Source organism: Thermobia domestica, chromosome 15, assembly GCF_964235325.1.
Source record: "Thermobia domestica chromosome 15, izTheDome1.hap1.1, whole genome shotgun sequence".
NCBI classification, from domain to species: Eukaryota; Metazoa; Arthropoda; class Insecta; order Zygentoma; family Lepismatidae; genus Thermobia; species Thermobia domestica.
In genome coordinates, this window is record NC_137468.1 from 119,909,368 (window position 1) to 120,197,725 (window position 288,358).

Here is a 288,358-nt window from a genome sequence, read left to right on the forward strand (position 1 = left end):
CAAATTCAAGAACTAGTCAGATAGGTAATAATAAATTTATTAAGTAAATATTGTGTGTGTGACAGAGTGAGTGCGTAAGTAAGAACGAGAGCGTCATTATCACATTCTGAATTATCGCACTTTCAGATCTCTGTGTCCTGTTGGGCTCATTTTATTGCCCCCAATATCAGTAACCTAATTAGCACTCTGGGTGACACGCACACACATTTTTACGCATATACTACTCCTAAGCACAGGAACTGGAAACACTGAATATCCAACTGTGAATTTCATAAAACACGTTTCAGCTAGCTTACATTGTTCTTACAATGTAATTTTAAAATTCCATTATCCCCTCTTCTTATAACTTCAAAACAGCCTCGCCCTGTTTTCACGATCAAGGTTGATTTTCATCCGAAATCACATAAGAACATAAAGAGGTGTAAGAACATCCTCAGTGCATTTAATGGAGACAGGTTAATAAAATAAAACTAAATCGTGTTTAACTTCATTTATTTACTTTTATGAATATTTTGTAAAATATTTACTATAATTATTCTAATATTATGTATATCTATACTGTATTATATGAATTTTTTACAACACGTACGGTTGCTCCTTCAATAAAGGCAATGAAAGCCAATTGATAATGAGTACGAGTATGTACTGAAAGCTAGCACTAGTGAACTTAAGGATAAAAAGTAACCACCCTATCAGACTGGAAGTACTGAATGGAAAACAAAGAGCCGCTAAATCACGTGATCAGTATATAGAAAGAAAATTAGCTTTGTAGCAGACAGAGTGAATCTCAACGTCTTAGGTCGCCAGGATGAAGCTGCTGTGAGACGATTCTTTGTTGCAATGTTACTGATTGACTGCACAATTCTCGTCAACTGCATTATAGTTACAGAAAACACAAATTTCGTTTCTTTTGTTCTCACTGCAGAAAATTCTTCAGTGCTGTATAAAAATGTAGGGGGAACAGACGTTGCCCAAGATTCTCTCATAACAAATTCACTTATCGTCAAAACTTCTCCCAATCTGAAAACAACACCTGCTTCATGCTAATTATTCCACCATGTGTTTACTGCACATTATCCTCATGTATCAACAGATGTCGACAAAAGAACTTTCTTTGGTATTTAAAGGACAAAACACTGCACTCTGTTACTTTTATAGTGTAAAAATATTGGTAAGCGACTCAAAGCAAAGTGCAATTTTATCTGCATTGCTTCTGGTACCAGTAACTGCAGCTGGTCAACAGAGAACTGGAGTGTATTGTACTCACCACCTTAGATTCCTTGATATTAGGATTGCTTGCTAAAATGCTAATCTTTCCCTCCGTCCTACATTAATCGTGTGATTAGCGGTTATATTTATTTTCCACTTAATTCTCCCTCACATTATTTTATCTTCTTGTCCTAACAGCCTACGAGTGGAACAACAAGTTCCACTTACACTTTCACACACACACACAATATTAAAAAAGCAACTTTAAATCATTCCTTCGCCAAGAAAGTTATTAAAGTGGATCCACAATTTTAAAATTAAGGATACAGCTTACAAACCACATTACTGGTAAAGATTTAATATGAGCCATGTTATATTTAAGTTCAGGTTCAGATTTTCCTTCTTGATATATAATAAAATGGGAGCATCTGGCAAGAGGACTATCTTTATTTGCATGATATGGTACAGTACGTTCAGAGACTGGGATGTTTTCAGCATCAGGTTCTCGTCTTAATACAATTCCATTTCCACTCCGAACTAACGACGTTAGTTGGTTCTTGTTCAAAGGTTGGCAAAAGTTTCCCCAGAAGAAAATGTGGCATCCACTGAAGAGACCAGGCAGCTAAGAAAAGAATGTTGAAATTAGTAAACTGATATAGTAGCACTAATGTAATAAAAATAATGTGTGAAATAAATATTTATTAAAAATATGATACGCCTGAACAAGGACATGCGGGGACTTTTCTGGTAATCATGTTCTGGAAGAGTAGTCACGATTAGTGACCCTTTAAAAATTACAGAGCAGAGCGTTTGGGCGCAGACATTTAGGCGCGGCCGTTTGGGCGGAAAACAGTCCACGATGAGCTGTTTCGGCGTGGTTGTTCGTTCTTGACTGGTCATCGAGAACTCTGTCACACATTCCATATTCTTATTGGAAATAATGCTGTTTTCCTTATGCCGCCCAATCGTATCGTTCCTTTACGTTAGATATATTATAAATGACAAAAATTTGGTTTGGGGTGTCTCAGGCTGCCTACAGTAAATTTTATTTGACCTATTCTTCCTATTTCAATGTATAGCTAGTGCCTATAACTGCTTATTTTTATGAAATCTAAAATAAATTTCCATTAATACAATACAGTATCAACTATCCGGCCTAATGGGCAGATCATATAACAAAAAAGCATTCAATATATACTTGCGTGTATTTCCTAAACCACTTATACATAGTATTAAAAACACCATTTTTATTCCAAAACTAGCTCTTATTCATTTTTTCTGACCTCTTCGTACAGGCCAGTACTTAATAAGCAATATGTTTTGTACCATACATTTTGATAATTTATTATAGAAAATGAAAGTATGTACAGTATTGGACACATTTTAAGATAAATTTAATGTCTGAATCAAAAAATTAAGTACATAGTGCAGTATGAATATATAGTCACATCTTTAAAATAACTAAATATTAACGAAAAACGTACGTCTTTTTACACAAATTACATGTCTTTATTACGTATGTCTTATTTTATTAAAAAAGAAATATTCTTTTAAAAATAAGCCGCATTGTACGGAGACCGGATAGTTAATAGTTTCCTGCAATTTCTTCTCATTTCTTTTCAACTGGTAGAGATAAGTTGTGCATGATGTGCAGAAACTTCGCTGTGTTCAAGATGTTATTTTTAGTTCTTGCAGAATTATTTATGGAAGTTTTTCGAAATTTCCAGTGCCTATTTTCATATTTTAGTGCCTAAACATCCGGAATGTAGTTATGAAATACATTATAACATATGTAGGTAGGTAAATCTATTAGGATAAAAGGTTTTGCGCCCAAACGGCCGCGCCCAAATGTCATGGACCCAAAAATTGACGGCGAAGTGATCCCCCAGAGCGCCTACCCGATTCCAAGTTCATAGCTACCGCTTATCAATAAAGATCAAGTTGAGCAGGAGTAGCATGACAGGCTATATATGACTGATAAATAAAATCATATGATTGCACAATAACTTTCTGTTTTTTGTTTCACTTTTAAATATTACTTGCTGTAGACTTAAGTTGAGAAATAGTAAGTAACGATAATTAAAGAAATATTGCAATCAAAGTACTCATACCCAAGGCTAGATAGAACTCTAATTATAAAGTAAAAGTTTAAGTAACATAAAACCTAAAGCATAACTTCATTCTACCTGTATCTAAATAATATGATTATACCTTATGACAAGAGAACTCTATCATGGCTACGTCACACACATACATTTTGCACACAAGATGATGTTTTGATTCTCCATGAGACTTTATGTACTTCGGATTCCACGTTAAACTCTAGGTTCACGTCTTACGTAGATTCAGTAATGAAAAGAACGTTCAACTTAAAATCAAATTTATTTCTTTATTGTAAAAGTAGTACCAGTATTATTAGTTTTATCATTAAATACAAACGTATTTATTAATTACAGCTAGGAATTCTTTTTCATCTACGTATACCTTCATCTTCGTATACTTTCTTAATTGTACTTTCCAAAAGTGTATTATCTCGCAATTTGAAATAGGTTATACTTCTTGAAATTAAATGAAATTTAACAACTTAAGGAGTTTGTTTCTTAAATACTACAACGATACCATCATAAAACTATATATGTAAGATTTGTATGCATCTCATATTTTACGACGCTGTCCTTTATTACGAGATTGTGTTCCTGCGTACCAACAGAATTCTTCATCATGAGCCTTTAAAACGCTGAAGAGAAAGCATGTTTCCACAGAAAAGCTCCTAAGGACTAAATACCTAGAGATTACAGATTTTCAGATTTAAAAACTGGAAGCATTGTATAAAAATTTACGCTAAAAGCAGGGACACAAGATGAAAATTGACAGTATAGTTATGCGTGTGCCTTTTGCTAAAATATCATAATTAATTAAATAATAGGTCAACACTCATCAAAATTAAATGACAGAGTATATTATTCTTATTAGTTGAGTGTCTATGACAACGAAAAGTAGTAATTCTCAATGAGAAAAAGCAAAAAGGCTACTACTCACCGAAAAAAAAATATGTAGCAGAATTTTCTTTTACATGCAACAGGTAGTGCTTTCGGAAAATGTTACTTCCTTCTTCGGCCTGTTAAAGACTCAAAAAGGATTTAAAAACATGAAGGAAGGGTAAAAAATTGGTTAAAAGGTTAAGATATGTAAAAAAACAAATCTTCTGTCAAGCATTAAATCACACGGGAATAGACACTCACTCACATTGTACACTACTGTTCAGGGTTTTCTGTTCTTGCCTTCCAAATGGTGGAAGTATGTAGTGAAAAGATTACTCCCAATGATTTATTTTCCCTCTATCCAGACCTCTCTGAGGATCTCATCAAGGAAATACAACATATATTACAAACTGGACAAGAAAATGGTTTCCAAAAATCTTTATTGTTAAAACGGTACAAACAGGTACAACCATCTTGGGCACCCACCATCAATCAACAATAGATGCCGCAACTGACAGATGGATTGGTATCCCTTTGGTTTCACATTTCTCAGCAAAAATTAAGAACATTCTGCAAGAACACATCAAAATTTCAGAAGTTCCTCCGAAATCTATAGATAAATACGTAACCAATTTTAAGGCACTTTTTACTGACCCTTTACAAAGCAGTGGTGTCTATCGAGTGAAATGTCAGTGTTATAAAGTACATATGGGTCAAACAAAAAGGAACATTTGTACTAGAATAACTGAACACGTTCGCACCTCGAAATCTCGGAACCCGCAACAGTTGTCCGGTTTAGCACTGCATCTTAGAGATTATAACCATCATATTGTGGAATCATGTTTAATTGAAAAAGTTAAAACAGCAACAGAACGAAAAAATCAAAGAATCACTATATTCATAAATAAAGGCCCATACTCAATCTGGATAGAGAAGAAATAAATATCATTTGAAGTAATCTTTTCACTACTTACTTTCACCACTTGGAAAACAAGAACAGAAAACAGTTAACAGCAGTGTACAATGTCAGTGAGTGTCTATTCCCGTGTGATTCAATGTTTGACAGAAGATTTGTTTTTTTTACATATCTTAATCTTTTAACCAGTTTTTTACTCTTCCTTCATGATTTTAAATCCTTTTTAAGTCTTTAACAGGCCGAAGAAGGAAGCACTATCTTTCCGAAAGCGCTACCTGTTGCATGTAGATGAAAATTCTTCTACATTTTCTTTTGCGGTGAGTAGTAGCCTTTTTGCTTTTTCTCATTTAATATTATCACTGCTCGAAATATTGTGACAGTATTCCCAAATTTTCTAACAATTATGTTAACTTATGGTTTGGAGGAAAAATCGAGATATTTGGAGATTTGATTTTTTTTGGGAGGGGGGAAGGGGGAGATTATGTAAATTCAGAACTGTCCCGGCTAAACTGGGACGTCTGGGAGGCCTATGAATATCATTTACACCGATAACGTTTCGGAGGTGATTCTCGGCACCAAGATAAGACGAAAAGTATAAACCAATCTGGCTCTCTTTCAGCGCCATGACTAGCCGAAAAATTTTCGGAAAAATGCAAACAACCATAACTGGAGAACAAAATGTTGGATTCAAGTCAGGAAAAAGGAATGTACATTATTTTTAATCGTAGATGCCATTAATGCACAATTGAAGATGATGCAAGACTAACCTCCCTAAAACTGGAGAATTTCTCGGGTACTTTATCAAACGTTGAATGAGGAGAATAAACAACAATCAAATACAATATTTCAACAAATAACATAGTACATAGTCCAAGTTAGAAGAATACTGTTAGAATTCGAGAGATACATATGACTGACTGATCTATTTTGCCTCAGTACACAACAAAATCTAGGAAGAAGAACTAATTGGATACATCCTTTTGAGTGTATGACTTATCATTTACGAAAACTATTGAAATGTGTATGATGCGTAGCTGAAGCTTTCGTAAGTATAATTAGGAATGTGTTATACTTTACGAACAATCTACCACTTCAAGTTTTTTTCTTCTGTTCAAATGAGAATCTAAACTTGGTGTACTAATAGTTCTGAATTAATGCACTAGAGAACTTCGTATTATACTAAATTTTTACCTTCACTATTACTTGATTGTCTTTCTCTCTCTTACTCCTGAAGTTTCCCTAGCTGAAGTTTCATAGCCATGTTTCTTTCGCGGCACTCTTCTACTTTTTCTGCGGTAATACCTCTGCGATGCGCTGAACTATGAGAAAGTTAAGAGTCATCACGTCAACGTCAGAGGAGGGATAGGAGGGCGAGTGCCGGCGACCGTTGACGACGAATGCCCCCAGACATGTATTTTAATGTAGGTCAAGTTATACGAAACTACGCGCTTTCGTATACAAAAATTTGTTGCCTCCCCCAATTTTATCCTTCTCCGCTTGCCCCCGTCCAAGAAATTATAGGTGGCATTCACTGTTGAGAATCCTTCACTGACTTCCTGAATCAATTCCTTCCGAAGTTAAAATGTTTTTCACTGAATGTCTTACAGGTTAAGAAATTGTTACTTAATTGATTACTGGGAATCAATGAAGCAGTTTATACAAGTTAGTTCACTATTGCTGACTACGTAGGTCCTGTAGAATTAATCTTAAAACATCTACCACATGCTGTATATCATAATGTGAAATATGCTAATATGAATGATCCCCAGTAAATATCCTCACATAGACTAGAGTTCAACGATATGAATTGAACTTACCTATACTACTTCTCGACGCAACTCACTGTCACTACATGTTTTTAACAATTGGGAATAGGCTTCTTCACATCGACATCGCGGAATTCTCTTTCCTTGTCTCTCCACTATTAGAAAACTGCCTGAATCACGTCGTTATCCACAATACGACTAATGATCCTTAAGACTCGAAAATCGAATCTACTTGATGTCTTTATACGCTATTCATTCAATTGCATTTTCTTACAATTAAGATGGAACAGTAAATTTCATCCTTTTAAATACTAATACTTCCTTTCTGCTAGTCCAATGAATCTCTTCTTCCTTACAAACAAAAAATGTATTAAAAACCACTTTAACGGCGACCCATGAACAATCTATACGCGACTCCTGGAGGGACGAGGTCCATAGTTCAGAATAAATGACCTAAGGAAAGTTTTTACCGTATTTGAACGAAGAAAACTTTATGAAATTCACACTTTGCGCATCAATACTTTTTCTACATTGATTTATCGCAGTGTTAACTTGACCGATACGTATATCAAAAACATAGTTCTTAAAACCAAAATGGAAGGGGGTGGGTTGGAGAAAGGTGGCTCAGTAATACAGATCTCATTTCTGGTGTGAGGGGTACCTCGTTCGAACTCATACCATGGAAGTTTGAGGTGGACACATCGTGTCTGAGTTTTATCAAGGATTTCCGTCTTCCTCTACACTCTCACTCCATAAATTATTTCCCAATAATTAGATTTCAATCATTATTCGTCTCTATTAGCCTAACAGACATAACCGTGGGCTGTTAAACGTATGTTCTGGACTGTTATTACCGTGCCGAATGCCTAATTATTTATGTATCGATTAATAATATGCGTACAAATGTGTACTTACGGCTATAAATACACTTCCTGACGTACGCCATGAAAACAGCTGTGCAGAAAACACAATACAAACTTACGCTAGGTAGCCATTAAAAGTAAGAATGCCATCTAACCGAATCAGTACAAGAACGTTCAACGTGCTTCCGCAGCGGGGATGCGTCAGCAACCGAGTATATGTGAATAAACAAAGATAGTGTAAAAACACTTGATATCGCATAAACTGAGATAGGTTAGAGCAGTTGTAATGGTTTCACACTAGTAACTTCATACTTGTAAACAAAAATTCAGTTTCCTACATCGTGCAGAAATATTCAGACGGTGGAAATTAGTGTTTTACGCAGTCGTATTCGACATGATCACACTAACTTTAACTCTAGTAGCATTACACTTATAAACATAAAATAAGGATTTCCTGCATTGTGCACACATGCTCTGTCCGTGGAAATTAATATCCTAGAGCCTAGAAAATCCTCTTCATATACACTCACTCATTTTAACCATAAAATTTCCATTTTTATCATGCACTATTCTGCCCAGTAAGGAATTACCGAAGATCAATACTACAATTCGCTTTAATTTTAGAATAACTTTATTAATATGTTTTGTTAGATTACCTTTAGTTTACCTACTGTCTTAGGCACACAATTATCTTCGTAGAATTTCACAGAATCCAATCATGGGCTATTCGTAAATGAATCAAATGATGGCCAGATACTGAAGCTCAAAGAACTGTTTACTTTGTCGTTTCCTACGAACTGAACTCGTTTTCATTCTCCATGGTCCAGGTAAGTTCCAAAGGAAAAAAATATCATATGGAGATTGTGTTTGACTAATACTTGATCGTGTTTCTTCCTTTCACTAAAGAGAATTTGTGCCCACAATCCCAGTCAACTAATGATAATGAGACTTAGAAGTAAAGGTTTATATAGTTCTCACGCAAATCCGATGTAAGCATACGACGTCTGATGAGCATGATAAGAAATAGAGACCATAAAAATTTAAGCTGCTGTGGACCATAGGGAGCGGAGTTAAAGAAAAGCAAACTGAATGTCACCTAAATGCGAGAAAAGACAGTAATGGCGGTGAACCTGAATATCTCGTAAAGAGTGAAAACAAACAAACCAAAAGTAACCTACCAACCGTAAAGACGAATCGTCAACTAGATGACGAAGAGTCGTATCTCAAAATATTACTTTGTCAGACATAAAGAAAGAAATATAATTCTACAGAGGAGGAAAAAGTTAAATATGTAATAATTTGATCACATATTCCACATTATTATTATCTGGAAGAGGTGACGAGTTATTACATATTCATCTACTTACCTGTCTACGTACTAATTATTTCTTTATGCCTGAAAAAGTGGGATCTTGAGATACGGCCCTTCGTCAAATACTTGACGGAATAATTTAATATAACCTGTATGCAACACAAATCTGTCTTAAACGGAAATGATGTATATGGAACGAGAACAATGGGATTTCATGGTAAAGGTTTCATTGTGTATAGTAAATAGATTGAGTTAAAAGTAGTAGCAACACTTTTGATATCAGAGACCTGTCTCAGCACTACAAGAGTTCCGTAGCTTATTAGGAAATTTGAGGGGATGAAGTATGGCGAGTGGTAAGGACTATAAGTTATTCAGTCAAAAGCAGCAGCGCCGTCAAGCAGAGGAAAATGGAAGCACCAGAAAATGTCTCGGAAAGACTAATAAGATTCGTGCATCAAGATTGAAGTGGTACGTGGGTGCAATCCAAAACAATGTTTTCAAGGATATCGTGATTACTTCTTCGCCAAAACAAAGGAATCACTTCATGGGAAGAACTACGATACATGAGAGGCCAACAGCTGTGCCATATAGCTGTTCCTGCGGGACATCAACAAAGATTGACGAGCTGATAGTGTACGATGCCTTCTACACGTGTGGAAGGCGGTGGTAGAAATAGGGGGGTGATTACATCGACGGAATGTAACAGGTGTCTTTTTGTGCATAAAGCAAGGAATGAATTATCCAGCCCTTTTATATATATGACTGGAAGGAAAGACCCGTATCGTGGAAATGTTAAACAACAGCAGTTGATGTGTGTGCTAGAAAATAAAGAGAGGTGTGGTGTAATGTGCCATGCTATGAAGCACAGAGTGTGTGCATGGATCACAGAGAGTGCAAGTAGGCGGGTCCTGCGCATGTACCAGCTGACGCACAAATAGTGGACACATGTAATTGTTAGAGTATGGCAAAAATATTTTGTGTTAAATTTAAATCAACACACAAACACCCTAGAAATACGAATAGTCACGGTCACGGAAAGCTATCGTTAGGCGTGGCGTGACAATTAAACTTATCTCAATCCTGCACTATGGGGACAAAAATGGCTGAATACGCACGTTTGTCTGTATTGTAGGGAACGAATTTTAGCTAAATTCATTTTACTTTTTTTTTTTTTTTTTTTTCTGCGAGGGCACTTAAAGGACAGACTCTAGCGGTTACACCCCAAATGTTTTGGAAATTCGAGCTCGAATAGTGCAGTTATGCAGTTATATGTTTTGTAGTGGTAAGAAACATGTGAAGAGATTATTCAGTTTAAAAGTGCCCACATTGAACACGTGATGTATTGAGACACTTCCAGTAACTACTAATGTAATCATTTTATTCCATTAGCAAAGAGAGCATCTAATATTTAAGTAAGTCAAATATTCGTGTATCCTGTAGAAAGTGAGCATAAAGTGTAGGATGCAAAGGCGCGAGACAACCAATGCTAGTAGTTTTGATGAAAACAAAACGAGTGCGAGAGAATATTTCTATGTGAGCATTCGACCACGAAGTTCAGGTAATGTCGATGGAAGGAGAGTGTGACAGTAATTTGGAGGCTGATAATGTACATGTGCTTTATATGTCTACAAAAAGTGAGAAGCTGTGATTGTCAAGTTAGTTGCGGATGTACCATGTCCATGTTTCTGACCCATACAATACAATACTCCACATGGGGCATTTTATGGATCTTTTTCTTAACCCTTTATTCAAGGTCCCACTATCAACATTCCTATCCTTGCTTTTATTTCACGTTCACATTTCATATCAAAACTACCCAGGTATCGAAAACTAGTCACCTGTTCTATTTCCCTCCTCCTACTTCTATATTTGACACCGACTCCTTCCTTCCAATCACCATGGCTTTTGTCTTTCTAACATTTATTTTTACTCCATATTCTTCAGAACTCTACTTCAAGTTTTCTAATATACTATTGATTTTCTCTTGAGATTCTGCAACAAGCACCGTATCATCTGCAAATCGTATGCATCTAATCAATCTACCTTATACTGAAATGCCGTCTTCATGCAGGCTCTTTTTCACTATTTATTTTAGATAGATATTAAATAATATTGGCGAAAGGCAGCATACCTATCGAACTCCCCTTCCAACTGCACTCTCCTCTGTCATTTCTTTCCCTATTCTAAAACTTATTTGTTGGTTCATATAGAAGTTTCTTATGAGTCTTCGATCTTTCCATTCCAAACCAAATTTCTTTAGAACCCCCTACAACAATTCCCAATTCACGCCATGAAAAGTCTTTTCTAGATCAATAAATACCACCTCTTTCTTTATTTCCATAAACCTTTCATCGATCACTCTTAAGAATCAAATTGCATCTCTTGTGCCCTTATCTTTCCTGAACCCGAACTGTTCTTCTTCAACTTCTTCATTTGTTCTTCCATATAACCTTCTGTTCAGACTTCGAAGCAGAATTTTCGCTACATGAGATATAAGACTAATAGTTCTATAATTCTCATATCTCTTGGGTTCGATTTCTTAGCCATTGGTATCATGATCGTCTTCAGGAAGTCTTTCGGCCACTCTCCTGCTTCATATATTTTATTGCAGAGTCAGAACAATTCTTTCTTGCCCTTGTCTCCCATATTCTTAATGAATTCGATTGCTTGTTGAATTCGATCGAACAGTAGGCAACTCAATTTTTATCGTTCTTATGATAATAATAATAATAATAATAATAATAATAATAATAATAATAATAATAATAATAATAATAATAATAATAAAGCGTTGGCATCTCATTTCGGAGATCTTGCGATCGAATCTGAGACCGGCCATCTTAGCTGGAGTTTTTCATTACATATCCTCAGCTACATCGTGTAAATACCGGGATAGTATCTTGAACATATACCCTAGTCGACTCCTTTTCCACATCACTTCTAATTTTCATGCACCGATCTGGGATATTCTAGCCCAATGAAATTTAAAATTGCTTTTACTAGGGCATTAAGTACTTCACTTTATGATGTAAATGAAGTTTTTATTCGAACATTAAAAAAGGAAGTATTTTTTTCTGTACAAGTTAATCGAATATGCCCAACGCACTGTTAGCTATTTTTGAGAACTACTAGTCTTTTAGCACTGATGTGAAATTTTTAAAAATTGAACATTTTACAACTGCTTATACCATAAAATCTCAAATTAGAGGTGATGAATTCATTTTTCTTTTTTTCTTACAAAATGAACAGTTAGACTTAGTATCGTGAACAAATTCTAATAGATGGAGCAGCTTATAGTCAGTGACCCTGTTTCTCTTTTAGCTTGAAGGATAGCCTTCTTCTTTTTCTTTGTTGAGATTACAAAAAAAAAAAAAAAAAAAAAAAAAAAAAAAAAAAAAATGCCCCCGCTGTAGACATCAGTGTTTGAATACCTGACCTGTAAGTGTGTCTTGGGGTAAAACAATTCTAGTGGAAAAAATACAAACTTTTACTGTGAAATAACTTGATTATACATATTATGTGTTTACTATTTTAATGTTCATATCTTTATTAATTAAATATATCTACTTGTGATAAAAGTACGAGTAATTTTCTCCAAGTAAATATAGCGAGGCACAAGGAATGTTCAGTAAGAGCGAGGACCTGAATTGTGTATGTATCCTCGCCAAGAGATATGAGCATTATTACCTAGCAATTACTTTTACTATTATTAAAATGTTTTCGCTTCATAATACTTTATGACTTGTAAAAAACATGCTACAAGACTAGTAGTGAGAAATAGGCACCACCACAGCTTCTATGCAGGCAAGTTTGATGTCATTTTTTCCTCGCAGAGTGGAGTGACTTGCTGTAACATTTGCATGGTGTCTTCCTTTCCCAATCAAAGAACGGACAAATTCCTGGAGTTTAAGTTTTCCAGTGTTGGTCCGTTTGTTTTAAAAAGCACTTGATGTGACACTATGTCCAAAGTTAGTGAGTTATGCTTGAAACTGTCAGCATATCGATCACAAAAATGAAAATTTGTTCGCGCTCCCCTGCCGATAAAATTAATGTATTTACCACAGCAAGCAATGGTTGTAAATCGCTTCACATTTCAACCCGAGATGTGCACCTGATATAAACACCTCTAAATCCTTGAATGCATTGTTGGATTGTTCTCTGTGATAGTTTAAAAAAAAACATTAAAATATCTAATTGAACTGCCACCGAAACATCTCTGGGTCATGAGGTCTTTTTCTGTTCTATACAACTCCCGATATTTTGAAGCACATCCGTGTATTTGTTATGATTTATGGTGTCTCCAGTAGTAGAACAATGCGAAACTTGTGTTGCATGAATTTCGCTAGATGTAAAGTAACGTTCTGAAAGTTATTTTAAAGCAATTTGAAAATATTTGCCTGGGTAGGAATCAGAACACATACATGCCAACACTACTTTTTTACTTTAAGAGATTATTGTCACATAAAAGTGTAGTATGACCTTTCTGAAGTTCTAGCGATATGTCTTCCAGTTCCGCCAATGCATAATATAAAGGACCCATACTTCACACGAAACCATTGTGCGTTACATCTTTCTAAATCACTGTAGGTACTCACCCACTCGCGAATATAACACTTTCTTCTACACAATGGTAAATGTAACTGTTGGTCACTGTTGGCAACTGAAAGAATCACAGGCAGCTATTTGTGCATGTAAATTCAAGATTCATTGAAAATGTTGATGTTTGACAATTTATGTGAATAGGCCATAATACTAACCAGTGAATGCTTTCGCACTGAAACCAAAACATCTCACCGCGGATAACTCAGATTTGTCTTTGGTATCTTTCGGTTTCCACCACTACGCACAGTTAATTACAACATATTTCGTTGCATTCTCTTAGGGACACGAACCAGGGAACTATTAATCTGTTACATACTTGGCTTTGGCCGCCTCAGTAACAAAATGTGTTGTAATAAGTCGCTTCTAAATCACAAAGGACAGCAACAGTTTACTTTGGGGGCTAAGTTTACTTCGGACGGTTTCTAAAAATTCCTTATAATTTTGTTCATATTCACAATAAATGTTTCAGCAATAACTGCAACACGTGCTTTAGTAAGGGATTGGAGCGACAAGTTTAGTGTGGTCACCCGCACTCTGTATTTTTTTTCTTTCTCCGTGACATTTAACAACCTCTCAAGAACCTCCAAAGTTCATTCTGCCCAAAATTAAATTATCTCACTTCTCAGATTTGCAGGATAAAATGTATGTATATTTCATTATATTCAATCACCCATACTAACCTGTTTCTGCATATTGATTCTAGCTTTCATCGCTGCATCAGTGTTTGGGAATCCTCTTGTTCCATTAATTTCATATTCCTCTTCATTAACTATTTCTTTTGAAATAATACACTGATGTACCCCTGGAAAGTGCAGTTATAAATAATTTCTACATAGAAAACAGATGTTTAAGCAAACTACATCTCCTTAAAATAGACTATCAATAATTTACGTGTTCAGATACATTTGCCCATTCAAGTCTCCCTTTAGCTGTTATGAATGTTGGAGCTGTTGCTAGTCGTAGAGAAGTAGAAAAGCAAAGGAAATATAACAACCTCCTTGATAAATTTATTTTTGCTCCAATTACCATCGAGACTAGTGGTGCTTGGGGATCTGCAAGCCTTGATTTTATTAGAGAAGTAGGCAGACGCATTTCTATCGTTATTGGAGATATTCGTTCAACATCTTTCCTAATTCAACGCATATCTATTGCTATCCAACGTGGCAACGTGTCGTCGGTTCTTGGCACCTTACCACATGGAAAAGAACTACATGAGGTATTTCTTCTCTAACACAAAGGACAACACTGAACATTTATACAACTGGACGACATACTATACAAATAAGGTGTAATATCATTGGATGGCGTAGAAAAGCAGACAGTAACACTACATATGATGCCGTTGATAGATGGTTTTCTACCCCTTCCTTTGGTTCGACTATTGAAATATATTTCCTGCTGACTTAATTATTTTTTCGCAATTGTTTCATAAATTTATTTAATGCAATTGTTACAATTTTATTCAAATTATTATATTTTTCTGTTATTCTGTTAGCAATTATTGTTCCATTCCTCATTTATGCCTTTTGTTATTTTATTTGAATGTCGAATAATTTTGAATTGTAATAAAATTCTAAGTTAATTAATAATATAAATAATATATGAAAATACTATCAATAATAATAATAATAATAAAAGAAAACTCTTTACAGACAAATATCTCAGATTATCATCCCTACTGACATCTAGAAGTCCTTTATAATCACGGACATGAAATTTAATATGCAATACAAAAGAATATTGCTTCTAGGTGAAACATCCCATAAAGGTGCATATTTGGAGGTGTTTCTCAAAACTGGGTTTCGGCACGTTGCACGTGTTTACTGGCACTTGAAATGCACGGAAGATGTTACAAATCTATCAAAGATGTTTGCTACCGACTGCCAAACGTTGGTTCATCGAAAAAAAATTAAGATTGTGTACTGCAGGAGGACAATGATCCTAAGCACCGCAGCAAACTCTCCAGCGACTGGAAAAAGGCGAAAGGTGTGCAGGTACTGGATTGCCCTCACAGTCTACTGACGCTAATCCAATTGACAATGTCTGATCATATTTCAAGCTGAAGCTTCAAGACGAACGGGTCTTCACTTTAACCTAGCTGTCAACGCAAATTCAATGCATTTGGAGGTCTCTTACACGTGAATGTGCGGTAAACTTGTGTTGAGGATCCGGTCTCTTGGTTCGATCCCCGGAGGATTCACAACAAAAGAAAACATTATTATTTTTTTTATTATTGATTTATGTAGTCTAAAGGCTCGAAGAGCATTTTGTATTACTTTTCTTTTCTGTGTTATTAAACCCAGCATGAAAGGCAAATGTCCTAAAAGTCCCTTACCTCTTCCTCTTCCGCTTATGCAGCCGATTAACAAACAGACGAGTCTCTAAATCTTGTTTTCCGCGTCTAGCTCCCGCAATCAGCATTAAGAAAAACGTTCTCCTGAGGTTTGTGTTTTCCGTATTTACACCTAGAGTCAAAAATTCCTGCCTTCCGCTTTGTCTTCAAGTTTTTGCCGGGTTCAATCCTAATAAGTCTGGGCTTGGAGAACATCCCCTCTGATGAGGTCGGCCTAAACAACGAACTTCGGAGTGACGTCAAAATGATGAAATTAACGTGGGTGGCGTAAAAAAAAAAAAAAAAAAAAAAAGCCTTAACCATATATGAAAACCGTATAACAGGAAGGAGGGACCCGGAAAACAAAACTGGAATAAAACCATTGGAGAGAGGAGTCTCGTGGCAAAAGTGATTAAATTGTTATCAAAGGAGCTTCTCCGAATTCTCTCGTCATAGCTAAATACAAAATCATAAATTGTTTACATCAAATTAAAATAAAGTACCTTTTTTGCCAAGCAGTATTCAAACACCAGGCTGTATAAGCTCGCCCCTAAAAATTCATCACCTTTGCTCTACCTTCCCTATAAGTTTGCCATGCTATTTTCTAAAAAAAAAAAAATAAGTTTCATTTCAAAACTTATCAATAAAAGCATATCAGTATAAAACTTGGCCTTATGCCATATTACCAGTGTATAGTTAAAAAATGCATTTATATTAAAACAAATATTTATCTTATTAGATTTCATTGGTTTACTCTTAATGTACCTTCCCAACATTCATTCAGTAACTAAAAAAGTCAAAATTCCAGTCACGTTTCACTTGGTTTCAAGCATGCCTCGAAGATTCCAAGACATTATGACGCTGCGGGTGACTGGACGCGTTATTAATTGTACGGGCATTTTTCTTTTGCGCATATGTGATGTATGTTTATGGTTTGATTTGCTATCAAATACATGTTTCTCCTAATTAACTCGACCACGCTCTTACTTAACAGACTGTAGATTAGGTTCGGGCCTGGCACAATTTTTGTCATTATACTTGACGGTACAACATTGAGGAGGGGGAGGGAAGAGATATATGTACAAAAAAGTAAAAATTAAAGTGACTGCCTTTGTGACTTCATCACTTTTGAACCACCCGAATGCATATACTATGCGAGTTATATGAATATACAGGGTGTCCAGAAAGTCCGTTTTCATCCCTGGAAATTGCAAACGGTGAGACAGATGCGAAAACAGGGAAACACGTGTTTGATCATTTTAAAAGTGCAATGTATAAAAGCAAAAAATGTTGTCCCAGGGCCACCCGTAGGGTTCCTGGCGGGGTCCAACTCAAAAATTGCAAATGGTAAGGGAGTTAAGTAGCATGTCATTGGAAACCTGTTAGGAAATGAAAGAATACGGAACAAGTCTCGACTCTCTAAAATCGGCCTGTGCAAAATGGTGGCCGGTAAAAATGGCAGCATAAACGTCAAGGTAAAGTCTATGACCACCCCATAAATCTGAAACGGCGAGACAGATGTCAAAACAGGAAAACACGTGTATCATCATTTCAAAAGTCGATTGACAGTGAAAATATTTGTCCCAGGGTCCTCCACAGGGTCCCAGACGAGGTCCTACTCAAAATTTTCAAATGGCAAGGGAGGCCAAGTAGCATATCGTTGGAAAGCTGTTGTTAAATACAAGAAGAAGGAATAAATCTCGACTCTCTAAAATTATCCTGTGCGAAATGCCGGTCAAAATGTACATCCTCATTTCGATTCTCCGAGCGTATTCGCTTTCCATGTTGTAATTGGCACTTATTGGCACTTGTCATTGTGAGACACTTGCACGTATTCGCTGTTCCTGGTGCAAGATTTTTTTTTAATCATTTTATACCATAAGTACCACAATTGTGCATTATATGTTAACAAGTCAAGATGTAAAAAAATATTTTTCTTCTCTTTATTTCTTAATTGGCATTTATTTTTATTATATTTATTTATTTAGACATTACTGGGACCAAAGAGCAGAATGTCACAGTAGGAGCATTTCCTTTTTTTCCGTTGAGTACAAGAATTAAAGTGAAAACAAGCTGAAACCCGACTGCAGAAAGAAGAACTAAAACGAAAGATGTTTGCAGTGTTATCGTATAGCGTCCGGACTTATTCCATCTACTTTAATTTAACAACAGCTTTCCAACGATATGCTGCTTGACCCCCCTTGCCATTTGAACATTTTGAGTAGGACCCCAACTGGGACCCTATGACAAATATTTTTACTTTCAATCATTGTACTTTTAAAATGATAACACACATATTTTCCTCTTTTGATATCTGTCTCACCGTTTCAGGTTTTTCTGGGGTGTGAACATAGACTACAATGGCGTTTTTGCTGACATTTTGACCGGCCGCCATTTTCCACAGGGTAATTTGAGAGAGTCGAGACTTGTTCCGTATTCTTTCATTTAACAACAACTTTCCAACGATTTGCTACTTGACTTTCCTTGCCAATTGAAAAGTTTGAGTTGGACTCCGCCCGGGACCCTACAGATGGCCCTGGAACAACAATTTTTTGCTTTGATACATTGCACTTTTAAAATGAACAAACACGTGTTACCCTGTTTTGGCATCTGTCTCACCGTTTGCAATTTCCAGGAGTGGAAACGGACTTTCTGGACACCCTGTATATTCATATAACTCGCACAGTATATGCATCCGGAAAATGTTTATAACAGTTTCGTAATAGGCATCATTAGTGTTTTCAATTGGTGTATAAACCATCTTCCACTTCGATATATAATCTCCCTTTCTTCCCTTGTTAGAGGAGGAGAGACATTTACAAAGGATCGAATATTAGTGTCGAATCTATAGTTTTCGGGGTAGCTGAGTTGAACTTTGACACTTCCGATCCTGTTTACTTATAAATTCAGCCCCCCAACTTGGAGAGGAGGGGGAGATACAGAAAAATTATGGAAATTATCAATATCAGTGTCGAATCCACAGTTTTTAGTGTCGCTGAGATGAACACTTAACATATCCTGCCCTGCAAAAACGGGTACGGGAGGATGTAGAAATATAAAAATCATCTAAAATGACCTATATTAATGCCAACTCCATAGTTTACGGGATCGGTATGATGAACAGTGACACTTCCGATGTCGTTTAAATCTAAATTCAGCCACGCAACATGGGAGGGGAGGGGAGATAAATATGAAAATAATCGATATAAGAGAGCGCTTTAGTAATAGTAAAAAGTGATTGACTGACCTAACATATTATTGTTTTGTCTTAATTTAACCCAGTGAAGCGGGTAATTGATGCTAGTATAATTTAATATGAATTTGAATTCCTGGTCTCCGGTCATTCCAGGTATAGAGCAATAGTTCTTTCTGAGTAATTTGAAAAGTTTTGGGTCAAGATTCGCCTGATGTTACGCTATTTTGGACAGATGACTAGAAGATACCCAGCGGTAGCGAGTCCGTCCTCTTTGCTGCCAAGTGCATATTTGGTCACTTGCGAATGATTTGACATGCCCTACTTCCTTTGTAAGCTAGACCCGTGTAACCTCTAGACGGAGTAGTGAAAGAATGGTTACATCTCGTCAATGGAGACACTGGCTCTGCAATTAACTCTAGACAGGGAGCATCTGTAGATTTGGTAGTTTTCCCTCTCAAAGTAGTTCGGAGACGTAATGAACTCCGCGTCAACTAGAGAAGAGCCATTTTGGTAGGATTCGAGTATTCCTAATTACCTCCATAGAAACTGCTTCTGGCAGACTAGCGACCAGTTTTCCTCTGCCATCTGATTGGAGGTATGACTGAGTCATTGCCTACTAGGTCATGTTTGGTGGATGCTTCCAATCGGCCAGTTCTACGGAACTGGTCTGAAAACTGTATACATACACACAACAACAACATAGAAAACATACGATAGAATGGCTTCATGTACAGTCATCGTATCAAGACTCAACGATTCATGTCCAAATATTCTAAATAACTCTTATAATGTAAAGCGTATTTTTCCGCGTATTTTACACTTTCTATAACTTTCTCTCAACTTTCGCAACTAGACTTGATTGTGTTGTGCTCTGAACGCCCAATCTAAACCTTTCAATATATATATATATTTTTTAAGTTGAAAAACAAATTGAGAAATAATTTTTAATTGAGAAACAAGAAATACAGTGCTTCGCATTTAAACGTTTTACAGATGGCTCTTAACGTAACTAAAAACGAATCTGTATAAACAATAATGCATTTCCAACATTTTTTCTTAGACATTTTTTTTTTTTTTTTTTTGAAATTGCTTCATTAAAAGAATGTTTTAATGTAATTTTTTCTGTATATATATATAACTTATAATCATTGCAGAACATAGTGATTATTATGTTTAAAATATAACAGGTGTTCACAGTACGTTGGTATTCTATATATGAATGTTAAATACAAATTAAGAAAATACCTGTTAAATTATATGATTTACAAAATGGCAAAACTTACGAAATAACATGAAAATTAATTCTATCACAGAAAGAGTTTTAGAGTACAGGTGAAAGACTTTTAGTACATTTAGATGGGAAATATAAAACCCCAATGCCACAATGATATTATGAAGATACAGAGCAAGAAATTACAGATATGAAAAAATATAAGCTATTTATGCATTATGATCTTATGAATCCGTTAAATAATGGATATTCTATACATCAAATATTTTTCAAGAATGAGCCGCTAAAATGAATTATTTTTGAAAATTTACTAGGGAAAATTTATGTTTAATTAAGATAAAAGATTTCTTCTAACTTGTGTGAAGGAAAGGAGCTTAAGATACTAATCGCATTGCCTCTTTGTATAGCTAGGCTAATGCGTTGTACTAAAAATTGTTGGCTTCTGGCGTCGCCTGATTTAGTAATCAAATTGGAACCCAGTTCTTTCAAAAATTTGTGAGCTTCTTTGCTGAAAACTCCCATAGTTTCAGTTGCAAAAGCAACGAAAAGATGCTCTTCTTAGTATATTTGGAGTGTTTTCTCTTGCAGGCCACTTCAGCTGCACTACCTGCTTCGTTTTGTGTTGATGGCAAATAAGATGGTGCAAAGGTATCCACGCATGTGACATCCCATATCAATCGTTGACCCCTTTTCCATGGAGTTAGGGTAATTCCATCTGGCCGCTTTCCATCTTCTCGAAACATTCCTGGTGGTTCCAAAATGCTTGGAAAATCAATGCTCGTCAGTGTTCGTTTTATTATGTTGTTCAATTCACCATGGGGTACTAATCTTCCTCCACTTTTAGTACAAGTTAGTGCGTGTAACCCCTTTTCATCCATTCTGCTTTGGCATGTACAAGTAAATGTATGGCAGATATTTACCCCCAGACGCAAAGCTACACATATTTGAAAAACTTTGTTATCTAAAAAGGTTCCAATTGTTTTAAATGGCGTGGCTTGCAACCAAGCACCGGTCTCTTTTTTCTGTAAAGCTTTCATACGCACAGTGTCAATTATACTTTCAGGAATTACATTATCTACTACTTCCTGTAATAATATTGCATCCCAACTTTTTTGTAATTCTTTTGTCTCAGGAATTTTACTGTTGTAGATCTCCTTCCCAATTTCCAAAGCCTCATCCATGTGATGTATATCCACGTTATCAACTGAACTATTTAAAATATTGGAGACAAGTGGACGCACCCCATGGCAAGAGGAAAGGAAGGCTGGTAGGCTCAAGTCCGATGCTTTCCGTATATTTAGACCTCCTAGGCGGACTGGAAGACTTGCTTGTGTCCATTGGGTTTCGTTTAGGGAATAGTTGATTATTAGCTGTAATGCCTTTTTCAAATAATTATCTATCTGTAAAATTTTAGACGGTCTTTTCCATGTTGGAACAGTTCTTAAAAAGTACGTTAGCTTTGGAATGCCGAAGCACTTTTGAGAAGAAAATAAGCTATGTGATTTGGTAAATTTTTTAGTCTCTCAGTTATTACTTTGAAACTATTCATATGTTTCTCGAAATGGAAATCATACCCTTCTTCGTGGAGCGGAGACCCTAATAACGATAATTCATCTGGTTGTAAAATACGTATACATGGCAACAGCTCTTTAAATTGGGTTTCTACGTCTGTCTATTTTACCCGATGTGTAATAGAGTTCACATTTCGATGGATTCACCTCTAGCCCAATTTTCTTAGATTCTGCAATTAAATGCTTCATGTCCTCTATGACCATATTCGGCGATCCTCCTAGGGCTCCATCATCCAGATAAAAGGCGTTCAATTCAGAATAAAGCACTTGGACTATCGGATGAATAGCCAAACTAAACAACATTGGACCTGCAGGATCTCCCTGTTGGCATCCTACTTGTGATAAGTTTTTTCTCCATAAAATAATATTGATAGATAAGCATAGCTTTGAAAAAAAAAAAAAATACAAATGTGGCATAAAAGAATTCACTTCTTTTAGCACTGAATCTCTTTCCACCGAATTAAAGGCATTTTTGTAATCAAATTTTAAGATTACTTTGTTTGCGTTTTCATTTCTCTTTATGTATGTCCGTGTGGCATGTATAATAGCTTCATTACCTTTTTTAGTTGCAAAGCCCAGTTGGTGTGGTTGTAAGTATTGAGAGCATTGGTTGTAAACGAGTGAAACAGCTATCTTGGATGCTAGTCGTCGAAAAACACATCCAACTGCTATAGGTCTGATTCCGCCATCCTTTTTCCGTAAAGCACACAAATTGGCCCCAAAAAGGTATTGCCACACATCTTGATTTACGTTTCCATTTAAACTGGTGTTAACCAATTTCGTGATTTCGCCTAGTAAAAGAGACGCTGATGCTCCTGTAGATTTAGAAATTAAGTCTTTCAGGTGTTGAGGGGATAAGCCATCGATTCCAGAAGCGGAGCCACTCTTAAAAATATGGATTGCTCTTGATACCATGTCTTCATTTACAAGGAGAGAAGATGTCAAGCACTCTGGTTGCTCCAGCATTTCTAAAACTCTGGAAGGAGACGGATGTTTGTTTTGTAGACTGGCAAAAGTTTCCTCACTCGAAGGAGCCAGAGAATCGTCAGATATCAGTAATCTTAAGGCACCTCTTGTATCAAAATCAGCGATTTTGGCTGTAATCAGTTTAGATAAGTCGGGTTTGATTTTCTTACTTGAAGTTGCCGGACAAATCGTACGAGTTCCGTATTTGGTTACTATGTTTGCAATACGTTGCATAGCACAAATGTCTCATAGAAACATTTATAAGTATACTATGTCCTACACTTGTGAATTATGAAAGAATTTTAAACAGAAAACCATTGTCCCCTACCGACTTGTTTCTCTCAAACATATGTTCACAGTATCGTGAAACAGTTGCAGTGTTATCTGAACAGTACGTTACCTTCAATTGAAAATTATATTCGTATTTTCCATTTCATGTGCATACTAATTCATATTACGGTATACTACAGTATTATGATGTAGGTATTAGCACAATGGCACTTTTCTTGTGCCCTGTCTTCCAGAGTACATATGCATCGATATGCTTTGTTGGAACTCCTACACGCGTCCGGCATATAGGGCGGTGGAAGAGAAAACAGCACAAAAGCACAACGAATCTGACAAAAATATTCTCAGAGAAAGCACGATACAAGGTGCAGATGAATCACGTAATGTGGACTTCGAAGAGTAGATCTTATATTAATTTGAGATGAATCCATCGACAAGTACATGTGCAGTAGGAAAGGAAACGGATATCGCATTCCATTGTGTGAAATGTTGTAAGGGAGCAACAGCTGCACCCAGATCATCCTATTGTGCATTAGCATTTAAATTCAAGTTCAGCCCTAGTGAGGGTAAGATCCCATAAGCACACTTAGAAGAAGTAGGAGGGGTGACATAAAAATTATTAAAAACGGCCGCAATTAAAGTCGAATCCATATTTTCGGGGTCGCTGAGATGAACAGTGACAATTTCGATGCCGTTTAAATTCAAATTCAGGCCACATTTGTACTCCTGTGGGAAAAGGAGGAGGGAGGGATGGTGATATGAAAACAAAACACAAATGACTTTTCGGGGTCTCTAAGTTGATTGGTAACACTCCCTATACCTTTTTTTTAAGTCTACGCTTAACTCTCATTAGTACCCCTAAGGTGGTGTGAAGCGTCTAACATGTAAAAATAATCGAAAACGACCGATATTAGTGTCGAATTTATAGTTCTCGACGTCACTGAGATTAATAATCACACTCTTGATAGCGTAGTCCAAGTTCAGCCTCATCGGGCTGAGAAGCGAAAAAAAAAAAAAAAATGACTCAAATTACTGAGATTAGTATCAAATTGATAGTTTGGGTTTGTCAAGCTACTAGGTGATAATCGCGATGTAATTTTAAGTTTAGTCACGAATGGGTATGTCAGCTGGGTTGGAAATTTACAGGGACAATATATATATATATATATATTTAGATGTATATGTATGAATGTATAATCCAGTGTAGCACCAGAACGTCAGGAGCAATTTTAAGCAAACTTGATAGACATATGATTCTCAATCTGAAAAATTACTGTGGGAGTAAGACATGGACGAGTGACATATAACAATATGCAAAACGACTGATATTATTGTTTAATACATGGTTTTCGGTGGCGCAGAAATGAATAGTGACACTCTCAATGCTGTTTGTCTAAGAAAATCCCCATCGGCAGAGGGTGGGTGGGTGAAAATGTCATAAATGACGAGATTTCGGTTAAATTCATAGACTTTGGGGTCGGAAAAACATCAGATATCCGTTTGAAATGACTGTTGCAAGATAGATTGTGCCACCTTCAAACTGTTTAATTTTTTTTTCTCTCTCTTCTTTTAATCATATAAATTTCATTAAAGTCTTATTCTGTGGAAGTAGGATGTTCTAATAATTATGCGAGAATATTTAATATTTATTTAAGTATATTTTTATTATTACACTTTCACTGACATAAATTTTTCAAGCGGTAACGGAATTTAAATACTTCCAATAAACCTATATTTCCCGTGCGAAGAATTGGCGTTTCAGGTAGTGTATACATACGATATCGTTTGGCACAGATTTAACACTTTTATACATGATTTACGTAATGCTTTTCAGCACTTTCCTGTTATTACACATTTTCAATTTTCAAGCGCTTTCTTTTACTACTTAGTGTTTTTTATTGTTACATATACAGTACATAAGTAAATAATAATTTCTTCCAACAGAATAAAAGCTTCAAATTATCATAGGCAACTAACGACATACTTTTCAGCGACACAAAAGTTCATTTTACATTATTACTAGCATCAATTACCTGCTTCGCTGGATTAAATTGAGAAAAAATAGTAACATGTTCCGTTAGTCAGTCACTTTTTACTATACTAAAGCGCACTCTGATATTGGTGATTTTCGATGATTTTTATATTTTATATATCCCTCCGCTCTATGTGTTGCGGGACAAGGCACCGGAAGTGTCATTGTTCAATCTCAGCAACCCCGAAAACTATGAATTCGACACTGATATTGGTCATTTTGATCATTTTTATATATATCCCCCCTCCCCCAAACTGCGAGGCTGAATTTGGATTTAAACGACATCAGAAGTGTTACTGTTTATCTAAGCGAACCCCAAAACTATAGATTTGAAACTAATATCGGTCATTTTCGATCATTTTTAAATGTCTTTCCCTTCCCCTCATACCACTGCCAAAGTGATATGAGGAAAAGCATTTCGGGTTCGAACTTCATCTAGGTTGAAAATTTGATCGAGATTGGTTGGGTGGTTCAAGAGTTAAGTTTTATTCATTTTTATATCTTCCCCCCCTCTACCCCTAATATCTATCGTCAAAGTGACATGGTAAAAATCTTTCGAGGTTTGAACCTCATCTATATTGAAAATTTGATTGAGATTGATCGAGTGGTTCGAGAGTTATTAATTCACAAATATAGTTACTTTTATTTTTATATATAGATTTTTGTATATCTCCCCTTTCCTCCCCTCACCCCTACGTTGCTCAGTCAAAGCGAAATGATAAAAAAAACATCCTAGACACGAACGTCATCTATGTTAAATATTTGATCGAGATTGGTCGTTTGGTTCAAGAGTTATTAAGATTTATTTATTATTTTATAATCCCCTACCCTAAGTTGTACCGTCAAAGTGAAATGATAAAAATACTGCCAGGTCCGAACCTCATGAATGTTGAAAATTTGATCGAGATCGGTCGGGTGGTTTAAGAGATTAAGTCACAAATAGTGGCGTCTCCTGACATGGATGTTAGGGCGTTGACAAGAAAGGAAAATATATTAATCCTCACAACTATAGGCGAAACTAGAGAGGACCCTTTCTTCTCAGGAGCAAAGATGGGATTTTGCTCCTGGGACCCAACCCACACTTTTCTTTTATTATTATTATTATTATTATTATTATTATTGATCGAAAATAATGTGATACATTTACCTCAATTTACGTATAACTATTTTAGTGGCATTTGCATTTGACATACGAGTATCTAACAGTGACTATACTTTGCCCACCCATCGATTTCTTGAATATAGTCTGTGCCTGGAAGTTCTTGAAATTTTCGGAAGTAAGGGACCATGGCCGTCCCTAATCATGTCCTAGTTACGCCAACCTATAAATAGCAATTTTCTTCTAACAATTTAGTCTGCAAATTATAAAGATGAATCAAGAAGGACGTTATTACGTAAAGAATACATTTAATTACAATAATTATATAAGTAAATATACCCTCAAAATATGAAACTGAAAATAAAAAAGAAGCAATTATTTACTTACAACTACTTGAATTCCAGCTCGAGTCGTCTTTCTTTGCATAGAAATCTCAGGATTACTGCTTCAGAAACAGTAATAGGGAGACGAAACCGTAAGTATTGAGAATGATTCACTAACGACAAAGTAAATAAAAATAGGGAAAGACAGGTCCGTAGCCAATGAGGGGCTAGAAAGAGCACTGCCCCCTAAATTATTTTTTTCCTCCTCAAAAAATACCACTGACGAGAATTTTCAAACTGACTCAAAACCAGTAAAACTCTTGCAATTATATTTGCCAAATTAAATTCAACTTTGCGAATTCTACTCATTTCTGTGTAAAATATGTTTCTTGCTAGAGGCACCAAACCATTTCCATTGCCTTTACCCATTTCATGAATTTCAAACCGTACCTTATTATTGCAACCATGACAAGCATCCAAGGATACCAGGTACACTTCCAAATAAGGTCCACAACGTTAATTGTGAATATTAATAAACTGTAGCGTCTCGCTTATTTTGGAAGGTAGAAAATTGAAAGCAAATTTGAATAAAACATATACTTCTATTTAGTATTGATATAATCTAAAATTGCTATAATATAAGTTTTTGTTTAAAAAATAAATACTTCAACTTTAATTATTAATATGAAACGAAGTACCTCGCAAAGGGTTTGTATTAAGCACACAAAAATGAAACAAAAATTTACGGTTTCGATAATTCAAAAATAAATACAGATTCTGTAAATAATAAATAAATGCACAATTTTATAGTGTTCTTCGATGTCTTTGTCATTGCCCGCTCGGTTTTTATTTCTGTCCCCCCTACCTAATAAATCAGGCTGGTTACGGGCCTGGGGAAAGAAAAAGGCAAAATAAAAAAACGTTCTATAGCTTAACGTCCAATTTTTTTCCTTTCTTTTCATCAACTGATCCTTCGAACACAACTTTATTGGATCGAGGAAAAAATTATGTTTCCTTTTTCCTTACATGTATTTTAGCAAGAAGTCGATTGTACCCTTAACTTATGAATTCAACGATATGTTTAACAATAAAAAAAGTGAGCAGACCAAACCCCCCCCCCCCCAAAAAAAAAAAAAAACATACTCCGTATTGCTATAAAATTTCTGTACATCCACAGATAAATCTACAGACTTGGCAACGCTTGAGACAAGCAGAAAACTCAAGACGCTGACTTTCTAAACAACGCCTTGGATCACAGAAGCACAAGGTGAGAAACACGAAGCGCATGCGCAATATGAATCTTCTAAAGCAGCCAAATCGTTGGCAACGACTTACTCGCAGAGGTGCCTCCTCAAAACATGACGGAGATCGCGAAGCACTTCTTTGTTTTTCTGGACTTCAACAGTTGATTCTGTCTCGCTGAAAATTATTATTAAAAAAAAAATCCCTAGTTCTGACGATCCGTTTAATTAAATTAAAATACTGTTTTCTTCATTTTTCGTTGGGCGTTAACACACGACTTGCACACCCAGAGAAGACGCTACTGGTCACAAACATAGTCACTTTCAATTTTATAATATAGATTGTTATTATTATTATTATTTTATTGAAAACTTTGTCTAAGACTTTACCCACAAGCATGTTTCTTTGTTTAACTCTATGTGTCCTACAACTAATATATGTCTTGAGTGCAGTCCACTAACGCACTTTTTTTTTTTTGCATTCTATAAATTTTGCTTTAGTAGACATAAATTCGATTTCTTGTCTAAATTATTTTCTTGTCTATGTCTTTCATACTTACTTTTTTTCTACTATAACCTCAATCCTTTAATCTCCAATCTCTTGTGCACTTTCATACCAAAATCCTCTTCCCACACCCTAAGTCTTTCCATAACTGTGGCTCTAACGAACACCAGCAAACTGTCACTAATGTCACTTCTCAATTTGTTCGTCTTTCCTCATTCCAACTTGAAAAATGTTTTCTAACCCTAATTTCATTCTAAATCCGTCTTTTTCCATCTTAACAAGTCTTTTACATTTGCTCGATGTGCACTTCACTCCCTTCTTGTTCACTCTTAAATCTTTCGGAGAAACCTTTTCTATTAAACACTTTCTCAGGAACTACATTTGCTGTCTCTTAGATATCTCCTTCCTCCTCCTGTCCTTCCATTTATTTATGCTTCTTTTCAGCATCGAAGCTACACCAAACGTAATATTTTTCAATTAGTGCTCTGGTTTTGTGATTGAAGGGGATTGGCTGAAGTAGCCTGTGGTAGCCAAATGTTTCGCTGTCTCCTGTACATATAATCTTTCATTATCTGCGTATTTATAGTGTCTGATGAAGCCAAGTTGAAGGTTGGCGAAACTGTCACACGTTAATAATTTTTACAGTAAACCTATTGTTTTGTTCAGCGAGTAGTTTAAATCGGATTTACGTTCTTTTGTTGTATAAAACGCAAATATGAAGAAATGCAAGGGAAATTTACTGTAATGCAATTAATGCATTTGCTTCAATAAGTTAAAGTGTTAAGAGCTGAACAGATATCCAATAACTTTCAGGAATCGTAGAAAACAATGAATAACTTTTTTCGATGAATTAAAGATATCCATGGGCTTCTTGATGAATTTCTTCCTTCCAAGGTAATTCTTTTCTTATTTCTTACATGGCTTTCTTCCCCCATTGTAAGGACATCTTTGGAAATCTGTTTTAAGGTATTTGTACGAGATGAGATAAATCTCATCTCATAAATATGACGATATACTCTTTCCAGAATTCGAGACGAGACGACTTATGAAATGCCTCTAAAAAACAGTCTGATTTTTAAAATTATTCAAAAGAAGTATTATCTCAGAAAGAGCTATCTGCTTTGGAAACAATACCAGCATGTATTCCTCTAAAACAGCAGAAAATGCACAAACTTCATAGTTAACATATCATAATTCAGCTTTATTAATTATTGTATAACAATAGCGACATGCGGGTACACTAGATAAGTTACATGCGTAATAATACACGTTTAAGTGTTATTATTATTTGAAATACTAGTATTATCGACATGAACTTTGGTATCTGAAAAAGCCTTTGGTTAAATTCTGTGTACGTCATGGTATACAGTCTAATATGTAAATAAGCTTAAAATTTTGTTTGCATGTTATTTTCACGCGGATTTATTTCAGTATTTATATATGTTTCTGGTCACTACCGGGAGGTATGGCCTTAAGACGGTCATGTATAAGGGATGATGTTCCTCGGAGAGCACACTATTCGGTGAAATGGGAAGGAAGGAAGTGGTCTGGGACATGTGTATTAGGCACCATCCCAGAATGTTTCTAGTGTGATTGAGAAAAGATCAGAAAAAACTGTTACACCTTTTCGACTGTGTCCCCACCGGGACCATTGGTTTGGACGTCCCTCTTTGTAACAATTCTAAAATAGATATAGGCCTACGGCTTAACGTAGGATCCAAAGCACACGAACCAACACCGGGAATCGAAGGCGAGTAGTGTGCTATCCACTCAATTACGAAGCCGGTCTGTGTTGATATCAAGTTATATATACCAATATACCAAGAGTAAAACATAAATCGCGGCATAAATTTACAAAAAGAGACAAGAAAATTTTCGAGATTAAAAGATAAAGCATGCTTCGGGATTAGAGACGTAATTAATTTCTACAAAATTTACGAAATGAGACGAGATCTTATTTTTCGTCTCGTCTCGTGGCAACACAAAAATTCTGCGTATGCAACTGATTGATAGTGTATCTACAGACCCTTTTCGGGTTCAGTTGTCTTATCTACCGTTTAAAGGGATCCTTGTTACAATATTCTTTACATGTATTTTCTCTTCCAACTTAAATATATGGCTTGTCACTATCACTGTATTGTACATTATTGTTTTGACTTACTGGAGAAAATTTATTTTCTTATACCTAATTTAACAATTTCTGAAAGTAAATATGAGTTGTGAAGTTCTTCCTTCTAATACGTATTTTTTGGCAAACGTACATAATAGTCCCTTTCGTTCATTTAATACCACCGCCCCCTGAAGTCACTTGCTCTGTGTCCAAAACTCGCAGAAATCCAAGAATTGAAGAGCTTTCTCAATATGTTGCTTTAGTTAGTTGGTTAAATGTTGATTTATCAGTCACTAACAATGTGACATGGCTTTAGCGGGATGGGGCTGGTAGATGAGTACAGATTATGAACACTCTCTTAGAAGAAAGCCATCTAGTGAAAGAAAACATTCACTGTGATATCGAAAATTTTTCAACGAAAAAAGCAACCATGAAGTTCGTTTTCAATAGTGCTTACTTTTAAGTTGGATTTTCACCCCACATTTACACTGATTTGATGTTCTTTTGTTGCTGGGTGTTTTTAATATGCTTCAGAACAAAGCCTTTGTAAAAACATAGTTATTTTTATTTTCAGACTAATTATTCATTATTATTATTATTATTATTATTATTATTATTATTATTATTATTAGGTATTCTGCCTTTCGGCAGGTCCTGGGACTAATGATTTTTTTTTTTTTCAATTTTAGATTTGGGCCTGGAAATCTTTCTTCCACTTTTGTCGATCTTCAGCTTTCTCTTTTAACTCCCAATATTTTTTCCTATCTTTCAAATCATCGATTATTTGTGTCCTTCTTCCTATGGCGATGTGAAGAAGACAATTTTTTCTTAAGATGTGTCCAATCCAATTGGCCTTTCTACGAAGAATGGTGGCTAGAAGTGTCCTCTTCTCTCCTATCCGTTTTAAAACATCTTCGTTTGTTGCTCTCTGTGTCCATTTTATCTTCTCCATCTTCCTACAACACCACATTTCGAAGCTCTCCAAATATTTCTTCTCTAGCTTCCGTAATGTCAAAGTCTCTGAACCATACAGTCCAATGCTCATATATAGCACTTGACCAACTTCTTCTTAAGTCCAATATTGAGCCTGCTAGTTAAGAGTGATCTTTTCCTGTTGAATTCTTCTTTAGCTATGGCAATTCTTGACCTGATCTCTTTGGTGCAGTAAGCGTCTCTCGTCAAAATACTTCCCAGATACTTGAAATTATCGACCTCTTCAAGCTCTCTTTATTCTACTCTGATCCGTAAGGGCGTGTTTCCACGGGATATTCTCATGACTTTCGAGTTTTCGATGTTAACTTCCATTCCATACAGTTTTACATTGTCAACTATTTTGTCAATCATCTCCTGTAGTCGTCCTTCGGTCTTAGCTATTATGACCGTATCATCTGCATACCTGATCTTGTTAATGATCTGTCCTCCAATCTTGTTCCCATTAATGCTTCCTTCATTAAACATTCACTGTAAATGTTGAATAATTGGGGCGACAAACTACATCCTTGTCTGACTCCTCGTCCACTCTCCACACTATTGGTTTCTCCTCTTCATTCAAGCGCATCTTCACTCGTTGTCCTATGTACAGGTTTTGAACGAGTCGTCGATCTCTCCAGTTGACTCCGATTTCTTTAAGTATTTTCAGAAGTTTCGTCCAATTGATTCGGTCGAAATCTTTCCGCCAGTCGATGAAGCACAAACACAACTCTTCCTTTACATCAAGAATTCTATCTGATATAATTATCATCAATCAAATAGCATCTCTGCTGCCTTTTCCTTTCCAGAATCCAAATTGATCTTCTTCTAAACTCTCATCTATCTTGTTTTCCAGCCGCCTGTTCAGTATGCGTGCAATGATCTTTCCGGTGTGGGGAATCAGGCTAGTGGTTCTGTGATCACTGGACTTCTTTGCTTGATTTTCCTTAGGCAATGTCTTAAATAAATTATCATATAGGAATCTGAGGGATGCAATAGATAAGTCTCTTCCGGATGGACGAATTTTGCTTAAACTGTTTTAGTTCAAGAACACATTTCTACTACATTCATTATTATCATCATCAGCATCATCATTACTAGTACTACTACTACTACTACTACTTCTAGTGGTAGCAGTAGTTGTTGTTAATAATAATAATAATAATAATAATAATAATAATAATAATAATAATAATAATAATAATAATAATAATAATAATAATAATAATACTGCATTTCTTTCGTTAACTACTACGTAGTAGCTGATAAATGATTTTATGCACTGAAACGTTAACTCAGGAGCGTTCAAGTTTACATTAGAAGGAGTGGTGTGTTGAAGTGGAAGCTTGCTTAATATCATTGATGATGCCTGAGGTTATCCGTTGAAACTTTATGGTTATTTATAAAATATCGACATTTACTAGATTTCTTTGATTATTATTCTCAATTAATAATTATTCTGAATTCAATTTAAACTTACATTTCATATTGACAATCCACTTTCCTTGTAAAATGCCATGAAGAACAAAGACAGAAGGAATACAAGAGTCTTCAAAGGTAGAAACAATAACGTGTGTGACGTCAGACCTGTAAAAAAGAGCAAATGAAACGAACATAAGAATTTTATTGTTCTCAGCAATAACTAAAATGAATGTACTCGATTTCTTCGGAGAAAGCTAAGATGCGGAAATTTCTCGTTGAAAGAACATAAAAAGCATTATTTATGAAGTAATTTGTGAAAAATAAAAAGAACTACATTTTAATCTCTTTTCATTAAAACAAATACAGAAAAAGAAAGGAAAAAGACGAGTAGTATGAGGAGCCCGTTTTTCATCGCACCCTTGTCCTTTCCAGTCTGAGACGTTCCTTAAGTAGAAGCGGTCACTGATGTTAAACTAAAATGATAGTCCGCCCAATTTCTCGTAAATCGAGTTTGCCTAGCATAAAGTTCATTTTGGCGCGAGCTAGGATTAAACCAGTCTCCCCAAGCTTCTGCTTATATGTATGTTCCAACTCACTTTCTAGGCTGGTGTTAATAAAAATAATGTAAGTGAATTATGCTGTCAGAACACGTTGAGTTTTATATGAATGTTTTAACAAGTTTCTTAATTTTAACCCACACACATAAAAGATATCGATTTATGTTGTGTGCGTTTCTTTACCGTCTTCCATTTGCTAGCACGAAAACTCTATTTAATATTTTGTTCATGGTGATGTTAAAATTGTTCCGTTATAGGTTCGTTTTTGATTCGTAAGACATAGGAGTAATTAAAAATAGTACTATATTTTGTTGCTTCAGTGAAGTCTACAACGATCTGTATAGATATTTGATCATTAATTGCCATTTGCTTTCGCCTGTTTGTGCTGATCTAATGCACAGTCGGTTGGCAAGGAATTCTGCTGGAAGGGTCATATTTGTATTTTCTTGTGTTACACGCTTAAATGCTGAGTACGCCGCATATACTTTTAATTAGCTATGCTAACTGAAAACTACATTAAAGTTCTCTCTACGAAGACTTCGTTTCGATCGACCTTGAGGTAAAGGTTCTTCATGATACAATGATCAAACTTGCTAACATTCTTTAACTGATCACTTTTGTCATGCCCCGTCTAGAATACAACAGTCACGCATCTCATTCTGTAAACTATTGCTATCGACAGCGGGACGCTCGTGAAAGCAAGGAAATTAAAACGTTCACTTTATTAGTTTTTCCCACCCAATTTTGGTGAAAAGAACATAAGTTAGCAACAGTGAAATCAGTCTTATCGTTATTGTCGACTCAGAGACGCCAAGGTTAACTTTGTCTTCATATGTGTGTGTGTCCAAAACAATGACTCTTTGTTCGAAAAGCTTTGTTCGAAAAGTTGCTGAGAGACTTTTTCTGCGTCGGTTCTCACGACAATAAGAAGTCGCAAGTCACCCCAGTTGCCCAAATGACATCTAAACTAATTCCCGATTGGTCAATTTTTGGTCATCAACCAATGGTGGACATTGTTACATTAAGTGATGCTATTGCAATAAAATTTACACACTTGTAGTCAGCATAAAAAGTTTTATAAGACTACCAAATTTCATCCAAATCTGAAACAGTCATATTTCGGTTCCTATTAATGCCAGGAATACGATTCTCTCTTTTATTCAGATTGTCTTGAAGTTGTTTACCATTAAAAATATGAAAACCTTCCTTAGAGCTGATAGAAAATTTATAAAGTCATTTGAAAGGTAACATTTTGGGAAAAAAAAGCTAGAACGCCATTTTGTAAACTTCAAACCTTTATTTCTCAAAATCCCCATCATGGATTTCAATGAATTTGTTTTTATTTTAAAGTTTATTATATCTAGTTTCACATATACAAAAATTGTGATGGGTCATCCTAGCACTGAGGAAATATCTTAGTCAGTGTTGCCAACTGATTGCGAAATAAACATTTTCCAATAACTTCCATACGATTTACCATATCCACCCCAAAATTGGTATAAGTACTCTTCGGTATCCTAGAAACACGTCTGTGAGGATTACCACTCCTCCCAAGCAACCCAGTTGTCAGGGTTGCCAACCAATTTCAGGGTTGCCTGTTATAGCGTTAGACGTATCTGTGCCCCATTTTGCAGAAACCTTATTACCTCTATTTTCACTATACAAAAATCGTGATGGGCCATCCAAGTACTGAGGAAATATCCCAGTCAGTGTTGCCAACTGATTGAAAAAATGAAATCTTTAACGTCCCATGGTTATGCCGGTTAGGCTAAAGGAGACGGTGATAACGAGAAAATAATGAAATGAAGAAAGTGGGAGGAAACGGGAGAACCCAAGAAAACCCACAAACACGGTGTTTGTCCACCACAAAATCTACACGGCGCGAGCTGGATCGAATCAGGGACCCCAAGCACCGGAGGTAGACGCTCTACCACTGAGCCACTGCGACCCCGCCAGCTGATTGAGAAATAAACTCCCATATGATTTAACATACTTCCTCCCCCCTAAAAATATTGGTATAAGTACTATTTGGTATCCTGGAAATATGCCTGTAAGCATTACCACTCCTCCCAAGCAACCCAGTTATCAGGGTTGACAATCAATTTTAGAGTTGCCTATCACAGCGTTAGATGTGTCTGCGCCCACACTTTGCATTATTACGTGCGACATTACAAATATACAAAATCGTGTGGACCAAATACCACTAATTACTGAACTACCAATTTCGTATATTCACTCTGCTCTCATTTCCAAACAATAGAGAAATTCGTCTTTTCCTTTCTTTCTTTGAAAATGTCCGTGACACTAGAAAAAATACTACATGGTTCAACGCTCTAAATCTTTCCGAAAGTCAGAATTAGTAAATTTATTTGGAGATCTTCCAAATATTGCTTATCCGCACAACGGAGGGCGTATCAGTTAGTATATCTATAACAAGTAAAGTCTTATGCTGCTGTTCTAATGTAGTATAGTTATTGTTAGAATTAAGGAAACTATTGTATCCCAATGTGAGTTCCCCAACTAAATATCACTATTGAACACAAAAGTTATGGCATTCTTTCAGATGATATGGAAACATGGCGTACCAACAATCTTTCAACACAGAAACTGGTAATGTCGGATTTAAAACAAAATTTTCCTCACGTAACCAAAATGGAATATTTCACTAATGGGTGTGGAGTAGGGATGGCCGGATCCGGATCTGATTGGGTCCGGATCTCGAATCTGGATCCGGATTTCGGATCTGGATCCGGATCTCGAATCTCGGATCTGAACCCGGATCTCGGATTTCGGATCTGGATCCGGATCTCGAATCTCGGATCTGAACCCGGATCTCGGATTTCGGATCTGGATCCGGATCTCGAATCTGGATTCGAATCTTGGGTCTGGGATCGAAATTCGGATCTGGATCCGAAATCCGGATCTCAGATCTTGATTCTTATCCAAACCCACATCCCACCCAAATTGTGATAAATAGAGATCGGATGTTTAGGCATTAAAAACCTGTAAAATAGGCAGGCAAATAGGCACGTAAAATTTAAAAAATAGGCACTTATAAATTTAAACAATGAAGATAAATACTCAATACAATAAAAAAAAAATTCAAGTCATAGATTACGTTCAAAGAATACAGTAACATACCTGTTTGTTAATATCTTCTTTTACTGTACACTTAAAAACTAAGCTTGACATGCATTCGTTGTATATTTGGTAAATATGTTCTATACAACACTTTATCACCACACATAACAATCCAAATTTTATACACTTTATCAGTACATATAGCTGTCCAAAGTTTCACAACACTTTATCAGTACTCATAGCAGTCCAAAGTTTATGGCATTTTATCAATTGAAACAGCAGTTCGTAATTTACATTTGGTTTGTACACACAGGAGTTCATATCACAACACGCAACAGTCAAAAGATGAATTATTGGCAGATTTTAAATAAAAAGATACATTGTTCCGCGTATTTTAATTCAATACATTCTTATAGTTTGTCGACATGAGGAATTATTCATTCCGATTGCACATGACAATCAGGTATTTTTTGAGAATTGCAGCTGATAAATTATGTCTTCGATCGGATGATAACGCATGTTTCAAAATTGAGAACGATCGCTCTACTTCCACGAATGTAACCGGGGCATATTTGAAGCAAGCAAGAACATGTGGATCAAATTCATTGGGCACATTTTCGCCTTTCAACACTTGTGCAATTGTTTTTATTTATTCAAGTCCTTATTGGCTGCAATAACTCTCTCACATTTCTCACGAACAAACTGGCCCTTGGCACCTGGCACACAGCAAACTTTGTCCACTACAGATTGAAAATGTTCCAGGGAGTTGATCAAGGTTTTATTTCTCTCTTCCAGAAACGTTATCGAGCCTGGCAAAATTGAATAGTGGGTAGCAATGAAAGCTAAATCGTTTCGCACATTATTGTTCAACAGCTGTTGTGTTATGCGAATTGATGAGGCATCTCTTCAGACAGACAGCTTACTACTTCTTCTACGGTATGAAAGTTGGTTGCGTAATATAGAGCTGCAGAAATCCAAGTACCCCATCTTATTATTACTGGTTTTGGAGGTAAAGCAACTTTGGGGGCGGTTTCTTTAAATAGCTGAATTCGAGATGGAACTTTGAGGAATATTTTCTTGGTATTGGGAATTAAAAGCATCTACTTCGGGTAATAAACCACGGATTTCCTCAGCGATTCGATGCAGAGCATGTGCAAGACATGTTATGTGAAGCATAGCTGGGAAAAGAACTTTAAGTGCCATTGCAGCTTTTTTCATGTATGGTGCTGCGTCCGTAATAAACAGAAGAATATATTGATGTTTTACACCATCCGGTCAAAGTAAATTCAGTGAGGAAGTGAACAACTGAGCAATTGCTGTACTATTTGTTTTTAGCAGTTCCTCACATGCTAGAAGAAATATTTTGTGCCGTTGATCATGTTCCATTGTACCAATTACAACATTAGCAAGGAACCGTCCCGTGGCATCGGTCGTTTCGTCAATCGAAACCCAATTTTTTTCCCCACTAACTTCTTTCCTAATTCTTTCAATAACACCCGAATAACAACCGTCTACGTAATTTTAGCGAAGTGTTGACTCACTCGGTACCTGTTTACTTGTGTACTTCGACAAGAAACGCTTCAAGGAGTCATTTTGTAATTTCCACAAAGGTATATCTGCTTCTAAGAAAGCCTTACACAAATCTGCAGAAAACTGAGACTGCCGACTAGTGGTAGCGTACGTAGTAATCAGTGAAGGTTTTGCTAATTTTTGTTTTGCATTTGAAGCAGATTTATGTTTGGCAGTTTCTAAATGTTGTGTAACGTGATATTTTTCGTACAATTCACTGTCTTTTCACACACTTTACAATAAAGGATGGTTCCGTCAGTTGAAAACACATCACAACCAAAAGTCTTCACAAAATTATTCAATTTACTCTTCAAAGATGTGGCTTCCTTAGGCATCTTAAGAATAACTTATTTTGCTGACAAGACCAACACACACACGATATCAGAAACGACACGGCCGGTCACAAGACGAACACTATGTTGAAATGAGAACTTAAAGAATGTTAATTCTTTTGTGCATCTGTGGAATGCAACGCTGTTGCAAACAGGAGGAAGTGGGAGGGGAAAGTATGGATCATACTGTGTCATTGATTTCATTGAAATAGGCAAAAATAAAATTGGCTTAAATTGGAACTATAACCCCCATATAAACTTTAAAACGTTATTTTTGTTCATATCTTTAATATTAAGGAATAGGCATTTTGCCTAACATCCGGTCTCTAGTGATAAACTTGAATATCAAAAATTCGCCGAAAGTAATTTCACGAAGTCCTGACAGTGAAGAAGAAAACAGAAAATTAAGACGAATATTGACAAGTCTATTTGTCTCCTTCATTCTACACTACAGATCAAATGCTTGGCTTACTAAAAAAAAAAAAAATCTGATTTGATCCGGATGAGATTTCGGATGTCGAATCTAGGTCCACCCGGTTGCAGGACGGAGATGAAATACACACATATTTATATTTGAAACCAGAATATAAAATGCGAATATTTACAATTCCTCAATACACCTATTTCATTGACAGTTAAGAAAACAAACAGTTAAGACAAGTATTGACTAGCTTTTACGTATATTTATCTTGCTCAGTCTGCTCAAAATATCAAATGTATACCTTACAATTAGATTTAATAATTATTTAGTAAATCACAATATGAGCACCGAGAATAAACTATGAATTTTGGTGCCCCTTATCTAGATTTGAAATTTCGGATTCATACATAGAATCAGGCTGAAAGATAAATATTTGAGATCTGGAAACCGAAACAAGTGCTAGTACCAAGATCGTAGCCGTTTGTACCTAGGTAATGCGAGCGTAAGGCACTTGCACTAATTCCGCATGTACTTAGGGGAACACGAGCAACTAAAAACAGATAAATATTCTTTTTCAGGGGCAAGTCGCGCTTTAACATGACTTTTCATGAGTGTTGTGTTCAAATACGAAAACTGTAATGGCGACTTGTTTTAAATAAATGCCTTTTCTTTTTAGCAATAAAGTTAGGTACTTTCACATTGAATAAAAATTAGCCAAGCACATTTCACTGATTAGAGTGCTGGTTCTTATGGAAGCTTTCACACTGAACCGAATATTTCCTCATGTGGGTATCGGATTGCTACAATTCACCTTGCTGAAAGACGTGGTTTATCAGGAGGTCGGCCAAGATTCTTTTGGACTTAGCCTGTAGACTGCTTCTGGTCTCAATTATTCCCATATAACAAGACTAACCTCGAAATGATTTAAAATATCACTATTTGACCTTAAGGGGATAATCGCGATTTAGATATTCGTAAATCAGAAGAGATGTACAAGTTAAGCGTTAAAATAAATCCGATAATTTCTAATGCAACCTAATGATAGCAATGAAACTCCTTATGTAACATTTTCAAAGCTAAGATTAACAGTTATGTTCTTGAAGAGGGTTTATGGCAACATATAATATTATAAATCCAATTATCATAAGTAGTACCTCTGACAGCCCCGCATTTCACATCACCATCGCCCTTCATCAAGACAAGTGGGCAATTCACTTACCCACAATGACTTTTCAGGCGTTCCAGTGACATCAATATCTCAGTTTGGGTTTGGGATCATGCTTCGGTGAACCTTGACTATCACCATCAGCAGCTATTAGAGAAACAGGACTTATTTCTGTATTAGATAATGTGGGTAACTATAGCTTTTCGTCTATAGAAGATGGAGAGCATTGCTTCGGTGCCCGTGGTCATGGGTTCAATTTACGGAGAGGCACTCAACAATTTCGATGTTGACCCAGCATCATGAGGACAAGTGGGGAGTTATCTTAACTAAGAGGTAGCGGACTCCAGTCTAGAAAGCCGGCATTAGGGACTTCGGGTGTCGATGCGTTGACTACACATCCCCACTTTCAACGTAAGCCCGCTGGTAGGAACCAAAGGACTGTCGTGCCAAGAATTTAGTTTGTTTTAATTATCATAAATGCCTTCTTTATTATTAAATTTTATCCAATATTTTCTTTTCAACTAGTTTGCGAAACTCAGAGCTAGCTACTTGTTTTCTTTTTAATTCATGTTCATACTTAGCACAACTAATCACTAAGGAAAAACAATCTTTTCAATAAAATTCGCCTCGCGTCTTTCGTAGCTCTAAGTTTAGTTATTTTATTTATTTTTTTTTTTTTTAATTTGAAGGGCGGTTTATCATTTTCCCCTCGCTTTCCCTATTTTTTTTCTAGTTTTACCTATGTTTCTTTGCACGGACATTGCGCCTATACGCACGTGCTTAGTGTGTTCGTTTACAAAAGGGAGCCATTTTCCTGCCCCTATAGAAAGTAAGAGTGCCCTTATCAGAGAAATATTAATTGACGTATGTAAGTGAATATATCTGTGACAAAGTCATAATTACTCAGTTTTTGCATCGTACATAGTTTGCTCATCCTCATTAATCTCTTCACCCCCGCTTCCTGAATTCCAGTTCTAGTATTCTTTCTTGATAGCGGACTGATGTCTCATGTAGACTTATTAACTATAACATCAGCAATAAATAAAGTACGGTTTAATTTGCACTAATTTTAAAACATTACATTAATTAAATAATGATAATAATACGGAGCGAGCTCAGGCTACTTGTTAGGATTCTTGCTTCGCAATTGGATAATACCGCGTTCGAACTCGGAGACCAGCCATCCTGACTGAGTATTTTCCAGGGTTGTTCCTCAGTTATACTGAGCAAATGGTAGGTTAGTACCTTGATCTAAGGCTCTGGAGACCTTCCTTCCATTCCTTTTCCAATGTTTTCATCTGTTGAATACTACAGTGTAAAGTGGCCTCTGAGGATGTATCTGGTAGCTTATAGTAAATAAACAATAACGACGTAATATATCTTCACGAAACGTGTGGGTTAATTTAACTACAGCCTTACAGTCCCAATAGATAGCTAAAGTTTTAATATCAATTTCCTGACTTTTAAATACTATTTTCATATTGTTTCAGCTTTCAGTTTTCTCATGTATGTTCCCACCGAGAATTGAACCTGAGATCACATGAACAAATGCGAATATGTTAAATATTTTTGAACACTTTAATATACAAAACACAAAACGCTTCAATGATACGATGCATGGATATATTTTGGTCACGTCCTGCAATGTATGATTAAAGAAACCTGGAGGGTGAAGAAAAAATAACAGAACTCTCTTTTATATTTACTCCTTCAACAAACTCCCGACCTCAGAAGGGCAAGCCATCAGTTAGAAATTAGGTAATAAAGTCATACAACGAACACAACCATGTCGCTTTCCTGAAATTCTCGTGTGTATGTTTAAAAATCTACTGTTGTTCCACGCCAACCAGTCTATATTTTTGTTGTATATACCTTCGAAGTGAAAGATATTCATTATTACATTTGTTGATGGTTGGACTCTAGTGAGTCTAGTACTTTCTGACTCACTAAAGAGTTTGTTTTGTCTAGTATTCCTGCGATTAGGAGGGCCTTATAAAAAATATATTTCATTTGTATATGAGAAAAGAAGAAAGTTTATTTTCTAAGAATAAAATAAATGTTTTCAATGTGAAGCTAACATTAAGTTTCGAAGAGGAGTTAAACAGAAGAATTTGTTACTATTTACATCAGTTTTCAGACAGTTTACTATATTCGGAGATGTGAAGAAATTAAACTTGGAAACATTTTACTCAAGAGACTTCGACAGAAAGTGCAACATGTAAATATTGCAAGGTTAAAATAAAATAAAGAACAAAGGTAGCATAAACGTGTTATGGAAACATTTAAAAGCACAGCAAGCTACTATATCAGTGAATCCGAAAAAAAATTTTGAAGAATTTTAGATATTCAATTTTATCATCACAATTTCAGATGTAGGTTTGGATACGAATCAAGATCTGAGGTCCGAATTTCGGATCCAGATCCGACATCCGGATCCAGGTCCGAGATCCGAATTTCGGATCCAGATCCGAGATCCGGACCCAGATCCGAGATCCGGATCTGAGGTTCGGATCCGAGATCCGCATCTCACTGGATCCAGGATATCCGGATCCGAAAATTTTGGGCCATTCCTAGTGTGGAGCCCAATATAAAAACTGCAAAACCTTCTTAATCTTTACTTCCACGAAAGTGATTTCCGTTGTATGGTGGCAAAATGGTCTTTTTTTTTTATACCAGTCTTTGAAAGTCCCCATGTGATGGAATTGGTGGAGCTTTTAACTGAGCTGTGTCAAAACAAGCTTTCAGAGACCATTGTCTGATCAAATGAATACATGTGCCCTTATGTTTCATTTCTGTGAAGAAAACATCATTAGCACCATGTTTTTCTTTGTGTACAAAGAAGAAATGGCTGTTGTTCGTGCCACACTTCAACAAAGATTTCTGAGAGCAAAAACTATTCCGGGAACACGTGCAATGCATTGTTTTGAAAAAACTGGTCCATTAAGATTGGATCGAAGGTACAGGTCTGGATGAAGATTTTAGTTAGTAAATAGTGATAAAGGTGATGCATTAGTAAATTTCCTACATCCCCATGGTCCATCTTCCTAATTTTATTGGGCTGAAAATAATTCCTGTTGTGTTCCGTTTACTCACATCATATGTAAAGGGCATATAACAACTGCTACTGACAGAACATACCAGTTATCTCCAAAGTCTCTGAAAGTAGTTACTTCAATGTGGGAAACGTTTACAAAAATACTTTATGTTAATATCTAACTACAGCAAAACCTAATATTTACTTTATGCGCCATAACATGTTGGCCTATAATACTATCAAGCTTTATTATATTTCCTTCTTTGCTAGTTATTCTGATTAACATTTAAAAATGCTTATGCTCATTTAGTGTTCAGATTATTGTATTTTTCTCCCTTACCTATAGTTTCGAAACTCCCTATTTCTCCTCTGTGCTTGGATGACTCATCACAATTTTTGTATAGTGAAAATAGATGTGTAATAAGGTTTCTGCAAAATGGGGCACAGATATGTTGAACGCTGTGACAGGCAACTCTGAAATTGGTTGGCAACCCTGACAACTGGGTTGCTTGGGAGGAGTGGTAATCCTCACAGACATGTTTCTAGGATACCGAAGAGTACTTACACCAATTTTGGGGTGAATATGTGAAATCGTATGGAAGTTATTGGAAAATGTTTATTTCACAATCTGTTCGCAACACTGACTGGGATATCTCCTCAGTGATTGGATGACCCATCACAATTTTTGTATATGTGAAACTAGATGTAATAAGCTTTCAAACAAAAACAAATTCATTGAAATCCATGATGGGAATTTTAAGAAATAAAGGTTTGAAGTTTACAAATTGGCGTTCTAGTTTTTCTCTCAAAAGATTACCTTTCAAATGACTTTATAAATTTTCTATCAGCTCTAAGGAAGGTTTTCATATTTGGTCTAGGAATTAATTCGTGCGGTTGGTACGCACACATTGAAGCTGTAGTACAAACACAAAATACATAAATACCTTAAGAAAAATAATGTCCATCGCTAGCCACCACTTTCGCCCATCTGTCAGGCAATGTACGGATTCCGTGGCGAAAGAAGTCCTCATCCTTGGAAGCGATCCAGTCAGAGACCCATGTTTCGATATCTTCTGAAGAAGTAAACCGCTGTCCAATCAAATCGTTGTTCATGCAATCGAACAAGTAGTAGTCCGAAGGAGCAACGTCTGGTGAATACGGCGGGTGGGGTAAAACTTCCCATCCGACATTTTCTAAATAGGTTTTGACCGGTTTTGCGACATGTGGGCGACCGTTATCATGTTGAACAATAAGTTTATCATGTCTGTTCTCCCATTCTGGTCGTGTTCTGGCCAGAGCTTGCTTCAAACGCATTAATTGTCGTCGATAACGTTCTCCATTCATAGTTTCACCCGGTTGCAGCAGCTCATAGTACACCACACCTTTCATATCCCACCATATGCACAGCATAACCTTTGCACAGTGAATATCTCGTTTTGGTTGTGATGAACCTGGTTCACCTGGTTTCACCCAGGCCTTTTTTCGTTTAGGGTTCTCGTAATGGATCCACTTCTCATCACCCGTAATAATTCGATACAGAAACCCCTTTCTGCTCTGTCGTTGAAGCAGCAATTCGCAAATGGTTTTTCGTCTTTCAACGTCTCTGTCTTTCAATTCATGTGGAACCCAATGTGACATCTTTTGAATCATTCCCATGGCTTTCAAGCGTTTGGAGACTGTTGTTTGATCAACGCCTAATGCTGCTGCAAGTTGTTCCTGCGTTTGACACGAATCCTGCTCGAGCAATGCTGTCAATTCTTCGTCTTGAAATTTTTTTGGCTGTCCAGCTCGCTCTTGGTCTGCCAAGCCGAAATCACCACTTCTAAACCGTGCAAACCACTTCTGACACGTTCGCTCAGCTAGAGCATGGTCACCATACACTTCCACCAAAATACGATGACTTTCAGTCGCACTTTTCTGCATGTTAAAGTAATGCAGCAGGACACCCCGCAAAAACACTTTATCAGGCACAAATTGCGCCATGTTCACTTAACTACAAACTGGTGTTGTTGAAGCTTTAATCCACTGCCCTATACTACGAACGATACGCGATGACAGGGGTTTGCAACACATGTGTGGATACACGGAACTGTGGGACGCTCCGTTCGTTGCGCCATCTCTTGTCCACCCGCACGAATTAATTCCTAGACCAAATATTTTTAATGGTAAACAACTTCAAGACAATCTGAATAAAAGAGAGAATCGTATTCCTGACATTAATAGGAACCGAAATATGATATTTTAATGTTCTTCCAAAACGGGGAAATAATATGTCACGACCATTAAACATGGATTTTCTTCTCATTTTTGAAGTGCAATAACTTCTGAACCGCTGATGCTATTTTAATAAAATTTACATTCTTGCAATTAGCATAAAAAGTTTTATAAGACTACCAAATTTCATCCAAATCTGAGATAGTGGGTTAAATTTCCCCAAAATGTTGGTTTAATTGACGTGGAATTGCTTAATGGAAGTTCATATGTCGTCTCCACCATCTCATTTTGCTTGTGTGGTTCCAGAGGAGTTCAACTTCATACGTCTCAGCGAGTTTTTTCCTACAGTAATAATAATAATAAATTATTTAGATTTGTCTTTGAAGTCTGGATGTATTGTTGACAAACAGCGTTCCAATCGGAAGGGGCGGAGAGCATCATTGCTAAGGACAGCACGACATACAACTGTGTTAGTTGAGTACCATCTTTTTCAATCTTTACTATATAATATTCTCTCTGAACTAAAAGCTGCCATTTTACTTCACATATACAATGACACAAATAAGAAATTACAAAATCAATAACAACATTCGCAACTTCACAGAATAACTTCCTCAGATCAGAACGCCGGCCTGAAAAATTAATAAAACGAACTGTGAATGATTGCTACTATGAAAGCTTGTGAACGGTTGCAATACTGCATATGTAGACAGTCTGCGTTATGTTTATTATTCAGAAGCACAATAGCGACATTGATGAAATAAGAAAGAAAGAGCCCGTTATCAATCGATTACTAATCAGCTTCAAACTAAGTAATGTAGGATTTTCGTAAATTAATTTTTACTAACAGAGCCGAAAATAAATACTAAATTCTGTTTTGTTTTCTTTCAACATTATCCGCAACTCTTCATTTTTCAAGCTGTTTTTTTAAGAATTACACTTTTTTTTTTTTTAATTTGTCGAAAGGGTGTTGGTGTTTGAAAGTACTAAAACAAACTAAAAGCGACATTTAAACCATTCATAACTGAATTACAAGAAGCCAAGAATGTATACTAAACTGCGATTTTCTTACTCTTATTGTAACACTAAACAGGTTTTGGTTCCTTGTTCGGTGCGCTAATTCTATAACGTGAAAGGTTTTGGGTTCTGGTTTGTTCCTGTTTGGGAAGCCATTTTTGTAATGTGATCAGGTTCGATCCTTGTATGTCCTTGTTCGGGAAGACATTTTTGTAACGGTACTGGGTTCCGTCTCTAGCTCGGGCAATATTTTTATAATAATAATTAGTATTTCGAAATAGGTCAATCAAAATGCTGGTTCGATATCAGTGATTCTGTTCCCGTTCCTAGTGAACGTAAATTCTATCATCCGTGTTCAATTCCAATTTCATCTCATAAACTGTTCGGAAGTTTATTCTATATTACCACATTGGGATTCGAACCAAGACCATGAATCATTCAGTGATCAGATTATTGAAGAGCGCGAACATGCTAAGAATCACCATGTGAATAACTGTACGAAATACCGGTATGATTTTCGTTTAGTTATTCACATTAAAGCACAAACATCAAAATCATCATGCATACAACTTATAACTAATCATTCAATAAGAGAGGAACACTTTCATTAAGCAAGTTTCATTTAGTTTAACATATATATTTCGGACTGTCCTATGACATTTGTTTTTCACTGCCCTTTTGTTATACAACGATACTTACATGAATTTCACATTTCGTAATATCATAGAATAGATATATTGATATAATATCTCACTTCAAACCTCTATTCTTATTAATAACAGTCCTTTAGCCCATATTTAATCACGAAACCGGCGGAACACATACGGATGATTATGGTCGCGGACGCGGAAGTGCGCACTATTAATTGTCAATTCATCACATATTTACCAAACTTTTACTGCCTACTATAACATTATAAACAAGTTCGATATTGACTCAAGTTCATTTGATGTTTTTCTGTTGTTTTAACGTAATTTGTGCACTAGGTTGAAATGTTCCTTCTTCCTGTTAGTGCACCATCAGTCAGAATGAATGCATAACTTGTCAAATTGGATTCTTCCGCCACTGCTAAATCGCTCCATCATACATCATGTATACGATATAACTAATTCACTAATTATATGTTTTGCCTAAAACTTGATAAATTAGTATCGATGAAATGAGTGGATAATTTTAATATTTTTATGATTACTATACGATGATTGAAAATTCACAAGGACTACTTTTTTACAATAGCATTCTAGTCCTCCGCAAATTCACTCACGGTTTCTTGACGCATACCATTACCATATTAAGAAGTGATTTTGCACCGGATGATCTACTCACACTAATACAAATATTCACACAAGTTCAACCACAGATTATACGAAACAGAATGTCTTGTAGTTCACCAGAAGATGTCCTCATTCCTTACCGGTTTGAGATTTAAAACTTTTTTTTTTTTTAATTAACAGGCTTGCACACTTACAGATGGAGGATGACAGAACGACGATTCTTCCCAAAGAATCATCAGAACCCTGGAAATTAATGAATTGTAATCTTCTTCAATGTTCTTGAATATTACATCTTGACGAAAATAACTGGAATCGTCGAAACGTGAAACACGAATTCGGAAAACGTGAAATGGGCTATTAGAATTATTATTTTTTTTACTAATATTATTAATTCTTTTCTTGAACACTGCTAAACATTACTTATGCAAATAGAAAGAAAACATACTAAAACATGAAGAACATCACATCAAAGAACTTTTCTTTTCTTTTTTCTTTCACATGCCATTTTGTTTGTGCTTAACTCAGGCAATTTTACTTAAAACTACACATTTGAACAGAAATACAAAATTAAAATATTTAAAATGTAATTGGCCCTAGGACCGTTTCTTGTGGCATTCACTTTGAAAGTTTCCAATTTTGGACAGTATATTTTATGTTGCCTAAATAGCTACATACCTCAAGCTTATATAGCAGAATTTTGTGTTATATTGTATATAGCCTATGTATAAACCTACTATATTACGTACTTAAAAATATGCGAAGTAAAAATAGAGATATAAAAAAGTGTATTTTTAACTATTGGAAAAATTACATTGCTTACAAAATCAAAATTACTCAATATGATATTTAAGAATAAACAAAATAAAAACTTTAAATATAAATTCACGACCAAACATTCAATTATAACAGATAAACATATTTTATTTTTCCTTTCCAAAGTTTCATTACTATATTAGACATTACTATACGACATACGAAATATTAATGACATAAGAAATACAGTTAAATATATGTATATATTTTCACATCATACTAGAATATTTTTTATGAACTGTAAATTCCACTTCATGGAATACATTCGTATTCAATAACATCAAAACATGATTCTTTTAATATACAATATACAACAAAACATATATTTCGTTTTGTCGAGATTTGATTTAAGAATTTTCGACGCATTCGAGTTTCACAGCTAAACTTTCACAAAGTAATAATTCAGTTGTGCTACTCTCTGACCACTCGACAGGGTATGCCTTGCTAAATTTTGAAGAAACCTACCCTCATTAAAAACATTTATTGCCCAACCCCGAGATGAGGGTGAATGACAGAACATAAGATTAAACATTTAAAATAATAAAGATGGAGGAATTAAGAAAATTGCTTATTTCGAGCGTTAAATGAACATAATATTACCCAAAAGTGGTCTGCAAACTCATCTCAATGTCTTAGCATACAGCTTGGCTGGTTTTACTTAGGAAAAGAATATCAACGGCCATCTGGATCTTGCATAGCTGGTCAAAGATGCCTGCTCAAATAACTTTTAAAACTTAAGTTACTTTTTTTTTTAACCATCATGTTATTTGGTCTGAACACGCTGATTCAACAAGATATAAGGGTTTTGTAGATTAATCAATACAAATTCCAACACAAATGAACATAAATTTTTACAATACAAGACATTCATATTTATTGATACCTAATAGCTTTATCACAACTTCAATTATCCATATCTATCATTAGAACGTGACTTTACGTTTTGGGACACAGGTATTGCGATTAATGCATTGCAAGTAACAGTTTCAACACTACTTTCTAAATCTGAATCTTTAAACTCGTTTGAGATTACATTGTGATACTTTTCTGAACTATGTTTAACTGCTAAATCAAGCCAAATTTTGGAGCCGTGGTGGCTCAGTGGTAGAGCGTTCACCTCTGGTGCTTGGGGCCTCGGGTTCAAACCCTGCTCCCGCCAAGTAAACTTTGTGGTGGACAAACACCGTGTGCGTGGGTTTTCTCGGGGTTCTCCCGTTTCCTCCCACTTTCTTCATTCCCCCATTTCATTCATCTCTCATCATCCCGTCTCCATTAGCCTAACCGGCATAACCGTGGGACGTAAAACTAAAAAATTTCATTTCATTTTTTCAAGACAAATTTTCTAGCTAATGAATCTAACAACTTAAATTTTTTCGAACCTTCATACGAAAAAAAAAAGAAATTTTAACTTTCTAATAATTTTCGAAAACACATTTCCTCGTAATTAACTGTGGTTTCTGGTACAAATATTTACTTTGATAAACACTAACTTTGCATCTGCATATAATTTTCCACCGTCAACAATGACAACACTATTTTGTATACTGAAACACCTTTTGACTTTCAACTTACCACACTGCTCCCCTATCTTGCGATTTCGACGTATTTTGTAATTTTGTTCACTATATTTCTTTAAAATTTCGCTGCACAAATTTTTCTGTTTGATTTTGAATGAAGCACTGCATTTGCTTTCCTGATCAGAATGCTTTTTTTATTTTCCCTGAATGATTAGGAGTTGGTAATGTAACAAGTGCTTGGACCATCTAGCACAAGTTCGCTTGATTAACCTTTGATTTTCCTGTCACATTTACTTTGAATCTTGGCAACGTTTTGCTACAACACGGTTTTCTCACCTAATTATTAAATCTTTTACGGGAACTCCGTGATTTTTAACAACTAATTTCATTGTTTGGTCTGCATCTGCATTGACTTTTTGAGCAACTTACGACGCTTAATAAATTTTGACTTTTTACTTTCTTTTTCGGTGACTTTTTCTGACTGTGGTTTCTCCACAACAGTTACATTTACCCTTTTATTAATACTGCTTGCTATCATGTGACTGCATTTGCGCTAACATTGGCTTTTCTTAAAATTCCTACGAACAAATTTCGTAATTTTTTCGAAAGAACTCAAAATTCGGTGCATCCTTCTTATTTTCCGTTTCAGCTTACGGAACTTTAATTTCCTACAGTGCCTGATTTTACTACGTCATGACCAATACTGATACTTCCTAACAAATTTATTCAGTGTGTATTCCAGCTTACCAAAACTATTTTGACAAATTTCAATTTGTTTACACCATGATGTTTCACCAACATTGGTGTGATTGAACCTACGTGCCTGTGAACTGATTTCATCATTCATTGCACTTAGTTGGGTACATACAAAACAATTAAAAGTTATGCGCTTGATTTACTACAAAAGTTATGCGCTACAAACTTACAACTGTTACCGCTGTTCTGCCTATTGTCTATCTGAACCATAACTACGTTCACGAAATACGAACAAATGTCATTACTTAGAATACATGCTAACCTATATGTTTGTAACGTGCTCGGGACACATCCTAGCTCCATCAAATTCAAAACTGACTAATAAGTAAAGATCGCAAGTTCCAGCCTCTATTACATAATATTACTACATTAGTACAATTGCACGCACAAAACCTATCAGTGCACCTTTTTCCATGACATGACAAATACTTCGTTTTCAACACATCTATCTGCTGTTTAAACTTCGAATGAACATTAGGCATAAATGACATAACAGTTTGATTAACAGAAGTTTTACGGTTGTCTAATATTGGCTGACTACCCTTTTCTTCTACAGTGCAAGCGCTGACGACAATTGAATCATGTACAACTTCTTGGCACCCTTGTTCTACATTTGCACGACTAAAATTTTCAATTGCCTCTTCAATCTTTACTTGAACTACCTCATATTCATTGACGGACATATTCTCAATCTACTCATACTTAAAATCAACATATTTAATTTCACTCTGTTTTACCTGAAGGGGTGGCGCGCGTGTGGTGATGGGTACATTGACTGTACATTGCTCTACACTCTGTTTTAGCTCTACCTTAACTGTCGCCTTTTCAAGTACTGGAGTTATAACCCTAAGTGGAAGCAAATACTCACATTTAACGTACTCTGAGGTCTGCAGAACGTAATTTATCTTTGACTCTACATTTTTGTTTACCCTTGTCCCCAATCCTTCTACATTTTTACTATTTAATGTGTCTACAAAACTGTTTTCCTGACCTACAGTTTTACTTTCGTTTACATTACATGGGCAACTATTTACTGTGTGACTAGTGCTTAAACTTTCATTACTACTCTTGGCGTGAATTCATAAATGCATTTGATAAATTAGCCGGGCTAATCGTTCCTTGCCTTCACGCCCAACTTCAGACTTTTCCAAATATACTTCTAATTTATCTTCAATGTAGCCTAATGAAACAGGTTCCTGTTTATAAATATATTTCTTTTCAATTTTTCGGAAATTTTCAGTCTTACTGATTTCAAACATTTTTGACCTAGTTTCATTTTCGATTTCCTTTCTGTATTCTACATTCTGGTTAAAAATACTTTCTCCAAGTGCTCGTATAGCTTTCCGATACGTACAAGTTTCATTACGAATACCTAACGAATTCAGGACATAATCTAATACAAAAGGATGCCTTTTCCATTTAAACACATTTTCTGCTATTAAAAATTTCGTTTCTTTCCAAATTTCTTGCATTTCTCGGAACGCCTTTCTGCGTTCACTTACTCTTTCCAAATTTAACGACATTTTGAACAAAATTATCAGATTTAAAAACTATCTCAAAATTTCAAAATTTTATACCCAAAATACTGTAATAGCAACAAGCCACTTTTATGTTTCACAATCGCTATCTCTACTATTTCACTTTCCAAAGATTCACGCAAAACTTGCATTTCTTTACTAGTTGACTTAATTGCGTCCAACAATAACTTAACATAGCTTTAATCCATTTTGTCACGCTTGTAATATAACTCTCTCTCTCTCTCTCTCTCTCTATATATATATATATATATATATATATATATATATATATATATATATATTCTATTATTACTAAAACAAAACAACACAAAACTTCTAAACTTATAATTATACATCCTAGAATTACTGAAAGAAACAGGTCCCGGGCCATCTTCTCTTTCCACAAGACGAAAAGTTTGTTGTTTATATTCAGTAAACGTACTATATCAATTACTACTACTACTATTCCATAACGAAAATTGAAATAAAATATAGTGAATATAGAAGAGGATACATTTATTTCTTCATGGAGTAAAAACAAAAGAAGAACAAAAAAGCGCCAGAAGTTGTCAAGACAAATTAATGGATAAACATATTAGAATATAAAAGAAAAAAATATAATCAATTGCGGAAGAACTCCTTCATCAACTTCATAAAACAGTAACATTCATGGAATGATATTAATATTGCTTTGACAAAACATTCTATCATTAAGTCCTTCAAGAGAGGACAAAAGAAAAAAAAAATACTTGTATTTCACTCACAGCTTCAAGAAAAAAAATAATTAATTGTTTAACCCTTAGATACACTTCCAGGGTCAAATTGACCATACGAGTAATTCAATTGATTTTTTCTGTGCCGTATATACCTTTTCTACAGTTGTCCTTTTATGAATTCTCATATCATTATTTGTGCTTATAATTGCTGTTATGAAATAATATTTTTGTGTACAAACGTTTCTCTGTTACGTGATATTTAACAAACACACCTTTTTTACATTTTGTGGGTAAGATTGACCCTTACACCTTTTTGAAGTCTTTCTCCTTAGTATGAGAAACGAAAAAGTCATTGATAAATGAAAATTGTTTATTATGGTTGCATTGAAGTGAAAATAAGTAATTGAATGTGTATAAAAGAAAAAGAAAACGAAGAAGAAGAAAAGAAGAAGCAAGAATAATAATAAGAAGAATATGATATTGCTTGTTACACTGTGCTTCCATATTTGTTTTAGATGTAGTTTCTTGTGGTTCACCGGTCGAATTTCATACATAAATCCATAATGAGTGCTTTGACAGAAGAAATATTGGATGAGCTGTTTGTAGAAGAAAGTGAAGATGACGAATCTGAACTTAAAATTGACAATGTCTCCTTCGGATTCTTTCGCGGCAGACTCGAGTGATGAATATCATAGTGGAAACGATACCGAAGAAGACATTCCCCTTGCCAATCGCCTTGTAAACCTATGTCATCTCAACCGGATAGACATTATATTTCTAAGGACGGTACTCTTTGGAGCACGTATCCCCCTAAATGTTCAAAGACTCGTGCCTATAATGTTGTAAGAAACAATCCCGGTCCTGCTAATCATGTTACTGTGACTACATAGAAAAGTGCACTTGACTATTCCCTTAGCCCTAACCTTCTGGAAGAAATTCGCCTTTGTACTAATTTGGAAGGTAAACTGGCTGCACAAGAAAAGCGCATTGCTTGGAAAGAAGTAGATGCCATCGAACTGGCCGCTTTTTTAGGTGTACTATTACTTCCTGGTGTTCAAAGGAATTGGGATGTACTACTATGAGCAAAATAAATGACGCGTCTCTTTATTTTGAAGTTTTTTGAAAATATCTCCGTTTTCTTTATATGTTCTAAATTTCGAAAGGTTTACCCAACAGGACAGGTTAATAACAAACCCGTTTTTAATATTTGTATTAGATATTAGGTTAAAATAAATAAATTAGAAGCAAAAAACATTAAATCGAAAGAAATCTCGAGAATTACCAACTCTGCTAAAGTGGGAAATTTTCAAGAACGCGAGGGAATTCTGCAGTTCAAAACGAAGCAGCGACATCTATGTCATTGAGAGAAACGTGGATTAAATCTACAGACGAAACTTTTAACGAAATATTTCTAATATGTCTTATTACGTGCATTATCTGCAAACTCCAAATATATAAATATATGCCAAGTATTAACGTAAAGATAGAGCAAAAAGTGGAAATTATCTATGGAAAAGGAAGAATTGGTAGCGCGACCGTAATGAAAAATCGTCTTTACCGGAACAGGCTCAGTTCACGTAAAGAAACAAATAGCTCAGTTAGTTAAAGCAACGAATCTGTATGCCGAAGATAGTGGGTTCGAATCTCCCTCGAAGTGCCGTTGTCATTTTTATAAGTATGGTTATTTGTTTTTATTTTTTATGTGGCAAAGAATCAAACTGTAACATATGTGTAAAGCTCATGACGATACAAAAAAAAAAAAAAAAAAAAAAAAAAATTCGTTGTCACACTTGCATTAGCGTCCCTAATTTTGTTTGCAAACAGTTTCGTAATTATTTCCCCTGTGCTCACTGCTCACTATACGTTATGCTCGCTGGCGCATAACGAATGTTTCCCAGTGATTGTTAATTCTAATTCGGAGAATTTTATAAAGTTTCATAATATTTCTCACTAGATAGTCTTCTATCTACTTGTTTGGATATTTTGATAACAGATTTGCCTATTAAATGTTTAATTTTCCCTAGATGTTTAATTATGGAAAAGTTTTACAATGTATTTGTATTAAATTGAAATTGTTTTGAATTTACCACATGAGATAAGTAGCTCGAAGGAGGAAAACTCAAGTAATTGATATTCTACGTAAAAGCAACCTATTTTAGAATGATGATACTTCTTACCTTCAGCACATAATCTTTACGTTAGAGAGTCAGACAGAAAAAAAAGTTGGTTTTTCCTCCCTATGACCACCCATCTTAAACCTCTACATTCCATTGTTCGTCTCACAAAATTTCGGTGCTTCAAAAACATTCATATAATAATAATAATAATAATAATAATAATAATAATAATAATAATAATAATAATAATAATAATAATAATAATAATAATAATAATATTCCTGAATATGCCATCCTTACATAATGTAAGGATATCTTAATTTCTTAGTTTAAATCTTAGATATCTTAGTTTAAAATGCTTTCTTTAGTAATTATTTGAGCAACCATGTAGGAGGGGGTACGACGTTTCATTTTGCCCCTCTCGTTTTAGTATCCTTCCAACAGAAAGTAATTTCTGATAAGCAGGGCAGACAAAATGAATAAGAAATATATTTACAGCATCCTCTCCCCTTTCATGATTGAATATCACGTAGCATTTTTTATTCTACCAAAGATGGCCCTGTGCGGTTAGGGGTAGATAACTAAAGAAATACCTAATATATAGTGCCCCTTGATTGTAATATTACCGCTTCTTTATTTGTACGAGGGAGCCCCTACAAGGGTGGCAAAAAGAATAGGAAAAGTGTCTATTTATTCCAGTGGCGGATCCAGCACAAACTTCCTGGGGGGGGGGGGAGTGAAAGATTCTTATGATGATGTAAAGCTGTCACAAATTACCACTTAACTAAATTAAACATAATAGTGGGGTGAACCGGAACCCAGTCAGTTTAAATTGATGTAAAAGTTTAATTTTTGGCTTCATATTAAAGTTTTGGTTTCAAATGAGAATTTCAGTCCGTGTGGACAATGATCAAATTTCGGAGGGCTCTTCGGTGTAGGGGTTTCGGTTTCTTTATGGAACAAGATTCTCGTAGTTGATATTGCAAAATTGTTTTGTATACATGAGTGGAAACTTGCACCATTTGGTTAATTTTACCTCTTATATTTTGCAGATTCAAATTCCAAGCAATAGTTACTTCTCAAAGCTAAAAGAAGGCACTTACTACATAGATTCATTAAAATGAAATGTCTTTTATGAGAGGTTGTCATGGAGCAGACGAACGAACAGGCACCCAAACTTTGGTTGAGTCGGACGGTTGAAACTCGTTAAGCTCACTTTAATTATTATTATTATTATTATTATTATTATTATTATTAATAATAATAATAATAATAATAACAGAACATTCATCTTTCGTGCATGGGGTCCGCGGCTCTCGATTCCCCTTCGCGCCAAGTGAAATTTGAGGTGGACAAATACCGTGTGCATGGGTATGGGTTTTCTTGGGATTTTCCATTTTCCTCCCACTTTCTTCATTTCACCATTTCATTCATCATCATTCTGCCTTAGCGTAGGTGCATAATCGTGCAACTAGATATTCCATTTAATTTTAATTTCAATAATAATAATAAACAATTAATTCAACTGAAAGGACTGTAATTTATGTTGACGGCAATTATCATAAATATGCAACCATTATAAAAACAATGCTTTGAGTAGAAAGATAATCCTTTCCAAGTGTTAACGAATGCGCACGAGATAAGATATCTCGAGGAAGAGACGAGACGCGCTTTGTGACATCCAAAATAAGACGTGACAAATGTTTTGGACACGAGATAGCTTTTAAAATGTCTCGTCTTGTCTGGAATGTCTCGAAAACAAAAGTCTAAGTTTTATAATTATTTTTCAAGATCTATTCTCTCAAAAGTAGCTCTCTGCCTTAAAATTAAGGAAATAAATTCAACTCCAACAATAAACTACTACTCATATATTTTTCAGGTCCACTGACTTATACCATGTTGCAAGGTTAAATATTTATTTATGAAGTGTGTACAAAATTTGCCAGTGTCTTTTCTGAGAAAATCGTCGAGAAAAAGTCACCAAGAATAAACTACCCCTCGTAATTTTTTCTAAGAGAAATATCTGATACTGCAATATAGGGTTGTTAATTAAATATTGATTAATGAAAAATAAATAAAATTGTTAAAATCATTTTGGAGAAAATAGCTTTTTTCGATTTTCGGCCGTTAGTAAACCACACTTATTTTAGGCGGTAGGAAAAAAATTGGAAAATCTCCTGTAGGAATACTGTGTAAACCGTAAGTTTAAAATTTGGTGGAGATACGTTGAACGGTATGGCCTCTAGGCGAGTGCACAGAAAAGTGTACCGAACGGACGGACCGGAAGGACGGGTATCGAAAAATCACATTTTCGGTATGTAGACGCTATGAAGTATGTAGATCTGTTGAAATCTGAATTTGATATACTATTTTCACAATCACCATATTTTCTCTCTCTTTTGTCGCTCGAAAAAGAAAAGCCTGAGTTTACCACAAAAAGCTAGGAAGTTTACCAAAAAAATATTGAATTACAGGGCCACCGCACTAAACGTTTTCAATTCAATTTCTTAACTGTGTTAGGCCGCAGTTGTTACTGAAGTGTGTATTTGGATAATACGAATAAAATTATCGTATTATTCAAATACATCGAATGTCAGATTATCGAATAAAAAACTTCGATTGAAGAGAATGCACACTACAAAACTAAGTCACACTTTGAGCATATTTTCATTAGACATATAATAGAACAATTAATGCAATAATTGTTTATGAAATATGAAAAAATCAAATTAGTCATTTTTGAGAAAGTCGTTCAAAAAGAATAAGTCAGGAGCAACCTACCTCTTGTGAATTGTTTCGAACAATGAGTTAAGATATACTTTTGGTTATTAATGAAATATTTATTTGCGAAATTTGAACAAAATCGCCTGTCGTTCAAGAAAATTGTCGGAAAAAACCTTGACCCCAAAATTAACTATCCGTCGTAATTGTTTTTCATAGAAATGACTTATACTAAAATATAGGGTTATTAATGAAATACTTATTTATGAATTATCAATAAAATTGTCCGAGTAATTTTTGACAATATCGTGGGGGAAAAATAACTCCCCGAATAAACCATCTCTTGAGGATTCTTTCAGGGTAAGCGAGTTGTTCCATATTATTAGGTTTTTAATGAAATATTTATTTCTGAGTACGAACAAAATTGCTTGACTCATTTTTGAGGAAACCGTGGAGGAAAAACACCCCCAAGAGTAAACTACCCCTCGCGTATTTTTTTCAGGACAAACGAGTTTACCATATTGTTAGATTATTAGCGAAATATGTATTTTTGAAATATGAATAAACTCTTTTGAGAAAATCGCCCAGACAACACACTCCACCAAGAATAAACTATCCCTCGCTTTTTTTTTTTTTTTTTTTTTTTTTTTTTTTGGACAAACGAGTTATGCCATATTGTTAAGTTAGTAATGAAATATTTATTTATGAAATATGATCGAAAACACTTGCGTCCATTTTGAGAAAATCACTGAGAAAAAAACTCACCCCTAAGTATAAACTACCCCTTGCAGATTTTTCTGAGATAAATGCCTCATATAACAAAATAGGGTTGCTAATTAAATATTGATTTATAAAAAAAGAAAGAAAACAAGATCGTTAGAGTCAGTTATGAAAAAATATCTTTTTTCTATTTTCATCGTGCAGGAAACTATCCTTGTTTCGGGAGTAGGAGGGAAATAAAAGAAACTATAGGTAATACTATAAAAATCTTAAACTAAAATTTGGTGCAGATAAGTTGAACGGTATGGCCTCTAGGCGAGTGCACAGAAAAGTGTAGCGAACGGACGGACGAAGCCCAGATGGACATGTATCGAAAAATAACTTTTTCGGTGTTAGGGGCTATAATACGTGTAAATTCGTTGAAATCTCAAATTTGATTTTTTTTCGAACACCATACTTTCTTCTCTCATTTGTCACTTCAAAGTAAAAGGAACCCAGAACTACGGATAAGAGACACCTACTTTTACACATAGACATTTATTGATTTAAAACTGTTTTAGTTTGTGTCATTTCACTTCCAATTGAAAGGTTTTACAATGACTAACGGCATACCAATGACTAGACGGAAGTTTTCAGGAAGTAAACGCATTCAGAAGTCTAGACTGCATTACACCTATCAGCCTGTTTTTACTTCTGCAATTGTTGACAGCTGTAATTTCGTCCAAACGCTACATGAAATAATTCTTGGTTGACGTCATTGTGTTACTATTTTAGTATTGTTCTCTTCAGACTTGGTTGAAGTTTTGTCTTAACGGTTATACATTTTTTTCTTTCTTATTTCATCGTTACACATAAGAATAAAATGTTGTGGTGAGTGGATAGATTCGAATCTACGAACATTGAGTTTTCATTCTTCCAACACTTTACCAATGGACCAAGCTTTGTCTTCACGTTAACGCACGGTTACAGGGTTTATTATGATTTAAATAAAATGGCTGGCTGTTAGAGTTTCCTGCTCATATATTTCGATAAAAAAATTTCATTGCTTCGTAGATACGTAGAGCAATGTTTACATACACATTTTAGGAGAGTGCATTTTGGTGTATATAATAATTTTATGCCAGATAAAAGCTAGATAAGTTTTGATAAAATGTTTCATATGTAGTTCTCAATAATAGACTTGCTGTTCGGGGTGAAGTTCCAAGGTTCAGCATTGACTAGCAGTTTTTGCTATTAATATCCCTTCTAACAATATTGGCAGTGGACAAAAGTTAGCGCGTGTTGAAGCTTTTTGCTCCTAATTTAATTATTTTACTTTATTATTTAACGAATATATTGAAAATTGTCAGGAGGCACGTATGCAGTAATTTATTTCGGGAGGGGTCCGACTTCAATATTAGGATAAATTATAATAAAATTTTAAAAAATAATCCCCAAAATTAGGCTAAATTTACAGAAAAGTTGGGATTTCAGAGGGGGGTCCGGACCCCCTGGACCCACCCCTAAATGCGTCCTTGTTTGACAGTAACGTTTCCTCATTTTGAAACCCTCAAAAACTTCGGATATATAAAGGAAAACAGTTATTTTCGATAAAATATCACTTCAAGGAGACGCGATAGTTTTATTGCACATTGTGGTATCCAACGTTCACAAAGGCAAGAATTCCTTCTCTTTGGTCTACCATTGTGCTCTATCGAAAGGTTACGTTTGTAAAATATTACTCCAACGAATAAGCATGATTGGCAGATAGGAATACTGAACAGAACTTCACAGAAATGCATGCTGAACTTACGCTTATAGCTACCCTTTGGTGATTTGCCCTCAAGGTCAATCGAGTGGTAATTCAGTTCCGTCTCTGTTCTTAAACCATGTTCGTATTACTTCGAACAGTTTTGAGAATGAAAAGCATGCTTCGTAATATAACAGACTTCTTTCGCGTAAGAAATCGAAACTCAGTTGGTCAGAGCAACTAGTCTGTAAGAATTAGGTTGGTAGTTCTAGCACAGTACGAGTAAGGGTTTTTACTACTATTGTTTTTATCTTTTTTATGAGAGGAAAAATCAAATTGTGACATCGCGATATCAAATGTATTTGGTTAGGTAACTTTGTCTTAGCTAAACTTTAAACATCAGTAACCGTCGAAATTATTTCACTAACCAATCAGTCACTGAACATTTCAAACACGTCAAACCAGTGGCATAACATGAAAGTTAACCTCTCCTCCGCAGTCCTTAGTTATGCGTGCGTACATTCATGGGCGTACCAAGGGTCGGGCAACTTTCCGGGGCGCCAGAGAAAGAGGGGCGCCAAAACGAGCCTCAAAAAGTAAATCTTATAGCGTGTTTTCTACTGACTTTTTTGGTTTATATTCTTGTAAAGTAGTGGCAATTACATAACCATGGAAGAGGAGAGTTTCATAGTACTAAGGGGGCTGTATCGAGAAATGGAGAGATGGCATGTAGAATAAAGAGTGGCGGGGGAGTAGGCATTGTTTGTTTGTTTGCTTGAGTTCAGCGTTCCACGGTTATGCCTTAATGGCTAAAGGAGAAAAAAATGAAATCTTTGAGTTTTACGTCCCACGGTTATGCCGGTTAGGCTAAAGGAGACAATGATGATGAGTAATGAATGAAATGGTGGAATGAAGAAAGTGGGAGGAAACGGGAGAACCCCGAGAAAACCCACGCACACGGTGTTAGGCCAAAGGAGATGTGGATACTAATTATAATGGAATCCGAACCACTTTTATCGTTCAACAGTAATCCATCGGGAATTGGACCCGGTACCACAGAAGGCAGGCCTGCTAGCCACAAGACAAAACGGGGGGGGGGAGTTCGTATTGTTTATAGCGGGCCATATCCTTTGTGAAGTTTTCGTAGGTAATGAATGTCTTTTTGAAAAATGGGTTTAAAATATTAAAAACACTATGGTAAAATGTAAAATATAGGCTAGTACCAGGGGGAGGGCGCCAAAAGTCACTTTGCCCTGGTGAAAATTTGGCCTGGTCCGCCCCTGCGTACTTTCTGTATATTTTTTGGCCTTGCAGCTTGTGCGGTCCCCACGCCACAGGGTTGCGGGGGCGGTATTTACGCCTATGCTTCGAACGTAATTCAATAACTGCTTAAGAAATTCTACCATCAGCGTGGAAACGGGAATATATATTCTTCTAATAGTCCCATAGAACTTTCACTCAGAACGCTAGATGAAATTAAGTAAAAGGAGGATCTGATGTTTCCTAAGTAAGTTAACGGCGATGTAAATAAACATACCGGATACTCATCGTTATTAGCCCGACACCAAACCATCCTGGACAAATCCCTCTAGAACAATGATCGGCAAAAGTTTATTCTGCCTAATTTTATAAGCGACTCAAGGGTGAAACACTTGTTAACGAAAGCAATGCTGTGTATACACTTCCTTGATTCTGACAAAATATAAAGTGCTTTGTAATCTTTAGAAACTTTTCCTATTCCTCTTGTCACCCTTCGTTGTGTAGGGCGGCCTCGAACAAATAAAGAAGAGGTAATATTACAGTCAAGGGGCACAATAAATATATTAGGTATTTCTTTTGTTACCTAACCATAACGGCCTAGTCGTCTTCGGTAGAATAAAAAAAACGCTAGGTAATATTCCATTCACGAAGGAGGAAAGGATACTCTAACAGGGTGTCTACTAAACTTCCAAAATGAAATTTCGTGACTTTTTCGTGACCTTTTCTTTACCAAATCACACAATTTCCTAACATTTTCAAGAGCGAATTTGGGTGCAAATTAGGCCAAATTTTCATCCATGCGATAGAAACGTACTTTGCTAGCGATTTGGTAGCGTCTAAAGCCGATCACAGACCTTTTTGGTGGTGAATTTTGACGTTTTATGAAACAAAATTTTTCAATCTGTACTTACATTTGTAGTTTTTAAAAAAATCGTGACCCAAAAACTAAATTTCGTGACTTTTTCGTGACTTTCGTGACCGTTTTCTGATTTCGTGACTTTTTTGTGACATTCGTGACCGATAGACACTCTGTCTAAATATATTTCTTATTCATTTTGTCTGCCCTGCTTGTCAGAAATTATATACTTTCTGTTGGGACGATGCCGAAAAGAGAGGGGGGAAATAAAACGTCGTGCCTCCTCATACATCTTAAATTTTGTTATGTGGTTGCTCAAATTATTACTAAAGAAAGCACTTTAAACTAAGATGTCTAAAGTTACTACATTATGTAAAGGTGGCATATTCGGGAATAATAATAATAATAATAATTAATATGAATGTCTTTCGAGAGCCGAAATTATGTGACACGAATCATTACATGTAGAGCTTTAAGATGAGTGGTCAAAGGAGAGGAAAAAAAAAAAAGGATTTTTCTCTGTATGACTCTCTAACGTAAAGATTATGTGCTGAAGGTAAGAAGCATAATCATTCTACAACAGGTTGCTTTTACGTAGAATATCAGTTACTTCAGTTCTCCTCCTTCGGGCTACTTACCTCATGTACTAAACTCAAAACAATTTCAATTTAAGACAAATACATTGTAAAACTTTTCCGTAATTAAATATATATAGGGAAATCTGTTATCAAAGTGTCCAAAAAAGTACATAGAAGACTATCAAGTGAGAAACATTGTGAAACTTTATAAAATTCTCCAAGTTAGAATTAACATTTACTGGAAAACATTCGTTACGCACCAGTGAGCAGTGAGCACAGGGGAAATAATTACGAAACTGTTTGCAAACAAAATTAGGGACGCTAATGCAAGTGCGACAACGATTTTTTTTTTTTTTTTTTTGTATCGTCATGAGTTTTACACATATGTTACAATTTGATTCTTTCCCACATAAAAAATAAAAATAAATAACCATACTAATAAAAATGACGGCACTTCGAGGGAGATTCGAACCCACTACCTTCGGCATACAGACTCGTTGCTTTAACTCACTGAGCTATTTGTTTTCTTACGTGAACTGAGCCTGTTCCGGTAAATGAGATTTTTCATTACGGTCGCGCTACCAATTCGTCTTTTCCATAGATAATTTCCACTTTTTGCTCTATCTTTACGGTAATACTTAGCATATATTCATATATTTGGAGTTTGCAGATAATGCACGTAATAAGACTATTAGAAATATTCGTTAAAAGTTTCGTTTGTAGATCTAATCCACGTTTCTCTCAATGGCATAGATGTCGCTGCTTCGTTTTGAACTGCAGAATTTCCTCGCGTTCTTGAAAATTTCCCACTTTAGCAGAGTTGGTAATTCTCGAGATTTCTTTCGATTTAATGTTTTTTGCTTCTAATTTATTTATTTTAAGCTAATATCTAATACAAAAAAATTAAAAACGGGTTTGTTATTAACCTGTCCTGTTGGGTAAACCTTTCGAAATTTAGAACATATAAAGAAAACGGAGATATTTTCAAAAAACTTCAAAATAAAGAGACGCGTCATTTATTTTGCTCATAGTAGTACCTGTGAAAGAACTATTTTTAGATTCTCGATCAAATCCCAGTTTTAGAGCCACTATGAGTATAAACTGTTTCCTGAACATTCTCCGAATGATTCATCTTGATGACAAACGTACAAGGGCTGTGAGAAGTAAGATTGATCGCCATGCACCTATTAGTTATGTATGGAATATATTTGTACAGAACTGTACAAGGGTTATGGTGCCGAGTTTATTTCTTACCGTCGATGAACAGTTAGTACTTTACAAAGGTAGGTGCGGTTTTATTCATTATATGCCGCAAAAACCAAAGAAATATGGGATAACAGTATTTTGGATTTGTGACTCGAAATCTGGTTATGCGTACAAGGGCATAGTGTATACTGGTAAGGAACCTGGGGGGCCTACATACACTAATCTGTCCGCAAGTATTGTCATGGAATTAAGTGCTATTTTGAATGGACATCCTGGTCGAAATATAACCACCGATAATTATTTTACAAGCTTACCTCTCGCTAAACAATTGTTGGATAAAAATATTACACTAGTTGGAACGATACGTAAACAAAGAAGGGAAGTTCCCCCCACTATGATTTCTGACAAGTCTCGTGTTAAACATTCATCTACATTTGTGTTTCTCCCTGAAGTGACAATGATGAGCTTTGTTCCAAAGAAGAATAAAAGTGTTCTTCTTCTTTCTTCAATGCACCACGACGCAATAAGAGAAAAGACAGAAAAGCAATAAGAGAAAACCTGAAATAATTACATTTTATAATGATACAAAAAGGTGGTGTTAACATACTGGACGAGCTAGTGAGAACGTACACAGCCAAAAGACAAACAAAACGTTGGCCATTGGCAGTATTTTCAATATGTTGGATGTAGCCGCTGTAAATGCTTACATATTATACACATCTACATGTCCAGATTTGAAACCGAATCTCACGGATCGTCGAAGGCTGTTTCTCAAGGAACTTGCAGAGGAAATGATGAAACCTCTTATGGAAAGGCGAGCTTGTATTCCGAATTTGAGAAGAACTGTAGCAGATGCTTTGGTAAAGTGTGGAATCAACATGTGTCAAAAACAACAACGAACAACTGTTGGAGAGCCAAAGAGAAAAAGATGTTCCGTTTGCCCATATTCTAAGGACAGAAAAACTTCAACATGTTGCTATCGTTGCCACAAGTATATTTGCTCATCACATACCATTTCCTTGTGCGAAGACTGTGTGTAACGTTGTATCAAAGAAAGTACAAGGAACATAGTACAAGTGTATTCAAAGAAAGAACAAATTTAGTACATATTTCTAGTTGAGATTTGGACAGCATTAGCCAGCACAATTCTTATAAAAAATATGTTTAAATTCAAAGCAATAAAACTCTGACTTTAGTAAAATATATAAACACATTGTTATTTTTCTCAGAAAGGTAAAGTAAACGTTGTTTGTATTATATTTCATGCAATATTTCCTCCATTAGCTTTGTACAATTTCATGTAATTATTTATAAGACATCTAGCTTCACATGCAAATCGAACCACTTTGTCCGATTGAAACAAACTTTAAATCCCTGATTGCGTGAGAGCTACCTTAAACCAACCTAACCATTGCGACTGATTAGTGGCATGCATAAACACTAATCAATCGCAAAAATACTGCACTGCACAGCACTACTACTACCAAAAAAAAAAAAAAAAAAACGTAAAAAAATAGATGCTTCCAGTCTGTTTCCTTGTTAAATATATGTGGGTCAAAATGACCCTGGAAGTGTAATAATGGTGATTTTTTCAGAAGTGTATCTACGGGTTAAAGCTTTAAGCTTACTTATCCAAAGGAGTATGATTATATATCATGAAACTTTCAATAATAAAACAAGCCTATCTACATATATATTATATATGTGGAATCAAATAATATTCTCGAGGCCAATGTAATCTCACATTTCAGGAGGGCAAAGAAAAGATCCATTAAAAAAAATAAAAGAAGGTAACTTTTCAAATGTCTTTAAACGATATAAAATTAAATCGCTTTGTAATTTCCAAGTTCTCGATTAATAAGTTGTAGACTTATAATGGGTAAAGTGTTTTTTTTTTTTTTTTTTTTGTTTTTTTTTAACTAAGTTTCCCTTTTCCTAACACGGAAAAAGTAAAAAAAAAAATCACAGATGGACCATAGGTATATGTTACACTACGTGGATAATCATCGTTTATTATAGCCGTCTTTAATATCAGGTAACGAATGAGAAGAAATACTGACCAATACGTCGTTTCTCCGATAACGTCACTTCACTATAGCTTTCCCATGCAATTATGTCTGGTAGTTCATAATTCCTCATTTCTCATTCCTTGCTGGTTTGAGATTTAAAACTTTTTTTTTTTTTTTTTTTGTGTGTGTATATAACAGGCTTGCACACATATATTATTTAATTTATAAGTATTATAAATGTTGTAACGGGGAAGCGTTAAATTAAATATGTACAAATGCAAAATAACTATTGAGTAAGAACTATAGTTTCATGAAGACCAAATTTGGTAATAATATTAATAATAATATACTACAATAGTATACAGAAGGCTTGCTGCAGATATAAACTCGTTAGAATGTATTATTATTATTATTATTATTATTATTATTATTATTATTATTATTGAAGATATTGAAAATTCAAAGCCATATCTGAAGTCCGAGAAGAGTTCAGCCAAAAACCACATATGACCAATGAGCAGAAAAGATGAGGGATACGGGATGTGAAGTATGCAAAGTTTATAAAGGGGGCGCCAGATTAAGAAGATTGGTAACACTGATTTAGACGTAAACAAGAAATATAATTCTGAATCATAAAGGATGAAAGAACTTATTAACTTTGTCCACATTTGCTGAATTTGGGAATTTACAACAAATTTTCTAAAAAATGTATGAGAACACAATATTATATTTTTTAACTATCTAAAAATTGAGCAAAAATACTTCAATATAAAAACAAATATGAAAGTTGTATCTTTCTCTCGATGTGAAAGAAAGAAACAACAAGCTTCAATATCCATATTTTCCATAAGCTAACATCAAGTAGAACAACAGCACAAAAATGTTTACTTCCGAATACACTAAAGTAGCTGCGTGAAGAAACTTACGTGAAATCTTGTACAACTTTTGCTTTAATTATTTTTGATAGTTTCTGCAGCATCTGCTTCTCATTTGATTTCAAATCACACCCAAGCAAAACCAGACGTAATGGAGTGGCTTGGCTCATCGACCACTTAATATCTGTTGGATTTGATTTCACGGTTACTTTTGTATTCAAAACTTCCAGCATTTCCTCCGTCTTCGCCATATCCCTTAAAATCAGATTAAGAATAATGTACTATTAAATATATTATATATATTACAGTGTACTAAAATAAACTAAATAGGCTGTAGATTTTAAATTCTTAAAGTATAGTTTTGGGTGCCGAAAACAGACATTGAGATGATAAAAATATTCAAAGGAAATGCAAACTTTAGATTTCAAAGAAATAAAAAAAAAATTCGTATGTAGCTTAAATATATGGCTTAACGTAATTCCTCACTTTAAAATAAACAAACTATATTATATCTCTATAGCGTGTCATTTAGTCCTCACATTACCATTATACGTTTATAAATAAACGATAAGCAAACCTGGATTTTTTGTTTTCCGAATTTGGAAAAGTAAATTAAATCGACAATATCCGAATTTGAAAAAGTTCCCGATTGTACTTTAAAATTGAAATCAAATCGTAGTAAAGAACGATTGCTTCAGTTGTTGAGATTTTCCTTCGCTAGAGACACTGTCTAACACGTTAATTTCTAGCGGGATGAAAATGTCAGTCAAAAATTTGATTGAAAGAACGACTAAAAGAAGAGATATTTTACTTTCAATTGAACTCGTGTACCATAAATATTGTTGGCCAATGTATAACAACAAATAATACAATATAAGCACACTTTGGTATCTATAGACGTATTTCATATTTAAAGATCAAGAGTCCGATGAAATTTGTCCGGCTATCCACTGAGTATTGACCAAACACATACGAAAATGTGGAACTTTATTCTTGGCTGTTTACGTAAGATCATAAGAACTTCCGAAATTAACCTCCTTGCAAATTAAAATACATTAGAATGAAGACACGAAGCTCGAATACGATTAACTGATCCAAAACCCTTTCATTATATGCTACCTTCAGTGCAGGACAGGAAACTCCGATAAACTTTAAACCAGGCAAGCATAAAAAAGAAAGAAAAAAATCTGAGTAATGCGTGTATCGCAAATGAATTTCTCACTGGATCATTGATCTAACTGCATTTTTTTGGATGACTCATCTATACGATATTCTACTGCACATGCGAAAGCAAAAGATGAGCACACTTACATAACATAAGTTTGTTACACATCGTTAGTGGAAAACACAGATAAGTTTCTAAGTTTAAAGCTGCCAAATAAAAAACAAGTACTCAACCAAATATGAAATCTTAAAATTTCATTTCAAGGTTTCTAAAATTCAATTCTTAAGACATCGAACTTCCCTGACTGTTAGCAGAATTTCGTGACTATTCCCAGTCTTCTCAAATTCCTTGACTTTACTTGGTTTATCAGGAATGTAACCATTCTGGTAATACCAGAACTCTTTAAAATTTAGATATAAAATTTAACTCTGCAAGAAATCTATGTAATATAATTTAAGAAAGACCAAAATCCTGTTTCTCCTATCATTACGTGTTAAATTTCCAGTGCAAAGCTATGGTCCATAATTACGAATTTTTTTTCAATTATCTTATTCCCAACAGCAAATTAACATCAAAGGTTGTGGCCTATACATTACCAACCATGTTTGATCGATCACCTTGCTCTTAACAGCCGATAACACCCAAGATTTAAAACAGGTACTCCTTCAACCTGTCACACGTTTAAGAATTTCCCATCACTCAGTATCAATATTTTACATACCTTAAAACACCAATAATGTTGATTCTTGGATCGACCTTTTAGTTTTCCCTTACGCAGTGCTTTGCATTCCACCGCGTTCTGAGAAAGTAAGTAATCTCACCACTTGGATGAAGCTAAGAGTCAGAAACTGGAGGGAACATCAGCGTGAAGTATTAACAAAGCAGCATCGAGGGACCAACGAACCTCGCAAACCACAAAAATCCGGTTCAATCAATACCAAAAGCATCGAACAAAAATTAGCAGATGGTGATATACGTGGCGCTATCAGACTACTGATATCCGATGACACTGTGGCTACGCCAGATACGTCAGTACTACATGCTCTCAGAGAAAAACATCCAGCCCACGTTCACTCATTCATCAATCCCGAACCACCTGAGGACTCGATTACAGTAACTAAAGTCTCTTCCATCGAATTATTAAAGGCTATAAAATCGTTCCCCTCTGGTTCGGCAGGCGGAACGGATAATCTCCGTCCCTCAATCTTAAAAGATCTACTTATAAATCAAGACTTTGACTCAAGGGAACGGTTAACCACATCCATTTGTGAATTTATGCACTTAATTATATCTGGGAAAGTGCCGACCATTTTACGACCAATTTTTTTGGTGCTTCACTTATAGCACTGAAGAAGAAAAGCGGTGGAATTCGCCCAATAGCTGTTGGCAATGTTTGGAGACGCTTATCAGCAAAAATTATCTGCTTCCGGATACGAGATTCATTAATTAATATACTATCACCACACCAACTAGGGGTCTGTATACCATTCGGAGCAGAATCAGCCGTACATGCTGCCAGAATGTACTACTCATCTTCCCATACTGAAGTGAAAGCATTTTTGAAAATTGACTTCCGCAACGCTTTCAATGAACTCAACCGCGACTCAATGTTACAATCTGTTAAAACTAACTTTCCAACTTACTATCCATACATCTACCAATGCTACTCCGAACCAAGCAATCTTTTTATAAGGGATAACATAATTCACTCACAACGTGGAGTACAGCAAGGCGACCCACTTGTACCAGCACTGTTCGCCCTAACAATCCATCACATTATTAAGGATATTAACAGAGATTTAAATATCTGGTACTTAGATGACGGTACCATAGCTGGAAATATCGACGTAGTACTACGCGCTTTTAATAAAATTCGTCTAGAAGCTTCATCTATTGGATTGTTTCTTAACTCTGCCAAATGTGAAGTGAGTTTTCTGAGCGCCAGAGCTGATGAAGTCCATGACCTTTATGGAAAGTTTAACGAAGTAGCACCTGGTATCAAACTCTTATCACCTACCAATGCGGAACTTTTAGGGGCTGCCATCTCTACCGAATCAAGGAGCAAAATTTTATTGGAGAAGATATCAAAATTAGAATTCTTCTTTTCTCAATTATCAAAACTTTCTGCACACTCCGCTTATTATTTACTACGAGCTTCACTCTCACTTCCAAGATTACTGTATTTCCTCCGTTGCTCCCCTTCTTGGCAGGATGATAAATTACTTGACAAATTCGACCACACTCTTAGAACAGGACTGGAATCCATTCTAAACTGTTCTTTGAAAGACAGTTCATGGTTACAAGCTTCCTTACCAGTTGAGAATGGAGGCCTTGGGATTCGTCGAGCCATGGATATCGCCATACCTTCTTTCCTCGCATCATTCTATGGCTCACGAGAACTAACTGGATCTCTTCTTCAACAAGAGGTTGACTTAGACTCGATTCGAGATGTACAAGAATGCACCGATAAATGGACTAGTCTGGTTGGAATGGATCCCCCACCTATCGACAAAAGACATGTTCAGTCTGTTTGGGATGAACCTATAGCCAAGCTTCGTTTATCTTCACTCCTATCATCAACTAATAACCCAGATGACAAAGCCAGGCTGTTAGCTGTCTCTTCCTCCAAAAACGGAGCATGGCTTCAAGCCCTACCTTCTCACACACTCGGCCTACACCTTTCTAATGAAAGCTTTCGTATTGCTACAGCTCTGCGCTTAGGTGCTAATATTTGTGAGCCTCACTTTTGTCCTGCTTGCAACGCATATGTTGATAATAAAGGATTACATGGCCTTTCATGCAAAAAAAGTGCGGGAAGACAATCTCGACATCATATTGTAAACGACATTATTTGTAGAGCCCTCGTTTCAGCGGGAGTTCCTTCAATAAAAGAACCAAATGGTTGTTGCCGCTCTGATGGTAAAAGGCCTGATGGCATGACCTTGGTACCATGGAAAAATGGAAAAGCACTAGTCTGGGATTTCACATGTTCCGATACGTTTGCTCCTTCCAACTTACCCTATTCTTCAATTCAGGCAGGTCTCGTCGCCACTCACAGAGAATCAGACAAAAGACTAAAATACTCAAACCTATTGGACAAATATTGGTTTGTAACAGTAGCAATAGAAACCAGTGGGTCTTGGGGTCACGAAGGATCTAATTTTATTAATGAAGTTGGTCATCGAATAGCAATCAAAACTGGTGACCCCCGAGCGACTGCATTCCTTTTCCAACGTATCAGCATCGCCATCCAGCGCGGGAATGTGTCATCGATCTTAGGCACAATACCTCCTGGTAAAGAACTGGACGAGATTTTTCTTCTATAACACACAATAAGACGGAAGGAGACATATCCGAGGAGGCTGACAACCACTTTGACTATGTTCATGAAGAATGTTTTGAATCCAGTTTGGATAAATATACATTGTTGGAAGTCATGGCTAATACCGGTAAATTTGGGAGTGGTAGCAACATTATCTACAGATTTTACTTTGTTACTCAAAATCGTTAAAGACCCGAATGATATTGTTTATTTGTCCGGTGTTTATTTTGGAACAAATATGATAAAATAACAAAAACACCTTTTATAATTTTATGAACTAGTGTACATAAATTAGAATTAAAAAAAATTCATATCAAGTAAAAATCCTTAAAACAAGAAATTCGCGTTTACAAGTATCCGTGCTTTTATTTTATATATTTTATTTCCCGCCATCTTAATCCTATGAGCCAATCAGAGCAATTTCCTTGTACACCGGCTCGTCCTACTAACATGCAAGTAGGATCGCAATACAGGTCAAAAGAAAATAGTCGAGTGCTCTATATTGGTGTGCTTTTACTTATATCCAGAATTAAATTCCTTCGATTTTAGTTATTGTTAAGAACAATTGTCTAAGACCGTTAACACGCTTCTGCTGTCTTATCATTAGCTCTCTTCTGCTACAATTACGTAGTCTGAGGCAAAGATGAAAATTCACAGAAAGTTTTCTGCTTCAAATCAGCAGTAAGCATATTCACCTTTCATCTCGATCTCTGAGTTTGATACTGATGAAAAGTTTTGCTACATAATCCAACAGAATTAAGACGTGAGAATACAACTGAAGCAAACAATCAAACATTTAAGCACTTTTAAGTATTTTCTAATACATGCATATTTTCCGCTAAGTACTATGTAGCGTAAGATTTAAAAACTTTTACAGACGATACCTTGGCGTGAGTCCTTTAACATTTCTTGCACTAGCGTCGGCTCCATATGATACTAACAATTTAGCAATTGCTACTCTGTTATTTTCCACAGCATCATGAAGCGGAGTTTCATTTCCATCTCCAGGGATATCGACTGCTGCTCCATTCTTTAAAAGTACCTCAGCAATTTCAACAAATCCATGGTTTGCAGCTTCATGCTGTAAATTACAATAGAATAGAAGTTAATATTGATTTTAATTTGCTTTTACATGTTGTACTTGTTGCACCTGTACTACACTGCTTACTCAAAAGACCTTGCGCATTTAGTCCGTCGACCGCCTACATAGCTGTTCTGATTATCACCAAATTTTCTTTCGTTTATAAACGTGGAAGTTCAGTGAACTAAACTGCTTTTCTATAAAGTCTCTGTATAAGCTATCATATGATAGTGTTGTTTTTTTTCTATAGTTCTGCCATCTGGTGACGAAAGTTAACAGTTAGAAGAAAAGGAAGAAGAAAACGTTCCTTAAACATAGTGTATGTATGTATGTGTGTTAAAAGCAGGGTTGATATGTTTAAAACATGTTTTAAACGAGGGCTGTTGTTTTATTCAGTTTGTTTTAAACGTTTTTTTTTTTTTTTTTGTTTTTTTTTTCGATGGTGGTTGGACATGTTTAAAACAACTAAAATATCAGATTCAAGAAGCTAATTTAATTTTCTAACAAACAACCCATTCTCCGCAGGACTTGTACATGAAGTAAATTACAAGCAGAGTTATATTCTTATTATAACAGCAATTACTGAACGAAACTCTGTACATCAATCTGCGTATAACTAAACCAACAGAAATTCAAGTGAAGTATTTGAACATTTCTTAATTTTCCAAGAATAACCAAGAATATTCTAAGATCCAAATTCACAAATTCAAAACTTGAGTATTTTTTGGTCACTATCATTTCCATAATAATGAACAGTTCTCACATCATAAGCTAGAAGAAATACTCTGACAAATACAACTCACAGAAAAGAGCAGTGACTAGCCTACAAGGAGCAAATGACATCTTTTAAGTAAACAGTTTTCAAGATACATCTCAATCTGCAACATGGAGAGCTAATAATGATTAGTGTCTACGGCATATAAACACAATTAACCTTTAGACGCCCGCCAAGGATTTTAAGAAAATGGTAGACTCCCACGTTCGGAGCTCTGGTGACCCTCCTAATTATCACAGAGTCATGATTTATACACAGTTGGAAAGCTTATAGACCACAGATTCCAACAAGGTAACATTCGTGAAATTCCCGCCGTATTTGTAGAAACGAACAGACATAAAAATCATTAAAAAAATATGAAGACATTGAATTTGCGGGGCCCCGGCAACTTTTGCAGTCACCTGCGCTGACAAAATGATGCTAATGTGTAGGCCACATACTTGTGACAATAATATAAGAAATAGTAACCATTGCTTCCATTGCGTAATGAATTCGTTTTATGTAGGAAGTATTAAAAAATGCACAGAAAAACATTCATTGAATTAGACATTTTCTTCCCTCCCCTACGATAGTACCACGTACCTATGCAAATCATTTTTGCTGCACACATCATGTATACGAACAAGAATTATGCTTCTAGACCACTTCAGTAAAATATATCTTGCCTTCTGGAACCGTTCTGAAACTAAATGTAAATTAGCCAAATTTGACCCCCTCTTCCTCTATAAACACAAGTACATATACAGGTTACTATCATGTAGGGGACTACTTCATTGCTTCACATACTAATTTTTGTGGATGTGCCACAAAGGGGGAGGAATGGCCTCCAAAATCTGATGAAAAAATTGATGAACAATTTAAAACACGAACTTCATCCTCCCTCTCTCGGCCGTACATAAATACCCCTACATACATAAAATGTAGGATGGGCACGAGCGAGTTCGAGCGGGTTTTCATTGAGACTCGACTCGAAACCGACAATATTGAGCTCGACTCGAGAACTCGGCTCGAAAAATTACCTCCAACTCGACTCGAGTTTCGAATCGAGTCGAGCCAAATTGAGCCAAATGCTGTGTATAGTTTTAAGTACTTTCTTCAAGTATCCTTCATAGACAATATAATTATTATCAATGATACTATTATTACAACTTCTTTTTCTTCTTCTTAATAATAATACTAATACTACTACTATTATTATTATTATTACTATTGAGCTGAGCGAAGCGAAGCTCTTATACTCGGGTTAGCCGTTTGGTTGTCCGCGAACTCCTCCTAGACCGTTTGGCCGATCTCAATCAAACTTAGCACGCTGATAGAGTATGTCGTGCTGAGTGACAACATAGGTCGAAATCAAAAATCCGATGTACCATCGAGGAATAATCACCGAAAAACGCTTCCTCCTAGACCGTTTGGCCGATCTCAACCAAACTTAGCACGCTGATAGAGTATGTCGTGCTGAGTGACAACATAGGTCGAAATCAAAAATCCGATGTACCATCGAGGAATAATCACCGAAAAACGCTTCCTCGAGTATAAGCCAAAAATAACAAAATTTGTAAACATGTCTTAAATAGTGAAATACATTCCTATTTTACCAGTAAAAACATATACAAAACCATCTGAAAGTCAATTAAAGTCTACGGATGTCAAGAACGTCGCTCAATAATTTGCCAACAATTAACCAAAATTTGCCAACAATTTCTTTGGTGAAAAAGTATTCACTATATCATCACATGGACGCACCGACATTCCAAAGATTCAACAAAAAAAGAAGCTAATAAAACAAAGAGTTCTCGAGACTAAAACTATTCCTGAAACGCCAGTGACTGAATTTGCACCATTTCAATTGCCGCAAACGATCAAAGACAAATGTTTGAAAAAGTCAGAATAAACTGATTACGTACTTTAAGCTCGCTCAGCTCATTTCATTGCAATCGGGTATATCCATTGCATTCCTAGTTATTATTATTATTATCATTATTATTATTATAACAACACCAGCGTGTATAAACATGAATGATAGGTGGTTTGTATCTGAATACTAAAAACTAGTTGACTGTTGACCTCGGAAAAGGTGAGGTCAAGGAGGCAAGGACATCGTTCACGAGGTTCTGGGTTTCAGTACCGGAGGAGCAAGTATCCAGGCTCGAACCAAAAATCGTTAAAAGTTAGACTGCGTCGGCCAAACATGTTCAAAACTGCTCGGCTCGGGTTCTCAACGGCTCTAGCGGCTTGGTTCACAGCTCATTCACTATCGAACCGAGCCAACAGCTCACCCAACCGAGCCGGCTCGAGCCGATGGCTCACCTGAGCCGAGTCGGTGCTTCATCTCAACCGAGCCAGTTGAACTGAGCTGCTCCTCAGTTGAACCGAACTGAGCCAGTTAACATCACTGCCTGGGTTGGACTTCTGCTTCGGCTCAAAAGTTAGATCGTGCAGGTCTCAGCCTTGGTGGTAAGGACTACAGTATATACCGGTGTTTATATTGGTGCTCACATTTGAGGCTGTCTCGTTATAAAAATCCATAGTCGTCTTGTTAATTGAGACGAGACGAGATGCGAGCAGTGTCCTATCTTCTGAGCAACATTAAAAATGTTCCATATAACTGCTTACATTTCTTATGACTTTCGCTTTCCAGTCTAATCAGGCCATGATTTCAAAACGAGTTAAAACGAGCTAAACGAGCGAGCCGTTTATCAAACTCGACCTCAAAACAGTAACTTGGCTCGAAACTCCACTTGAGAAAATTACCTTTGACTCGACTTGAAACTCGACTCGAATTTGCTTCGAGTTTCGAGTGGAGTCGAGTTTTAGCTCGACTCGTGCCCATCCCTAATAAAATGCATATTAGCGGAAGGCTTCATTCCTCAGGAATACTTTGGTACCAAATCATCTTTCTAGCTTAATTAGAGGCTGAGCTATTGATATTTGTTGTAAAAATAAATGTAATTTACGTCAACAAACTGAAACTCCAAAAATTGACTAACTTTGCCCCCTCCCTGCTCCTCCATATAAGCAAGAAGTACAAATACACGATATTACCATGTAGTGGCCTACTTCATTGCTTCACGTAACAATTTTTATGAATCTATCCCCCAAGAGGGTGAATGGCTCCCAAAAAAACGTTTAAAAAGAAACAAAAAAAAAAAACACGATATTTACCCTCCTCCCACCGCCATGTGGTATCCCACATAGATAAAATGCACACCAGCGGAAAGCTGGATCCTTCAGGAATAAAGTGGTGCAAAAACCATCTTCCAGCCTTAAGACCGTGTCTAACGTTTAGAGCTGAGATCATCAGTCCCTATATAATAACATGGTGAACTTCTTTCCAAAATATTATGAAAACTATTTGTCTTATGCAGTTCAAACTGTTTCCACATGTTAACCTACCCCAATACTACATGTTCACTTTTTTATTTTTAAACTACGTTTTATAGTTTATAATTATTACTTTTTACAAATAAATATGACAGCGTTGTAAGCAGGCTTTCTTTTCCTGTTCGTGGAGGTGCAGATACCTGATCCATTCACACCATTGTTCCTCACTGATCTTCAAAAAGTTGGTAGGGGAGGGAAACAAGTTACGAAGTGAGATAAGATCGTTTATCTAAAAATGCGGAGAAAGCATATCTTCGAAGTTATGTTAGTTGACAACCTGATCATATAGTCGCAAGAACAAAAGCATGCGGGAGGCAAGACTGGCTGCTGTCAGAAATGAGACCACCTTATCTATTCACACATCTTTTTACTTGTATTTTGTAACAAGTCTTCTTGTCAAACAGGGTGCGCTTTTCCTATTTTCCTATTTCAACCATTTTTGATCCTAAATATTGATTCTTACGCGGTGAAAAAAGGAGACACGTCAGAGGAAACGCAAAACAAAAAGCACTATCATCAATATTTTGCTTTCCAAAATAAGGAATGTAACTTTAAAAGAAATACCTGGGAAAATGAAAGAACAAATCATGGCATATCATGAGTGTGTATAACAGTAATAGGCCTATACAAAATAAATAAATAAATATTACAATATTTCTGAGGGTCTACATTATTTGGATTCGATATTGGTATTCCAAGGATAAGCAAGAAATATTTTTCACTTGATTTTGACTGAAAACCTGATTTACAGAATTATATATATATATAAGTGTGTGTGTGTGTCCTGTGTTATATAGTACATTTTGACTCAGTTTCCTGATCAACGTTACGTTACATCTTAGGAATCTACAATTACGTCACTTTTGAACAAAGAGGTGTTTATCCTGGTTTCCCCTATATAGTTCATAATACTTCATAATTTTATTGAAAAATATTTGGCAACGTGTATCACTTCTACTCTCCTGATTCATTTAAAGAACCAATTACCGGTTGGTCGCAAACTGGAATCATTATTTTCGGCTGAGGAATATTATCAAATTCTCAATCAAATTTGGCTGATACATGAACCTTGTCGCAAATTGGAATGATCACAAATCGCATTGAATGAATAAAAATATATACACAGAAAGCTATATTAGTCCATTTATCCACATTCGTGCATAGGACTACTTCTATTTTGTAGTTGACCATCCATCACAACAGAGTTAATTAATATTTGATTTAATGATGATTTGCGGGTGAAACATCTCAACCAAAATCTCGCCTGGAGGAAACCTGGATAGCGTGTAACTTATGTAACTGACAAGTAAACCTTACGTTTGGGTGAATCGAGTTGCTGACTGAGACACATATGAGAAAGTAGTACTAAATGTGGTCAATATTTCAGTGAAGTTGAACATCAGTACAGAACATCACATGGCAGTACAGAACAGTCGTCATACATTTGGAGGTAAAAGCTCTGTAAGACCTCTTGTAACGATAAAAGTTGAATAACAAATATATGGGTACATATTAGGACTAGGGGGAAGTCATATAGTAAGAGTATACCTGACGGCGGCCATCTTGAAATCCGCCATTTTCAATTAAGGTTAAGTTTCTAAAATAGGAATAGGGTCATGTGATACATCATTTAAGGCGCAAATTTAATCAGAAGAACAACGGTGACGTTAATTTTGATTTACGCGCAATTGTTAAAAAGTTACAGGGAAATTAAATATTGTTGCAGCATACGAGGGCTGTCTAAAAAGTATCCGACCTTTGGCCAGAAAAATAGTTGCGAATACCTGACAGATTTGGGACCCTAATCCCCTTCAAAGTAGGCCCCTTGTGCTTCCACACACTTAGCCCACCGATCCTTCCACTGCTGGAAACACCGCTGGAAGTCTTCTTTTGGAATGTTGTTCAGCTCCGTCGTCGTGTTCCGCATTATGTCTTCTCTACTCTCAAAACGGGATCCCTTCAGAGGCGTCTTCAATTTTGGAAACAACCAGAAGTCACAAGGAGCCAGGTCTGGAGAGTAGGGAGGTTGGCGAACGGTTGTAATTCCATGTTTGGCTAAGAACGTGTGAATCAATTGGAATGAATGTGCTGGGGCGTTGTCATGATGGACGTGCCAGTTCTTCGCTGTCCACATGTCTGGTCTTTTGCGCCGGACTGCGTCACGGAGTCGCCTGAGAACATCTTGATAGTACTCCTTTGTCACTGTTTGTCCTTCCGGTGCGTACTCGTGATGCACAATTCCACGGGCATCGAAGAAAACAGTCAGCAACACCTTGATTTTGCTTCGCACCTGCCGCGCTTTCTTCGGCCTTGGAGAATCGGGATGCTTCCATTGAGACGATTGTTGTTTTGTTTCTGGGTCGTACCCGTACCCTCATGACTCATCTCCAGTTATCACGGAATTCAGATACCCAGGATCAGTGTTGGTGGTGTCCAGAAGGTCCTGTGCAACGTCAAAACGGGTGTCTTTTTGTTCCTGAGACAACAACTTGAGTACAAATTTAGCAGCCACTCGTTTCATGTTCAAATCGTCACGCAAAATTGCATGTGCAGAATCTTTACTCACTCCAACATCTTCTGCAATCTCCCGCACTGTCAAACGGCGATCTGCCATCACCAAATTTCGCACCCGCTCAACAACAGCTGCATGCCGAGCAGTTTGGGACCTGCCGCTGCGCTGCTCACTCTCGACTGATGTGCGGCCATCTTTGAATCGGTTGAACCATTGTTTAATTTGTGTTACACCCATCGCATCTTCTCCAAACACCTGCTGAATCTTACGAATTGTTTGGCTTTGAGAATCACCCAGCCTTTGACAGAATTTGATGCAGTATCTTTGCTCAATTCGTTCAGTCATCTTGCGAGAAACACTAAATCCGACGAACACTACCAACAGCATCTCACTTCGCGACCACCAGCTCACGACTGGCACACGCGAACGCAGTGAAAAAATTCAAGCATGCGCATTAAGGTTCCTCCTTCCACCGTGCACGGTGGCGCCGCCTGAGAATCACTACTTTGCGTGGAAAAAATTAAGGTCGGATACTTTTTAGACAGGCCTCGTATGTATTAGTCCTTTACCTCACCTTGTAAATTTTGTGTTAATGATAATAATTAAATAAAAAGCACGTGGACAAATATTAGGTCTATGGTAAGAGTTGCCTTGATGTCGGCCATGTTCAAATCCGCCATTTTGAATCAGACAAAAGTTTTAAACAAAACTCATAACATATTACCTTATTAATAGCAAATTTTACCATAAATCCAACGGTATAACCATTTTTGCTTTATCATTAACCAGCATTTGTTATCACATAAACAAGTTGCTAATTTAAGGAAAAATGACCAAAGTGGAATTGAGTCATAATTGAACTTGGGTCTTTCTTCCAGAAAAGTCCTCAATTAGTGCAATCAATATGTAGTTCACAAAAGAGTGCATGACTTGCACAAATGCTCTGCTCACAGTGAGCACACCTGGCAAAGGCAGTCGAGTTACACTTGACACCTTTGTCGTTAACAATTCCGTCAAAGCAGTAGTCGTAAGGAGCGATCCATTTAATTTTGTGCTGGTTAATGATAAAGCAAAAATGGTTATACCGTTGGAGTTATGGTAGAATTTGCTATTAATAAGGTGTCAATGTTATGCGTTTTGTTTAAAACTTTTGTCTGATTCAAAATGGCGGATTTGAACATGGCCGACATCAAGGCAACTCTTACCATAGACCTAATATTTATCCACGTGCTTTTTATTTAATTATTATCATTAACACAAAATTTACAAGGTTGGGTAAAGGACTAATACATATGCTGCAACAATATTTAATTTCCCTGTAACTTTTTACCAATTGCGCGTAAATCAAAATTAACGTCACCATTGTTCTTCTGATTAAATTTGCGCCTTAAATCATGTATCACATGACCCTATTCCTATTTTAAAAGCTTAACCTTAATTGAAAATGGCGGATTTTTTTTTCAAGATGGCCGCCGTCAGGTATACCCTTACTATATGACTTCCCCCTAGTCCTAATATGTACCCATATATTTGTTATTCACCTTTTGTCGCTACAAGAGGTCTTACAGAGCTTTTACCTCCAACTGTATGAAGACTATTCTGTACTGCCATATGATGTTGTGGTAGCTGTATCTCCTAAGCCCCTGGAGCTTCGCACCTACAACTTCACTGAAATACTGACCACATTTAGTACTACTTTCTCATATGTGTCTCAGTCAGCAACTCGATTCACCCAAACGTAAGGTTTACTTGTGAGATACAGCACTGAAGAGTTTGCTCCATCACCATGATATTATTCTGTTAACAATGCAACGAACATAAATATTTACTAATATTATGAAGGGTACATTCATGCAGTAATAATTATAACAAATATGTTTTGGTTAGTGGCGCATATAGGAGGCTATCAAGCTCAAGCTCTCCCCGAAATAATTTCATTATTATTTCTTCACTGATTTATTAATATTTCTAATTTATTAATAAAGAAATTAAAGAAACACAAATCTCCGGGTATAGATGAAATTCCGGCTGAGTTGATTTGAGCTGGAGGCGAAAAACTGTGGAACAAGGTAAACAAAGGCATTCTCCTTATCTGCAACAAGAAAGAATTACCACAAGAGAGGAAAGAATCAATCATTGTTCCAATTCGCAAGAAAGGCGACAAAACTGACTGTAATAATTATCGAGGCATTTCTCTTCTGTCAACATCCTATAAAATCCTTTCAAATATTCTATTAGCAAGATTGACCCCATACGCAGATGAAATTATTGGAGATTATCAGTCCGGATTTAGACGAAATCGATCAACTATCGACCAAATATTTAGCATTCGCCAAATACTCGAAAAAAAAAGTGGGAATACAATACCCCGGTACATCAACTATTTATTGATTTTAGAAAAGCGTACGACTCGGTTAGTAGAAAAACATTATACAACGTTCTTACAGAACTTGGAATACCGAGAAAGCTAATTAGATTAAATAAGATATGTTTAAATGAATTCCAAAGTAAAGTCCGGGTAGGAAAATTTTTGTCCACGAACTTTCACGTCGAAAATGCCCTGAAACAAGGAGATGCGTTGTCACCATTATTATTTAACTTTGTTCTGGAATACGCTATAAGGAAAATCAAAGATAGCAACCAGGGCCTACAGTTGAATGGTATTCACCAGGTTACGGCATATGCTGATGATGTAAATTTAATAGGGGATGACAGGAGAACAATAGAAAGAAATGCAGAGATTTTATTAAACGCTTGCAGGGACATGGGTTTAGAAGTAAATGCAGAGGAAACTAAATACATGGAAGTGCGTCGGGGCCGTAATACAGCAAATTATGGATGCGTTAAAATATTAAATAATACTTTTGGTAAAGTGGATAGTTTCAAATATCTAGGATCAGTATTAACAGAGGAAAATCATATTCATGAAGAAATTAAATGTCGACTAAAAGCAGGGAATTCGTGTTACTATTCGGTTCAAAATCTCTTTTCGTCGCGAATTCTGTCGAAGAATCTGAAGCTTAAAATATACAAAAAGATAATCATGCCTGTTGTTCTGTATGGTTGCGAAACATGGTCGCTTACTCTGAGGGAAGAACATAGACTAAAAGTATTTGAGAACAAGACCCTGAGACGAATATTCGGACCCAAGAGGAACGGAAATGGGGAATCGCGGAAACTTCATAACAAGGAACTACATAATTTATACGGTTTACCCAACATTGTTAGGGTCGTCAAGTCTAGGAGGCTTAGGTGGGCGTGTCATGTAGCTAGAATGGAAGAAAGTAGAAACGCTTTCAAAGTCTTGACTGGAAGACTAATCGGGAAAGACCATTAGGAAGACCTAGGCGCAGATGGGAGGACAATATTAAGATGGATCTCGGGCAGAGATTGGAATACAAAGTAGAAACTGGATGCAGTTAGCTAAGGATAGAAGTCAGTGGAGAGCTTTTGTGAACACGGCATTGAACCTCCGGGTTCCATAGGCCATACAGTTAGTTAGTTAGTTAGTTTAGCTTTTTATTATTTTTTTAACATTATACGTACAACACAAATGCTTCTTACTGATTCTCAAGCCTCCCCCTCCGAAACAAGATCCTAAATACGCCACTGGTTATGATAATTGTTGAATCAATATTATAAGTACACTCATGTCCAAAATTATTATAAGTACACTATAAGTACACTCATACATGTCGCATGTCTATAAATATGTTGTTGTAGGAATATAATTTGATAATGAATTCGCACGATATTTCTTATAATGTTGTTATGTGGACAATCGGCAAAGACATGTATGTAGCAAATTTCATGTCAAAGAGCAGTAAATAAGAACAATAAAACGAAAATAAAACTGTATAGTCTATTTAGCAACATTTTGTTTTACTCATTCTAATTTTCGTATTTATAATTCTTTTCTTATGAAATTTACCACACATATACATTTCCCGGTTATACACATAGCATCAGTATTAAAAGTACCCTGCAAAATCACTATCAAATTATATTCTTAAAGAAGACAGTTATAGATATGCGACAATCATTTTGGACATGCGTATACATCTCTACAAGCACTTTGGCAGTTTATACTGGAAAATATTTCACTATGGCGTAAGAGAAACAAAAACTGGATATTGGTCGATATTCGTGTTGTATTTAAATTTTAGCAATTCGAAACTTATGTATTTTTTATTTCTATTCACATAATGATTGGATAAACTTTGTTTATTCGCATACCCACCGTTGCTAACGCACCTGCTCCCTACAGACGCACCCCCGCGCAAGTCCTATTCTGAACGCAGTGTTGTCCACGAGACCACAAATTTCTCGTCTTTATTATAATCTCGAAAACCACACGAGAAGTACCTTTTCAAATTCGAGACGAGGCAAGAAATACAACAATTATCGTCTCGTTTTCGAGACGAGAAATTTCTCGAGTCTCGTGAGCAACACTAATTCATCCAAGTTTTGATTTCAAACACTGTTTTAGTGTTACATGATTGATATGTAATAAAAAGTACAAATTGATAAAATGATGGTACGAAAGCAATGAAGAACATTTATCTAGTTTTAAAATATGCAAGTCGTTACACAATTTAGTCCAATCATAAGTATGGTTAAAATGTTGTTATATCACATTATTCGTGGACCAATCGTGACGCGGAATGGTTGTGATGAAATTAAGGAAAAAATAGGGCATATGTTTTAAAAAAACATAAATTGCCAAAAAAAGGACAATAAAATTTCGAGACAAGAGCGAAAGAAGTCTGAGGAATTTAGGAGACGAGACGAGAAAACCTTATTTCTCGTGTCGTCTAGTCTCATGGGGAACACTATTTGAACGAAACGGATAGATTCTTGCTTGAAGTGACTACCTGGCAGATATTGGTGCAATTTTTTTGGCATGAATAATCGATTTTATGGCATATCAATCTGCAAGCATCTCATCAATCTGTACGCTATTATTGGGCCATTAGCCAAGAACACAACACTGTAGAATGCATTAGGTTATTACTTACAAATGAAATGAAATCTTTGTGTTTTACGTCTCACGGTTATGTCGGCTAAGCTAAAGTAGACGTTGATGATGGGAATGAATGAAATGTTGGGTGAAGAAAGTGGGAGAAAATGAGAAAACCTCAAGAAAACTCACGAACATGATGTTCATCCAACACAAAGCCCACTTGGTGCGATCTGGGATCGAACCGGAGAGCACACACACACCAGAGGTGAGCACTCTACCACTGAGCCATCACGGTAACCGTTATTCTTTAGGGCATAACAATTTATGTAAAAGAATCCTTGAAATTCCCATATTCTTAATCTGCACGAAAATAGATTTGATTAATACTATTTCTTCTACCTGGATTTATTAAACTTCCAAACTATTCTATGCATAAGTATCGGAAGTCTAATAGAACGGCTATGTCCGTCTGTCTGTTAACAGGTATCACACCAAAAGCAGCAAGAGATATGGAGAAGGGTTTTCTGGAATCGATTTAGTGTCCTAAGAATAGGTTCCATTTCCTCCGTCAATCTTCTTTATAAATCGTAAGTGATAGAGATCGACCACTTACGGGCCATAAATCAATAACTATATTAGCTAGCGTCAAGCGGTTTTAGGAAATTGATTCAACGTCTCTAGAAAATATATCCTCTCCATTCCTATCTCTCTACTGAAAACCGGAACTGGTAGAAATTTACTACTATTTCCGGTTTCAATATTGATTTTCATAGAGCATAAACGACACGATATATCGAAAAGCAGTTCTCGGTCATTTTCTTCCTACACATATATTAACTATTTTGCAGTTCGCTATACATCACAACAGAATAAATCCTCTTCGATCTCTATGCCAAAGTTTCTCAGTTGATGCGACAAATAAGCTAGTTTACTCTACAATATACAGGTCAAAACTACTTTTATAAGATGAACATTTCCCTCACTTGAAAGCAACAAAGACAGATTTTCTAAAACGTTCATACGTCGTTAACTCCAATATGCGTCTACAGGTAGCTATTCGCGCGGATGTTTACGTAGAATCAATGAAATCTTTAAGGTCTATGAAGAGAGAGAAAACAGACTTTGCTCTTTTCTGCTGTCAATCTGCATTCCATCGGTTTCTTTATCTGCGGGGACAACCCAAGTGACCTGGCAGGGGGCAAAGAATGAAAGAAACCTACCTGATTAGCCTCCTATCTGCTCTTCTGCGTTGTTGCAAAATGTACTGCCATATATTAAACAACTTTTAAATGTAAGAAAATTAATTTTTAATTAGCGCCCTCTAATATTACCCTAGCAAGAAAAAGTAAAAGTGAACATGCAATATTGATACTAACAAACATTTCGACGAATTTTGAAATGTATAAAATAAATAGTTTTCATATAATTTTGGAAAGAAATATGTCATGTTATTATATAGGGAAATCCCAACGCATTCCAAGTATTGGACACAGCCTTAATTAGGGACTGAGCCATTGAGGATTAAAGCCCTGATACAGCAGTTGCGTCAATGGGTGTTTAAAGATTAAGAATGCAGACGACCAGTAGAACGTAACATAAAGAAACTACATATTCAGTGAACAGAAATCGGGAAAATTCTTTCTTTCTTTCTCCGGAATTGAACATTTGGACGGATCGAGATTAGGGAAGTTCCCGAAATTTGATCTAACGGTTGAATATAGATGGCAAGCAATACCTGTGACCGTATAAAAATGGAATATATATATGCCTATTTAGATTATTGTTTTAAACAAAATAAACATTTTAAACGTGTTTTCTTTTGTTTAAAACAAAGTACTTTGTTTTAAACGTTAAAAAAGTTTTAAACAAAGAAAAACATGTTTTAAACATAAAAACGTTATTTTTGTTTCTTTTTTTTTAAAAAAAAAACGTTTTTTCAACCCTGGTTAAACTTGAATTTTGCAATATCATATTACAGTGAATAACTAGTTCTTATTTTTTTTTTTTTTTTTATTGGATGATGTAATCAACTAAAATAACACTTTTCCAGAACTTAACGACAAGTGAGTATGCATCAAGAATTTTCTAGTGGCAGTGGACAAATAGGCATGACTGAAGTGAGACACGTATGTAAAATTCTCCTGGAGACGACAGCCTTACTTCCACATAGGAAAAACATCATTGAAGACTTGTCTGAAACTTCACCACCAAGTAACAGACACTTTGAAATACATAGATGATCAACAAAAACATTAATTCGTATTGTTTCTCGTTAAACGTTCGCGTCGTCTACGGAATAGACGTGAGTGGGGCTTATCATCGAGTCTGAACAAATATAGTAAGATTAAACTTTTATTAGTGTTATTAGGGTTTTTTGGAATTTTCCCCATCCCAAAATTCTCCAGTATTTGGGGGGGGGGGTAAAACTCATAAAAAAACCTACAATAAAGCCCATCTCAAAAAAAATGTATACTTTAAAACTTAAGATTAAAATAATAATCTTAATATGATTATAATTTCTTTCTTTAATCGTACTTCTTAGTATATGCCTAGTTTTAAAATTGGCTTAAAATATAAATTTACCACCAGAACAGAACACCATTGAAAAAAGAAAAAACTTTTGGGAATCATTCATAATGAATTTTGTTTGCGCTAGTTCAAATTCGCTGTAAAAGTGTTGAACTGTGAACTACTGTATAACAATGAAAAGAGTCTTGCTTGTGCGCGCAACACAGGGAAACGGTTAAACCGTTTGGAATAAATTTTTGGATTGAGTTATCACGTATCTCGAACTAGGTTTTCAATGAGGTTACTTCGATTAAATGCGTGTTCAATGGGGGGAGGGGGGAGCGGAGGGTCAAAATCTATGCGAAAATCTTAGTATATCACGATTCTGTCAAGTTAGGAAGATTACATTTTTTATGTAAACTTCCAATTAAAAGTAAGTGGACCCGTGTTCCAGTGTTTTTGAGAGTTTCCATTTTAAGTGGGGAAGGAGAGCACTTTCTATAATTTGAAAGCGATGTTGTCTGTTCGCATCACAGAGAAACGGTTAAGCAGTTCGAAATGAATTTTTGAATATACAATAGTTAGTACTTATCCTGAGCTGGAATTTTTATATTACTTTGAGCCAAGGGCGCATTCTAGGAGAAGGAATAGAGAGAGTTCAAAATTCATGGTGCTCACCCGTACATGCAATGTTCTTTCCGCTGAACTAAACAACGATGCACATGCTAACTGTAATGTTTTACATCTGTAAACAACAATTCATAATGTTTGTACAGGCACGTCATGTTGATTTTCACAGGCAATGTACATACGTTTTCTCGTGTTTCATTTTCAGGCACATGTACATGTGCTCTATAGTTTTCTGGGTTTTTAGTATAGGTTAGCGCAATGTCAATGGGTCGTGAACGATGCAATATGGACCGGTTATGTCTGGAAACACGTGATATGGTCGCATTAATCGTAGTTCACCTTACTTCAATCCACGGGTCGTATTTATGTGGGGCAGACGTCCAAAGAAGTGTATGATCTATAATGTCACCGGCCAACCGTGAAACGAGGTGACAGCTCTTATTAGTGTGGGCCTCAATATCCAAGTTTCCAGCAAGCCCTGTACTGACGTTTTGACCACGTAACTGTGCGTGATTATTTCCCATTATAGGGAACCACGTGTATCCTTTGCTTCAGATGTTTCCGACCAATGACGCCATATTCCAGGATGATACACCCATTCACACAGTTGGAACTGTTGTGACGTAATTTGAGGAACATCAAAAGAAATTGAACACCTTGTTGGGTCTACCTAATCTCCGCATCTGAACAGAATGGAACATATGTGGTCCGTTTTCGATGCACAAAACCGTCGCAGATTTCCGTCTTCAACCTCTCTTACGGAATTACGTGATGCAATGCACGCGAAGTGGGATAATATTCCACCTGCTACCATTAAAGAGCTCTATACTACTTCATTCCACGCCGCATCACTAACACAAAACCACCAAAAGCCCGGAGGAGCGATCGCAACTTGACTGCTGTCAACCAGTTATGTGACATGTTTCCAACACCAGGTGTTTCCAATAAATTGATAAGTATCTACATAAGGTTTCAGGAAATATCAATGAAAGACGAAAATACAGCAATTAGGTCAATATCCTTAGCTATACACGGATAGATAGATTAAGGTTTTAATATTCGTTCTACATAAAATGTGAACATTGTTGTGATCAGAGCTAACAGTAAAGTCTACAGAAATTTTGTTGTGAGTAATCGCAGATTTAAAGACATAAATCTAATTGCTATCCACATTCTACTTAAGAAATAGATTCATCCTTCGTAAGTAAACGTTGCATGAATATATATGAGTGAAGAACAATGAAATTATATGTTCGAAGCAATTGAAAACTTAGAAGAATAGACTTCAAAAATTGCGGTCCCGATGTTTACATATTTTAAGTATATAAAGGACAAATATCTCAAATTATTTCTAATGTTCCTTCACATACAGCAAAATCTTGAAAAGCCAAAATTACGCGTAATATTTCGAATTGGCACATTTGGTCTAGATTTTGATTCTTGAATTGGAATATTCCCTGCCAAACTACACTTGGAATGTTGGTATGAAGTAAATAAATAATAGAGGAGTGTTTTTCAAACTTTTAATAACTACGTTTTAAAGTTTGAGTGTAACATTATTAAATGGATTTCATGAATTAATAGACATAGTCAAAAAACTTGATAACCACCTTTGTACTTTTTTAATAACAAAGAGGATGCTCTTTGCGTTCTTTTAATAATCAAACGCAGATTACTTAAAATAATTTAATCACTGTAATAAATATTAACCATTTAAAAAGGTAAATTCTAGTGTGTGTGGTTAGGAAATACAACTTTGCACATTAATTTATAACTTCAAACGCCTTTACCCAGCATTTTGAAACTTGTAACAATTCTATCGACTACAACCCTCAATTGTAAAGTGAATCGAGCAAAGACATTTATTTTCGTACTATTATAGGTGATGACAACGGTATTGTTTATATATACATATAAAGAAAAAGACTGAATTGAATATGTCTCCGACTTAACCCAGTACTCATCTAACCATTATACTATCAATTCCGACACTTGTCCAGCCATATATATTCAATCTAGAGATTGGTGTTTAGTAATTAAGGCCATGGATTGTATGAACTCCTGTTACGTTTGTACAACATGATGTTCGCATTTCCACTTCGTTTCAATCGTATTGGACTATTTAAGAATATACACACTGCACAACCTAACCACAACACAAGATATTGTATAGACCACGTTTGAATTGCTGAGTGCGGACTTCAAAAATGAAATTGTGTCGCTAGTCAGTGAATGGATTAGGTAACATGATTCTGCCACCGTAAGGCAAAGTTCAAGGTCTATTTTTGGTCCAAACACACATTTTACGCTTTGAATTTCACGGAAATTATGGAATATGACAATTCTGAAAGAAAAACGGTTGTCATAAGAAGCTTAAAACTTTCAAATCCGAACACTATTTCACCTTACAACTACTTATCCTTTAATGAGCTGTTGCTATAGTTCTAAAACATGTTTTATTTCTTAAATCCGTATACCACTTTGAAGAAAAACTTATCTTTTGTCAATAGTTTAGAAGTCGACTGAAAAAAATAAATAACACGATGGAAAATTTTTGTAGTTCTTTCAAAACAAGAGTAGCTTATACAGAAATACATATAATAGACAGGGAAATCAATATATCAAAACAAGTTCCATTGTACCATAGTTCGTTTCTCTTTAATAACACATCATTTATGTATCAATATTTTATTAATCTTTAGATAAATAATATTTATTATTTATACGCACCAGAGGCGTCCATCCTGCATTATCCTTGACGTTAGGATTAGCTCCTGCCTGCAATAACAATTCCACCTGAATACGATCTCCCTGAGAAGAAATATACAAATAAAAGTTTGTAAGAGCATATTTACTTCGTGACGACAAAATTTAACGATAAATTCTAATATAATTTCGGCCTCCTTCTAAGCTTTAGACACACAAAATCTGGAAATATATATAATTTTGAGTAATATATGTAATTTTGAGTCTTAATATATATATATATATATATATATATATATATATATGTATTAAGACTCAAAATTACAATGATATTTAAGAGTTAAATCAATTATTAGGCTCTGCTCTTAGGCTAAACAAAATAAATCTACTTTTTTGTACATACAAATAAAAAAAAAAACATAATCTTCTTGCCTTAAGCGTTGAAATTTGGCCAATTTAAGAGAAGAACTGCACATAAGTGGGCTTTGGAAAGATGCATTAGGTATAGTTCAAGCTGCCCCTAAGGCTGAATCTACAGAAGACGAGAATATATGTATTTTACATAGCCAAAAACGTGAAATGTTGCTCCGTGTAGTGCGGGTTGCATACATTTTTCATAAAACCTCGATGCGGCACATGAAGGCGTTGACTAAAAATTCTGAAAAAAATCTGGCACACTTTGCCCACTAAAAGACACCCTATAACCGCTTCGCCGAACAGATTTTCGAAAAAAAGTTGAAATTCGGCCCACCCTAATATATATATATATATATATATATGTATGTATGTATATTTCACTTTTATTTGTACTGCAATGACAATGAGCAATGAAGTAACATTTTCAGTGTGTTGTCTATATCGATCTGCAAATAATACACTTATAAACGTAATTTTTTCTTCGAAAGTAAAGCGAAGTACTTCATCAACTAAATTTTGTAAAACATCAGTTTAATTTCAAGTGTTCTACAGACATGATCCAATTTTTGTTACTAGGTTCCTACATTATGGCATAAATGGAAGATAGGTATAAACTCAAAAAATACCCTTCCTTCCGACTAGCGACCACCTACTTTTAAGATACTATTATTTTATCCCCTTTAAGACGACTACTTTACTACAAGTATGTGTTGTCAAGTGAGATATGTACCTAGGTCAGGGCTCATAGTGGTTTGGTCTCTTGTAAATAGTTGAAAAGTGACCAAAAGCACACGAAAAAGTGACCGAAAAGTGACCAAAATCCCATAATGCATTGTGATCTAGCAAGTAGAACAAATGCTTAAAAATAATTCTCTAGGTGTCTTTCTTTCTGATGAATCGATTATTTTACAGTAGTTTGAAACACTTAAATTTAAGAAACTGTATGCTGCATTCACGTTGTTTTGCATACTGTTACGAAACAAATTTTGAGGCTCTATGCATTCAGGATGCGACCCTGTTTAGACCTCATACGAAAAGGAATCAAACACACAAACCTCAGACGAGTGAAGTTGAGAGGGGTAAAAGCGATAAACATTAACATATGATGTTGACAGAAATTTTAGTCGAGTTTAGCACCTAAGTGCTGAGAGATAAGAAATTCACTTTTATTATTAAGCTTAAACAGTGCCTTTAGAACAAGAAAAGAAAAACAATTTAAAATGAATGAAAAAAAAGCACATTAATGAGTTGATAATGACAGACTTTACATCCTAACAGTGTCTAGCGACAACACGAAAGAAAACAACATTTTCTGCTATATTGAAATCGGAATAAGAGTGTCTGGGTTTGACTTCCAGTCAAGTCCGGTACACACCGGAAAAGTAAGAAATGCTATGAAAACGCTCATTACATGGAGAATATTGGTCTCCACAAAATTTGCTTTGCTGCATCCAGTCAATTAAAAAAAAAAAAAAAATCGCATTATTGTTTTCTCACATAAAACTGTGTTGGTGGGAAACTAGGATTTTGTAAAAAGATGCAATTTCTGGCAACAAGACAATACAGAAGCATTTTCTCTGTCTCTCGTTGTTTCTCGCCCTCGTACTTCAAAGGAGCGTGATCAAGGATAAATGAAGCTCACCTCCCTCCGTATCGACGCGGGCTCAAGGTGAAATCTACCTTCTTTCGGAGTATAAGCAAGGGTTCGTTCGCCCCGCCGGAGACGTGCTGTGTGCAATATTACCGGTGTTGAGGAGAAGTCTTAACGCTCGAGATTATAGCTGGTGAGTATGATATCCAGCACTATGTAACGCGTTTGGTTCTTGAGTGGCAAATAGAAGGGCAGTAAGGCAGTCAACATATAGTCATGGCTACCAATCTGGGAACAAAACCCGAACAATGTAATCTCCTCCATCATCAAAAAAGGAGCACTTTTAGGGCAAAATACGAATCTCTACAATATAAATGTTTTAGAGAGTACTTAATTTTTGGTCGTCCATGGCAGACTAAGGGGCGCCCCCGGCCGCGTTTGCCAACTGAGTTACAAAGCATAATACATTGGCTTAAACTAAACACAGCCGATCTGGGTACGTTGTACAAACTCTCCCTAAGTTTGGTAATCTCCCGCATGTTAGTTAAAATTGGTGTTACTGAATTCGATGGTGGGTAGGCCATAACACAAAAAGCCAGCTAACTTACAGGTGTTAACCTCAACTCAGTGTGATATATTATTGGATTTCTTGGAAACCTAAGCAGTTAATAATTTTAACAGTTTTTGTAAATTTTTAGAGAGAGTCTCGGAACGAGCTAAGACATACTCGACTCCTCTTGGAAACCTAGCCGAGGAGCGTGTAACCTTTCCCGTTTTTGCAAGTATATTCGATCAATTGGAAGATTTCATTTTTTCCAGTTTTTATAGAAATTTCGATCTGGCACGGCTAATCAGCCCCCCAAAAAGAATTACACTGAATTGTAATCTACTGATCTCAATTCACGGTAATTCTCAACACAGTAGATTCTCTGGAACTTTGAACGTCCCACGATAATTTTTAAAATTTTGGAAAATTTTCAATGTCTTGAAAACCTTGCCCCAGTTTCAATGTGAAATACTAAACAGCTGGTTCTTTGATTATTCATCATTTTTCCTGGGAACTCATGACCAGTATGAAACTTATTTGAAAAAGACGAGGTGTAATTAAACTGAGAATTTGAAATTAAAAATGTCATTCTCGGCCGTAGCCGAGTAGTATATTGTTAATCAATTTTTGTATTTCTTCCAGAGACGCTCTTAAGAAATGACAGGTAGAAAAGGAGGTAAATTTCTTTCCTAGTTGGAAAACTGTATGAAGGTGCCATCCTCAAATACCAATGTATCGGTCGCCACCTCTCGTAAATGCTCTACTATTTCTGGGTCTCGACGGTACATGATGGACGCCGGCTCCAGTAAAGAATCCCATGCACTTTGGGTTCTCTCGAAGTGAGATTCGACCGCTTGAGTTTAATCAAGCTTTCGGTTGAAATCGATATACCAGGAGTATCTCGACCCAGGAATAATTCAAGCTACGCCATTTTTGAATACTTATACCTTCTCCGTTGCCCAAGTGGAGGAATACCCAAATCAACACATCACCACTACAAAACATTAATTTTTATCTTATTTGTTGCGGGGGAAGAAGACCCCGTAACAATACATCCATGTGCAATTGAATTAAGAGATACTGGTTAGTAGCTTGTAGCAACTCCATCTCCCATTATGAAGGCGCCGATGCGGTGTGGCATGGGCTCCACAAGCTCCCATCCACGAGATTGGTCGGAGCAAGGTCCAGAACGTGCACATCCTTCTCGACAGCATCACAAACGTGCTGAATCGGACTAACATGGGGACTCCTCGGGGCCAAGCAAGTATTTGCACATTCGTGGAGTGTTCATTGAACCGATCAGTTTCAATACGGAAGCGAGCAAAGGATATCTGCCAGCAAGTTCTTGTAGCTAGGGTTGGTTGGCAAAAACTTAAAAAAAAAAATGTTTCATTTGGGGGGAGAGGGTTAAACTATTTTTTTTTAAATAATTTGCTCTATGTATTTATAGTGCATATGGACAGAAATAAGTTTGATTCGCCTTTGTGTTATTATGCAACAACGAGGTTATGCTGGAAGTGATCACATAAGCTTAAAGCGGAATCCAAACCGCTTCTCGGTTTACATCGAGAGAAATTGTCTCCATTTGGACTCGAAACCGGAACTAATTGGCCACAAATACGATGAATCTGCCGACTAACTCACGAAGCACTCCTAACACAAAAAAAAAAAAAAAAAAAAAAAAAAAACGTTGTACTGATGTTTACATACTTGTTAATATAATCGTCAAGAGTCATTTCAGAAGGACAAAAAGATAAACAGAAGTGAAATCATTATACAGAATTATATATAAATCGGGAAACTCCCGTTATTGCTTGGCATATAAAATTTTAAGGTCAACGTATCATAATCAGTACGCTAAAACCGAGGTATGTAGATATCATTCAATTAAATTAAAACTGAGAGTCCAATCCAAACTAACTATGGAAGCTACGTACCCAGTCGATAAACTTTGCCAATTTCTATCAATATACTTAAGCAACCTTGGCTTCTTTATAAAACAACAGGTATTCAGGCAAGCAGAAATATACAATTTGGTTTCGTTTCGTATGTTTAGGCTTAACCTTACGTAATACCGAGGTTATCAAGGAAAAGATTTTCGCTTAAAGTGACATTCGAACCGCTACTTGGTTTAGACTTGAAAGAAGGGTTATGGTACGACTGAGAATTAACATGGGACGCCTTGATTAAAAGGTAAAAAGGAGATAAAATTAATGCAGACGGTTTGATATGTGGAAACGTCACTATGAAGTTCACAGTTTTTTTATTTTTTTTGTTTTTGTTTGTTTGTTTGTTTGTTTGTTTAAACCAGCCAACCCTGCCTGTAATGTTCTCTAATATCCTTCCATGTGAACAATACCTATACGAAAAATACTACCACCACTCGATTAGCAATATTTTCGACTGGTGCCTGTCCGTCTTGGCTACGCCTGGTGCAATGAAAAGGTGCTTTGTTCTATTGGCTACGACGAACTGAAGGGATTTCATTTCTCATCAATGTCTACCAACACACAGAAAGAGGCTTTTTTTCCTCTAAGCATACAAAATATATTAAAATAATTTTTCTGTAAATTGCCTTGTATAGTCGAGAAGAAAATAATATATGGAACCAGCAAGCGGTTACACCTGACTTTTCATGATAACGAATAATCTGCTTAGTTGAATACTGTCATCTGACCTAAAACATTTTTAACTTTTCAAAAGCAAAATTCCAAAAACTGTTATCTTGTTTTCAAAATTTAGTATAACTGGCAACTTTGTTCAGTAATATCGGTTGATATTGGCAAGTTTTTATTGAAAACTTTTTAACTGTTTTCCATTAACATTTAAAGTAACACACTAATCACAAAAAAATGACTATAAGTATCTTCGCTTTAGAACTTCAGATGGAATGTGGTCACTGATAATTTTCATTGAAGATAGTAAACATACAGATAAATGTGGAAATTAAACATTTGATTTTCACTGTAAGTAAGAGGCGTGTTTTTTAAGTAAGGTCCGTTTGAACATAAGTACACAACGAAAGATTATTTCAAAAAAGTAAATGTATTTTCAGAAAGTACATACTTTACTCTATTTTTCGACATAGTTGCCAAGTTTGTTCAAACACTTATCATACCTCTCAACCAATTTCAAAATACCCTCTTCATAAAAACTTGCCGCCTGCTCCGATAACCAAGAGTTCACCATCGTTTTCACCACCGTTTTCAAGAGTTTTCACATCGTTTCGGGACCCAACGGGAGCATAGTTTCCTAAACTTTAGGTGTTCAGAAACAATTTTGTAAAGCACTGATCTCGACACGTCAGAAAATTCGTTTGAGAGACCTGTTATTGTGAAGCGCCTGTTCTCACGAACCCTCGCTTCAACTGAAGCCACCAAATCGTCTGTAATCGAAGAAGGGTGACGGGAGCGGTCCTCATCATGGACGTTGTCACGGCCATTTTTGAATTCTCGTACCCACTTACGCACTTTGCTTGCACTCATAACAGTATCACCGTACACTTCACAAATCTGTCGATGAATTTCTGCAGCAGACAGGTTTCTTGCTGACAAAAACCGTATCACTGAGCGAACCTCACACGCGGCGGGCGACTTGATAGTCTTAAACATTGTGAAAGCACAGAACACAACCGTACAGGTCAGCTACAGTGCACGACGCACACGCTCCTTGCGGTATGCGCGCGAACTACTAGTGTCTACAACAAAACGGACCTTACTTAAAAAACACGCCTTGTATAAAAGATTATGGGTGTTCTCTTCTTCAGAAAATCTGTTCCCTTGGCGAAAGTTCCATACTAGTAAAATGATTACAGTATTCTCTTCAAATGAGCGAAAGAGGATATATGTGTGGAATAATTGCACTATGTAGTAATTTTCTTTTTCTTTTTCTTTTTTTTTTTCCACAAACACTAAGAAACTTTTATATTCATTTCACTGTTAGATTTTATTCAGTATAAAACATCATTAAGAATACTTTTAAAAAAGCATTTAATTCACACATCCTTACACTTAGTATTCGTATTTTGAACAACACTAAATATGATTTGAACATTACTTGTTGATATTATATATATATATATATGAGAGAGAGAGAGAGAAAGAGAGAGGGAGAGTGTGTGAAAGTTTTTCATGAATGTCTTTCAAATTAACTAAACTGAAACATATATTGCTTTATATTGATTTTTTCTTTCCAAAAGTTAGTGTGTACATAATTCGATCACTATATTTTATTTACTTTATTTACTGAACTTTTATCTCAAAATATTTTCATTCAATAAATGATTAGATAGAAAACAATAAAAATCTACAAGAAAAGCTAAATAACTGAAATATTAAAACGATTCTAATATTGGAAATATTTAAATATTATTAATGTATACTACTGCACAATTGGTTCATAAAATCACCTTAGTGGATGAGCATACAAACTAATTTTGGAAAAATGTTTTATGTAAACTTTCACTAGCAAATCTGCTCAAAAAAAAAAAAAAAAATCCAAAATCTTGGATAACCGGAAATTATCAATTATTTTTAAATCATTACTGTTTTCTCAATTAAATGACTGGCGAATGCCTTACAGTTAAACTGTTGCATGTGCTGAATTATTCATATGTAAATGTTGTTTCACTTGTATATAATCTCTTATTAACGAATTTTCATTATACAGGAATGCGCGGAAATTAAAAAAATGCAATCGAAATAAAATATAAGTCAATAGTAAACGAACAACTTGATAAAATATCCATAACCCAATTATTCTGAAAGAAAACATTAATTAGTCATTTACCATAGAATAATCGATAAAATATTTATAGATAACGAAGTACAAAATACCCGTCTCCATTTCGAAAAAATTCTTTACTACAACATATCAGTGGATCTTTTATCGAGTATCACAATATTCATTTCTATAGAATATATTATTCCATATTCGTAATTCCAATGTATGCCTACGAGAAAATGCTTTAATATTGCTTCTATATTCCTATTTTTCATAAAATACAAATTGATAATAACTTCAAGCCTTGAAAGGAAATAGTATAAAATTTCACAAGTAAAGTATCTCTCTTAATTTCGAATATTTCCGTTCACTTGCAATTATGACGTCATTGCTGCAATAAAAATGTGTAACTTGTTCTTTGAGAAAGTTATGTAACTACGACTACACATTAGTGATAACTACAAATGCTGACGAATGTCTTGTCGACTCTTGGATTTTGTTATTGACTGAAATAAAATTATTATAATCTTAAGTGAGAAGTTTTATTGGAGGAATAACTAATTTCTGCTCAGTTTCCCGTACAATTTTTCATATACCCAGTAAATTGTCAACGAAATTGAGCAGGATTATATCCAAACACGAAATAAATAAATAAATAAAAATCAACAAACCTCCAGCATAACTCAGAGCGCTTCTACGTTCAGCGAAAGATAACTTAGGACTGAACACCAGGAGTTTCCCGCATTCCATGTAACTATGGTAAAGCTTACATTGGACAAACTTTACGAATTATTGAAGTTCGTTGCAAGAAACGCACAAACAATATAAAACTCCTCCAAGCAAGCAAATCGGGACTAGCAGAATACAGTATAAAGGAAGGATATGCCATTTCATTTTCGAAAACCACTATACTTTCCAGAAGTTCAGGATACTGACACAGGAAAATAAAAGAAGTCATAGCAATTTTGAAAGAAGATAGTAATCTCAACAGAGACGTTGGCTATCAACTTAGTAACACCTGGATTTCCTAATCAGAAAGCATCAGGCAGCGACGAGTCATAGCCAGTCATCAGACCAACAACTGATTGAACAATCCACCAACCAACAACATAAATGCATTTGATTGAGGTTTTATGTATTACTGATCAAATAAAATGGATCAAAATACTAATGGATAAGTACAGTAGTAGTTGTCATTGGAAATGAAGTTTTGTCCCACATTAATGAATATATGAATGTTTGAGATCCCTGTTTAATAATTATTAAAGTGGACCATTAATAAAAGTCGACTGGGCAGCTATTTTGTCATTATGATGAGAGCTGATAAAACTATAAACTGGTTAATTATTAGAGTCGATTGAGCATAAATATAAGCAATTAAATAAAATACAGAAATACGAGGACTGGATATAGAACCCAATACTCAAACTACATACATATATACTCAAACTACAAATAAAAAAGTCCAGATGCACATATGGCGAAAACCACATTGTTTCAAAGTTATACGATGCCGAAAACCAGGAAAGTGTAACTTTGAGGCTGCCTAGCTCGAAAACTATGACATGTTAAGGGCGGTTAAAGAAATATCAGATGAACTAGTACACTATCTATCTAAATATCCATGTTTCCAAGTTAGGTCGTATCGGCGCAACGAATTTTATAGAGGGAGCTGGGGTATCAGAACCCTGATTTAAGCACGTATAGAGAAAAAGTAGGTATGTTTTGATAGAAAATTATCGGTTTATTAAGCTGTTATGTCGTGTACATGAGTATTATTATTTGTAAATTTCACATTATCATTAATTTTAATATCTGCAATTATGCAACCACACATAGTACAGGTTTCGATAACAATTGCAAATCAAGTTCTAACAGTTAACATCATTTCATAACGGTGATCTAAGTAAGATAAGTGTCATACAAATAAAAAAATGATAAATAAATAATTGCAGAGATACAGAAATCAGAAATACTGTGAAAACGAACATCAGGACAAAGGATTTAGCGAAGAGCGGGTGTACCATGGCACATTCACTGATATCTGAGTTTTTCTATCCAATGATAGATACGGTAGTTATTGCGAGTACATGATGATGAAAGAAATTATAGAATGAAAAGTTGGTGGAAACGGGAGATCTCGAGGAAACCCATTAACACGATGTTGTCCACCACGAATTTAGGTACTAAAAAGTATTAAAAGATTGTACATATTTGTTCTGAACTACTACGCTGAAGAAGAATCCAGATAACAATAATAAGAGATGCTCGATGTGTCATCCGTCACTTCAATACAATACTCTGCACGAGTTGACAGTGATTCACGTACACTATTGGAACGCATAGGTGTATTACGTATCTTTGCAAATCTATCACGAATTCTTTGCTCCAATTCATGTTTGTTTATTTGTGTTTTGTACAGTATACTTTTGAGGTGTTCCACAAATAGAAATCCAAAGGATTTAGGTCAGGAGTGAGAGGAGGCCACTGTATGGGTCTTCCTCGCCCTATCCATCCGTCTTAGAGGCACTGATCAAGAAATACACGAACATCTCGCAGAAAATGTGGAGCACCATCGTGTATAAACGGGTCAGTCCATTTCAAATCATCCAGCTAAAATATCAAATGAAACCCATAGTCTCAGAATGGCATGAGGATTTTTTTGTTTACTCTACTTGCCATTCTTATTGATCACACCAAATTTTAATTTGATATCTTTTATACTTTTTTAGTTAAATTTTTTTTAGTTTGGTAAAATATACGTTTTTGTTATTGCCGAGGGTTAAAGAGATTACGACATTGATATACTAAAAAGATCATAACTTTGTTAATTCTCATCATATCACAATGATTTTTTCACTAAAATGATCACAATAAGATACAGAATAAGGTAAAAATACATTCAGCTATTTGTACTTGAATTGTTGTTGTACATATTACCTCAAACCTGAATATTACGAATTTTTTAAAGAAAAAACATAAAATTTTAAAATACAGTAAAAACTTAAAGGCACTACATAAACCAAAGTATTTTATATGTATTTATAAGCCTAAAGGCATGAGCTAATGTGTTCTGAAAGAAAAACTGTGGGTTTTTAACTGCAAATATTTTTAAACCATTTATCTTTAGAGTACGGCCAGGTATTTCAAGAAAATCGTAGACTTTCACGTTGGCAGCCCTGGCGTTGTCCCTAATTGTCACAGGGACATGAACCATATCTCGTTACAAAGTTTATGGACCACTGATTCCAACAAGGTAACTTCTGTGCCCCCTTGTTTCCAACCCACAGAAGAAGAAGAAGAAGAAAAATGGCTTTTTTCAAAAAAAAAATTTTGTCGGACTCTGGCAACACTGTTCATTGTCATACGCAGGAAAAAAATTCTCGCATACACACCAGGCATTGGGTGGAATCATATAAAAAATAAAGTGCCTAGGTGCAATAGCTTGCGAGATAAAAATTCGAAATCTCGTATATACTATGGTCAACCTGTATATATTTTACGACGGAACTGTGGTCTACCCTCAGGTTGGCAACCCTGGCGACTTCCCTAATTGTCACAGAGACGCGAATGATACCTCGTTGTAAAGCTTGCGGAACACTGGTTCCAATGAGGTAACTTTTGTGCCCCCCCTTCCTGGTTCCCAACCCACAAAAGAAGAAGAAAATAGCTATTCACTACGAGTTTAATGAATTATACATATTCATCACATACGACAGATTGAATATAATCAGTGAACGAAACAAGAATTAACCAAATCATCTTAAAGTCCTGAAGTGGTTCATTTACTATTTACACCATAGAGGACCTGAAGTGGAGTTACAGAAAATGTTTAAATAAAACACTAACATTATTTTATTTCTGGGCTTGCATTGGTTTCAACATCTTGTTGCACTGAAGATTGATTGAACCTATTTCCTTTTCGGAAAAATAATACATTCTTCCGGGTGCTTTTGTGACTGGGAGGGGGGGGGGGTTACACATGAAATTATGTTACTCATAGGAATCCAGCAAACATCTTTTGGGGGCCAGTGAAAAGATGGAGCAGGCCCATGGGGATGCATAAATTTAATTTTAACGTCTACTTCATCTTCATGTTTTGACAAAACTAATCCAAAATACCATCGGTCATCATAAAGGCATGCAATGTAATTGTGCACACCCACAACAGGCATTTTCACCGAATGTTTTTCTCCAGAAAAGTTGAATATTGTGCAAAAGTTGTCATCTAAACTTACTCGTTTTGTTCCAGTGGAGTCTTCAGATTTGGGCTCAAAGTGATGAAGACTACGTGTTCCAGGTACTGTCCTGGCTTGAGTGAAACGCCCTTCTAAGTTTTTTCGTGCCTCTATCAAGGTTTCTTTTCTAATCATTGTGAACTTTATATTTTCTATATTTCTTTGAAAAAAAAAAAAATCGGAATTATCAATAGCATTACCACGACTACGTTGGAGACTTGCTTTTGTCACGATGCGCTTGACAGTGCCACCTATACCGTCACAAGGAGACTTCCCATGGCAAGTGGCAAAAAAACACAATGTAGCTTTTAATCCAAAGTCTTTTTCATGAACTCATGTGGTTCGGATTCCACGTTAATCAGTAGGTCCACGTCTCATATAGCCTCGCTGCTGGAAGGGACGCTAAACTGAAATCAACTCAACTCAACTCTTTTTCATGAACCTGAGGGCTGTTGGATTCGCACTCCTCAAGATACCGAACGAAATTGCTACCTAAACTGATATAAGATTCCAACGAACTGTTTTGGTTTGTGCAGTACTTTGTGAAACAATCTTACTTTCTAAATACAATAAATGTATTTTTAATTAAAAACTAAGACAGTTATCGAAAGCGCTTATGAGTAGAAATAATAAAATTATATTTTGGTTATTTGATTTTAAAGTTTACTGCAAAAGCTTATGCGCAGTTGTATTAGTTCTAGAACATTGATAAATTTACTGCAGCTTAAATAATTTAACATCTTCAGCTTGATTAAAATGTCATAATTTCATTACGCCTTACATGTAAATCATTCAATGAGTTTTTCAGAAAGTAAAATGTGCACTAGTTTAACCCTTAGAAGATGCCTGGCTCATCCCTTTCTCTTAGCGCCAGTACTTCAAACATCTGTTGCTCGGCTCCTAATGAACATGCCGAATCCGTAGGAGAAAGTGATTTTTCTTTTATGACAAAGAACAGTGTTGCCAAAGTCCCACAAAAGTCAAAGATGATTTTCATCTTTCATGGGTTGGGAACTGGGGGGGGGGGGGGCACAAAAGTTACCTCATTGGAACCAGTGTTCCGTAAGCTTTGCAACGAGGTATCATTCGCGTCTCTGTGACAATTAGGGAAGTCGCCAGGGTTGCCAACCTGAGGGTAGACCACAGTTACGTCGTAAAATATATACAGGTTGACCATAGTATATACGAGATTTCGAATTTTTATCTCGCAAGCTATTGCACCTAGGCACTTTATTTTTTATATGATTCCACCCAATGCCTGGTGTGTATGCGAGAATTTTTTTCCTGCGTATGACAATGAACAGTGTTGCCAGAGTCCGACAAAATTTTTTTTTTGAAAAAAGCCATTTTTCTTCTTCTTCTTCTTCTGTGGGTTGGAAACAAGGGGGCACAGAAGTTACCTTGTTGGAATCAGTGGTCCATAAACTTTGTAACGAGATATGGTTCATGTCCCTGTGACAATTAGGGACAACGCCAGGGCTGCCAACGTGAAAGTCTACGATTTTCTTGAAATACCTGGCCGTACTCTAAAGATAAATGGTTTAAAAATATTTGCAGTTAAAAACCCACAGTTTTTCTTTCAGAACACATTAGCTCATGCCTTTAGGCTTATAAATACATATAAAATACTTTGGTTTATGTAGTGCCTTTAAGTTTTTACTGTATTTTAAAATTTTATGTTTTTTCTTTAAAAAATTCGTAATATTCAGGTTTGAGGTAATATGTACAACAACAATTCAAGTACAAATAGCTGAATGTATTTTTACCTTATTCTGTATCTTATTGTGATCATTTTAGTGAAAAAATCATTGTGATATGATGAGAATTAACAAAGTTATGATCTTTTTAGTATATCAATGTCGTAATCTCTTTAACCCTCGGCAATAACAAAAACGTATATTTTACCAAACTAAAAAAAAAATTTAACTAAAAAAGTATAAAAGATATCAAATTAAAATTTGGTGTGATCAATAAGAATGGCAAGTAGAGTAAACAAAAAAATCCTCATGCCATTCTGAGACTATGGGTTTCATGACCTGGATGAATTGATATGGACTGACCCAAACCAAAGTTGAGGTTTCTCGAGAAAGGAACATTTTCTAACTATTCCGGAAGATTTCGTTGAAGAAATTGCAGGTATGCTGCACCTGTGAGACGTTCTGATAAAATGTATGGCCCTAGAAGTGCGTTCCCCAATATATATGCCCAGACATTAATCGAGAATCGATGTTGGTGTCGGGTAGGTAAATTTACGTTAGGGTTTTCTTCTGCCAATTGGTGTTCGTTGTGGATGTTGACAACGCCATCTCGCGTGAAATCCTCATGAATAAATATGATTAATGAAGGAAATAGAGAGTTTTCTACACATCGATTAAGATACCACTCGCAAAGGTCTCTTCGCGGACAATAGTCTCTTTCTTCTATTCCTTGCTCATGTTGCAAGTGGAAGGGATAGAGTTGTTGTTCACGAAACACTTTCCACACAGTTCCGTGTGAAACACCTAGCGTTGCTAGCCTTTTTTGTACTGGTTTTGATTTCTTTAAATATCTGAAGAATTTTCTCTTCTCGATCAGGAGTCAAAACTGTCTGAGGGGCCCAACTGAACCATATGTAGCATGCACATGCCGTATCGATAGCAGCAAAAGTACTACGGTTGGGAAGAATATGATTTGCAAAATATTCATGATATAGTAGTTGTTCTTCATGTGGGTTCCCATAGGTACGACTATACATAAGATACATATCTGCCATTTCATTAAATGTGTATTGATGATGGATGACACATCGAGCATCTCCTATAATTATTATTGTTATCTGGATTGTTGTTCATCTTAGTGCGCAGAACAAATATGTATACTCTTTTAATACGTTATAATACGTAAAGTCATGGTGGATTTACTCGAGATCTCCCGTTCTATCATTTCTTTCATCATTTACTCGCAATATCTACCATATCTACTACAGCGTGTCCAATATCCAATGCAACCTGGAGTTTGAACTTTTGAATCTGAAGTGATACACAAATAATGGTTTTACCAAAACGAAGCCTTGTTCATGCATATATTTTTAAACTAGGAAGCAACGATTGAAGTACACTAGGAACCACACAGTGTTGCCAGATGTAACCGAAGGTATAAATCAATATTTTTGCAAAACATGTAAATTGACTCATAACTCATGCGTATGGATGTTCTGTCGTTCATTTTCAGTTTTTTTAGTTGGGAGTATCTGAGAAACTATTGAGCAGAAAAAGTAATTTTTCATTTCCACCCATAACTAATCGGATGAAGTCTCTGTAAGGGGGAACTACGGAAATCGTAGTTTTCATAAATTAACGCTCTGAATTGGCAACCCTGCTGATGTTTCAGTGCATCAAAAGGTGTGTTAAGGATCTGTCTACATTATGCAATTCCTGAAAACAATGAAAAACGAACTTTGAAATTATCATGATAAAATTTTTACTTACATTCACCCGGCAATACTGCTATTCATTTCTATGGGGCTATTTAAAGCAAGAGGTATACAAGAACAATTCTCGAACTATTCAAGACCTGGAAACGAACATACGCAGTGCTATTGAGAAGATTAACACGTCTAATCTTCGTAAAGTTGCTGCCAACCTGGTGAAACGTGCGAACCAGTGTTTGAATCAAAACAGGGGACACTCCCAGCATCCGCTGTAGAGCTGGTAACTCACTTCTGATAGGGGGGCCGCGGTGGCTCAGTGGTAGAGCGTTCACCTCTGGTGCTAGGGGTCCCGGGTTCGATCCCAGCCCCCGCCAAGTGAACTTTGTGGTGGACAAACACCGTGTGCGTGGGTTTTCTCGGGGTTCTCCCGTTTCCTCCCACTTTCTTCATTCCACCATTTCCTTCATTACTCATCATCACCGTCTCCTTTAGCCTAACCGGCATAACCGTGGGACGTAAAACTCAAAGATTTCATTTTCACTTCTGATAGTAGCAGTGTTGCCGGGTGCATGTAAGTTAACGTTTTATCATGATAATTTCAAAGTTTGTTTTTCATTGTTTTCAGAAATTGCATAATGCAGACAGATTCTTAACACACCTTTTGATGCAATGAAACATCAGCAAAGTTGCCAATTCAGAGTGTTAATTTATGAAAACTATGATTTCCCTAGTTCCCTCTTACAGAGGCCTCATCCGATTAGTTATGGGTGGAAATGAAAAAAATCTTTTTTTCTGCTCCATAGTTTTCAAACTACTCCAATTAAACAAACTGAAAATTAACGACAGAACATCCATACGTATGAGTTATGAGTCAATTTACATGTTTTGCAAAAAGCTGATTTACACCTTCGGTTACACCTGGCAACATTGTGTGGTTCCTAGTGTACTTCAATCGTTGCTTCCTAGTTTAAAAATATATGCATGAACAAGACTTCATTTTGGTAAAACCATTATTTGTGTATCACTTCAGGTTCAAAAGTTCTACTAGCCCAAACTCCGGGTTGCGTTGTATATTGGACACCCTGTATTAGATAGAAAAAGTAAGATGCCAGTGAATGTACCATGCTACACCCGTTCTTCGATAAATAGTATTTTTCGAATCCTTTCTCCTGATGTTCGTTTTTACATTTCGAATTCCTGTATCTCTGCAATTTTGTTTATCATTTTTGTTCGTATGACACTTACCCTGCTTAGATCACCGTTGTCAAATGATATTAACTGTTAGAACTTGGTTTGCAAGTGTTACCAAAAAATCTTCTTTGATGTTAAACTGTGCTATGTGTTGTTGCATAATTGCAGATATTAAAGTTATTGATAATGTAAAATCACTGAAGACTGACACATTGGATGGTTTGCTGACAATTTGCTTAAGAACTTTGATCCGAAAACTGCAATGGACAACTGGTACTTCAGTGCAGAGAGAGAGCGTTACCCAAACATAAAGTCTTAAGGTAAGACATTTTTTAACATATATGAATTGTCCAATTCAAAACTGATTATCCTAAACCTAATTGTCTGGTTTTAAAATTTTATGCCCTTTCTTTGTCAAACCAAAGGCCGTAAGGGGGACCTCTCATAATTTGTACGTGAGAGCCACTGGCGACCATCGTGTTTGGATTGGCGAGTGCGTCTCTTCGAAATTTTGCGCCCTGACACACATACACACACACACACACACACACACACATATATATATATATATATATATATATATATATATATATATATATATATATATATATATAGGATGTTTCAAAACAACACTGGCAACGTTTGGGAGATGATTCCTAACAGACGAAAAGTATAGACCATCCTGGGTGCACAAATGCTTCCTTTCGGAATTATAGGCTGCCGAAAACATGAAGAAAATGAACTTTAAAGATCCATAGCTCCAAAACTATGGGACCTACCGTACTCGGGTCAAGACTTCATCTAGGAACTATTATGTACCCTATTCAAAAATACATGTTTCAGAATCTTAAAGTACTCATGAGGCAATTATTAAAGAGGGAGTTCGGCTACGGTCATATAATTTGAAGTACTCTCCAACTGCCTCTATAAAAATTGTTGCGGAATTACCGCAGAATTCTGAAACGTGTATTTTTGGATAAAGCACATACTAGTTCCTGAGAGAAGTCTTGACGCAACTATGGTAGGTCGCATAGTTTTGGAGCTATCGACCTCTAAAGTTCACTTTTTCATGTTTTCGGCAGCCTATAACTCCGAAAGGAAACGTTTGTGCACCCAGGATAGTCTATACTTTATGGCTTATCTTGGTGTCAAGAATCGCCTCCCAAATGTTGTCGGTGTTGTTTTTTAAACACCCTATATATATATATATATATATATATATATATATATATATATATATATATGTGTGTGTGTGTGTGTGTGTGTGTATATATGATATCTAAGTCGAAATATAATTTCTAATTATTACTGAAATGGACAGACAAGAAACGAAATCATAATGTTGATTAATTGGAATATAATCGTAACACAAAATTCTAAACTGTGAAAATAATAGAGAAATAATGTTTATATAATTTAATATGGTCGAGAACGTCTTCCCTCACTACTATTCAATGCAAAAATGAACTGTCTATGAAACCATTAATTCATATGCAAGTATCGTTTTATGTTTTTGTTCTTATTGATGAAATACACTATCTGAAATTAATGAAGCGATGCACGTAGTTAGTAAGATTATTATTTGTATTTAGAAGCGATTTCTTATTTAATAACTAAGCTGAGATTACTTGACAAAACGGTTAAGAAAGTTTTCTTCCCTCGTGCTGAAATGAAATTAATAAAATAGAGGTTTCGTGGTTCACTGCAAGTTCCTGGATTGTGTATAAGATAATTAGATGAAACAGTCATACACCGTTGAACAGATATTTTTCTTCCTAATACAGTATAGTATAAATTGGCGACTTAGAATATTATCAAAAATGTATAAATTTAAAAATGTATTTACTCATGTTAAAATATTAAATTAAATTTTTACAAATCATAGGATTTATTTAATTTAATTAAATATATCACCAACATTTTTTTTTTATTGGCAACCCCTTTAGCCAGGCTTTGTTGTTACTCCAATCATTATTTTTATTTTTAAAAAATTAGTGTATTACTTGAACACAAATAATAGTGCTTACATGTGATGCTGTACCTCCCTTAGTTTTCGTCACTGCATGACAAATGCGGTATTGTATATTCTTTTTTTACATGTAGGTTTGAAATATGTATAACTTGATGTAGTGACATTTGAAAAAAAATGAACTTTATGTTGAGCTGGTAACACTGTTAATCTTGTGGTGTCACAGAGTACGTCAAAAATGTCCCTCAGCCGATATTCACATGGTACAAAGTTTCAACGTTTTTTGTCAGTTAGTTTAAAGGTTACTAATACGTATCAACAAAAATCGAACACCCGCTGTATTATATATATATATATATATATATATATTAAGAGTGAGTGAAAAATTTGTAACGGGGTTGGCAAAAAACATGTTTTTTATTGAAAAACACCAAAAAAAGCGTTTTTTTTATTTCAACCCGGTTTTTTGGTTTAAACCAGGTTTTTTTTTTGGCTTAAATAATTTGCTCTATGTATTTATATCATATGTAGACAGACATAAGTTTGTTTCGCCTTGGTGTTACTATGTAACAACCGGGTTATGCTGGAAGGAATCACATAAGCTTAAAGCGGAATCCAAACCGCTTCTCGGCTTACATCCGAGAGAAATTGTCCTCCATTTGGACTCGAAACCGGGACTAATTGGCTACAAATGCGATACGTCTGCCGACTCATTCACGAAGGACTCCTGATAAAAATACGTTGTACTGATCTTTACATATTTGTTAATATAACTGTCAAGAGTAATTTCAGAAGGACAAAAAGATAAACAATCGCACAAGTGAAACTATTATACATAATTACATATAGACAATTTCAAAATACTGCAGAGTACAGAAGAACTAATTTAGTCAAGGTTTATTCACTACGACTTTTATTAGTCCAAGTTAAAGGAATACGACTTAATTTGCAGATCAGTACGAAAAATGAATAAAGATACGAATTATTTGAGTTCATTTTGGCTCTGACCCATTTATACATAGATACGAAAGATACTTTTGATTTCAATAAATGCATCTCGTGGTTTATATGACCCCCCCCCCCTCCAAAAGTACGGCATTTCGATGTATTTTATCAAAAGTAAACATTATTAAAACGAAACAATATTTAGAATTTTTCTTTGATTTCAATTGCATAGCAATAATAACAAACTATTAAAAAAATCACAAAAGAAACATTCATAAACTTACAAAAACAAAAACAAAAGTTGCTGTTGTAGTATAATCTCTGAGTAATGAATGGGGAATTCAGGTCTGAATATAACACGAATAATATACGGGAGTGAAACGTGATTTTTTTTTTTTTTTTTTTTTTTTTTTTTTTTTTTAACCAAGGTTTAAAACCACCTTGGTTTAAACCAGCCAACCCTGATTTGTAATAATGCAAATTTTGGCCTCCTATCCTATCACCTCTTGAATAGTACCATTGTTCCAAGACTCTCTCATAGTCTCACTTTTATAGCGAAATTCTTAAAATAAATATTTAAAAAATCGTAACAGCATCTTATGGCGACAATTAATCTTATTTGATTGCTACTCTCACTTGAAAATTCTTTGTAAATCATTCAAACTTCTATACGATAACCTCTAGATAACTGTAGTCAAAAATTATGTATGGCAGCCTTACACTTTCATTGCATAAACGTAGTATGAACGTAAATGCACTTCATGTATGTACAGGTTGACTAGTAATTCGACCTATTGCTTAAAAGAGGTTATTTGACAACTATTTTGGAACAAATTTGTCCCTATTTACTGGAAGTCGGAAATCAGTAGTTTCGAAGTAATTTGCAGATTTGTGATCTTTTTGAAAATTGCCAACTTAAAACTAAAAACTGCAAATTGTGAACAAATACTTCACTCTGGCCACTAAATTGACATTTTCCTAATAGCTAACAAATGAAGTACTACTCTAAAAGAAAGAGAGAAGTCAGACATGAACCGCTCATAAGAGCTCCCTCGTGGATATGATGATAATGTACGTGCGACGGTGCGCGAGACCCGGGTTCCATTCCCAGCGGGAGCTCGTGGTTTAGATCACAGGTCAACCTGTAGATCCATTCTCATATAGCCTCGCTGCTGAACGTGAAGCTAAAGCCTATCACATCACATGAATGGGTCATAAATCGCAAATCGTGGTATTATTTTTTAAAAACTCATTTATATCAAAGCAAATAACCAAGGACATTAAAACAATTTGCGCAAAAATTGCTAAACTGGCTATATCATTTCGTAAGTTTTCCACAAATGTACAAATGTTGTCAACTGTCGAAACAGAGGAGAAAACAACGCAATGCGCTGCAACTTGAACGTGACGAAGTTGTCAGCGTAGAAAAATAAATTTACAAATTATAAATCTTGGTCGAATTGCCTCCCTTAACCGCGTATGCAAGCATGGAGCCACGACGAACTTCATTCTTTGTCACTCGCATTGAAAGCATGTCTTTAATGTTCTGAGCTGCTGGCACCTTCCTAATAGGTGACGAATGAAGCACTATTGTGCGTGTAACTGGTTTTAGTAGAATCGAACGTACATGGAGGGGCCCGATACCATGGCCGGCGCGAAGCCCGGATCTGACGCCATGTACGTTAGTTCTACCTTTAGGGTCACGAAGGATATGGTATACTGCACACCTTCAGCAGCTGTAGCAGAGTGGAGTAGTTTGTTCACCATTTGCAGTTTTTAGTTATAAGTCGGATTTTTTTTTTTTTTAATCAAACTTTGTACATTACTCCGAAACCACTGATTCACGCGGACTAATTTGTTCCACATTAGTTGTAGAATAACCCCTCTCACTGAATAGGTTGAATTCGAAACAAACAATATATATAGACGAAATAAACAAATTAAGAAAGAAACGAGATACTGTTGAGGACCATATTTTTTAATGTTTTCTAAAATCATTGTAACAAAAAAGAAAACATTTCAGTTACATTTCTTCCCATATAAAGCACAACAAAAATGACTAGACAGTTTCATCCGATTTCACAGTACTTAGGCTTCGGAATTTGCGCAACAACTTTAAAAACTAGTAAACTTAATGATTACGCAATTTGCGAAATTATTAAGATTTCGGAGACATGTTTAGAGAATAATTCTTTTACCTTGAAAACATGGAGTATAAGCAGTAGAAATAAATTATGAGTAGCCTACTTTCTCCATTATTAGCTACCATGGTAATGGAAAATTTCGCGGACGTTCAACAGATTCAATAGCAAATTTACTGCTGAGGACAGAAAACAAATCACGTATAATTTTTATATGCACAGCAATTCCGCTCATTCTTACAAGTTTAAGTCTAATTTGCAGTTGGATTTTTATTTAAGAGTATATAGATCGATTGAGGAAGGTATAAATAATCAACTAGAGACTATATCTGAATTGGATAAGAGTGGATCTTTATCAATACTTTGAAAAATTAAGAAAAAAGGCTTCAGACTTGTATCATGCCTTAACTAATAAAATCACACTTAAGTCCAAGAACAAGCAGATCTCTTTTCCATTCCTTACTCCTAAATTGTCATTCGAAGTCAACGAAGGTGTGAAGAAATTTGAATTTCAGGTTAACTGTAAATTACCCATGAATATTAAGATTTTTATTAATACTATATGCTGGAGTTTATCAGAATATTTGTCTGTGCAATAGCTCATACATTGGGATGATAAAGAGGAATATAGGAACAATAAAAAAAAAATATACAGTGAAGCATTTTATCTTAGCCACGTGCAAGTCATGGTCTCATTCTTATAGAATCAGCATTTTCCTGTAAGAATTGTAGTACTCATTATCCCGTAAGTTAGCCATCTGTCCAACTGTAACTTGGAACCTGATCGCATTACAGAAACGTTATTTCTCTGCTGTTAACGTTAAATTCACCTCTGGGATGTAACATATACATCATCATCAATTCTTAGAAACCCTTGTATGTTTCGAGAGGCCAATAAACTCAAAAAGAAAGGAAAACTTGCTCACTGAAAGTAACTTTTCAAAAATATTGCAGGTGGTTGTATTGCATATTATTTTATGTCTATTGCTGGCAAGTGTACGAAACAATCAGTGGCACTAAGACTTCCTATTTATACCCTACACTGCAGGATAGTTAATTCCAGACGAATTGATTGAGTTACTGATGTCCTTGGCTTTTGTCACGTTTTCGAATATTTCTAATTCTAGGGTGCTTGGAGGAATTTGACAACAAATGAAGATTACACTCATGTTGCAAAATTAAAAAAGAAAGAAAAATACAATAACAGGACAAAATGATCTTAATTTCTTCAATTCTGCTACTCGCTGGTCTACACAAATTAACAGAACGAATAGATCTGTTTCCAAATACAGGAAAAGGTTAATTTCGGTGTTTAGCTACTAAAACTACACTAAACTCTTGACCTAAAAGTCTGTAGGCTGCCAGGTCTACTAGCCAGCTTGTGGCACTCATACCTTTGGAGAGGTTTGAGGTCAGTACATCGGCTCCCACCCCCTTAATGCTGGTTTGTTAAGACCGAAATTTGATACATTTTTTTAAAGTACCTCCCAAATTGTCCTTCTCACAACGCTAGGTGGACGCCGCAATGTCAACACCATCTGACAAATATAAATAATGGCCTATCTTTTCTCTGACCAGGCCCGGCACTGCTGACTGCCGGCACTAATCTCACAAGAACAGGTATTCCGGTACGGCTAGGTTTCGCTACTAAGAGGAATGAAATAGTATGGACGTTTCAAATATTTTCTGTAACTGACGATCTTTGTCTGAATCTATCGTCATAGATGGAAGGGAAAAAAGAATAAAGAATATATACTAGTATTTTGTAGATAATTAGCTTGCATTTAAATTACATTTTAAGTACTGTGTGCGAATATCGAATTAAGACTGATATTTATTACATACGAACTCTTTCATATAGATATTTTTACTATATGTTATTTATAATATAAATTAATACGTAAAATCATTTATATTACAGCCTATAATAATATTTGCTTCAAAATACATTTACTTTCTGTAAGTTAGCCATCATTAAGTCGATCACTTTTCAACACACAAATAGGTTTCACTGTGTAAGAGATGCCAACCATCAAAACTCTTTGATTTGTGGCTTACCTAACACCTAGGTATTTCTAACAAAACTTAAAGGCACAATTATCAAGAAAAAGTTATCACAAAGAGAAAGAAATGAGTTCCAGTCATATTATTAGGACTAAGTCGACTAACATGTACAAATCTTTCGAAGCAAATGTTCTCCAATACAATGACTGGCCGAGGATAGCAGCAGAACAGGTTGCTGAAATAATACAGTAAAGTAATCACTACTAAAAGAATAACACGGCACAAACATTCTTAACCACACAATAGATTTCATTTTAACTCTATAATACTATACAGTTAGATACTTTACCTTTATACAAGCTACATGAAGAGGGGTTTCACCTTTCATATTCTTTTTCATAATTAGAGGTGTGTCACGTCTCGCAGTTTTCTTTGTAGATGAACGAGGAGTTTCACATTTTATTTGATTTCCATTATCTACTTGAGTTGGAATCACTGAGTTTTGAACACTTCGATTAGCAGAAGTATGGAAACTGTCAATTATATTTCGTACAAGATCTCCTTTAACGTTTGCATCCGGATTGGAGCAACTACTATTTGACATTTTCTCTGGACTACAGTGAGCATTCTCCAGAGCATTTGTACATACTGTTCTTTCTTCTATCTTGTATCTGAATTGCCCATCATTGTTAGTATCTTTCATTTCTACTAATTGACATGTTAGTACATCTTGCCCTGTTTCAAATGTACGAACTGTTTGTCTGTTTTTTGTATATCTTTCAAAATTATTACTTTGATCACCCTCGCTCTCCTTGTTTATACAAAATTTTGTAGAATTATTGTGAAGATTGGATTCTTTCACTTGAACTGACTCGAGAGTTTCGTTTACAACACTCGCTCTAGAAGAAAAAGAAAGAAAAAAAAGACTTTAATATATATGTGTCTTATTAGTTTTTAACTATAGAAACATATATGGAAAATTAATGCAGTACATTAATTCCATTAATATAGGAAAAACAATGTCACTTTCTAAGACAAAAATCAGTTACCTCATCGTAAAATTTACCTAATGCCAAGTAATAATGCCTGTGACCTAGATAACTGCCTGGATTCTGCTTGAAAGTAACTCCACGAGGTGATGCAGCTGTGTCAAATCGATGTGAATTCACTCGATTATCAATAAATCTCGTAGTTCTAGCACGGATGCCTATTTCTGAATCTAATCCAATGCTCCAGAATCTAGGGCCTTGGCAAACCAGGTCAAGTGTGACACGATGTTTGGATGTTTCTCAAAGCATTAACAACTTCAATACGGCAGTTGTCATCTTAAAAGATGGAAGTGTTCCTGGATATTCATCATGGAGACGGAGAAATGGCGAAAGCTAGTCAGTAAAGATGTCCCAATACGCACGTTGACTCATATTCACATTCATTGGTATCATTGGGCTTAAAACATGGTACGAAAAACATCCTTGTATCATCACAGAGTCCCCTGGATGTTTAACCATACTCTCCACGCCCTTAGGGCGAAATGTTTCGTTGTTCTATTTCACTCGCTGCCTCGTAATATTGAAATAAAGACAAAATGGACTAATCGGACCACTATAGGTTTCAGTCCCCTAAGTTCAATATCTGTGTTCAGAGTACCTGAAAACATAAGAAGTGGCACATTTCGTAGCACTTGATTCAAAATGCCCACTGTATAAAGTTTAATTCGCAATGTTCTTTCGGAAATTGCTGAGGGTGGATCTGCATACACGAAATCTGCATGCAAGAATTATTGTCGAATTTGAAAATAAGCTTCCTTGACCATAAGTGAAACTCGTACGCGGTCCCTCTAAGTTAGGATCTGAAGCAATTTCGCGTTTACACGAGTGTTACAGAATTCTTTGTGCATCCGCTTTGATACACCAACAAACCAGACAATTTAATTTATTTTGTGTCTACGTTCACACTCAAACAGAATAGCCCTTATTCTGGCATATCTATACTTCGACCAATTTTGACAAATTGTTCCCACACAACGAACTCGCGAAATTACTGTGGTCATGCGTCGGTGGTGATGGATCTCCAAGCACGTGTTACCAATGATACGATATCCATAATGACAGACACGAATAAGAAATATTCTTAGGTATTTAAAAGCTGGGATATTTCAGGTCGAAGTAGTCTCCGCAAATAACGGTTTAGTGTGAGAAAGCTACGAGAATTAGAGGATTTGTGAAAAAGTGAAATATTCGATGATTAAGAGGAGTAATGGTGAGAATATATTAGCTTGAGGGCTAACTGTTGCACGGGTATTGCGAGTATATCCCACGAGCCAAATAAAGAGTTAGAGGAAGTTGCTAGTCTGTTCTTGTTGCCAGTTACATTAATCTTCATCTCTATTGCATTTCGAACGCTATATCCTCATTCACGCGTATAAAGTCACAGTAACATAAATCTGATACATGCACCGACACTGAAAGTCTAAAATATATTCATTATAAATTTGTATCTCCTTTTTGTATCACACTATTCGAAACATACGTACTAAATGTTCACAGAAATTAGTTTAGAAATGAACTGCCAACAGAATCATATTCCTTCATTGTACCATTGTTATCAATTTATACCCATGTCTTAATTGTTAATTACAGAAATTAACTCAAAGAAAGTAAACAACTCTTTTTTTCTCTCTCTCTCTTTTTTTTAATAGTCTAAATCAGTAAACGCTAAAGCATGAATACATTTAAAAGCCATGACTCAAAAGACGCATCATTCCAGACTTTTTCAATTGTTACAGTCTTCATACTAACATCACAGTTATATACATTTTTCACACATCTACATACAACACATTGCGCTCTTCTGCAATTCACTATGTCCTTCATCAAGACCGTCTTCACCTATGTTTTAATTTTCTTCATCCTAGTTTCATCCTGTTCTTTTATTTAATTGAATTTCTTTACCTCTTCGTCTTTTTTTCATTACTTTTGTTTTTGGTATCAAAGAATAGCCTCCAAATCTCATGAAACTCTGATGTAACTTGGATCCGAAAGACATGGATCAACATACTCCTAATCACGGACTACCGTCACTTCTAGAGAAAATACCTAATTATTTGTCCAGTGTGCTCAGTTTACTGAAGCCAGTTTGTCATAGCAGAACTTTTCATCTTAAATGACTATTGTAAGATTAATCTTTTGCGTCCTAAAAGCACCATTATGAATAGTAATACTATAGAACTTCATTGGTTGTAAAGAAATTAGAGTTTATTGTAACAATATTTCAATTTAGAATATTCCGAAGTAAGATGAAGTGACGAAATACTAGCAGATTTAATTAAATAGAAAGATGAGTACAAAAAATAAATTTAAAACAAATTATCTTAGAATGAGAGATGATCTATTTATCCATATTTGTTTCCTTGGCTGATGCCCTACAGTGACGAACAAAAGACGTATCTGTCACAAGTTTTATTCTTTCTGATGACATGAATATGTATTTATTCCATCAATTATATACTCTACAGCCTTGATGGTGTAAACGTGGTATAAACATAAGACACAAAATGCAAATAAATTAAAATGATGGTATATCTGAAATTAGTTTAAACTTTGACTCACTTGTTTATTGGAGACTACTAACTTCATGCCAGTCACACATCCACTGCTTACATTTCAGAATTGCCCAGAAATAGCAGCGCTTGTACTCGTTAGTGTTGTAACTAGCTCTTAATTCATGATCACTCTGTACAATTACGAACGCAAATATTACGAAAGAAAAAAAAAATCATTCTCTATACCGAACTTGCCTACAAAACGCGCTAGATCTGATAAGCGGGAGGGTCACACTTTTCGAAACTGATCAATCTTAGTGTACGATTGAAAATAAAGTAACCTTAACATTACTGAAAGATTTCACGTTAAAATACAAGAAATATACGACAATATTTTAGGGAGTGTTCTTTGACTGAGTCATTGTACCCTCTTTCCAATTAACGATTATGACTGTGTATATGGGATGAGTCTGTAAATTCGTCCAGTATTTATAAATCAGAAACGACTGAAGACAAAAGGACTAAACAAAAACTGAGATAGGAAAATGCCAAGATGTTAATTGAGGGAGTGTTTTGCTTGCCTCTCAGGACCCTTTAACAGGAGATCTTAGGACTTATTCGAAAACTTTATTACATTAATATTGATTATGTAGTATCCACTTATTTTCCTCCACAACGACTCACATTGAGCGAAATACTGGAATATTAGGTGGTTATTATGTTGTTATATACACAAATGAAATCAATGTTGTTTGTTACCTTATTATGGAAAACATGCTAACCGTTTGAAATGCATTTCTCAACATACTTAGCACTTGTCTCAAGCCGGGTATTTATCATGTTACTTTCAAAAGGGAAGAGGAGCAGGATTCTATATTTATACCGAAATTCGAGTTCCTCACGAGCACATTATATTACGGAGTTCAAACTCAGTATATGAATTCCTTACTGAACGTAAGTGGATATGCCTAGCGTCTTCGACACTTGCTCTTCTAACGGGGAAAAGCGGAAGAGCGAGCAATTTCTATAACATATTTCTGAAAATATAAAAATGATATCGACTCTCTTTCAATATTACGAGAACACGTTGAATTGTTTGAACTGTTGAACGCGAAGTTTACAACATAGCGCTTTCCATGAGTTGGAAATTTATAGTTTCATTTTCTTTTCAAGAAAGGGGATCAAATATATTTTCAAATATCCTCCGTAAACATATTCTTGTAGTGCGTTGAATAGAAATTTCAGCTAGACTATCTGTGTTGCTCTTTGTATAAGTATATATTATAGACAAATAGAGTTGTAATTTTTAAATATAGTTTATGTGCTCTATTTTACTATGCAGCAAATCCCTAATATATATTCTAAATTTCTTGCAAGCGTACAAGTATATTGCTTCTTAATTAAACGCTATATGTACTTGGATGTGTCTTCTGATTTTCTTATAAGCGTACAAGCATATATGTATATGGAGGTCTATACTTATGTTCAGTGCAAAATCTCTGAAAATGAAGGTTATGCAGACGCAGAATAAAGACTGAAATATAAATCTTGATACACAACGTCGTAATTAAAAATGTGTTGAAATGTCTGTAAATATTACTCTATTCCCGTTACGATAATATTTGTTTCTACAAATGCTAGTCGGTCGACTTTATGGACATCTGTCAGCTGCTCTTTACGGACGGTTGGACAGGCCTGAAGACCGGCACCTTTAAGCAGTACGAAATGAAACAGAGAAAAGAGATGCCAACACTAACTATGGGGAAGTCATGAAAGGGTCTTGACAGCTGACAAAGCCTGATCTTGATCCTGGGTTGAAACTCTTTAAGGCCAGGCACTGGCTTTTCGAGCCACGTTACCTGCTCGAGCACGGGAAACAACTAAGTTTTTCTCAACTTCAGTTAGATGCATATTAGCGTATTCAACCATAGTGGTGAATTGCTCGCGAATCGTTTGACAACGATGTTCCATGCTTTATGGATGTCTGGCTAGTAAACTTTGTAAAGAGGTTATTTTCTTACTAACTAGGTATTCGACGTGAATCCTCTGTTAACAATTTTTCCCTCAGGCAATCGAACTTGATTTTTTCGAGACGATTGGGACTAAATGTCTTAAGGCTTTGGTTAAAAACTTTTATTTGATTGCTACCTTACCATCATATATTCAAGAAACTACAAAGCAGATCTTTACAATTATTGTGTTATAACCTATTTTTTGAAATCATAATCGTTATTTATTGATTGGTATTTTCTCAGTAGGTCCCGTTTGCGCTGGAGGGACAATTAAACTCCAAACTCATCGATCGATATGTTCACGTTTAAAAACAGTTTCAGTGATGGTTTATTATTATTATTATTATTATTATTATTATTATTATTATTATTATTATTATTATTATTATTATTATTATTATTAAAGTACTAACATCCAGAAGCTTTAAGAACGTAACATGAAAAGTATACGGTCAAGCTCGAAGTATTACAGGAATGCAAAACTGAGGCAGAAGATAAAATAGAAATCAGAATGGTTGTCCTCCAGTAAATATAATACCTCTCGTTATTGAGGCGAAGTTTAACAGTTCATTTAAATCAAATTCTCCAAGGGGTAGTTTAAAATAACGACTTGTCTACTATTGTGACTATGTATGTATTCGACTTCACTTATTTTGTTTCGATGGTTGGAGTTTAGTATACCTTTTCAATACCAATACTATATGAGATGCAGATCTACACTTTGAGGTAGACCCCGAACCACCGTAATGGGTCAAAATTTCAGAACTTTCCTGCGGGAACTGAATCCGGAACCTTGTACACAAAAGGCGTGCCCAAGTCACTATAGCAATGGGAAGCAGATATGGATTGTGTCAAGTGCATTTACAAGTTGCGTAGCCACAAAGTCATGAAGGAAGAGGTCCTCTCTCTTTCTCTCTTATACACACAGACATACATATTATATATATATATATATATATATATATATATATATATATATATATATATATATATATATATATATATATATATATGTAACTTAGGGCCGTGGTGCCTCAGTGGTAAAGCGACTACCTTTGGTGCAGGGGTTCCAGTTCGTGAAGTGGGCTTTGTGGTGGACAAATATCGCGCTCGAGACTTTTCTCGGGGCTCATCCGTTTCCTCCCACTCGCTTCATTCCAACATTGCATTAATCATCATCATCACCGTCTCCTTTAAATCATTGGGCATAAGGGCATGTCGTAAAACAGAGATGTCATTATAAATACGACTTAAGCGATTTTGTTGATACTCTTCTTCAAGTCTTACAAGGTACACTCATGTCCAAAATGATTGTCGCATATCTATAACTGCCTTCTTGTAAGAATATAATTTGATAATGATTTTGCAGGGTACTTTTAATACTGATACTATGTGTATAATTGGGAAATGTATATTTGTGGTAAGTTTCATAGGAAAAGAATTATAAATATGAAAATCAGAATGAGTAAAACAAAATGTTGCTAAATGGACGAGAAAATTCCTTTTCCCGTTATATTGACCTTATTTACCGCTCTTTTGACATGAAATTTGCCACATACATGTCTTTGCCGACCATACTCATACTAATATTATAAGAAATACCGGACGAATTCGTTATCTAATTATATTCCTACAACAACATATTTATAAACACGCGACAATAATTTTGGACATGAGTGTACATTCGTGAAGTGTCCCCTCGGGATTCGTGTAAAATTGATTCAAATGCAAAGTTCTCCGCGGTTCAATGTGTATTGTACTAATTTTAGCGTCCCATACCGATAATTTACATATTTATGGGCCTTCTTATATCCGAAATTCAATCATACACTACTATAACACTCGGACACAAAATTGCTTTTAGTTTCTTTAAATGCAACTGGACATGTGCAAAATAAATTGAATCAAGTACTGCTTCTCTGATACGTGTCACCCATCCCGGCCGCCATCTTGGATCGCCATATTCAATTCAACTTTCGGTTTTTCAAATAGGAATAGGTGTAAGTGATACATCATATTCATGTACAATTTTCTCGGAAATTCATTGTTGTAGTAAGTTTTACCGTAGCTTATACTGTTTGCAAGTTATTGCATGTTAAATGTAAGGCACTTCACAATTGAACCAAATAGAAAGTTGTGCAGGCCGCCGTGTGTATATGTAATCTTTTACGTGATTTATCGTTGATGGAATATTCTCTGAACGTACATACAGACACACAGACGTCAATACGGAAGTGGTAGGTCTTCACCCAAATCTGGTCGTATCTCGATTTACATTAGACATTTTGACCGTAATACAATATTTCCTTGTTGTGGTATAACATGGAAGTAATAATAATCACTCACAGAAATGTAATAAGGTTATGACACCAATGTTGTAAGGAGTTTGTTTATACCTACAGTATTTTTTTCAGTTAGAAATTGTTTTGATTTGCCAACATCAAAAACGTAAGTGTATGCAGAAGAAAGCGCAATCTTTAACCACGTTTGTCAATTCTTTTTGGAAGTCTGGACTCAGTCCAAATGTAAATAGGTATCCAAGTTTATCCCTTGCGCATCTTGAACTTCTTCGCAATTTCGCTGTCGGGAAGCATCACTTCAAAACGATCACTACAAATGCCAAATCTTCTAGCAGAAGAATGGTTCATAACTTGATTAGTAGCCCGCAATATTTCTGCAGTAATAACTTCATCTTTGTTGATAAAATTGTTAAGAGTACTTGTAGGCATAACACAAGTATTGAATGTTGTGGCCCTGTTATCAATAACATAAGTATGTTCGTTATTAACAACTGAAGATCGCACTTTATGAAGTTCAGCTTTCAGTGAAACAGTTTCTAGTTGATGGAGCAGTATTTACAGGAACAAGAGTCTAGTTGCTTTCTTGGTAGGTACCATGTGAAACAGATTTTTGCTCGAAATTGAAGAATTTACTCTTTCAATATGCTTTTTGCCTTTGGCATGAGATCAAACTGAAGACACTTCTATGTTACTAATATCAAAACTGATCATACGCAAACAACAATGCCCTTTATACTTATCATTTTCCAATCTCTGAAGCCAATTTCAATCTGAACTTATTGTCCTGTCCAACCACTTATCTTTGAAAGAGTCTTTCCTCTACAGAGGTTGTTCAGCCTACGTTTGGCCGATTTCGTTCCTTTCCCCTCCCGGGCAGAATAGACTTACCCGACCTGGATCGTGGCGTCCTGCAGTGTTGTGCAGTGGCTTCCTGGGAACGGAGTTGGCACATTCATACCAAGCATTAAAACTGGCCCTCAGTTTCCCATCATTGAGCATAATTTTACTGACTTTACTGACCAGCTTGCAGTCCTGTATACTGTACTCGAAGCACTGCATATAATATAATGCATCCATTGTTATTATACGTGAGGTATTGAAGAAGAAGAAAAAAACGGAACGGAACGGCAACTGAACACAGTATTAGTAGAAACAGGTAAGTTTATGACTATCTGCAATTCTAAGAGATGGCGTCACGTCTTAACGCCGAATCATTGGGGAAAATCACAATTTATTATTTCAGTAACTATACTCTATTACATAAGTGTTGTTGTTCTATAAAGTCACTGAAACTAAATTTTACTACTTTCATGATCCTTTGAACGATAACCCCACTCCATGACTTTCATGGCCCGTAAACACCCGGCTCGGAGGCCTGATACAGTGAGCCAAGAACATTATTTGTATTATTTAAATGTATTATTAAGTTATATAAGTTATACAAATCGTATAAATAATTGTATATTGTTCTATTCTAGTTATAATGCAAGAATGTTATTACCCTGTACTTCTGGAGTTCAAAAATCCAGCAGAGATTATAAAGAATTATAATATTTGCACATTTCATAATTTTTCAATATGTGTATCAGAATTCCAGTATTTCCAGTATCAAAATTAAATTCCAGTATAATTCAAGTATTTCCAGTATTTCTAGTATCAGTAGACACCCATATATGACCACATTCATGTACAGTTACATCTGAAGAAACTAAAAGTAATTTTGTGTCCGAGCGTTATAGTAGTTTATAATTGAATTCCGGATATATGAAGGCCCATAAATATGGAAGTTAAAAGTATGGGCCGCTGAGAACTTTGCATTTGAGTCAATTTTACACGAATCCCGAGGGATGTACCTTGTTAGGCTATATGGGAAAGGAGGACAAACTCGACACAATTTACCAAGAAATGCTAATGCGTGTGTCCTCGGTAAACGAGATATTGGGTTCAGTATACTGCGGTTCGTTGGCTGGGTTTGAGTACAACATTCTTTTCAAAACAGAGGCTATATGAAATCTGGATCTAGAGCTTAATGTAGGATCCGAACCAAACGAGCTTCCGCCGGGAATCGAATTTGTCTCCCGCGCCATTAGTTAACAATATAGCCACGAGGAAACGTAATTCTCACAGGAGAAAAACTCACTACACAGTTTCGGACCCCATTTTAAGTATTATCCTATTAGCCTCACCGCTGAAAGAGGACTTGATGGAACTAAACCAATCACTCAGCAAATCTGAAGGATGAATAAGAGCCGAGTATTGTAAATCGCTTATCCCAAGCATCGAAAACTTTGAATAAAAAAAGGAGTTATGTACTTCAGATAACGAGTGGAAGTAAATTAAGACTAAAGGATATGATGTGGACTACCAGTGATTTGTCACTATTATTATTATTATTATTATTATTATTATTATTATTATTATTATTATTTACTAATAAAATTTTAGACACAACTGAAGGAGGCTATTTAATAGAAACGCGATATCTTCCAAAGGAACATCATTTGTTAGTTTCACGGTGAATTTCATTGTCTACTGTAGTATTCCGCAACCTTTTTCTAGTCGTGGCACAGCATAAAGCATAAATTATCCATCATTCAACACAACACATGAAATCCTTATCCTCCTTTAATACGTATTATATGATTATACGACACTGTATTGTAATCAACCTGTTGTACACTGTATTGTAATACGTTGGCATCTTCCAATGAAGAAACATTTCACTGCCTGGTGAACAAGCACCCGGCTCCATCTAGAGCCCTTGAAATGCCGGACCCCCCATCTAATCAAGATTCATCTGTATACGTAAATGAAGAAATGGTTCAGAAAGCCATAAATAATTTTGCGTCCGGCTCAGCGTCTGGGATAGATGGGATTTCCCCTCAACATCTTAAAGACTTAATCTCGAGATCTGCAGGTGAAGCAGGATCTTTTCTTTTGAGTCAGATCACGAAATTGATGAATCTCATCCTTAATGGAAGAGTAAATCAAGAGGTGTGTCCATACTTGTTTGGAGCTAACCTCTGCGCCCTAAAGAAGAAGGACGGGGGAATCAGACCTATTGCCATTGGCAGTGTTTTCAGACGTTTGGCATCAAAGTTAGTAGTGTCCTCAGTCTACAATCAATGTTCTCAGTATCTACAGCCTCATCAACTGGGATTTGCAACACCAAAGGGCAGTGAAGCTATCATTCACGCCACTCGAACATTTATACATGCAAATAAAAATTCGAACAAGGTCATTCTAAAAATTGATTACAAAAATGCCTTTAACTCAGTTGAACGAGACATCATTTTAAAGGAAGTTAAACAAATCATTCCTCAATATTATTCATATTTTTGGCAAAGCTATGCAAATCCATCCACGCTATTTTACAAAGAAAGGAAAATATCCTCATGTGTAGGAGTTCAGCAAGGCGATCCAGCAGGCCCGATGTTATTTAGTCTAGCAATACATCCAATTGCCCTTTCTCTTTCTTCAGAGCTAAATGTCTTCTACCTTGATGACGGAACTCTTGGAGGATCACCACAAACCGTGTTGGAAGATATAAAGAAGTTGATTACAAATTCAGAGAAAATAGGTCTACAAATAAACCCACAAAAATGTGAACTTTTCTTCAATTCTGAAAAAAGCGACCCTAAAATTGTATCTGAATTTTCAAACATATTACCCGGAATACGAATAGTGAAAAATAATGAGATCTCATTGCTGGGTTCACCACTACACGAAGAAGGAATCGAATACCATTTCGAGAAACACCTGAATGACCTCAAAAGAATATCATTCCGATTAGAAAGTTTACCAGCCCACATTGCTTTCTTTTTGCTCAAAAATTGCTTCGGCATTCCTAAACAAACCTACTTTCTCCGAACAGTTCCAACATGGGTCAATCCCTCCAGACTTTTACAAATGGATCACATACTGAAGAAAGCGTTACAATCAACAATAAACTTCAATATCAACGAAACGCAATGGACTCAAGCAAGCCTTCCCATCAGAGTTGGTGGTTTAGGCATAAGAAAGGCTTCAGACCTATGCCTTCCTGCCTTCATTTCCTCTTGCCACGGAGCGTTGCCACTCGTTTCCAAAATTTTAAATTATCCAGTTGACGAAGTGGGAATAAGCCATTTGGCAGAGGCTTTGGAAATTTGGAAAGGCATTTACGATGGAAAAACCCCGGTTTTAAAAGAGTCACAGAAACAATGGGATCAAATTATTCTAAACGAGGTAATCGAACACGAAATAGTCGCTGAAAACGACATTGAAAGTGCACGCATCAAAGCTTTAAGAGAGAAGGAATCAGGAGCATGGCTACAGTCAACACCATCTATAAACATAGGGACATTCTTGAATGACAACTTTTTCAAAATCTGCATAGGATTGCGCTTAGGCCTGAATATTTGTCATGAATTTATTTGCACCTGCAACAACAAGATGGACAAGAAAGGTCTTCATGCTTTGAGCTGCAACAAAAGTGGAGGGAGATTTGCACGTCATAGCGAATTAAACAACATACTCAAAAGAACTCTTGCAAGCATCGACTTTCCGAGTATATTAGAACCTCCAGGAATGTTCAGGAATGATGGTAAACGGCCAGACGGAATAACATTAATTCCGTGGAAAAAGGGTCTAAGATTAGTCTGGGATGTCACATGTGTGGATACGTTTGCTCCATCTTATCTACAATCCACAAGTATAAAAGCAGGGAGCGCAGCGGAAGCGGCTTGTTCACGCAAACACTCAAAGTACTCTAAACTTAAAGAAGACCATCATTTTATAGCCTTTGCTACCGAAACAACAGGTGTCTTCAGCAAAGAAGCAATGGATTTTTTGAAAGAACTAGGAGCAAGTCTGACAGCAAAAACAGGAGACCCTAGAAGCTATCAATTTTTACTGCAACGCGTAAGCATAGCCATACAAAAAGGCAATGCTGTCAGTATTTTGAGTTCCTTCCCTTCTTCCCATAAGCTTGAAGAAATCTTTTACCTTAGATAGAACACTTTAAACTGGCATAAGGAGAACTTGAAGACAACCTGAAGAAAGTAGAATCTTTTCATTTTTAATTATAGGCTATAGATTTCATTAACAAATATTTAATAAGATGGAAGCAGAAGATTTGAATATAAATAAGTTTTGAACTTGTGTTTAATAATAATTTTTATTTTTGGAAGTGAATTTCATTGTCATAATTATTGTCAGTCTATTTTCAACTATTTGTTTAATTCCTATAATTCTTTTGTGACTTTATTTTGTTAATTAATATTCAAACAATGCTGTTTAAATATTAGAAAATAAATGACGATCAACCTGTTGTTGTTGTTATTATTATTATTATTATTATTATTATTATTATTATTATTATTATTATTATTATTATTATTATTATTATTAAACAAATTGAATCATGCATATTAATAATTTATGAACATAAATTAAAATTTAATATGGTAGATAACTGCAATGAATTTGTTAGAAATTTTTGTAGACTAGAAATTTTCAAGACAATACAAGAAGAAAGTTCTAAAGAATCGAGACGGGAAGAGAAACAACCCTTTGAGAATCGAGACAAGATAATACTTCTAAAAACTTACGAGACGAGACAAGGAAGCGTTGTCTCGACCCAGCTCGTAGGCAATACTCATTACAATTATTGATTAATATTTTATCCCGAGATCCCGTCCCTAAGAACCTTACCGCTGAAAAACGAAGGTAAACTTAACTGATTAATAAATAGGTTTACATCTGATTCAATTTCCGTGGATATTTTTAAAAGTATGAACATGTGGAAGCTTTAAGCATGTAAAATAAGAAGAATATATCGATGCGAAATAGAATCAAGGTCTAAATGTTGTAGGTATCACCTTATGCTTTGCCTTGTCAAATTGAGACAGAAGATGGAAAAATAGAAGTCACCGTGGCCGGCCATAGGATTCAAACATAATATTTCTCGTTAACGAGGTAAAGTTTAAGAGTTCACTCAAATCCATTTTTCCAAGATCTAGTTTAAAATAATGAACTGTCTTTTGTTGTGAACCGATGTAAGTATTCGGCTTGCCTTATTTTGGTTGGTTGGTTGCATTAAAGTTTAGTGTTCGTTTCCAGTAAATTTCAAAGCTGTCATGCCAGGAATCAAATCCAGAATCTTGTGCAACAAAAATGCACGCCCAAGCAACTATACAAGTACTACGATTATTTAATAACGCCTCACGATTATATTCCGAGAACAAGTAAGCCTTCTATATAGTATTTAGACTTTTTATAAAATATAAATTTCTATATTATTGATTAAATATTATCTACATGCATAATCAGTACAACAAAAATATTGAAATCGAAATGAAATCCTCTGAAAGATGAGAAAAAATACAATAAAAGAACACTTGCATTCGTAGAAGAACGAAACTAATAGAAAGATAGAAATCAAATGACATATTCGTTCATGCTTCATTCAGACTATATTCCCTTTAACATGCTGACCTTTAATATAAGATATTTGGAAACAAATTGTAAATAGAAAATTACTTTTCAGAAAGGGGGGGGGGATAAGGACGTCATATAAACCAACCAACAGGAAATTACATTTAGCACCAGCATCTACAAAACCTTTTCCTGTCATCTCAAATATATTTAAAATCTTTACAATATCAAGCAATTAGATTCTGATTACATTCTTCTACAAAGACAATTCTTCTCAGAGTATAAACACCTCATCCAGTTCCTTGCCAGGTGGTAAAGTGCCAAGGACCGACGAGACGTTACCACGTTGGATAGAAACGGATATGCGCTGTATTAGATAGGATGTGGAGCGAACTTCGCCGGAAACACAAGAAATGCGTCTTCCTACCTCCCTAATGAATTCTAGACTTCTTGCACCCCAAGCACCACTTGTTTCAATAGCGATTGGAGTGAAAACAAACTTTTCGAGAAGGTTGTTGTATTTTCTTTGCTTTTCAGCTTCTCTGCGATTTGTAACAGCTCCAGCGTTCATTACTGACAGAGGGAGACTTGAATAAGCGTATGTATCAGCGCATGTGAAGTCCCACAATAAACATTTACCTCTCATCCATGGAATCAGTGTCATCCCATCCGGTCGCTTTCCATCCGAACGACAGCAACCAGAAGGTTCCCGTATTGAAGGAAATCCAGCTGTGTTGAGGGCTCGTAGTATTATATCATTTACCGAGGAATGTCGGGCGAATCTACCAGCGCTCTTCATGCATGAAAGGCCATGCAGTCCACGTTGGTTAACCTCATCCCCACAAGCTGGACAGCGATGAGGCTCACAAACTGCTAAGCCTAAACGTAAGGCTGCAGCAATTCGAAAGCTTTCATTTGACAAATGAAGGCCTAAAGGCGGAGAAGGTATCGCCATCAACCATGCACCCGCTTCGGGAGACGAGGCAGCAAGAAGCCTGGCTTTATCTTCTGGAACAAGAACAGATTGTAACAAATGATTATGTAATTGACATGCAATTGGTGTATACCAAGATGACTGATAACACTTTTTGTTAATCTCCGGAAGGCTTGTATCTGCTAAGTTTGCCCACTTATTAGAACCTTCTTGAACTGAACCATCTGGGTCCAAACAATAACCCTGTGGAAGGAGAGCTTCGATTAAACGCAGAGATCCGTGGTATGACGCTAAGAATGTGGGAATCGCCATATCCACAGCTCGTCGAATACCAAGACCGCCCAAACCAACAGGTAAACATGCTTGTATCCAAGAGTTGTCATTTAAGGAGCAGTTCAGAATTGATTCAAGGCCAGTTTTCAGGACAGTATCATATTTTTGCAGCAAAGAACTCTCATGCCAAGATGGAAAGCATCGTAAAAAAATAGGTTAGGCGAGGGATTGATAAAGATGCTCGTAAAAGGAAAAAGGCTGAATGGGCTGAAATTGAGGGAAGTCGAGACAAGAACAATTCTAAAGTAGATATTTTATTCAATAGCACGTTAGTGAGTGCTTCCGACGTGAGAGCAGCACCTAGAAGACATGCATTCTGGATTGTTAGAGGGCGTATGCCTGGTGCAGCCTCATTAAATCTTCTAAAGATTTCGTCGAATGCGGTTTCATCTGTTCCAAGACAACCCACCTCGCATTTAGAAAAGTTAAGACGCAAGCCAAGAAGTGATGCCTTCTTATTTATTTCTATTAAAGATGAAAGAACTATCTCGGGGTCACCACCAATTGTTCCATCGTCTAAGTACCAAATGTTTAATTCGGTATTCAGTGATTTAACTAAAGAGTGAATGGTTATAGCGAAAAGTGCTGGGCCCAGGGGATCACCTTGTTGTACACCTCTCTGAGAAGAAATAGTGTTTCCGTTGAAAAACAGATCACTTGGTTGAGCATAACATTGATAAACATATGGATAAATTGAAGGAAAATTATTCATCACTGCGGCAAGCATAGTATCCCGGCGAAGCTCATTAAATGCGTTACGAAAATCCAATTTTACAATCGCCTTAGTAGCACTGTGAGTAGAAGAGAAATAAACTCGGGCTGCGTGAACAGCTGCCTCGGCACCATTAGGAACACAAACACCAAGCTGATGGGGGGATAAAAAGTTCTTAACTGGCTCACGTATTCTAAAGCATACAATTTTTGCCGATATTCTGCGCCAAACATTCCCAACCGCTATGGGCCGAATACCACCATCCTTTTTTCTTAGCGCTGTAAGTTTGGCGCCGAAGAACAGTGGGCGAACTTCCGTTGGTACTTTTCCAGAAATGATTAAATTAAATAGATCACATAAGGATTTTAGCAGTTTTTCCTTCGATTCCAGTATTTCACAAGAAAGAAGGTCTTTAAGAATTGAAGGACGAAGCCCATCTAGACCTCCCGCGCTGCCTGACAGAAAGGAGTTAATTGCTTTTTGAACCTCCATAATCGAAACTCCTTGAAAAGTGTGTTGACCATCAGGAAGATCCGGCGCAATGAAATTGCCAGGGTGGGCAGGATGTTTTTCCAATAGGGTCTCCAGTGCAGAGGTATCCGGAGTCGCAACCGTATCATCAGAAATTAAAAGACGTGCTGCTCCACGGATGTCACCATCGGCAAGTTTATTCTCTACAACCTTCAAATTAGAAAATTTGTGGTTTAATCGAGGTTTGTTCATCTTAGTTGAAGGCCAGGTTAAGGCGTCATGGCCAATATTACACCAGAGGCGAACTCGCTGCTTCACCCAAGTAGTTAGATTCTTAACTTTATCTGATTGTTTGGGAGCACTTAAAGCAACAAATGGAAACAGGCAAAGGTTGATCCAGTCTTTTGCATCATTTGAAGTTGTTATATGGTTTAACAGCTCTGCGAGTGCGTCAGCCACCGTTGCACGAGCACCTCTTGGGACACGTCTTAATATGTGTGTCGAGCACCTTAGTGATAGTAATATCTTGCCCAGGTTAGAAATCGTCAAATCTTTCGTGTTAATACTGCTGTTAGTGTCGGCAGCATTTGCAGTTTTACTCTGAAGGCAGGCATTAAAAGTGACATCAGAGCAAACATCATCATCACGCACAACCCGATGTTTCTTACCAATATGTATAGATAAACCTCTGGCACTCACATAATGCTTTCCGCAATGAGGACAAGGCAATACATTAGCACTTTTAGAAGCATCAAAGGAACAGCTACCATTGTTAGCACTTGACACTGAATCACTGATTGTAAAAGCTGGTGTCTTTCCAGCTTGTGAAGCACATCCGTCACTTGATGATTCCATTAATTTAATTTATTACATAAATTTGTTTCAATTATATAAATTTTAATTAACTTATAATGGCAATGTTTTAAAAATTCAACCGTTAATTTTGTATTCATTGTTGGACGATGCATAAGTTTGCTTCTGTTCTTAAAACCAAATCAGTTTTTGGTAATTTTAGCACTATTTCCGAACCGATTTGAAAACGGATTTTACCGCTTTCTTCTCCCAAGCTTCATGTTCACATTGCACACAGATATCTTTCACTATCACAAGTTTATCTATTGCTCCACACCGTAAAACCCTCAGAGCTCGTCAACGGCTTAATGAACGATTTCAACAATAAATTGTATGACAAACAATAAAATATTTTTAATAAATACAACTTCTAAGGAACAGCAAGAATGATAGAAAATATCAAAGTGGCATAATAACTGTTCCCAACACGCTGTTTGTAGTATGGACACAATATGAAAACACAATAACCTGTTTATGAAGAGGTCTAACTTAATCGAGTTCCCGATCAAAATTAATTATAAAATTTACAAATATGAACCTTCGATAACAATCGCCAGAAAACAAATGAAAGTATTTAGACTATATATAGAGAGAATATATTTATATAGAGAGAAAATACTATCGTTCTGTTGATAGTACAAGTAGATAGACTGTGAGTAAAGCTTGTAGTTCGTCAAAATCGGGTCTACAGACAATGTATGTAATTGCTTCATGAGAGAAAGAGAATGTTTAAGAACGCATGAAAGAAGGTTAAAATGTTGTTCCGATTATTATCTGTGAGCACAATGTTGGAAATTATTAACACAAAATTCACACAGGTGAATGGATTGCATTAAGTGCAATATAAAAATATTCTTAAAACAGTTAAGTGCAAATAAATCCCCTGAGGGAGTTGCACTTGAGAAGTCACAGAGAACGGACGCACTTGACGAGTGCTCTGCGAGTGAGAAGTGTAGCCATATTCATCGGTGTTTTAACAGCTCAGTGGAGAGCAAGAGTAGGGGCTTTTCACCGAACCAAATATAAGCACCCAGTGAAACCACAATGAGCTTACTGATAAAAAAAGGATGGGCAGGAAGGACAGTGTATTTAACGGTACTATTAGTGTTACTATGGATAGGAAATGTCGAACAGCATCTATGTCCAGGCAACAAAGATGACATAGACCGAAAGATAGAAGACATCCTCAAAACAATTACTAACATGCAACCGGTAATGCAAAAGGTAGGGAACAAAGACTGCAAAATTCACAGGATAGAAACGAAGATAAATCAGCTAACATCCGAAGAACCTACAAAACAAGATTGCTAAGCTCAAAGAGGAAAACGATTTCTACGGGAAGACTGACAAAAATGGAGTCAAAACAAGACAATCTGAAAAATGAAAGTAGAGGAACAATCTGATGTTTCGGAATGTGGAAGTGCGGAGTGAGGGTCGAGGATCGTAGAAAGGCTGAGGACGCGGTGAAGAAGTTAAGGGCACGAGTTTTTCGCACTAAGAATCTGAAAATTTCGCGTTTCCTTTTTCATATTTCGCGTTTTGTCGCATTTTTCATATAAAGTTTCACATTTTGTACATCTTGTGGAAAAGATATTCCTTGCCAGTTTTACAATTGTCCTTTCATAGATCACTACAGAAATAAACCATTCATTACCTAAAAACCAGGGTTGGCTCGTTTAAACCTTGGTTAAAACCAGCTGTTTTTTTTTTCTTCAAAAACCACTGGTTTAAATCAAAAAACAAAAAATGTTTGTAAAAGTGTAAGTGTTCGTAAAATCTTGATCAACAATTTGTTAGTTATCACGTTTCACTCCCGTATATTATTCATATTATATTCAGACCTAAATTTCCCATTCATTACTCAGAGATTATACTACAAAAGCAACTTTTGTTTTTGTTTTTTGTAAGTTTATGAATGTTTTTGTGATTTTTTTTAATAGTTTGTTATTATTGTTATGCAATTGCAATCAAAGAAAATAATGTTTACTCTTGATAAAATACATCGAAATGCCGTACTTTTTGGAGGGGGGGGGGGCGTCATATAAACCACGAGAGGCATTTATTGAAATCAAAAGTATCTTTGGTATCTATTTATGTATAAATGGGTCAGAGCCAAAATGAACTCAAATAATTCGTATCTTTATTCATTTTTCTTACTGATATGCAAATGAAGTCGTATTCCTTTAACTTGGACTAATAAAAGTCGTAGTGAATAAACCTTGACTAAATTAGTTCTTCTGTACTCTGCAGTATTTTGAAATTGTCTATATGTAATTATATATAATAGTTTCACTTGTGCAACTGTTTATCTTTTTGTCCTTCTGAAATTACTCTTGACAATTATATTAACAAACATGTAAAGATCAGTACAATGTATTTTTATCAGGAGTCCTTCGTGAATGAGTCGGCAGACGTATCGCATTTGTGGCCAATTAGTCCCGGTTTTGAGTCCAAATGCAGGACAATTTCTCTCGGATGTAAGCTGAGAAGTGGTTTGGATTCCGCTTTAAGCTTATGTGATTCCTTCCAGCATAACTCGGTTGTTGCATAATAACACCAAGGCGAAACAAACTTATTTCTGTCCATATATAATATACATACATAGAGTAAATTATTTAAGCCAAAAAAACCTGGTTTAAACAAAAATAAACAAAAAACAAAAAAAAACGGATTTAAACCAAAAAAATGGGTTTTTTGGTTTTTTCAATAGGAACCATGGTTTTTGCCAACTCTGCTGAAAAACAAAATACACTCAATATTCCATTCTAAAAAATTACGTTTTTAAAAAAAGCAAACTAAAGGAAAATTAGCAACTAAATTTACCATGAGCAGGAAAGTTTCGCTGTCTTCTGGAAACACATAGGCACAAGTAATATTTAAGCATTAAACATAAGCATGTTACATGTTTCCACATTTTTCTCCTTTATTGTTGTACGTTTGTCAGTTATCACCAATCCTTGCCATTGGCTAGCTAATTAAAACGGCTCCTCCCCATCCAGCTGCGATGGTGATAGCTAACACGCAACACGTTCTCTATAGCTGTGTCGGAATCACCCAAAATACACTGTTCATCCCATGTTCTACCGTTCCGTTATTGGAAAATTGGCATTTTTAAATTAATGAAAACATATTTTTAAAATTTCGCATTATTTCGCATATTGTTAGAAATATCGAGCAAAACTGCCGATTTCGCGTTTTATCGCGCAATGGTAATCAATGAAAATATACATAGAGTATCATAAAACGTCAAGAAACTGAAAGTTACTTAATTCTGACTAGTGTTGTGAAGGCCTGGAAAAAAAACCGGAAATTTTGGATAAAAAAAAACATTTTTTACCGTTTTTTCCCGAGCTTGAAAAAAAAAACGGAAAAATTGGGAAAAATTGAAATTTTCGAATATTTTACTCCATATTGCTTCTAAATGAAAACTATTTTATATTTACTAGTTTACAGTTAAGATCATTGATTAGTTATGTTTCTTGTATTAGAATAGGGAAATTTTGTGGCAACAAATATATTTGTACCACTCCTTTAAAGTTAGCACCGTGATAGAATGGAGTTATGGCTACAAAAGATACTAAAATATAATCCTAGTTAGATTAATTAATATAGACGCATTTAAATTATCTTAAGTAATCTTATAAAGTTATCGTTTTATGGCAGGGAAGTGTTAAAATAACAGGGCCAGAATCATTTTAGTTAATACTAGTATGTTAAAATTAAATTTAGAATCTTTTTGCTGTAACATGTTTGCAACATATACAACTTATTTCGGTAGCAGGAAAAAGTACTTAAAGCAACAGCTTTTAATTTTACTTTTCAGTTTTCTGATTTCTGATAAAAATCCCTCTTTATTATTTGTATATATATATTTTTCGAACAACTCAGAAAAAGAGAGGATCTTATTTACATATACACCGTACAAGTGCTTAAATTCGAGCAGCGACAAATATATTGAACATTTTAACATGTGAAACGTCCGTTTGTTATTATTAAAGACTAGCAGAATGCCCGTTCATCGCACGGGGAGAATACGTTTTATTTCGGGTATAAAGGGTACCAAAATTGTCACCAATGAACTTAGGGAGCCCAAAAATTATGAATTCGACACTAGTATCAGTCATTTTCAATTACTTTTACTTATCACCCTCCCCCTTTAGGAGTATTATTTTGGCTCAATTTGGATTTAAACGGCATCGGAAGCGTCTCTGTTTATTTCAGCCACCCCGAGAACTATGGATACGACACTAATATCGGCCATTTTCGATCATTTTTATAAATCCATCCTTTCTCTCCCCCTCCCTCTTCCCAAGTTGCGGCGATGAATTTCGATTTAAACAGCATCGGAAGTTTTAATGTTCATCTCAGGACCCCCAAAAGACATGGATTCGACACTAATATCGGTCGAAGTTGCACGGATGAATTTGGATTTAAACGGCATCGAAAATATTTCTGCTCATCTCAGCGACCCCGAAAACTATGGATTTGACACTAATGTCTTCCATTTTCAGTGTTACTGTTTATCTCAGCAACTCCGAAGACTATGGATTTGACATTAATATCGGTCTTTTCGATCATTTTATATATATCTCCCCTCCCCTTTCCCCAAGTTGCAATGCTGAATTTGAATTTTTCATCGGAAATGTCACTGTTCATCTCAGCAACCCCGAAAACTATGGGTTCGACACTAAGATTGGCAATTTTCAATATATATCCGCACTTCCTTCCTCCAAGTTGCACCTTCAAAGTGAAATGGTAAAATCCATCCCAGGCCCGAACCTCATCTATGTTAAAAAATTTTATCGAGGTCAGTCTGGTGGTTCAAGATTTGTTAAGTTACAAATATAGTCACTTTCATTTTTATATATATAGATAATTTGTCGCACTAGAAAACAAGTATTTGTTTACATACAAAATTTTGTACATGAAGTTTACATTAAAGTCTGTATTTGAATATCAAATAATAGTAATTATATGTCTTAGTGCATGAGCATTACTGAAATTTGCCTACTGCTCTTTCTTTTTAAGAAGTAATTTGATTAAAATTAACAAAATTTCACCATATCAAAGAACACATTAAGAACTCAGTTTCATTCAAGAGCCCTATTTGTTGCAACAAAAACGCTTCATGATTGTAGATATGTACGCAACTGTAAAAGTTCTGTAATTAATGCACAACCGCGAATAAACTAATAAAAGGGACATAAAGGAAATGAGTGCAAAGTATTAATTTTCAAGAATAATTACAAGTTCTATTTTCGAATGCTTCTTTTCTAAATATTCGCAATATTGAAATTTTTCAACTTACATTTTTCACGCTCTCGAAAAAAAAAAAAAAAAAAAACGGTTCCATTACTAGTAAAACTAACCTAACACAAACATTTTTGTTATTTTCCCAATTTTTTCGGAAACCGAAAAAAACGGTTTTTTACCAGCAAGAATTTTACAACACTAATTCTGACGCATTTCGTTTTATCGTGCACTGCGAAAAACTCATGCCTCTAGGGAAAGTGGATCAATTAGGTGTTCCTATAACGGATGACGACATCGGGCGGGCACACTTTACTCCGTCAGGTCGTAAAACATCTGACATTGTGGTGAAATTTTTGAGATACACGAAGAAGAAGATGTTAGATGCCAAGTTGAAGCACAGCAAGATAATAATTTACAAACAGTTTTTGCAAAAGATATCACAAGAACGGAAACTATTAACGGACAAAATGTTAGCAGCGCGAAAAGAAGGAAAATTTGCCTCACTGTTTAAAAAACTAAAAATAAACGGTGACACATTTGAAACAGATTTAACAAAAACTAGTTTTTCGTAGTGGTGTTCCTAGAAGAAGTGAAAATAAAAATTTCAGTGGAATTGGCAACGCTGATGAGGTCAGCAACAGTGGTGACAAAGAACACAAATATTAGATAGATGGTTACGCCCCCTGGGACCAAAAATCACTGGAGCAGCCCCATAGTTTCAGTAGAAAAGGCAATGTACACTCATGTCCAAAATTATTGTCGCATGTCTATACATATGTTGTTGTAGGAATATAATTTGATAACGAATTCACCCAGTATTTCTTATAATGTTAGTATGTGTATAATGGACAAAGACATGAACATGGAAAATTTCATGTCAAAAGAGCAATAAATAAGAATAAAACGAAAATAAAACTTTCTTGTCAATTTAGCAACATTTTGTTTTACTCATTCTAATTTTCGTATTTATATTTTTTTTTCTATGAAATTTATTACAAATATACGAGTCTCGATTATACACATACACCCTCCATTCCAAAAGAAACCGAACTTTTGAAAACAAATAGTACCACTAGTGCCATCTGTTGTAATATTTTACCGGTAGATGGCGTAGTCCCTCATTGACAACTGGTATAAATGTCATGACATTTGGATGCACGGCAACAAACTTATTGCGTTTCAACTGTCAGTGTGTTGTGTACATCGGTCGGAAAATGAGTTTCAAACAACGAGCTGCAATTGAGTTTTGTGTTAAACTGGGTAAAACTTTTAGTGAAACGCACCAAATGCTACAAAATGCATATGGGGATGAGTGTCTATCCCGTACGCAAGTTTACGAGTGGTTCAGGCGATTCAAATCGGGTAGAGAGACGCTGGATGATGACGAAAGATCAGGCCGTCTCAGAACCGGATTAACACCGAAAACATCGAAAAAGTGCGTGAATTCATCAAACATAACAAAAAATCGTCGGTGAAAGTTATTGAAATGGAATTAGGCATTCCTCAAACAACCGCATACCGCATTTTGACCGATGTTTTGGGCCTTAAGAAGGTTAATTCGCGGTTTGTACCACACAAACTCACCGAAGACCAAAAAGTTGATCGAATTGCGCATTGCAAAGACATCGTTAAAAGTGCTCGGCAGGATCGAAACTTCTTGAAATCGATTGTAACTGGTGACGAGACGTGGTGTTTTGAATATGAGCCCGAAACAAAGCGGCAAAGTGCTGAATGGAGAGCGCCGGATGAAGGAACACCCAAAAAAGTCGCTTGGTGAAGTCAAAAGTTAAGGTGATGCTGATTTGTTTTCACGATTCAAAAGGAATTATCCACAAAGAATTTGTTCAGCCCGGCCAGACAGTCACTGGAGAGTTTTACTTGGGCGTCATGAAGCGTTTGCTGGCAAGAATTCGTCGTATTCGGCCCGAATATCGCGAAATCGGCAGTTGGACTCTTTTGGACGATAATGCACCATCACATCGTTCCCGACTTGTAACTGAATTTTTGGTCAAAAATCACATTATTCGGTTGCATCATCCGCCCTATTCACCAGATCTCGCTCCGTGCGATTTCTATCTGTTCCCGAAACTGCATTTGGCGATGAAAGGAAAGTGGCACGCATCGATTGATGCCATTGAGAAGGCGACGACCGTCGTCCTAAAGGCCATTCCAATAAAGGACATGGAGAAGTCGTTTGACAACTTGTTGGAGCGTGCAAATATGTGTATCGATGCAGAAGGGGAATACATTGATTAATAAAAATGATTTGTTCCAAAATGTACATTGTTTTTTTGTTTTTTTAAAACGTTCGGTTTCTTTTGGAATGGAGGGTGTAGTATCTGTATTAAAAGTACCCTGCTAACTAATTATCAAATTATATTCTTACAAAAAGACAATTATAGATATGCGACAATCATTTTGGACATGAGTGTACATATAATCTTCTATTTATTTATTTATTTATTTATTTTAGTACTTCGTGTTTTCGCTTACAGCCTGTCTTAGCAGCATTTTCTGTCTCTGTATGTTGAAGGTAAAATTGAGAAGATGCAAATGTGTCTACTCATGTGACATCACATACAGTTGACTCCATGGTCATTTCCCATCATCGCAGGACATTCCAGGTGGTTCTAAACTACTTGGGATATCAATACTGGCAAGAGCTCGTTTAATTATGTTACTTAGCTCCTCATGACGAGAAATTCGACCTCTACTTCCAGAGCAACTTAGTGCATGTAAATCTTTTTCATCAATCTGTTCTTGACATGTGCATTTGAAACTGTGATAAATATTTAAACCGACAGATATCGCAACACAAATTCGAAACGCATTGCTGTCCAACGAAGTTCCAATACTTTTCGACGGTGTAGCCTCTAACCATCCACCAGATACTTTTCTTTGTAGGGATTTGAAGCGGGCAATACAGCGGGAGTCCCATTATTGTATATACCATTCCACATCTCCAATCCTTCAGTCAGATGATGAATTTCCACTTTGTCAACTGTACTGTTTAACATGTTGGAGACAAGTGGCTTGTTTCCAAAACATTACAACAGGAAAACTGTAAGGCTTAAATCTGAAACTTTTCTTATGCTTAAGCCTCCTAAGCGAATTGTTCAGTTTGCTTGAATCCATTGATTTCAATTCGGAGAATACTCGATGATTGACTGTAGTGCATATTTCAAACAATTAACACAAGCTAAAATATTTTGGAAGGCGTGGACGATGTGGGAGTGATGCGTAAAAATAGATGAGTTTCGGTATTCCCAGGCTGTTCTTGAGAAGAAAAAAAGCAATATGCACTAGTAGCCTTCAGGTGCTGTTATTATTTTTAATCTATTTAAATGCTCATCAAAATTTTTCTCATATCCATCCTCAAGGAGGGGTGATCCCACGAGAGAGAATTAATTTCAAAGTACTGTCCGTATCCCAGGTAACAATTCTTGAAACTGTGATTCAACATTTTTATTTGGGTTTCCAGACGAAGAAAAGTTTGGACGGGTTAACTTAAAGACTAAAGTTTTTATTTATTTATTTATTTATTTATTTATTTATTCTTCTATTAGTTTTCATGTTTTGGAAAACTGACTCTGGGGAACCACTTAAGCTATTATCATTTAAGTAGAAGATATTTAGTTCAGACAAAAAAGTGCGAAGTGTTGGGTGGATGGTCAAACTAAAAAGCACTGAACCAGCTGGCTTGTTGACAGCCAACTTATGATGGAACCTTCCTTTCACCAAAAAATAAGATAGACAGTAGAGCATAACTTTCCCAAAAAATTAATATAATAGAAGCAGATCTTGTTTCACTTGCTCTAACATAATATCCCTTTTTACAGAATTGAAAGCATTTTTGTAATCGATCTTGAGAATTACGTTATTAGAATTTGTATGTGCTTGTATGGTATGTGTAATAGCTTCGTTTCTTTTTTTCGTCGAATCCGAGTTGGTGAGATTTAAATAAGAGGTGCATTTTCTATACACAGAAAACTACTGCTTTGGATACTAAACGTCTAAATGTACATCCAACAGCTACGGGTCTAAGTCCTCCATCCTTTTTTCGAAGTGCATATAAATTTGCACCAAAAAAATATTTGCACATTTCAAGATTCACATTTCCGCTCAGTATGAGGTTTACTAAGTTCATGCAGATATGATGCCAAGTCACCTGCCGATTTGGAAATAATGTCCCTTAAACGCTGACGTGATATATCATCTATCTCTGTTGTAGAAACTAGGGAAACTATAAATAGCTTTTGACGCCATTCCATTATCCACTATGATTTTAGGATCAAGTTCGTTGGGAGGATCGGGTAAATTAAGATCCCTGGAAGAGCTAGGTATTTGTTTTTGAGATTGAGAAGTGTTTCCTCATTTATTGGAGCCAAAATATTATCGGAGCTTAACAATCTTAGGCTCCCTCTAGTATCAATGTCAGTAATTTTAGCTTCAATTCTTTTCGCTAAATTCGGTGTGTGTTTTTTCCTAAACGAGATGAATATTCTGTTGACGCAGTTTCCTTTAAATTTTGTTTAATAATGTGCGTAATATATTTCATACTCCGATCCTTAGGACTGCTTAGATGAACAAATGAAAATGTTAATTCTTTTCATATGGTTGACTTTAATTTTTCAAGTTCTTTAGCAAACTCTTGCGTAGTAATTTGAAATTCTGATACCACATGTTTTCTCGTCTTGTGTATATTCAAAGCTTTCCCGGTTGAAAACCTTTTTAGACACTGAAGGCAAGAAATTTTATCATTTTCCATTGAAATTAAGATATCTGTTAATGAATTTAATTGTCTAATACCTTGTATTGTTTTCCATCTATAAAAATTATGAAATATTTCCGCTGCACTAGATTTCATTGTTAGATTTCGGAACCGTAACGTTCAGTATTTTTCTTTCTTTCCATTAAGCAAACCACAAAACCAATTATAAAAGGAATTTCACCACTTTCATCTGAGACACATCATGCACCCACCTACATATAGCTTAGACACGTCCAATCACATGTACTCCCTCTCTTGCAGACAAAAACCTCACAGCGAACATTTTTGAATTGTGTACCGATCTTAACAATACAACAATCAATTAAGATAGATGTAAAAGCATACTTATATCTATCACATGGATATCTGTCGAGGAAAATACATTAAGCAAAATCAGGAACACGTCAGTACGAACTTTTTTCGAAATTTTAAATCAAAAGATTCAAGCAGAACCAAACACAGAAAAACTTTACAAAATAATTATTTATTTTTTTCCGAATAATTATTTCTAAGCTAAACTGTAGCGGACCGGAAGGTGGCACGTTTTTGTCTACAGCAGCTGCACTGGAATTTCTTAGTTCATCTCTGGTTATACAACCAGTGCTGGACGTTATTTTCTCTCCACGTACGTTGAAGAGAAGCCTCATGACTTTATATCCAGTGTTCAAAAACCCGAAATCTTTCGATGTCGAATTTTTTCTCCGAAATCCAGAAAGTAAAACTTTTCTACTTTCTGGATTTTTGACCATCCCTAGTGTATATGTATATATGCATGAGCTGGATTTTAAATTTGATCTTTCTACTTGTAGGTTTGATCTATGCAAGAGTGTTGTCGCGTAGTGAATCTATCTATCTTTTTCATGTATGTATTTACAAGTTACTGGAGAGGGATATTTTTTACCATGTAACACAAGTGCCTATTGTGTACGCGGTTCCAGTTCTATTCTCTGCAAGGCCAATGAATTTTCTTGTTTATACAGTATTGTAAGCTAACCATGAAGCTGCGCGAATTAAGAGATACGAACTTAAGGAACAATGCGTTAGAAACATACGCACTGGCCGGTTACCCAAATGAACTTGGGCCATCTGACTGGCCACAGAACTTCATGAGCTACATCACTAAAGAGTTTTATACCCTTTCCTGCTTAGTATTGTTAGATTTAATCACATCAACATATTCTTCACCTTCTTCCAATGAGATTTCATAATTCTAGTATATTCTGTATATATATATATATATATATATAAAGATTTATGTAGTACTTTTCTTGAATATTTCTTCTCTCCCATTTGTGCTTACCTGATATTTAATAATTTAGATATAGAGCGCCATTTTTCAATAGTAGTATTAATAAGCCTGTCTGAGGTAATTTCCGAGGCCCTTGATGGGACATCACACACAACACAAGTTGTAGGGCACAAATCAATGCAACTCTCACAGAAGAAGTGACCACACATGGTATACTCTTGAGGATCTTTTGCAATACAGCCACTGAAATCAAAATATATACATGTATATTATGCATTATTTAAATATACACATTTGAAAAGCACACTCATTAAGCTATACTTCTACATACACGACATCTCGGATCAATTTATTTCTTGTAAACGTGGATAAAATAAATAAATAAATAAATAAATAATAGACATCTGGGACAGTAAGGGGGCCTTATCCTTTGCGGGGCCTAGGGCATAGAAGTTCCGCGGGACACACACCAGAAGTAAAAATGTCGAAAACAGATAATCACCTGTTCAAACATCGACAATCAAATGTAGAATTATTCTCTATTTCAGCGGTGTCTTCTTTTAGAAATCCCAATATTACAGAGAGTTCCTCAACACAAGTAATATCTCAATCAAAAATAATAGAATAGTACGGTACTTATTTTTTAATAACTTTAGTTAAATTTTTGTCATAAGTTTTATGAATTCATTTTGAATATTTTTTTTTTCTGGGATAGTGATCATTGGCTAAAATTCATCAAACCTATTTTATTTTTTTTATTTTTTAAGTTAGTTTCTTTTCAAAGTATGAAACTACGGTAGACTTTCAAACTATGCAAATTAAATACTCGAACTTGAAGTAGAGGAATAGCATCGAAGATAGAACGTGTTACTCGGACGCTGAACCTACATCAAAAAGCCATTAGCCCTACTCGCTTCCCCTTCCTGCTTCTGTTCCATGGTGATAAATCTTGAAACCGGAAATCGCTAATCTGAACAATTTCTGGTTTGAATAGAGGGCTAAGAGAGGAGACAGAACCTATTCTTGATATGCTGAATCGATTGCAAAAGAACCTCTTCTCGATATATCATACGCTTTTTGCTCTACGGAAACCAGATTTGAAACTGAAGTTCTAGTAAATTTCAACCACACCCGGTTTTGATATATGTACCGGTTGCAGAAAACAGTTTGTCGCTATATATTACCATTTCTGTTATATGGCGATAAACATTGAAATCGAAAATAGTTAATATGAACCACTTCTGATCCAATAGAAGGTTAAGGAAGGAGATGGAACTAATTTTTGGACCGCCAAAACGATTGAAGAAAGAAAAAAAACTGCAACTCGATACCTCTGTCTGTTTTAGCTTTATGGAAATCACTATTGAAACCGTAAGTAGTAGTAAATTTCAATTACTTTCTGTTCCGGGAGAGTGCTGTGCGTTGTGATGATATGTTCTCTTGAGACCCTGGGTGGACTGCAGAAAACAGCTTTGTCACAATACCTGTTGATAGATATGTAACGTATATAGGAACCACCATTTAAAAATGTAACGATTATTATTAACTTATTAATTTTTCCACGTTACATTTAGCCCACAGTTCGTATAATTAGTCAACACGATCAAATTACTTTAAATCAGACACGTCACTTATATCTTTATTAAGTTTTATTACTCTTTCACAACTTCATTAATAATAATCTTCTTCTTCGGTCGTCATAGCAACCTTTAAACAACTATTTGCTATTACGGTAACTAAAAGTACAATTTTATACTTTAAAACCAACATAGATTTTCCAGCTACTACGATTAACTCTTATTTCTTTATATTTAGAATCAACAACGTATTATCTATTTTTTTTCTTCTTCGTCTACTCAACAGATTGTGTACTTTTACGCACCGTTGCACAAAATCAAGATACGAAAATGGAAGAAATTTATTGCATAGATATATAATATCGTTGTAGATAGACAAAACAGTTCTAGAAGACTTCCGACACTTATGCATAACATAATTTGGAAGTTTAAAACCCGCTAAACTCAGGGTTCAAATTTTTGCTATGGCCCTGAATCCTTAGTCTTGTGAAGCTAGAAACTGAGAAATGGCTACTATTTAAAATATAAAGCTATTCTAGTTACCTCAACTACGCAGAATCCAGTTTAAGAAAACTGAGAAGGAAATGCACAAAGATTACCCAAGAAACACATGAAGACTTATTGTATAAATTCTTTGCTTAGCATAGAGCTGCAATCATTTTAACATCCCCTTAAATGGCAACACATAAAAGAGTGCCACATTCTTTTGGCAGCTGAATGCTCTAGTTAGACCTCAAAAATTGGTCATAGTTAAAGAACGAGTAAGCTGATCACAGAGGACTTTGCTAACGGGTACTGATCTTCATGACTACTTTGAGGAAACTTCAAACTTTTTCGATTATGATTACATCTTTGTCAGGCAAGTCAGATAGTGGACCTGTTTTGGTTAGAGTTCACCTTACATAATACATCCACTGCATGAATCCATGGAACATCTGGTTTCTTAGGATATATAAAGGATGGAAGTAGACCAGTTATTACAGGAACGTCATTTTCGTTTTATCTTTCCCCAAAACATGCCAGCCACCACTTACTATAGATTGCAATATGTATCCATTTATGCCTACCACTGCCAGCTTGTCAGATTTGGAGAAGTCTGTTCCAATGAACTCTGGCAATGTGAAAATACCTAAGGAAAATTTAGGAGTATCTGAAGTTGCAGGAATGAACGCGTGAAATTACTGTTTTTCAGGAATTGTTTGTGTTTTGTTGAAGCAATCTTATAGGGATGTTGTTAACTCAGTGAGCTCCTCTTGACTAAGAAAGTTAAAATGCATTCCAGTTTGCCGTAGCTCAGTTAAAAATTTGCCAAAGTGTAAGAACTGCCTTACCATATGGATGCTGTAGATCTGTTCGGGCTGCCAACCTCTTAGGTGAGCCACCAACCCCATCACAAACCCCCATTCCAGGAGCTGTTGCAGCAAAATGCCATTCAGCCTCTATCTCAAAACAAGCATTGTGTAAACGTAAGTTAGAAAATTCTTTAATTCTTTTTGTTCTTATACTGAATACTAGATCCATCAAAAAAAAAAAAAAAAAAAGTAGTATATCTTTTCCGGTCTCAACTGTTTTTCAAGAACACAATAAGCTTCTGTACGAGACACTTCGAAATTACAACTTAGCTAACATCCTTTCTTTCTGTTCCAACTTAGAAAAATGAAATGAAATGAAATCTTTAAGTTTCACGTCCCACGATTATGCCGGTTAGACTAAAGGAGACGGTGATAATGAGAAATGAGTGAGATGGTAGAATGAAGAAAGTGAGAGGAAACGGGAGAACCCGAGAAAACCCACGAGCACGGTGTTTGTCCACCACAAAGTCCACACGGCGCGAGCTGGGATCGAACCGGGGACCCCAAGCACCGGAGGTGAACGCTCTACCATTGAGCCACCGCGACCCCCAGTTTCAACTTACGAGGAAACGGTCTCGTGTAAGCAACCGATTTGACTAGGGTCCGTATATGTATTACGAGAGACCAAATAAGGATACACGTATTTTGGCGTTTGGGCCCATATGCAGACATTTCCGAAATACGGGGCCTGAAAGTGACCCTATATGCTATAACTAGGAAGCGAATGAAATTACATGTACACAAGTGATTTGGCTGGGGTCCGAATATGTGTTACGGGAGACCAAAATAGGAGACATGTATATTGTCGTTTGGGCCCATACGCAGAAATTTCCGAAATACCGGGCCCCAAAGTGAACCCACATGCTATAACTAGGAAGCGAATGACGTTACTTGTACACAACCGATTTGGCTGGGGTACGGATATATGTTACGGCAGATCAAAATAGGAGACACGTATTTTGGCGTTTGGACCCATACGAAGAAATTTCCGAAATACGGGGCCCCACAGTGACCCTATATGCTATAACTAGGAAGCGAATGAAGTTACTTGTACACAAGCGATTTGGCTGGGGTCCGGATATGTGTTACGGAAGACCAAAGTAGGAGACTCGTATTTTGGCGTTTTGGCCTATACGCAGAAATTTCCGAAATACGGGCCCCCAAAATGTCCCTACACGCTATAACTAGGAAGCGAATGACGTTACTTGTTCACAACCGATTTGGCTGAGGTCCGGATATTTGTTACGGGAGACCAAAGTAGGAGATATGAATTTTGGCGTTTGGACCCATACGCAGAAATTTCCTAAATACGGGGCTTCAAAGTGCCCCTACATGCTATAACTAGGAAGCGAATGACGTTACTTGTACACAAGCGATTTGGCTGGGGTCCTGATATCTGTTACGGGAGACCAAAATAGGAGATACGTATTGTGGCATTTGGGCCCATACGCAAAAATTTCCTAAATACGGGGCCACAAAGTGCCCCCACATGCTATAACTAGGAAGCGAATGACGTTACTTGTACCCAATCCATTTGGCTGTGGTCCGGACATGTGCTACTGGAGACCAAATTAGGAGACACGTATTTTGGCGTTTGAGGCCATACGCAGAAATTTCGTTAATACGGGGCCTCAAAGTGCCCCTACATGCTTTACCAAGAAAGGGAATGACGTTACTTGTACACAACCGATTTGCCTGGAATCCGGATATGTGTTACGGGAGACCAAAATAGGAGACACGTATTTTGTCGTTTGGGCCCATACGCAGAAATTTCCGAAATACGGGGCCCCAAAGTGCCCCTACATGCTATAACTAGGAAGCGAATGACGTTACTTGTACACAACCGATTTGACTGGGGTCCGGATATCTGTTACGGGAGATAAAAGTAGGAAACACGTATTTTGTCGTTTGGGCCCATACGCAGAAATTTCCGAAATACGGGGCCCCAAAGTGCCCCTACATGCTATAACTAGGAAGCGATTGACTTTACTTGTACACAACCGATTTGACTGTGGTCCGGATATGTGTTACGGGAGACGAAAGTAGGAGATACGTGTTTTGGCTTTCTTGTCCATACGCAGAAATTTCCGAAATACGGGGCCCCAAAGTTGACCTTCATGCTATAACTAGGAAGCGAATGACGTTACTTGTACACAACCGATTTCGCTGGGGTCCGGATATGTGTTACGGGATACTTGGGCTTATAATAGCCATATTCAGACCCCAGCCAAATCGGTTGTATACTAGTAAGGTCATTCGCTTCCTAGTTATTGCATGTAGCGGCACTTTGAGGGCCCGTATTAACGAAATTTCTGCATATGGGCCGAAACGCCAAAATACGTGTCTCCTACTTTGGTCTCCACTAACACATATCCGGACTTTAGCCAAATCGGTTGTGTACAAGTAACGTCATTCGCTTCCTAGTTATATCATGTGGGGGCACTTTGGGGACCCGTATTTCCGAAATGTCTGCGTATGGGCTTAAACGCCAAAATACGGGTCTCGTAATTTGGTCTCCCGTAACACATATCCGGACCCCAGCAAATTCGCTTGTGTACAAGTAACGTCATTCGCTTTCTCGTTATAGTATGTAGGAGCAGTTTGGAGCTCCGTATTTCGGAAATATCTGCGTATGGGCCCAAACGACAAAATACTTGTCTCCTACTTTGGTCTCCACTAATACATATCCGGACCCTAGCCAAATCGCTTGTGTACAAGTAACGTCATTCGCTTCCTAGTTATAGCATGTAGGGGCACTTTGAAGCCCCGTATTTAGGAAATTTCTGCGTATGGGCCTAAATGCCAAAATACGTGTCTCCTATTTTGGTCTCCCGTAACACATATCCGGATCCCACCCAAATCGGTTCTGTACAAGTAACGTCATTCGCTTCCTAGTTATAGCATGTAGGAGCACTTTGGGGTCCCGTATTCCGGAAATGTCTGCGTATGGGCCCAAACGCCAAAATACGTGTCTCCTAATTTGGTCTCCTCTAACACAAATCCGTACCCCAGCCAAATCGGTTGTGTACAAGTAACGTCATTCGCTTCCTACTTATAGCATGTAGGGGCACTTTGGGGCCCCTATTTCGGAAATTTCTGCGTGTGGGCCCAAACAACAAAATATGTGTCTCCTACTTTGGTCTTCCGCAACACACATCCGGACCTCAGCCAAATCGCTTATGTACAAGTAACGTCATTCGCTTCCTAGTTATAGCATGTAGGGCCATTTTTGGGACCCGTATTTCGGAAATTTCTGCGTATGGGCCAAAACGCCAAAATACGTGTCTTCTAATTTGGTCTCCCGTAACACATATCCGGACCCTAGCCAAATCGGTGGTGTACAAGTAACGTCATTCGCTTTCTTGTTAAAGCATGTAGGGGCACTTTGGGACCCCGTATTTGGAAATTTCTGCGTATGGGCCCAAACGCCAGAATACGTGTCTCCTACTTTGGTCTCCCGTAACACATATCCGGACCGCAGCCAAATCGGTTGTTTACACTTGAGACCGTTTCCTCGTTAGAGTACACTACAAATGGATTAGCAGTGGTTTACTCACTAGTTCAGTGATAATTTTGCACCTCATTGCGTGCTATAAGTGTGTCTCTTACCGAAAAATCACAGTAAACAAGTTCGGGTTCTCTTAAGTTTTATCTAATGGTGTTCACTAACACACTTCATTGTTTCGCAATGAAGTTCTGACGTACCTACACAAACAGCTTATCATAAAAAAGGAGTATGAGTTCAGGTGTATTTCTATAATGTTCCTAGTTTTATTTGAAAAAAAATTAAATGAAATTTTTAAGTTTTACGTCTCACAGTTATGCCGGCTAGGCTAAAGGAGACGGTGATGATGAGCAATGAATGAAATGGTGGAATGAAGAAAGTGGGAGGAAACGGGAGAACCCCGAGGAAACTCACGCACACGATGTTTGTCCACCACAAAGTTCACTTGGCGGGAACAGGGTTTGAACCCGGGACCCCATGCACCAGAGGTGAACGCTCTACCACTGAGCCACCGCGGCCCCCCTAGTTTTATTTGTCCACAGAAAACAACTATCGGAATGTTACATTTCCTACTACATTTTTGTCAAACGTCTGATGATGCTGATTCCCTAATTCTCCAGGCATAATATACAGTCCTCTATTGATACTGAATTGCTAAGTGTCTTATCAAGATAGTATTTACACGTTCTTAGTTTCTTAGAAGCGAACCTTAGATTTTCAATCATAAGTTTCAGGTTTGGTGAATGGTACTATGTATACAGTGTCACCTGTCAGGATACAATTTTTAAGCTTCACTTCTGAAAATTTTGAGAAACCAATAAAAGTATTGGCTAGTTTTCTCTAAACAGTCTGTTTGTCTCTTAAATTGCAAAGAATAAGTCTGTTGGAAACCTCTAATCTTCTGTCCATTACTATCCATCATAGGTACACAGTCTTTAATTCCAGACATGACTCTGCTGGAAGAGAGAGAGAGAGAGCAGTGAATAACATGGATTGAATTAAACCAATCAGAAATGATAATAATCTAGTGTGGAAAATTTTGTGTCCAAGTTATGAACGTCATTGTAGTTTTTCATTATTATATGTGCGTAGCAAATATATAGAGGACCCTGCATACCTCATCACAAAAAGATAAAGCTACGTATGACGCTATAGTATGTGATGTTGGCTCTATCTAGTCATCTTAACATGTTTGTCAGCATCTCGAAATTCATTGAATACGCGTCGTGCTCGCATATGTAACATAGAGGCTTACCTATTATGAACAAATGCAAGCAAATATAAATTACAAATAGAAGTAATACGTAAAATCCATAATGTTAGTATTTGTGATTCTTTTTTTTTTTAAAAAAATGTTCTAGATTCAGTAATTACAATAAAGAAAAGATTTTGGGAAAATCTTACAGAAAAAATAAAATAGTTTTTCATTTTTTAAACACATCTTAGTCTTATTTTTTTTTCTGCACGGGAATATTTTAATTTTGTGTATGTAGAAAATATTATTTGCACGTACACGTTAGTATGAGATCTTGTTGTGTGGAGTTATAGGCATCCAAAGTAAGAAGTGATTTACATATGTGCGTACAGCTCGATGCTCTGTTGGAGTGCTGGTAGGATTATTTTTTAGTCATTCTAAAGTAATTACCCGAACTTTGGCCACCAAACGTAGAAATCCTGGTTTTAATATATTCGTAAATTTGTGATTTGGGCTAATGAAGACATAGATGAGAAGCGAACCCAGAACCCAGGTCTAAATAATTGTAAAAGTGGGGCTAACCACTTAAGGATCACATAAGACTACTTGTAGTACTCACTGAATCATTCTATGCTCGTCCCGTTCTAAACACAAATTATGCGTTCTAGAGCTAGGTTCGGAATCGAAGCACGGATTCGAACTCCGTTACCCTCATAAATGGCCTGCAATTCCCAGAGACGTATGGGATTGAATCCATAATCATTCCCACTCTGCACTGACAGATTGCTTTTCAAAGATTATTGTACTCTCTTGCTCTTCTCTGAAGACATTCCTTATATGAAAACATTCTCCTTTTTACGCGATATTTATTCAAATCCTTAAGACAATTGCTAAGATCCTGTAAAGCGTGCAGGAGTTTCTCCATTCCTCTTTTATATTGTTGCCGTAAATACTAGTTTTTCACAGACCTACAATTCCAAAGGTACACGCGGTGCAAGTTTTTCAAAGCCTTGTACTAATCACAACACAAAGCTTCCAGTATTAACTCGTACGTAAAACATCAATATAATGGCAGACATCCAGTTTCTTCAGCCTCTGTTAGATAACGGACTCCATTATCTCAGTGGCAACTGGTCAAAGGACGCCTGAAAGTGCCTCCGCGTGCATCTGCATGAACCTCCGAGTTAATTTCAGGTCCCACATAAACACGGGCGTCAGTCCCACCGGGTACATCGGCGATGTGTCCCCTCTAATATTTGTAAAATGGTTTTCGCCCCCCTCCCCCGCACAAATTGAAGTAACTTAGTTCAATTATGACCCAAAAGAGGTTCAACCATGTAGCAGTTTGCTACGTTCACTAAACAATATTAGACAAAGTGAATATGAAAAAAGTACTTCAGAAGTTTGTTTCCAATTGTGAATAAAGGAGGTCAGTTTTTGGCCCTATGAAGCTGAAGGTGAAGTAAACTGTAAAGTAACAAACTGTTTTTGTTTAGATAGTGAGCAGCAAAGAGAGTTTAGTTTAGCTAAAAACACAATTTTTAACTATACATTGTTGAGCCTCATTTAGATTAGTTGTAGGTTTGTAGGTGTAAAACCTGTTTTCAAAACATTATTGTTTCCGAGTAATCATTTCAAACTACCTTTTATCATTATTCTGTTTTTGACATACACTTGGTATCATTTAAATTTAATATTGTAACCCAACGTTGAATCTTCCTGTTTGAGTAAGTGAACAAACTGTAAAATATGTACTTTTTAGTATCACATTAAAAATTAAACAAAAAAAACCTAGACTATCAAAGGTAAAAATAGAACACAAAATTTTTTAATTTTTGTCTGCTTTTTAAGTCAAAAATGCTTTAAAATGCAATGTACGAAGACTATTTTTTACTTCTAAATTTTTCGGGGGAGGACCCATGGACCACCCGCATTCCTGGGTTATTCCATATACCAGTCCCTCTGGCAATCTGTCCTTCCCGAAGTTTAAGTGCCTTGACGCCAATACACATACGAAACATGTGTAACGACTCATAGTGAGGTAATTCACTATGTTTATTGAGCACTTGCACACTTGTTGCAATTTCTGGAAGCGTAGAAAAAAAAAATTATTTCCATCCATTTTACGACAATACTCTAAATTATCGCGATTTTGAGTTCCACGTGAGGCAGTAGAAACCCTTGTAATAATTGATTCCATGCTGATTCCAAACTTAAATTAATAACAGTCCGAATATCTTTCATATTTTTTTTAAAACATGGCTTTGAAAAATCAAATTCAAAATTTTGATCTTTAGAAAAAACATTAAAACAATTATGTAATGTTATATACCACCTGAAAGCTCTTCTCTCAAACTATAAAGACACCTTTATTAACGTTCTAGATGCTTTAAGTCAGCCGCAAATGTTTATCAAACAAATATCACTCAGGGCTCATTCCACGTCAAATCACCCAGAAAAAATCCGAAATGTCACCCACCGATTCAGATTTTAATAAACTTCGTGTACTTGTTAACACTACTATGGTATGAAGACCTGTAAAATTTTTCTTACGAAATCCTAATAGTTCGTGAGAAATACAACACCAAAGTTTCAGAATTTTAGGCATCCCGGTCGTTCTCGAGGCCATCTAATATTTCGTAGAGCTTAATACAAAAATTCATATCTTAGTATCTAAGCAATGTATCACTTGGAATTTTCTACCCGAAGTTTAAATAAGTCTGTAGAGCTAATTAAAAAAAAATCAAGATTGCTGTACATTAAGGGTGAAAAATGCACCCTTGCACTTCAAAATAGTTAATTTCTTGAGTACATTTCTAATTTTACGTAATGCGCATTATCACTGTGAAGCGGACCAATTACCTTGCCGCTCTTTTTTAAAAATTGAACCTTAAGGTATGTTCTAAGAGACTGCAAAATAAAAGTAGTGGTTTTTTGAATGCTTCGGTTAGTAATTCTCGTTTAACTCTTCAAGGCCAACGCGCCAGCTTTTCGTGTCATCTGTAAAGTGCTATTGCCATTGATGCAAGCAAGGTATTGGCACATCATTGCTCGATTCACTCACACAGGTCTCAAGTAATTACTAAGTATACGTGTTGTTTGTGTTGAAGTGTGTGGGGGTTCAGAGAAGCGGGATAACCAGGCTAGAAACATTCACTTTCGAAATTTTATATATATTTAAAAAAAAAAAAAAAAAAAAAACTGTTTGCCGAACTATTAATATAATCAAAGTGAATTTAATGTTAAAATTGAATTAATTTTTCAAAACTGCAGTCCATTATCTTTCAAATAACGTAGAAATGAAGGCTATATGACAGTCCGGGGGGAAGGGGAGAGAGCAGTGCCGGATTATTTTTCGATTGGGAAGACGTACTTTCATAAACGTAATTTACAAATAGGAACAACAGGACCAATACAAAGTACAGATCAAAACTCAATTTTGTACTTCTTTTTATCAACATTTACGACAGTTACATTTTAGTCTTCAAAACGAAATAAAAATAATGATTGAACTTTTCCACTACATTAAATTAAAAATTTGTAACCAAAGAAATATGCGAAACTCCTTGTGCATGAAATCAATTTCTTACCTCAGCATATACCAATCACTATTTGAGACTGAAGGAACTTGCTACTTCGTTTAAGCAAAACGCAGCCTGTATTGTTCCTCCACAAACTGAACCTACTTATCTGAGAAATTATATACTCTTCCAGTACCTTTAGTAGAGGGTGCGCACACAGAACAAATAATATTGAATATCGGAACATGGCACACGTCGTCTTTTCCTGCAGAAGGCCAGGAAAAGAATGGGGCCGTTCCAAAAGGGTGCATAAACTTGACTTCAACATCATTTTCCTCTTCATCTTTACCTAACGATAACCCCCAAAAAAAACAATGGTTATCGTAAACACATGCAAGATACGAATTAGTGATGATGTCCGCGATGTTCATTCGAGAAGACGCCTTTTCTTCAGTAAAATGAAAAATGGAACTGAAATCTGGATCAGCACTGATTCGCTTTGTCCCGATCGAGGTTTGGCTTAGAGGAGAGAACTGATGATATGATCGTGTTCCAGGAATTGTTTTTGCACCAGAAAAACGATTTTGTAGTTTTTTGCGTGTATCTATGAGTTTCTTTTTTCAGCAAGCTGAAATTTGTATGTTCAATGCGAGATCTACAGAAGGTAAAAACTTTTTCTGGCGTATTTAAGAAATCAGAACATCTTTGAAGGCTTTCTTTAGTAAGCAGACGTTTAATTGTCCTACCAATACCATCACATGGGGATTTACCATGGCTTGTAGCAAACAATGACCATTGATGCACTTCAGGAGAAATCATCATAATAGTAACAGAAGTTCATGAAGTTTTTACAATTCTTGTACTGCGCAGCGCATCCATCACTAAAGTAATTTACATTTTTGACATATGCAAATTGCTCTTTCAGAAAAAAGTTATTTGTTTCTGAGTCTCATAAACAAATGCGACATCGTGTTCCAAGTCATCTGATATCACACACAAACTAGAAACAGTCAGGTCTGCAGATCCAGAAGACGTGTATATAGTACTGCTGGGTGTAGGGTACAGGAATCAGTAGACCAGTGATACCCTTGAACTTCGTCTTGAATTATGTAAGAATAGTTTTCACTGAAGTCCATCAGAACGACGCACAGTGGGGCGAAAACGCAAGAAGCTGACCAAAAGTAAAAAAACGAAAGTTATTAATACAGGAATTTTTTTTATGTAGTTGGCTAGAGTGGTGTTAGAAGGGCCCAAATCCATAAATAGAATAGGGTTTTTACTTTATTCCGACTTCCTGAGCCACTCTTAGATAGACCCTTCAGCAGGTCAAATGCGTAGAGAACAATAGAAGAATTGTGACGCGTCCGTTGAAAGGGTTGTAACTTTCGAACGCGTTCATACTTTTTAAATCTGTAAAGTTTTCCTATATCGTACTGGTAAGTAGAATAAGTGCATGAAGTGAAAAATTAATAATAATGATGTAATAATTTATAATTTGAATCGCTAGTCAGGCAAAATTTTCACATTGTTTATATATTTTATTAACTTATAGCGTTGAAAACATTATGTGCACCCTCGTGCACCGCGTTCATATTTTGTAGAATGGTAGTCTGAATATTAATTAATGCTGTCTGTAAAAACGTAGCTGCCAAAACGTGCGAATTACGAAAGTGTTGATGTTAATTATTGTTCATTTAATGTTACAGTGTGTGATAGGCACATTAGTATTTATTATAGATATAATTTGCATACCAAATTTTTGCTTTGCATACATGAATAATTAGCGATTTAATTAGTTTTATTTTTATTTGATTTAATGTAATATATATATAATTATACAGAAGCTGAATTAATTAGTTTATGTTCGTATGTAAATATTGTTTTGTGGTTTATTAATTGTGTATGGTGACATCAATTCATCGTTTTCATATAAAGAATGACTGCATAGATTAATTGAAAGCCAGAAGATATTGGATTATGGGGAGTTGAAGGAACAGAAAAGACGTTAAAATTTGAGTTGCGCAGAGACAGCGGAACAGAAAAAAAAAAAAAAAAAAAAAAAAAACAAGAAAGCGAACTTCGACGCTCTGCCTTTGTGTGAGCAAGCTTGTATGCTTTTAGCAGCGCACTGTTACCATCTCGTTTTCAGATATAGGAACAGAGATGAACTCAAGTATAGAATGAAAGAGATAGGGTAACATTTGTAGTGCTTTGTATTTGAGTAGGACACTCTGCGTACAGTAGACGCAAAGTCGGGAAAAGACATTGTCTCCCAAACTCAAGAAATTTTCACCTGTCCATATGAAACGTCGGATACAATAGAGTGTGGCTTTTTCTAACTCCTCCCCTTTCTAGCGCCCTACATCGCTTGAACTTGGCTTCCCTCAACGAATTTCAGGTTGGCGTAGTGAGCCTCTGAAATTCAAAATTTTAGCAGCCACCCTGGCAGTCGATGAATTCTGCAGGATACTCACGATAGATGTCACCCTTGTATTCGTTGTCATCAGCTTCTGCTATAATCCAATGTTTATATTATGTACAGTAAACTCTCTGGATGTTTCGATATATATTTTAATATTAGAGCGTTGATAAGTTGTAATAAAGTAGTAATGACTTGTATTAATGTAGGTCCAGAGAATGGTGACGGTTCTGTTAATTAACATGTCTGCAGAACACATACTAAAGTATTTTTTTTTAATCCCCACAGACACGAACCTAAGGAGCGAGAAGGATGCTCGCCAGGTTATTTATCCTTTTATAAGGTTTTTAAGATATGACAGCCCCTGAGAGGCTACATACAAAATATTCAACATATGTAGTTTCTTTATTTCAATCCGAGTAAACTGATAAACAGTTAAAAAACACTAAACTTTTGCGAAATAGCTGTGTTTACTGCAACAACTCCTTAATCATACAGATAGAAGTTAGTGAACCTGCCGCCAGATGGGAGTAAAAGACAGGAACTATCATGCAAGTGTAGGTGGACGAATAATTGCAATAATTTTTGTGTTTGCATTACGATTTCGGACATGAATCTATTGTGTGTTATAAAGTGACATATATCAATTTAAAGCTCTGTTAATGCTCTCAGCGACGGGCACAAACACTTACACTAATCAGAAACGAGTGAGCAGACACATTCTAAAAAGTAAGTGATATTGCAAATATAGGCAGAATGTGTCACCAAGCAACGTGCTCGAGAGGGTGAAAACCTTACACGCCTATTTTTCAAGTGCGTGGAAAATGGTTGCGACGAGTGCGAGTCTCTGAGAGACAATGAACTTGTGTTTGTTTTAAAAACAACGCGGGTGAGAGATTCGAGGTCAGTCATCTTATAGTGGTAGTCAAGCTTACATCGAGCTTGTGCTAGTTCGACGCCCGAACTGTTTGAGCGGTCAGTGATTCTATAGTCGTGGATAAGCTCACATCGATCATGTTTTAATTAGACGCTCGAATTATTTTAACAAGCGGAAAAGTTCGCGAAACTTAGTTCGCGAGTGTCATTACTTGCTTTTAGTGAAAGTGAACCTTATTTTGTAAATACGTCATGAAGTTGTTCGTGTGACGAACTTTGATGACCGTTTCTTTTACATTTCGTCGTGTACAAAGAACTGAGCCAAATAGCTTTGTACGATCTATGCTAGGCGAAGGACGGCATCGTCACCACTTGTAAATAGTAGTATAACATGAATATATAATCACCATTCAGTGCTCTATGGCTATTTAATTTGCGTGTTTAATTCAGAGCGAGACTTTTTCGTGCAACCAATGAATCGCCGTAAGACGCCCCAATCAAAGTGTGGCTGTAACATGAGCAGGCATCAACACCCAGAGTGGTAACAACCGAACCCTGTAGTTCCAGATAGAGAAAGAGAGAACAGAGGACCAGATGGAGAGAATCGCCTATCGCCAGTGATCCAGATATCCAGGAGGAGAGGGAAATCGGATCTACTCCTAATTCCCGGAGACAACACAGAGATTGGTCGAAGAACCGCAGAAATGGCAGAGATTCAACAATGAAGAAGATGCGAGTGAAGATTTAAAGTAACGCGTGCAAGAACGGTGAACTTAACATAAAATAAGCCAGATCTGAGCTCATGAGAATATATCAGTGTTGAAATTTAAATTTATATATATATATATATATATATATATATATATATATATATATATATATATATATATATATATATATATTATATATATATATATATATTCTCTCTTGCGAGTGATGTGTACAGTGTGTTATACAATATTGCGATCCATGATTCACATTAAAAGGATTCAGCTTACTTGGAGAGTGTCCTTTCTCATCCACCTCAGAGCAGCGAAAGGTATGTGTAAGCATTTTGATGTAACATGTTTCTTTTCAGGCCGGATGCTATGATTTGGAAAAATCCCATGAATCTGCTGGGCATATTTTATTTGTTTTGTGAGTAATTTTCTATCTCAGGTCTTGCGTTAAAACTGCGTAGGACCCTGAAAATAAGAATCTCGTCGTTAAAGTAATTTTTCTAAATTTTTCATTTAAGTAAATTTAGCTCTACCGACTGATTTTAAATTCTTTGGCCTTTACCTTGTGAGTGTATGCAGGGTTTAATTAGTTTAATCTCATTTGCATACATGTGTGTGATGTAGCCTTCAGCATTATCATTCCAACATTTTATTTTCATACGTATCCGCTCATCACATACACACCCTCTATTCACAAGTGACAAGCCATTGCAGTTATCATAACCGAATCAAATACCAATAATTTGTGTCATTTAAGTAATAATACATTTCTAGTAAATAAGAACGTAAGTAACACGTAATTGTTCATCAAAATATTTGAAAAAAGTGAATGTTGTTAAAGATACATTGTGAAAATTACGAAGTATGTTGACATTCTTTTAATTCCGCCATTTTGGATTCGCCATTTTCTTTTCAACTTTAGTTGCAGAATCGTAATCAGCAACCTCAATAACACCTTTATCGCCACTTTTGAGAACATTTCTACGACTTTTTCGACTTTTGCAAATTTTATTCCGCCATTTTGTTTTTTGCAACTTTAGTTGCAGAATCGTAATCAGCAACCTCAATAACCCCTTAATACTAAATTTCATTCAATTTGAATATAGTTATAATATTTTGGCCAGCTTTTTGCGTTTTCGCCCCACTGTGCGACGCCTGTCTCTGGCTCAAGGTTTTTCTTTCTGTCCTTTAAGAAATGTGACTGTGCTTTGGAAATAAATGAATGTGCCACAAGCTTTTCAAGCTTTCGTATCAAAATTGTCACATACTCGTCCAGTGTGACAGTACTTTTCACCAATTCTGTTCTGTCCGTTGATACCCACTGGTAATATGTTACTTCCTCCCCAGGATCAAAATCCTCGAATTTTGCATCAGAAGCTGCCTCAAATTTTCACTGGAGGGACACTCGGAATAATGCCTCAGCATACAATCCCGACTGTACACAGAACAAAGCAGATGACGGATCAAGTCTTGATATGTCTCTTCTTCTATATGACATGCATGCAGTAGGAGAATAACGTTTTGATATGTCGTACACACTCACACGGAATGTATCCCAGCAGAACCTGCTGATACACATCACTTAGGACGTAGCATGCAAAATTTAGAAAATCCAATTTCAATGTTGGGATGTTGATGTTTAAATGAGGAGTATAATTCTTTTAAATTTCCAAGTAATAATCGCTTCTCCATGTGTACATTTTTTGAAATACTCACTGTTTTTCCAGGTAGAATTCTGGAATATTTATCATCAACGTAGAAATTCTTTACTATTTGAATTGTATCTTTACTCAACTGTTTTCTCTTTCTCAATTCAGGAATAGCTAAAATTCCTTTATTCTTCAGAACTTCACTTGCTTGCCGGACGGCATATTCACTCACATTAAATTCATCGACAATCTGTTTCCTGCTCCAAGATGAGGGCATTAAAGTTAACAGTTGTACTTTTTCTCTTCTAGTGATTTTACCTTGGAGTTTGGCCTTTATTAAATCAAGAAGTTCATATTATGAGCCTTTTGTTTCACATCTTTTGATATTTTACAAGAATCTTGTCTAGAGACAAGCTCTTTCCCCACAACTTTGCTTATTTTACTTTTCAGAGCAGAACTTGCTGAGTCCAGCTTTCTTTTAGCATATGCAGGCTTGCTGTGTGACGGAATGGCATGGAATTTTAGAGGTGACTCCCCTAATGCTGTAAGTAAAACATTAAGATGCTCTATAGTTTCGTTTTTTGCGACAGATTCTTCTAAAACAGATACATCGTGTTCACTAAAACAGCCCACGTCTTTGCATTCAAAGGAAATCCCAAGTTTGTTTCTGCAATTACCGCATATCTTTTGTCCAGGAATAGCCTTTACAGAGTCAATGTTTTTATTAATTTCATTAGCAAAATCAACACTTGCTTTTCGCAAAGCTTTAGTAATTGGTTTTTTGTGGCAATTAAATGGATCAAAACAACTTGTCTGATAATGTTCATACTTCTTCAAGTAATATGTTTTATGATGTTCACAAACACTAGTTAACAAATCAGAACTAATTCCACTCCTTTGGGATAACAATTCTTTCTCGGATGCACTGATAATACAATGCAATTTGACCTCCCGTGTATAGCTATTTTTGTGGCATTCACTTTTAGTTTACTTTCCTACACTGCACTGTTCTAATTCACCTCGCGACATCGTTGTAGGCCAAATTATCACTTGACAGGATGAACAACACTGTGTTGCAGCAACCCCAATTAGTATTCAGTCTTAAGCACTCAACACAACAAAAACATCTGCACAGAAACACAGCTGAAACCGGAATGAACAAGTTACTGTACAGCCACAATGCAGAATCAGGCAAGATTAGACATGTTCCTACTCGCATTGCTCAGACAAGATTTTTCACGTCAGCTGGGTAGTTCAAGACACAACTTGCATGTTCGCGTTAACTAAACGATTTTCAATCCGTAACTAGTCCTGCATTAGATTTGATAGTTGATTATGCATCGTGTACATTCACAGCTGAAGATGAAGAAATAAAATTTACTCCCCTCCCACAGTTGCAAATTCGGTCAATCTCACTTCTTCTCAAATACTGAAAGCTAAACAATAACTCTAAAAATAACAGTGCGTTTAAAATTTCAGATGGATAAAGTATTTTATTCGGGTGCTCACGAAACGAACATTTCTCCTTGTGTACATGATGTCCTAAAAGTCCCCTGACATAGGGTAACTCGGTTATTATCAGAGTTACAACAAAATGTACGAGGGACAATCGTCTCCAAATATGATGTTTTCAATCTAAAGTGAAGGAATTTTTTAAATCGAACTTACCTGGACCAACAACATAAGTGAATGACGTTACTGTCTTTTACGCTACCGTGTCGATGGCCAGTCCCCATTCAAAATATGACCCCTATTCACCATACTTTTACAAAATTGATCCAGCTCCCCCAGCCCCTCTATTAATGGCAACTTTGCATTTTCGTTTAACATTGGGCGCATAAAGAGTGCACAGCCCAAACGGCTAGTCCGATTTAAAAAATCTCATACAGATGTACTTTACAGATGACATGAAAAGTTGGCGCGTTGGCCTTGAATTACTAACCGAAACATTCAAAAAACCACTACTTTTATTTTACAGTCTCTTAGAACATACCTTAAGGTTCAATTTTTAAAAAAGAGCGGCAAGGTAATTGGTCCGCCTCACAGCGATAGTGGTATTATGTAAAATTAGAAATTTCTATTTTAAAGTGCAAGGGTGCATTTTTCACCCTTAATGTACAGCAATCCTGATTTTTTTTTTTTTTTTTTTTTTTTTAATTAGCTCTACAGACACATAAATCTCGGGTAGAAATTTCCAAGTGATAAATTGCTTAGATACTGAGATATGAATTTTTGTATTAAGCTCTACGAAATAGATGGCCTCGAGAACGACCAGATGCCTGAAATTCTGAAACTTTGGTCTTGTATTTCTCACAAACTATTAGGATTTCGGAAGAAAAAATTTACAGGTCTTCATACCTTAGTAGTGTTAACAAGTACACGAAGTTTCATTAAAATCTGAATTGGTGGGTGACATGTCCTAGGTGATTTGACGTGGAATGAGCCTCAGGCGATTGAGAAATTTGAGGGCTTGTACTTTCGAAATGAGTTCACCCAGTTTACATATCTACCTGAAATATCTGGGTTTGTCACTTTCCAGTGGAAAAAAGAACTGTACTAAATTTCACCGAAATCTGGCAAGGAAAGATAGAACTTGTTTGAAAATTGTGTTCATTTTATATGGAATGGCTAGTAAATGAGTTGTTCTTTCAATGACAGGCGTATAGCGGAAAGACTTTTATTTTTTTATTTTATTTTTTTTTTATTTTTATTTTTTATTTTTAATAACACTTGATGGGTAAACCTTAGTAGCAGTTTGAAACATGAAAATCCTTCTATATTGAATTCAGTTCAAAAGATTCTGAAAAAGAAAGAAAAAAAATCTTGTAATTCTTCGTAGGAATATATTTTTTCTCATTGTATCCTAGCGGTACTCACATGCTCAAAAAAAAAAAAAAAAAAAAAAATGCGCGTATACTGTAACTCACGAATTTTCGCATTTATTCCATTTTCCTTATGTTTATGGGTAAAATTCTGTTATTAGGAAGTGGAGATAATAAAAAGCAATCCATGCAAGGAGGTATTTCCAAAAAATATAATAAAATAATAAAAATATAAGCAAGAAACCAAATTATGCTCGGTTTTGTGTATACTGGCAATTATGCTTTCAAGCGATTTTTGAAGTAGCATAACAAGATTGCGAAGGGAATTCCAAATTTGCAGTCGGGGAGTTGAATCAAGGAACTGGAAAGTGGAGTAACATATTGCAATTATTAGTTTAAACCTAGGGTCTAGATTGTCTGCCAAATATAAATTAGCTTCTGTAACCAAGATGATGTACGAAAATATAGAAACAAACAGGAAAACTTGTCTTAAGGTTGGAAGTGATACATACTATGGCTATGAGCATTTATTTGTTAAGAAAAACAAAGGAAAGGAAACGAAGTCCCCGTGATTAGGTGGGTAGCGTAGCGGACTAGTAGTTCTTATACTGTTTTAACACCAAATCGAATCCCATCCCATGCCCCATGTTTTATTATTATTATTTGTTTTAAAAAAATATTATAGGAAGCGTATAATTGTCATGTTAATAAGGACCGAAACAATATAATAAGGAAATAACTTTAATCGACGTATTTATTCAGGGTTAGAGTACTATTGGTAGCAGCGATTGTTTTCAGTTTATGTATGCTTACTCTTCCCCTCCTCGTGTTTGCACAGCAGACGAAGTTCAACTCACTTCGTGTGTGTGTGTCAGGAACAGAAAAAAACACGCGACCTGCAGCCTTACAGTTCCAGCGAATGAACTAGAATAGCTTGTTGTCATGAAAAAAAAAAAAAAAAAAAAAAAAGCTGATGTTAAATTATTGTTCTAGTGTTTGTGCGTGTGTGTTTCCTTTAGATTATTCACTTTCTCTTTTCTTCATATCCACAAGTGAAAGAAATGTAATCATAAATTTGTGTAAGGAATAAAGAATGCTTTCTTTGAACAAAACTAAATCATACAGATCTATGTGTGCCGAACACGAATGCTTCCAAAAGATAGTATGGATATGAACGATAATTATACCATTCTTCTAAATTATACAGTAGCGTGAAAAACTGACATTAAAATGATATCAGGCATAAGCTTCTTTTCCTAGCATAACAATACATTAAACGTAACTCATTAAACTTTTGGGATTACAAATTATCACCTTAATTGTCGGTATAGGCCTATTCGTTTTCACATTCGAGCGACGAAAGAAGAAATTGTGGTGATAGTGGTAAAAATCGAATTCGAGATTTCAATGAATTCTAGTTTCATAGCCCCTACATATCGAAGAAATGATTTTTAGATGCCTGTTCATCTGTTCGTCTGTAGGTTCGTCACGCTTTCACATCCACTCAAATAGAGGCCATACTGTTCAACGTATTTGGACCGAATTCTACAAATGAGATTTTTATAACATTCTATTGTTTCGAATTCTATACCCTCCGACACCTAAAAATGCGGGTAGTTTACTGAAGGATAGGAATTTAAAGTAAATAAATTTTCTCAAAAACAGCTGTAACGATTTTGTTTATTTTTACACATATATATTTTATTGCTCCACCGCAGTATGAATCACTGCTCTGAAAAAATACATAAACTGTAATATACTGTATGGGATGAGTTTTTTGGACCAATTTTCTCAACCACATTTCATAAATAAACGTGTCATTAATAGCGTAACAATATGACATAAATCATTCGTCATGTAAACATTCGGAAGCGGTAGTTTACTCTTAGAGTGAGCTTTTCCCCGACGATTTTCCCATTAACGCCTCTGGCAATTTTGTTCTTATTTCGTAAAGAAATCTTTCAGTAATAACCTAGTATACTGCATAACTCGTTTGCCCTGAAAACATCCAGGAGTGGTTTTCTCAAGGAGTAATTTGTTTTTGACAATTTTCTTAGTAATAACTACATACCGAATGTTTAGGCATTAAAAACCTGGAAAATAGGCACTTAAAATTTAAAAAATAGGCACTAAAATGTAACTCGAAGTAATGAAGATAAATTAAATACTGAATACAATTAAGAAAAAAATTCGTCATAGATAATGTTCCAAGAATATAGAAACATGCCTGTTTGTTAATGTCTTCTTTTACTGTATATATAAAAGCGAATTGACATGTATTCCATGTGTATTTGGTAAATACATTTCATACATCACTTTATCCCTACACATAACATTCCAAAGTTTTATAGCACTTTATCAGTACACATAGCAGTTCAAAGTTTTAAGGCATCTTATCACTACAAACAACACTTACATTTCTCGAAAGAGGCAAAATTATTTCTTGACATACTAAATTATCTATTTTCCCAATAAAGTTTTATTTTGAAGAAAATGCATAGAATAGGCACTAAAGCAATTATTCAGTCCAGGACCCATAGTATACCCCCGTAAAAAAAAATCGAGGTCCAGAGAATTTCATTTTTGATTTGTGTTCTCGGATCGTTATTGAGTTAATTTAGCTTGGGTAGACATTTCTAATCCGGGCCAATTAGCTTCTGAACGTCATTTTAAACCTTTCAATACGGTGTGCTTTTTGATGTTTTCGTCGACGAAGTTATGCAGGTGCTGCAGTTCCCTAATTATCCTATTGAAACTTTCTACGGTGCGTTGTGTCGGCCAAAGACAAGGTTTTCAGATGCTAGTATATTTGTTTCAATCTAGCTAATAAGAGAGAAATTATAGAGGAAAAGTGGGATTTTTTCAAAATTTTGACCTAAATTCGGGAATTAAAATTTTTCATCATTGGAAACACTGCCACTAGATAGATGCAACTCATCTTAAAATAAACTTTGGTACACCGTGAATATATCCTAGAGATATCATGTCGATATCTAACAAACTAAGCATGTAATTTTAAAAAAACATATCTTTCTATCTTTAAAAAATCACCATTTTCTGGACATCATTTTTAAGAATGGCGATTATATTTTAATGATGACTTAATATTTCGTAAATCATGAGACCTACATTCAACATTCTTGTGTCAAACATAGGTTATGAATGTCTTTGATATCTCTGGCCAAGAGAAGGTGTAGCCATCTACGGCCTACCCACTCATCAACGGATGGGAATAAAAGCTCAATTTAGAAAATATGGTTAAGTATTCTTATTTGAATTTGAAAATGAATCTTATTTATTGCAAAAATAAAATATATTTTTAAAACATATTTCAATAACATTTTCACTTAATTTCTAAAGAAATTTAAGTCTAATCTCGCAATTCTAAAAAAAAAGTGATTTTTATTGTATAATCTCTTTGTTACATGCAGTTGTTAGAAGGTTTCAATTGAAATATATTCGCTTTTGTTAATAGTATTATTAGTAACAACATTGTCTTGATAAAAAGAAATAATTTCCAGTTTGTTGTATCAACCCTCGAGTTCTTCCCCCACCCCTTGTTTCTTTTTGTTACCTTTAACATGATCGGTCAACTTCTGGAATTATTGCTAAACTGATTGGTTGACTATTTTGTTTCTTTCTTTCAAAGGTTTTTTCAAAGTTGTGAATTCAGATACCTTGGTATTTAAGAGGCAAAAATCTCACTAGTGCGTGTTAAGTCGCCATAATAAACTATTTATACAGGGGGTCTACGAAAGTCAATTTTTTAATAAGTGTGTCTGTTTAGTAATACTCACACCTATAAAACTGAGTACTGTATAACAACCTTGCTTTTAGAAGATTTTCTTGAAGACTGCCGCTTACAGAAATAGCATGGTGTGCTTTTTTTTATATTGTTTTGATAGGTATTTTCTTCATATTGGCAGACGAATATTGGTGAAAATTTCTCTTCATACCTTTAAACAGTAAGCAGTGACTGCAATTACAGTAGCAGGTAATATCTAGTTTCGGTGTTGTTACATTTTGTGTGTTGCAGGTATTCTATTGACTTGGTGACATAAACATGAGTGATGAAGATGATAGCAGCTGATTGAGATCTCCTGATAAACTTTTGTTAGCTATAGACACTCTGAACCCATTCCAGAAAGACAAATGTGTTATATGCCAAAGTGATACAAAAGAAAGACTGACATATACCAAGGCTGGACAGAAGCGAATTCGAGACGCAGCCGAAATAAGACAAGATGAAGTCCACAAAAGATTGAAATTGATTGGTGAACAGGAGCCAATATTTTATCACTGCAACAACAACAAGTCTTACACAATGAGGAAAAGCCTGGAAAGAATTCATCAACAACTAGCAAAATACAGTGTACCATAACAAGATTCTGAGTGTTCCGAGAAGGCAGCTTCGGCCAAATCCAGTGTCAATCAACTTAGGAGATCTATGGCAACCCCTCGCTCACCTCCAACATTTCATTACAAACCAGAGAACTTTCCGTGTATTATCTGTGGTTTAGCCAGAATAAGGGCGAAAGGGAATGATGGAGGAAAATACAGGATGTGTGAGTTTTAAAGAGCAAACGCGTTTCTATTTGCAGCTAGTTTCTTCCAAGATGAAGTTTTCAGTCGTGTTGCTGATCTTAACAGCGAGGTTCACGTGTTTGCAGCTGATTTGTATGTCCACGGGAAATGTATGCGTGCATATATTCGGAGATACGAACGTGCCGTGAGCTCCCAGCAATAGAAGTTTCGCTTCCGGGCGTCTGATATGTTCGCGCTTTTTGAGAAAGCAAATGAGGTTTCAGAACCACTCTTGAGTACTGAATACGGATTCACACTCAGTAATATCAGGGAATTAATGACCAACATGGATGAAACAGTAAGTGTTTGTAACAATGAGATTAAAATGTTTCTAGTGAGAATGTACGGTAACAAAATTCGTTTCTGTCCGTCTGACAAAAAATAAATAAATAAACAAATAAATAAAAATAAATAAATAAACCGCTTATGGTATTCTCAGCAGATCTGACTCCTAAAGATCTTGCAGTCAAAATAAGATCGCAGGATGCAGTGAAATCAGCAGGAAGAATTTTAAGAGAAGTCCTGAAAGACATAGCTTCTGGATTATAGACAAATTTTGTGATGCCACAGAGCTCCGCAAATCATGGAAGTCAACAAGAATGCCTGACGTTTTCTTGACATTTTTTCCGTCTTTTCAATATTAGTACAGGAAAACTATTACAAGCAAATTTCCTTGACTTAGGATCAGATGTTAACAACCACCTTGATGGTGGGTTTGAAGATATAAGCGAAGAAGAGCAGAACGATCCCATGAATTGACTGGCTGTACAAATGTACTGTATTTATCAAATTATGTTTTATGACCTACATCACGGAAGAAAGAAAACTCCACTACACATGATGACCGCTCACGCGATCTATGACAAGTGCCAAAGTAAAGAGCTTATCACTTCAATGAATAGGATAGGTGTATCAACAAATTATAACGACATAATACGAGGCAGGGACTTGTTAGCAGCTTACGCTGTGAAATCATGTGAAACTAACAGCACATCACTCCCCAGTCACTTTACTAACAAAGCATTTACAATTGCAGCCTTTGATAATGTTGATTTTGAAGACAGCTCTTCATTGTCCGGCACATATTTCACACATGATACGGCAATGGTGCTTTTTCAAGACCGTGCCAATGAGTTAAATGCAGGGAAGCAATCAATGACAGCATTAAATATACAGAAACGAAGTTGTAAACTTATAACACAGCTGCCTCCTCAGTGTGTGCAAAACTACTACTAGCCAAAAATACGTCCCGGTTTCCCAGAAGCTTTCAAAGTGGCTGAGGATATGCATCATGTAGTGCCCGATACTGCAGTCTGTAAAACAAAGGAAACTGAATTTGTTATTACTCTTATTCGGAGTGACTGAAAGATCAGCACAAGCCAGTTCCTCCATGGGCTGGAATTCATGCTCTAATCTCCCAGAGTACCGTCTTATTGAAAAAGGTTGGCTTTTTACCAGTAATACCATCTCCTGTCACAAACTACGCAACAGCTATAAAAAATTTTCAAAATGTGCGTGCTCAGTTTGAAGATCAATCAATCCTCCCAATATTCTGTGACAAAGGTGTCTTCCGTATTGTCGCTAAGATCTGTATGAGCAATCCAGAAGAATTTAGTGATCTTTATCCAATGATGGGCATTTTTCAGATGACAAAAGTTGCCCTGCGGTGTGTAGGATGTTATCTAAGTGGATGTGGCATAGAAGATGCACTCATTGAGACTGAAATCTTTGGAGCCAAAACTGTGCAATCTGTATTGAGCGCAACTTATTATGTTCGATCGTTACTGGGTATGCTCGCCATCTCTTGAGGCTATAGAAACATTGCGTTGGATGGCCTTCTGGACGAAGAATAACAAAATTCGATTTCGCAGATGTTATGGACGAAGTGTGCAAGGCACACAATGCAAAGCCTGGCAAGATTCACTCACTTCGTTCAATAACACAAACCTTAAGAGCCAAGTTTGAAGAGTTTATCAAAGAGTGCGAGGATAAGTCAGAGCTTTGCAAGACTGGGGAAATGTAATTTTAATCGGTCTAGTGAAGAACCTAGTACATGCTGATAGAAAAGGTGACTGGGAGCTGCAGAAAAAACTGTGGAGTCACTCATTCCTGTGTTTCGTGAATTCCATTGTATAAACTATGTGAGATATGGGTCTTGATATTTGGAAAGAATAAAAAACTAGAAGTAGAAAACAAGTACCTTCACAACAAATTTGTTCAAGGACACTTCGTGATCAAAGACAGAGAAGGACGATTCAATGCTGTAGCTCCTGACATGAAATTAGAACAAACCATTCAGAGATCACAGAAAAGTTTCAAGGGAATTGTCGATCAAACACGTAAAAGTGACTATGTTGCTCAATGGCAACTAGTTTACCACGAAGTACTTTCTATTAGTAACGTTTTCAGAGAGGTGACTTATTCTAAATTAATGGACCACCGTGAAACTGTTCCTCACCATGAGCTAATGGGAAAGAGAGGAGAACGTTTCAATAGAAATGTTGAGAGCCTTGTTCACTTTATGCAGCAATGAAGAAATCCGTTTGAAATGATTGAACCTGTGCGGCTGCATAATTTGTCACAAAACAACATGTGAATAATGATGCAAAGGCACGTCTATTAGATATCGTTTCACATGGATCAGAATTATATACACAGCTGAAGCGGGAGAAGTTTGTATTGAAAGTGAAATCGTTTTTTCACCTAATCAATAAAGCTAACCTTCCACGCTTTAATTGGAACAGAGTAACAGAACCAGCAACCAGAAAAGGTCCACTGGTGATCTAAAATAAAATTATTCCCCAAGCCCACACAGAGACAGATGTGGCAAAAGAAAGGGGGGAATCTATCAAGAACATTATGTCTCACGACCTTCTTCCAACAAACGCGTTATTTGATGGAGATGCTGCGACAAAATCAGTAAAACACACAGTCGTTAAAGGATTAGAAAAATTTATTTCACCTGACGATTTTTATTTCGAAAATACTCCCTGTACTAAACAATGCTGTTATTATGGATTATATGTCCTAATTGCGAACGGTCAAGCTATCATCCATAAAAAAATTTCAAGAGGTTGTTCAGAGAGTTCTACAAATATCAAAATCAGTATGCACTCTGCAAGAACTGCATATTATATTTGACAGTTATCTTGAACTTTCGCTCAAAGAATGTGAGAAAATCAGGCGAATGTCTACAACCGGATGTATCAAACCTGCATATATAACAAATTCTACACCTCTGCCTTTGCAACATGATAAATTATGGTCATCCACATCAAACAAGCTTAATCTGGAGATGCTAATGCGGCGAAATATTGCTGATGCTTCAGCAAACTCAGAATTTTCAATTATGGCTAGTGGAATGATTGTTAATTAGGAACTGATGCCGGCACAAATATATTCAAACGGTGCAGGTCATATTGTGGAAGAACTGAACTACAAATTGGAGGAAGCTGACCTTCATGTCATTCCACATGTAGAGCGGGCAGTTCGAAAAGGTATGAAGTGAATAATTGTTCTATCGAATAACACAGATGTAATTATTCTGTTACTTCGATTTGTTGCACTTCTTATAAGTCAAGGATTGGAAGAATTATGGATACGTTATGGAACAGGTGTAAGAAGACGCTTCATCCCTATTTTCTACCATAGACTCAACTCAGAGATTTACAATGCTCTCATCAAGGCCCATATTCTGACAGGTGATGGCATTATAAGCAAAATAGGAACTAAGCGTGGAGCTTTAGCCGCTGAACCAGTGAAGTTTCTAAAAGAATTTGCTAAGATTTACGTCGAATGTGACTTCAAAGACGTCGATAAGTATCTTGAGCGAGTGTAGAAAACAAAGTGTGATGTTGACACTTTTGATGAACATTGCTACAATGAGTTCATGAGATCAGTCCCACTAAGTGACCTTCCGCCAACGTCATCGTCCGTGCATGGACACATTAAAAGAACATTTTATTTACTCAGAAGATGTGTAAATGTTTTGAATCGTTCTTATGCTCCAAAAGACCTCTGTGAGTTTCGATGAGAAAACTTTGATGGTGTTCTTAAACCTATTAAATTTTTAAAGCCTCTACTCAGTGAACTTACACGAACATGTAACTGCAAAACCTGCGCTACGAAAAGATGCACCTGCCGATACGCTCTTCTGAAATGTTCATGTTGGAAATGTAATGCAAGTGACTGTAAAAAGGCGTAATTGCAAATGGACATAATTAAATCCAGCTTCACGATATACGCCTGTAAAAATAAATCGTGTTTCACAAAATTTCATTTTTGATTTGCTTTTTTGCATCATTATTGAATTAATATAACTAAAGAAAAATGTCACGTATTTCATACAAATGTAAATCAAACAATTTATATACACGTATTCATTACTTATAATGAGTATTCTTTATAATTTGAATTTGTATACTTGTGTACTCATAGGCAAACTTATGTATTTTACCTACTTGTATTAATTACTTCTATTCATGATCTTAGACATTCTTTGCCGATCACAATAAAAGTATTGAAACCTATTTATATTTAGTTTATTTCAATACATGTCTATTCGTTATTTATTATAGCCTCCTTCCGTTAGACCTACAGTTAATCTAGTTGCTAGCACGCATGCCTTGAATGTATAGTCCCGGGTTCGATTCCCGGTGGGGGTGCAGTTGAACTAAAAATGTGGTTTGGATTCGTCTATAATCAATAGGTCCACGTCTACTTTAACCACTATGGCATAACTCAAATAAACCAAAAAAATAACATTCTTTATTATAGTTTCCTATATAATATTCGCTATTTTGTAAAATCACAAAAAGATTGCTCTGATAGGTTATTTTCTATGTTTATTAGGATATTTGACTTTCATAATGTACGTTTTGACACAAGAATGTTGAATGTCTCATGATTCACGAAATATTAAATCATCATTAAAATATATTCGCCATTCTTAAAAATGACGTCCAGAAAATGGTGATTTTTTAAAGATAGAAAGATATGTTTTTTTAAATTACATGCTTAGTTTGTTAGATATCGATATGATATTTTTCGGAGATATTAGTGGTGTACCAAAGTTTATTTTAAGATGAGTTGCATCTATCTAGTGGCAGTGTTTCCAATGATGAGAAATTTTAATTCCCGAATTTAGGTCAAAATTTTGAAAAAATCCCATTTTTCCCTCTATAATTTCTCTCTTATTAGCTAGATTGAAACAAATATACCAGCATCTGAAAACCTTGTCTTTGGCCGACACAACGCACCATAGAAAGTTTCAATAGGATAATTAGGGAAGCTGCAGCACCTGCATAACTTCGTCGACGAAAACATCAAAAAGCACACCGTATTGAAAGGGTTAAAATGACGTTCAGAAGCTAATTGGCCCGGATTAGAAATGTCTACCCAAGCTAAATTAACTCAATAACGATCCGAGAACACAAATCTAAAATGAAATTCTCTGGACCTCGATTTTTTTACGGGGGTATACTATGGTGTCATGACTATATTTAGGCAGAAAAGGGCGAAATAGGCAAAATAAAACTAGCTTAAATTGAAACTATACCCCCCCTGATATAAACTTTAAAACGTTATTTTTGATCATATCTTTAAGATTAAAGAATAGGCATTTTGCCTAATATCCGGTCTCTAATAATAACTGAGACGAATTTGTTCTAATTTCAGTAATAAATATTTCAGTAGTAACCTTACAAAATGGTATAGCTTGCTTGTCCCGAAAAGAAAAATCCAAACGAGGTTTAATTTGACGGTGAATTTTTCCCAACTATTTGCTTAAAAAGGCTCGAGGTACTTGGTACAGATTTCATAAATAATTTATAATATACATAAATCATTTATTCTCAAAATTACATATAGAATAGTTTACCTTTGGGGGTAAGTTTTTCCCGATGACCTTTGCAGAAACAACTCAGATGTTTGTTGTTCATATTTCATAAATAAATGTTACATAAATAACATAATGATATAATTCCATCATCCTGAAAATCTAGAAGTGGTATATCACTTTTGGGGATAAGTTTTACTTTGCGATTTTCTCAAGAACGACACATGCGATTTTATTCATATTTCATAAATAAATGTTTCATGAAAACAGTAACAACATAGCACAACTCGTTTGTTCTGAAAAGATCCACAAGTGATAGTTTATTCTTGGGGGTGACTTTTTCGATGACTGTCTCAGAAATTATTCAGACGGTTTTGCTCACAGTTCACATACAATTATTTCCTTAATAATTCTAATATATGGCGTAAGTTATTTGTAACGGAAATATGACTAATAGATACTTTACTTTTGGGCCTAAAATTTCTTCGAACAAATTTTTCCAAAACCCATTATTTTATTCGCATTTTCCAAATAAATGTTTCAGTAATAGCTGCAGCCTAACACTAGTCAGTTGAAGAAATTCGGGCGAGAAAGTTTAGTGTGTATGTTTCGTACCCTTTCTTAAATATATTTTTAAATGTTTCACCTTATCACAGTCTTCCTAACAAAATTGAAACTTCTTTTTAAATGTGCCTTGTTATGGCCAAATGATTCAAGTGCATTGGTTCTGGATTTGATTCCCGGTGAGAGCTAGTGTATTTTCATCCAACGTTAAGGTATAGACGACACGTTGGTGCAAAGAAAAAAGTGTTTAAGTAAGCCTAACCAAGCTAATCAATAATACAAAGAAATAATACAATGTTACAAAATTATCGAAGAAACGTTGCTAGTATTAGGTAGGTGCGACTGAAATGTCTAACCGATGATTGTCAGTTCCAAAGGTAAAAAAAAAAAGGAAAAGTACATTATCAGATTAATCAGTGGTCTCTACGTAAAGTTATCCTACTAAGAAGGGATTGATACCAAAAAAATGTTGTAATCGCTGGGAGACATGTTAGGAAAATACAGTGGGTGAGAGAGAGGCTCCCCACCCTTCGATTTAGAAATACGGTTCGCGAGAATTTTATTTAAAAAATAATAATACTGCAAATCATGGATAGTCTCCACCTTCGTTTGAGGATGAGAATTGAAGATCGTATATAGGTTTGCATTGAAATGAATATTAGAACACAATATCTATTGAACATTGCTGAGGGCTTGCGGACAGGCTTCCACTGCAGTTCATGGTGTTCGATATTGTAACGATCCTAGCGAACTCCTGAGCCTTCAGCACTGCGCACCACAAGTTAAATTCGTGCTTAATTAAAACTCTATTTGTATAAATTTAAAACTGTTGACAGTTATCACCTGTGGACCACGGGCAACACTCGACAGCAATTCTTTGTTTTAGCCCCATAAATGTCTTTGTTCAAAATTTCTTTGTGTATTGTTTTGCATATACGTGGCATGAACATTAAATTTTGACTTCTACGCCATATGAATCTAATTACATACACACCTATAGAATGAACACCACAAACTTGGAATATATTGTTTGTGTATGAAAAATTACACACGCAACGCTACACGGGAGAGCCGTATGTATGGAATTCCATACACATGGCAGCAGGACGGTAGCCAGCCCAAAAATGTAGGGGGGCGGCGATCCAACCATTTTATAGTTCATCACCATATTATAGTTCATTTGCAACCCTACCGTGAAAATTTTAGGCCCCCCCCCCCCCGCCTGGATATAGGCCAGTATGGCAGTCAACGTGTTAAGAAATGTATAATAAATAATAAACAAGAAACGAAACGATCATTTACATAATTTATAAACATAAGTTAACATTCATTAACGCATGTAAATGCAATGAACTTAAGTTATTTCTCTCCCTATCTCTCTGAACGCAACAGCTCTTATTGTGCCAAGGCGTAGAAGAGAACTTGTGGCACTCACGACTTTGGGGTGGTGTGCGGTCAGCACGGTTGTAGGTATATCCTCAATACCACACTGCACCCACATCTGTAAAAATCATACTTTGAACAAAATGTGCACACGAAGCTATTTGCATGCTCAGCAACGATATGCACTTCAATGTAACTCCTCAAACGATGATATATATACGTGTACTATCTATGATTTGAAGTATAAAACCCTTTCCTACTTACAATATTATCCTAATCTCTCATCATCGATTACTGCCTTTTCTGGTTTTTCAGTAACTTCTTGGCAGGGTAACTTTAGCCAGAGACTGCTGACTAAACTTTTTTTATTATTATTTTTTTTTACACCTTTAGAAGTGACACATTTAAGATGGACATTTCAGTCGCTCCAACCTCTTTTAAATAATATATCCTCGATATCTTCCTAATATGCTTTGTTTGAGTAATTGATTTATTTGGTTCAGGTTATTTAACACTCCTTTTATGCGCCTATTTGTTATCTATACTTTAACGTGAGAATCGAATTTCGGGCTATGCACTAAAGCCGCTTCGCTACAAGAGGCACATGGGAGTTTTTATTTCGATTTCCTTAGGAAAATTGCGAATGGTATGACTTTCAAACTATGTTTAAAAAAGAATACACATTGACACATAAGATCATAATCTGAAACCTAGGAAATATATTGAATTGTTTTTAGTTTGTTCTCACGCTACCAAAACAGTACTTATGCTCTTTTATTCCAGCCTTTTAATATAAGCATTTCACACTATTGTCTGTTCTAGGATGATACAATTCTAGTTCATGTATATGCTATCTTTTGAGATACAGTAGAGTTTCGCTTATCCGACATAAACAGGCAGGCAGAACGCCGGATAATATGGATGTGTTAAGAAAACTATGTATTAAAAGTAAAAATATGATATAGACTAATTTTACATATTACGCATCTAATAATCATGTTTTTTAACATATATATGCACTGCACTGAATCAGGAACGTATCCAGCGTTAGGTCCTGGGGGATGTCACCCTCCCAAACTCAAGCACTTTTTAATAAACTTGCTTTTACCATTTTGAGGTTGTTTTATATCAATTTACTTTATCAGTGTCCAAACTTTGGGCAATGTGATGTTGTCTTGTTATAATTCTAAGAACATACCGTAATGCCATTGATTCCAGGTGGAATTAAAGAATACTTTTGAATAGGATTAACATCTTGTTTCCGTTTTGTTTATAACTTTAATGTATCAGAACGATACACTCATTGCCTTCTTGCTATTTTTGTTATGTGATATATATGTAGCAGACAGTTTTCCTTAGTTATAGTATGTCTCTCAAACATATGTTTGATTTTGTTTGTGCTATAATGCAGTTTGTTCAAAGTAAGCCGGTTTATAAATGAAAAGTTTAAGAAAAATACATAAGAACAAGAACAGCAGCAGCAGCAGTAGTAGTAGTAGTAGTAGTAGTAGTAGTAAAAGTAGTAGTAGTAGTAGTAGTAGTAGTAGTAGTAGTAGTAGTAGTAGTAGTAGTAGAAGAAGAAGAAGAAGAAGAAGATATTTTTAAAACATTAGAATTACGTGCTTATGAGGATTGGTATTGGAACCCCCTCCGAAAAGAAAATCTGGATACGTGTCTGCTCTGAATGATAGACATACAAGTCATGGGGTAGACGGGCGCGCTAGGCGAAAGATTCCAGAGCATCAAAAAATAGATTAAGACATAACTTGCAGATTGATGCTATTTTTTATCTGCAATGATATGTCGGATAATACGGTACGTGGAATAAACGAAGGTCGGATAACCACGCTACCCACCCAACAACCGAAACTGCTTTTTGCTTTTTTTTTATCTTTCTTTCTTTCCTTAACAAATAAATGCTAATAGCCATGGCGCATGTCACTTCCAACCTCAACACAAGAGATTTCCTGTTTGTTTCTGTATTTCCATACATCTTGGTTACAGAAGCTAATTTATATTTGGCAGACAATCTACACACTAAGTTTAAACCGATAAATGCAATATTTTACTCCATTTCCCAGCTCCCTGATTCAACTCCCCGACTGCAAATTTGAAATTCCCTTCGCAATCGTGCTGTGCTATTGCAAAAATCGCTCGAAAGCATGATTGCCAGTATACACAAAATCCAGCATAATTTTGTTTTTTGTTTATATTTTTATTATTTTAATATATTATTTGGAAATATCTCCTTAGATTAATTGCTTTCTATTATCTCCACTTACTAATAGCAGAATTTTATGCATAAATGTAAGGAAAATGGAATAAACGCGAAAATTTGTGAGTTACATTATACGCGCATATTTCTTCTTCTTTTTTTTATTTATTTATTGAGCATTAGGGTATGTAACATTAATAGAATAGCACTTATTCTGAAGATGGTATATATAGCATGTGCTTGTTATTATTGTATGGTATAATTGTCGTCAGGTCAAACTTTACCTATTCAAAAGGGGCATTTTTTATTATTATTTTGATTATAATGTAAATTTATCACATTAAGTAAACACTTATTAAATGTTTTTAGAAATTAAACAGAGGGAGCATTCTTACATGGCTGGTACATTATGGTACTGCTAGGCTCTTTCAATACTCAAGTTTGTTGGTTTCTCTTACAAACTTTTTTTTTTTTTTTTTTTTTTATCTTTTTCACCTTGTCAAGAGCTGCAGAATAAAAATCTCGGAACAAATGATATTCATGAATTTACAATAAATAATTTTTATATTTCCAACTTATGTCATTAGCTAGAAAGTTGTACAATGCATAGTGACACTAGATGGCTTTATCGCTGTGATTATATGAGAAATTTTAAATCGAAAATATTATAATTAGACTGTTATAACTGCTTTGAAATATTATTATAATCTTTTAATTTTGTAACTGGAAAAGGATTTTTAAACTTGTAGTTAGGTTTTATACTTTAATTCAAATTGTTTCCAACCACAATCTTTCATTCATATGACAAAATCAGTTATCCTAAATTCTTTTATTTTGGAGTTCACCATTATGCATGCAATATTTTACTTTATGCGGCTTGTCAACAGAAAAAGATTATTCTAATGTGCAAAACTAGTCCTAGTGTACATCAATTAATTTTCAAAAGAATTCGTACTGCTTTATCTCCAGAAATGTCGTGTACTTGTGAAAGATCCTGGAGATCATTCTGGCATCTCAAAATTTAATTAAAGTAGTCTCCGTTGATATAAAATTTTATTGTCTTGGCCAGCTGATGGATAACGCACGAACCCACTTTGAATGTGTGGAGGCCTTCAAGAAGACCACAGCAAAAGCTTCAGAACATCCCAGCAGAATTCTTCTAGTAGTACATTGAAATGTGGCAGACACGGACGAAGTTTTATACTGAAAATGGATTACTTTGAAGCGAGCACCACGTAGTTTGTAGTTTGGCATATAAACCAATCATCAGTATCACCAGCCCAGTTATTTTTTAGACAGATCTCGTATAACTACTGATAACACTAATCGCTTACCAATCCTGTAATAAAAGGAATTCTGAAATTAAACATGCCTGGCTACGCTGTCCATCAAGCGCACGAAATATATTTCACTACTCTCAGTTCTGACATCTAGCATACTACCAAACATAGATGTACTTACCAAACATTGCATTTGAGTAATTTCTCTAACTCTTCAACAGCACTTCTTGTTTTTCTCCAAGAAAACAGAGAAGCCAGGGATATATCTTCATCCTCGTTCCTATAAAGGAATTCAGTTTATAGTAAGTAAATACATTCTATTTAATACAACTGTCCTATGAAACGAACAAACTTTGCCAAACGTCATTCAACAAAAATAATTGGTGAGTACGAATTTTTGTTCGCTAATGTGTCACTATACCTCGTCTACATGACAAATAAATCCCCCAAACGCATTTTATGTACTATTATGAAGTGTTAAAGACACAACTTCATAGCACTCTTGCAGGGTATGTTATGCAATTAAACTCAGAAGCCCTGTAGGTTACCTTAATTTTTATTCTACACTTCTCGTGTTTTCTTCTTCAGTTTGACCTGGATTCTATTGGCGTGAATATAAAATAACATGATGGTGCACATTAACAAATAGAAAACAGAAGACGATTAGATAGGGCAGATTGTTATTCTGAAATGCCAATTTCCATACAGCAAGCAGTCTACGTGAACTACTGAAACTCTCTAAGGATTTTAAGTTATTACACAAAGGTGCTAAAAAAATACAATTCGTGCTACAGACTTGTACGTCAGAGATAACTGTAATGCAATATTGTAAGTATTATCTGTCAGGAAAGTAAATGTACACCTGTTTTTTGAGTCTGGCGTTCCAGGGAGAGTATGAGAATTAAATCAATAAAATGTTTACTGAGGGACAAGAAGAAAACTCTAATCTGAATAAGACATTGCAGAGGGGCACAAGCTGTGAATACGAATAGTGCATAGTGTAAATAAAGAGCGACACCGAAAGAGAAAGCCAGAAACAGATGCTAAACGGAGAAAAAAAGAGTAAAAATTGTCGAAGTGGGAACATAAAATACAAATATGCCAACAACTAAGCGTTTACCAAGCAACGATCTTGGTGTAGTGGTGGTGGAGTGGTGGTAAAAAAACCAACTGGTTTAAACCAAAAAACGAAAAATGTTCGTAAAAGTGTAAGTGTTTGTAAAATCTTAATGAACACACATTTGTGGGTTATCACGTTTCACTCCCGTATATTATTCGTATTATATTCAGACCTTAGTTCCCCATTCATTACTCAAAAAGATTATACTACAAAAGTAACTTTTTTTAATATATAAGTTTATAAATGTTTGTTTTGTGATTTTTTTGTAGTTATTATTGTTGTATAATTGCAATCAAAGAAAAATTCTAAAAATTGTTTCGTTTCAATGTTTACTATTGATAAAATACATCGAAATGCCGTACTTGTGTGTGTGTATGGGTGGGGGGACTCATACAGACCCCACGAGAGGCATTTAGTGAAATGAGAAGTATCTTTGGTATATATTTATGTATAAATGAGTCTGAGCCAAAGTGGACTCAAATAATTCGTATCTTTATACACTTTTCTTACTGATATGCAAATTAAGTCGTTGTATTTCTTTAATTTGGACCGATAAAAGTCGTTGTTAACTAACTTGAACTAAATTAGTTCTTCTGTGCTCCGTAGTACTTTGAAATTGTCCATATGTAATTCTGTATAATGGTTTCACTTGTGCAACTGTTTATCTTATTGTCCTTCTGAAATGACTCTTGACAGTTATATTAAGAAACATGTAAAGATCAGAACAACATATTTTTATCAGGATTCCTTCGTGAGTGAGTCGGCAGACGTATCGCATTTGTGGCCAATTAGTTCTGGTTCCGAGTTCAAATGGAGGACAATTTCTCTCGGATGTAACTCGAGAAGCAGTTTTTATTCCGCTTTAAGCTTATGTGACCCCTTCCAGCATAACCCGGCTGTTGCATAATAACATCAAGGCGAAACAAACTTATTTCTGTCCATATATGATATGAATATATAGAGCAAATTATTGAAACCAAATAAACCTGGTTTAAACCAAAAAAACAGGTTTTTTTGTTTTTTTTAATAAAAACCATGGTTTTTGCCAACCCTGCCCGGAACTGAGAGTGTGGTGCTTCCATTCAAATCAACGAGATGACAAATAGACGCTTACATAATAAGAATGCCGAATACAAACAGCCATAAAACAGCAAAGTAATAATTGCAAGCGTTATCACCTAAGGTTCCAAGATCCGAACAACATATCACTAATATCCCGAATGCCAAATTTTTGTGACTTACACAACTCCCCCTCTCCCCAAATGTGTCCTGTGAAAAAAATCACAAGTTTTGGGATGAGAGACCATATTGGGACTACAATATTAAACTATATAAGTAGACTTTTAGCAGATTCGTATTGAGTTATTTTTTTCCACAACCAGTTTTATTGATATTCAAGACAGCAAAAGCACTATATTTGTTAACGACAAAGCGAAGTTATTGCAACACTGTGTTACATAGTGAATCATGCATATTACACTCGTGAGTTTTGCTATGCAGAGGCTAGCCACTGAGGCACGCTGAATAACGCCTGAAGGAAGCAGCAAGGACAGATAGCGATACAGTGAACGGAACAAGCTTTGCTTTACAGATATTTCAAGAGAAAAAAAAGAAAGATCCCTCTTTCCACACTTCATGCTGTAGTTCTAACTTCCATTTCCCCATCAAAGTTACATGTCTAGACTATTATACAATTCCATTACACTTAATCCAGAGCCTTCAAACAACTTTGTTCTACGAAGGGAAAAGTAGAACATTACACTTATAGATATACCATACACAGACAGTTACGTAGTAATAGATGAATGCAATTAACTCCACATAATATCGATTGTCTAAATATACACTGGTTTCAAACAATTAGACACATAACAAACATTCACAATACCATTATAACCTATCATATGTTAATTCCACTTCATACGTGGTAGAATGAAAACCGTAGACTGACCGTGGAATGAAAACCGTAGAAAACAGAATGATTGTTTTAAAAATTACAATTATGAACACAAGTTAGTGAAGGAAACAATGACGGTCAATGAAAAGATGATAATCCGAGGTCGGATTTCGAGAAATAACTTGATAATGAGATGAAAACAGAATTTTATAAAGGAATGGTTATGATGCGCTAGACACAACATGGTTGCCTGTTTCGTCTCGTCATTTGAAAATGTCTCGTTTTAGGGAGGCGAGAAAAAGCCTGTGTTTCGTCTTGTGCAGTGGCGGATCTAGCTCGGGGGCGGGGGGCCTATCCCCCCACACTTTCAGATTGACGAAAATAGTTTGAGCTATTATTTGTATAGTTTTGAAAATTTATAGTAAGGTAATGATATACTTATCATAGTCTAAATTTAGGCAGCCCCCCCAGTTTTTACCTTTTAGATCCGCCACTGGTTTCATGGCTATCCCGGTGTCATCTTGTGTTTCCGAAACGAGACAAATTGTTATCTAGTCTCCTTTCGTCTAATTTTCTTTCGTAAACCTCATAATAATAGAAGTAAAATTGGAAGCCATGCGGCTTCGAAATGTAACGAAGTTTACAAGTTAGAATTGATAATCGGACAAGAGAGGGCTATGGAATGCTTTCAACACATTTAAAACGCGATGAGTCCAGACAAGGACCTGTCACGTCTCGTCTAGGGAAACGAGACGAGACAGACACTTTGTCTCGTCTCGGATTTAACAAAGCCTATATTGTCTCGCCCATGCTGAATTGGAAGCCTCTCACCAGAGATGAAGTAGATCGTGGGCCGTGGGTCAACAGGACATGATCCACTGCAACCCACCATAAACCAGCGACCCACCATAACCTACATACCCACTACGACCCACCGACACACTCTGCTTAGTGCATTGTATATAGTATCCTCTGAAGAGTGGTGAATTTGTCTACATTTTACTTTTTGGATCTCCATTTTCTTCTCGGATCTCCATTTTCTTCTCCTTCTTTTTCTTTTGCATTTGTTTCTATTACCTGAGATAAGTATATCTAACAAGGACAAGGCAGACTTTGTTAAATGAACTTAGGGGCCATCTTTCGAGAGGTAGTAGTGCACATTTAAACTGGCAGAGCGCAATAGCCAGAAATAGCCTAGAAAAAGCGTCTTAAAGTTTCGACTCGCCGTATATATGGTACGACGCCTAAAATTATCAAGTGGCGGTGTGGCAGAGTGTGGAGCATTCACGACTCCCTTGTAAAGGGTCCAGCGTTCGATTCCCGCTCGAGTCAACTTGTGTTTGCTTTTTACCAATAAAGTAGTCATTTATAACTACAAGTAAAATATTAATTCACTATATGTTCATATATCCTAAACGATAGGAATTTTCAAATCAGTTGTAAAACTTTTCAATGTTTTATGTGAACTAGATACAAAATATAACCTATTTCATAAATATATTGATATCACTAGCTGTATTACGGTTACCACAGTTATTGTGTCCGAGTCCGCTAGGGAATACTGGATGAATGCTATAGCCAAAGGGGATTTTCAAATTATCTTCCTTGCAATTCGCACTCTGTCAACAGATATAGACACGAATCGTCAAGAACATTTTTCATTTAACGACTTTACGAAACAGGTTACATTTGTATCTAGTTCACATGAAACATTGAAAAGTTTTACAACTGATTTTAAAATTTCTATTGTTTCATGCATTATAAACATATGGTGAATTAATATTTTACTTGTAGTTTAAAAATGACTACTTTATTAGTAAAAGCAAAAACAAGTTGACTCGAGCGGGAATCGAACTCGCGATCCTTTTCGCGTGAATCGTGAATGCTCCACACTCTGCCACACTGTCACTAAGACGCATTTTCTAGGCTATTTCTGGTTATTGCGCTCTCCCGGTTTGTAATATTAACACTTTAAGTATGCACTACTACCTCGCGACAGCTCATTTAACAAAGTCTGCTTTTTCCTTGTAAGATACAGTCATCTCAGGTAAGTAAATAGAAACAAATGCCAAAAAAGAAAAAAGAAAATAGAGACCCTAAAAGTAAAATGTAGACAAATTCACCACTGTTCAGAGAAGGGTTGGTATGTTTAAAACAAGGGCTGTTGTTTTATTCAGTTTGTTTTAAACGTTTTAAACAAATTGTTTTAGACGTGTTTTTTTTTTTTCGATGCTGGTTGGACATGTTTAAAACAACTAAAATATCAGATTGAATAAGCTAATTTAATTTTCTAACAAACAACCTATCCTTCGCAGGATTTGTGCATGGAGTAAATTACAAGCAGAGTTATATTCTTATTATAACAGCAATTACTGAACGAAATTCTGCACATCAGTGTGCGTATAACTAAACCAACAGAAATTCAAGTGAAGTATTTCAACATTTCTTAATTTCCAAGAATAACGGGGGTTAAACACACTATACACTATTCTAAGATCCAAATTCACAAATTCAAAACTTGAGTATTTTTTTGATCACTATCATTTCCATAATAATGACAGTTCTCACGTCATAAGCTAGAAGAAATGCTCTGACAAATACAACTCATAGAAAAGAGCAGTGACTAGCCTACAGGGAGCAAATGACATTTTAACTAAACAGTTTTCAAGATACATCTCTATCTGCAACATGGGTAGCTAATAATGATTAGTGTCTACGGCAAAACAACACAATTAACTCTAGACACCTGCCAAGGATTTTAACAAAATGGTAGACTCTCACGTTCGGGGCTCTGGTGACCCCCTTAATTATCACAGAGTCATGCGTTATACACCATTGGAAAGCTTATAGACCACAAATTCCAACGAGGTAACATTCGTGAAATTCCCGCCGTATTCGTAGAAAAAGAACAGACATAAAAAATCATTTTAAAAAAATGAAAATATTGACTTTGCGGGGCCCTGGCAACCCTTCCAGCTACCCTACGCTGACGAAATGATGCTAATGTGTAGGCCACATACTAACTAACTAACTAACTCTATGGCCTATGGAACCCAGAGGTTCAATGCCGCGTTCACAAAAGCTCTCCACTGACTTCTATCCTTAGCTAACTGCATCCAGTTTCTACTTTGTATTCCAATCTCTGCGAGATCCATCTTAATATTGTCCTCCCATCTGCGCCTAGGTCTTCCTAATGGTCGTTTTCCGATCGGTCTTCCAGTCAAGACTTTGAAAGCGTATCTACTTTCTTCCATTCTAGCTACATGACCCGCCCACCTAAGCCTCCTAGACTTCACGACCCTAACAATGTTGGGTGAACCATATAAATTATGTAGTTCCTCGTTATGAAGTTTCTGCCATTCCCCATTCCCGTTCCTCTTGGGTCCGAATATTCGTCTCAGGATCTTGTTCTCAAATACTTTCAGTCTATGTTCTTCCCTCAGAGTAAGTGACCATGTTTCGCAGCCATACAAAACAAAGCATTATTACCGTTTTGTATATTTTAAGCTTCAAATTTCTCGACAGAATTCGCGACGACAAAAGATTTTGAACCGAATAGTAACACGAATTCCCTGCTTTTAGTCGACATTTAATTTCTTCGTGAATATGATTTTCCTCTGTTAATATTGATCCTAGATATTTGAAACTATCCACTTTATCAAAAGTATTATTTAATATTTTAACGCATCCATAATTTGCTGTATTACGGTCCCGACGCACTTCCATGTATTTAGTTTTCTCTGCATTTACTTCTAAACCCATGTCCTTGCAAGCGTTTAATAAGATCTCTGCATTTCTTTCTATTGTTCTCCTATCATCACCTATTAAATTTACATCATCAGCATGTGCAATAACCTGGTGAATACCGTTCAACTGTAGGCCCTGGTTGCTATCTTTGATTTTCCTTATAGCGTATTCCAGAACGTAGTTAAATAACAATGGCGACAACGCATCTCCTTGTTTCAGGCCATTTTCGACGTGAAAGCTCGTGGACAAAAATTTTCCTACCCGGACTTTACTTTGGGATTCATTTAAACGTATCTTAATTAATCTAATTAGCTTTCTCGGTATTCCAAGTTCTGTAAGAACGTTGTATAATGTTTCTCTCCTAACCGAGTCGTACGCCTTTCTAAAATCAATAAATAGTTGATGTACCGGGGTATTGTATTCCCACTTTTTTTCGAGTATTTGGCGAATGGTAAATATTTGGTCGATAGTTGATCGATTCCGTCTAAATCCGCATTGATAATCTCCAATAATTTCATCTGCGTATGGGGTCAGTCTTGCTAATAGAATATTTGAAAGGATTTTATAGGATGTTGACAGAAGAGAAATGCCTCGATAATTATTACAGTCGGTTTTGTCGCCTTTCTTGTGAATTGGAACAATGATTGATTCTTTCCACTCTTGTGGTAATTCTTCCTTGTTCCAGATAAGGAGAATGAGTTTGTGTATCTTGTTCCACAATTTTTCGCCTCCAGCTAGAATTAACTCAGCCGGAATTTCATCTACACCCGGAGATTTGTGTTTCTTTAATTTCTTTATAGCAGTTTCTACTTCTATTCGGTTGGGTTCTGGAATATACGGTTCTGCGGTGTGTATCTCCTTTTCTCCACGTACACTAGTTTTCGGTTGCGTGTTAAGCAAATCGTCAAAGAAATTTTTCCATCTATTTAAGATGCTATCCGTGTCAGTGAGAACTGTACCGTCAGATTTCTTTAACATATAAGTACGAGGTTGATAGCCTTTCTTAAATTCGTTGATTCCCTTATACATGTCCCGGATGTTTTTATTTTTACTATTATCTTCAAGTTCCTTAATTTTAGCTTTCAGAAAATCGCGTTTCTTTGTTCTAAAAGTTTTGGAAGTTTCCCGCCTGATATCTGCGAAATTTTGTGTAGTTATTTCATTCAGAGTTTGTAGCCAGCGTAATTTTGCCTGTTTTCTCTTCTCTGCTAGTTTTATGCATTCCTGGTCGAACCATGGTTTGTTCCTACGTATTTCCGCATGTCCCAATTTTTCTTTTGCTGAAATTTTAATGCTATCTCTAATTTCAATCCAGGTATCCTCAACACTAGTGCACTCCGAATCTTCTAAAGCCGAGAATCTATTCGAAACTTCAATCTGGTATTTCTCTCTTACCTGGCTCTCTTCTAATTTCTTTAAATTGAATCTCTCCGTTTTCGGACAATGAATATTACCTTTATTCAACGATAACCTCTCTCGTATTATCGCTGCTACCAGGTAGTGGTCAGTGTCACAATCAGCCCCTCTAAACGACCGGACATCAATTATGCTAGATTGCCTCCTTCTATCTACTAAAACGTGATCAATTTGATTATGTGTTTTCCCGTCTGGTGATGTCCAAGTGTCGCGATGTGGGAATGAAATATTTGAGTTTTACGTCCCACGGTTATGCCGATTAGGCTAAAGGAGACGGTGATGATGAGAGATGAGTGAAATGGTGGAATGAAGAAAGTGGGAGGAAACGGGAGAACCCCGAGAAAACCCACGAGCACGGTGTTTGTCCACCACAAAGTTCACTTGGCGGAGGCTGGGATCGAACCCTGGACCCCAAGCACCAGAGGTGAACGCTCTACCACTGAGCCACCACGCCCCCCACGATGTGGGAATTTTGTACTCTTCACGATTAGGTTTTTGGATGTTGCAAAATTCACGAGTCTAACACCGTTGTCATTACTTTCCTTATGCAGACTTTCGTTTCCTATAATCGGTTTGAAAATATCCTCTCGTCCTACCTTAGCATTAAAATCCCCTAATAGAATTTTCATATGGTATCGCGGGAGTTGGTCGAATATCCGTTCCACTTCTTCGTAAAAATTGTCTTTTATATCGTCATCCTTATCTTCAGTGGAGGCATGTACATTTAAAACAATAATATCACACCACCGTCCCTTAAGAGTAATAAAAGAAAGTCTGTCAGTGATAAATTCAACCCGTTTAATTGCTGATAATATACGTTTATGAACGAGAAACCCTGTTCCTAACTGGTGATTTTTATTTCCTTCCCCGTAAATGAACGTAAAATTTCCGGAATTCTCAGATCCATTTCCTTCCCACCTAACTTCCTGAACTCCTACTATGTCCATCCTGTATTTCTCTAACTCACTCGTTACGGATTTTAACGCGCCTGCCCTATAAAGACTCTAATATTCCATGTTCCAAATCTCATGTCCCTTTTCCTTTGCTGGGGTCGTGCCAAGTTATAAGTCCCTGTCTGAGGCTTTTGTGAATATTTCTGAACAAGTGCTTTTTTTTACAGGATGAGGTTGTTAGCCCTACCCAAACCCCCAAGGTGGAGGACCACTCCTAGTCGGCTGTCCGCGACTACTTATTCAATATATTCGCAGCTAACCTCTATATCTAGAGACCTTCTCCTCGATCCGCAACCTGAGGACGCGCCATGCCGTGGTGACAGGAACCCTGTGACAATAAGAAATGGTAGCCATTGTTGCCATTGCGTATGAATTCGTTTTATGTATTTTTTAATATTAAAAAAATAGGAAATATTTTTTTAAAAAAATATGCGCAGAAAAACATTCATTGAGTTAAACATTCTCTCCCCTCCTCCACTATAGTACCATGTCCATATGCAAATCATTTTTGCTGTACACATCATGTATACGAACAAGAATTATGCTTCTAGACCACTTCAGTGAAATATATCTTGTGTTATATGGGTCCGTCCCGAAAATAAATGTAAATTAACCAAATTTGACCCCCTCTTCCTCTATAAACAAATACACATACAAGTTACTATCATGTAGGGGACTACTTCATTCCTTCACATACCAATTTTTATGGATGTACCACAAAGGGGGGGAGGAATACCCGCCAAAACCTAATGAAATAAAAACATCATCCTCCCTCTCTCGGCTGTACATACGTACCCCCTATATACATAAAATGCAACTGACGGAAAGCTTTATCCCTCAAAAATACTTTGGCACCAAATCATCTTTCTGGCTTAATTAAGGACTGAGTTATTGATGTTTGTTGTAAAAAAATAAATGTAATTTACGTCAAAAAACTTGAACTACAAAAATTGGCTAACTCTGCCCCCTCCCTGCTCCCCCATATAAGCAAGAAGTACAAATACACGATATTACCATGTAGTGGCCTACTTTATTGCTTCACGTAACAATTTTTATGAATCTATCCCCCAAGAGGGTGAATGGCCCCCAAAAAACTGTTGGAAAAACAAAAAAAAAAAAAAAAAACAAGATATTTACCCTCTTCCCACATACATAAAATGCACACCAGCAAAGCTGCATCGTTCAGGAATAAATTAGTAGCAAAACCATCTTCCAGCCTTAATTTGAGGTTTAAGACTGAGCCATTGAGGTTAAAAGCCCTGACACAGCAGTTGCGTCAATGGGAGTTTAAAGATTAAGAATGCAGACGACCAGTAGAACGTAACTCAAAGAAACTAAACTACATATTCTGTGAACGGAGATCGGGAAAATCCTGATATCTTTCTCCGGAATTGAACATTTGGGCGGATCGAGATTAGGGAAGTTCCCGAAATTTGATCTAGCGGTTGAATATAGATGGCAAGCAGTACCTAAGAGTGTAAAAATGTAATATATATGCCTATTTAGATTATTGTTTTAAACAAAATAAACATTTTAAACATGTTTTTTTTGTTTAAAACAAAGTACTTTGTTTTAAACGTTAAAAACATTTTAAACATAAAAAACGTTTTTTGGTTGTTTTTTTAAAAAAAACGTTTCTTTTCAATCCTGGTTCAGAGGATGCTATATACAATGCACTAAACAGATTCTGTCGGTGGGTCGTAGAGAGTCTGTAGGTTATGGTGGATCGCTGGTTTATGGTGGGTCACGGTGTGTGGTGGATTGCAGTGGGTCACATCTTGACCCACATATCTCACCTGACACAAGACCCACTTCAATTCTGTTGAGAGGTTTCCAATTCAGCATGGGCGAGACAATATAGTTTTTGTTAAATCCAAGACGTGACATGTCCTTGTCAGGACTCATCGCGTTTTAAATGTCTCGAAAGCACTCCATAGCCCTCTCTTGTCCGATTATCAATTCTAACTTGTAAAATTCGTTACACTTCGAAGTTGCATGGCTTTCAATTTTACTTCTATTATTATGAGGTTTACGAAAGAAAATCAGACGAAAGGAGACCAGATAACAATTTGTCTCGTTTATGAAACACGAGATGACACTAGGATAGCCACGAGACGAGACACAGGCTTTGTCTCGCATCGCTAAAATAAGACAATTTAACATGAGGAGAAGAAACAGGCAATCAATTTGTGTCTGTTTTCATTTTATTATCAAATTATTTCTCGACGTCCGACATCAGATCATGTTTTAATGACCGTCACGGTTCCGGAACCTTAGGTGATAATGCTTGCAATTATGACTTTGATGTTTTATAGTTGTTTGTATTCCGCATTCTCATTATGTAAGCGTCTATTTGTCAACTCGTTGATTTGAATGGAAGCACCTCACTCTCAGTTCCGGGAACATCTCTCTCTTTCTTTCTCTCTCTCTCTCTCTCTCTTTCGGTTTCAGAGGTGATGATAGATAAAAGGGCAAAATTGCATAGAAATTTTTGGCACGTCTGGCAAGATGGTCTCTGCAATAGGCACATTTCTGAAGAAATTTGCCTATCGTAGAGACTCACATGTGAGAATTTCGGGAAAATTTGCAGTTTTTGAGATTACCACCCTCTGATACATACCCCTGATTAAATATACCTGCTTCCTAGTTTTCATTGTTTTACTTCTCTAATAAATTTCATCGAAATTTTTAACTCTTTTTCACTTAACGTATTAAACGGATAATACGCTCTCTTTCACCACATCTCATTTGCTCTATGAATTATTTTTAAAAAACTAAAATATATATATATATATACTCCTTGGAGCAATTCGAACCGCCGTCCTTTGGATTTGTAATCTAGCGCTTTAACCACTACACGAATATCGTTGCTTGGTAAACGTTTAGTTATTGGAATATGGCTCGGTTCAGACGTGCAGAAAAGTCTGTTGCGGGCCCGCAACAGACTCGCAGCAGACTCGTGCGGGCGTCAAAGATCAACCAGTTCAGACGTGCAGAAAAGTCTGCTGCGGGCCCGCAGCAGACTCGTGCGGGCGTCTCAGCAAACCACTTCACATAGACATAGAAAACAGCTCATTTTATTTTCAGCTGCAGTTGAATGAAGGTGGAAATTGAAAGAAGGAAACGTGCTGTTTTTGTATACTTAACTAGTAAAATCCTAAGGAAGAAACAGAGACGATACTGGTTTTATCCGTACGGAAGCTCACGACTGCTTAAAGGTGAATGTTCTTCCATATTTATTGATTTGCGCAATGACGAAGAAAAGTTCTTTAATTATTTTCGCATGAGCATCACTTCATTTGATGAACTCTTATCGAAAATAAGTGATAAAATTAAAGCAGAAGATATATTCACGAGACTTGCGATACCACCAATTGAAATGTTGGCTGTTACATTAATGAGTTGATTTTGAGCTTAACGTCCCGTTCAGCAGCGAGGCTATATGAGACGTGGACCTACTGATTAACGTGCAATCCGAACCACATGAGCTCCCGACGGGAATCGAATCCGCGCCTCCCACGCCAAAGGCGCGTACGCTAACCGTTTAGCCACGGAGGAGCTCTAGCTGTTACATTAAGGTAAGTTAATTATATTAACTAATTATCGTTTGTAACAGCACAGAAAGTTAAACATTCGGAGACCTATTCATAGACATATTCAGATGTTATTAGCGGCCACTGGCGTAGTTTAACAATTGCGTGACTAATTTTGATTTTTTGACATAGTTGGTGGCTTTAAATTAAAAATGAGACATTTATTTGAGACTTCCCGAATATCCCGCTCAAGAGGGGGCGTTTCAATAATAGTAAAATTTCCCTTTATTTATTCACAAATTACCGAATGTGAGGATTCGCTTCAGTTAGAGATGTAAAATTCGGCATGTAAACTCATATTAAAAATAATGGAGCACAGGTTTCAGCGTCTTTGAAAATTTTCTCTTGAAGGAGAGATGGGGGATTTCTATAGTAGTGGGATCCGGTCGCTCAGTGATAGTGTGTTCACCTCTGGTTCGAGCCCAGCTTGCGTCAAGTGGGCTTTGTGGTGCGAGAAGCACCGTGTGCGTGAGTTTTCCCGGGGTTCTCCCGTTTCCTTCCACTTTATTCATTCTACCATTTCATTCATTTATCATCATCATCATTATTTCCTTTAGCCTACCCGGTATAATAGAGTGACGTAAAACTCAAGGATTTCATTTCATTCCTATAGTAGTGACATTTCCCGTTACATATTGAGAAAGTATAGGACTCGCTTAGATTGGAGATGTGAAATTCTTAATGTAAACTCTTAAATAAAAATAATGGATTTAGTGTTTCCGAATAATCCATTTCTAAGGTGAGAAAAAGGAAACATTTTTATAATTGTGACATTTAACGATAGAAGGTTTTGAGGAAATCCCCAATACGTGTAGCACACCAAAAGGAGGCAACGCAGCAAACGGAAGCAGAAACAGATGGGCTGATTATTTTGTAAGCGACATAGGTAGAGTTCCATGGCAAGATAACTTTGTTAAAGTTGTTCTTTATGTAAGAAAACATTCAGTTGTTATCCCTAGAATAGCAACAACGTGCACATTACACGAGAAACAAAAATATTTCTGTTACATCTCGAGCATGTTTTTTTTATTTTTTAAACACATGAGTACCCTGATGTTCAACAATTTTCGTGTTAACCCTATTTTTTTTTTTTTTTTTTAATTTATAGTGCGTCCAGTAAGAGAACGTCTCTGACAGCTCGCAGTGACATTGCCACTACTCGCCTGTCAAGGTTTTTTTCGGTGCAACTGTACTGGCAATTTAATTAATGGTATAAGACAGAGTGATCGTGGTTGGTAACACTGGTATCAAAGTAGGGGCTGCAATGTCCCACCGCATGTGGTAAAAAACGTCAGAGACCATCTCTTGTTGGCCGTGCTATAGTACATTAACAAATAAAGACAACAATTGTCAGCCGAAAAACGATGTTTTCTCTTTCTTTTCTCTTCTACTATTATGTTGATGGTTGTTTTGGACTTCAGCGTCCCTTTTGAGCACAGAAACTATATAATACGTGACCTCGACCCAAGAGCGCCCATGTTGTGGTTTTCAAGGGGGGCAAATATAAGCGATTTTTTAAGTATAGTTTCATTTTTTGGTGCAACTAATGTAAAAATTCTATTGGGTTTTCAATATTCCCAAGTACAATTTCCTCTTAGGGGGGGCGAACGCCCCACCTTTCCCCCTCCCCCCTGATGAGCGCCCTTGCCTCGACCTAAAGTATAATGCAACGTACGTTATAAACAGTCGGTTCATTCCGGAGTGAGTGACAAGAAATCTCCTCAAAGAAACTGCATTAACAATGAAGGTTTTTTCTCCAAGCGTATTTGTTGTCTATTGTTATCACAAAAAAGTATTCATAGCCTCTCTGCTGGAAAGGGACGCTAAACGAAAATCAAATGTAAACACTACATGAATATTAGATTTTTACATTGAAAAGTAATAATAATACATAGCAATGCTGTTTTTTTTTCTGTTTTTTCATTAAATTTCTCACATAAGGTTTCACACACCTTATTCCATGCATCCCGTTTTTTATTTCTAACTCTATACATTTCGCACTTTAAACTCCATATCTCGTGATATTTTTGTATTTCGTTAATGAATATTTCTTCATTCAGTTCTTCGCTTTCCATTTCTGCGGGCGCGGGAAAGTCTGCACGTGTGGCTTGCCTCATTGCCAGCAATGGTTTTCCGACCCGCAACACCTGTGCGGACTCGCTGCGAGCCAGCAGTCCCCGCAACTCAATTTTCGCCCGCTGCGGGCCCGCAGCAGAGTCGTGCGGGAAAGTCTGCACGTGTGGCATGAATGATAAGAACCAATGTATTTCCGGCTCGCGCGGGTCCGCAACAGAGTTTTCTGTTGCGGGCCCGCAACAGACTTTTCTGCACGTCTGAACCGAGACTATATGTTCACATTTGTATTTTATGTTCCCACCTCGACAATTTCTACTTTCTTTTCCTCCACTTTCTCTGTATTGATTTAATTCTCATATTCTAGATGGTTAGAGCGCAGGAATGTAATGGCTAAGACGCTAGAATGAAAATACAAAGGACGTAAGTTCGAATCCACTACAAGTAGAATGATTTTTTTAATAATGCACAGCACGTGAGAGGTGGTAAAAGAGAGCGTATTACCTGTTTGAGAGGTTAAGTGAAAACTTGGTAAAAATTCCACTGACATTTATTAGAGAAGTGATACAATGAAAATGAGGAAGCAAGTATATCTAATCCGGGGTATGAGTCAGAGGGCGGTGATCGATAAAACGAAATTTTTCCGAATTTCACACATGTGTCTCTCTACAATAGGCAAACTTCTCCAGAAATGTGCCTATTATAGAGAGCATCATATTCCACCGATTGCGCTAGCCAAAGTTAGTTTAACAATAACAAATGGTGTAGTTTTTTTTTTTTTTTTCCTTAGAACGATAAATTAAAAAGTGCATTCCGCAGATGAACGAAGTGTTTCGAACGTCCTAGTAATTTCCTTGCCCTTTCCCAATTAACATGCGTAAATCGCCTCTATCATGATACAAGTGTTTGCGTCCACTTTCTTAAGGATTGCTCATTTAATATGAGAAGTCACACTTTGATTCTTCACGATTGCTTTGAAAATAAAATAACGATTTGAAGATATACTGATTAGCTGTATTACTCACAAGTCCAGCACTTCACCCCTACATTATCTTCTCATGGAACATCATATGATAAATATTGCTAAGTTCAGCCCTGATGTTTGGAACGAAGCGGTAATGTTCCTGTAATGATATTTCCACCAAAGTGCATGCCGAAGTTGATTTATTCGATGATCTGGAGACAATTTAGTGCCCATTAATACACAATCGAAGAAATAGTTCTCGCATACCGACAGAACTGACCTACAAAAATGCTTGTGTCAATGAAGAAGACAGGGCAAAGGTATTTAATGAATATTTTGCTAGCAGCTTTGCTTCACCCCCTCCCACCTCTCCTTCCTTCCCCTACCCTCTTCAACCTGCTTGTTCTGAGTCTTTGTCTTCTATCAGTACCACACCGACTGAAGTACTCTCTCTTCTCTTGTCATTGCCCCAACAGCGCGCCTTAGGGCCAGATAATATCTATACTTGCTTTCTACACAGTGTTGGCAGCTCTCTTTCTCAACCCCTTTCGGTTTTACTAAATCGTTTTTTCGCAGAAGGTGTCTTTCCCACCAGTTGGAAGAGAGCTAATATCACTCCTGTTCATATCTGGTAAAAATAAAAATGATGTGTCCTCCTATCGACCTATTTCCTTATTATCTCTACTCTCACTTGTTTGTGAAAAGATAATCAAAAACAGGCTCTTTCAATTTGTTGCTCCATTTATAAACTCCTCACAACACGGCTTTTTGCCAGGAAAATCTTGTGTTACTAATTTATCAGTTCTTCTGTCCGATGCTGTGGACAGCATCTCAGAAAATTCTCAACTCGACATTATATATTTAGACTTGTCTAAGGTTTTTGATTCTCTTCCACACCATCTTCTTCTATACAAATTCAGTTCTAGATTCAATATACATGGTAAATTACTTAGTCTTCTAGAAACATATCTCAGTAATAGAACACGAGTTTCAGTTTCAGGTTACTTTTCTGACTTTATTCTCGTAACTTCTGGAGTTCCTCAAGGCAGTGTTCTGGATTCACTTCTTTTTTTATTATACATGGACGATCTGCCTTCTTTGTTCACAAACAGCTCTATCAATATCCTTCTATTTGCTGATGATTGCAAACTCTACAGACAAGTTAAATCAGAGTACGATGCTCTTGCTCTTCAGCATGATGCTTCTATTCTTCTCAACTGGTGTAACGCTTGGAAACTTAGTTTAAACGTCGAAAAATGTGCTTCTCTTACAATTTCTCTTAAAAAAGGAACCTATAAACCACGTCTACAAAATTGGTCATCAGAACAAATCCTGTCACCTCTTTCAGAGATCTTGGCGTTATCATTGACAGTAAGCTTACTTTTGCGGATCATATAAGCACAATATCTTGTACTGCTATGAGAAAACTAGGACTCCTTTATCGCTTCACTGAAATAAAAAATCCTAATTCCTTAAGCTTGTTCTATAAGTCATATGTTGCTCCCACTATTGAGTACTGTTCTCCTATCTGGTCTATGGCCTGCCGTACTCATCTGAAAAAATTAAATTCTGTAATTAATTTCTTTTTAGCCATCGTATCCTACCGAGTACTTCACCTCCGAACACTTCCAAAAAATGACGTTTTAACATTTCTCAATATCAAACCTCCCCTAGTGAGAAACAAAATTTCTGACCTAATATTTTTGCATAAAATTGTAAATGGCCATATATCATGTGAACAGTTATTAAGTCAGATCAATTTTCGCGTACCTGCTAGAACAACACGGTCTAGTGATCTCTTTTACACTCGAGCTGCGAGAGGTAATGTTGTCCAAAGGTCCCTTCTGAACCGAATTGTTAGCACGTATAATCAATTACCAGAAACTGTAGACGTATTTTCACATGAGCATACCTTCAGATCATCTATTTGGTCTAGGAATTAATTCGTGCGGGTGGACAAGAGATGGCGCAACGAACGGAGCGTCCCACAGTTCCGTGTATCCACACATGTGTTGCAAACCCCTGTCATCGCGTATCGTTCGTAGTATAGGGCAGTGGATTAAAGCGTCAACAACACCAGTTTGTAGTTAAGTGAACATGGCGCAATTTGTGCCTGATAAAGTGTTTTTGCGGGGTGTCCTGCTGCATTACTTTAACATGCAGAAAAGTGCGACTGAAAGTCATCGTATTTTGGTGGAAGTGTATGGTGACCATGCTCTAGCTGAGCGAACGTATCAGAAGTGGTTTGCACGGTTTAGAAGTGGTGATTTCGGCTTGGCAGACCAAGAGCGAGCTGGACAGCTAAAAAAATTTCAAGACGAAGAATTGACAGCATTGCTCGAGCAGGATTCGTGTCAAACGCAGGAACAACTTGCAGCAGCATTAGGCGTTGATCAAACAACAGTCTCCAAACGCTTGAAAGCCATGGGAATGATTCAAAAGATGTCACATTGGGTTCCACATGAATTGAAAGACAGAGACGTTGAAAGACGAAAAACCATTTGCGAATTGCTGCTTCAACGACAGAGCAGAAAGGGGTTTCTGCATCGAATTATTACGGGTGATGAGAAGTGGATCCATTACGAGAACCCTAAACGAAAAAAAGCCTGGGTGAAACCAGGTGAACCAGGTCCATCACAACCAAAACGAGATATTCACTGTGCAACGGTTATGCTGTGCATATAGTGGGATATGAAAGGTGTGGTGTACTATGAGCTGCTGCAACCGGGTGAAACTATGAATGGAGAACGTTATCGACGACAATTAATGCGTTTGAAGCAAGCTCTGGCCAGAACACGACCAGAATGGGAGAACAGACATGATAAACTTATTGTTCAACATGATAACGCTCGCCCACATGTCGCAAAACCGGTCAAAACCTATTTAGAAAATGTCGGATGGGAAGTTTTACCCCACCCGCCGTATTCACCAGACGTTGCTCCTTCGGACTACTACTTGTTCGATTGCATGAACAACGATTTGATTGGACAGCGGTTTACTTCTTCAGAAGATATCGAAACATGGGCCTCTGACTGGATCGCTTCCAAGGATGAGGACTTCTTTCGCCACGGAATCCGTACATTGCCTGACAGATGGGCGAAAGTGGTGGCTAGCGATGGACAATATTTTTCTTAAGGTATTTATGTATTTTGTGTTTGTACTACAGCTTCAATGTGTGCGTACCAACCGCACGAATTAATTCCTAGACCAAATATAAATAAACTATCTTTGTAATGTTGCCATTGTACTGTACCATCTTGATTTCAAATTGTTATTCTATTGTTATGTTACATAATTGTTAAAATGTTTCAGTGTAAAATGGCCTAGTGCTGTATCTGAAACCTATTATAAATAAATAAATAAATAACATACAATGGAGTAAAATTACAGAAATGATATCGTGTTATACAGTAATTTCGCCGTGTAATTTCAATAGTATAATAATAATAATAATTTTTCATCGGTCCTGCGCGGAAAGTGAGAATTAAATCAATCATATGTGTAGTCAAGGGTAAGGAGAAAAGCCTAAACTGAATAAGACATTGAAGCGGGTCACAAGCTGGGAATAAGAATAGTGCATGGTGTAAATAAAGGATGACACCGAAAGAGAAATCCAGAAACAGCAGGTAAACGGAGAAAAAAGTAGAAATTGTTGAGCTGGAAACATAAAATACAAATACGAATAGGGATGAGCACGAATCAATCCAAAATTCGACTCGACTCGAGTTCAATTCGAGTCGAGTCAAAGGTAATTTTCTTGAGTTGAGTTCCGAGCCAAGTCGCTGTTTTCGAGGTCAGTTTCGAGTTGAGTCAAGTTTGATAATGGCTCGCTCGCTCGTTCATCTCGTTTCAACTCGTTTTGACTAATGGCCTGATTAGACTGGAAAGCGAAAGCCATGAGAAATGTAAGCAGTAATGTGGAATACTTTTAGTGTTGCTCACGACAGGGGTGCATCTCGTATCGTAATTTTAGTGCATTTCGTGGGGCAATTTTAGTGTATCTCGTCTCGTCTAGATAACAAGAGGACAAGAGTTTTTATTATTACGAGACAGCCTCAAATGTCGTAATCACCAATATAAGTATATACTGTAGTTCTTAAAATCAAGGCTGAGACCTGCACGGTCGAATTCTTGAGCCCAAGCAGAAGACCAACCCGGGTAGTGATATCAACCGGCTCGGCTCGTATCAACTGAGCGAACAGCTCGAGTCGGCTCGGTTGGGATGAGCCGTCGGCTCGGCTCAATTGAGCCGATGGCTCGAGCTTTCTCGGTTAGGATGGGTCACCTACTCGGCTCATGTGAACCGGTTCGAGCCAGGTAAGTTGAAACTAGTCCATCGGCACGGTTCGACTCAGCTCAACTAAGCCGATGGCTCAAATCGGCTCGGTTGGGTGAGCTGTTGGCTCGGCTCACTTCTCGGTTCGGTTCGGTAGTGAATGAGCTGTAAGCCGAGCCGCTCGAGCCGTTGAGAAGCCTAAACCCGGTCCCAGCTGTTTTGAACATGTTTGGCTGAAGCCTATAACTTTTAACAATTTTTGGCTCGAGCCTGAATACTTGCCCCTTCGGAACTCAAACCCAGAACGTGACCGATGGTCTTGCATCCTGAAGAATTCTCGACGACCGAGATCGACAGTCAATTAGCTTTTACTGTTCAGATACAAACCGCATATCTTTTAAAGATTATACACGGTGTTGATATAATTATTATTATTATTATTATTATTATTATTACTAGCTGACCCATGCGTAAATTTCGCACAATAGAATTTAATATTAATATGTGAAAATAAGTAAGGGGGCTGGCGTACACATCATATATTTTTTTCATGCGCCTTATGGGTCCACACTGCCCAACGTTGGTCCCATCCCTCTACCACCTCCTGCTCTCGATATCAATTATTGACATTTTGCCTGTGGCCGCATGACTCCACATAACGATGCCCCGAATGACGTTCTTCATTATTATTTGGATTGAATTCGCTTATTTTCATTTGTTTACTTTTTAATCAAGTTGGGGGGGGGGGGGGCTAGCGCCTCGACATATTCTTTTCGATGGGCCTTATGAGTGCATAGTGTCCAACGTTGCTCCCATTCTTCTACCACCTCCCGTTCTCTAGATATAAATTATTAATATTTTTCCTGTAACGCAGACATGGCGTTTCAATCATTACGTTTGATAAAGAATTGAAGATACGGAGTTGCCATAAACAACACCTTTTAGTGATTATTATTATTATTTTACTTATCACTAATGTTGCTTATCACTATTTCCAATGCAATGTGTAACTAAAAAAAAAAAAATTAAATTATACTCCTCTCCATTTACGCTCTCGAACACCAAATACTTGATTTATAGTTTTCTGTGTTAGAGGAAAGCACATTTATTATACTATTCTTTCAAATAAAACGTTTCACAAGTTACTTCACTTTCAATGTGTAACTTCACATCATCACTAACAATCATATTGTTCCGATAGGAAAATATTCCCCTCCGAAAACTTGATCCTGGCCGTAGCGAAAGGACGTGAACCTTTTGTAAGTGACTAATCGGATCCAATACTTCAATAAAAGCAGATAAATCCCTTCACAGCAATATTTCAATAAAAGAGGAAAAGTCACTCAAACATTGTGAATACCGATTTATGGGCCAAATTTGATTCCTTGGAACTTTTTAAAAGTTTGAACTGCCGCCATTTTGAACATTTACATCTGATTATTATGGTTAACGCATTCATCCAAGATATTTCAACAATTACTGATTGTGTCAAGTTTAATCTTCATCCGCTGAAAGTTACGACAGTTGTTGCGTTCACAAAAAGCGTTATATATATATATATATATATATATACAGAGAGAGAGAAAGAGAGAGCGAAACTTTCGATCTGAGAATGGTTCAATAGTTTTCGTCTCAGAGGGTCATGTTCGGCAAAAGTGCATAGAAATTTAGCGGCATTTCTGACTTGATGGTCTCTGCAATAGGCACATTTATTAAAAAATTTTCCTATTGTAGAGACTCACATGTGCAAAATCAGGAAAGTTTCGTTTTTCCGATCATTGTGCTCTGATACATACCTCTGATTATAATACCTGCTTCCTCGTTTTCATTATTTGACTTCTCTATTAAATGTCAATGGAATTTTTAGGTCATTTTCACTTAACATAATATTATTAAACGAGTAATATGATCTCTTTTACCACCTCTTATGTGCATGACTCGTTCGGAGAAGTAATACTCCAGAAGTATAAACTAAACACACGGTTCTAATTGGTTGGTTTCTCGCCATGCAGCATAAATACAGGGTTTTCATAAAGTCTGGACGGATGTAATTTGCTTATAATTTTCATAAAAATGCTCATAATGAAATCAAATAAAGTGCAAACGGTAGCGGAAGGATTAAATTTTTAGTTGGCAACACTGTTACCGTATCAAAGATGGCGTCGGTGAAAGAGAAAGCGCAATGTGTTCTGTGGTACGCAGAGCTAAAATCACCAATTCTGGTGTGTCGAAAGTTCACCAAAGAGTTCAAAAAGCCGGCACCGACTGAGAGTGAAATCCGAAAGTGGCATGCTAATTTCTTGGAGACAGGAAGCGTCCTGGACCGTCCTCGAAGTGGGAGGCCGCCAACATCGATTGCAACAGTGAGCAGGGTAAGGGAAAGCATCATCAACAGCCCACAGAAGTCGATTCCTAGTGGCGCCCAGTTGGAGGTGTGGCGGTGAATGAACTGAGCTGGTGCAGATTACAGGTAAAAATTTAATCCTTCCGCTACCGTTTGCAGGAAGTTAGGTGGGATGGAAATGGATCTGAGAATTCCGGAAATTTTACGTTCTTTTACGGAAAAGGAAACAAAAATCACCAGTTAGGAACAGGGTTTCTCGTTCATAAACGTATATTATCAGCAATTAAACGGGTTGAATTTGTCACTGACAGACTTTCTTTTATTACTCTTAAGGGACGGTGGTGTGATATTATTGTTTTAAATGTACATGCCCCAACTGAAGATAAGGATGACGATATAAAAGACAGTTTTTACGAAGAAGTGGAACGGATATTTGACCAACTCCCGCGATACCATATGAAAATTCTACTAGGGGATTTCAATGCGAAGGTAGGACGAGAGGATATTTTCAAACCGATTATAGGGAACGAAAGTCTGCATAAGGAAAGTAATGACAACGGTGTTAGACTCGTGAATTTTGCAACATCCAAAAACCTAATCGTGAAGAGTACAAAATTCCCACATCGCGACATTCATAAATACACTTGGACATCACCAGACGGGAAAACACATAATCAAATTGATCACGTTTTAGTAGATAGAAGGAGGCAATCTAGCATAATTGATGTCCGGTCGTTTAGAGGGGCTGATTGTGACACTGACCACTACCTGGTAGCAGCGATAATACGAGAGGTTATCGTTGAATAAAGGTAATATTCATTGTCCGAAAACGGAGAGATTCAATTTAAAGAAATTAGAAGAGAGCCAAGTAAGAGAGAAATACCAGATTGAAGTTTCGAACAGATTCTCTGCTTTAGAAGATTCGGGGTGCGCTAGTGTTGAGGATACCTGGATTGAAATTAGAGATAGCATTAAAATTTCAGCAAAAGAAAAATTGGGACACGCGGAAATACGTAGGAACAAACCATGGTTCGACCAGGAATGCATAAAACTAGCAGAGAAGAGAAAACAGGCAAAATTACGCTGGCTACAAACTCTGAATGAAATAACTACACAAAATTTCGCAGATATCAGGCGGGAAACTTCCAAAACTTTTAGAACAAAGAAACGCGATTTTCTGAAAGCTAAAATTAAGGAACTCGAAGATAATAGTAAAAATAAAAACATCCGGGACATGTATAAGGGAATCAACGAATTTAAGAAAGGCTATCAACCTCGTACTTATATATTAAAGAAATCTGACGGTACAGTTCTCACTGACACGGATAGCATCTTAAATAGATGGAAAAATTTCTTTGACGATTTGCTTAACACGCAACCGAAAACTAGTGTACGTGGAGAAAAGGAGATACACACCGCAGAACCGTATATTCCAGAACCCAACCGAATAGAAGTAGAAACTGCTATAAAGAAATTAAAGAAACACAAATCTCCGGGTGTAGATGAAATTCCGGCTGAGTTAATTCTAGCTGGAGGCGAAAAATTGTGGAACAAGATACACAAACTCATTCTCCTTATCTGGAACAAGGAAGAATTACCACAAGAGTGGAAAGAATCAATCATTGTTCCAATTCACAAGGAAGGCGACCAAACTGACTGTAATAATTATCGAGGCATTTCTCTTCTGTCAACATCCTATAAAATCCTTTCAAATATTCTATTAGCAAGACTGACCCCATACGCAGATGAAATTATTGGAGATTATCAATGCGGATTTAGACGGAATCGATCAACTATCGACCAAATATTTACCATTCGCCAAATACTCGAAAAAAAGTGGGAATACAATACCCCGGTACATCAACTATTTATTGATTTTAGAAAGGCATACGACTCGGTTAGGAGAGAAACATTATACAACGTTCTTACAGAACTTGGAATACCGAGAAAGCTAATTAGATTAATTAAGATATGTTTAAATGAATCCCAAAGTAAAGTCCGGGTAGGAAAATTTTTGTCCACGAGCTTTCACGTCGAAAATGGCCTGAAACAAGGAGATGCGTTGTCGCCATTGTTATTTAACTACGTTCTGGAATACGCTATAAGGAAAATCAAAGATAGCAACCAGGGCCTACAGTTGAACGGTATTCACCAGGTTATTGCACATGCTGATGATGTAAATTTAATAGGTGATGATAGGAGAACAATAGAAAGAAATGCAGAGATCTTATTAAACGCTTGCAAGGACATGGGTTTAGAAGTAAATGCAGAGAAAACTAAATACATGGAAGTGCGTCGGGACCGTAATACAGCAAATTATGGATGCGTTAAAATATTAAATAATACTTTTGATAAAGTGGATAGTTTCAAATATCTAGGATCAATATTAACAGAGGAAAATTATATTCACGAAGAAATTAAATGTCGACTAAAAGCAGGGAATTCGTGTTACTATTCGGTTCAAAATCTCTTGTCCTCGCGAATTCTGTCGAGAAATTTGAAGCTTAAAATATACAAAACGATAATCATGCCTGTTGTTTTGTATGGCTGTGAAACATGGTCACTTACTCTGAGGGAAGAACATAGACTGAAAGTATTTGAGAACAAGATCCTGAGACGAATATTCGGACCCAAGAGGAACGGGAATGGGGAATGGCGGAAACTTCATAACGAGGAACTACATAATTTATATGGTTTACCCAACATTGTTAGGGTCGTGAAGTCGAGGAGGCTTAGGTGGGCGGGTCATGTAGCTAGAATGGAAGAAAGTAGAAACGCTTTCAGTCTTGATTGGAAGATCAATCGGAAAACGACCATTAGGAGGACCTAGGCGCAGATGGGAGGACAATATTAAAATGGATCTCGCAGAGATTGGAATACAAAGTAGAAACTGGATACAGTTAGCTAAGAATAGAAGTCAGTGGAGAGCTTTTGTGAACGCGGCATTGAACCTCCGGGTTCCATAGGCCATAGAGTTAGTTAGTTAGCTACCGTTTGCACTTTATTTGATTTCAATATGAGCATTTTTATGTAAATTATAAGCGAATTAAATCCGTCCATACTTATGAAAACCCTGTATAGCATAAAGGAAATGTTAGATCCTGTTGCCGTTTGTAGCCGAGTGTTCTAGTGTATGGGCTATTAAAGAATTTCGCTTTTGGCGTGGGTTCAAACCCGGCCGTAAGAAAATTTTCTTTTAAGAACATTTTTTTTCATCTCATACTCTCCGCGCAGGACCGAAGGATTATTATTATTATTATCATAGTTTTGAACTTGCACGGCGGAATTACTGTATAATACGATATCATTTCTGTAATTTTACTCCATCGTATGTTATTTAGTTTATTAGTGGGCACTAAATTGTCTCCAGGTCATCGAATAAATTAACTTCGGCATGCAATTTTGGTGGAAATATCATTACAGGAAGAACATTACCGGTTCGTTCCAAACATCAGGGCTGAACTTAGCAATATTTAGCTTATGATGTTGCATGAGAAGATAGTGAGGGGTGCAGTGCTGCACTTCTGAGTAATACAGCTAATCAATATAGTTTCAAATCCTTTTCAAGTTATTTTTTTTTTTCAAAGCAATCGTGAAGAATGTTGAAGAATGACTGAGAATACACCATTTGTTAAACAAACTTTGGCTAGCGTAATCGGTGGAGTATGATGGTCTCTGCAATAGGCATATTTTTGAAAAAGTTTGCCTATTGTAGACTCACATGTGTGAAATTCGGGAAAATTTCGTTTTCCGATCACCGCCCTCTGATACATACCCCTGAATAGATATACCTGCTTCCTCGTTTTCATTGTTTCACTTCTCTAATAAATGCAACTGGAATTTTTACCTCGTTTTTACTTCTCAAACGGGTAGTACGCTATCTTTTACCACTTCTCACGTGCTGTATGCATTATTAAAAAATCATTCTACTTGGTGTGGATTCGAACTTACGTCCTTTGGATTTAATATGTAGCGTCATAGCCACTACACCAGGATCTTGTTTAGTTGTTGGCATATTTGTTTGTATTTGTATTTTATGTTCCCACTTCGACAATTTTTACTCTTTTTTCTCCGTTTACGAGGGTTGCTATATATATTTCTGGCCTAGGCAACACTAAGTGTTGCCAGGTGCAATCTGACATTTCCATTGGAAAGTTTGACATTTTGTAGCATAAATGTACTCAGAACTTTTTGACTTACGACAATTTTTTTTTCTTTTACAGGTACTTGAAGAAATCAACTTGGCAAAAAAATGGAATTAACTCGTGAACATTTTCGTGCGATCATTTTTCACAACTTTCGACGTGGATTATCACGACAAGAGTGCATCGATGAACTTAAATCTTTGTATGGCGACGAAGCACCATCCTATAGCACTGTGAAAAACTGGTACAACGAATTCAATCGTGGCCGACGCTCGCTCAAAGACGAATTCCGTGAAGGTCGTCCAAAAACAGCCGTTGTGCCAGAAAACATCGATGCCGTACGTGAACTGATAATGCAAGACCGTCATGTGACTTACCGTGAGATAGAGGCATGCCTAGGCATTTCTTCCACCAGCATACATTCGATATTGCATGAACACCTGGCCGTAAAAAAGGTTTGTTCTCGTTGGATCCCGCACAATTTGACAATCGCTCAAAAGAAAGCTCGTGTGGATTGGTGTAAAGAAATGCTGAAAAAATACGATCGCGGTGCTTCAAAAGACGTTTATAAGATCGTCACAGGTGACGAATCATGGATCTATGCGTATGAGCCCGAAACAAAACAGCAATCGACCGTGTGGGTCTTCCAAGACGAGCCAAATCCAACGAAAGTTGTTCGTGGAAGAAGCACTTCGAAGCAAATGGTCGCCTGTTTCTTCGGCATAACTGGTCATGTGGCGACTGTTCCGCTTGAGCAACGTAGGACGGTCAATTCTGAGTGGTACACCACCATTTGTTTGCCTGAAGTCTTCGGAGAAATTCGAAAAATGAACAAGAGAAGACGAATCATTGTGCACCATGACAATGCGAGCTCTCACACATCGGCTCAAACCAGCGCATTTTTGACCGGCCAAAACGTCGAAGTGATGGGTCATCCGCCGTACAGCCCTGACTTGGCACCCAATGACTTCTTTTTATTCCCACACATCAAGAAAAAAATGCGTGGTCAACGATTTTCGTCGCCAGAAAATGCTGTTGAAGCATTCAAAAACCATGTTTTGGAGGTGTCTCAATCGGAGTGGAAAAAGTGCTTCGAAAATTGGTTTGAGCGCATGCAAAAGTGTATAAATCTTGATGGAGAATATTTTGAAAAACAATAAAACCATTTTCGTTGATAAATATTCGTATTTTCATTATTAGGCCAGAAATATATATAGCAGCCCTCGTACCAGCTGTTTCTGAATTTCTCTTTTGGTGTCGTAATTTATTTACACCATGCACTATTCGTACTCACAGTTTGTGCCCCTCTGCAACGTCTTATTCAGATTGGACTTCTCTTCGTGCCCCTCACTAACATTTGATTGACTTAATTCTCATACTCTCCATGGCTGGAATGCCAGGCTCAAAAAAGATGTACATTTACTTTCCTGACAGATAATACATCTTATGGCAAGATGGAACATTAAGGCAGCCATTTTGAATTAAGATCAATTTTTAAATGGGAAGGTACGATGGCAATTCATTTTGGGCCAGAATTTTATAAGAAAGAAAATGGTAAATAAACTTCACACACACTTTTATTCTGTGAAAAGTTAATGATTCAATGATAATAATTTATAATTGATGATAACTTAGGATATTTCATAAATAATGATAACTGATACAACGTCTCTCTTATTACAGGTGGAACTAAGACAACGATTCTATCCAATGATGACCGAATCTAGATCATCCTGATGTTGGGCGACAGGAGTTCACGAGATGTTGCCAATGATTTTTCAAGCAAAGGAATCCTCACAGGCAACCAGTGTTTCATGTACCTCTTGCCAGTGTGATTGACTTGGTTCAAGAAACAGGTTCAGTTCAAGATAGACGTCGATCTGGAAGACCTACATCAGCCACTGATCAGAAAGGAAACGAGGACAATACGGGCATCGTTCGTAAAGTTGCCCACGAAAAGGATTCTACGACGGCCGAGCAATGTGGTATTAACAAGAGTTCAATAATCAGGACTACGTGAGAACATAAGTGGCGTGCATACTAAGTGCAAATACAGCAACATTTCAGCGACGATGACCCAAACAGAGTGGGCGCACCAGCTGAAACTAAGGTCAACCTAGAAGTAATTGGTATAAAGCTGACTTTGGTCCCATTTGATGCAGAATCCATCCAAGGTTGACATATTAAAAGACCACCGTTGTCCAAGTTGGGATAATATATCAAAAGATACTGAAATTACAAACAGAATAATTTTAAGTAGTAAAAATGATTCACATGACAAATCCCTTCATAATGTAAAACCAGGGTGGAAAATATCATGATTTTTTTTAAAAATCATTTTTGTTGGATTTTTTTTTATTTAAATCGATTTTTTTTTAATTTAAATCAAATCTTTCTCCTCGTAAATTACAAGTCGCGAACTGAAGAAAAAGCATTAGGAATTAGTATTAAATGCTAATTATGCCATTCAAGTGAAAGTATTAGGGTTGAATTTTGAAATAATCCCCAATTTTTAACCTATATCCATTCCAAACAATGTTTCTTCACCCTTTTAAATTACGGCTTTTTTTTAAATGGTAAATTATAGACTTTCAGTCAAGCAGCTACATCATCATCCCTATTTATCCTAGGATCATGGTTCATACCTCATCCTCTTCAGAATAGAACAGCCTTTGAAACGGTAACATTCACATTTCCCTACCGTGTTTATGAAGCGGGTAATTTTGAGAGAAAATGGGATTTTTCTGCTTTTTTTTTTTTTTTAATTTTGATCCCCTCTGGACTCCCTTGTGTTGTTAATGCACATATCTCAAAATCAACTGGGAAATACTAAGGGATGTACTAAATGTGTATATAAAATTTCAAGCTATCCTGAATAGTAAGGGCGGGGAAAATATTTAACAATGAGCTAAGAACATCCCCACAATGTCCCAGATAACCCGCATATAACATAAAAATTTCCTCAGACATCCCTATTTATCCTAGGGTCGTGATTTGTACATTATTCTCTTCAGAATAAACGAGATTTTCAATCGTACCATTCAAATGTCTCCATCGTGTATCTGGGGCGGAAAAACCACAAAAAAAGTTATTTTCTGTTAAAAATATCCTTTTTAACTTTTTACCCCTCTGGACCAACCCCCTATTTTAAGGTACAGATCTGAAACACTGAAAACTACTAAAGGGTGCATTGAAAAATGTGCAAAATTTCAATCTTCTCGGTGCAAAAGTAAGCCCGCGAAAAATATTCCCAAAATACCCAAGATTTCCGTATAAAACAGGATCTCAGGTAACAGTTCTCTGAAACACCCCTATTTATCCTAGGATCATGGTTCGTACATCATTCTCTTCAGAATAGAACAGCGAAAAAAGCTATTTTGTTAAAAATATCCTTTTCTTTACATTTTCCCCTCTGGACCCCCCTGTTTCCATGTAGAGATCTGAAAACATCTGAAAAATGCTAAGAGGTGGACTGAACGAGTGTGCAAAATTTCAGTCTTTTGCATGCAAAATGTAAGCCCGACAAAAAAATAAATAAATAAATAAATAAATAAATAATAATAATAGGCATAACAAAAAATATCTTTTTAAATTTATGACGTCATCACACACAATGTTCTGACGCAGAAAGGCGTGAAAGCATATGTAACATGTTCTATAATGCCTTCAGTCTTGAAAAAAAAAACGAAGTAAAAAGGTTTATTGGTACTTTTTTAATCGAATAATGAAGATTTGATTTTTAATAGAATAAAAATACGTAATATAATTTAAAAGGTTAAGCATTAAGGGAAAAGTATAGCAACGTTTATCAAAATGACACATTTTTTTCACCAAAGTTACTGATATTTGGCAGGGGCATATTTTTAAAAAATTGGAACTAGCTTGAGGCACGAAATACATAAATTTCGCCTAAAGTTATAAATCTTTTAAAAAAATCGGAGAGGGAATAGGATCCCTCTAAATATGCCCTATTATCTGGGAACAAACAAGCTAACGCGCACACGAAAGAATTTTCGTCTTAAATGTCGATGGTGATTTCTCCGTTGGAATAGTTAACGATTTAAAAACCCAAACCCATTGTTACAAAGGGAAGAAAGCAGGATTGCTCTGTTACCCGTTCAAAACGGGATTTTCCCTAATCATCCAGTGCATGACACTTCTTTTCATACTATGCTGTACATACTGTACATTTGAGTCTCCCATAACCGAAATAACAGAACAGAAACGGAATTTTACTTTTTTTTCACTTTAAATTGTTTTATTTCGGAATTTGATTTAAATCAACGATTTTTATTTAAAAAATCAAGTGATTTAAATCTTGATTTAAATCAGACTGATTTAAATCAATCAACCCTGTGTAAACTGAGGTAAAAGGAAAATAAGTAAAAAGAAACTAATATCTAGCCCTTTATAAATAAGCAAGCTGTCTGAGTTATAACTGAAATTGGGCACAAAGTTCATTTCAAGTAAATCTTATTATATACTGAACGTAATGTACACATTTATATTTCGTTGTCAAGATCTTCATCGTCACTGTCACACAAATCGAGAATATCAGTATTGCAACATGATCCACTGTGACAGTGAGCACATGATGATGTACTTCAGTCCATGTTTCCGACATGAGCAATGCTTATCCGCAATAGTTTTGGATATCTAGACCTCATCTAAGTACAGCATCATACATCACATTGGTTAAAGTGTCTAATTTTGTGTCATTCAGACTTCCTACTCCTGTAAAATCTTTATAAATATCGTATATTTCTTCATCCACCCACCTGACAGACAGGAACAATTGTTTACATTCTTCGATATATCACTTGTTTCATCATCAATGAATCAGAACCATTTTGCATTTTGGAGTGACGAAATTATTTTCTTTAACACGCGTCTGTTTATAAGGTTCAAAATTTCATTTAGAATATCATGAGAAAAAAGTTTTCCCCCTTGTAACATTTTTAAAATGCCTGGCTCATCTTCACCCCTCAATTTTAACAATTCTACCAAGTTCTCTTCTTTATCAGAATGTCCCCTGATTACAAGCCTTTGTTTAGCTAAATAACCCGAAGATGTTGTAACTCTAACTAACTGCTTTCTTCTCAGCTTTTGATGACCGGAAATCCGTCTATTTAATGCAGACGATACAGGAGGTCTATTAGTGATCGGACGTTATCTATAGATTCATATGACTAACGGACTTTTCGTGAGTCTTCAATGATTCTAAGGCTCTTTTCGAGGCTACAAAACCCTCATTTATGAAAGCTGAGCCCGCTTTCGAAGACTTAAGAGCGGTGAGACTCAAATTTGAACTTTTTGAGCAAATGTAACAGAGAACAGTTTTAGTGTTTAGAAGAAAAGATAACCAGTTGATGTTTCGAACCACTTCTTTGAAACGTTCTGTTATATTATCATTAGCTTTACGAGTCAAAGAAAAGTCAAAATTTAATGGTTCAAAAAACTCACTACAGTTCATAAAAACCACTGACACTCAGTATCTACACACGTCACCTTTGTTCCATATGTCTGAATTTCAGTTTCTCTTTCAACTTGAGATGTTTCACACAAAGGCTGCGAAAAATTTTTATTTACCCTCTCAGTTCTGGACCGCTTTTGAAAAAAAAAAATGTAATTAATGTTCTCTTCATTGTCGCATGAAATAACCAAATACACTGATTGCAACAGGAAGCATAATACTAAGGGCCAAATAGCCTATTAAAAACAATGCATTATATATGTTTATTTAGCGGTGATATGTAATCAATGTTTCTTTGAACGTTACACAAAATAATCAACGTACTGACTGCAACAAAGAATACAACGATAGTATGGATTAAATACAAAAAGAACGAACGCCTTATTGTTTATTTTCACTGGTAATTTATAATGATGTTCTCTCCACTAAATCACAAAATAAACCCCACACTGATTGGAATAGAAACAGCACCACTAATGAAAAGGGCAAGTTGTGACGCTTGATCCAAATCTGCAGATTTCACCATCCAATAGAATGCGAGGGGGTGTTCCGGTCGTTATTCCCTATCCACGAAATACTGTCAGTGCCGAGTGTCGTCTCTCGCGCTACACGAAGAACATCTCCTGAGAGCGCAGTGTTGACGAATTGCCAAGTTTCATTCTGTAATTTGTTTTTTGTAGTTTTATATGTTGGTTCTTGTATGCAATATTAGTGACGCACAGTGGGACCAAAGCAGACAATTCTTCGCAAAAAGCCGAAAAATGAAGTAAAAGATTGACGCGAAATAATTTGTTATAATGAAATCTTAGTAGTGTACACATAAGATAGTATGCAGGAAAGGAAGTACTAGCAGCTTACAATGATCTCAAGGCACGCGTAAACTTCGTTATCCACCGAAGACGGAGAGGCGCTACTTACTGACAGAAGATAGGAAGTTGAATTTGAATGCAACATGGTGACACGACCCACATGTATGTGTCGTTTTGTATATTTAGAATGTTGATGTGATGTGTAGTAGTACTACATAATGCTGTGATCCTGTGTAGTGGTAGTGTGTAGTAGTACTAGTAGTACTACATAATACTTGGAAAATGCTGTGATCCTGAAAGCATATAAACCAGGGTTGGCAAAAACCATGGTTTTTATTGAAAAAAAAAAGTTTTTTTTCTTTTTTTTAAATAATAATTTGCTCTATGTATTTATATCACATATGGACAGAAATGAGTTTGTTCCGCCTTGGTGTTATTATGCAACAACCATATTATGCTGGAAGGGGTCACAAAAGCTTTAAGAAGAATCCAAACCGCTTCTCGGCTTACATCCGAGAGAAACTGTTCTCCATTTGAACTCGAAATCGGGACAAATTGGCCATAAATTCGATACGTCTGCCGACTCATTCACGAAGGACTCATCTTTACATACTTGTTAATATAATTGTCGAGAGTCATTTCAGAAGGACAAAAAGATAAATACCATTGTATTTACCATTGTACAGAATTACATATGGACAATTTCAAAATACTGCAGAGTACAGAATAACTAATTTAGTCTAAGTACGTTCACTACGATTTTTATTTGTCCAAGTTAAAGAAATACAACGACTTAATTTCCATATCACTAAGAAAAATTAATAAAGATACGAATTATTTGAGTCAATTTTGGCTCTGACTTATTTGGTCTAGGAATTAATTCGTGCGGTTGGTACGCACACATTAAAGCTGTAGTACAAACACAAAATACATAAATACCTTAAGAAAAATATTGTCCATCGCTAGCCACCACTTTCGCCCATCTGTCAGGCAATGTACGGATTCCGTGGCGAAAGAAGTCCTCATCCTTGGAAGCGATCCAGTCAGAGACCCATGTTTCGATATCTTCTGAAGAAGTAAACCGCTGTCCAATCAAATCGTTGTTCATGCAATCGAACAAGTAGTAGTCCGAAGGAGCAACGTCTGGTGAATACGGCGGGTGGGGTAAAACTTCCCATCCGACATTTTCTAAATAGGTTTTGACCGGTTTTGCGACATGTGGGCGAGCGTTATCATGTTGAACAATAAGTTTATCATGTCTGTTCTTCCATTCTGGTCGTGTTCTGGCCAGAGCTTGCTTCAAACGCATTAATTGTCGTCGATAACGTTCTCCATTCATAGTTTCACCCGGTTGCAGCAGCTCATAGTACACCACACCTTTCATACCCCACCATATGCACAGCATAACCTTTGCATAGTGAATATCTCGTTTTGGTTGTGATGGACCTGGTTCACCTGGTTTTAACCAGGCCATTTTTCGTTTAGGGTTCTCGTAATGGATCCACTTCTCATCACCCGTAATAATTCGATGCAGAAACCCCTTTCTGCTCTGTCGTTGAAGCAGCAATTCGCAAATGGTTTTTCGTCTTTCAACGTCTCTGTCTTTCAATTCATGTGGAACCCAATGTGACATTTTTGAATCATTCCCATGGCTTTCAAGCGTTTGGAGACTGTTGTTTGATCAACGCCTAATGCTGCTGCAAGTTGTTCCTGCGTTTGACACGAATCCTGCTCGAGCAATGCTGTCAATTCTTCGTCTTGAAATCTTTTTAGCTGTCCAGCTCGCTCTTGGTCTACCAAGCCGAAATCACCACTTCTAAACCGTGCAAACCACTTCTGACACGTTCGCTCAGCTAGAGCATGGTCACCATACACTTCCACCAAAATACGATGACTTTCAGTCGCACTTTTCTGCATGTTAAAGTAATGCAGCAGGACACCCCGCAAAAACACTTTATCAGGCACAAATTGCGCCATGTTCACTTAACTACAAACTGGTGTTGTTGACGCTTTAATCCACTGCCCTATACTACGAACGATACGCGATGACAGGGGTTTGCAACACATGTGTGGATACACGGAACTGTGGGACGCTCCGTTCGTTGCGCCATCTCTTGTCCACCCGCACGAATTAATTCCTAGACCAAATATTTATAAATAAATATATACCAAAGTTACTTCTGATTTCAGTAAATGCCTCTCGTGGGGTTTGCATGATCCCCCTCTCTTCCAAAAAAGTATGACATTTCGACGCATTTCATCAATAGTAAACATTATTTAAACGAAACAATATTTAGAATTTTTCTTTGGTTGCAATTGCATAACAATAATAATAAATTATTTTAAAAAATCACAAAAGAAACATTCATGAACTTATAAGAAAAACATAAGTTGTTTTTGTAGTATAATCTCTTTGAGTAAAGAATGGGGAATTTAGGTCTGAATACGACACGAATAATACACGGAATGAAACGTGATAACCTACAAATGTGTGTTCATCAAGATTTTACGAACATTTTTCGTTTTTTGGTTTAAACCAGCGAACCGTGATATAAACTATGGTAAAACGATAGAATAGTATTCTAGTAGAGTACATGGCATACCACGTCTGTGATGTTTTAATATGTCGTAGCGGAAATATAGTTCTTACTGTATGCAAAGAAAAAACCTGCACATATTGGGAAATAAAGAACATGAAAATATTAAGAGGTAAAACGCATTCTGCATGCAGTGCTGCTTTTGAATTGAGTTGGAGCGAATATGAGAACAAGTGTTAGGTTATTAAACGTGTGATACCCACGCACGCACTGACAAAGCTGAATATAAGTCGATTCTGGGAATTTTGCCCCCAGACCCCATCTTCTTCCCAACATCTAGTCATACTTCTGGGGCACTCACCCAGAGAAATAAACTCTAGTCAACCATGTTTGATTAATAGTGGCAACATTTTGAAACGTCAATGTTTGCTAAACAATCTACGGACCATAAGTTGCACCAGATTAAAAATGGTATTGATTAATTCAGTGTTTTCTTTTTGTGATGCGTGCACAGTGGTGGAGAACATAAGAAGATGGTAACAGATATAAAATATTGTATTCAGTACAGATTTAAACATGAAATGGGATTATTCGTTGATCAACCAAAACTAAGATTTGGTACAAGCAATGATGGAAATACACCAAAGCGTTTCTTTGATAACCACGAATCGTCTGCAAGTATTACTGATGTTGATGTTGGCATTATATGGATGTTCAAGATTCTGCTGGAGACACTTGCTAGTGGTCATAAGATACATGTGGAAAAATTTCGTAGATATGCTCTTGACACGGCACAGGAGTTCATTACCTAGTACCCAATGCCACCAACTGTGCACAAGGTCTTACTGGTGCTCAAATTAGACAGCATGCTCTACCTCCAATAGGTCAACTCAGTGAGCATATCTTCTCATTTTCATAAAGATGTATTCACCTTATACAGCTACCCATGTTCCGTCCCAGAATAATCCACTGGAAAGCAGCGATAAGCCAGATGATTCTACTGGCGAAATAACAAACATTTCAGTCGAGGGATTTTCTTTTACACTTTCAAAGACATGGTAATAGTGCATCTTGCTGCGTGCCACCTAAAAACTATTTTTTTCTTGTTTGCTTCCAAATCTTTCTTCTACATATTGAATACATTATTGTAGCCACTGCACACACCGAACTAATTGGTTTTCTTACAATTTTCTGCTTCATGTTAAGCATTTCTACTTTTTGCCAAGAATTCAGGTTTGGCCCCACTGTGTGACGTTAGAAATAATAAAGTAATTCACCAGAAAAGGAGATCTATCATTTTTAATGTTCTTTTTTTTCCTCCAACGAAAATAGGAGGTCCTCTAATCAACATAAAGTATAGGAGAGAGGAGCAAATCTTGTGAGGTAAGCAGGAACTCTGATATGGACTACACTTGACTCAAGGGTATCGAAAAATCAATTTTTCCTTTCTTGTTCATTTATGTGTCTGTGTGTGGTCACTCACCCAATGGACACGGCAGGGAAGGGGAGCACAGAAGTGACAAAGCGAAAGCCAGACAACAGTATCCATGCTCCTGTCGTTCTACTCTAGTTTATTTGACAGAATGTTATACAGAATAGTTGTTGCGTGGTTGAAACTTAAAGAAAGAACGAAAAAGACAAGTTTAAGGAGATAGGGATGATACCAGAAAAACAAAAGCAGCACACATGGTCTTCGATAGTAGAACGTTATTTTTATTGTAACGTCGTTGTCCATAATTGATTCCACGGAAAACTGAAAATGATTATTCACTAAATGATTCTCAAGGCATTACTCGAGCAGACGGTTCTACCAAATTTTGACACATTTCTTACATTTTCATGTTAGGTTAGAGCAGGGTTTGTCCAAGTGGACCCACCCCGAAAAAAACACCAGGTTTTTTCGGGTTAGACCCACCTGGGTTTTTGACCTTTTTTGTAGTATTTATTGGTACAACTAAAGTGATCACATTGAAAGTGGTTTTTATCAGAGTTTAGACTTTCCTCTTGCGAATTAGATGCTTCCATGTTAAAGTATACAACATTCAACATAAGACCTTTATAAAGTTCTCAATGCACTGAATGAATTAAAAAAAAAAAATACCTTAGCTTGAGATAATTAGTCTATAGAACAAATTACTGTCTGGTTCAAACCCCTTGACGTTTGAGGCGTGTCCCCTTCCGTTGCACTAGCCAGTAGGTATTATGCTGCGTTACCGCATACGAACTTCATAATCCTCGCTTATAGAATTTACGCTAATACACTTGATAAGATTATTGTTCTTGGAGACTCATTTCTCACTCCAAATGAAGGACCTCGTTCTTCTGAACATGTACGAAAAAGAATCACGTTCATAGGTCAAGTGGTTCAGCTTTTATTATACTTCTCTTGTTTACATGTTAAGTCACATATACCCCAGACATCATCACGCAGCACTATATGTATAAACAAACTTCGAAACAAGGGCTCACGTTGAAGATAAAACCCACACAAACAGACTGCCTTTCAATAACTGGAGAAACAAATAACCATGGTATCACGCTCAGTTTGAATGTTTACTTTGGAGTGTGCGGTGGAGGAAAATTTCGTTGTAGTTTTTAGGTAGATTCGTTGTAGCGAAGATCAGATTAAACAGTATTATTTTTTGCGTTTCACTATGTCCCTTAGTAAACCCAGTACAAGACTGGTCGTTCTAGTAGTTACGGTAGTAAAGCTCGAAAAGTAGTGTTCAGTGTTTATTCTCTTTTTACAAGATACGCATCTGAAGATAGCCAAAGAGATCTCGACTTTTCCAAATGCCAAGAACTGACGGCAGATGCGTGTTCTGTAAGTGTGTCGACTGTTTCACATATACGTAGGGAAGTTAAGAAAGCAAAAATACAAGGTGCCCCAAAGTTATTTGTTTCCCCAAGAAAACACATAAATGTTCCTAAAAGAGTCACAAAATTAGACGATTTCGAAAAAGATATCTTCCGTCGTATAGTGTTTATGACAAGGGCGAATTTCCGAGTGTCAAAAAAATTACACGTGCACTTCAAGAAAAAAATACCGTACACATGGTTCGGTTTCATCAACAAAAAGAATATTGAAACAGTTAGGCTTCCGTTGTCGCAGAACTAACGATGGCCGAAAACTTCTTATGGAACGGGAGGACATTGCTGCAGCAAGATTGAAGTTCTTGCGAAGAATGCATAATATTAGAGCATCGAGAGATACACGACCTATATTCTATTTAGATAAAACGTGGGCCAATCAAAATCACACTGTCAAATTTGTTTGGCAGGATTCATCGAGAAATGGACGACTCAAATTACCCATAGGTAAAGGTAGTACACTCAATATTTGTCACATGGGGTCAGAAAAAAACAGGTTTATTTAATGATAGCAAATGGGTGTTTAGGTCAAAATCGACTGGAGATCATCGCCAGGAAATGACCTCAGATTCATTTCGAGACTGGTTTCTAAAAAGATTTTTAAATTATTTAGAGGAAGGCAGCATAATTATTATGGACAATGCTCCGTATCATTCGGTCTGTGTAAATAAAATTCCTAACTCGTCTATAAAAAAGCAAGATATTATGCACTGGTTGGAACAGAACGGCATTCCCTTCTCCCCCTCAAAAACGAAAACAGAACTCCTGGAAAAAGTGCTACCTTTTAAGAACACGCAGAAGATATATATGAATTGGATCAGCTTGCGATCGAAAGAGGACACGAAATTATCCGACTTCCCCCATACCACTGCCAATATAACGCAACTGAACTTATTTGAGCTCAAGTGAAACGTGAAGTGGCGCAGAAAAACACTGCCTTTAAAATTTCGAACGCCGAAAAACTATTTACCGAAGAACTCGATAAAGTGACTCGCGAACAGTGGGCTGCTTGTGTGAAACACGGAGAAAAATTGCAAGATGATGATTTCGTAAAAGTAATAGGACGCGAAGAAATTTTAGAACCAATAATACTTAATATGACCGAAAGTAGTAATAGTGAGGATGAGGATGCAGAAGAACCATTAGCTTTGCCTCTGGATTAGCAGGGAACATGTTCAAAGTATGTTTATTTTACTACTGTTTCTTATTGTAGTCAATTATTATATACTTGTAAAATCACAGTTATTTACTAATATATGTTATTCGCGACCGTTTAATATAATTTCCACGCGTGAGGGAAAGTGGCGATCTGACAACGTCTGCTTTGCACTTCATTGGCTCTCACTAAACGTCAAGAGGTTTGAGCTAAACAGTAATGTATGGATTATGTTTGTAGTGCATTTGAAATAAAATATGCAGTTTTATATTTTAGAAAATACTCTCCATGAATAGTGTTCTCGCCGACTCGGTGACGTTATCCTTCATATATTTGACGGGTTTAAGGCCATAGGTGCCCGTACTACCGGTAAATATGTAAATACATTAGTAAAACTATTAGCATTATGTATCTTTGACAGTAACAGAAGTATTGTTCAGGAAAATGTTGTTTTTCAACAACAGTTTAGTTCAATCATTTGTTGCTACTCTTCAAATAAGCATTCTGTAAAATCAACACCAGCAATAGCGTAAAAATTCTTGTTAAATTTAAGAAGCTTAATGCTCGGAGTTCCGAAGGGGACCGCGGTGGCTCAGTGGTAGAGCGTTCACCTCTGGTGTTTGGGGTTCCGGGTTCGATCCCAGCCCCCGCCAAGTGAACTTTGTGGTGGACAAACACCGTGTGCGTGGGTTTTCTCGGGGTTCTCCCGTTTCCTCCCACTTTCTTCATTCCACCATTTCATTCATTACTCATCATCACCGTCTCCTTTAGCCTAACCGGCATAACCGTGGGACGTAAAACTCAAAGATTTCATTTCATTTCGGAATTCCGAAGACAACGTAACGCTACTATTTCAAGTGCTGTATTCAAAATTCCGTACTAGTGGAGCTTTCGATGTACAATAAAGAAAGCTGCATTTTCGAGAATATCCCATCGTGAAAGGAGTGCTCGGGAAATTCTCGCAATTGAACGCACAAAGCATCGGAAGCCAATACTTCAACAATAAAACTATTTACTTTACTCTGGAAGACATTTAAACTCATCAAAACAGTTTGAAACATTTAATGTATAAAATATGAATTATATCTTTGTTAATTGTTTTCGGGGAAGAACCGTCTTGCAACGAGTGCTTGAGAAATTCCGCGAGTGAACTTCAACAATAAAACCATTTATTTTCCGCTGGAAAATATTTATTTTATATAAAACATTTTGAAACCTTTATTTTATAAAACATGATTTATACCTCTGTTTTAAATTAATATATTTGGTATTCGTATTTGGCGAACGTCCTTGAGGCTCCTGGGTTAACTCGATCTACATTTGTTCGTTTGTCTGCCTGTACCATACACACCACAGAGTACAACTTTTCGTCTTTTAAATTATCAGGGTACAAGCACGAAACACACTAAATTTTCTGTATAGATTTTGGCGGCGTACCAACGTAGAATTTCAAAACGGCGGCCATTTTTACAAAACAGGGAATATCCACACTACAAAGCGCAATTTTCGGTCTTTTAAGTTGAAATTTTCAGAGTAGAAGCACGAGACACTCTAAATCAGCTGTGTATATATACTGGCAGCGATCGAATGTAAAATTTTAAAATGGTGGTCATTTTTTCAAAACAGTAGTGAATAGAAAATTGTTGCAAGTTGTGACAAAGACAATCCTGAAATATAAATCACAGTTTAACACCTTTATCCCAAAGACATGAAAATATTTCGAAAAAACCCATATGAGCCCAAGTGGATTGTTTTTTCTTTTTTTTTTTAAAAAAAAACGGGGTTTCTCAAACCCTGGGTTAGCGCTTTGTATTTCCTTCAGCAGAGCATACACTAAATGAGGAGCTCCATCACTACTTGCTGATTAACTTCAGGAGAGCTCAATATTAATACAGTGTGGACACATGCCATAGAAACTGCAGTGCATAAAGCACGTACTAAGTTGTGCTAGATGGCCTCTAAAAAACACGAATGCCATCTAACCGAGTCAAAGTAGGAGCGCAGCAAGAAGGACCGAGTGGCAGCGAAGGGGTGCATCCGTACAGAGCACGCGCGTCAGCGACGGGGGCTACACGTATAAACGAGGATAATGGAAACGCATGCTTGCACATATAAAACTTTCACTATCACTCAAAATTCGTTTTAATATGGTGTGTACTTACAGTAATTACTAACATTCACACTCTCATTCCTTCACGTAAAATGTTTTACATCGTATTTTACATATAAATTTTCTATTTGGTAGAACCGTCTGCTCAAGTAAACCCATTCTTAATACATCATGAATTTTTTAATTGACACTGCTAAATATTGTCCAGGCTGTAACCTGAGCGGTCTTGCCGCCTCTGCTTATAAACATAAAGATATATCATCAGAGCATATGAATCCTTATTTAAAAATAGAACTGTAATAACTATACAAGATTTTGTTCGTTCCTTCGAATTCCCTTTAGAAAACCTGCTTGGAAACATGCCAATCGCAGGAATGCAAAGAAAACCAGAGATTTTAAAAGAGAAATGCTTATCGAACAAATGAAATGTAGGGTAGTAACTACCTCGTGCCTAAGCGGTTATCGGCGGGAGCACATGCAGTTCGGATTTCTTATTAACCTGTAGGTCCACGTCCCATATTGTCTCGCTGCTGAAAGAGACGCTAAACATCAAATAAAAAAACAATCAATCAAAAATATAGGCTAATGTTAACGATCTTCTTTCTTAATGTGATGATCTCAGGTACAAATCCGAAGACTATTTATCCTGTCTGAGGTTTCTCCAGATGCTTTCCTCAAGTTCCATCAAGCAAATAAATGATATTTTTCAGTGCAGCCACTTGCCAGCTTCCTTCAACTTCGTCTTATATTGTTATAGATTGTTTCTGTTTTCATTGGAGTCTCAGGCTATATCAGGAAGTTGGTTAGCGTTCAATATATGCTCAACATACACTATTTTAAAACATATGAAGCATTCCCGGTAGTAATGGTGAACTCAACAAAGAGTTGCTTTGGAAAAGACGCGTTTTAAACTTTCTTCACAATGAAGAACTCTACAAAACGTTCTTCTTTTAATTAGTTATTATTATTATTGTTGAAATTTGTTATGATTATTATACTTTGGGTTAAAAAAAAAAAAAAAGTTGGCCAGATGTTGAGTTTGTCCTTACTATTTGAAATGTTTCATACTGTATGTAGTAAATTTGTATGAAATTAAAATAGTTGTTGAAAAATATCTAGAGTCTTTTTTCGATTCTTAAAGATTATTTGTAAATGCTATGTTGTCTTAAAAGACACGCAATGTTCTGAAATTCAGCGAAACTTGCTTTATAATATTGTAGTACCAAATTTCACAAAATTAAATCCCCACGTTAAGCGGGTTTGCATATCCAGGCTCCTAACTATGAAAACATTTACGCTCACTCCAACCTCAATCATTTCACGAATTCAACCTGTTTTACGTATGTTATTAGGACATAATATCGATTGTGATTTATTCTAAACACACTTTTATACATTGCAAGAGCTGTAACGTCCAAATATTTACTGAGAACTCATAGTCGTATCGGAATAAACAAAAGCGAGTATGGAACAGTAAACTGCTTTCACAAGAGGCAAAAGAAGGTGTGCAAAGGCATACAAAACGGTCGAGTGGTTTGGGTCGATATACTATCAATCACATGTTTATGTGTTCAAACCCGGTAGCAAGTTGTTTCTATATCTATCCGGAGGCTGAAAATATTTCTTTGAGTAACTCATTGAAAACTTCTTTTGTTTCAAATTCGATTAGAACGGAACATTATATGAATTGCGAATCTTAAAACCATAGCTAAAAAAAAAAAAAAAAAAAAAAAAAAAAATGAAGTATACTCACTACTCCATTATCTTCTGATTTGTAACGAAAAACTATTTATAAACAGTGGTGACTTCAGAAAATTATCCTCGGGGGGAATTTCAATATGCGGGTGGAGGGCAAACATTGGCAGTCCACATTGAGCACGATCGAATATATGGTCCTGAAGGCGGAAATTTCTTAGCTCGAGAGGGGTCTCAAATTCTCCCTCAGATCACGTCCTGAAAGCATCATTGCTTAAAAGCTTTTTCTAACAAATATAATATTACACTTGTTTCTCGTTCTACATTTAGAATTGGTAAAATCATAACTTATAGAGGATTATAATAAAAGCATAAACATTACAATACCAATCATGTATAAATTATCCTATAAGTTACCAACTTTGGGTCAGATTAAAACTCAAATATTTGTTTTCGGATTGCACTTAGAAGTAAGTCCTCTCTATATAATCCTGATTGGAAAGCCGTGTATAACTCTAATTAATCAATCAATATTTATACAAATTTTTTTTTTATTTTACTATTTTTACTATTCAATATTATATACACTTCATTTAAAGGATCAAAATCTCGAAAATGTATATTGTACGATTGTAGATTCGCAAATACATAATTATTTATCATATATATTGGTCTCTATTCGAAATTCTATTTAATCGAATCCGACAAGAACACAGACAGAAACATCGAGAACAGGTGAAAAAAGAGAAAAAAAAGTGCTGAAGCCGGCGGGGACTCGTACTTAGGTCGAATGGTGCTTTATAAGCCGAACGCCTTAGACCACTCGGCTATGGTAACAACTAGTGATAGTAGCAAAGGCTTCGAGTAGTAGTTCTTATTACAGAATAACATTTTCTATTGCCTAAAATTTAAACCTAATTTACTTTGATATAATATATCTATTAATTTGTTTCATGAACACGTTTTCGTTACTTTGATGAATGATGTATGTTGTTGATATAGATTCTATTACACGTTCTTTCGTAAATATTATAGAAAGTATCAGGGTTATTTATGATCTTTTATGGAAATTGACTGGCGCATGCGCAGTACACAGACAGTTCAATTGGAAGGCGAGGAAGGAAACACTAACACACTGTTAGAATGTTTCCCTCGCAAGCAGTAGTTCCCAACCGAGGGACGGCGGGACGCACTTCCTCCTCCTGGGGTGGCGTGAAGGGTTTACGAAGTCCCTTCGTTGTGTTATATTTCTTGAATGATTATGCACAATATCCAGTCACATCTTCTACACATTTGGAAGTGATAAATCGTAGTATAAATAAACCGTCCTCCACACACAGTGATTGTTGCTTTTCCAAGATTATAAACTGAAACGCTTTTTATTTCAATAGAATATAAAAGTTTCAATGGGAAGGGTTACACCCCCCTCAACCCCCTGGGTCTTTGATATGTCACCACCTAAACTGTAACTTTCAAGTTAGAATCGAAAAATGGAGACATGTGACCTACTAAATATATTTTTAGTTCATTATACATTTTCATAAATAAAATATCCACAATTACAATGACAGTAAATGCTAAGTAATTATTGTAAATCTTTGTACTTTCATTTTCCCTCTTTCTTCTCAACTGAGCTTGAAAAATGTAAAAATGGGAGATTAAGAGTTTCAAATATTACTTATATTTTAGGGTATTACGAAATTATATTTAATAGAATCCGGCAGGATCACAAATAGAAACGTCAAGAAGAGGTAAAACCAAATTGTACTGTGGTGGGATTCGAACTACTCTTGAATGGTGCCTCAGAATCTCTAGCCGAATGTCGGCTAATGTGACAAGTTGAAAATATAGTAAGCGTGTTTCGTGTTCAATCTTTTGTTACAGTATGAAATTTATTTTGTATTCTCTGAAGTTTAAGCCTATTTTGGCCTGATGTAATAGTCTGTTGAAATTGTTTTGTGTTTACAGTATTCTTTACTTTGACGAATGATGTTAATATAGGTTCTATTACGTATTCGTTCATAAATATTACAACAATTGTCAGGATTATTTATGATCTTTCATGAAAACTGACTGGTGCATGCGCAGTAGAAACAGAAAGATGCACTTTACCGACATTTGTCATACACGCCAGAACGCAAATTTCTAACAGGTTGTCAAAATGCCTCGCTCTAAAGGTTGTGGAGAACTGTCTGTTGCTCTGAGAGGAGAAATCATAGGCCTAGCAAAAATGGAACAAACTGTGCCTCAGATTGCTAGAGATCTGGGATGTGACAAGAAAACTCTCAAGAAATGGGTTCAGCGACATGAAGAAGGTGGTGAATGGTTCAGGTCTCGGTCAAGAAGTGGAATGCCAAAAGTGGCAACTGCAGCTCAAAATCAAGCTTTAGTTACAGAAGTAATCAACAGACCTCTACGCCACACGTCAATCCTCTTGGACAAAGCCAGAGAATATAATTGTTCTCACGAAACAATAAGAAGAAGATTATTGGGGGCTGGTCTACACTGTTCAATATCCGCTAGGAAGACTCTCCTGACTGAAACTCACAAGGCCAGACGAATGGAATGGGCACAGAATAACACAACCCAACCTCAGTCATATTGGGACTTAGTTATCTGGACCGACGAGAAGATTTCCAAGTCTAACCAACAAGGCAGAGTTATATTGTATAGACCGCGCGGAACCAGGTATGCTGAACAAAATATTATTAGAACTTCTTGTTCAGGACGAATATCAGCACACGTTTGGAGATACATGACGGCTGCTGGTCCTGGAGATTTGGTTGCGGTGCCTGAGAGAGTGAACAGCAGTGTTTACATTAATATCCTCGAAAATACGTTGTTACCGTCCTTAGAAAGAAACTTCCCCGAACAGGAAGAATATATATTTATGCATGACAACAGTGCTGTTCACACTTTGCGGCAAACACGAGAGTGGCTAAGTGAACATCCAGAGTTAATTTGTATTGAGTCGCCCCCTCTATCCCCAGATTTGAACCCAATTGAATCTCTGGGCCTACATGGTGCAAGAATGGGAAGAGAGACGTGAAGAAGAGACCAAACGTTTCTTCAAAATCATGTTATGGAACTGTGGCAACATTTTCGTGACACACCGTCGTATTGCTCGAGACTTGTATCTAGTACTCTCCTTTAGCCTAACCGGCATAACCGTGGGACGTAAAACTTGTATCTAGTATCCCCTCCAGACTTCAAGAATTCAAGAAGTTATTGACTCTGGAGGTGATTACACGAAGTACTAGTGTGTCACTTTTTGTGTAAACATTTATTTAAGTTTCATTTATTTATTATATTTTTTCAAGAGCAATACTTTCGTTCTTCATTCTTCTCCTTTGCTTGTTTACTTATTAGTTCGTTAAGACGTTAAGGAAGAGTAGTATATCTTCAAAAAGTATTTGTGAATTTACTTTGAACGTTTCTAGGAATACATTTACTTTTTTTCTTACTCTAGGCCTATATCATGCCCAATATTACTTTCATTTCAGTTAATTAATAACTTTATTTTACATCTCGGATAAAAGTATTATTGTCTTTTTAACGATGTTTTCCCTTTTGATTTTGTAATTTCTAGTTTTCATTGAATTATCTCAATTCGAATGAATAAATCACATTTTGTTTATAGTCCCTTCCTTAGCTAGGTTCGAATTCGAGAACAATGTGGTGTAATTTACGTTTTTTATTCTTCATATTGTGCAGTAATGACAATATTAATTATTTTTCATGAGTCCAGTTGATCAGTGAGAACTTGGACAAACATTAACCTGGTGATTCTTTACGCAGTGACAAGCGTAAAATACATTTTAGCTGTTCTTTATACTTCACAGCGATGAAATATTCTAACAGTGTGTTAGTGTTTCCTTCCTCGCCTTGCAATTGAACTGTCTGTGTACTGCGCATGCGCCAGTCAATTTCCATGAAAGATCATAAATAACCCTGATACTTTCTATAATATTTACGAAAGAACGTGTAATAGAATCTATATCAACAACATACATCATTCATCAAAGTAACGAAAACGTGTTCATGAAACAAATTAATAGATATATTATATCAAAGTAAATTAGGTTTAAATTTTAGGCAATAGAAAATGTTATTCTGTAATAAGAACTACTACTCGAAGCCTTTGCTACTATCACTAGTTGTTACCATAGCCGAGTGGTCTAAGGCGTTCGGCTTATAAAGCACCATTCGACCTAAGTTCGAGTCCCCGCCGGCTTCAGCACTTTTTTTCTCTTTCTTCACCTGTTCTCGATGTTTCTGTTTGTGTTCTTGTCGGATTCGATTAAATAGAATTTCGAATAGAGACCAATATATATGATAAATAATCATTTATTTGCGAATCTACAATCGTACAATATACATTTTCGAGATTTTGATTCTGGAAATGAAGTGTATATAATATTGAATAGTAAAAATAGTAAAATAAAAAAAATATTTGTATAAATATTGATTAATTAATTAGAGTTATACATGGCTTTCCAATCAGGATTATATAGAGAGGAGTTACTTCTAAGTGCAATCCGAAAACAAATATTTGAGTTTTAATCTGACCCAAAGTTGGTAACTTATAGGATAATTTATACATGATTGGTATTGTAATGTTTATGCTTTTATTATAATCCTCTATAAGTTATGATTTTACCAATTCTAAATGTAGAACGAGAAACAAGTGTAATATTATATTTGTTAGAAAAAGCTTTTAAGCAATGATGCTTTCAGGATGTGATCTGAGGGAGAATTTGAGACCCCTCTCGAGCTAAGAAATTTCCGCCTTCAGGACCATATATTCGATCGTGCTCAATGTGGACTGCCAATGTTTGCCCTCCACCCGCATATTGAAATTCCCCCCGAGGATAATTTTCTGAAGTCACCACTGTTTATAAATAGTTTTTCGTTACAAATCAGAAGATAATGGAGTAGTGAGTATACTTCATTTTTTTTTTTTTTTTTTTTTTTTTTGGTTGTTGTATTTTTTAGCTATGGATTTAAGATTCGCAATTCATATAATGTTCAATTCTAATCGAATTTGAAACAAAAGAAGTTTTCAATGAGTTACTCAAAGAAATATTTTCAGCCTCCGGATGAAAATAGGAAGACACTTAAAAAAAAGAAACAACTTGCTACCGGGTTTGAACACACAAACATGTGATTGATAGTACATCGACCCAAACCACTCGACCGTTTTGTGTGCCTTTGCACGTCTTCTTTTGCCTCTTGTGAAAGCAATTTACTGTTCCATACTCGCTTTTGTTTATTCCGATACGACTATGAGTTCTCAGTAAATATTTGGACGTTACAGCTCTTGCAATGTATAAAAGCGTTTTTAGAATAAATCACAATCGATATTATGTCCTAATAACATGCGTAAAACAGGTTGAATTCGTGAAATGATTGAGGTTGGAGTGAGCGTAAATGTTTTCATAGGAGCCTGGATATGCAAACCCGCTTAACGTGGGGATTTAATTTTGTGAAATTTGGTACCTATCCTCATCACTCCGTCAACGTAGAGAAATGTTTCAACTTTGCAACACTATTTTTCAGACTACAAGAAAGTGCCAACCAATAAGAGTTGCAAACACACTACTCATCCCCAACACGACTATCAACACAGATGAGTTGCCACATTCAACATGAAGATACCCTACACGGGACGGCTGCCGACGAAAGAACAAACCATGTGTTTCTCAGTTTCTCTTCGAAGTCGGTGGCGCTCAGATGACACGTTTGCCTCAAACGTGTACGATTCATTTTGTCCTTCTCAACACAGAAAGAGAAGGGAAGGAAAGAACTAACTACATATATTACTATGGCTATGTGAATATGTGTCGGTAAGATACAAATGAACACGTAATTAAAATACAATTATTACTATTACTAAATAAAGAAAAATAACCACGGCGAAAAATTTATTTGATGTGCAGAACATAATATTCGTTTCCCCTATCTCACCATCATTGCCTCCTAACGGTATAATAAGTATGTTGACATTTTTTGAGAATCCCAACTTTAGTCCAGGCCTTTTGTATTATATCACATGCATATTTCACTATAGACTTCCATTATTCGATATTAAAATAGCCCTTCCCTCTGGTCTAGTAGCTACCGCGTGTGGCTTTGTTGCACATAGACCCGGGTTCGATTTCCAGTGAAAGCACAAAAGTACATGTGACTTTGTAATTCACTTTCATCGATCATCCATTTCATTTAGCCTAAAGGACACAGACGTGGGACATTTTTCTTCATAGTAAATTGTCCACTTTGTCTATTGCGAGGTTTCTTAACCTTGGGCTCGCTAGAATATGAGAGTTGAAAAAATGAAATCTTAAGTTTACGTCCTACGATCATGCCGGCTACACTAAATGAGTCGGTGATGATGAGAAATGAATTAAATGATGGAATGAAGTAGCAGGAAACGGGAGAACCTCAAGAAAACACATGCACACGATGTTTGTACCACTAAGCTCACTTGGCCCGAGCTGGGATCGAACCAAGGACCCCATGCACCATAGGTGAACGTTCTACCACTTTTTTAAAGTTCGTCCCAACCGGGATAGTGTTCGCCATGGACAGTTCGTGTAATTTCTGCGTAATCCAAACACGACAGGGGCACGAATACAGAAAGGTCTAGGACAGTTAAAAATCCAACCATGCTCTTCAGAGGGACTCGAACCCCCAGTGGATTGCGCTTCATGATCCCAAGCCGAACACCCGAGACCACTCGGCTATTGCCACCTGCTTACTACTGAGCCACCGCGGCCCGATATAAGGGAGCGAAGGAAAATGTAAATAATAAATGTAATTAAGGGCTTGTAGCAGAAAAATATTTTTTTAAATATTATGAACTTCTTCTTTTGATAGACATATTTTTATTTGTACACATGTTTCCAAATAACTAACTAACTAACTAACTAACTCTATGGCCTATGGAACCCGGAGGTTCAATGCCGCGTTCACAAAAGCTCTCCACTGACTTCTATCCTTAGCTAACTCCATCCAGTTTCTACTTTGTATTCCAATCTCTGAGAGATCCATCTTAATATTGTCCTCCCATCTGCGCCTAGGTCTTCCTAATGGTCGTTTCCCGATTGGTCTTCCAGTCAAGACTTTGAAAGCGTTTCTACTTTCTTCCATTCTAGCTACATGACCTGCTCACTTAAGCCTCCTAGACCTCACGACCCTAACAATGTTGGGTAAACCATATAAATTATGTAGTTCCTCGTTATGAAGTTTCCGCCATTCCCCATTCCCGTTCCTCTTGGGTCCGAATATTCGTCTCAGGATCTTGTTGTCAAATACTTTCAGTCTATGTTCTTCCCTCAGAGTAAGTGACCATGTTTCGCAGCCATACAAAACAACAGGCATGATTATCGTTTTCAAAAAAGCATATTGAGAAATTAGCTACGAGAATCGTTTTAAAACCAATTGGAATAAAAAAGGAATGAAACTCGTTAAAATCTTCACATTTAAATACAAATAGAACTTAGAACCGTAAGCGATGAACAGCAATTAAGAAAACATATATAAACAGGAAATTAATTGTGAAACTCGCAGGCAAGGTGTGATAAAAAGGGGTCGTGATATAAAATAAATAGATTGAGGAAGCCTAGTCTATTGCATCATTATATAGTAAGTCTTTCGTAGTATTTTATCTTCCGCTTAACGAAGTGCAAAAGAATTTACGTAAATCAATTATAATAATGGAACGGCAGAATGCATACCTAAACGAAAACATGCCGGTATATAGGCCTAAAATGAGTACAGAACTCACACGAATGCCTACACGGAAGCTAGATACTAACAGACACGTGGTACTCTGAAAATAGTTTAACAAAATTCGTAATTTTTTTATCCACTAGCAACACAGTATTAAATGATCCTGAGTAAAAAGACTTATTCGTCCTTCTACTTTTTGACGTTTAGGCAAAACGAAGAGGGTAGGGTGAAAACGTGGCAACAGCGACTTGCCAAACACAAAGCGGAGAGTGTTCTGACCGCCTAGTTGATCCTAGCGCCACCACTGAAATTGGAGTTCAAACGTCACACCATCTGTGTCTGGACACGGAAAAGTAGTGGAGATAGACAAAGCAAATTTTGGGAGAAGGAAATTTAACAGAGGCAGGCGCGTGGAAGGACAGTGGGTGTTTGGTGTTGTGCAGAGAGACGATAAAACTAAATTCCTCTTGATCCCCGTAGAGTCGAACGAAGGAATCATTACCATTTGTGATAAAGCAAAAAATAAAACCTGGTACGACAATAGTTTCTGATTTTGTTGGGAAGGTTTTATAACACAGGTCCCCCTATATAGATTAGTAGCTAGGTTGGTTCCTTTCTGTACCAAACTTTAATATTTAATTCATAGTTCCGCCGAGCGAGCGAATGCGGGAGCTGATATTCAGTATCTCCCCCAATCTTGCACAAAGATTTACAGTGTGTTACATACTTTACAAAATACAGCTGAGCTAGGGACAGCGAGCGAAGGGAGTTAAGACCCCCACGGCACTAGTACTTCTACCTTTATCACAATTTAGACAAAAACAAGGTACTCGGTTCATGAAACGAGTTGGGGAGATCCGAAGGCGGGTTCGAGCCCCACAGGGCACGTTATTTTCTGTCTTTATCACATCTAAATAGGGAGGGGGGACCTGTGTTCTAGAACCCCTTGCCCTGATTGTTGGAAAACATATGATTGATGTAAAAACAAAGGATTGAAACATCTATCAGTCAATCATCCTGTGGAATTTGTATCAACAGTAGCAAGTGGTGAGTCTCATCAGAAGAACGTACTATTGCTGGACAGAACCAAAGGCCTATGTTTAGCAGAAGGGGTCCAGCTCTTTCCTCTAAAAAATGTTACAATTTTGGTAATTTCTGTTCACATTCGATTAGTTTAGAGTAGGTTAGGTTAGGTTGGGTTAGGTTAAGTTAGTTTAGTTTGTGTTATATTAGTGTAGGAGTCCCGCATAATTTTCCAAAAAATGAGAGAATTTCGCTTATTTCTACTAATATTAGGTTAGTTCAGGTTATCTTAGGTTAGGTTAGATTTGGTTACGTTATGTTACGTCTACGTACTTGCATCATTCATTTCTCCTGTAAATATTGTGTTTTTTACGTGCTTCTGGACCCCTTGTACTAAACACTCTCTGAACCAAATTTCAGTGTATATACAGTGTATAGAATGGAATGTTCGTTACTCAAGAAGGCATTACTCGCGCAGACGGTTCTACCAAATTTTCACACATCTATTGCATTTTCCGGTTTCTTCTTGCACAGCATGCACTAAATGAGGACCTAATGCATAAACGACGATAATATTACGCTCTTTATCGTACAATTCTTTGTAATAGAATCGTATATTGCATTACATACATCGCAAACGTCCAATGCTAACACGCACAGAATATTCCCGCCGTCTATTACCACCTTTTCCGCGCCCTTGTACTCTTTCGCATTTTGCTTCAGTAAATAATTACACTTACAATACGTTTATTACCATTCAAAATATATTTCAATATGATATCCACTAACTGAAATTACTTATATTTACACTCCTCTTCTTTTACGAAAAGTGTTTGACATCGTATTTTACCTGTAAATTTTGTTTTTGGTAGAGCCGTCTGCTCGAGTGAACCCAAAAAGAAAGATCATTTCGAAGGTTACTTATCCAAATATGTGTTCAAGCAATCTACATACTCTACTCTTCACATCTAATAAAGAATTTCTCCTCGCAGCGGGGCATTTGTATCCGGGAAAGCAGTGATGCTACTTTGAAAGTAACAATTCTATGTATTTTTCCACTATCCTCGTTTATGAGTATGCCCCGTCGCTGACGCACCCGCCCCGCTCCGCTTGGGCCCTCTGCTGCGCTCCTGCCCTGTATCTGTTAGATAGTATTCATGCTTTTAATGGCCACCTAGCACAAGTTGGTTCGTGGTTTATGCATTAGCTCCTTATTCAGTGTGTGCTCTGCAACAAGATGTGAACCAGAATGTAACCTAACCTGAATGACTAGAATACCATGGGGAAAAATTAATTTTTCAGCAAGTTGTACCTTACGATATCCTGGCTCATACTAACTTACAGCCCATTCTCCGACATATAGGACACATAAAGTACAGCATCCCTACATTATGCAGAAGGTAATATTAGATCAAATCAAACAATAATTCCCTTGTGTACGACTACCTAGTAAAGTCGCTCAACAGAATGTTTTTTTAGGTAAGAAAAGTACACTTAATGAAGAATACACTCTACATACATACTAATATGTGCTGGCTGTGGAACTATTCAACTGCTCCACGGAAATATTCTATATATGCAAATATTATATGCTCTTCCAGACAATGTTTACAATTTGTGACTACAGTAAACCTAAAAATATAATATACCTGATACTGTTCGGACATTATATCGAAGAACTTACTTCATACTCGGCTTACTGAGACGTCTAATTAAATTAAATTCACGTTTTCTGCACGAAAAATAAGTCTTCCCAATAATAAACAAATCTAAGAGACAAATCAATCACGTCGTCGTACAAAGACAATTTTATGAATTGCCGCTTCTAGAGCACTTCACTTCACTTCACTAATAAGATCTTTGACTCCACTGCTGTTGCAACAAATATGACGCAGAAATGTTACCACCGTCTTAAATAAGACCTATCGGCAGTTTATAAAGGTAACGACAAAAAAAAAAGTAAGATAGGTCAAATACGGTAGAGAATAAACTCTTTGAAAATTAAGAGAAAAGCGGCTGACAAGAGAGAGCACTATGAACTACAGGAAAACATACGTATTATGATAAAAAAAAAAGGCCTTGTGTCCATCTTAAACATAAACTAAATACAACTTTCTTACAAGACTGTCTATAATCTTTATTATAAATTAACTAGAAATGTTACAGTTTCGGAAGTATATCACTTCCTTCTTCAGACTACTACTCCAATGCTTCAGACTCAGAGTTGGAGTAGTAGTCTGAAGAAGGAAGTGATATACTTCCGAAACTGTAACATTTCTAGTTAATTTATAATAAAGATTATAGTCAGCCTTGTAAGGAAGTTTTATTTAGTTTGTGGGAAACATGCGATTTTTAGAGAGATAAAAGAGAAAAAATTTGAGAAAAGTAATCGGCGCCGTTAATAGAATGGAATCCAAATCGAAAGGTCTCTAACCATAATTTGTATACAAGAGAGAGTAGAACTGGGAACGATAGGGAGAGTAGAGAGGACATGAAAAAAAACAATTGATTACCTGTACCAAGGTTTACTCCATAGTCGCAGCGGAGAGAGGGATGTTGACGGAGGTGATAGAGGCGAACGGGAGTAGGTGCAACATGAAGACGGAGTTGGAGTAAGATACGAATTTGAAAGGGGAGAGGGAAGTGGAAAGAAATCAAGGAGGGGAGGTTAGAGGGGAAGGGTGATGCCAGTACCAATTAGCTGTAGGACTTTGGGAGTTATAACATTTCCAACAATGTAGATGACGAGAGAGGGAATGAGAGCGGTAAGAGGAGGGTGTGAGTTTCAGAGAAATCGGGTGACCAAACAAACTGCCAACACTTGCAGTGCGGTCTGATGATTCATTGCCCACGACACACACGTGACTTTTCACTAATAAAAAGAAAGTAGAAAAGCCATGAGTGATACGTAGAACTACCAACGATTTGATCTCTAAAATAATACGGTCAGTTGTAGAAGTCCAAGGGTATGATTGTAATGTGAAAAGAGGGGATTTGGAATCAGAAACAAGACATACTATAGCATAAGAATGTTGAAGAGAGTGACTGAGGGCAGCAGCTACAGAGTAAGCTTCTGCTTGAAAGATAGTAGTAGAAGAGGGCAATTTGTAATTGAAATGTTTGTTGAGAAAAGAATCGTAGAAACCCAAACCGACACACTGACGTGATTTAGAGCCATCTGTATATAATTAGCGGGTGTTAGAGGGGAAGTGAGAAAGCTAGGAATGGAAAAGCGAAATATAAATGCTGGGATATTGGAGACCAATCGAAGAGGGAGGGTAAGGGGGAAGTTCGATATTGAGATCTAAGGGTGAAAGAAAATAATCATACAAATAAGGCAAAGGAGTCCGAGATCGAGAAAGTAGGGGAAGGAGAGGGGAGAGAGTGATATAACTGTAATAAATAAAGGGAAGGGAGGAATGATAGGGACGATGATGAGATGATGTATGTAGGTATGATAATAATTGGAGTTTGGGTAGGAAATCAGTGGAGGTACTGGGGAAGCGAGAAAGACAGAAGGTATCACTGAGGAATTGAACATATATTGTTAGGGAAGGAACACGTGCTTCCGTAAATAGAGCTGTGGCGGCAGTAGTGGGAGGGAGTAAGAGGGAACAATAAAGGGTGCGATATTCAAGCGATTGGTGGTTTTAATACGTTTGACAGATTTCGGGGAAAGGAGAAAAGGCCATAGCTAGACTTACATATATTTAATAGTCCTGGTCACTCAAAATTTAAACGTGTCCGGCGTTTAGTAGTTCCTCTGTTTGCCGTGGCGCTACTGTTCAGTCATGCAAGATAGTGCTTGTGGAAAGTGAAAAAAGGCGTTTATCCAAAGTGCATGTGGGGAAGTTTTTTGAGTTGTGTTATTGCTTTCTCTATAAAACTGAAATGGTTTAAAAATGGTCTTTAATGAACTGAAATGGTCTTTTATTGTTCTTTTCCGTGGTGCAACAGTACAAAAGGGAAAGACAACGATGTTTCATTTCACGAATTTCCGCGTGACTTAAGTTTAAGAGAAAAATGGTTGAAAGCTGTTTCCAGAGGTACGGTGGACAAAGGACATTCGCAGCCATCCGATCGTAGTGTAGTTTGTAGCAGACATTTTCGACAGGAAGATTATAGAAGTGACTGTAAGGCTAGTTTTAGACGAAAGCATTTATCGTAGCATTTCTCGTAGCAGATGTGCTGCCAAAAATCTCGTATAATATTCTATGGCATCAAAAGTATATTGTGCTTTTACATGGTAGCATTTTGATAAGCATTTTGTCGTGACTAGCAAACAAATCACTGGAGAAGAGCGCAATTATGGCTCCAAAACTAAAAACAGATATTTCAGTTAGGTTAGGATAATTGATGATATGACAATTCGACCACAAGTAAAATACTCAAGTGACTCAGTTATTGGTACAGTTGAGATGGATGGACTTGAAAATAATAGTGGGCAAGAAGCTAATATTGCGACTCACTTAACGTGTTTCGTATTCCAAGGGCTAGGAACTCATTTCGCACTCCCCGTTCAATATATATATATATATATATATATATATATATATATATATATATATATATTTACCAACAATGTAACTGGGACGCAACTTCATGAGCTTACTCTGAGAGTTATTACAAGCATAGAAAATTCTGGATTTAAAGTAATTAGAATTGTTACTGATAATCATCCCACTAATGTTAAAATGTTTGCAGAAGTGTGTATAGGCGACGCTAAAGCACAAATCCCTCATCCTTGTGACCCCCAACGACCATTATTTCTATCCTATGACTACTGTCATATTAAAAATGTTAGGAACCTTTTTCTTGATTCCAAAAGAACTCTAACTAACAAAGGACAAGAAATTACTCCAAAGTATCTCAGGATGCTTTACGAAATTCAGAAAAAAAAGTGTTGAAACCTGTTAGATTTTTACCAGAAAAACACCTAAATCCGAGCAATTTTGAAAAAATGAATGTCAAAAGAGCTACTCAGATTTTTTCAGAAGTGATAACAGCGTCTTTTAAAGTCCTGAAGGATCATGGGGAATTATTCGGCATAGAAGGCTTCCAAACATGTGACGTAACAATTACATTCTTAGAAACAATGGGAAGATGGTTTAAGATGCACAATGTGAAGAATACGACGTACCATGTTCATTCGCTAGATAAAACATCAATGCACATTTTCGAAATCAGCGATTCTAGGCTCGAGTGGCTAGAAAGAGACTTCCTCAATTACTTAAATGAGTGGAAAAATGCATGTAAATTCCCTAAGACGCAATTTCTGAGTAAAGCTACACAGATGCCATAGCATTGACAACAAATTCTACAGTTCTTTGCGTAAGATACTTTTTAAGCTATGGATTTCATTTTGTTCTTACCAGAAAATTTCAATCGATAGAATCGAAATTTTGTTCAGTTCTGTGAGAAGATTTGGGGTAAGCAATGATCAAAAAAATGCTGTTGTGGTTGTCCAAGCTATGCAAAGAATTTGGTTACCGGAGTTATTGCTTCACCCCAGAGCGCAAATGTTGCCGGCTCCCAAGAGGGAAGAGTAGATACCACTCTCTTTAAATATTACCTTATTGTGAATCTTAAAACAAAATTCCAAAATTTTACTGCCCCCTAAATTATGCCGCCCTGTGCTCGAGCACAGAATAGCACTTACCTAAATACGGTGATTCTACCGTGAATACCGAGATGGTATCAAATAAATAAGCCTCAGTGCGACTTATTTCCATTCCTTTCTCCTATTATAGCTATATTAATAATACAAAACCAGAGGACAAACTTTGCCCTTTCCTGCGAATAATCCCGTGGATGTAATTTTTTTTTTTTTAAATCAAGTCAGAAAAAGCGAATCTATAGTAGTGCGTACTGAATACGTGGCTGCTTATCAAGATTTGTCTTCTCACTTGAATAATACAATAGAAAATTTGTCATTCACCTTCCATCAGTTCTTTAAGGCCTATGATCGTCTCATCACCATTCCATTTTGTCTGCAGTCGATAACGATTTCAAGCTAATTATACCTTTCATAAGTAGTTACCTACGATGTTCTCACTAGCGTATCGTCGTCCGAAAAAAAAAGTTCTCATATACTGTAACTTTCACATTTTTATTAACTCAGTTTTCTTACTATATTATCGCTTCTTTGTGCTTTCCTTAACAAAGCAGTGTAATAATGAATAATTATTTATTATTTCGGAGAAAAAATTAAGCAAAATTAGAAAATCATAAGCAAAAAGCCTATATTCTTATGAAACCTAAGTCTCTAAATAATTACGCGAATAATATCCCGCGGGAAATTACAGGGAAAATGACTCGATACAGTGCACAGGTATTAGGAACACTCAGTAACATGTGCAGCTATTGAACTGAACAGTCAATTACGTATTTCTGCGCTGAATATGCAATTCACACTTCATGCACAGTTCCAATATGCAAAATCAGTCAATATCTGCAGTTAAAATTACTGATATAGGGAGAAAATGACTTTAAAACTTCAAGTGTGAACCTGCGCTTGGAGCGATATATTGGCATTATTACAACGTGTTCTGCAATAAGCTGTCTCTGTGGTCAAGCCTGTTTAGTAGTGCTTTGGAAATTCTGGTATTGGAGGGCGGCAATTCGGATCTGCCTCCGGGAAAAGTTTTTTTTTTTTTTTTTCAATATATGGAAACATTTCTCCAAATATAAAGTTCTGTTTTGAAGTGCCTGAAGAAAACAAAATCAGAGGAACTATCACGTTTGAAAGCCCAGTTACATTTATTTACCATGTCATTATTTATACACGAAGACGCTAAAATGAGGAACGTTAACATTGTTATAATGGGAACAGATTTCTGATTTGAATGCCAACCTTAAATCATACGTCCAAAATAAAAATTATTTATGTTCCTGATACCTATTGTAATATACAGGTGTGTATATATAGAGAGCGAGAGCAAGAGAGTATGTGACATAGATACAAAACAATATATTCTTGCATTTTTAATTACAACGTAAAAAAGTTATTTTAATTCATAATCTGGATTTTTATAAAGCGATTTGAACGCTTGAAGCGACTTAATGTTCATAAAACTTCCTTTTCTTGAAGTTTTTGTAATTAATGTCGCAAATAGTCCGATACTTTGTAATATGTGCCGAAGAAATAAATGCATGTTTTTAGCAGTATAATATCGTCTACCTTTTGCTTCTATTGATGGTATAAAAATAATGTTTAGTTGATTTTAACATCCCTTTCAGCAGCGAGTCTATATGAGACGTGTACCTACTAATTAGCATGGAATCCGTAAATGTATTACAAGTGCATGTCTCGCGCATTTCCAGTAGAACTATTAAAACGCGCTGGCTTTATAATTTGGCTGTGTGGTCTACTGGCTAGTATGTGCGTTTTTGGTGTACAGGGTCCCGGGTTCGATTCCCATTGGGAGAAATTTTGTAATTTTAAATGTTCTCGATGTGTCTGTGTTTGTGTCCCTATCATTCAAGGTTACTGTAAAACGTGTATAACCGAGTAGGAAATATACAAAAATTACTGATAAGGGGAAAACAGACTTCGGTAAGTTAACTTCAGGGCCGTCTTCAGCGACGTAACTTAAGAAGAAAATAACTGGGATTAGCGAGGCGCTTGAAATTACAGTAATGATGATTGACGGTTCGGTTCCCAGTAAGATTTTCTTTCAATATAAGGATATCTTATTTTTTCTAAATATAACGTTATATTTTGAACATTTGAACTGCTTATAAAAACGAAATCAGATAAATTGTCAGCTTTCAAACCTCTGTCACTTTTATTCACCATCTGTTTGTATATGAAGATGACGCTATGGAAATACTAGCACTACCAAAGTTCAAATAGATTTCTAAGTTAATATCAAATTGAAACCACACGCCCAAAATGAGAATATATGTTTCTACTTTATATTTATAGTTCAATGATAGCAAAAACAACCCTCTATCCCCCCCCACCCGCTTCGGCGGTAGGGGTAATTTTAAAATTTTAAAGTGGGAGCCCTTTCTTATGCCACATTTGGATTCTCCAGAAATAAGTGAGTGATTTCATCCAGAATTGAAAACAATTCCTCCACGGATGGCACTTTAATCGATACGGGAAGAGAAGGGGTATCAAAACGTTATGAAAATGTGGTTCGTCAGACCCGTGCTCTGTGGTTATATGGTTAGCATACTGGACTGCGTAGTCAGAGATCCTGATTTCAATTCCTAGTAACCCTAAGGGAACACCAAATGAGTACATAACAAGTAATGACTATTTTCATGAATATATGCATCACATAAAAATCGCTTAAAGTCTGATACTAAGATATTATTATTAAATAATAATAATAATTATTATTATTGATGATGTAAATTTAATAGGGGATGATAGGAGAACAGTAGAAATAAATGCAGAGATCTTATTAAACGCTTGCAGGGACATGGGTTTAGAAGTAAATGCAGAGAAAAGTAAATACATGGAAGTGCGTCGGGACCGTAATACGGCAAATTGTAGAGGCGTTAAAATATTAAATAATGCTTTTGATAAAGTGGATACTTTCAAATATTTAGGATCAATATTAACAGACGAAAATCATATTCACGAAGAAATTAAATGTCGACTAAAAGCAGGGAATTCGTGTTACTATTCGGTTCGAAATCTCTTGTCGTCGCGAATTCTGTCGAGGAATTTGAAGCTTAAAATATATAAAACGATAATCATGCCTGTTGTTCTATATGGTTGTAAAACATGGTCGCTTACTCTGAGGGAAGAACATAGACTGAAAGTATTTGAGAACAGGATCCTGAGAAGAATATTTGGACCCAAGAGGAACGAGAATGGGGAATGGCGGAAGCTTCATAACGAGGAACTACATAGTTTATACGGTTTACCCAACATTGTTAGGGTCGTCAAGTCTAGGAGGCTTAGGTGGGCAGGTCATGTAGCTAGAATGGAAGAAAGTAGAAACGCTTTCAAAGTCTTGACTGGTAGACCCATAGGAAAACGACCATTAGGAAGACCTAGGCGCAGATGGGAGGATAATATTAAGATGGATCTCGGAGAGATAGGAATACAAAGTAGAAACTGGATGCAATTAGCTAAGGATAGAAGTCAGTGGAGAGCTTTTGTGAACGCGGCACTGAACCTCCGGGTTCCATAGGCCATAGAGTTAGTTAGTTATTATTATTATTATTATTATTAAGTTACATATTACTTGAGATTACCATTAGGAAGACCTAGGTGCAGATGGTAGGACAATATTAAGATGGATCGCGCAGAAATAGGAATACAAAGTAGATACTGGATCCAGTTAGCTAAGGATAGAAGTCGGTGGAGAGCTTTTGTGAACGCAGCATAGTAGTAATCGCATGACTTGAGGCAAATTTTTCCGCCCCCTGGAGCGTGGCGCCCGCCGCCGCCGCCAAAATTTTGCGCCCGGGCCCCCGCCGCCCATTTTTGGGGTTACATGTTATGACGTCATAGGGTCACGTGATGTTAGGCCATGCCTTTTTTGGGTTACGTGATATTAGGCCCTGGAGCATGGAGCCCGCCGCCGCCGCCAAAATTTTGCGCCCCGGGCGCCCGGCGCCCATTTTTGAGGTTACATGTTATGACGTCATAGGGTCACGTGATGTTAGGCCATGCCTTTTTTGGGTTACGTGATGTTAGGCCACGCCTTTATGGGTTACGTGGTGTTAGGCCACGTCTTTATGGGGTAGTTTTACCGAGGGGGGTTGATTTTGTTTTCTTTTACGGCATAAAATTTTTGGAGATCGTTACTTTTTAATGGAATATAGGTGTATGTATAGTTTACTTTGCGGTATATAATTTCAATTTAGCGCCCCTAGGCCACACCCCCGTTCGCCTTTATGGGGTAGGTTGTTGATTTTGTTCCCTTTACGGTATAAAATTTGGAGATTGTTACCTTATGATGGAGTACAGGTGTATGTATAGCTTATTTTGTGTTACTTGATTTTAACTTTTGCGCCCCTGGAGTGTGACGCCACTGAAATTTTGCGCCCCGGCCCCTTCAGTTTCACGTATGAGTTTATTTGTTTCTTTTTATGGTTATAAATTTGAAGAATGTTATTTCCTTTTTTACCTTATAGGATGTATATATATATATATATAGCTTACCTTATTTTTGTTCCCTTTGATACACCCATGCGCACACCTTAGCATTACGTCATGGGGTCACGTGGTGTTAGGCTTTATGGGTAGACCTACCGAAGGGGTGCAGGGGTACATAGGACCACCCCCTTAAATTTTGGAAATTGCCAAATCTAAAAATTTGGTATGGTAGCCTAGGTCCACAGTATGTACCTCTACTAGTATTGGGTGTCTATGTCGTTCCCTTTCATGGGTAAAAATTGCCAAAAATTCAAATTTCGGGGTTTTTTGACCTAATTTATCCTCTTGGATGAGGTGTTATTATCCCCCCTTTGATGAGGTGTTATTACCCTATATGGATATATGTGCATATACAGGGTCAATTACCTTTCATAAGACATGGGTATATTTGTGCACCCCTTTAAAAATTTGGGAGGAGTACCTTGGCCCACCCCTTAAATTTTGGAAATCGTCCAATTTAAACATTTGGTATAATAGTATAAAACCCTAATATAGATCACTATAAATTTGGGTGGTCTACCTCGTTCCCTTTTAGGGGTATAAAATTGCCAAAATATAAACGTAAGCAATACGTTGTATCATATGTTTGGTTTTTTGACCTAATTTATTCCAATGGATGAGGTCCTATTACCTTATATGGTTATATGGTCATGTATAGGGGTCCATCCCCTATTATAAGACATAGGTACATTTGTGCACCCCTTGAATTTTTTTTTTTTGGAATGATACCTTGGCCCACTCCTTAAGTTTTAGAAATTGCCAAATTTAAACATTTGGTATCATAGTACTGGACCCTAATATATATTACTATAAATTTGGGTGGTCCACCTCGTTCCCTTTTAGGGGCCATTTTGTTCCGCTTTAGGGGTGAACATGGATACAGTGGTCCACCTCGTTCCCTTTTAGGGGGCATTTTTGTTCCGCTTTAGGGGTGAACATGGATACCTTGGAATCGTCCCGAGTTTGATTCTTGGAAATGTTGAATTTAACGTCCCCGCGAAAACGGTGAGAAATGATAGGACGAAACATGAACTTACTTGACTGAGGATTGAAGCAGGGACCTCATACAGTAGAGACAATCGCTAAGCGACCGTACACGTGTGTTGATTACTATGCAATGGTCCCGAGTTTGATTCTTGGTGCTAGTGTTAGAAAAATTTAACGTCCCACTTGAAACGATGATGAGAAATGAGAAAATATCATAAACTTACTTGCTTGCGGCTTGAAGCAGAGACCTCAAACATCAGATATAAGAGCTGAGTTACCATACTCCATTGAGAAGTTCAGTTTGTTGATTACTATGTAATGGTTCCGAGTTCGATTTTTTGTATTAGTTTCAGGAAATGTTGAGTTTAACGTCCCCTTGAAACGATGATGAAAAATGATAGGATTAAAGATGAACTTACTTCGTTGTGGATTGAAGCAGGAACCTCACACATCAGAAAAAAAAAAACGCTGAGCCACCATGCCAACTTCAGTGCGAGCAGTTTTGCGTATGAAAAAGAACATGATCAGATTATGTTACATTACACATTTCTGCTCGTTGTTAAGCATAGAAGTTTGTTATTGTGAAATTGCAGCATGTGCTTTTACGAAGAGTACTACATCAGCATTTTTCTCAGCTGACGGACTTTTTAAAGCTCAACTTTACATTTGTGTCAAAGACAGTTTCATAACATATCGATGAGTGTTACATTTTTTCAATCAAGTTTAAGGAAAATGAATCACATTTTTAGATGTGGTAATTTGAATGTCGTAAGAAACTAACGAGTCAACGGTATGATGTCATGATCAAAATTGCGATACTAGATGTCGTAACGATTGATGTGTAAGGAGAAAACGTGAATAATGTCATAACCAATCAGATTGCTTCTTACATCACGTTTCGGCTCATGATACATGATGAAAGCTGTGTTTTCATTGGTTCTCCGTGATGTCATTGATTCATTTTCCTCGTTTCTGATTGGCTGATAGTGTTGTCACTTTATAGTTGAACCCGTTTTAGATCTAAATAAAATTCTTAATTTCATTTTCAAATCCTACTTTCACGAAGATCGTGAATGAACGAAGGTGTACCTCTAGTGACAGCGTGACTTTACTCCGTTCCTTGAATTTGAGGTAAGTATCAACCGCGCTTTCTTAATATCAATGGAGTGCTTTTGCATGAGGATAACATTGTTATCACTGTTTTTATTTTAGCATGAAATATTTAGCAAATGGAAGAATAACCCTTACTTACTTGACCGGGAATCCCGCACATTAGAAGTAGGCGCGAGAAATTTGTGGATTTTGGTTTAGCGTCCCTTCAGTAGTGGGGCTAGGAATACAGCTTAATGTTGAATCTGAGCGCATACTGGGTGTTGAACCCGGGCCAGAGGTGCGTAACGCTAACCACTTAGCTCAGTTTCTGAAAGTTACCATTAACGTAAACAAAGAAACTACGCACGATTTTGTTCCCTACAACGTGAGACGTGGACCTACAATTTAATGTGGGATCTGATCTCCCGCCGAGAAACGAATTCGAGTCTTTCTTGCCTTAGCTCGAGAAAAGCAAGCGCATGAGATTTTGTTTTCGTTTCATGTTCGTCATACGTTTTAAAGTTCAGTGTCAGAGGAAAAAATGCTTACTACAATGATTCTCTTAACACAGTTAGAAAAACAATTTCATTCATTCTTTTTATCACTACAGAAAGTTAGGTCAGTTACATGTTGGTCCCGGGTTTGATTTCCAGTATGACGACAATAAAAATTTTTAACAGTAAAACTATTTGAGATATGATAATTCTTTTAGGATTGATCGTGTAGTCATTTTGATACAGTTAAACATGTTAGCGATTTTCTGAATTCAATTTTAATTCGTGCTTTTTTTTTCGTTTTAGATATTTGTTTTCTTTGCCTATACCTTTTTTGCTTACCTTACCTTTTTCCTATTTGAATATTGCTACTTCTGGCTTTACTGTCTTGCGAGAAATCAATAGACATTATCGGCGTTTTAATCTCGAAGGACGAATGCTGGAAATTCAAATTAATCCTCCGACTAGTGACACAGATATTGTTGAATGGGTTCAGACTTCTTTTCAACAGATGTTGGATTACTTATTGGAAAATGTCGACGAATTATCGATGGTTGGATTATCGATTTTATCTCATGATGAGAAGAACAAACCGTTTTATTTATCTTTTCGGCGTGCAATTAATCTGACACTGGAAACTTTATGGGCTTCCTTTGATCGCATCCTTCAAAGTAACGATAGTTTTCTCATGAACGAACCGTTCATTGTACATTTTCATCATGTGGATGTGCCCCGTGGATTTGGATTGGTGCGTCGAGGTCTTTTATCAAACGACGAATTATTAAAATGCAAGAAAGGCATTCTACGAGTAAAAAACACCGACAAGAAATGTTTGGCTTATGCGGTTGTGATTGCTATTGGCCTAAAGAAATATAAAGATACAAATCAGAAACTGTACAATCAATATCGCAAACAGCTCAAGTTTGTTGTTATTCCAGACGTACATGAACTTTTGTCTCGATCCTCAGTGAATTTAGAGCATGGGGGATCTGTGGAAGAATTGCGACAATTGCAACGCTACTTGACAAATTATAAACTTACCGTATACACTAGCTTTTCCGGAGAAGATATTCTGTATGAAGGGCCGGGTGGCGAAGACAAGATTTCAATCAATTTAATGTGCATCAATTCTCATTATGACATCATCACGTCATTAACGTCGGTTTTTTCTACCAACTATTACTGTGCTGCATGCCACAAAAAATATGATCATCGTAATGCACACGTCAAGAACTGTTCGGCCATGTGTGAGAAATGTTTGCAGAAACCGCCATGCAGTAAGACCAATACGGAGAAACAGTGTCCAGAATGCAATCGTGAATTTTATGGTGAAACATGTTATACAAATCATCTGACTCTACCATATCATAAGGGCCAGCCAATATGCAAGATGGTGAAACAGTGTGCCAAATGTCTACGCATTTATTCGTTTGTCCATACAGGGGAAAGAAAACATGATTGTACAGATTATTTTTGTAATGTATGTCATAAACACGTTACGTCTACCCATCAATGCTACATGAAGCCTGATACGATTCAATTAAAACCTGGAGTTCCATCAGTGTTACATGCCAAGAAGGCTATGATTGTCTTCTATGATATCGAAGCCACACAGGATACTTTCTTTGATGAAGACACATTCATTCATAAGCCCAATTTACTGGTGGCCCAACAAGTATGTTACAACTGTGTTCAAGATGAAGATATACATCATCCGTGTGAAGTTTGTGGACAGCGGGAACATATTTTTCAAGATGATCCGATCAATGCCTTTCTTGCGTATTTACGTCAACCACGACCCAACATCAAACTTATTGTATCTTTGGCACATAATTGTAAGGGATATGATGGTCATTTTATTATTAAATCTTTAGTGGAAGAACATGAATTGAAACCTACTTTGATCTTGAACGGAGCAAAAATTTTAAGCATGAAAGTGAATCACTTATCGTTTATTGATTCCTTAAATTTCATGCCAATGGCTTTAAGTAAATTATCCAAGGCATTTCATTTACCAGCGACCAAGGAATATTTTCCACACTTTTTTAATACTGCTGCAAATCAAGGGTATGTGGGAAAATTACCGGACATCCATTATTATGGTGCAGATGAAATGAAAGTGGATGAACGAGAGAAATTCATGACATGGTATAACGAACACCAGAACGATACGTTTGTTTTCCAAGAAGAATTGGTGAGCTATTGTGTCCAGGACGTCAACGTACTTCGAATGGCTTGTATATCTTTCATGACCACTTTTGAACAAGAAACTCACGTCAATCCTTTCCTGGAGGCTATCACTTTGGCGAGTGCGTGCAATTTAGTATTTCGACGAAATTTCTTAAAACCCAATACTATTAGCATTCTCCCTGCACGAGGATATCGTCACAGAAACAATCAGTCACGGATTGCTTTGCAGTGGCTTGCCTACATGGAAGAAAAAGAGGGCCATTCAATTCTACATGCGGCCAAAGGTAAAGAAGTTTATGTTGCTGGTTTTCATCTGGACGGCTACTACAAAGATCCCGACACTAAAGAGGAACACGTGTATGAATTTGAAGGCTGTAGATTCCATGGCTGTCCTCTATGTGTCCCTACAGGCCGTAATCAACCCATTTATGAGAACTCCGAAGAAACGATGAACTATCGCTACGAGAGAACACAGCGTAAAATCAAATTATTACGATCCATGGGATATAAAGTACATGAAATGTGGGAATGTGAATTTCGTCAAGTGTTAAAATCCAATCCAGCATTGGCCTCTTCTTTAAGCACACATCCTTATACTAATAAGACACCATTAAATCCAAGAGACAGCTTCTATGGTGGTCGTGTTAATGCCATTAAATTGTATCACGTCGCAAATGAAAATGAAGGCGAAGAAATAAAATTCTTGGATATCGTTTCCCTGTATCCTTATGTGAATAAATGTGGACGGTATCCAATAGGGCATCCACGAATATATCTACAGGGAGATCCAGAAATGCCCGACATTCAAGATGTCAACGGATTAGTCAAGTTGAAGATTTTGCCTAGCAGAAATGTGTTTCATCCAGTACTTCCATTTCGCTCAAATAAGAAGTTGTTGTTTCCACTTTGTGCTGCCTGTGCCACAGCATTAAATCAAGATTCTGAATGTACACATTCGGACAGTGAACGAAGTCTAACAGGAACATGGGTGTCCTATGAAATTCAAAAAGCCATTGAACTTGGGTATCAAGTCATTGAAATTTACGAAATTTGGGATTACGACATCACTGTATATGATCCAGAAACCAAGACTGGCGGATTATTCAGCGAATACATTAACACATTTTTGAAATCGAAGCTGGAAGCTTCTGGTTGGCCTGCCAATTGCGTCAACGAAGAAGAAAAGCAGCAGTATATTCAAGTGGTACAACAACGTGAAGGCATAACTTTGGATGCAACAAATATAATTTCAAATTCATCACGTCGTAGTCTTGCAAAACTCTGTTTGAATGCCTTCTGGGGACGACTCGCTATAAGAGACAATTTCAGCCAAACGACCATCATTAACGACCCCAAAGAACTGTATCAGAAATTAACTGCTCCAGACATAAAAGTCAACCAAATTTTACCTGTTAACGATTCGATGTTATACCTTTATTGGCAGTATGAAGATGATGTTCCAGTACAAAATCACAATGCTAATGTTGTCCTTGGAGCTTTTACAACGTGTCAAGCTCGTCTGGAACTCTACAAATATTTAGAATTGCTGCAAGAAAGAGTACTATATTTCGATACAGATTCCGTAATATTCACGCAGCGACCATCACAGCCCACAATAGAACCAGAAGTATTTCTTGGTTCAATGTCAAATGAACTGGAATCAATTGGACCAAAAGCATACATTAAAAAATTCGTGTCTGGTGGCCCAAAACAATACGCCTTGGAAATTACAACCCCGACACGAAATCAACCAGTTATGTATGCAAAATTCGTGGGTTTACACTCAATTATACTGCAAGTCAGAAGCTAAATTTTAATAGTCTGGAGCAAATGATCATAAATCAATCGAGTGAAAAAATCTCCATTAGCACGCCGCACAAAATTTACAGAACCCACGATCATCATCTTGTCACAAAACCTGAAGAAAAGAAGTACAGTTTCAACTATAAAAAACGCCGAATAATACCAGACACATACGAAACATTGCCCTATGGATATAAAAGAGCCAGAACAGAATAACAGCCATATTTTTCCCTAATCCCACCAACATCACTTCCCAAAGACGGGGCAAAGAATCAACCGCAACAAGGGACATGCTTCAACGAGGCCACAGCGGAGACAAACTCAAATGACATCACCTTGCAGAAACCAGTGGAGAAAAAAAAAAGGAATTCAGGTACGTCACATTTGCTTTTCTTTTTTCTCACATTACTCTCTTGATCAGTTAGTTTATGTTAATAATCTGTTTTTTCTTCTTTCACAGGAAAAAATAAATATTACCATGTATATTCATATGTTTTATTTTCTCTTTACAGAATTTGTACCCGTCACGGACACGTCTTCCTTTGAAGAAAAAGAAATTCTGTATTCTATTTCACATGCTAAAATAAATGTACAGAAACATGATTCTGTGTTTTATTTCACATCCTAAAATCAAATTCTTTTCCTGTACTGCGATTTCAATTTCTTTTTTTTTTTCAATCAGTTTACCGGTAAAATAAATCAACGTTTAACGGAAAAAAATCAAACTAAATTTTTGTTTCAGAACTTTTTTTCATGTACGAAATAAAAAAAATGTGTACAAATTAAAATTCTGTTTCAGAAAAAAAATTTATGTACCAAAAAAAACTGATTCAGAAAATTTTTGTGTACGAAAAAAAATGTTTTCAGAAAAATTTTTTGTGTACGAAAACAAAATTCTGTTTCAGAAATTTTTTTGTGTGTACAAAACAAAAACTGTTTCAGAAAAATTTTTATGTACAAACAAAATTCTGTTTCAGAAAAAAATTTTATGTACAAACAAAATTCTGTTTCAGAAAAATTTTTGTGTACAAAAACAAAAATCAGTTTTCGTCACGAAACTGCTCCGACTAAATGAATCGATTCATTCTGATAGTGTTGGCAACACTGGAAAAATTTCGGTAAGTATCGCTCAGGCACTGAGTTACAGCGAACACAACTAGATTCGAACCAACAACCTTAAATGTCTGATTCATCTCTAAATACAGCCAACTAAACAATAAGATTATGTGTATACGTCAATGCTTAGCACTGAGTCAGCAAGGTTTTTCTTCAAGGTCAAAGTGGCACACGAAGTAGAAAGATGACAACACAGATCTTCTATCTTTCTATATGAAACACAAACCTAGTGTAAACTGCTCGCACTGAAATGTGTAATGTAACATAATCTACTCGTCTTCTTTTCATACGCGAAACTGTTCGCACTGAATGGAGTACGGTGACTCAGCGCTTGTCTCTAACGTGTGAGGTTCCTGCTTCAATCCACAACGAAGTAAGTTCATCTTTAATCCTATCATTTTTTCATCATCGGTTCAAGGGGACGTTAAACTCAACATTTCCTGAAACTAACACAAAAAATCGAACTCGGAACCATTACATAGTAATCAACAAACTGAACTTCTCAATGGAGTATGGTAACTCAGCTCTTATATCTGATGTTTGAGGACTCTGCTTCAAGCCGCAAGCAAGTAAGTTTATGATGTTTTCTCATTTCTCATCATCGTTTCAAGTGGGACGTTAAATTTTTCTAACACTAGCACCAAGAATCAAACTCGGGACCATTGCATAGTAATCAACACACGTGTACGGTCGCTTAGCGATTGTCTCTACTGTATGAGGTCCCTGCTTCTATCCTCAGTCAAGTAAGTTCATGTTTCGTCCTATCATTTCTCACCGTTTTCGCGGGGACGTTAAATTCAACATTTCCAAGAATCAAACTCGGGACGATTCCAAGGTATCCATGTTCACCCCTAAAGCGGAACAAAAATGCCCCCTAAAAGGGAACGAGGTGGACCACTGTATCCATGTTCACCCCTAAAGCGGAACAAAATGGCCCCTAAAAGGGAACGAGGTGGACCACCCAAATTTATAGTAATATATATTAGGGTCCAGTACTATGATACCAAATGTTTAAATTTGGCAATTTCTAAAACTTAAGGAGTGGGCCAAGGTATCATTCCAAAAAAAAAAATTCAAGGGCTGCACAAATGTACCTATGTCTTATAATAGGGGATGGACCCCTATACATGACCATATAACCATATAAGGTAATAGGACCTCATCCATTGGAATAAATTAGGTCAAAAAACCAAACACGTGATACAACGTATTGCTTACGTTTATATTTTGGCAATTTTATACCCCTAAAAGGGAACGAGGTAGACCACCCAAATTTATAGTGATCTATATTAGGGTTTTATACTATTATACCAAATGTTTAAATTGGACGATTTCCAAAATTTAAGGGGTGGGCCAAGGTACTCCTCCCAAATTTTTAAAGGGGTGCACAAATATACCCATGTCTTATGAAAGGTAATTGACCCTGTATATGCACATATATCCATATAGGGTAATAACACCTCATCAAAGGGGGGATAATAACACCTCATCCAAGAGGATAAATTAGGTCAAAAAAACCCCGAAATTTGAATTTTTGGCAATTTTTTACCCATGAAAGGGAACGACATAGACACCCAAGGGAACGAGGTAGACCACCCAAATTTATAGTGATCTATATTAGGGTTTTATACTATTATACCAAATGTTTAAATTGGACGATTTCCAAAATTTAAGGGGTGGGCCAAGGTACTCCTCCCAAATTTTTAAAGGGGTGCACAAATATACCCATGTCTTATGAAAGGTATTTGACCCTGTATATGCACATATATCCATATAGGGTAATAACACCTCATCAAAGGGGGGATAATAACACCTCATCCAAGAGGATAAATTAGGTCAAAAAACCCCCGAAATTTGAATTTTTGGCAATTTTTTACCCATGAAAGGGAACGACATAGACACCCAATACTAGCAGAGGTACATACTGTGGTCCTAGGCTACCATACCAAATTTTTAGATTTGGCAATTTCCAAAATTTAAGGGGGTGGTCCTATGTACCCCTGCACCCCTTCGGTAGGTCTACCCATAAAGCCTAACACCACGTGACCCCATGACGTAATGCTAAGGTGTGCGCATGGGTGTATCAAAGGGAACAAAAATAAGGTAAGCTATATATATATACATCCTATAAGATAAAAAAGGAAATATTCTTCAAATTTATAACCATAAAAAGAAACAAATAAACTCATACGTGAAACTGCCCCATAAAGGCGGATCGTAAACTATGTAAACTAAAGGGGCCGGGGCGCAAAATTTCAGTAGCGTCACACTCCAGGGGCGCAAAAGTTAAAATCAAGTAACACAAAATAAGCTATACATACACCTGTACTCCATCATAAGGTAACAATCTCCAAATTTTATACCGTAAAGGGAACAAAATCAATAACCTACCCCATAAAGGCGAACGGGGGTGTGGCCTAGGGGCGCTAAATTGAAATTATATACCGCAAAGTAAACTATACATACACCTATATTCCATTAAAAAGTAACGATCTCCAAAAATTTTATGCCGTAAAAGAAAACAAAATCAACCCCCCTCGTAAAACTACCCCATAAAGACGTGGCCTAACACCACGTAACCCATAAAGGCGTGGCCTAACATCACGTAACCCAAAAAAGGCATGGCCTAACATCACGTGACCCTATGACGTCATAACATGTAACCCCAAAAATGGGAGCCGGGCGCCCGGGGCGCAAAATTTTGGCGGCGGCGGCGGGCTCCATACTCCAGGGCCTAACATCACGTAACCCAAAAAAGGCATGGCCTAACATCACGTGACCCTATGACGTCATAACATGTAACCCCAAAAATGGGCGCCGGGCGCCCGGGGCGAAAAATTTTGGCGGCGGCGGCGGGCGCCACGCTCCAGGGGGCGGAAAAATTTTGCCTCAAGTCATGCGATTACTACTAGCATTGAACCTCCGAGTTCCATAAGCCATAGAATTAGTTAGTTAGTTATTATTACTTGAGATGCAAACTATAGTTGCAATATTTTTAGAAGGAATGTTGCCTAACTGATAATGTCTATGAGAATTGTTAGGTTTCTAAAGTTGTGGAAACTACTCTACCTACCCTGGGAAAGCAGTAATTACGTAAGTTCCTCTTACCCTCTACAAATAAAGCATTGTATAGCACATAACGCACTGGAAAAATATATTAAATATTAAACTGGAAAGTAGAACTTTACATATTGCTTTTTCTGTGAAGCAGATGCTTGTTTAGCTTTATTGGAAAGTGTTAATTTTGCCAAAATTATTGAATGTTGAAAAACAGCAATAGAATTTCCTTATACGGGCCAAAAAAGAGAGCTGATATTTATGAAGGAGGAAGTCGTAACAAAAATGGATAGGAAAAAAACATAAATCGAAAATGTTATTTTGAAAACATTTTCATGGATTTTGTCTTCTGCCTCAAGCACTGACAAGCTGAGGCAAATATTGTCTATTACGTTTAAAATTGCCTGAAGGAAAGTTGAGCAGAATACCACAGATCTTACCACTCAGTAAACAGCTGTGAAGTGCTCGCTTGAAGTCAAACAACATATATCGAAATAAGAAGTGTTTTCTGGCTCTTAGCAAATAAAAACTACTATTTTACTAGCTCTTGGAGTAACCAACTGCGCATTCCGTTTGATAGCTTCAACTAAGAGGGGTGCTCATTCAACCTGCAACTTGTGAAAAGGGTAGAAGTCAGAAATGGCTGAGAATAGAAAAGAGTGTGTTCTCGCTTTAGTGCAAGAAGGTTATTGCGCTTCACAAGCCGCTGAAAAGTGTGAAGTTTTACCAAGAGCAGCACAGAAGTGGATAAAGCGTTTTCGAGAAACTGGAGAAACTATGCGGCTCCGAGGTAGTGGTATTCGTCGTGTGAGGGACTGGAGAAACTATGCGACACCAAAGCAGGACGCGCAGCTTGTTGCTGCCGCGCGACTTAATCCCAACATGACCGCCAGACAACTTCGGCACGCATCAGCTTTTCCAGGCTCTCGAAATACTGCTGTACGGCGTCTTAGGGAAGCTAATCTTGACGCCCGTCATGCTGCTGTGAAAGAATTTCTCTCGAAAGAGCATATAAGACGACGGCTTGAATTTGCGGAAGAAAATGTGAATCGTGATTAGGGAAATGTCTTCACAGACGAATGCACATTTTCTTCCTCAAGTAACTGCCCAGTAGTCGTGTATCATCCGAGAGGCTGCAGGCGTGATCCCAGACACGTTTTCCACAAACGTCACTGTGGACGCGTATCTGTATCTGCTTGGGGTTTCATGACATCACAGTGCCTTGGAGTACTCCATAGGGAAGAGGGGCGTCTTACAGGTGAGCAATATTTACATATCCTTCGGGATGTTATGTTGCCATCTGTGCGTTTTCTCTACCCCGATGGAGTAATCCAGTTTCAGCACAATAGGTCTCCGGTTCATATGTGTCAATTAGTTCAAAATTGGCTCTCGCAGCAGGCTGATTTAGTGGTCCTACATTGGACACCGCGTGGAGCCGATGTGAATATAATTGCGACAGTATGGACAGAGGTCAAAAGGGTGATGAATAGTGATGAGCAAATGCAAGACCAAGACCAAGACCGGGGTGGTCATGGTCTTGGTCTTGATCTTGCACACCCATCCTTGGTCTTGGTCTTGCACTGGAACCTTCGGTCTTGGTCTTGCACAACCAGTCTTGGTCTTGGTCTTGGTCTTGTTTGCAAGAGTCTTGCAAGTCTTGCTTTAAAGAAATCTTATGCAATCGTAGGTAAATCGTAGGTAAATTTTACTCTGGATATAAGCGATAATAAATTCTACAATGCTACAATAGTAACGGAAATACAGTGTATTTTTCTAAATGTAACATAGTTTTTCTTGGTGTAAGTATGATAATAGTGTACAACATAAGTGATGACCTTTATTTTTTTATTGGGTGCCCACGCTTCGCTACTTATAAATCACCACGTTTCGTAATCTTTTTATATTTTTTAACACATCCAACACTCAATTGGTTCCCAAACTGGGGAGGCTACCCCTGAAACGAATGAAAGAAAATCAAAACGGTACAGGTTATTGAAATACCATGAACTGCAAAATTATTTTTACACTCTAAAGGCGTCAGATTTTTCTTTTCAACCACGATTAGCTAATCTTTGTGTTAAACGAACTTATAATTAAATATTGAGGTTTTTTTTTTTTACTGATTCCAATGGGGCAGAAACCTTGACATTACGCAAAAGCGATGGAAGAAAATTGCAGACTTTCGAAACCTGGGCATGGAGAAAAAAGGAGAGAAATTAGCTAGGTTCAAAGGAAATCGAATGAGGTGTTAAAAATATTAGCAGTAAGAGAAAAAAAGAATTTTAGATATTTATAAGAGGAGAAAGAGGAACTGGTTGGGATATTGGCTGTGGAGGAAATGCTAGAGGGTATAGTGAAAGGAAAGACAGAGGGAGCAAAGGAGATTGTAGTTGAAGGAAGGTATTAAAACAGAAAATTGCTACATTAGGACGAACAGAATAGCTGAGGACCACCGTACATCGAAGTTTCTCAGTTGCAGCAAGCAACCTGCCAATAAGAAAAGCTTTGATGATGATATGTTTAGCATATCGACCAAAAAAGAGAGAAAAAATTAAAATAATTATTATAATCGAAGCTTAATATTTTAGAATAATTTGAGTGAAAACTAAAAAAGACTCAACTGTCTATGTCTTTTCTATAAACTCAATTTGTATAAATACTCTTGACATATATTAGAAATACAAAATAACAACATCAAACCGCAAGTTATTTAAAATAACTGTACAAAATCAGTCTCACTTGTGAATATGCATTACTAGCATCAATTACTCACTTCGTTAGGTTAAGTTTAAAAAAAATATAATCCTTTTATTATTGCTAAAGTGCTTTCTGATATCGGTCATTTTCGATTATTTTTATATTTCTTTCCCATCCTTCTCCCCAAGTTGCGGGGCTGAATTTGGGTTTAAACGGCATCAGAAACGTCACTGTTCATCTTAGAGACACAGAAAACTATGGATTCGGCACTAATATCGGCCATCTTCAATAAATTTATATATCTCCTCCTCCCCATGTTGCAAAGCACGGAATCGGAAGTGTCACTGTTCATCTCAATGACCTCGTAAACCATGAATTTGACATTGATAATAATGGTCATTTTCGATATTTTTTATATATCTCCTTCTTCCCCCTTCCCAAGTTGCGGTGGTGAATTTGCATTTAAACGGGATCGGAAGTATCACTGTTCACGGTGATGATGAAAACTGACTGAAATGGTGGAATGAAGAAAGTAGGAGGAAACAGAAAAAACTGAGAAAACCCACGCACACGATGTTTGTCCACCAAAATAGCTTACATGGCGCAAGATGACACCTGTGCTTGCTTGAAAACGAGCAATATCTACAGAAAACGCGAACAACCAATTGAGGAAACGATATACTGTAGCTATATGCTACAGGGGCAGATCGACCCACACGGATTGCATAAAACTACTGGGTACACATTCACTCCAGTGGCATTTTTATTGAAGCCAAAAAAATCAAGTAAAAGATGTAATGGTTTTTCTCCTTTCTTACATTCTATAAAAAAGTCAAGAAGTACCAGTACTTGTGCAACACTCTTGCGCAAGAGTCTTGGTTATGGTCTTGCAGGTATGGTCTTGGTCTTGGTCTTGCATGCAAGACTCTTGCAAAAACTGCAAGACCAAGACTCTTGCACTCATCACTAGTGATGAAGGAGAACTGGCCTAATCCGCCTCCATCCACAAAATATCAACTATGGAAAATCGTTGAAAGCAGCTGGGAGGAAGTCGCCCTTAGTGAACGCTTTCTCCGCAGACTTACCGAGAGCAGCCCAGAAGGCTCCAGGCAGTCATCGATGTAGAAGGTCGTTGGACCTCCTATTAAACACTTATATACAAACAGCCTTTCTCAGGGCTCGTATTCCCTTTCATTTTTTTGAATGCCAATAAAAATGTATCTACGGCACTTTCACCGTTAAACAATGAAAATGGGAAAACATACTAGCAGTGAACAAGACTCGATCATGCGAACTTGTGTATTGTAATGTCTCACTTATCCCTGAGTCACGAAGTAACACGTGGAAATCTTTCTTGCAAAAGATATTAGTAGTTCATAACAACATACTCTCTTTTACAACAACGAAAAATGTAAAGAGCAAACAAAATAAAAATGAAAAACATGCAAAAGTATTCGATATAAAGAGTTTTGTCTTTCTCGAACAAACCACCCAATGTATCAGTGTCATTGCAAACAATGTTCCCCTGATGTAATGAATAACAACATGTAGTAAAGATAATAGGATCTTCAGATTAAATCCAGCTTTTCATATGGTTTTGTTTTCTTCATCACAATAGATTTTTTTTTAATTATCCAGTCATGTAAGAAAAGTAAATTTTGCAGAAATATAACATTTCGTTTCGAGAGACGTATTAGCACGAAGAAATAATTTTATTTCTTACAATCCAAACCGTGAAGAATAAAAAAATGAATAGCGTTTATGGGTCTTTCGATAGTGTTTATGGGTCTTTCGATAAGCACCATCCAGTGTATTGTCGTCGGCAACGTTCCTTTCTTTTCGTTTGCGCGCATCACATTCTGTTTTTCAATAACTTCTAATGCTAAATTTTAATCCGCTATTACTTCTTTCTTCGTGTTCACTTCCACCTGCAATGTTAGATTTAGGTATATTTGACTATCCTTTAAATTGTATCGAAGTTTTGTCAAGTTTCCAGTGGACGTCAGCTAACCATTTTCTTCCAAGTACTAAATGTATTCAAATATTTATTTCAAACGGTTGACTTGATTTCCCGTGATGTTCGCACAGACCATCACGATGTCACTTTTACATATTGACCGCCTTATTTGGAACTTGCGCCATTTTCCCCTCAAAAGTGGATTTTTAAGAACAACGGAAGATGGGCTTACATATTTTAAAATAAGATGTTTATGTTCATCTATTCCTTTTATGATATATGTGTTAATGAATGATAAAAACCCGATTCGACTAAATGCTAAATACCGTATAGTAAAACGATAATTACAAGTGCTTCATCCGTTTTGATGTGAATACAAGACACAACCTCGATGTTATCATTTTTAAATATTGAGCAAACATAATACAAATTGCCCCTCTTCTCCACTTAGTACTGAAATTTCTAAACACGGTCGGACACGTGCACACTCGTTTTAAACAACAAATTTATGTATCAAATTTCATCTCACAAAAGTGAGAGATTCTATTTTTGGAGTACATTTTTACCCCTCCTCTGTTAGGACACGCATTTCAATAAAAAGCAGTGTTGCCAGACACGGCAAGCGAAATTACACACACCTTCAGTCCAAATTGCACAATTTTACACACAAACTGGAAGATAGTGCACACAAAATTCCACAAATAATTACCTATCTATATGTATATTATGTCTAATGATGTACAGCGAGGGACACTTCTGGATGGTACAGCCATATGGAGGTTTACGGCTAAAGTGCTCCACCAGTTGAGTCCGAAGCATTTGCCGGGAAGTATTGCAACCGAATTAACTTTAAAAGAAGGCGGGTGTCATAAACGCCAGGCACTGAAAATTCCCGTACACTTGGGCGAAATTCCCACTATCGTCTACCGCATCATTTCTCCAATGAAATGAATCTACTTCTTATGGCAAACATATTACTTGATATTTGTTCTATTTGTGGAGATAAATTGAAACAAAAATTGGAGTCCAATTCTGTTGCTGTTGGAATGAACACTCTTTCTGTCGTTTGATCTGAAATGACTTTGCAGAGTCTGAATAAATATTCTGTCACTTCAGGAGGGTAGGAACAGCGGATACCCCCTTTCATCAGTGTGAAAACACATACATTTAATCAAATGCTTAGTGAGAGTGAGCCCATTGGTATAGCACTTTTATGATTTCAATCTTTGCTCCCTAGCCATCTTATGTCATAGCTGATGACCTTGGAAAACGAGGGATGCAAATATGATGAAAGACAGTCACATGCGCAAATTTAGAATTTGAGACAAAATGATCGGATAGCATCCATATTTTGTCGAAAATTTTGATTTGGTAAGTAGACATGTAAAAGATCACCCAAACTTGAGAGCATCCCACTACCAATTGTTGAACTCAAGTGAAGAACTCAGTTGAGAGCATCAGATGATTACGGAGGGGGAGAAACATCTTCAGATATGGGAAACAAATAATGAAAAATATTGGATTGCTCTGAGCAGGACTCGAACCAAGAAACTTCTGATTACTAAGCAACGACTCTACTCACTCATCCACGGAGCCACCCTAAACGCTAGGCAGTCATACGTCAGACACAGAACGTTTGTTACTTACAAAGCGTTTTTGTAAGGGGAAAGCTAAGGAAATTCCCCGTCTCTAGTTTTTCTTTCACTGCCACTAACTTAATTACTGTTGTCCCAGCCTGGGAAGAATATTTTCCACCCCTCCATAAATTTTCCTAACAATTTTCATACATTTATATATAGCAGTACAAAACATTTATCCATGGCTGTTCTGCACAATTATACATACACAAAACAATTACTTCCAATTCTATTAATTCCAGTACCAAGTAAACAGAAATACTGGATATGAAATTCTATATTTTGGCAATAGTCTTGCAGAAAATATAGAAAAAAATCAATTTTTCTATTTGGAACAGGGGGACCATACACGCAAGTTGCGCCCATGCGATTTGTTTTGCGGAGGAGGGGACAGAAACTTACATTGAAAATGGCAAAATCGCACGTTTAATTATAACATAATTTTATTTTTAAGAATGCCAAATGCGAAGGAGAACGAATGTATTCTCTTTGGCTTGAAAGAATAAAATTAAAAATGAAAATGAAATCTTTAAGTTTTACGTCCCACGGTTATGCCGGTTAGGCTAAAGGAGACGGTGATGGTGAGAGATGAGTGAAATGGTGGAATGAAGAAAGTGGGAGGAAACGGGAGAACCCCGAGAAAACCCACGAGCACGGTGTTTGTCCACCACAAAGTTCACTTGGCGGGGGCTGGGATCGAACCCGGGACCCCAAGCACCAGAGGTGAACGCTCTACCACTGAGCCACCGCGCCCCCAAGAATAAAATTAAGGCTGAAGGTAGAAGTGAACAGAGACTGTTTATGTTTAGGAAAAATGCATGATACGAATCAGTGGCGTAGCCAGGAGGTCTGGAACCTCCGGACATTTGCACAAGTTGTTAAAATAAGGTTCAAGGGTAGAAAAATACTGAAGAGACATCGCGATCGAGGTCGAGGTGTCACTCTCGATACTGCCACAAACACATAGATTCAAATGGGTATGCACATGCGGATACGCTACACTGCGATCTAGAGGTCGACCGCGAGGGTGAATCAGTGGTCGCGATGATAAACAACCGAGTTTGTTTTTCGAAGTCCGAAAAAGTGAGCCTAGATCCGTCACAATTCCCGCAGATCTATACACAGGGAATTGCATATTCCCGCCGTTATTTATGTAAACACTAGCTACAAGTCGTACTGTCATCCGAGCGATGTGAAAATGTAAGAATAAAATCAAACTACTTTTTTTTAGATTAATATTAATTGCACACCTCATGCATAGTTCCAATATGCAAAACCAACCGTTATCTTAAGCAGAAATTGCTGAAAACGACAGAAAAAGGATATTTAAACATCCAAGTAGAAACCTGTGCTGGAGCGATTCTATTATCAAACTTGTAATACAAGATCTTGCAAGTTGCGCTGTGATCAAGCTGGATTAGTACTGCTATTGACATTTCTGAAACGAAGGGCGACGATTCGAGCCTCCGTGCGGAATGTTAGTCTTTTTTCCTCTTTTTAAATATATGAGAACATTTCTATAAATATAGATTTCTACTGTGAAGTGGTTGGAAACACATTATCCGACAAACTGTCACTTTTCAAATCCCTGTCCCATTTACTAGACCACCATGTCCATAATTCATATTCGAAAACGCTAAAAATGAGAAATGTGAACATAGTTGAATACCTAAAACCACACGCCCAAAAGGAAAATTATTCATATATATATTTCGGGGGGCTTTGCTAACTTCATTCTTGGAAATGTGAACATTCTACAAGATTTTTCATTCACTTTACAATATTTTTTAATAAACATAAAATTTGGGGGGATCAAGCCCGGAAGTCCCCTAAAATACACCTATATATATATATATATATATATATGCATGTATTTTTTGCATTACAAAACCTTAGGGTACCTCATAATCTGGATTCTTATAAAGCAATTTGAACAATTATTTAGACAATATGTACTGCTTAAAATCGGATTAAATCGCAATGCCAGTAATTTGTAATATCTTACACTTTTATTTATTTACATTGAATGTGTACTTGTTTTATACTGTATAGCATGAATATTAGCTGCTATATAAGAAACAATTATCTATAATCGAATTTAAGTAGGAAATCGATATAGTTATTATAAGAAGAAGCTTGTGAAAATGAAGTGTATAATAATGGTTGTATCTGAAATAGATGTTGCGTAATGGTGTAGTTGGTTACCCCGCCAGCTTTGGAATACTGGGCTCTTCAAACTGTCCATCCTTAGGGATGCGCAGAGTCGAGTCGAGACAGAATTTTCCTGACAAAATTCAAGTCGAGACACAGCTCTTCCAATAGAAAAATATACATTTTTCGAGTCGAGACATCACTTTTACAGCATATTGTCGAGACGAGACGACCTCAAATCTTGTCTCGCGCATCCCTATCCATCCTACTTACATAAAATCAATTTTGGATACGAATATTCAATTTCTTTTAACGATAATTGTAATCTACGATACAGATTGAAGTAAGATATTGGCTTGAACTGATTTATTACCCATTTAACCTTCGCATACTGAAATTATATCTAAGTTTGGCATAAATATTTATTATTATTAGAATGTAAACACTGAAGAATATATATTAACACACAATGAGGAAGAACTCAATGCTCGTAGTAATTAACAAATTGGTTGCATATTTATTTAAAATTAACTCTCTTGAAATCTAAATAATCATTATTAGAAAGAAACCAAGAGAACCGTCTTGTTAATTTGGACATATTATAAGAAATTGAGGAATGTATATAATCGAACAGAATATATGAAATTAAATGGAATGGCATGTGGAACTCAACTTGAAAGAGGATAGGATGTGTAAATGAAAAATTAAAGAAACCAATGGTTAACAGCAGTAGTCACTACTTACAACAGATGAGTGAAATCTCGCCCCCCCCCCCCCCACAAAAGTTCAACAATTCTGAAAGATAAGGGCGTCACATTTTATTCGTTTCCTGACAAAATTGAAAAATGGATTTTGCATATTGTTTGACTATACCCCTTCAATATAGTTAGCTAACAATCCAAATACGATCGACTGACTAGACGTCACGTGAGTGAAATTGATATAGGAAGTTTCGATACAGCGTTCACCGAAGTGACGCAGACGTGGTGTTGAAGCTTCTGGTAGGTCCTATTTCGTAATGGATTTTAGGTCAGTGAGATTTCTTTATACGTATCAGAAAGCTCTTTAACTCCATACTAAAGGCGTGTCGTATGATTTATTCAAATCGTCAGGTATTCGGACAACCATGAGCCCAATTCGTTTTGCTTCACTGCTCACAAGTTTAACTTGAAATAAATTCTTACTTTTCCACGGAAAAACAGACTGTTTGAATGCTCATTTTATTATGGGTGAAATGTATAATTCTGCAAGTAATAAAAATTTTCATGTCCTTCTACGAGATTCGACCCCTCGTCCTTTGGCTCAGCAGTTCGACACGTAGACAACTAGACTAATTGTCGTTGTGTAACAGCTTGCAGGAAAATCGGTTTCAACTGCACGAAGGAAATTGAGGGCATTGGTTATAGCTGGATGGAGGCAAATACCATGTGCTCCCAAGTTCGTAGTGCCACTTGCTGTTTTTGGAAGATGAAGACAGCCTTAGGGAAATCACGTGTACTGATTGCAAGCACCTGGAAGATTTTGTCGTAGATTTGGCAGCTCCAAATCAATACATTCAGTGAGTGAACTAGGAGTGCAATGATACCGGTACTCTATTTTACTTTGATTGGTGTTGTTTTTATAAAGATGCAGAACGAAAATATTTTACCGTTCTAACATTTGAAAGAATACTTTTTTCTTAAGAACTGAGGATGATAGTGGACAAAATTTAAAAGTAAACAGTCTGAACTGCCCCGGCGGAAAATATTTATCAACAATTAGGGTGCCATAATTAACGATTTATAGTAAGGGGTTAATATGAATAAACTATGTTCTGATGAGCAGGCCTACTTTATTACTAGAAAATAGTTTGCTGATGGTATGTAATATTGGGGTTCTTTCAGATCGGTTTGCTTATCCTAGAGTCCCGTTGATTATAGAGTTTGAAACTAGCTTTAAAAAGCATGTACCGATTTTAGAGTTTCTGGCAAGTTTTGATTCACTCCCAGTTCATGTGTACTCATTTTATTAGTTGTAGTGTAATGTTTCTCTATATTCTGTATTTTTAATTTTACATAACAACATTGTTATTATTATATAATTAGTTTAGCAGAATAATAATAAGCAACAATTTTTTCTAACGCATAGGGATGAGCACGAGTCAAGCTAAAACTCTACTCGACTCGAATTCAAATTGAGTTTCGAGTCAAGTCAAACCTCGAGTCGAGTTCCGAGCCGATCCAGTTTTTCGCGTCGAGTTCAGTCGAGTTTGATAAATGGTTCGTTCGTTTTAACTCATGGCCTGATTACACTGGAAAACGAAAGTCATGAGAAATGTAAGCTAAACAGTAATATGGAATACTTTTAGTGTTGCTCACGAGAGGGGGCACTGCTCGCATCTCGTCTCGTCTCGATAGCGAAACTACAAGAGATTTTTCATAACAAGCTCAGCTCGGCTCGGCTCAACTGTGAGGATGGCTCGAGCCGGCTCACTTGGGGTGAACCATCGGCTCGAGCTGGATTGGTAGGGATGAGCCATCTGCTCGGTTCGGCTCAACTGAGCCCAGGGCTCTAACCGAATCGTTCGGTGAGCTGTTGGCTCGGCTCACTTCTCGGTTCGGGTCGATAGTGAATGAGCTGTGAGCCGAGCTGCTCTAGTCGGTGACAATTCTAAACCCGGGCCGAGCAGTTTTGAAGATATTTGGCCAGTGCCCTATAACTTTTAACAGTGTTTGGCTCGAGCCCGAATGCTCAACCTAGACCCTCAACTCAAATTCAGAAGCTAGTGAACAATGTCCTTGACTCCTAGACTTCACGACTACCGAGGTTCTCATTCAACTAGTTTTTTAGTGTTCAAATACAAACCGCCTATCTTTTACATTTACATACAGAGTTGTTACAATTAATAATAATAATAATAAAAGTTATAGTAGTAGTAGTGTCATTGATAATAATTATACTGTCAATGTAATATACTTGAAGAATATACCAAATTTCACAATAGTAAATTCCCACGTTAAGCGGGTTTCCATATCCAGGCTTCTAACTATGAAAACATTTACGATCACTCCCCCAATCATTTCACAGATTCAACCTGTTGCATATAAGTTATTAGGACGTAAAATTGAATATAGCTTATACGAAAAAGACCTTTTTGCATTGCAAGACCTGTAACGCCCAAATATTCACCACAAACTTATAGTGGTATCGACATAAACAAAAAAGTGTGGAGCAGGAAACTACTTTACACAAAAGTCTAAAGAGACTGAATGAACACATACAAACTGGTCGAGCGGTTTGGGTCAATAGTCTATCAATCATAAGTTTATGTGTTCAAGTCCTACAGAAAGTATTCGTTTTTTTTCCCCTTATAAGTGTGTTTCTTATTTTCATCAGAGGACTGAAAACATTTCTTTGAATATATCTTTGGCAACTACTTTTCTCTCAAATTCGATTAGAAGGGAACATTATATGAATTGCAAATTTAAAATCCAAAACTGAAAACAAAATATTAAGTATGTTCAATATTTCATTATTATCTTTTGATTTGCGTGAAAAACTAATTAATGATTTCAGAAGATTCTCCCCGTGTAATGGTCAATATATGAATGAGAGGAAATTGTTAGAACATTATTAGTCCACTTTGAGCATGATGGAAGATATGGCCACGAATTTATGGCGACAGGGTCTCAAATTCTCCCACAGGTCATGCCCTGAAATCATCACTGTTTCAAACGTTTCCTTAACAAATAATAATAGAATGTTACATTTATTTCTATTTCAACGTTTTGAAATGACAAAATCATAATTTTAAAGATAATTATAATACGATAAGCATAAAGGTTTATAGAACTAATGAAGTAAATAGTATTGTGTAAGTTAAAGGTTTCTAATCGGATTAAATCTAGAATATTCATTTGCATCGCAGTTTAAAGTAATCCTCTCTATATATAATTCTTACTGGAAAGCATATTTAACTCCAATTACTTAATCAATATATTTAATAATATATTTTTATTATAATATTTTTACTATTCAATGTCGTATACACTTCATTTCCCAAAGCAAAACCTCACAAATGTGTAGTGGGCTAGTGAATATTATCAAATAAGTTATCATTTAGTATAAGTAAATATTGCATCGCCTGATTTGAGACTTCGTACTTTAACTAATAATAATAATAATAATAATAATAATAATAATAATAATAATAATAATAATAATAATAATAATAATAATAATAATAATAATAATAATAATAGAATCGGTGAGATTAAGAAGGAAAAGATTCCACTTTTTTGTCAAAATGAGTTGAAATAGCCATTTTGTTCCTTTAATTAAGACCCATATTTTGGCATGAAAAACGGCAAGATTCCTTTCTTCATTATGACATAGGAGCACGTGAAAAAATTGACTGAGGTTAAGAAAGGAAATATTCCAGGAATCTTTCCCTTCTTATTCTCAGCCGTGGAGCTAAATAAGAACATTCTGGAGTGTTTAGGTATGTGAAGTTCTTATTGTTTTGCTATGAAACGGAATTTGTTCAAATTGAGGCCAGTTTTCGGTTATTTCCTAGGAAAGGTCCGTGTTGTCACTGTTAGAGGCTTCACATATGCAGTTCCTCTAGTTCATATTATATCTAACTCCATTAGTACGAGTATTGTAATTGTTTTTTATAGAAAATATGATCGGTTAATATTGCCGAGTTAAGGTCCGTTGCGCGGACATATGGTAGTCTCAGTTTACTCTACTCGGTAGACACTCCAGGATATTCTTATTTAGCTCCATGTTCTCAGCAGCGGTTAGTTCTTCTTCCCTCCAAAAGAGCGATCAGTGATTTGAGAATGCAACACACGTGCTTTTCAGTTGCTTGATTTTGAGATTGCGATTAGTTTAAATTTTATTTGTGATTGTTCTGTGTCATCATTTAATAAGTGTTTCAAACAATGTCTGAAGCTTCGGAGTGTGAAGAAAGACTCGTTAAAAAGAGAAGAGGATCTGGAAATATCACAGCAATGATGACAACAGCAAGACGAAAGGGGGAGGAGTTTGTGACTACAAGTGTCAAGTTACTTGAAAAAAAAAGAAGACCGGACCCGATTGTGAATGCAAAAAATGTGTACAGTTAGTTTTAATAATGACCAAAAGAAAAGATAATTCAATGTGTTTATAGTGGTAGACCAAAGAATGAACAGGACAGTTATCTGATAGGTCTGATAGAACGACATGATGTTGAACTGCACCGGCCTAAAGGTCCTGATTCTAAGAAATTTCCTTCATCGTTTAAATATTTTGCTATGAAAGATTCTAACCGTGTAGAAGTTTGCCGGAAAGCTTTTATGAGCTTGCATGCTGTTTACAATAAAGTGGTTTATCGGCTAACACAAATTTTAGCAAAAGGTGAGCAACCTACTGACATGAGAGGAAAACACGATAACCATAAGAAATTTCCTAATGATGTTTTAATAGTGCTAAAGGAACACATCGAGTCTTACCCCAAAAAACCTCCCACTATTCTTCAAATCCTGTTACATATTTAGAGGCTGGGCTGACATGCACAAAGAAGCATAAAATGCTTCTGGAAAAGCATCCAGAACTAAAAGACATAATAAAATATGAGTACTTTTTAACTTATTACAAGGAAAATTATGGGTACCGATTCGGTAGGCCGCAAGTTGACGTGTGTTCAATGTGTGAAGACCTAAATACAAAAATATCACCATCGACATTGAATGACAACGTTAAACGGGTCGCTGTAGCTGAATTGATGATTCATAAAAGAAGAGCAAGTAAATTTTACAAGAAAATGCAAGAAGTAACTGAACTATGCTCTAATAGAAATGACGTACATGGAATCTGCTTTGATTTTATGCAAAATCTTCCTTTGTCGTGCATACCTGTTCAGGAAATGTTCTATTTAAGGAAGTTATGGCATTACGTGTTTTGTGTTCATAGTTTAGGAAATGAAGAAGCTATTATGTACACCTATCATGAAGGAGTTGCAAAGAAAGGAGCAAACGAGGTGTGTTTTTATTGTATGACTATATAAACAACAGTATTGACCCTCAAGTAAAAACTCTATACGTGTTCAGTGACTCATGTCCCGGACAAAACCGCAATTACACTTTTGTGAGATTGTTCCTTTTTCTTATTATTATTAGGCGATTTAATGAAGTACATGTATTTTTCCCCATTAAAGGACACAGTTTTCTCCTCTGCGACCGGAAGTTTGGTGTTATTAAGAGAGCCATGAAACGCCACGATAGGATTTATTCACCTGATCAATACAACGATATGATTAGCACTGCAAAAAGCAAGCCGCCTTTGTTTCAGGTGAAATCCGTTTCAAACGAACAAATTCTGAATTTCAAAGGATGGTGGCCGACATTTTTCAAAAAGACTTGTGCTAGTGTTCCAACCAAACAGCCTTTTAAAATCAGTACCTACAAACACTTAACATTCACAACAGCAAAAAGGGGATAGGCCTATGTTACAGCTCACACTTTTATAGACGGGCTACAAACTGAAGTTTTTAAACTGTACAAAGGTGGTGAAGCAGACCCTCCTGTTGAAAAGGCATATAATGGAATCGTTCTCATATAAAGGAAGAAACTCGAGGATGTTGCCAAAGTGGTTCACTATTTGCCGGAACAAGCCAGAGTATTTTACAATAAACATTTAGAGTGGCCTATTGATGAGCATGAGAGTGAGGACAGTGAGTAATAATAGAAACAGTGTACAAAGGCACAAACCAATATCACATGTATTTTATTTTTATAACATGTGTGAATAATGTTTAATTTTCATTATTTTTATTGGTTTAACAATAAGTAAGGAACAGTTTTAAGCTCAGAAATACGTTTTTCTTTACTTTTTTCGACATATAAGTCTGTTGAGATTAAAAAGGGAAAGATTCCGCCGTTTTTAAACTCATATAATAACCATAATAATAATGTAATGGTAAAACACTTTTGCCTATATGTTACTTAAGGTTATAAGGAGCAACTTTCCAATAGTAAGTTTCTTGCTGTGTCTATTTGTTTGGTTACTATGAAGTTTTTTTCAGTTTCCCAAAAGTTTGGTTATGTGGAATCTTTCCCTTCTTAATCTCACCCGTTCAATAATAATAATAATAAAATCATAGCCATATCATATAAGAATTTCAGGCTTACTCAATAGATGAATTCAACGTGATCTCTATTCGAAGTTCTATTTATTCGAATCCGATAGAAATACAAAGAGAAACTACGAGAACAGGTAAAAGAAAAATGTTACTTTGGTGGAACTGGAACTAATCTTTAAGAGTTCCTTTCAAGTTACAAACGCCTTAGACACATTGTTTCTTGTCTTTCAGTTAACTGATTCACTGAACGTATCTGAGTAAGTTGTCTGTATTTTCTACTCGGTTATACACGTTTTGCAATAATTTCTTTTAAGCTTGAACGACAGGAACACGAATGCAAACACATTTCGGTCAATTAAAATTCCTTCACCGGCAATAGGACCGGGAACCCCGTACACCAAACGCACACGTGCTAGCCACTAGATCAGAATTAGGAGCGGGAGAAAAGAACAAATGACTAGTTTTCGATATCTGAGTAGTATTATTAGTGATCATATGATATGCGAACGTGAAATAAATGCAAGGATAGAAATGGCGAAAGAAGCCTTTAGGATGAAGAAAATACTATTCTTTGGGACCTTGAATAGAGTTGAAAAAGACTCATAAAATGCTTCCTGTACTGTATTTTACTGTATTTATAAGGCAGAATCATGGACACTATGCAAAAATGATGAGAAACAATTGAAGGGTTTCGAAATATGTGCGTGGAGAAGTATGGGTGGAGAAAAAGCTGGAGAAAGAGCTGGGTCGAGAGGAAAACGAATGAGAGGGCGTTAGAAATGGAAGGAGAAAAATATTATTAAGAAGAGGAAGAAAAATTGGTTGGGATATTGGTTAAGAAGGAACTGTATCATGAGGGATGTGCTAGAGGGTATGGTGGCAGGAAAGAGAGGGAGGGGATTAATTAGACTATATAGAAACAGAATTAAGCTATTGGCGATATCAAAACAGAAAAGTCGTATGTGAAGATGGAAAGGTTAATAGAAGAACGTGGAGCATGGCAGTTTCTCAGCCGCGGTAAGTGACTCGCTGGTAATGGCGGAATACGTCTGATATAATGATGCCGATGATGCACAGTAGAAACAGAAAAATACACTTCACTGTCATTGCTAATACGAAACACAATGCAAATTTCTACAGGCTGACAAAATGCCTTGCTCTAAAGGCTGTAGTGAACTATCTGTTACTATGAGAGGGGAAATCATAGGTTGAGTAACTATGGGACAAACTGCCATTCACATAGCTAGGGGTATGGGCTGTGACAAGAAAACAGTGAAGAAATTGATATAGTAATATGAAGAAGGTGGTGAATATTTAAATCTCGGCCAAGAAGTGGGAGACCAATGACAATGCTACTACTACTACTACTACTACTAGTACTAATAATAATAATAATAATAATAATAATAATAATAATAATAATAATGTCAGGTATTTATATTTATTTAAAGCAAATCTTTAGCATACCCTCGTAGTACAGTATTATTTTTTAAACGGTCATCATAAAATTGTGAAGCTAAATTTTAAAGAGTCATTACAAGTGGTGCTTTATTTATTTATTTCACAATTCATTTCTGCCAGTAGCTTTCGCCCCCCTACTCCCTCTTCATGCTTAACCAGGAGGGAGCTGCGCGTCCTCAGGTTAGGTACCACTGCTTCCGTTTGACAGCCTGTAGAAATTTGTATTGTGATTCGTATTAGTAATGGCAGTAAAATGGATTTTTCTGTTTCTACTGTGCATTATCGGCATCATTACATCAGAAGTATTCCCATTACATCAGAAGTATTACCAGCGGGTGACTTACCGCGACTGAGAAATTGCCATACTCCGCGATCTTCTATTAACCTTTCCATCTTCACATACGATTTTTCTGTTTTGATATCGGCAATACATCCAAAAACCTAATCGTGAAGAGTACAAAATTCCCACATCGCGACGTTCATAAATGCACTTGAACATCACCAGACGGGAAAACTCACAATCAAATTGATCACGTTTTAGTAGATAGAAGAAGGCAATCTAGCATAATTGATGTCCGGTAGTTTAGAGGGGCTGATTGTGACACTGATCACTACCTGGTAGCAGCGATAATACGAGAGAGGTTATCGTTGAATAAAGGTAATATTCATTGTCCGAAAACGGAGAGATTCAATTTAAAGAAATTAGAAGAGAGCCAGGTAAGAGAGAAATACCAGATTGAAGTTTCGAATAGATTCTCGGCTTTAGAAGATTCGGAGTGCACTAGTGTTGAGGATACCTGGATTGAAATTAGAGATAGCATTAAAATTTCAGCAAAAGAAAAATTGGGACACGCGGAAATACGTAGGAACAAACGACGGTTCGACCAGGAATGCACAAAACTAACAGAGAAGAGAAAACAGGCAAAATTACGCTGGCTACAAAATCCGAATGAAATAACTACACAAAATTTCGCAGATATCCGGCGAGAAACTTCCAAAACTTTTAGACCAAAGAAACGCGATTTTCTGAAAGCTAAAATTAAGGAACTTGAAGATAATAGTAAAAATAAAAACATCCGGGACATGTATAAGGGAATCAACGAATTTAGGAAAGGCTATCAACCTCGTGCTTATATATTAAAGGAATCTGACGGTACAGTTCTCACTGATACGGATAGCATCTTACAAAGATGGAAAGATTTCTTTGACGATTTGCTTAACACGCAACCAAAAACTAGTGTGCGTGGAGAAAAGGAGATACACTCCGCAGAACCGTATTTTCCAGAACCCAACCGAATAGAAGTAGAAACCGCTATAAAGAAATTAAAGGAACACAAATCTCCGGGTATAGATGAAATTCCGGCTGAGTTAATTTTAGCTGGAGGCGAAAAAGTGTGGAACAAGATACACAAACTCATTCTCCTTATCTGGAACAAGGAAGAATTGCCACAAGAGTGGAAAAAATCAATCATTGTTCCAATTCACAAGAAAGGCGACAAAACCGACTGTAATAATTATCGAGGCATCTCTCTTCTGTCAACATCCTATAAAATCCTTTCAAATATTCTATTAGCAAGACTGACCCCATACGCAGATGAAATTATTGGAGATTATCAATGCGGATTTAGACGGAATCGATCAACTATCGACCAAATATTTACCATTCGCCAAATACTCGAAAAAAAGTGGGAATACAATACCCCGGTACATCAACTATTTATTGACTTTAGAAAGGCGTACGACTCGGTTAGGAGAGAAACGTTATACAACGTTCTTACAGAACTTGGAATGCCGAGAAAGCTAATTAGATTAATTAAGATATGTTTAAATGAATCCCAAAGTAAAGTCCGGGTAGGAAAATTTTTGTCCACGAGCTTTCACGTCGAAAATGGCCTGAAACAAGGAGATGCGTTGTCGCCATTATAATTTAACTTTGTTCTGGAATACGCTAGGGCCTAGAGTTGAACGGTATTCACCAGGTTATGGCATATGCTGATAATGTAAATTTAATAGGGGATGATAGGAGAACAATAGAAAGAAATGCAGAGGTATTATTAAACGGTTGCATGGACATGGGCTTAGAAGTAAATGAAGAGAAAACTAAATACATGGAAGTGCGTCGGGACCGGAATACAGGAAATTATGAATGCGTTAAAATATTAAATAATACTTTTCATAAAGTGGATAATTTCAAATATCTAGGATCAATATTAACAGAGGAAAATCATATTCACTGAGAAATTAAATGTCGACTAAAAGCAGGGAATTCGTGTTACTATTCGGTTCAAAATCTCTTGTCGTCGCGAATTTTGTCGAGGAGTTTGAAGCTTGAAATATACAAAACGATAATCATGCCTGTTGTTCTGTATGACTGCGAAACATGGTCACTTACTCTGAGGGAAGAACATAGACTGAAAGTATTTGAGAACAAGATCCTGAGACGAATATTCGGACCCAAGAGGAACGGGAATGGGGAATGGCGGAAACTTCGTAACGAGGAACTACATAATTTATATGGTTTACCCAACATTGTTAGGGTCGTGAAGTCTAGGAGGCTTAGGTGGGCGGGTCATGTAGCTAGAATGGAAGAAAGTAGAAACGCTTTCAAAGTCTTGACTGGAAGACCAATCGGAAAACGACCATTAGGAAGACCTAGGCGCAGATGGGAGGACAATATTAAAATGAATCTCGCAGAGATTGGAATACAAAGTAGAAATTGGATGCAGTTAGCTAAGGATAGAAGTCAGTGGAGAGCTTTTGTGAACGCGGCATTGAACCTCCGGGTTCGATGGGCCATAGATTTCGTTAGTTAGTTAGATATCGCCAATAGCCTAATTCTGTTTCTATATAGTCTAATTAATCCCCTCCCTCTCTTTCCCTCTACCATACCCTCTAGCTCACCCCTCATGATACAGTTCCTTCTTAACCAATATCCCAACCAATTTTTCTTCCTCTTCTTAATAATATTTTTCTCCTTCCATTTCTAACGCCCTGTCATTCGTTTTCCTCTCGACCCAGCTATTTCTCTTCATTCTTCTCCACGCACATATTTCGAAACCCTTCAATTGTTTCTCATCATTTTTGCATAATGTTCATGATTCTGCCTATAAATACAATAAAATACAGTACACAAAGCATTTTATGAGTCTTTTTTCAACTCTATTCAAGGTCCCACAGAATAGTATTTTCTTCATTCTAAAGGATTCTTTCGCCATTTCTGTCCTTGCTTTTATTTCACGTTCGCATATCATATGACCACTAATAATACTACTCAGATATCGAAAACTAGTCATTTGTTCTTTTCTCCCGCACCTAGTTCTATATTTGACACTGATCGCTTCATTTCAATCACCATGGATTTTGTTTTTCTAACATTTATTTTCATCCCATATTCTTCAGAAGACTTTCTCGAGTTTTCTACATCTTATTAATTTTCTTTTTAGATTCTGCAACAACAACTATATCAACCCCAAACCGTATACACCTCATCATTTCATCTCCTACCGAAATTCCATCTTCATTAGGTACACTCGTTTTCGCTATCTCTTCTTTATAGCTATTAATAATATCGGCGAAATACATAATCTTTGTTGAACTCACCTTCCAATTACACTGTCCGTCTACTGTGCATGCACGAGCGAATTTCCATGAAAGATCATAAATAATCCTGATAATTTATATAGTATTTATGGACGAACACGTAATAGAACCTACTATAAATAACATATATCGTTCCTCAAAGTAACGAATACGATAAACATAAAAACATCAGTAGACATTATATCAGGGCGAAATAGGCATAAATTTCAGACACCTCAAAACAGATTTCATGCGTTCTTATCGCTGATCTAGTGGCTAGCACGTGTGCGTTTGGTGTACGGGGTTCCCGGTCCTATTGCCGGTGAAGGAATTTTAATTGACCGAAATGTGTTTGCATTCGTGTTCCTGTCGATCAAGCTTAAAAGAAATTATTGCAAAACGTGTATAACCGAGTAGAAAATACAGACAACTTACTCAGATACGTTCAGTGAATCAGTTAACTGAAAGACAAGAAACAATGTGTCTAAGGCGTTTGTAACTTGAAAGGAACTCTTAAAGATTAGTTCCAGTTCCACCAAAGTAACATTTTTCTTTTACCTGTTCTCGTAGTTTCTCTTTGTATTTCTATCGGATTCGAATAAATAGAACTTCGAATAGAGATCACGTTGAATTCATCTATTGAGTAAGCCTGAAATTCTTATATGATATGGCTATGATTATATTATTATTATTATTATTATTATTATTATTATTATTATTATTATTATTATTATTATTATTATTATTATTATTATTATTATTATTATTAGTTAAAGTACGAAGTCTCAAATCAGGCGATGCAGTATTTACTTATACTAAATGATAACTTATTTGATAATATTCACTAGCCCACTACACATTTGTGAGGTTTTGCTTTGGGAAATGAAGTATATACGACATTGAATAGTAAAAATATTATAATAAAAATATATTATTAAATATATTGATTAAGTAATTGGAGTTAAATATGCTTTCCAGTAAGAATTATATATAGAGAGGATTACTTTAAACTGCGATGCAAATGAATATTTTAGTTTTAATCCGATTAGAAACCTTTAACTTACACAATACTATTTACTTCATTAGTTCTATAAACCTTTATGCTTATCGTATTATAATTATCTTTAAAATTATGATTTTGTTATTTCAAACCGTAGAACGAGAAATAAATGTAATACGCCTTTCGTACATCTTCATTGAGTTTCTTTGCACTTTTATGTATAGTAGTTTCCTGCTCCACACTTTTTTTTTTTTTTTTTTTTTTTTTTGTTGTTTGTTTATGTCGATACCACCATAAGTTTGTGGTGAATATTTGGGCGTTACAGGTCTTGCAATGCATAAAGGTCTTTTTCGTATAAACTATATTCAATTTTACGTCCTAATAATTTATATGCAACAGGTTAAATCTGTGAAAAGATTGGGGGAGTGATCGTAAATGTTTTCATAATTAGAAGCCTGGATATGGAAACCCGCTCAATGTGGGGATTTACTATTGAGAAATTTGGTATATTCTTCAAGTATATTACATAGACAGTATAATTATTATCAATACTGTTTTGCTGTTTTTCTATCGCTGTTAAAATTTGTGTGTGTTACTACTAAAAGACGCACAGAGGAATATTCACTGAAATATATAAATTAATGTTTTAAATGAAAAAAACCAATATTATTATCAATGACACTACTACTACTATAACTTTATTATTATTATTATTATTATTATTATTATTATTATTATTATTATTATTATTATTATTATTATTATTATTATTATCATAATTGTAACAACTCTGTATGTAAACGTGAAAGATAGGCGGTTTGTATTTGAATACTAAAAAACTAGTTGAATGAGAACCTCGGTAGTCGTGAAGTCTAGGAGTCAAGGACATTGTTCACTAGCTTCTGAATTTGAGTTGAGGGTCTAGGTTGAGTATTCGGGTTCGAGCCAAACACTGTTAAAAGTTATAGGGAGTAGGATATAGGCACTTTTATGGCCATCTCGCAGTGTTGCCTGTAATGAGAATAATTACAGTGATTCTTTTTTCCCCTAAATAGGTAAATTTTCCTGATGTTTTTAGGGATTTTTAGTGATTTTTTGCAGTGTTGCACCGAAAAGTAACTAGATTTTCGATAATTTTTGTATGTAATGTAATTATTGTTCCCTTTTATGACTTATTTTAAGTACACTTCAATTAGTTTTTCAATTGAAGTAATGACTGCAATTATCCTGGATTGACAACACATGTTAGATGATGCTGTTGGCGCCATTATTGTCTGACCGTAATGCGAGTTTCCTTTATACTTTTGCCGCCCGTCCACTTTGTATATTACTGACTGCCGCGTTGCATTGAATGTTAGCTTTTGATGGCGCCATTACCGTCGCGAGTTTTTTGCCCGCCCGCTTTGTATATATGCCGCTCGGTAACCGTGGACACTAATGGTATTTTGGCACACTTGTATATTTATACAATATTGTGACTTAAGTAAGAAGAGAAAGTTTACATACCATTGATGACACGCCCGCTATTTTGCTGGATATTTCCTGGTTGTTTGCTGTAGCAGTTGTATATAATTTATGGCCATATCGCAGTGTTGTCTGTAATGAGAATAATTACAGTGATTTTTTTTTACCCTAAATAGGTAAAATTTCCTTTTTTTAGGGATTTTTTTTTTGTAGTGTTGCAGCGAAAAAGGGTAACTAGATTTTCGATAATTTGTATGTAAGCTATTGAGTGTTTCCTTTTACGTACAGTGATTAGACTACGTATAGTTACCTATAATATATTTTTTACGTAATGAGACCAAACCCTAATTATGAATTATACTTTTACTTTCTATTAGATTAATTATGAATTTACCTTGCACTTTTTTTATTTATATAATTGAAAATGGTCAATATTAATTAACCTATAATACTTACCATATGTATATACTTACGTATGAAGAATTGAGCTTTGCCACTTGTGGTTTTTGATGGACGGATTTGGTTTTCCAATATGGCGGCGTTGCGTGATTGTTGAACAGAGGTTCCTCCATAGTAGGAGTGTGAAATGGGAATACGCGCATTTTGCTTGCATTTCTTTTTTTCTTTTTTTTTTTTTATTTTATTTTTTTTTTTAATGCTAGCCCGCAGGCTAGCTACCCTGTAGAGGGCTACACCCTCTTTAAGGGAAGGGTTGCATAGGAAGTATATGGATGTGGAGCGACGGGCGTTGGGCTATGAGACTTTATTTAACAATTACTACAGATGTCAGGTCATTATGGTCTTTGCGACCATAATCATCAGTGAGGCAAAGGGTATACAAGACATAGAAAATATACACCATACATACATTATAGGTTACAGAACAAGTTGATTAAAAGTATTTTATTTGCAGAGATGATCATGAGGGATGAAATGAGTGCAGATGACGCCACAACACGTAGGGAAAGTTAGCAGAACAAATGCGGGTTATCTTCTGCCTAGGGGCGACGCTAGGCCAATGAAGACGAGGGAGGCCCTGTTAGGTACAGAGGGTAATCACTGTGCTTGATGCGAGGGAAAAATATGAGGAAGATGGACATGCAATCGATGATCCTGCAATAGCTCTAGGTCGGGATGATTTGGCGGCAAGGTATAACAGTATAATGTAAACAGCAAATTTAGAGGGAGATGGTAATAGCGAGGGCGAGCAGATGAATTGGCAAGGTAGTGCATAGTGGCGAGGAGAAGTGGTTGCTGCTGCATATATCGGACAGTGATGAACTTGAGGCGAAGAGATTCGAGGTGGTAAAGTAATGTAGGGAAAGTAATGAGTGAATAGAGGTATCTAGACGGACTGGGAAGAGAAATGCGGTAGGCAATGCGGAAGGCATGACGTTCAAATGTTGCAAGTTTGTAGTAGTACGAGGTAGGAGCTGAGAGCCAAGCGGTGAAACCGTATGTAAGGACAGGACGGAGAAATGCTTTATACGTGTTGAGAACCATGGTTGAGGTGGGGCCCCAGGTAGTGCCAGTGAGGCGTTTAAGGAGATTCAGACGATTATATACTTTGGTTTTGATGTAATTAAGATGAGGAAGCCAGGTGAGATGGTGGTCAAAAACTATACCAAGGTAAGTAACAGTTTTGGATGGACGGATCGCTGTATCTTGAATTTTTAGAGAAAGAAGTGATGGATTTCTGTGAGTCTTGGAGCGTTTGCGTGGCGGCAGAAATACTATGGCCTGTGTTTTCGAAGCATTTATGGTGAGGTTCCATTTATGACACCAGTGCGAAAAACGATTCATTGATTCTTGTAAGATGAGGTTGATATGGTTGATGGTGCGACCAAGTGCAAGGAAGGCTGTATCATCTGCATACTGGAAAGTATACACGTCGTCTGGAAGAGAAGGAAAATCGGAAACAAATAGTAAATACAGCAAAGGGGACAGAGCTGAGCCTTGTGGGACACCAGAATTTAGGAAGATAGGATGTGATAGATGGTTGTTGATATTAACATATGTGATACGACATGCCAAGAAGTGAAAAATGAAGCGAATGTAAGACATGGGCAATTTAAGCTTGATGAGTTTGAAAATAAGTGCAAGGTGCCAGACTTTATCGAATGCTTTTTCTAGGTCGAACAGAACAAGGCAGGATGGACGAACGGAATTATAGTGATTTGTAATGAGAGTGGTTAGACGTTGAAGCTGATCGTTAATGGAATAAGATGGGCGGAATCCGGCTTGAAAAGAAGGAATGAGATTACGTGCGTGGAGGTATGGATGAAGTCTGTTGACAAGGATGCGCTCAAGAATTTTGCTGAAAGTGGAAGTAAGTTGTATAGGTCGGTAGGAAGAGACTGCGCTAGGAGGTTTGTTTGGTTTCGGAAACATGAGGGTTTTGGACATCTTCCATTCAGCGGGGAAAAAGCCAGTTCTGAGAATAAAAGTGTAAATAGAGGCTAGAAGAAGAAGTAGAGAAATAGGACTTTCTTTGATATGACGATATGTGATGGAATCAAAACCAGGAGCAGAGTTTCGTTTATGCTGCACGACTGTTGTGATGTCTGTAACAGTGATTGGAGCTGTGAGTTCATGCTGCGGCAAAATATGATTGAGATTTGGTTGAAGGATAGGATGTGCGGTGTTGACATGATCGACTGGATGAGCAAAAATGTGGTCATGACGGGATGGTGTGAAGATGTCTTGTAGATAGTCAGCAAAGGCGTTTGCTTTAGCTTGGTCAGATGGTGCGTGACTGTTGTCGATGATGAGAGGGTATGGGGTTTTGCTGTACTTGCCACAAAGTGCGTTGAGACGTTTCCAATAACGTGAAGGGTGTGCATTGTCAGTAAGGTTATTACAGGCTTTGATCCATTGACGGCGTTTGTATGCTTGAATGTAGTTTTTGACTGAACGTTGCAGTTGATGGTGAAGTTGAAGAGCTTCGGGGTTTCGTGTTCTTATGTATTCCCGATAAGCTTGCCGGGAACGTTTGATGTGAGTGAGGTAATGCGGAGGTAATTTAGGCTGATAAGGGGTGGAGCTGGTGGTGGGAATGAACAGTTCTGATGCATGGGTGATTTCTGAAGTGATCGTTTCAATATGTGTGTAAAGCTCCTCTGATGAAGTGGGAGGGTTCAAATGAGCTACGGCAGTGGTAAGATAGTTGCGATAATGATCCCAATCAGCTTTGTCGAAACGTGGAGTTCGAATTGGCGGAGGTGCATCGTGAGGTCGAGCATTTCCCATATGATATGAGAGCTTGATCGGGGCATGATCACTACCGAGTAGGTCCAGAACTGTAAGGGTGATCTTAGCGGCAAGTGTATTTGAAGTGATAGCAATGTCAGGTGTGGTATTTGACACAGGTCTAGTAGGAGTCGGAGGAATGTGGAGAATGCCAGTGGTGTGAGTGGTTATATGATCGGAGAATTGTATGCGTTCAACAGGAGTGCGACTATGATAGTTTATGTCAGCGAGGATGATATAATTCTTATAGGTGTGAGAGATGTGACTAAAAAATGCGAGTGGAATAGGATGACCTGGGCGAACGTAAATAGTAGCGAAGGTGATCATGATAGACTTGAAATATAAGGTAGTGATTATATGCTCTGGGAGGTGAGGAATGGAACAAATGTGATTGCGATGAGGTATGTGATTTCGAAAACCTATTGCTACGCCTCCATTTGCCCGTAATGCTGGTGCTGTGTTGTCGTGACGCACAAGCGTATAACGAGGAATGCTACATGAGGTGGTTTTCGTAAGAAATGTCTCGTTCAACAAGAAGGCTGAGATGTGTTCTTCAAGTAAAAGTGCTTCAAATAAAGTTTTATTCTTGGGCAGAGAACGGATATTAAGGAAGAGAAAGACTAAATCCATAATGTACAGAGTTAGACGGCTGTTTCTTGTGGAGATGTATGGAAATGGACGTAGTTGTTCGTATAAGTGGCGTAGAAGTTAACGTTGAAAACAGATTTAGCGGCCTTGGTGAGTTGCTGTAGAATGTGATTGCGCTGAAAGGGATGGATGTTCTGTAAAGCGAGAGTTAAAAATTGAAGGAGTTGTTGAATGGTAACTGGATCGGTAGTTTGTTGGCTGGGAGGAGGTGAAGAGTCTGGGATACGGAGTGGAACTACTAAATGTGGGTGTTGTTGGTCAGGTTGTGGTTTATTCTTGCACTTATAGCTGTAGGCCGGATGTTGGTCGTGGCAGGTTGGACATTCGGGTGGCCGTTCGAGATTCCGACAAGTGTGTGTTTGATGAGGGCCTGCACAATAACCACAAACTGGTGGATTCTTGCAACTAGCTGTGCTATGATCACTGTAAGTTTGGCAATTTTCGCAACGCACAGGAAGAGGAGCAGGCGAGCGTGAGGGTTCGACCCTGTGCCGACGATAATAGATGTAAGCGCCAGTAGTAAGCAATGAATCTATTGTATTTTGTGAGGCAGTGAGTACACGTACCATATATGTAGGACCAGCATTATTACGTATACGCATGACTTTATGGATGGTGTGACCTGCGAGTTGGAGTTCTTCTTGTATCTCATTGTCAGAATAGGATGGGTCGACCCCTCGGATGACGACAGATAGGAAAGGTGGACGTCTAGGTGGCGGTGGTTGCTTCTGACGTGCAGAAGAAAGAGTGGAAATGGTAGCATTTTTACCAAAGATTTCGAAAGAAGCCTTGTTCCTAACTGTGATGGCAAACTGTGGATCTGTGGATTTTAGGATATAACCATTTCTAGTTTTGACTACTTCTGTGAGTGGTATACTTGGAAGATATTTCCGAAGTTGTATGGTAATGAACTTTTCGTTACTGAATTTAGTGTCGAAATGCTGGAGAAGGAAGGAGTGAAGTATAGGTTTAGGAGGTTGGTTTGTGATCGAGTGTTGAAATTGAGGAGTAACGGTAGTGCTTCTGTCTCCGGTTTCCATGTCTGAAGGTTCTGAAGTATTGTCTCTGTGTGGTTTCTTGGCCTGATGGTGAGGTTGTTTGATAGTTTCTGAATAGAGTTGCTGCTGCCTTGGATACCTGGATCTAGTGGACACATTCGAAGCAGTGGATGCAGTTGAACTGCCCGACTGCGATCGTTGTCTAGTGCCCTTATCCTTTCTTTTGACCACTGTCGTGGTCGAAGCAGACGGAGTGACGAAAACAGGGGGTAAGCCAGAATGGCGTCCATTCCCCAAGGATCCAGTAGGAGCATCTGAATCTCCCATCCCAAGAAACCAGTGTGCTGGAATACCGTAACGCAATACAATAAATATATGAGTGATGAAGGTGGGACAACCCGTTTGGATAGTTGTCCAGGGGGGGACAGATCCCCTGACTCGATCTGTAAAACCAGCTGCCCTTGGCTTGATGAGTCTGGCAGACGGTTTTCGAGAAAGAGGCAGTGAGAAAAGCCCAGGATGAGGAAAAGGAAGGATATAACAAAACTCGTCACCATGCAAGTGGTGGCGCTTCAGAGCAGAACTCTGGGAAAGTATGCCGCTTGCATTTCCGTATAGATTGATGCTAATTAAATTTGTGACGAATTTGGATGGGCGAAGTTGCATAGTTTATTACATTACTACAATATATGTTTAATTTATATTAAATTTTGTTTTATCGTGTGCTTAATTATTATAAAATTGAAATAATAATAATAGATAACGATACATTTTGATAAAGAAAGCGGAACCCCACAGTACTAGGATATGTACAACTGTGCTGCCATCTATTGGCAATAATTACAACTCCATTTAACAGGCACGTTATATGGGAGACTGATACAGAATGAAGGGGGGAGACTTAAGGTGAATTACATGAGATTTAGATGTACAAGGAAGAGAACAGAATAAAATAAATAGAGAAAATATTATTGTTTATTGAATTGAAGCAACATTTAAGCGTAATATAGTAGTTTGCAATGAGGTTATTAAATTAGGTTTAACTGGATACGTATGTACTCTGTAGAGTTGTTTATTATTTATTTAGGATTTTTATTTAATAATATGGTTTGTAGAAGTATATTGAATTGCTATAAAAATAGAACAAACTTATACTTTATTTGTATAGATGCACCTATGTTTATACAAGGGTGCAGTTTTAGTATTGGTTTGCGTTAGCGTATTTGAATGTGCGGAACGGCACATGATGGATTTGGAGCGGGCGGAGTATTACAACATTGTATCTGTTGGAGGATTTTGGTACTACGGTTTTGCATTGATGAATATATATGTCGCATAGATTGACGAAATGCTGAAGATTGTTTTTATGCTAATTGGCACTACGATTTCCATTTGAAAGAATTAGATAAATAATAGCTTGAAAATATTTAAAATGGATTACGGTATGAAGCATAATATTTAACTATATTGTATTTGCTATAATTGAGAACCGGAAAATATATATGTAATTGCTACTATGGAATTAACAAGTACCAGAGATAAATGCATTAGCTACCATTTATTGTGTGCTGGATTATAAGAATATAGTACTTATAATGTTTGGTTTAAGTGCTGAGAAGTGTTATATGCTGATTGATTTTTTCGTGGGGGGAATTGATTTAATTTGAAGCAACAACAAATACATTTGACAAATATTTGATGTATTTGTAAGCATTGAAATGGGTATAAAATGTTTTATGTATGTAAAATATTTATTTTTGTAAAATAGAATTGTTATATATGAATGTAGGCCCCATAGCGTCTTATTACAGACCCTGCGATTTTTAGAAAAAATTAACGAATACACAAAGACGTTACGGAATACATGCTTTATGTTACATATGGAAACACGACAAGGACTATTTGATAAATTTTGCTATTTAGGAAATAATATTTTACAGAAGAAGGTGTTTTGGATATATTCTACAAGAGAAACAACCAATGTGCTGTAATTGTATGACAGAATAGAACAATATGGGTACCAGTTTGAATATTATGTGCATTTAATTGGTATGGAATTAGTTGTAGTATTTTTTATTGAACCTAGGGTGATAATATAGAGCTAAAATCTTACAGGTATGATTGCGTGTCTTATTAAGATATATTTTTATAACTGTGCGTGTACTATACTTGTTTATTACAAAATTTGATACATTTTACTGAATTAAAATTGTGCCGCATATTTAGCAGGTATAAGGTTTCTTACCATGGTGTTGATTAAGATAATGGAAAGATTGTATTTTTTCGTATTTTTTGGAATAATATTGTATACAAGAAGATGCTATTGGATATATTGTACAAGGAAAACAAATATTGTGCAGTAATTGTATGGCAAAATAGGACAATGTGCGTACCACTTTGAATATTATCCGCATTTAAATGGTATGGAATTAGTTGCAGTAATTTTTTATTGAACTTAGGCGATAATATAGAGCTAAAATCTTACAGGTAAGGTTTGGGCGTTTTACTAGGATATATTTTTTATAACTGTGCATATACTATACTTGTTTATTACAAATCTTTGATACATTTTACTGAATTAAAATTGTGCCGCATTTTCATCAGGTATAAGGTTTCTTACCATGGTGCTGATTAAGATAAGGGAAAGCTCGCATTTTTTCGTATTTTTTTGGAATAATATTGTATACAAGAAGATGCTATGGGATATATTCTACAAGGAAAACAAATAATGTGCTGTAATTGTATGACAGAATAGAACAATATGAGTACCAGTTTGAATATTATGTGCATTTAATTGGTATGGAATTAGTTGCAGTATTTTTTTATTGAACCTAGGGTGATAATATAGAGCTAAAATCTTACAGGTATGGTTGCGTGTCTTATTAAGATATATTTTTATAAATGTGCGTGTACTATACTTGTTTATTACAAAATTTGATACATTTTACTGAATTAAAATCGTGCCGCATATTTAGCAGGTATAAGGTTTCTTACCATGGTGTTGATTAAGATAATGGAAAGATTGTATTTTTTCGTATTTTTTGGAATAATATTGTATACAACAAGATGCTATTGGATATATCGTACAAGGAAAACAAATAATGTGGTATAATTGTATGACAGAATACGACAATGTGCGTACCACTTTGAATATTATGTGTATTTAAGCGGTATGGAATTAGTTGCAGTAATTTTTATTGAGCTTAGGGTAATAATATAATATAGAGCTAAAATTTTACAGGTAAGGTTTGTATGGGTTATTAGGATATATTTTTTATGGTTGTACATGTACTATACTTGATTATTACAAATCTTTGATACATTTTACTGAATTAAAAAAATGTGCCGCATTTTGGCAGATATAAGGTTTTTTTTATCATTTGTATGGTTTAAACAAGAGAATACATAGAGACTTTAGTATTTATAATTTATGTAATACATTACTATATATTAATTATAGATATTATGTATGAAGTGTAATGATGAAGAGATCTACAACGAAATAATATCAGGATTAGAACTTGTTGAACTGATGAATAGAAAATGGTCAGATATATTTATGTATATATTACTTGTATTATACTTATTTGGAAACACATATCGAATTGATTTAAATAATGCTGGCGCGTGTATTACAACGTGAAAGTATATAAGATTTACATCTTTTTATTAGGATATATGTGTACATATTTTAGTTTAATAATAATAATACAAACTGAATTATTTTTAGTTTTTATATGTCAAAGAGAAGAACCTTACACATGCTTTAGTTGTGGAAAAACAGAAATGCACGATCGTAGGAAAACTTGCATCAGTATTTTGAATGGATTTACACAATATAGATTTTAATATTGGACATACTTGGAGATACTTAAAATATGAGATCTATGAGAACGTACCGCGAAAAAATATTGTAGACAGAACTATTTTTTACTTATTTAAAATTGCTGTATAGTTACAAGAGAGAATTTCTGATACTATTTTTTATTTTGCTTATGAATTACTAGATATAATATTTTAATTATTTGTGGTGAAACGATAGTAATAACGATTTTTTATGTAAATATATGGAGCTATTTATTGTACAATATGAAATACATGGTTTGCAATATAGATACAATGCTTATTTTACTTACTTACAGAGAATATACATATGTATTTGGTTATAGTATTATGTTTATATAGTAATACTTTACACTAGAAATAAGCATTTAATTGAACCACCACATTTTTTATTTGGATTTAAATGAACATCGAATGTCTATATAGGTGTACGGAATGTATGTATTTTGCATTGATTTTTTTTACAGACATTTGGTTTTAGCCATATTATTTTATATAAAAACTACGAGTTACTCATTATTTCTATTATATATTAAACTAAACTAAATTATCGGATATATATAATTACGGATCACAATTATGATATAAGAATTTGCGAAATTTATAAGATTTCGATAATAGCTGAAAATATTACAACTACTGGTGACAGTATTTTGTTTAATACACAATTATATATAGTGTACATGTAGCTGGCACACAATAACCGTAATATCTATGGATAATGAACTCTGGATATTTACAATGATATGATTCAAGCGATATTTTTTTATTAACAACTATCAAATAATTGTTTAGATTTCAAAGCATCACATATTTCAGGCACATATATTTATGAAACTATAATTATGCTTTTAATTTGACTAATAATATAATGAAGAAACCTTGAAATTATTTGAAGATGTCTATTAAACTAATATAACTCATTATATATAGAAATTTTATTTACTCAAAGTTTTATTTGATTAGACATATTGAAGATTTAATACTGACGTGTTACTTGGGTAACATTGCTCATTATTTGAAACCACACTTAACATTAATAACTATGAACATGATGCAAACATTGATTTTACTGTGAAATTGTGTATATATATTATTTTCTGGGAGGCCTATTACAGTACAACAGGTGATTTTACAATAGTTATTATTTTATGAACAGACTAACCCCTATTTATACATTTTCTGTTTTTGTTAATATTACCTAAGCACTTTGACTTGTAAATACTTTGAGTACTGCCATGGGTTGTTTTTTGACACTTTTATACCTAGTTATGAGACATTGATAGCCAGTACCCACTACTGTTTGCATTATATTTTAGTTTACTAAGTAGGGTAAATTTTGGAATTACATTAATTTGATTATGGTAGGTAGTGGAGAGTTTTCCTGAATGATGTTATGAACCTTTGAGGATTTATACCACATAGAATTGACTAGTTAAACTTATTTTACCCACATTTTACATAAAAAAATGTATTGAGATATATTTTACCAACATACAATAAACAGAACTAATGAAGGTTGATTATGACTACGAACAAATACCCTTTAGTAACATGACAGTGTATTTCAGTACTTTTTGGTAAGGGCATTAAGTAAGAAATTAGACACAATAGCTCCTAATTGAAGAATGGAACACATGTTTGAATAGCGTCTTGCAGCGCAAGACATACTTCGGATACACTGTTTCAACAGTATATATTGTGGTGGTACAGAACATATTATGGATACACTGTTTAAACAATTTATACCTTGGGTGGTACAGGACATATTATGGATATACTGTTTAAACAAATTATACCGTTTGCAGCACAGAGCGTATTATTGATTTGATGTTTTATTACATTGCATATACCTATTGATACTTCTATTATATAGCCATGTTACAAACTAAAAACAACCAATTTTGTGCAACATGATATAGGGAAAGTATACTTAGTTAGACAAGAGATGCATTTAGTCAGTACATGAATTTACTTTATATAGGAAATTGGGAACTGCCATGGTTGGTGGATATGGATATAGAGTTATGACTCATTTTAGTAATAAAGATTTGTTATATTTAATGTTGAATATAGTATTTGGTAGTACAGATGCATATATTGCTAAAGCACACAGAACTTTTTTATTGAATATATATATATATATATATATATATATATATATATGCATACATAGTTTGATCATATTTTAATTATTAAACTTTATATTTACAACAGAGAATGCATTACACAATGTGCGAAAGATATATGAACACAACTTTAATTTATTATGATTAATAATAGTTTAAATTTATTTATTTGGTTGCATGAAATTAACATTAACAAATTTTTTATTGACAAACGTATATAGATGCACTTTTGAAAAACTAATTTCGTTTATTTATATAGGGAAATTTTATATATTTATGACTATTTGAAAAGTTTGATACTATACAGAGCAGAATAATTGATTATTGTAGGACAGTTATTGTTTGATATCTGAATAGTATACCAGCACAGAAGGAATAAATCACTTTTACAAAAATATTTACTTGCAGATAGCTTCGTCAAGAATTAAAGATTGAATTTAATGTATCAGTACTAGAGTTGATTAATTAATAAAATTATTGAGTTTAGCGTTACAGGAACATGTTTAGGCGAAACGGAGGTGAATGATGATGGAATAAGTGTTGAAATGAAAAAAAAATAAATAATCATAATATTGTCAGCTTCAAATTAACTTCGGAACTAACATTGAATTAGGGACCACATATGCAGCCGAATCGAGTGCTTACCAGCCAATTATAAGTAAGAATAGAGAGTTTCAACTGCTGAAAAGAATTCAGTGAGAAACTAGTGATAATAGTATTTATCATTTTTATTTGGATGGATATAAACTACATTGACGGTAATTTTAGATATTTCCCTCAAGATTTTGTTATTGTAATCAAAATGTTTTGACTATGGCGCATTTTTTGACGATACAGATTGTTTAAATATTATGAAAATAAGAAACTTTATGAAATACTACTAAACACAAAATGCAGTAGTATTAGTACAACCAGTGTTACTATTTACGGAATGTCATATTGCGAATATGTATACATGGAACCAGACATTGGAGAGAACACAGTAAGCTTGTACCATAACATGTACTTTGAACATTTTTTTTTGACAAACAAGCATTATTTTTTATACATTGTTTTTTCCTAGAAAAATCCAAGAACATAGCTTCCTGGCAATGGTAAAGTTTTCATTTAGATACTGCTAAGTCATTTTATAAACTCTGTTGACGGCATAATTTCATTGGTTACTACCCATTAACTCTAACTTGTGAAAGAACTAATTGAACTGTCATTGAATGAAGTATAATTTCAATAACATAGGACATTTTAATAACTCAGCGTTTTGTATTATGATATTTGAACACTTTGTAGTTACCAGCATGCCTGTTCCCTGAAAACCTTTATTATACGTTTGAAGATTAGGTATGTGACGCATACAGTCCGAACTACTTTTGCAGGAAACAAGATATTGCAAATTCCTTTAGAACGATGTTTTATGAAGTGTCATTCTTTAACAGGAACTTTTCATGGAAGATACACATGTCTATAAATATGACATATTTATACTATTTTATGACATCACAATTGTTTTACAATTTATCATTTCATTGATACTGTATATGATGGAAACCTTATGTGTTTTCACTTATTAATGTGATATTGAACAGAATCAGTCATTTATAATTACTGTTACTAAATTTATTAGGCAGTGTAATTGTATAGCGGAAACTTATCCACTTTATATGATAGACTGAGCTGTGGAACTAATTATAATAATTGAACTTTAAACTTAGAATGATTGCGGTAGTATGATTATTATTTTAGACATATATAATACCCATTGAATTTATAGAAAGGTTTGTGGTTATAGCTTATTGAGGATGAAAACATTGCCACAATTACGAATTAATATATCAAGGATATTTAAACATCTTCATAAGTATGACAAGATTTATTAGTTTTACAATTATTAGCTGTGCACATTACTTGAATATTTATTCTTATTATACTTACCAGTATTGTATTACATATGCTTGAGTACTTTTATAATCATTTAAAACGTTTTACTAGAATAACAACAGGTAAAATTGTATTTTGTTTGAAACAGTTATGATATTTGCTGCGATTGTTGGAAATGGTATGCCATATGTTTGCTTGCATTGACACAAATCATAAGGGTTAATACTAAAGAGATTATAATTATGTTAGATAACTCATGCGTTTAGTTGAAATGAAGACAAAGATTGACATAGTAGGAAACATTATATAACAATTACCAGATTGAAGTAGTTTATTTATATATTTAAAGATTGGGTAATATAACATTTATAAACATATTATTTAGATTTGTGTGGGGGGAGGCATTACACCTAATTATTGTTAGCTACTAAGTTTGCGATTGATACTTTGATACATTTTGGCAGTTAAACTTAGGACTTGACATCACGAAAGATATAGTAGAGAATTTTATTATTGATAGATGCAGCACATTATAATTAACAATAAACATTGATATTTTATGAAATATGGAAAGTTAATTGACATGCTAATGTGTTTGGGTTATAATAAGAATTATTTGATTTATAATACTACAGAACAATATATGATTGATATATTAGTGTTATTCATTTTGCAATAGATATAGCATATCATAGCTAGTATCAATAACTATATTATTTGAAATATGACAAGTACACATTATAATTACTAATTTAACTTCTATAATAAGATATGGTTTATGAATTCTTACAGATTAATATTTGATTACTACAGTACAATTATGTATTAACATTAATTATGAAGCATCACAACAAATGACAAATATTATCATATTTGAATTTTTTAATTGTATGATTGGCAGATTGAAATGTTTAGCTACATAAAAGTTATTTGTATTACATATTAAATAAGAAGTAAACAATATTATACAAACTTAACACAAAAAATGTAAAAACTGAAAATGAAAAAGTGGAAACTAAAATTAAAACTGCAACTTGAAAACAAAAAATGTAGAACTGAAATAAAAATGCAGAAACAAAATTTAAAGTACAAGTAAAAAAAACAAAAAAAGTGTAAAGTGAAAATGAAAAAGTGCAGAAGTAAAATTAAAAAAGTGCAACTTGAAACCAAAAAATGTAATACTGAAAATGAAAAAGTGCAGAAGTAGAATTAAAAAAGTGCAACTTGAAACAAAGAAAAATGTAAAATTGAAAATGAAAAAACACAAACTAAAATTTAAAGTGCAACTGGAAATACAAAAAATGTAAACTGAAAATGAAAAAACACAAACTAAAATTAAAAGTGCAACTTGAAAACAAAAATACGTCAACTTGAAAATGAAAAACTGCAAACGAATATTTAAAAGTGCAGCGTGAAACAAAAAAAAATGTAAAAGTGAAAATGAGAAACGCAAACTATAATTACAAGTGCAACTTGAGAAAACAAAAATGTAGAATTGAAAATTAAAAAAAATGCAGAAATAAATTAAAACTTTGAAAATCAAAAATGTAAAATCGGAAATAAAAACTGAAACAATATTCAAAATGCACGTCTTGCAATATTGAATAATGATTCAATTTTTATTTTCGATTTTACATTTTTGATTTTCAAAGTTTTAATTTATTTCTGCATTTTTTTTAATTTTCAATTCTACATTTTTGTTTTCTCAAGTTGCACTTGTAATTATAGTTTGCGTTTCTCATTTTCACTTTTACATTTTTTTTTTGTTTCACGCTGCACTTTTAAATATTCGTTTGCAGTTTTTCATTTTCAAGTTGACGTATTTTTGTTTTCAAGTTGCACTTTTAATTTTAGTTTGTGTTTTTTCATTTTCAGTTTACATTTTTGTATTTCCAGTTGCACTTTAAATTTTAGTTTGTGTTTTTTCATTTTCAATTTTACATTTTTCTTTGTTTCAAGTTGCACTTTTTTAATTCTACTTCTGCACTTTTTCATTTTCAGTATTACATTTTTTGGTTTCAAGTTGCACTTTTTTAATTTTACTTCTGCACTTTTTCATTTTCACTTTACACTTTTTTTGTTTTTTTTACTTGTACTTTAAATTTTGTTTCTGCATTTTTATTTCAGTTCTACATTTTTTGTTTTCAAGTTGCAGTTTTAATTTTAGTTTCCACTTTTTCATTTTCAGTTTTTACATTTTTTGTGTTAAGTTTGTATAATATTGTT

General features: G+C 36.2%; 1 protein-coding gene across 4 annotated transcripts; it reads right to left on the reverse strand.

Annotated features, from left to right (window-relative positions):
* Positions 1–475: 475 nt before the first annotated feature.
* Positions 476–231,379, reverse strand: LOC145671218 (BRCA1-associated RING domain protein 1-like). Of its 4 annotated transcripts, none has more exons than XM_081740096.1 (10): positions 231,165–231,374; positions 177,729–177,827; positions 142,102–142,293; positions 113,555–114,104; positions 90,056–90,136; positions 72,360–72,556; positions 67,040–67,243; positions 32,993–33,099; positions 14,330–14,451; positions 476–1,831 (listed from the first exon to the last, which is right to left on the reverse strand). In XM_081740096.1, the coding sequence occupies exons 1-10, from the start codon at positions 231,167–231,169 to the stop codon at positions 1,502–1,504; spliced, it is 1,887 nt and encodes a 628-aa protein (XP_081596222.1). In that variant the 5' UTR covers positions 231,170–231,374; the 3' UTR covers positions 476–1,501. The 4 variants fall into 4 exon arrangements, with proteins under 4 accessions (XP_081596222.1, XP_081596224.1, XP_081596225.1 ...); XM_081740098.1 differs by having other exon boundaries at positions 231,130–231,374; XM_081740099.1 differs by lacking the exon at positions 14,330–14,451 and having other exon boundaries at positions 1,563–1,831; positions 231,165–231,379.
* Between the last annotated feature and the right edge of the window lie 56,979 nt (positions 231,380–288,358).

Coding starts and splice junctions, on each gene's coding strand:
- LOC145671218 (XM_081740096.1), bottom strand. Junction 142,294..177,728: donor TTACTCAAATGCAATGTTTG/GTAAGTACATCT, acceptor TTTTGATTTCAG/TGGCTGTATTGCAAAAGATC. Junction 67,244..72,359: donor GTTAAAGGACTCACGCCAAG/GTATCGTCTGTA, acceptor TCTGATTTTAAG/GGATATGGCGAAGACGGAGG.